The sequence below is a fragment of the Ceratotherium simum genome, chromosome X, assembly GCF_057802395.1.
Source record: "Ceratotherium simum simum isolate JZ-2026a chromosome X, ASM5780239v1, whole genome shotgun sequence".
Lineage (NCBI taxonomy): Eukaryota > Metazoa > Chordata > Mammalia > Perissodactyla > Rhinocerotidae > Ceratotherium > Ceratotherium simum.
The window spans coordinates 82,211,633-82,499,990 of NC_141940.1; the positions used below are offsets into that span (position 1 = coordinate 82,211,633).

At 36.5% G+C, this 288,358-nt stretch overlaps 2 protein-coding genes across 2 annotated transcripts; both read right to left on the minus strand.

Annotated features, from left to right (window-relative positions):
• Nucleotides 1-16,523: 16,523 nt before the first annotated feature.
• LOC101404614 (zinc finger X-linked protein ZXDB-like) lies at nt 16,524-25,864 on the minus strand. Its single transcript, XM_087427295.1, has one exon. It carries the CDS (start codon nt 25,847-25,849, stop codon nt 23,402-23,404), a length of 2,448 nt encoding a protein of 815 aa, XP_087283421.1. The 5' UTR covers nt 25,850-25,864; the 3' UTR covers nt 16,524-23,401.
• Nucleotides 25,865-26,333: 469 nt separating this feature from the next.
• Nucleotides 26,334-227,485, minus strand: FAAH2 (fatty acid amide hydrolase 2). The gene is given in 11 exon segments (XM_087426432.1): nt 26,334-26,488; nt 40,831-40,927; nt 140,091-140,557; nt 151,209-151,411; nt 154,711-154,814; nt 162,026-162,145; nt 164,227-164,258; nt 205,686-205,822; nt 226,907-226,920; nt 227,295-227,428; nt 227,431-227,485. Coding segments are annotated over 11 exon segments (1,518 nt in total).
• Between the last annotated feature and the right edge of the window lie 60,873 nt (nt 227,486-288,358).

Below are 288,358 nucleotides of genomic sequence, written 5' to 3' on the forward strand. Positions count from 1 at the left end.
TATATGAGAATAGGTTGGTAAACATTTAATTATAACATAAAGGTAAAGGGGAAAGAAAGCATTAAAAATAATTATAACCACTTCAATTTGATAATGAACTCAAAACATAAAAAAGGATAATTTGTGAACAACAAAAACATAGAAGGGGAAGCGGAAACAGATGGAAACTCCAGAGGCTAATGGATTCAAGAGGCTATAAGAAAAAGTACTATCTCATCTATGAGATCTTTTATACAAACCACACGGTAACCACCAAACAGAAAACCAGAGCAGAGTAAAAAATCATAAATAAAGAGAAAACTGAGAAAAACATCACAGCAAACCACCAAACTGAAATAGCAGACCGAAATACAAGGGAAAAGAAACAATGAAAATGTAGAACAACGAGAAAACAAAAGATAAAATGGCAGTATTAAGCCCTCATATATCAATAATCACTCTAAATGTAAATGGATTTAATTCACCAATCAAAAGGCACAGAGTGGCTAGATGGATTAAAAAACAAGACCCAACAACATGCTGCCTCCAGCACACCCATCTCAGCTCTAAAGACAAACATGAGTTAAGAGCAAAGTGTTGGAAAATGCTTGGATACTCCAAGCAAATGACAACCACAAGAAAGCAGGTATAGCCACTTATAGCCTTTTTTATATCAGAAAAAATAGACTTCAAGACAAAAAAGATAACAAGAGACAAAAATGGACCATATATAATTAAAAAAGGGACCTTCTTCCAAGAAGGCATTACACTTATTAATATATATGCAGCTAACACAGGAACACCAAATTATAGAGAGAAACTATTATCAGACCTAAAGGGAGAAATTGACAGCAACACAATAATAGTAAGGGACATTAACACCCCACTTACATAAATGGATAGATTATCCAGATAGAAAGTCAACAAGGAAATAGTGGCCTTCAATGAAACACGGGACCAGCTAGACTTACTAGATATATATAGACCATTCTATCCAGGAATTCCATCAACAGAGTACACATTCTTCTCAAGTGCACATGGAAATTTCTCAAAGATAGACCATATGTTGGGAAATAAAGCAAGCCTCCATGAATTTAAGAAGATTGAAATCATATCAAGTATCATTTCTGACCACAATGGTATGAAACTAGAAATGAACAACAAGTAAAAAAGCTGGAATAGTCAAAAATATGTGAAGACTAAACAAGATGTTATTAAACACTATTGGATCAATGAGGAAATCAAAAAATACCTGGAAAGAGATAAAAATGAAAACTCAACATACCAAAAATTACGGGGTGCAGCAGAAGCAGTACTGAGAGGGAAGCTTATAAAAATACAGGCCTTCCTTAGGAAACCAGAAAAATCTCAAACAATCTAAAACTATACCTAAAAGAACTAGAAAAAGGAGAATAAATCCCAAAGTCAGTAAAAGGAAGGAAATAATAAAAACCAGAGCAGAAATAAATGAAATAGAGACTACAAAAAATAATAGAAAGGATCAAAGTAAGAGTTTAAGAAGATAAACAAAATTGAGAAACCCTGAGCCAGATGTACTAAGAAAAAAAGAGAGAAGGCTCAAATAAATAAAATCAGAAATGAAAGAGGAGAAATTACAACAGGTACCACAGAACTACAAAGAACTATAACAGAATACTATGAAAAGCTATATGTCAAAAAATTGGATAACCTAGAAGAAATGGATAAATTCTTAGAAGCATACAACCTCTCAAAACCGAATCAAGAAGAAATAGAGAATCTGAATAGACCAATCACAAGTAAGGAGATTGAAACAGCAGTCAAAAATCTCCCAAAAAAACAAGACTCCAGGACCAAGTGGCTTCTCTGGTGAATTCTACCAAACTTCCAAAGAAGATTTTGTACCTATCCTTCTCAAATTCTTCTGAAAAATTGAAGAGTACAGGACGCTTCCTAACTCATTTTATGAGTCTGACATTACCCTGATACCATAACCAGACAAGGACAACACAAAAGCGGAAAATTACAGGCCAATATCCCTGATGAACATAGATGTAAAACTATTCAACAAAACATTAACAAATCGAATACAACAATACATTAAAAGGATCATACATCATGATCAAGTGGGATTTATTCCAGGGATGCAGGGATGGTTCAACACCCACAAATCAATCAACATGATACCTCACATTAACAAAATGAAGAATAAAAATGACATGATCATCACAATAGATGCAGAGAAAGCATTTTACAAGATCCAACATCCATTTATGATAAAAACTCTCAATAAAATGGTTATAGAAGAAAGGTACCTCAACATAATAAAGGCCATATATCAAAACCCACAGCCAACATCATACTCAATGGTGAAAAAACAAAAACTATTCCCCTGAGAACAAGAAGAAGACAAGTATGCTCCCACTCACCACTCTTATTCAACTTAGTAGTAGAAGTTTTAGCCATAGAAATTCAGCAAGAAAAGGAAATAAAAGAGTTACAAATTGGAAGGAAGAAGTAAAACTGTCACTATTTGCAGATGACATAATTCTATATATAGAAAACCCTGAAGAATCCACCAAAAAACTATTAGAAATAATCAACAAACTCACGAATCTTACACTGTACAAAATCAACATACAAAAATCAATTGCATTTCTATACATTAATAACAAACTAGCAGAAAGAGAAATCAAGAATACAATCCCATTTACAATCACAACAAAAATAAAAAAATACCAAGGAATAAATGTAACCAAGGAGCTGAAAGACCTATGCACTGAAAAGTATAAGATACTGTTGAAAGAAATTGAAGAAGACACAAAGAAATGGAAACATGTTCTATGCTCATGGAATGGAATAATTAACATAGTTAAAAGTCCATTTTACCTAAAGCAATCTACAGATTCAATGCAATCTCAATTATAATCTCAACGACATTTTTTATGGAAATGAAACAAAGAATTCTAAAATGTATATGGAGCAACAAAAGATCCTGAATAGCCAAAGCAATCCTCAGAGAAAAAAGAACAAATTTGGAGGTATCACACTCCTTGTTTTCAAAATATATTACAAAGCTATAGGAATCAAAAAAAGCATGGTACTGGCACAAAAACAGACACACAGATCAATGGAACAGAATTGAGATACCCAAAATAATCTTCTACATCTATGGACAGCTAATTTTCTTCAAAGGAATCAGGAACATACAATGGAGAAAAGAGTGTCTCTTCAATAAATGGTGCTGGGAAAACTGGACAGCCACATGTGAAAGAATGAAAATAGCACATTATCTTCCACAATATACAAAAATTAACTCCAAATGGATTAAAGACTTGAATGTAAGACTGGAAACCATAAAATTTGCAGGAGAAAACATAAGCAGTATGCTCTTTGACATTGGCCTTAGCAGTATCTTTTAGAATATGTCTCCTCAGGCAAGGGAAACACAAAAAAATAAACAAACAGAACTATATCAAACTAAGTCTTCTGAATGGCAAAGGAAACCAGCAACAAAACAAAAAGACAGCCTACCAAATTGGAGAAAATATTTGCAAGTTATATCTCTAACAAGGGGCTAATTTCAAAAATATATAAAGAACCCATTCAACTTAATAAAAAAATTAAAAACCCAATCAATAAATGGGCAAAAGATATGAACAGACATTTTTCCAAAGCAGATATACAGATGGCCAACAGGCACATGAAAAGATGTTCAACATCACTAATTATTAGGGAAATAGAAATCAAAACTACAAGGAGATATCATCTCACACCTGTCAGAATGTCTATAGTTAATAAGACAAGAAATAACAAGAGCTGGAGAGGCTATGGAGAAAAAGGAACCCTTATACACTGCTGGTGGGAATGCAAACTGGTGCAGCCACCATGGAAAACAGTATGTAGATTCTTCAAAAAAATTAAAAATAGAAATACCATATGATCCAGCTATTCCACTACTGGGTATTTATGCAAAGAACGTTTAATCAATAATTCAAAAAGATTTATGCACCCCTATGTTCACTGCAGCATTATTTTCAATATCCAATATGTGGAAGCCTCCCAAGTGCCCATCAATGGAAGAATGGATAAAGAAGATGAATGGATAAGGTATACACAATGGAATACTACTCAACCATAAGAAAGACAAAATTGCACCATTTGCAACAACATGGATGGACCTTGAGGGTATTATGCTAAGTGAAATAAGTCAGACAGAGAAGGACAAAAGCCATGTGATTTCACTTATATGTGAAAGATAAACAAACACATAGATAAGGAGAAAAGATTGGTGATTTTCAGAGGGGAAGGGGATGGGGAGGGCGAAAAAGGTAAAGGGGCACATACGTATGGTGACGGATAAAAACTAGAGTATTCGTGGCCATCACAAGGCAATCTATACAGAAACTTAAATATAATAATATACACCTGAAGTTTACATGATATTATAAGCCAATATGACCGCAATAAAATATTTTTTAAAAAAAGAAAAGAACAAAACATGTAAATATCTGAGAAGCACAATATGGGAAGTGCAATGAAAAGAAAAAAAAAACACTGTGGTCATTCCTCATGTGCATTTCTAAATAAATGTACTGACTTAACCAAAAGTAATTTACAATACCAATGTCTGTTGTGGGGAACTTTAGAACTCTCCAAACTTACTTTTCTTAAAACCAAATTGGACAAGTATAGTTCTGTAGTTTCCAAAACTGAAGGGAATGCCTAGTTTGATTGGAATTTTGAGGATTCCAAATGTTACCAAGAGTCTAAAATTGCCTCTGTGCAAAATAAAATTTTAAGATTAACTGAGGCAAACAAATGATTCAAGAAAGATAAAATGGCTTCTGAAGATTCTTGTTCCTCTTCCCCAGCTTCTTTGTCTCAGGCTCCCCCTTCAGCACCATCACATCTCTTCCCCAGGTGCTTATGATCTGCCCCAGCCTCTGGAGCCATCTTCTTCCTTTCCTGCTATACTGCCTACACCTCCCCTACACCCTCAGTTCCCCCATACGAACTCTCTTGCTGAGCTTCCCCTTTTCTCTAAACCTCTCCCCACTGAACATATCAGAACTTGTCCCTTGATTTATTTATTTATTTACTTAGTTTTTGGTTTATTGTGGTAACATTGGCTTACAACATTGTATAAATTTCAGGTGTACATCATTAAACTTTTATTTCTGCATGGATTACATCATGGTCTCATGTTAACCAACCAAATACTAATTACAATCCATCACCACACATGTGCCAAATTATCCTTTTCACCCTCCTCCCTCCCCACTTCCCCTCTGATAACCACCAATCCAATCATTGTCTCTATATGTTAGCTTGTTGTCATTATCTATTACTTAATGAGTGAGATCATACGGTATTTGATCTTCTCCCTCTGACTTATTTCTCTTGGCATAATACCCTCAATGTACATCCATGTTGTCACAAATGGCTGGATTTCATCATTTCTTATGGCTGAGTAGTATTTCATTGTGTGTAAATACCACATCATCTTTATCCATTCTTCCCATGATGGGCACTTAGGTTGCTTCCATGTCTTGGCTATTGTGAATAACGTTGCAATGAACACAGGGGTGTATGTATCTTTACACATTGGTGTTTTCAAGTTCTTTGGGTAAATACCCAGCAGTGGAATAGCTGGATCATATGGTAGTTCTACCCTTAATTTTTTGAGAAATCTCCATACTGTTTTCCATAGTGGCTGCACCAGTTTGCACTCCCACCAGCAGTGTATGAGAGTTCCCATCTCTCCACATCCTCTCCAACACTTGTTTCCTCTCTTGTTGATTATAGCCATTCTGACGGGCATGAGGTGATATCTCACTGTAGTTTTGATTTGCATTTCCCTGATAATTAATGATGCTGAACATCTTTTCATGTGCCTGTTGGCCATCTGTATATCATCTTTGGAGAAATGTCTGTTCATCTCTTTTATCCATTTTTTAATTGGGTTGTTAGATTTTTTTGTTGTTGAGATGCATGTGTTCTTTATATATTTTGGAGATTAAACCCTTATCAGATGTATGGTGTGCAAATATCTTCTCCCAGTTGTTAGGTTGTCTTTTCGTTTTGTTGATGGATTCCTTTGCTGTGCAGAAGCTTTTAAGTTTGATGTGGTCCCATTTGTTTATTTTTTCTATCGTTTCTCTTGCCCGGTCAGACCTGGTGCTTGAAAATATGTTGGTAAGACTGATGTCGAAGAGTGTACTGCCTACGTTTTCTTCTAGAAGTTTCATTGTTTCAGGTCTTACATTCAAGTCTTTAATACATTTTGTGTTAATATTTGTGTATGGTGTAAGGTAATGGTCTATTTTCATTTTTTTGCATGTGGCTGTCCAGTTTTCCCAATGCCCTTTGTTGAAGAGACTTTCATTTCTCCATTGTATGTTGTTGGCTCCTTTGTTGAAGATTAGCTGTTCACAGATGTGTGGGATTATTTCTGAGTTTCGATTCTATTCCATTGATCTGTATGTCTGTTTTTGTGCCAGGACCATGCTGTCTTGGTTACTATAGCCCTGTAGTATATTTTGAAATCAGGAAGTGTGATACCTCCAGCTTCATTCTGTTTTCTCAGGATTCCTTTTGCTATTCGGGATTTTCCATTGTTCCATAAAAATTTTATGATTCTTTGCTCTATTTCTGTGAAAAATGTTGTTGGTATTTTGATAGGGATTGCATTGAATCTATAGATTGCTTTAGGAAGTCTGGACATCTTAATTATATTAATTCTTCCAATCCAAGAGCAGGGAATACCTTTCCAATTCTTTGTGTCTTCTTCAATTTCTTTCAGCAATGTTTTATAGTTTTCGGTGTACAGATCTTTTACCTCTTTGGTTCAGTTTATTCCTAGGTATTTTGTGCATCTGTATCCATTACCCTCTTATCATGGGAATAGATAACTTTTCCTATTTGTTGTCTTCTCTTTTCCCATTAAATAAGTCCCCTTAGTATTTCTTGCAGTACTGGTTTCTTGGTGACAAACTCCTTTAATGTTTGCTTGTCTGGGAAACTTTTTATCTCTCCTTCCATTTTGAATGATAACCTTGCCGGGTAGAGTATTCTTGACTGTAAGTTTTTTCCTTTCAGCACTTTAAATATATCATGCCACTCTCTTCTAGCCTATAAGGTTTCTGCTGAGAAGTCAGCTGACATCCTTATGGGATTTCCTTTGTATGTAACTTGTTTTCTCTTGCGGCTTTTAGGATTCTCTCTTTATCTTTAATTCAGGACATTTTAATTATGATGTGTCTTGGTGTGGGCCTCTTTGGGTTTATCTTGTTTGGTGCTCTCTGTGCTTCCTGTACCTGGATGTCTGTTTCCTTCCTTAGGTTAGGGAAGTTTTCAGCTATTATTTCTTCAAATAGATTCTCTGCCCCTTTGTCTCTCTCTTCTCCTTGGACACTTATAACATGGATGTTAGTGCACTTGATGTTGTCCCAGAGGTCCCTTAGACTGTCTTCACTCTTTTTAATTCTTTTTTCTTTTACCTGTTTAGCTTGGATGATTTCTTGTAGTCTTTCATCCAGCTTGCAGATCCTTTTTTCTGTATCCTCTACTCTGCTTTTGAGTCCCTCTAGTGAATTTTTCATTTCCAGTATTGTATTAGTCATTTCTGATTGGTTCCTTTTTTTTTAATTTTTTGTTTATTACAGTAACATTGGTTTATAACACTGTATAAGTTTCAGGTGTACATCATTATACTTCTATTTCTGCATAGATTACATCATGTTCACCACCCAAATACTAACTACAACCCATCACCACACACTTATGCCGAATTATCCCTTTCGCCCTCCTCCCTCCCCCCTTCCCCTCTGGTAACAACCAATCCAATCTCTGTTTCTATGTGTTTGTTTGTTTTTTTTTTTATATCTTCCATTTCTTTGTTGACATTATTACTGAGTTCATTCATTCTTCTCCCAAGATCAGTGAGCATCTTTAACACTCTTTGTTTGAACTGTCGGGTAGGTTGCTCATTTCTGTTTCACTTAGTTCCTTTTCTGGGGGTTTGTCCTCTTCCCTTACTTGGAACATATTACTTTTCCTCCTCATTTTACCTCTTTCTCTGTGCTTGTGTCTATGTATTATGTGGGTCAGCTACGTCTTGTGCTCTCGGAGAGGTGACCTTATCTAAGTGATGCCTTAGGAGGCCTGGCAGTTTGCTTCCCTCTCCTCTCCAGTTTCAAATCTTCCAGGAGTGACCCCTGTATGGGATATGGGTGTCTTTTTGTTGTGGTGGGGTTGTTCTTCCCGTAGTTGTCCAGGGAGGCTGAGCTATTCCACTGGCCACCTCTTGTAATGCTCAGCTGCGTGTAGTTGTTGTGGGCCCTTCAGTCTCTTTATCAGGTGTGGTGTGTAGCAACACACTTGGCTGCAAGGTCTAATAGCACATTCCTGTTGCTGCATTTCTATTAAGTGAGTAGGCCCCCAGCATGGCAGGTTGTTAGGCTCAGGGGCTTACAATTGCTATAAGCCTCTAGCCTTTAGGTTCCTTGTCAGCTCTCTGAGGGTTGCAGCCCAGTTGGGCTGGCCTCAGGCATGGGAACACCCAATTGTTTCAGGCTTTGCAAGGTGGGGCCAACCCCCTATTTCATTCTTTGTCACTCTTAGAGAAGCACCAGTCTTCTGCAGCTGACAAGCCCCACCGCCTACAGGTCCACACCCAGTCAATACAGTCCTGCCCTGTGGGCATGCCCCGACCACCTGAAGTGGACCGAGTCTCTCCAAGGCGGGAGCCCCACACTCTCCACTCACTCCTTGAACACACCCTGCCCTACAGAGGCAGACCCAGTCACCAGGCTGTGGAGAATCCAGGCAGCTCACTTAGCAGGGACACAAGTTGCCTGAAGTCCTGTTGTTGGGTGGGGCCAGTCCCTAGGGTGGGCTGCCTGTCCTGGCTGAGCTGGATTAAATTGCTGCTCTAGTGGATGGGGCAGACCCTGGGCTAGCAGGCCCCAGGGAGAACTCCTATGTTGTCTGCCAGTGTCTGTGTCAGCACCCCCACACCAGGCCACCACAATGGCCACCACCAATGTCCCAGTCCCTGGAGAGGTCTCACCTCTCAGCAAGATGCACTCAGAGCCTATCAGGTGAGTCTCTTTTCCCCAAAGGGCTGTGCACTTTTCTTTCTGCTGATTTTAGGTTGCTTTCTGAAACGGGTGAGCTTGTGCATGGGCCCTTTAAGAGCCGGTTTTAATTTCTTTGTGAACCAGCTTTTCTGGGGGTACCCCCTAATGTTTTAGTAGCAAGCAAAGTCAGATATTATGCCACTCGTCTTGATTGTGCTGGGTCTAAAAAAATGCCTACATTGGGGGCACTCCCCGGCTCAGGGCCCCGCTCAGCCGGGGAGGGCTGCATACCTTTGGGCTGTTGCCGGGCAGCCGTCAGGCACTGTGCCTTGTGAAGGCGGTGTTTTTCCTCTCCAGAAGGGAATTTCCGCCTCTTCCACCTCAATTAGGATTGTTGTTTGCTGCAGGATGTCCTCTTATCCAGTTTTCAATTCTCTCTCAGGACTAATTTTTCCAAGAGTAGTTGTAAATTGGCTGTGTCCACGGGAGGAGGTGAGTTCAGAGTCTGCCTACGCCACCGTCTTGACTTCTCCCAGAACTTGTCCCTTGAAAATTAAGCCTTCTGAGGATCCAAGGCTAAACCCTTAATTTCTTATACTCTTTGGACTAACACTGAACTGCAAGCCATATTCTAAGATATTGCTTAAGTCACTGATGACCTGCATGGATTTGCTAATGAACTTAATATAGCCATTCAAACTTATCAATCTGGTTTCTGTCACTTATATCAGCTATTTCACATGCTTAACAGTAAAGTCCAGGCCCAGCATCGGATGAAAACTGCTAATTTGGAAAATTCTGGAAAGTCTCCAGAATTACAACCAGGAGACCAACTGCCGATGTGTTGTATGATCAGGCTTGGGCAATCACTAGATGACTTTATTGTGCAATTCCTAGGGCTTTCCCAAAGCCTAGTAATTGGAACAAAATTCAGGTTGTGCACAAAAAACTGACGAACATGTTCATGACTATTACAATTGACTTCAAATTGTTTTTAAGGAAGATTCTAGTCTTCTTTCAGATGTCGAGTCCACCCTGGTAGCTTTTAACTCTATGTTTATTAATGAGCTTAACTGGGACCTTTCCCTTCTGGTAAAACGGACCAAGGTAGATGGGAAACTATGTCCACTCCAGATTTAGTTAATTTGGCAAACCAGCTCTCTCATACTCTAGAGGAGTCACCTAAAAGAAAGACTGCTAAAATTCTTAATCTTCAACTCCAGCAAAGGAAAGCCCCTAAATGAAACCAAAAACCTCCTAGTTTCTGCTATTATTACAAAGAACCAGGACATTGGAAGAGAGACTGTTACTAATTTAAGCCCTTTGGGCACCTTCACCCTTCTAACCAGCCTTTCCAATGTCCTCCAAATTCTCAATGATGAGATTCCAGGGAACCACAAAGGGCTCTTCTCAATCCTCCCTCTTAATCTACTTGGAGAAACATTTTTCCAAATTGGAGATAAATCTCTTTCTGTCCTTATTGACACTGGAGCCACAGTCTCAGTGCTTGACCCCACTACTATGAAGCAACCCCTTTCTTGGAGTACTAAATCAGTTCAAATAGTGGGGATCTGTAATAAACTTCAAAAGGCTCCTGTCTTGGAACCTATTCCCTTTTGTTCAGGCCCTTTGAGAGATACACACTCTTTTCTCCTTAGTTCCTCCACCCCTATCGATCTATGAGGCCAAGACTTTTGGAAAAGTATCATCCCAGGATTTCTTTGTCCCAAAAGGGGAAAATAATTCTAGAATTTGACAGTAGCTATCGTGACAGCCAACCAAGTGAATTAAATGACCTTTCAACATCTTTTATTTGCTCTGTCTCTGACAATCCTAGAGCTGATTCTGGAAACATTGATCATTTGTCCCTATTAAACCAGCTACCACCCTCCTTATGGGCAAAATCTGCAACTGATATTGGTAAAATTCACAGCACATCTCCCAACAAGATTCAAATAGATCCCTCAAAACTTCTCGCCAGAATTAATCAATACCCTATAAGTAAAGAATTCCTTCAAAGTATAAAGCCTGTAATAGAAAATTACGAGGTTCAAAGCCCCATTATCCCTTACTAGTCTCTGTAATACTCCTATTTTACCTGTGAGAAAAGTCAAGAGCTGAGGCTGGAGGTTTGTCCAGGACCTTGGAGCAATAAACAACGTTGTTATCATTTGACACCCTGTTGTTCCTAACCCTCATACACTACTAACATCCATTCCCACCGGAAGTAAATTATTTACTGTAACTGATTTATACAGTGCATTCTTTAGTATTCCAGATGATGAAGCTAGTCAATACCTTTTTGCCTTCACTTGGGAAGGGAAACAATTGACCTGGACAGTAATGCCTCAGGGTTTTACTGAAAGCCCTTCTTATTTTTCACAAATCCTGAAGGCTGATCTGTATGATGTAAAGTTCCCTAGGGGTTCCACTTTGTTGCAATATATGGATGATTTGCTTCCTTGCTCTCCCACGCAATCTCCTGACAGGATGACAGCATCCACTTGCTAAAGCTTTTAGCCTTAAAGGGACACAAATTCACCAAGGAAAAATTGCAGTTTGCCCAAACCCAGGTTTGATATTTAAGACATCTAATATCAGAACAAGGGCTACACTTAGATTCAGATAGGCTTCATAGTGTCCTAAATTTCCCAAAACCCAAAACTAAGCAGCAACTGTGAGTTTTTTTGGGCTAGTTGATTGTTAACAAAATTGGACTCTAAATTTCTCTCTTTTGGTCAGATTTCCATATACTTTATTAAAGGACAACAACCTCCACCCAATTTTATGGGAAGAACCAGACAACATATCCTTTAATGCCTTAAAGGAGAGTTTGATGAACCCACCTTCCCTTAGACATTCCAATTATCATATTGCTTTTTTCCTTTCTTTATATGAAAATGAATGGAATGACTCGGGGTACTCCCCCGAAAACATGAGGACCACCATTGACTTACAGGATATTATAGCCAGCAACCAGACCCTGTGGCAAGTGGATACTCCCCTTGCTTTAGAGCCATTACTGCCACTGGTTAATGCCACTGAGAAAATCATTGTGGGATCCCTTTTAACCATTTTTGTACCTCATGTTGTGGAAGACCTCCTGAATTCTCATCACACTCAACATTTTTCAGCCAGCCGCCTTACCTCTTATAAAATGCTTTTGTTAACTGCTCCTCACATAACACTTTTATGTTGTAATAACCATAACTCTGATACTCTTCTCCCTTCTGTTACTGACAAAGTCCCTCACAACTGGTTAATACTGATGAATCATGTCCTGACTCCTCAGGATGATCTGCAGGAAACTTTTTCAGGTAATGCTGACTTCTCATGGTTTACTGACGGTTATTATTTAAAGGGTGACAATGTCAAATATTGTGCTTGGTATGCTATTGCAAGGCTTTTTGATATTGTTGAGGCAGCACATTTACCTATGGCTACTTTGATCCAAGAAGCTGAATTACACACTTTTACATGTGCTTACATTTTAGCCAAGGACAAAACTGCCAATACTTATACTGATGGTAGATATGCTTTCAGAGTAGCTCATGATTTGAGAATGTTGTGCAAACAACGTAGCTTCCTTACTTCTAATGGGAATAAAATTTAAAATGGCCCCTATGTTCAAAAATTATATAACACTATACTTTCACCTGCCCCTTTAGCTATTATTAAGATCCCAGGGCATTCTAAACTTGACTCTCTGGAAGCTAAAGGAAATCACATTGCTGACATTTCCACAAGGAATGCAGTCCTTAAAGGAACCAGTAGCAGCCAAACTTCTGTCATTTTCAAAGGTATATTTCCCCAAATAATACTGGCTAGAGAAGCCCAACAATTGACCTCCGAAAAAGAAAGAGTGAAAACTTAACAACTATTGGTTTCATAAAAAGAGAATGCTCTGGTTCAGATCAAAGAACAACTCAGTCCTACCACAGACTCTAAAATTTCCACTCCTAACCACTATACATGCATTAAACCATTGGTCTACTGACAAAATGATAGCATTCATGAATCAATATTGGTGGGGAAATATTAACAAGGCCACAAAGAGCGCCTACCTCACTTGTCCCAATTGTCCAAACTATAACCCAGGGAAGCCTGTTTGTACTGCTCCTGGACATTTAAAACTGCCTAATGGACCATTCAAGCTTTGGCAAATGGATTTCACACAACTTCCTTCATCTCATGGATATAAATATGTTTTAGTCATGGTTTCTATGTTTTCTTAGTGGAGTGAAGCCTTCCCTTGCAGACAGGCTACTGACTTCTGTGGCTAAAGTCCTTTTGGAAAAGATTATCTCTATCTGGGGAACTTGTCTAAAGCTTCATAGTGATCAAAAAACCCATTTTACAGATCAGATACTTCAACAAGTGTGTGCTATTTGGCTGGTTTTACAACACTTTCACTGTACTTACCACCCTCAATCTTTTGGTTTAGTTGAATGCACTAATGGTATTACTAAGACTCAATTGGCAAAATTTATAGAGACCCTCCAAATACCTTGGCCAAAAGCATTGTTATTTGTCCTTCTAAATTTCAGATCCACTCCCTTTAGAACCCATAAACTCTTACCCTTAGAGATAGTCACAGGATCCCCAATGCACTTGGCTCCTTCCTCTTTTGACCCACAACTGATAAAAGGGGATATACTCTAATATTGCAAAGGCCTAATTGCTTCTATTAAAAATAATGATATTTTGGTACAGAAATCTTTTCACAATGTGCTCTTGATAGACAGAGACCTTAAGGATCACACTTTGCAATCTGGAGATTTTGTCTATTGTAAAAGATACCTCCATAAGGACTCTCTTCAACCTCATCGGAAAGGCCCCTACCAGGTACTGCTAACTAACCATTGTGCCACCAAACCCCAGGGAATAGAGTTTTGGATTCATGTGACACACCTAGAGAAAGCCCCAAACCCTGACTGGACCTGCACATCATCTGCTAAGTTGAAAGTAAAAATTTGTCAAAATTGAAGCAGATGACATATAATGAGACAGCTTTCTCAAGATGTCTGGACCAGGCCTGTTGGAAGTTTGTTTACCAAACCTCTGATGATGACATAACACTTCAGGTGATCTCCAATGCCTATGATCTTGATAACATATGGACTTTAGAAAATAAAAATGCCTGAGAATTCTCCCTCCTACCCCTCCCTCTTACTCATATGTGGCCACAATAGGTTTCCAATCTGTGCACTTTCCCTCTGATGTGGGACATATCCAGGAAAGGTCATTCCTGGAATCAAGAGACAAAAGGCTGACAAAACCAGAAAAACCTGACTCTTGATCAGTGATGCTTTCACAGAAAGATCTTGATCTAAAGGGGAAAATGTGGAAATTAATAAACAGAAACTTCATTAAAATGGAGTTGGAAGGCCAAAATTGGTGGTGGGGGGGAACTCTTATGCTCTACATCAATAAAGAGTCCAACAACAAAAAGAAAGACTTCCTCTTCTTGACCAGCAAGAAGCTCAGCCAATGAGAGATCATCACAACTCAGCCAATGAAAAGCCACTACACTTTGAACTCCCAGTCTTCTCCAATAACTCTTTGTTTACAATAGCACTCCCAACTTCCTCTTTCCCTCTATAAAAGAGTTTATCCTCCCCTTGCTGCTTGGGACTTGCCTGCTGCTTGCCATGGTTGCAGACCTTGAATTGCAATTCTTTGCTGATCCCAAATAAATCCACTTTTTGCTGGAGAAATAACTGGCTGTCTAGTTATTTAAGGTCAACAGAGGGAACAGTTGCAACAACAGGAGCCAAAAATAGGCACCAGTTGACAGCCAACATGAAAGCAGGGACCTCAGTCTACAACCACAAGGAAGTGAATTCTGAAACACACACACACATACACACTCACACACACACCTGAAAGAGGACCCTGACCTTCAGATGAGATCACAGCCCTGGCTGACACCTAGATTTCAGTCTCATGACCCCTGAGCAAAGAGCCCAGTTTCACCATGCCCAGACTTCTGACCTACAGAAACTGAGATATTAAATAGACATTATTTTAAGCCACTAAGTTTCTGGTGATTTCTTATGCAGTAATAGAAAACTAATGCAGATTTTGGCACCTGGAATTAGAGTGTTACTGCAACAAATACTTAAAAATGTGGGAATGGCTATGGAACTGGACAGTAGTCAGAAGCTGGAGGAATACAGAGGATCATGACAGAAAAAGCTTGTATTGCCTCGAACAGACTGTCAATACAAATCTGAACTTAAAGACATTGCTGGTGAGGGCTAATAAACTGCTAGTAGAAATCTGGACTTGGAAGATACTGCAAAGTGAGGGCATACGAAGAAATAAGGAATATGCTATTGGGAAATGTTACACAGTAGAAGAATGATTAGTGAAATTGCATCCTGCAATTATATGAAAAGCAGAATTTCTAAAGAATAAACTTGGTTATTTAGCGAAAGCATGGCTGAAACTTACAAACAAAATGTTGAGAAAAATTAGTCAAACACAAACAGAATACACATCATAAATCTTAAAAATAATCCAAACTAATCTATGGTTTTAATATACTTACCCAAAAACTTGTACACGACTGTTCATAGCAGCATTATTCATAATAGCCAAAAAGTGGAAACAACCCAAATGTCCATCAACTGATGAATAAATAAACAAAATGTGGCATATTCATATAATGGAATATTATTCAGCCATAAAAAGAATGAAGTACTGATACATACTACAACATAGATGAACGTTGAAAACATTATATTGTTTAAAAAGCCAGACACAAAAGGTCACGTATTGTATAATTCTATTCATATGAAATATGCAGACTAGGCAAATCCATAGATGCAGAAAGTAAGTCAGTGGTTTCCAGGGAATGAGAGGAATGGGGGATGGCTGCTTAATGGGTATGGACTTTCTTTTTGGGGTGATGAAAATGTTCTGGAATAAGATAGTTGCGATGGTTCCACAACATTGTGAATATACTAAAAACCACTGAATTGTACAATTTAAGATGGTTAAAATAGTGAATTTTGTTATGTCAATTTTATCTCAATAATAATGAAAAAACATAAAAACCCAACAAAGCTCCTAATCTATGGTTTTAGAAGTCAACATAATATTTACATTTGGTTCTGGCTGGTAGCTTTGAGGTCCTGGTAGTATTCTATTTTTGATCTGGGTAGTGGTTACATGGACATATTCACTTTGTGAAAATTCATGGAGCTATATCCTTATGATCTGTTTGTACTACATGTTATGTTTCAATTAAAAATTATAAAAAATAATAAATTTTTAAATAAAATGTTTCATAGAGCCAGTTATAATTCAATATATGGTAGCTTAAAAATTAAAGCAAGGAATGATTAAAATATACAACACAGCCTCAAAACTGATAACCTACAGCTTGTTATCTGAATGCTTATTGAATTGAATAATCCATCAATCCTGCAAAGGAAAATCCAATAAAAAATAAATTAGCAACTTTAATCACATGAATCAAATACTGACATTTAGTTTCAAAATACCTTAAAGAATATTTGAAGTAGAAATAGTTAAAAAGCATCAAATACTAAGATTATATGTCATGTAAAATAATCCAACAGCATCTAACTTGATCATATTTTGGCATTTCATAGGCAGGGCCTATATTTGAAAAACATTTCTCTTCACTTCTTACTATCTTCATGGAACTTCTGAAAGCCAGAGGGTAACAGACAGATGACCAATGCTGTAATAACATCTATTTAAAGGTTTTATATTGCTAACTGTAACTGGAAAATACTGAGCATGTTTCAAAATTGCCATTGTGCTTTTATCCAGACGTTGTCAACCAAAGACACTTAGGAAGAGGCAAAACACTCGGCTATAGAGCAAATTAACCTCTTTTTGTTGTTGTTGCTTAAATTTTATTTTGTCATTTCTGTTTTGGGGAAGAATCTTTGATGATTTTTGTAAATCCAGGTAACATTTTATCTTTGAGGAATTTTTTGCCCCAAACTAATACCGTAAAGACATCCAGAATCATTTGCAAATAAGATTCTATGCAGTGATTTTTTACCATATTCAGTAGATTTGGTACATAAATTTAACAGTGAAAAGGACTATCCAATGCCTAGTATCAAAATTAAATATAATACAAGTCAGCCAAATTTTTAAGGTCTCATCTAAAGACTCAATCCTGTAGATAGTCTTCTAAAAATGGACCATAATATGCTGTAAAATATACAAGATTAACCAGCAAGATTGATAAATACAAAATCTGATTTAATAACAGAAATGAATCTTTTTTCCCAATGAATTTCTATAAGCCCTCTCTGTTATCTCAGAAAGTAAAAGAGCTAGCCTAGGTTTCTCCATTTTCAAGGTAGCCAAATTTCTAGTTATACTTGCAAACGCTTATTTAACAATGCTCTCAAGTCCTATTGCTTTCTAAGTACATAAATGACAGTGACATACCCAAGTGGGAAAGTGAGTCCTCAAATTTAAAAAAAAGAGAATAAGAAGTTTTACTTAATCAACAACATTTTGAAAAGTGAGGCAAAAAAAAAATATATGACATCTCTTTTTCTGTTAGTATGTCATGGCATCTGATACAGTTCTTATTGATATTGATAATTAACAATAAGATAATAATTAGCTCCAAGAAGCACAGGAACATAAGGAGACTTTAAGGGGAAAAATGTTGCATTTCCTTAGAAACACCAAGTGCTACTTTTAGCATTAACTAACTAATGTCAACAGAAATTGGGAGGAAAAAAAGTACTGACTCCGTCCAGCAACATGTATTCTAAAATTGGAACTATCCTGGAATGAACTGCTGCTCTATTCACTGAGTCATTGCTTGTGGAATTTCCATTTCAGCTCTCTGTTTTGGCTGATTTCCCCACAAACAGACATGTGACCAGCTTCCTTCTTCCACATTCAGCATAATGTAGTCTCATACTGCAGTTATATCCCTCTATTGTATGTGTAAACAAGAAAGGGAAATAGATCCTTATAAAGGTTAATAATTTATTGGCTTGATCCCAAAGTGAGAATGGCTGATTGTTGAAATGTCTTTGTTTTTGATTCCATTTGTAATTGTTTTGTATCTTGGAAACTTAGTGTTGCTTGTCACTAAAAAGAGTTATTTTGCTATGTTGGACTTTGCTCCCCTTTACAAATGTGTTAAGGCAGTTACATTTTATTCAGAATCTCAAATGTTTGCTTGATGATTACCCTGACCTTCACCACATGATTGGTGAATTCTCAGGATTCTCCATGCTAAATTCTAGTTCTCAGTCCTAAAGAACATATGATTTATACATTTTTATTTTCAACTAGTATACCTATACAAAATAATTACTTTCTAATTAAAGTCCCTGTTTTTTTTGTTTCAGAAAATTAAAATTTGCTTTTCTGTCTAACATAAAGAAAGGAAATTTTATTTAGCTTAATCCCATTTATTTATATGATAGTTTTCTCATTTGAAAATAACATATTTGTCTTACATGATTTCCAAAAGATCACTTTCAGATACAACGCTTGCTACATCCAGGATTCCAATCTAGAATAAATAAAAATAAAGCATAATCTAAAATTTATTTCCCAAAGGATTTTGCTATAATTAAAGCTACCACTCAAAATTCTGTTTAAATTTTAATTTATGATAGTTTTCCCTAATTCCTGTATCCCAGATTCAATTTTGGAGTCTTAGAAATTTCTAAATAGTTTTTGATGATCTGTGCATTGAATTTTTCTTCATCACAATTTTTAGTCCATACTCTGAGCATGACAACTGCTATTATATTCAAATCTGTATTATTCCAAAATGTAACCTCTTAGAACTTGATTATATATTATTTTTCAGTGTTTGATTTTGTCTGTCTAGATCATAATGTGTATGAACACAAGGACAGAACTTGTCAAATATTTGCTCAAAAATGTTTGAATGAATTGATGAAATGTACTTTTGTGTTATACCACATAGTGCCTCCCACAGAGTAGGCACTCAATAATTACCAGCTGCTTAATAAGCTGGTATGAATAAGAGATATTCTTAAGGGATTTACACCTAATTAGTGCTCTTAAGAATCATTATCTGCTTTGTTTAAAATATTGAATTATTTTCTGTAGGGCAAGTGACAGATAATGTTTTTCAGGTCCATAAATGTCAGCAGAAAAGTAGAATGAGATAAAGTGTTCTGTTGAGAATGCAGGCCAGCAAACTCACCATCAAACAAAATGCAATCACCAGGCGATGATTTATGCTACTTATTTACTCTCTCTTTTTATTTGGACTCCATTCCTTCTGAGTTATCACCACTAATTGTAAGGGTAACAATAAAAAGCAGCAAATATGTTAGGTTATGTAGATAAAAAATGTGATTCCTGTGACTGAGTTTCCCCCACACCATGTTAGCTGGTGACAGAGCAGATTATGAGTAAGAAGCCCTAAGTCACATGAAAGTTAGTTTTGGACAATCCTAATCCTGTCTTTTTCAATCTGAGAAAAATACAGGTAAAACTCGATCTAACAAAGTTTGTATTGAGGAACTACTGAAATTAATGACTAAGCTGCAACCCCCAAATTATAGAGAAATGCTTTATTATATTACTAAGTACCACATAAACTATCTGTTAATGTCCATAGTAGGGAAGAGAGTGGTAATAAGAAAAAAACGTCAGACAGAGGTGACATAGCTCATTTTGATGCACAGTATTCTGGGAGGGTATTGTACGAGGTTGAAGAGGCCTGTAAATATGCAAGGGCAAACATGAGTGCAAACATTGTGAATCTGAGAACATATGAGGGAGCCAAGACAGAATCCCCATCAAATCCCCCATAAAATCCACATTGTACATGTCTACTATATTAAACTTTCTATATATTCTGTTTATGCATCATTTGACTTCCCTTCTTATATATCTTCATTGGCTCTTATTCATTTCCAGAACAAAGTCCTATCCACTGTGATTGGTTTTCGTAGCTCTCCAGAGTTTGGCTCCATACTGGCAGTCTAACACTAACACTCAGCATTTACCAAACATGAATCTTGCATTTAAGCTAGGCTGTTGTTCACAGATTTGTGTGGCCAATTCCATTTTGAATTCTTTCCTTGTGCTTTTCTCTCTGGTTAAAAGTTATCTACTCTCCTCTCTACATAACTAAATCTAACTATGCATTAAAGTATAGCTACTGTACCTCCTTTTCCTCCAAGCCATTAATTTCGTGTCTGAAAACATGTTTGCTGGTATTGTTTAGCTGGAAACATTTAAAATGTGAATTGCTATGCTCTCTCCAAAATTAAGATGTGGTTCACATTTTACTCTTCTTATGCATATCCCTAGTACTCTACCTTGTATTTTGTATGCAGTCAGTAAATTAACTTGATTTATACAATGAGGTCCCTAGATTAAAAACTGTTACCAAAGACCCCATCAATTCAGATTTGACAAATATAAAAAATTCATTTGTAATGAGTGCTTTATTATACATAGTTCTGTTCCAACAAAGTGCTTAAATAATCTGTTCTCTAAATCTTCAACACATATTTCGCTTTTTAGAAAAACTGTTAAATCTTTTGTTCAAAAGCAATATATACATAAATTTCAGTTCAACCTTATATTTCAATTGTCACATATTTCGAGTGAGCTGCATCTTAATTAGGTTTTATTATTACCAAATCATCGAGTGGATCTGTTTGATATCAGTAGTTACTAAGGGATTATGAGTATTCCCAGACAGGGAGTTAATCAACGCTTTATCTGGAATCAAGGAATAGTTATAAATACACTGTTATACCAAAACCTTCACTTATTTTTCCTGGATGAGAATATGAAGCATTTAATCCACAAAGAAAAGTGATCTTCACATTCTACCAAGCTTCACTTCTACTACTCAAGGCTTTCAATTGCATAATAATGAGATAGTAAAAATGTAAAGATTAACATATTTTAACTCATGAGGAACATGATTAACAGAGTCCCGTGGATGCAAACCTCCCTGCAAAGCATTTTGTTAGAGGGTTTTCAATTAGCAAAATTTTAATAAACCAAGGACTGAAGAGGCACAAAAGGCAAATGAAATAACATTCAGTCATGTCTCATTATTTTTTAAAAAATGGCAAATTTATGCCAACACTAATAGAAATGTAACCACTATTTTGTAGTCACACTTATGAGTGTAATTTCATGCCATTTTCACCATCGTGCTGGGAAAATGGTATTAAAACAGAAATCTTTTGAAAAAATTAACTGAAAGGAACCATGTGAGCCCATAAACAATTACAAGATTTTTATCTTCAAGAAAAGTAAAATTTGTCATTAAACAATTCCACAAAATATAACAAAAGTGTATTTTATAATAGTTTTCAGTGGGAGAAAATAGGACAGAGAGATTAAAGAAACAAAGTGATAGGATTTTAAAATATTTTTACGGTTATATATCTTAACAGATGCCTATGACCTGTGTGTTCACCTCAGGCCTCTGCATTTCTATCTGTAGGAAAAGAAGAATAATCTATTTAAGAGGACTTAACTAATGACAACACATTTCTAAAATGGGCTTAAAATCTTTCCAAAGTGCTGAGGGAGAACTGTTAAATGGTTAGAAACAATCAAATTCTAAACATTTCTTTGAATTATAAATTTCTATATACTTTTTGCTTTTTCACTGAATGAGTACAACCAATTTAAAAATTAAGAAGACAGTACAGATGAATTTCAAAGTGGCAAATTATAAAGTGTACTGCTAAAGTGCTATGCTAATTGTTATCCACAAACATCTACATGCAAACAGTACTGGGTTAGAATGTTTCAGAGCAACTAATAGTGTTTGTTAGCACAACAACACGGTGAAAAATTTTAGAAAAGTAAAAGAAGTACGTCTCACTAAAACCTTATATAAAACATCCGTGTTATCATTTGATTCATATATAAACACACTGACATCTAAATCCAGAAAATCATTTCTTAGTGCACACTCAGACTTGCAGTAAATATTGTGACTGAAAAATGTGCCATAATGAGAATGGCTGAGAGATGGTGACCATGAAAAAGACCTGTCTAAATAAAACTTAAAAGAAGAGATCATGGTAAGGACTGGTGTGCACATGCTAGAGAATAGGTTGGAGAGAGAGCAGAGCTGGCAGAAGGTAACAGACATCAGTTAATGTGGAACAGAACAAGTGGTCATAGACACAAGCGATCATGAAACTCAGAAGAAGAGAATCAGATTTGATATATAGGGGTGTGTGTGTGTGTGTGTGTGTGTGTGTGTGTGTGTGTGTGTCTATGGGCACAGAGGGGAGAAAATCTCACTTTGGTCCATTCCCAGATTTTCTTGGAACCACAGGTTCTATAGTCACTTTATGGTCTGGCTTTGAATACAGAGCAAAGATACTATAATTTGGTCTAAAGGACATGTGGGCAATGTCACACAAGAATTGTGTGGAAAAAATATCCTTCTTAATCTGCGGAAGAAAGACATTCCCTTCCACGCTTCTTAACTCTCATGTACCTTTATTTCCTGCACAAGTGCAATATCAAATTATGCTAAATTCTCCTTTTTGAGGAGGGAATAAGAGGGGCAGGAAAGGTGATAAAGATTCACCAAAACATGCCAAAACACATAACATTTTCCCTCCAAAACTAACTACTGGGATAGAAAAAGAAGTCTAAGATGCACCAGGTATGTGTACATTACAATGACCATTTTAGAGCTAGGAAACTGAGGCTTAGTGAGACTAAATGACTTATTTAAGGCCATTTATTCAATACCACAAAGTCAGTATTTCTGGGTCTGAGTCACATCAAAGCCCTGGTACTTTCTACCACAACAGAGCCTTCCATCAAAAAAGAGGCTAAAAGATAAACATGTAAAAAGAACCAATCCATATTTTCAGCTTTCTTTTCTTTTAAGTTCTACCACTAGATTTTAGAAATTTTTTGGCATTATGTAAAATTTTCATTAAATTTTTAAAGTTAAACACCAGTTCCATGGTCTCTGATCATTAACTCTCAACATACTTTTCATTGCATTATAAGAACATGGAAAAGTTAATCATTGTAAAACAACTTAAAATTTTCAAGAAAGCACAAAATCATGAAAATACAGAGCTGAAAATACCTTAGAAACAATCTGCTCAAACCACCTCATTTTATAAATAAGGAAATTAAGGCTCAGATAGGTGAAGTGACTTGCTCAGGGTCACACAACTTGTCAGTTCCAGACTCAAGATCAGAATTTAAATCTCCAAACTTGTAGCCCAGGGCTCTGTTCTTTTTCAAACCTATAAGTCATGACTGCATTTAAACGTTTAGTCCAGAATATCCTTACAATTGAGTGTAATTAGTAAAAGTAAGCCATGTGGCGGGGAATGAATAGAGTTAGTTCATACCAAAAATGAGCTGCCAGTCACTGTGATAAGATCTGTTTCTTTCTGAGAACCATGGTTTCCTGCTGCATTGGAGAATCCAAACTGGGTTTCTTCCTCCTGTCCAAAGAAGTCAGAGTCAGGATGTATGTTCCATTCTGCTTTGGTTGGCGTCAGCAGATCTGAGACACTGTTTTCACAAAGGGTGCTTGAAGGAGTCAGAGCATCTGTGTCCACTGTTAGCTTACTGCTGGGGGTCAAAGCTTGGGGGTCTTGACTCGAGTTTTTCACAGCCAAAGAGCTCAGAGATCCCAACGGCCCAGCACTTAGACTTGAGACATCATCCATTTCTAAGGGGCTCTGCTGAAAACCGGCAGCTGTCGTTCCAAAAAAGAGAGAGGTATCCAGACTTTGAGGAAGGTCACTGGTGGCCATCAAGGCCCGAGGGTCCACAGCCTGCCCTAAGGAATTATTATTAGCGGGAAGGTTCCCTGCCAGAGTTGAGCTCACGGAAGCCACATCAATCGTCAAGATTCCAGAGTTCACCAATGCCGTGTCTAGCACCGCAGCAGAACTATTGCCAGGCACGTCAGAGAAGAGAGGCACTAGCTCTGCATCGCTGAGATCCCTCTGTCCCTGGCTGGCAAGTTCACTGCTGGGCGTAAGAGAATTTGCAGCTTCTAACTGAGCTAAGAGATCCTGGCCTAGGTTGTGCCTTTTGGCCATGTGGGTCTTCATGCTGTGCTTGGATGTGAAGAGTTTATTACAAGTGGAGACTGGGCAACGGCTTTTCCAAGTGTCCACATCCTGCAAGTGCTTCTTGGAGTGAATGTAGAGGCTACTTCGAGCAGAGAACCTGGCACAGCAGCCTTCCACGGGGCACACAAACGGCTTTGTTCCCAGGTGGGTTATGCTGTGGCCTTTCAGATGCTCGGCCCTCGTGAAAGATTTCCCACAGCCTTCCACAGGACACATGAACCTCCGGTCATCGTCGTGCTTCCTTTTGTGCCTTAAGAGTTTGGACATACTGGTGAAGTTCCAGCCACAGCCGTCAAAATCACAAAGGAAAGGTCTCTCGCCGGTGTGGCTCCGCAGGTGAATTTTCAGCCGACAAGCTTTGTCGTACTGTTTGCTGCAGCCAGGAAAGGAGCAGGAAAAGAGTTCCTGTTCCCTGAAGTGGGCGCGGTTATGGGAAAACAGGGCACTCACTGTGATAAATGTCTTCTTGCAGCCAGAAAACGCGCACTGGTAGGGCCTCTCCGGCTCGAAGTGGCTGCGCTGGTGTGCGCTGAGCTTGGCCTGTGTGGGGAAGCTCTCCTCGCACACCTCACATTTGAACGCGTTCTCCTGTTCGTGGCCCTTCATGTGCGCCTTGAGGTTATACACGGTGGTGAAGCTCTTGCCACAGCCCTCCACCGGGCAGCCAAATGGCCGGAGTTTGTCGTGCGACTGCAGGTGCCTCTTGAGTTTGTACGACGTGGTGAAGGTCCAGCCGCAGCCGCCCAGGGGGCACTTGAAGGGCCGCTGGCCCTGGCTGCTGCTGTGTGTCAGCAGGTGCACCTTCAGCTGGTGCTTCTTGGCGAAGGTTTGTCCGCACTGTGCCTCTGGACACAGGTACAGCACCACGCCCGGGCCCGGGCCCAGCGGCCCGCGAGGACTCTCAGCGGCGGCCGGCCCCTCTGCCTCCTCCTCGGGCGGCGGGACGGGCGCAGGTTCGGCCGGCTCGGCCAGCAGGAGGTCGGGCGGCAGCTCGGGGCAGTCGCCGGGCTGCGCGGCGTGCGGGACCTCTGCTTGCGGGGCGATCAGACCCCCCGGCTGCGGGGCAGGCGAGACCCCAGGCTCCCAGGCTGGCGGCGGGGGCGTGGCTAGGGTGAGGACGCCGTTCTCGAAGCGCAACAGCAGGTTTTGGTTGTGGATAGTGACGGTGCCCGCGAAGGCCGCGGCGGGGCCCAGGCCTGGGGCGGGGATCGGGGCAGGGGCCTGGGCCGGGGCCCGGGCAGGGGCGGGGACTGCAGACAGGCAGCGGGAGCCCAGCGCAGGGTGGCCCGTGGGGTTCGCGCTGCTCTCGCCCCCCTGGAGCCGTGAGCCCTGCTCGGCCTCCTCCCTCCATACAGGCCCTGAGGCCTGGCCGGCACCCGCGGTCTCCACGTCGCCACCCACCGGGTCCAGCAGCACCAGGAAGAAGTCGTCACCGCCGCCGCCGCCGCCGCCGCCGCCGCCGCCGCCAGCGTGATCGGGCCTCGGCGCCAACGGGCCCGGGCCAGGGCCCCGTGAGGCCGCGCGGGCCTCCTGGCGCCGCCGCCCGGGCCCGCCATCTTGCGGGCCCCGGAGCAGCAGGAGGCGGGGGGCGGGGGCCTGGCCAGCCCGCGGGCCAAGACCTTCGTGGCCCCGCCCGCCGCCCGCGGAGCTGCCAGCGCCGCCGCCCTGTCGCGCCCCGCGAGCCGGGAGCAGCCTCGGGATTTCCATCTCCGCGTCGGTGAGGCTCCGCTGGAACCAGAGCCGCGGAGGAGGCGCAACCCCGCCCTGCCGCGGGCCCGAACACGTTCCTGAAAGGGAAGAAAAAAATGTGCAATGCGCAGAAACTGGCCCTATCAGATATTAAAACGTGTTTAACGCCACAGTGATTTAAATATTCTGGTACTGGGTCTCTGGGACAGAATAGAAAGCCCAGAGGCAGAGCCTGGTATGCATAAATAAGTTCCACAGTTAATATTAGTAGGAAATCGAAGAGGTCTTCCCAGGTAATGGGGAAATGACAGTTCATTCGGTAAATGGTGCTGGAATAAATGGTGCTAACTTAAATCTGTACCTCACTGTATATACCAAAATAAACACACCCCCAGCCCCTCCCAGTGCTAAGCATGGTGCTTAGCACTTTTCATGTGTTAAAAATTATTTATTGGCTGGCTGGCTGGATTGATAGATGAGAGAAAATTCCCGAGAGAATACACTACGTGTCAACATTAAACTCCCATAGTGCTAGCGATTCCTCTTGAATACGATGTCCTTCGCCCCCTCCCCGCTGTTCCGCCAGACAACGTCCATACCCAGAACTGTCGTGAACAAGGTCCTCAGGAAAATTTGTCACAGAGTTAAATTTTTGTCCTGCCGATGCAGAGATTAGAATGAATAAGAGGTGAGGCCAAAACAGATTAGCACTGTTCACCCTAGAAATGCAAAGCCTGGAGGATGAAACAATTTATATTGAAATCTGGAAAACCCAACCCTCTCCTGGGTTGTACAGTGCACAACCTAAACCAACTCTTTGCCCTACCACCATTGCTTGTGCCATGGTAAATTTCATGTCCAATCTCACAAGACAATGAGGACATTCCTCAGCTTACTCTAGATTTTCCAGCACATGGAGGTCTCTGGACAGGAGTACCAGTTAAATGTGATAAGGTTAAACCCTAAATCACTGCGATGGACTCTCCCAAGAAAAATGCACAGATGACCATGTCCAATACCCGGGTGTGCCTGCTTGCACTTAAGTATGGTGGCCCGGTCTCGCTGTAATGGATTTGGCCAGTGATAGCTAGTGATCTTGTTAATGATGATGATGATCCTCCAATTTGTCTGTCATCAGTGACTTGGGAATTGATATAAATATAGGGTGAAATATCTAGCAAGAGAAGGGTTTAGAGTGATGACTAGATTATGGGGTACCTATAGTTTAAATAATCCCTGCTTTCCCCCTCTTTTAATGATAATGGACACTTGCTGATCTTTTGATTAGAAGATCAAGTTTTTCATCCATGACAATTAAAACCTCATTAGAATTTCTACGTCACATATTTTTGTTTCTATTATGTTTTTTGGAGGAAGCGTTTCTCATGTCTGAGATACAGAGGAGTGCATAAAACATATCTGCCAGGTTTAGAGAATTTATAAAGGCAAACACACATGTAACCAGGACCAACGTCAAGCAATAGACCCCTGCCAGCCTTCCAAAAATACAGCCACTGTATTCCTCGCAATCACCACCCTCACCCTCCTCTATGGATATAGTCATTATCCTGACTTTGTGATAATCACTTCAGTGCTTTTATTTATAGCTTTACCACTTTTGTACACATCCCTAAACAATATAGTTTATATGAAGTTACATAAATGGAATCATACTGCATGCTTCCTTTTATGGCTTGCCTCTTTCACTCTGTATCATATTTATTTGAGAGACTCATCCATGTTGTTCATAGTAGCTGTAGATCGTTTGTCTCCATTGTTGACTAGCATTCCAGTGTATGATTTTAGCAAAGTGATTATGATATGATTATACCATTCTACAGTGGATGGACACTGGGGTTGTTTCTACTTTTTGACTGCTGTAATGAACAATGCTGTAATGAACAATGCTGTAATGAACATTCTTGGACATTTCTCATGGGACACATGTGTAAAAGTCTCTTGGGTATACATCCAAGAGCAGAATCACTGGGCCATAGGATATGCATATCTTCAGCTTTTCTACATGATGCCAAGTTGTTTTCTGTAGTGCTTGTACCAATTTACAATCCCACCAGTGGCATAGAGAGTTCCTGCTGCTATACATCTTCACCTACACCAAGTATTGCCAGAATTTAATTTCTTTTTTTTTTCCTATTACTAATAAGCTTTTGCACATTCTCATGTGTATGTGTATGAGCCTTTTGGATTTTCTCCTCTGTGAAAGGCCTGTTCAAGTTCAACTCTTTCACCCATTTTTCTATTCTATTTTCCATATTGCACTTACTGATTTAATGAGTCCTTTATGTGTTTTAAATACGAGGCTTTTGGTGGTTATATGTGTGGCCAAAATATTCCCTTGCTCTGTTGTTTCTGTGGCAGAATATTCACTTGCTTTATGCTGTGCTTTGTGAACAGAGGATTTTAATTATAGTATAGTCAAACGTATCTTTCTTTTCCTTACAGTTAGTGCTTTTCTGTTTTAGGAAACCTATCCCTGCCCTGGGGCCATGAAAACATTCTCTATATTGTCTTCTAAAATATTTATGGCTTTGCCTTTCACAGTTAGGTCTTCATCCACCTGCAAGTGATGTCTGTTTATGATGTTGAGTAGGGTTCCATTTTTTTNTCATGTGCATACCAGATTGTCTCAGTGAACCACTTATTGAGAAGTCTGCCCTTTGCCAACTGATTTGTAGTGCCATATGGGTCCTAAATCAAGTGTCTACCTATGGATGGTCTGGTTTTTATACTCTCTATTAAGTACCATGGCCCTATTTATCTGTCTATTTGAAATTCCACATATCAATATTAATTACTACAGATCTGTAGTCAATCCTGATATTGGATAAGGCCAGACAATTCTACCTTGCTCTTCAAAAGTGTCTTGGTTATTTTTGGCCTGTTTCAGTTCCATCTAAATTATCAATTCATCAGAAAGAGTCCAACCAAAAGCTTGTTAGAGGTTCTAATTAGGACTGTGTTGAATTTTTAGATTTGACTTCTTTTCAAGATTGAATGTTTGCTTCATGTATATGGTGCATCTCTAATTTTAATAAGAACTTTTATATTGTGTTCCAATAATATTTTACATTTTTCCCATAAGAGGACATTTTATCCTAGGTACTTCATATTTTGCAAGTACTATCTTTAAAATTTTTATTTTCTAAATTTGTTGCCAGTAAATAGAAAGCAGTTGGCGTTTGTATGTTGATTTACAAACGTCTAAACTCTTTTGATTCTAACAATTTTTCTGTAAATATCTGTAGAATTTAATGTACACAATCACATCATCTGCAAATAATGCCAGTCTTATGTCTTCCTTTCCAAGCATTTTGTTCCTTTTTTTTTCCCTTACTGCTCTCTCTGGGTGATAGTGGACATCCTTACTATAGTATCTTGGGGCTGAGGGAGAGTACCCAAGGAAAGACAAACTTGGAATGGGGGCCCCTCCCCAAGGCTGGAGTTTACACTTCATTGGAGAAGGTATAGGAAAACTTAACTGGATGGTAGAGAAATTTGCTGGTTTGCCGGTGCCAGAGCTGGTCTACAGAACCAGAGCTGGTCTACAGTTGCAGGGTAAGCAGGAAGCAACCCTCTGGAGCACATGAGTGTGGACTAGCCACAGCTGATGGCCAATGTGTGGGTGTGTAGTAGGAATAGGGGTCCTGGTGGAGTTGGAGGCCTGGAGCTAACAATGCCCTGTACATAGGATCAGGAGGGACTTGGTGTTCGGAAGGCTGCAGCGTTGGGAGAATTACAACAGCTAAACCTGGTGTTGATGAGGTGGGGTGGGAGAGCAAGCAAGCAGACAGAATCAGTGGGCAGGTGGCTTGGAGCACAGGATGTCCCCATGAAGAGGGCCACAGAACGCTGATCACCAGGCCACACCGGGATTGCACGTTCGACGAGGACAGTTGTTCTGGCTCATGCCTGAGGCAGAGCACCCAGGATATCCTCACACCCACACCTCTGAGAACCAGAAATCACAGGAGAGCCACTTCCTCCTTCAGTGTCCCTTCAGCGTCTTCTACTGAGAAAGCATAACATCGTGCTCACTTGAAAGGAGGGATGCTTAAAGGAATTCATCCATTATCGGAGAGCATATATTGAAGGGTGAATTTAGAGCGTGGAGGCAATACATTGATAATTGGCTTCATATCCTTTATCTGTCTAGGGAATCTCTTCTATTCTTAGTTTGCATGAATAGTAGGCACCCCACCTGCCAGGGTTATTATTGTTAGCTCACCCCAGGAGGAGTATCTATTATCCTGTTGTTTCTCCAGCAAATTAATGATTAAAGCAGCTGACTGGCCATTTCAGGAGTTTTAATAGACTGCTGAGGACGTTTGGTGGAGCCATGGGTCCCTGGCCTGAATTGAGTTTTGCTGCAAAACCCAGCGTTTTGCACAAAGGGGTGTCATGCGTTCAGGGCAGAGAGCTTGTGAGCTCTGCATTCTAGCCCTATGCAGGGCTTGCCTGCTTCACCTGCAAGGAGAGCCTTGGTGTGTGGTGAGATTATCTCTCCCACCATAAGTGTGAGTAGCACATGTTCTCCTCAGGAAGAGATTTATTTATACCTTAAATGCTGCTCTGCATTCCTGGTAGCTGCACCTGAGCTCAACAGGGAGAGAAGATGCTTGGATTTCATTTAAACTCATGCCCAACAGAGCCCTGTCCACGGAGGAGCATGGCAGAAGATTTCTGTGTTAGTGTTACAAAGTGTATATATTTACCAATGTTGGCAATTCGATTGCTTTAATTGCACTTTTCTCGATTTGCTTTAGGCTCCAAAATGGACAAAAGCTGATGGGAGAAAATGGCACTTCTTTTTTTTTTGCCATTCTTAAGTGGCAAACAATCCATTCTTTAGTGATTGAACTGGCAACTTATATTGAGAAGGAAACTTGTCCACTAACAGGAAGAGCAGCTCTCTAGGCCTGGCACTTGGGAAGCTGTCACTGCTGAGCATCTAAGCAGGCACTCTCACTTCATAGAAATCACTGAGAGCCAGCTGTTGTGGAGACACACACCTCCAATCTGTGGTTTCTGAAGGTGGGCTATGTAGCTGAGGTGTGTCTCCCTGCAGGAGGAAGGGGAATTTGAGAGCTCCCCATGAGGCGGGGGCTAGGAGGGACCCACCAAGGGTCATATCCTCCCATTGACAACTGGAGTAACCCCTGCTCTGTTATTCCTGAACTCCAGCGAAAGAGCAAAAGGGGAGAAAGGAGAAGGTGTCGACAGCACAAAAGTTCAGTCTTACTCTCTGTGTCTCTCACCCCAACCTACCATGCTCTGGCAGAGGATGCAGAATGAGAGCCAAGGTTTAGTAGTTCCTGAAAATTCAAGTAGTTGTTTCTCCCTGGTCCAACTGAGGGAAGAGGGGATGGGGCCGGGGTAAAATCTGTATTTATGCCTGGGGACCAGTTGCACTTTGGGTGAACTTTGACAACTACTGCACCACAGAAACCTTCCCCACGCCACGCACCCACTCTCAGAATGTAATGCAGCTTGTGAAGATGCCCTGGCTATGTTATATCAAGTTCCAGTTTTCCCTCAAAACTTATATGGGTGTGAGGCTTTTCTTTCCCTCTCCATTTCTCCTTACTACAAACACCCCAAACCACACTCAGGGATTGCATGGCCGTGTCAAGACTTTGCCCAGGCCCTGACTCCTTGCCATTTGCAAGCTTGGCACCTTCTGACTTCCTCACAGGAATCTGATCGCAAGAAACAGATTTGTCGGGACAATCTTCTCCCTAGAGAGGACACTCTGAACAGCATCTCTCTGAGACTAGAAAAAGCATCAGAGACTGATGGCCTGAGCCCTCCTCTGGAAAATTCCGTACTGTCTGCCAGCAGAGCACATGGCTGGGAAGGACTGTCTCGGTTATCTGCTCAGCAGGGTACTTTGCAGGATCTGACCTTCTACCCTCCAGATCCGTGGGAGGTCAACCCTCTTCGTGTCCTGAAGGCAGTTTAACTTCTCAGAAAGATACATGCTACATTTCACTCGCCTTTTGTCCATGTGATCTGGTGAGGAGAGAAACCACTACCTATCCACATTTATTTTCAACTTCTGTCCATTTCACTGGTGTCCTCACCTCGCTCCTGCCTCCTCTAGGAATATGGTCCCCAAGACCCCAAGCCACAGTTAGACTGTCTCACCTGGGTCTGGCTTTGGCTCTGAGTTCTCTGTGAGGTTAACTGTGGATTCAGACTCAATGCAGAAGGCAGGGCCTGGAGTGAAAAGAGGTTCACAAGCCAGATGGCTACTTTGGCCAGAAGAAAACCTTTTTCCTGCAGCCTGCTCGGCAGGGGAGTTATTGGTTTTCACATCGTTTATCCCACACATGCAGATGCAAGGTCCCTGCTTCGAAGCCCAGAGGACTCATATGGTCATTTTTCTTCCTCAGCATCTCCCCAAATCTCCAGAATCAGGCTGATGAGAGCTCTTAGCTCCCAACCACCAGCAGCGTTTTGCCTAAGCCTGTCTTGCACGTGACTTACTTACCTTTCCAAGAAAAAGCACTTCTCCGAAGGTTTATTGTGGGCTGGTATGCAACCTCAGAGTGGGATCTTGAAGGATGAAGAGGTACTTGGAAAAGGAAGAACTGTGGACAGGAATTGGTTGGAATTTTTTCGTAATGGAACAATCTAACCCAGTTAGCATGTTTGAGTACTTGACTCATCAAGTGGTATTTGCAATAGATGCTCATCACTTATTCATTTTCCAAACAGCAGGTACCTAGTCCAGAGTGTTCCTTAAATATCAGACTTCTGACACATAATTGTGCCCCCAAGTGGCTCACATCAGAATCAGAGAGGCTCTTGGATCAAACTGAAAAGCAGGACCTTGCTTGAGATGTTCATTACTAACAGTGAAGAAAAAAAGTACACATATAGCACATGAAGAAATAGTTGGAAAATATGACCCAGAATGCAAAAAGCAATGCCACATTAAAATAAACAAAGAAAAAAAAGGCTTTGAAGATTTTGATTTATTATTCACTTTAAAGAAAAGCTAATTGGCTGATAAATTGTATAGATTTGATCTCTGCCTCTGTCAGTCAGATTAATCAGAGTGGCTAAGTGGCATACTGCTTTATAAGTGAGTTAAAGATGGCCTGTGTATATTGACCCCTATGTTGTTTACTTCTTCACAGCTGGCTAGGACCATTAGCTCAAAGCCCACCAGCACCAAACTCAAAGTTTCATGCATGCAATTGCTTTAAATACAGCCCAAATAAGCATGTTTTCAGCCATTTAGAGCTTGGCTTCTTTGTATACTTCACAAAACTGCACCCAACATATGCTAGCCATAGTTAAGACAAAGTGAGGGGCTATAAAACACCACTGCTTGCCTTCAGAACTCTCTGACCCAGAGATTCCTCCTCTAGCTGCTGAGCCATATCACACAAACAAGTAAGCCCCTCTCATATTTCCCTCTCCCCCAAGGGTTGTCTTGTCCTCTTTCCTTTCTGGGTTGTGGCTGCAAGCTTCCCAAATTTGAGGAAAGACATGAATCTACATACCAAAGAGCTCATTGTACTCCAAGGAGGATAAACTCAAAGATATTCACCCTGAGACACACTATAATGAAAATGTTGAAAGCCAAAGGCAAAGAGAGATTCCTGTAAGCAGCTAGAGATAAGCAATTCATCGTGTACAATATATTTTCAATAAACATGTCAGTGGATTTCTCAGCAGAAAACTTGGTGGCCAGGAGTCAGTGGAATGATATATTCAAAGTGCTGAAAGAAGCGGAAAAACCTGTCAACTGACAATTCTGTATCTAGGAAAATTCTCCTTCAAAGATGTGGGAGAAATGAAGATATTCCCAAATAACCAAAAGCTGAGGGAATCATTAAAATTAACACTAGACCCACTCTACAAGAAATGCTACAAGGAGTCCTTCAGATTGATATCAAAGGACCCCAGGCAATAACATATAGACATGCAAAGATAAAGAGATAAAGCCTGGTAAAGGCTGAGAAAAACAGTATTTTTGTAATTTTTGTTTGTAAAGTCACTTTTTATTTTCTACAAGATTTGAAAGACAAATGTATAAAAATAAGTACAAATCTATGTTAGTGGGTTCACAATATATAGAGATGAAATTTGTAATATCAACAACATAAGTGGGAAGGATGGAGGTGTAAAGTAGTAGAGGTTCTTTTGCAACTGAAGTTAAGTTGGGCTCAATTAAAAATAGATTGTTTTAACTTTAGGATGTTATATAATTTCTATAACAACCAGAAAGTAAATATCTATAGAACGCATACACAAACGGAAATGTGAAGGGAATCAAAACGTGTCAGAATGAAAAACCAATTAAACAAAGGGAGGCAGCAATAGTGGCAACAAAGGACAAAAAGCTACAAGACATACAGAAAACAACTAACAAAATGGCAAAAGTAAATCCTTTCCTATCAGTAAATACTTTAAGTATAAATGGATTAAACTCCCCAATCAAATGGCAAAGATTGTTGGAACGGATTAAAAAAAAAGACCAAAAAACATGATCTTACAATATGCTGTCTATAAGAGAAGCACTTCAGATCTAAGGGCACACGTTGGTTGAAACTGAAAGGATGAAAAGATGTATTCCACACAAATTGTAACCAAAGGAGAGCTGGGGTGGGCATACTAATATCAGAGAAAATAGACATTACTGTAAAACTGTTACAAGAGAAAAAGAAGGAAGTTGTATATTGATAAAAGGGTCAATTCACCAAGAAAGTATAACAATTATAGAAATACATGAATAAAATGCCAGAACTCCAAAGTATACAAAGCAAACATTGAAAGAATTGAAGAGTGAAATAGTTTTACAAAAATGGTTGGGAACTTCAATAGCTCACTTTCAGTAATGGATGGAACAACCAGACAAAAAATCAATGAGGAAATAGAAGACTTCAACAACACTATAAGTCAGTTGGACTCAACAGATGTATAGAGAACACTGCACTCAACAATAGCAAAATACACATTTTTCTCAAGTGCACGTGGCTCATTCTCCAGGATAGACCATATACTATGCCACAACACAATCTTAATAAATTTGAAAAATTTTAAATCATACAAAGCATTTTTTCCAACCACAATTGAATGAAAATAGAAATCAATAGCAGAAGGAAAACTGGAAAATTCACAAATATGTGGAAATTAAACAACACACTTTTAAACAGTCAATGGTCAAGGAAGAAATCAAAATGGAATTTAGAAAATATGTTTAGACAAATGACAAAGCCACAACATACCAAAACTTATGGGATGCAGTGAAAACAGTGCTGTGAGGGATATTTATAGTGAAAAACACTTACTTTAAAAAGAAGAAAGATCTCTAATCAACAAACTAATTTTATAACTTAAGGAACTAAGAAACAAAGAACAAACTAAACCCAAACCTAGCAGAAGAAATGAAATAATAATGATTAGGTCAGATATTAATAAAAAGAGAATAGAAAGATAACAGAAAATCAATGAAACTGAAAGTTGACTCTTTGAAAACATAACAAAATTGACAAATTTTTAGCTAGATTGAAAAAACAGAGAAGACTCAAATTACTAAAATCAGAAATGAAAGTGGGACATCACATTGATTTTACATAAATACAAAGAGTGTAGAGAGTGGTGTTAAGAACAACAAATAATATGCCAAGACATTGTAGAACCTAGATGAAATGGACAAAATCTTAGAAATAAACAACCTATGAACACTACTGAATCATGAAGAAATAAAAAGTCTGAACAAATCTATAATGAGTAAGGAGATTGAATCGATCAAAAAGGAGATTGAGTAATCAAAAATCTCCCAACAAAGAGAAGCCCTGGACCAGAGGGCGTCACTGTGAATTTCCCAAACATGTAAAGAATAATTAACGTGAATCTTTCTCAAACTATTCCAAATAATTGAAGAGGAGGGAACACTTTTTAATTCATTCTATGATGCCAGCATTACCCCAATACAAAGAAACTACAAGAAAAGAAAACTATAGACCAATACCCCGGATGGATATTGATGCAAAAATGCTCAACAAAATACTAGCAATCAGAATTTAAAAGGATATTAAAAGGACTATACACTATGACCAAGTGTGATTTATTCCTGCAATGAAAGATGGTTCAACATGTGAAAATCAATCAATGGAATACACCACTGTAACGGAATGAAGCGAAAAACCAACATGATCATCTCAATTGATGAAGGAAACATTTGACAAAATTCACCAAGTTTTCATGATAAAAAACCCTCAATACATTAGGAATAGAAGGGAACTTCCTCAACATAATAAAAAACATATATGAGAAACTCATAGTTAACATCATACTCATTTGTGAAAAAATGAAAGCTTTCTCTCTAAGATCAAGAACAAGAGAACTATCCCACTTTTACCACTTCTAATAAACATAGTCCTGTAAGTTCTAGCCAGAGCATTTAGGCAAGTAAAAGACAGAAAGCATCGAAATTGGAGAGGAAGATATAAAGTTATCTCTTTTTTCGGTTGACATAATCTAGAAATGTAGAAAACCCTAAAGATTTCACACACAAGATTTAGAGCTAATATATTAATTCACCAAAGTTGTAGGATACAAAGTCGACACAAAAAAATCAGATGTGATTCTGTACACTAACAATGAATGATTAGCAAGAGAGATTAAGAAAACAATTTCATTTACAACAGCTTCAAAACAAATAAAATACCTAAGAATAGACTTAACCAAGGAGATGAAAGACACGCACACTGAAAACTACAAAACCTTGCTGAAAGAAATTAAAGACATAAATCCATGGAAAGGCATCTTGTGTTTATGGATTGGAAGACTTAATATTGTTACGATGTCAATACTACCCAAAGCGATCTTCAGATTCAATGATATCCCTAACAAATTCCAACAATGTCTTTTGTGGAAATAGAAACATCCATTCTAAAATTTGTATAGATTCTCAATGGATCCCAAATAGCCAAAAGAAACTTCAAAAAGAAAAGAAAGGTGGAGGACTCCACGCTTCCTGATTTCAAAACTTACTCCAAAGCCGCAGTAATCAAAACTCGTAGTATTTGCATAAAGGCGGATATATAGACCAACAGATTAGAATAGAGAGCTCAGAAATAAAACTTCGCAGGCATGGTCAAATAACTTTTTACAAGAGTGGCAACATCATTCAATGGGGAAAAGGCAGTGTTTTCAACAAATTATGCTGGGAAAATTAATATCTACATACAAAAGAGTGAAGTTAAACTCTTTCTTTACACTCAAAATAGATTAACGACCTATTAGAGCTAAAAGTATTAGAAAAAGAACACAGATAAGAGGAAAACTGGTGATGTAGGAGAATCCAGCCTCCCGTCCCCCACAAAGAACAACAATTGGACAGCTATCCACAAAGAAAACAGCTCTGGGAGGCTTGTAGAGTCCATTAAGCAAGGTATAGCAATACAGTGGAACAAAAACCTGACAATAATCATGTAAGAAGAGAAGGAAGACAACTTTATTTTGCCTACATTATCCCATTCCCCAAGCCAGCATTGTTCAGCACCAAGAAGGAACTTCCCAGCTAGAAAGAGTTCCTCTTGCCTGAAAAGGAAGAGCAGGGTAAGCCACCAGCTTCTCCAGGCCTTTGGGGCACTGCACATAGGTCCCACTTCAGTTTCACCCGACCCAGACCAGCAAAAATGAGACATATAGAGCAGGCTAGGAACAAGGAAGAAAAGCAGGGGCTACTATTAGCAGACACACAGCGTGAACAATCATTGTCACAGAGACATGCCTTGCAGACAAACTAAGCAGATTCCACCACTGAGGAAGCCAACAGCCAGCACAGCCACTGCAGACCCCCAGAAATTTCACCAGCTTTTGCCCCACAGGTATTCACGTTCATTGACACCAGCCACCTGAGTCCTACCTCATCCCCTCACCCTCCACGCCCACAGGAGCCAAAGAACTGTACTGGCAGCCAGCTCAGGCCTCTGTAGCTGCACTAGTGTAAAATACCAGCCACCTGAATCCCTCCCAGCCCACACTGGAGACCATGAGCCACATCAGCAGCCAGCTCAGAGCTCTGCAGCTGTGTGAATAAAGGAGGCCAGCCACCTGAGTCTCACCTCTGCTTCCTCTGCCCCTGCCCCTGCCAGAGCCCAGGAACTGATGGGCAGCCATCTCTGGCCTTTGTGGTGGTACTAAGATGCCAGCCACCTGAGTACCTCCCCTGTCCTTGCTGGAGCCTGGGAGCCACTTTGGCAGCCAACTTGGCGCTCTGTGGCTGCACAAGTGCAAAATGCCAGCCTAGATCCCCTCAGCTGAATCCCGCTGCTGTGCCCACACTTGGGGCTAGTTGTGGACCTGCACACCACCAGCCAGGTGCCTGGTTGTTGGCCTCCACCAAAGCACACAGTCCGAGGAGGAGAATGGGTAGCCATAGAAGAGCACCACGAATATCTAGGGCCCCTGCAGCTGCTTGTGGGCCAGGATCAGGCCGTGCCTCCTGTCACTCACTGCCTGGCACCACCACACCCACCTGTAACTAGCCCCTCCAGCTGTGCACCTGCACATCCCTGGCCTGAAACCCATCACCAGCCTCCACTGCAGTGTGCACACCCAGGGGGAGAGCATACAGTGGGAGAGGATGTCTACAATCAGGTCCTCTGCAACTGCCAGTGAGCCTGTAGTTGGCCCCAGGCCTCGCTACCTGCCCTGGCCCCTATCACTATGTGTGTGCATGCAACAGGCCCCTGACGCTACACAGACATCTGAAGCTGGCACCCACAGCTGAGTGTGTGCACACCACTGGCTCTGCCTGCCCTGGTCTCTCATGCTGTATCTGGAGGTGCCACTGAGGAATTCAACAGTGCTTGCAGCCACTGCAGACCCCCTAAAGTACTCACAAAGGACCACACAGTTGTCAATGCTGTGGACCCCAGTGGCCTGAACTGAACATACATCACGCCACCCAGAGCAGGTGCCACCACACACCCCTGCACTTGGCACCCTGCACCAATAGCCCCATAGTCACGGCATGACCCAGCATGCCCCCACTCACAGTTGAACTATTTCCCTTACTGAAGTCAGTCCACATGATATCTGGATGAGATGACTACTTCTTCAAATGCACAGACACCTACTGAAGGCTACAGGGATTATGAAGAATTAGGGAAACATGACTCCACCAAAGGGATACAGTAAACCTCTAGTAACTGGCCCCCAAAAAGGGGAGATCCATGAATTTGGCAACCAAAAATTCAAAATAATTCATCTAAACATACTCAGTGAGCTTGAAGAGAACACAGATAAATAATAACAGGAAAACAATATGAGAGCAAAATGAGAAGTTCAACAAAGAGACAGAAAACTTAAAAACGTACTCAAACAGAAATTCTGGTACTGAAAATACAATGACTGAACTAAAAATATGCAACGGAGAGCTACAATAGCAGACTGAAACAAGTAGAAAAGAGAATAAGTGAACTAGAAGACAGAAAAATCAAAATGATCTAACCAGAGGAGAAAATTCAAAGAATGAAAAGGAATGAAGAAAGCTTATGGGGCTTATGGGACTTATCAGACACCATTAAGGGACATAATGTACACATCATTGGAGTCCCATAAATGGAAGAGAAGGAGAAAGGGGTAGAAATCTTATTTAAAGTAATAATGACTGAAAACTTCCCAAACCTGGGAGAGATTTGGACATCCAAGTTCATGAAGCTAATAGGTAACTCCAAAATTTTAATCTAAAGTGATATTCTCTAAGATACATAATAATAAAACTATATAAAAGGCAAAGCGAGGATTTAAAAAGCAGCAAGAGAAAAATAATTCTCGCATACAAGGGAGGCCCCATAAGATTATCAGTGGAATTTCTGTGCAGAGCCCTTGCAGGCCAGGAGAGAATGGGATATAATAAAAGTGCCAAAAGAAAGAAACTGACAACCAAGAATACTTTACCCGGCAAAGTTGTCCTTCAGCAATGAAGGAGAGATAAAGACTTTCCCTTATAAATAAAAGCTGAAGGAATTCATCACCACTAAACCTGCCTTACAAGAAATGCTGAAAGCAGCTCGTCAAGCTGAAACAGAAAGATACTAATTAGTAACATGAAAACATATGCAAATATACAACGTATTGGTAAGATAGGCCTATGCTCAGAATCAGAATACCCTAATACTGTAATATGGTGAAGTGTTAACTACTTAACTGTAGTGTAAAAGTTAAAAGACAAACATATTAAAAATAGGTATAGCTTTAACAATTTGTTAATGGATACACAATATAAAAAGAAGTAAATTCTGACATCAAAAACATAAAAGGGAGGGAGTAAAGAATAGAGTTTTAGTATGCAATCAAAGCTGAATTGTTATCAGTGTAAAATAGACTGTTATATGTATAAGATGTTTTATGTAAGCTTCATGGGAACCATAATGTGAAAACCTACCTTAGATTTACATAGCATAAGAGAAGAGAATCGAAGCATACCACTATGGAAAATCATCAATTTGCATGGGAAGGCAGCAAGAGAGAAAGAAAGGAACCATAGAACTACAAAACAGAAAGAAAACAATAAGGACGGCACTAGTAAATCCTTACATATCAATAATTAATCTAAATGTAAATGGATTGAATTCTCCAGTCAAAGCCACAGACTGGCTGGTTGCATAAAAAAAAGAAGACTCAAATATGTGCCGCCTGCAAGAGACTCACCTGAGCTTTATGGAGACACATAAGTACAAAGTGCAAGTATGACAAAAGATATCCCAAGTAAGTGGAACAAAAAGAGCAAGGGTAGCTATACTTATATTAGACAAATAGACTTTAAGTCAAAAGGGTAACAAGGGACAAAGATGATCATTATATAATAAGAGGGTCAATTCATCAAGATATAATAAGCATAAATATATATGAACCTAACATCAGAGCAGCTAAAATATATTAAGCAAATACTAATAGATCTGAAGGGGCTATCAAAGAGAGAACAACACACAAGAGGCTCTTGCAGTTACCTTGCTTGAAACCAACAGTGGCACCAGAAACTGGCGGAAAGTTGCTTGGATCCCACGTTTCTGACACCAAATATGTCAACTTAAAAAGAAGAGGCAACTGCAAAACAAAAGGAAAGCTTTTATTCGGAGTCTTAGAATTGCAATCTGGGGAACACGGGTTCCAGCAGCAGCCAGAAAAGTATCCCCGTGAGGAGTAAAAGTCAGGAATTTTTATTAGCAACAAGGAGAGCCCAGAACAATCACCTCAGTTGTTCGTTAGGGAGAGTCAATTTATGTTACAGTTCGTTAGCTTACTCAAGGACATCGTGTTATTACCAGAAAAAGTTTATTTTTGCACAGTCCTTCAGAAAGTTCTTTCTCAGCAAATAACTCCCTTTTGGCAAGTCAGCAAGGTCAGCACGGTTTCATATTCTTAACAAGATGGAATCCAGGGTACTAAATGGAGCCACTGTTGTCAACTTATTTCACATTTCTCCCTTATGCTCATGAGTTTTCTGGAGGAAAACATCAGCAGAGCAACATTACTCCCTTGAGGCTGGACTGGCTTCATTACCTGCTCTGATTGCATCCAGTACCTCAGTGGGGCCATCTTGTGAAAGAGTCAACAGCAATTTTCTCTAACCTTCTGTTCCATAAAATTTGTCTCCGTGAAGAGCATCTAACATGGTCATCTTGGCAAACATTAACTGCATATCTGAGTGAGTTACAGCAGAGTTTGCAAGTTTTAGTAAGCACTTGAGTATCAAATGATGCATATTATTAAGATTAACAACAATAATCTAGTTTGTAATATCATTCTTAACCATGACCCTATTCCTGCTGGTAGCCAGCTAAAGAGATCAAAATACTCCCCACGTCCTGGCATGTGTCCTATTTCAACCAGGAAATTAATATTTTCCTTTATTGTTTTAGTTATTGTGTCACCTTGACAAATTGGTTAACATAAAAACATTTTTCTAGTAGGGCATAGTTACCTCCTTGTTGAGCTGTTTTAAGGTATCTTGTGCCCTTCTATTTTCTAGGACAAATTCTTCCAGGCTATCAATTTGGGTTTGTTAATTTTCAAATGCTTGAACAAAAGCATTGAAAGTAGTGGCCATGATAATAGAAAGGTTGTGGATTGCTTTTTCAAGATCGATTACTCTGAACCAAAGGAAATATACTCTGGTGAAAGCATGACCAATCCCCTTTCTATCTACAATTGGATTATTGTTTAGCATCCATCCAAAATTATAACTATCAAAGCTTTGCCAATGTCTATTTAATTAATAAGAGATGGATCCTAGATTTCGTATGTAAGCAGTGGAGCAAAGAGTCTTTCTAATGGTGGTGTCAGGGGCAAGAGCAACAACCCTGTAATGCCTTTTCCATTTAATAGAGAGAGTGGAGTAGATATCTGTGCCACATAATAAGAAATATCCAGAACTTTCTAAGGACAAGGCATAAATCCCTTGCCCAGTTTTATTAGTTTTAAAAGAAGAAACCTCATGGTCAAAAATATAACCATCCTCACACACTGCATGATAACTTGTTTTACTGAAATTGTACGAGTGACTATAAGAACATCTCATATTTCTATACACTTGAAGTAGCAAATGAGTTTGACTTTTGTAAGTCAAATTCTGGCTAAGATACGAGAAGTCTCTGGGGAACAGGGAGGCAGAACTAAGCTCTCACCTTTCTCCAGACTTTGATCAATTCTCTACATTGTTCCATTAAGGGGTGGCACTTCTGCTTTCTAGTGTTCAGTTGCATTATAGTTCTCATTGCCCCACCATAAGGATACATCATGACAAATTACGTTGTAGTCATATAGTCTCCAACGAGGAGTGAACTGATGATCATCTATATCATTTAAGAGTGTATAGTTACAAATATTCAATGGAAGGTAACAAAGTTTTTCCAGTCCGTTAATATTTTTGAAACAAAGGGAACAGTTTTTGGTAGTGTCCAATTCTGAGTAATGGGTATTCCCTTATCAGCAGGAGATACCTAGTGGAAGATGGTAACATTGGGGTCTTGTTTTCCAGAGGAAGCTTGTTGCTGGATTAAAAAACTCCAAAGGAGAAGCCAGAATTATGACCAGATAAATTTCTCCATCCTTGTAAGGATAGTGGCCAAGCCACTAATTCAGGTGTATCATGAGTGTTATTTGCTCTAGCACAAATCCAAAAATCAGTGAGATTTATGGAATAAGAAAGTTTTTTCAAGGTAGGGACAAAAGGGTGTGATAAAGCATGACAGTTGGTAATGAGAGTTCTGAAGAAAAATAAAAGGCCAACCTGCGAGTCAAAATTATCCTTAATAACAAAAGACTCTGTGAGAAGAACTTAAAGAAAGGTGGTTTGATATGTTGACTAAGCAAGAGGTTTGATCCACACATCAATAATCAATATAATGGCAGTGAGTTCTTCTGATTTCATAGGGTTTTACCACCACCTAAGAATTCCACTGTGTGCATTAGAGAAGAAAGCATTGAAATACCTATCAGGACAAATAATAGCCCAAATCCTTCAATCCAACAATCCTTCATTTTCAGCCTTCCAAAGATCTGTGGGATGCTTTCTAGGTTAAGATGCCAAGCATTAACCCATTCTTGAAATTCTTCACTTCATGTAAAGAGATCCACAAGAAGAAGTATAAAGATACGAGTTACAAAGAATGACATGTGTTTTAAGTAGGTGAAAGGATTCTCCCAATAGGATGATTAACAGAAAAGTACAAAGGGAATAACAAATTGTTTGGTGACAAAGGACATAAAACAATATACAGGCCTGGTCCAGAACCTTGGGAAAGCTGTTTTCTCAGCTGTCATCTGCTTCAATTCCTGGAAATCTTACTTAAGATCACCAGTTGGTGTGGAGGTCCAGTCAGGGTTTGAGACTTCCTTTAATGCAACATAATTTCTGGAAGACTTATGGCATATCCCTATATAGACACAATGTAAAGAAGGCTTAGTATTACTTCTTATTTGACAATGTTTCCTATGTAATTCAACATATCAAATCAGCCTAATTAGTTTAATATCCCTCATGTCAAAATGACTTTATTTAGAATTTGAATTTTGGAAGTTTGTCAAAAAATATGGAAATGGTTTTAAAATATTTGATCAAAAAGGATCACAGATTTTTATGAAACAATACTTAATTACCAATTTAACTAATGTGAGCATGAAATATCTTTCCATTTCTTTATGTCATCTTTGATTTCTTTCAATAATGTCTTATAGTTTTCTGTGTATAGATCTTTCGCCTCCTAAGTTAAACTTATTCCCAGATATTTTATTCTTTTTGTTGTGATTGTAAGAGGGATTATATTCTTGATTTCTCTTTCTGCTAGTTCGTTATTAGTGTATAGAAACGCAACTGATTTTTGTATGTTTACTTTGTACCCTGCAACTTTGCTGTGGTTGTTGATTATTTCTAATAGTTTTCTGATGGATTCTTTAGGGTTTTCTATATATAGAATCATGTCATCTGCAAATAGTGACAATTTTACTTCTTCCTTTCCAATTTGGAGCACTTTTGTTTCTTTTTCTTGCCTAATTTCTCTGGCCAAATCTTCCAGTGCTATGATGAATAATAGTGGTGAGAGTGAGCATCCTTGTCTTTTTCCTGTTCTCAGAGGAATGGCTTTCAACTTTTCACCATTAAATATGATGCTGGCTGTGGGTTTGTTATATACGGCCTTTATTATGTTGAAATAATTTCCTTCTAGAGCAATTTTATTGAGAGTTTTTATCATAAATGGATGTTGGATTGGTCAAATGCTGTCTCTGCATCTATTGTGATGATCATGTGATTTTTATTCCTCATTTTGTTAATGCGGTGTATCACATTGATTTATTTGTGGATGTTGAACCATCCCTGCATCGCTGGAATAAAACCTACTTAATCATGGTGTATGATCCTTTTAATGTATTGCTGTATTTGGTTTGCTAATCTTTCATTGAGGATTTTTGCCTCTATGTTCATCAGCAATGTTGGCCTGTAATTTTCCTAATTTGTATTGTCTTTGTCTGGTTTTGATATCAGCGTGATGTTGACCTCATAGAATGAGTTAGGAAGTGCCCCATCTTCTTCACTATTTAAGAAGGTTTTAAGAAGGATAAGTATTAAATATTCTTGGAATATTTGATAGAATTCACCAGAGAAGCCATCTGGTCCTGGACTTTTATTTTTTGGGAGGGTTTGGATGCTATTTCAATCTATTTCCTTGTGATTGGACTACTCAGATTCTCTATTTCTTCTTGATTCAGTTTTGGGAGGCTGTATGAGTCTAAAACTTTATGCATTTCTCCTAGATTGTCCAATTTGTGGGCATATAACTTGTCATAGTATTCTTGTATAATCCTTTGTATTTCCATCGTATCTGTTGTAATTTCTCCTCTTTCATTTGTAATTTTATTTATTTATTTATTTATTTTTTGTTTATTGCAGTAACATTGGTTTATAACATTGTAAAAAATTTCAGGTGTACATCATTGTACTTCTATTTCTGCATAGATTACATCACGTTCACCACTAAAATACTAATTACAACCCATCACCACAAACATGTACCGAATTATCCCTTTCACCCTCCTCCCTCCCCCCTTCCCCTCTGGTAACCACCAATCCAATCTCTGTCCCTATGTGTTTGTTTACTGTTGTTATTATCTACTATTTAATGAAGGAAATCATACGGTATTTGACCTTCTCCCTCTGACATTTCACTTTGCATAATACCCTCAATGTCCATCCATGTTGTCACAAATGGCTGGATTTCATCGTTTCTTATGGCTGAGTAGTATTTCATTGTGTATATATGCCACATCTTCTTTATCCATTCGTCCAAAAACAGTATGTAATTTTATTTATTTGAGTATTCTCTCTTTTTTTCTTGGTGAGTCTGGCTAAGGGTTTGTCAATTTTGTTTATCTTCTGAAAGAACCAGCTCTTAGTTCTGTTGATCCTTTCTACTGTTTTGTAAATCTCTACTTGATTTATTTCTACTCTGATTTTATTATTTCCTTCCTTCTACTGACTTTGGGCTTTGTTTGTTCTTCTTTTTCTAGTTCTTTTAGGTGTAGTTTAAGATTACTTATTTGAGGTTTTTCTTGTTTGTTGAGGTAGGCCCATGTAGCTATAAATTTCCCCTGTGGGAGTGGTCTCAGCAATATGGCAGAATGAGCTGTCCCCTTTGTCTCTCCCCCTCTGAACTACAATTAAATGGACATTCATTGACCTATGGAGGATACCTACACAGCACAACAAGATGCCTGAGAGACCCTTGCAGCTATATGTCTGAAAGTGGATGGACTGGGTCCCCATGAAGCAGTGGAGATGTGTGAGCACTCTCCTACACCTCCCCATTAGTGGCAAGCCAGGTCGTTGGCCCTCATGCAGCAACTGGCACTACTCTAAGATGAGGTGGGGACAGCACAGAATGCAGGTGAATGTTATCCTGGCCTACAGGAGTGTACACTGTGCTGCAGTGGCTCCACCAGAGGGTACATGCCACAGTATGACTATAAGAAGAGGCAGTGACAGCCCTGTGCATGTACATGAATGCTTTCCTGGCCAGCAGGAGCACCCACCACGCTGCTGTAGCCCCACCAGTGGGAACACACCTTGGCCTTACTGTAAGAAGAGGCAGCAACAGTGGTGTGTGCACACATGTGTGCTTTCCTGGCAGGCAGGACCACCCACCATGCTACTGTGGCCCTGCCAGTGGAACACGCCTCAGTGTGACTGTAAGAAGAGATGATGACAGTCCTGCATGCACAAGTGAATGCTTTCCTGGCTGGCAGTAGTGCCCACTATGCCACCATGGCCCCAACAAGTGGCCATGGCTCAGACTCTACAAAGAAGCCCCATCCACCAAACATAGTGGTGGGGAAGATTGTAAGCAGATGTGGCAGCAGCCCAGTGCATGCGCAAATGCTTTCATGACCTGTGGGAGCACCCACCATACCACACAACTTCCAGAAGATGGGGTGGGATCATAAACACAGCTGCTTTCCCCCAGTGGCTGCAGGTTGAATCTGCCATCTGATACTACAACAAATGCACCAGCAAAGAATTAGTGCATCAAACACTATGAAAAACTACAATAACAATTCAGAGAAAAAGGAAAATGACAAGTCTCTGGAAACCAACCCTGAGGTCACAGAAATTTATAATCTAAATGACAGAGAATTCAAAATAGCTGTCATAAATAAACTCAACAGGCAGAGGCAACAAGATCCCCACATTATTGCTGGAGAAGGTTGCTCTAAGTTGAATAGGGAGAATCAAGATTTGAAAGATGGAACAACAACTTCTAAACTGAGGGCAGAGCTCTAAGTATCTGGGAAGCCACCACAAGAATTCTCAGCCTTGCAAGTAGTCATAAGAAATGAGGAAATTTCTTTTAAACAAAGATTGCTGGCTGGCTGTAAATTTGAAATGACAAGGCAAAAAAATATTATCCTATCAGAAAGTGCTAACAGCCTCGCCTTGAGGAGTTATCATTGTGTCTGTACAGGACAGAAAGGGTGGTGGTTCTTGCATTGGCCTCTCCATCTGGCTGCATAGACTCTTCTGTTGCTCAATTTACTGTGGTATAAAAGCAGTGGCTTTTAAACATGTTGGATCGTTCCACAGCAAAAAATATAGTGTATATTATGGTCCAGCATATACCTACTTATATAAAACCATATAAATACTGAAATAAAAATTTAAAATTCTGACATGTTTTTCCTATTTTTCACATATGCATTCTATTGTGTATTTTATGAAGTTATTTTCTTTTATTTATATAATTTATAATAATGAATCTATGAATTATAGAAACAATTGAAGATATATGTTATCTATTTATATTGATAAATCTAGATACCATGTACATTTTCTATTTAAATAAATGTTAATCATAATTTATCAACAGTCTGTGGCCATAGTTTGAAAAATAAGAAGTTATAGTAAATCCTTCCATAGTAGGAGAAAGTTCTCATGAGAGTTTCATTGCTTTTCATCTTTCAAAGGGGCATCTGCTGGTTTGCCTGCATTCTTTCAGCATAAATTCACACAGTTTGCATAGAGTTACTTTATGATTACTCTAAGTGTTTTGACATTTTCTCTTTGGTTCATTTTGTATTCTCAGCTCTTCTTCCAACCTTTTCAACTATTTGTAATTTTTGCTTTTCAATGAAAAGTAGGATGCAGGCAATTGTGAACTGTCTATAATATATTAGCAAACTGTAGTAGATTAGCAAACCCATAAACACATTTCATAATTTCTAGAATCATATTTCTCTTTACAGCAAACTTTTTAATGTGATACAAAACATGTCTTTTGACAGACCCAAGTACCATTTGTCTCCATGTAAAAAATTTAGAAAGCCAAAACTAGACACACTTAAGTTTAGCAATGTCTCATTATACCATCCTATCCGGAAATGACAAAAATAACAAATGTTGGAGAGGATGTGGAGAAAAGGAACCCTCATCTACTGGTTTCTCTCAGTATAAATTTGTTTGTGTTTTATACAACTTACACAATTTCAATCATCATTAAATACTTTTTTGTCTTCTGTTTCTCAGCATAATTATTTTGAGATTTATCCCTGCTATTATATTTATCAATAGTTTATTTTTATTGTTGTATAGTCTAGTTTTTGTCTATTACAAATCAAGCCATTATGAACATTCATCAAGTCTGTGTGTGGAAATATAAACTTATCTTGGGTAAAAACATAAGAGTGGTCATATGGGTTTATGGATTTTTTAACAGCTTTGTTGAGGTATAATTCACACACCATACAATTTGCTCATTTAAAATGTACGATTCAATGTTTTTTAGTATACTTATAGATGATGTCAAGCATCTTTTTACGTGTTTACTAAACATCTGTATATTTTGCTTGAACAAATATCTATTCAAATCCTTTGGCCATTTTAAAAATTATGTTGTCTTTTTCTTATTGATTTTTAAGTGTTCTTTATATATTCTCGCTACAAGTCCCTTATCAGTTATACCATTCTAAAATATTTTATTTTATTCTGTGGGTTTTCTTTTCACTTTATTGATGGTGTTCTTTGATCACAAATGTTTTTAATTTTGATGAATTCCAATTTATCTATTTTTTCCTATTGCTCATGCTTTTGGTGTCATATATAAGAATTGTTTGCCAAATCCAAGGTTATGAACATTTACCCTATGTTTTATTCTAAGTGTTTTATAGTTTTAGCTCTTACATTTAGTTTTGATACATTTCGAGTGTTTTTTCTTTTAATACGATGTGGTGCAAGTGGCTTCATTCTATTGCATGTGGCCAAGCAGTTGTTCTGACACAGTTTGTTCAAAAGACTATTCTTTACCCATTAAAAGGTTTTGGTACTCTTGTGGATTCTCACTTGACCTTAGATGTGTGGGTTGATTTCTGGACTTTCAATTTTATTCCATTTATCTATCTATCTATCTATCTATCTATCTATCTATCTATCTATCTATCTATCTATCTATCTATCTATCTCTCTATCATCAATCATCTTTGGCCCAGTACCACACTGTCTTGATTACCATTGCTTTGTAGTATGTTTTGCAATCAGGATGTGATTCTACTTGGTATTTTTCAGAATTGTTTGGCTATTCTGGAACCTTCACAATTCCATATGAATTTAAAATCAGTTTGTAAAATTCTACAAAAAGTAAGCTAGGATTCTGATTGAAATTGCATTAAATCTGTAGATCATTTGGGGAAGTATTGCCATCTTAACAATGTTACATCTTCTGATGCATGAACAGAGGATGATTTTACATTTATTTAGATCTTTAACTTCTATCAACAATATTATGTAGTTTTTAGAGCATAAGTCTTGTTCTTCTTTCATTAAGTTTATTTCTGAGTATTTTGGTCTGTTCATTGCAAGTGTACAAAAAAAGTTGATTTTTGTATATTGATCTTGTGTCCTGTAAACTTAACTCATTTATTAATTTAATAGTTTAATAGTTTTTAGTTTTTTAGTAGTTTCCTTAGGTTTTCTATATACAAGATCATTTCATCAGTGAACAGAGATAGTTTTACTCCTTTTCAATCTTAATGTCATTTCTTCCTTTCTTCCATTTTTGCCTTCTTCCCTCCCTACCTTTTTCTCTCCCTCTCTCTCTCTTTTTTTGTTGTTGTCTAATCTACTGACTACATCCTCAAGTGCAATTGGAATAGAATTGGCAGGAGCAGACATCCTCATCTTCTTCCTGGTCCTAGGATGAAAGTATTCACTTTTTATAAACAATTATGATTTAAATTATGGGTTTTCCTTAGACGTCCCCTTTTAGTTTGAGTATGTTTTGTTCTAGTCTTACTTTAAGTGTTTTTATCATGAAATAGTGTTGTATTTGTCAAATGCTTTTTCTACATCTATTGAGATGATCATGTAATTTTTTCTCTTTATTCCATAGATATAATGTATTAAATTAATTGATTTCTGGAAGTTGAACCAACCTTTTATTCCTGGAATAAATTACACTTTATCATGGTATATACTTCTTTCTACATATTGTTGGATTTGGATTGCTAGTACTTTTTGGGGATTTTTAAGACCATATTCATAAAATATGTTGATCTGTAGTATTCTTTTTGTGTGATGTCTTTGTCTCCTTTAGGTATTAAGGTAATATTGGCCTCATAATATGAGTTGGGATTTGCTCCCTTCTCTTCTAGTTTTTGAAAGAATTTCTAAACAAATGTTATTAATTCTTCTTGAAAGTTTGGTGGAATATAGTTGTGTCATCATCTGGATCTGGGTTTTTCTTTGTAGGTGGTTTTTTGGTTGCTAATTTGATCTTTTCACTTGTTATAAATCTAGTGAGACTGTCTATTTCTTCTTGAGTCAGTTTCAGTCATTTATGTCTTTCTAGAATTTGTGCATTTCATGTAAGTTACCTAATTTGTTGGTAAAGAATTGCTCAGAGTACTCCTTTGTAATACTTTTTATTTCTATATGGTCAATGGTAATGTCCCCTCATATTTTTGATTGCAATAATTTGTAGTGTTTTTTTCTTGGTCAATCTAGCTGAAGTTTTTTTTTTTTTATTTTACTGATCTTTTTAATAAAGTAACTTTCGGTACCAAAACGTCTCTATGGTTTTGCTATTCTTTATTTTATATGTTTCTGCTATAATCTTTTAATTTCCTCCCTTCTGTTATCTTTGCATTTAAATTGCTCTTTTTTATAGTTTCTTTTTTTTTTTTAATTTTTTGTTTATTGCAGTAACATTGGTTTATAACATTGTAAAAATTTCAGGTGTACATCATTGTACTTCTATTTCTGCATAGATTACATCATGTTCACCACCAAAATACTAATTACAACCCATCACCACATACATGTACCCAATTATCCCTTTCACCCTCCTCCCTCCCCCCTTCCCCTCTGGTAACCACCAATCCAATCTCTGTCCCTATGTGTTTATTGTTGTTATTATCTACTACTTAATGAAGGAAATCATACGGTATTTGACCTTCTCCCTCTGACTTATTTCACTTTGCATCATGCCCTCAATGTCCATCCATGTTGTCACAAATGGCTGGATTTCATCGTTTCTTATGGCTGAGTAGTATTCCATTGTGTATATATACCACAGCTTTTTATCCATTCGTCCCTTGATGGGCACTTAGGTTGCTTCCAAGTCTTGGCTATCGTGAATAAGGCTGCAATGAACACAGGGGTGCATGTACCTTTGCAAATTGGTGTTTTCAAGTTCTTTGGATAAATACCCAACAGTGGAATAGCTGGATCATATGGTAGTTCTATCGTTGAGTTTTTGAGGAGTCTCCATACTGTTTTCCATAGTGGCTGCACCAGTTTGCACTCCCACCAGCAGTGTATGAGAGTTCCCTTCTCTCCACAACCTCTCCAACACATGTTGTTTCCTGTCTTGTTAATTATAGCCATTCTGACGGGCGTGAGGTGATATCTCATTGTAGTTTTAATTTGCATTTCCCTGATAGTTAGTGATTTTGAACATCTTTTCATGTGTCTGTTGGCCATCTGTATATCATCTTTGGAGAAATGTCTGTTCAGGTCTTTTGCCCATTTTTTAATTGGGTTGGTAGTTTTTTTGTTGTTGAGATGCATGAGTTCTTTATATATTTTGGAGATTAAGCCCTTTTCAGATGTATGGTTTGCAAATACCTTCTCCCAACTGTTAGGTTGTCTTTTCGTTTTGTTGATGGTTTCCTTTGCTGTGCAGAAGCTTTTTAGTTTGATGTAGTCCCATTTGTTTATTTTTTCTATTGTTTCTCTTGCCCGGTCAGATGTGGTGTTTGAAAAGATGTTGCTAAGACCGATGTCGAAGAGCGTACTGCCTATGTTTTCTTCTAGAACTTTCACAGTTTCAGGTCTTACATTCAAGTCTTTAATCCATTTGGAGTTAATTTTTGTGTATGGTGTAAGGTACGGGTCTACTTTCATTTTTTTGCATATGGCTACCCAGTTTTCCCAACACCATTTGTTGAAGAGACTTTCTTTTCCCCATTGTATGTTCTTGGCTCCTTTGTCAAAGATTAGCTGTCCATAGATGTGTGGGTTTATTTCTGGGCTTTCGATTCTATTCCATTGATCTGTGTGTCTGTTTTTGTGCCAGTACCATGCTGTTTTGGTTACTATAGCTTTGTAGTATATTTTGAAATCAGGGAGTGTGATACCTCCAGCTTTGTTCTTTTTTCTCAGGATTCCTTTAGCTATTCGGGGTCTTTTGTTGTTCCATATAAATTTTAGGATTCTTTGTTCTATTTCTGTGAAAAATGTTGTTGGAACTTTGACAGGGATTGCATTGAATCTATAGATGGCTTTAGGAAGTATGGACATCTTAACTATGTTAATTCTTCCCATCCAAGAGCACGGAATATCTTTCCATTTCTTTGTGTCTTCTTCAATTTCCTTCAGAAATGTTTTATAGTTTTCGGTGTACAGATCTTTCACCTCTTTGGTTAAGTTTATTCCTAGGTATTTTATTCTTTTTGTTGCAATTGTAAATGGGATGGTATTCTTAATTTCTCTTTCTGCTACTTCGTTGTTAGTGTACAGAAATGCAACTGATTTTTGTATGTTGATTTTGTATCCTGCAACTTTACCATATTCGTTTATTATTTCTAAAAGTTTTCTGGTGGATTCTTTAGGGTTTTCTATATATAAAATCATGTCATCTGCAAATAGTGACAGTTTCACTTCTTCCTTTCCAATTTAGATCCCTTTTATTTCTTTCTCTTGCCTGATTGCTCTGGCTAGGACTTCCAGTACTATGTTAAATAGGAGTGGTGACAGTGGGCATCCTTGTCTGGTTCCTGTTCTTAGAGGGATAGCTTTCAGTTTTTCACCATTGAGGATGATATTAGCTGTGGGTTTCTCATATATGGTCTTTATTATGTTGAGGTACTTTCCTTCTATCCCCATTTTATTCAGAGTTTTTATCATAAATGGATGCTGAATCTTGTCAAATGCTTTCTCTGCATCTATTGAGATGATCATGTGATTTTTGTTCTTCATTTTATTAATGTGGTGTATTACGTTGATTGATTTGCGAATGTTAAACCATCCCTGCATACCTGGAATAAATCCCACTTGATCATGGTGTATAATCTTTTTAATGTATTGTTGTATGCAATTTGCTAGTATTTTGTTGAGGATTTTTGCATCGATGTTCATCAGTGATATTGGCCTGCAATTTTCTTTTTTTGTGTTGTCCTTGTCTGGTTTTGGTATCAGGGTAATGTCAGCTTCGTAGAATGAGTTAGGAGCTTCCCCCTCCTCAATTTTTGGAAGAGTTTGAGAAGGATAGGTATTAAGTCTTCTTTGAATGTTTGGTAGAATTCACCAGGGAAGCCGTCTGGTCCTGGACTTTTATTTTTGGGGAGGTTTTTGATTACTGTTTCGATCTCCTTACTGGTGATTGGTCTATTCAAATTCTCTACTTCTTCTTGATCCAGTTTTGGAAGGTTGTATGATTCTAAGAATTTATCCATTTCTTCCAGATTGTCGAATTGGTTGGCATATAGTTTTTCATAGTATTCTCTTATAATCTTTTGTATTTCTGAGGTGTCTGTTGTAACCTCTCCTCTTTCATTTCTGATTTTACTTATTTGTACCTTCTCTCTTTTTTTCTTGGTGAGTCTAGCTAAAGGTTTGTCTATTTTGTTGATCTTTTCAAAGAACCAGCTCTTGGTTTTATTAATTTTTTCTATTGTTTTTTTGGTCTCTATTTCATTTATTTCTGCTCTGATTTTTATTATTTCCCTTCTTCTACTGATTTTGGGCTTTGTTTGTTCTTCTTTTTCCAGTTCCTTTAGGTTCATTGTTAGATTGTTTATTTGAGATTTTTCTTGTTTGTTGAGATAGGCCTGTATTGCTATAAACTTCCCTCTTAGAACCGCTTTTGCTGTATCCCATAAATTCTGGCATGTCGTATTTTCATTTTCATTTGTCTCCAGGTATTTTTTGATTTCTTCTTTGATTTCTTCATTAACCCAGTCGTTGTTCAGTAGCATTTTGTTTAATCTCCATGTATTTGTGGCTTTTCTGATTTTCTTCCTATAGTTGATTTCTAGTTTCATACCTTTGTGGTCAGAAAAGATCCTTGGTATTATTTCAATCTTCTTAAATTTATGGAGACTTGTTTTGTGGCCTAATATGTGATCAATCCTGGAGAACATTCCATGTGCATTTGAAAAGAATGTGTATTTTTCTTTTTATAGTTTCTTTTTATAGTTTCTTATGGTGAAAGTTTAGGTTATTGATTTGAGTTCTTCTTTCTTAATGTAGCCATTTACAGCAATAAATTACCCTCTAAGCATTGCTTTAGATGCATCACATAATTTTTGATATGTTGTGTTTTCATTTTCATTCATCTCAAAGTATTGTTAAATTTCCCTTTGGATATATTCTTTAATCCATTAATTGTTAAAGAATGTGTTTTCTCATTTTCACAAGTTTGTGATTTTTCCATTTTTTCTACAATTATTTCTATTTCATCCATTGTGATAGGAGAACATGCTTTGTATTAGTTCTATCCTTTTAATTTTACTGTGGTTGGTTTTGTGCCATAGCATATGTCTTTTCGGGATAATGTTCCTTGTCAACTAAGGGAGAATGCATATTCTGTTTTTTCTGGGTGGAGTGATATATAGATGTTTGTTAGGTCTAATTGGTTTATAGTATTCTTCAAGTCTTCATTTCCTTGTTGATCTTCTGTATAGTTGCTGTATTCATATTGAAAGTGGGCTATGGAAATCTTCAAATGTTTTTCTTGCATTATCAGTTTCTCCCTCCATGTCTGTTAGTTTTTGCTTCATTCATTTTGATACTCTATTATTAGATGCATATATGTTTATAATTTTTATGTCTCCCTTTATTTACCTTTTTATCATTATTGAATGTCACTCTTTATATCTAATAATATTTTTCTTTTAAAGTTTATTTTGCTTGGTATTAATATAGCTACTCCAGCTTTTCTGTGGTTGCTGCTTGCATAATATACCTTTTTCCATGTAGACACTTTCTATGTCTTTTTTGTTCCTCTATTTCTCCTTTATTGCTTTATTTTGTATTAAATGACCATTTGCTAACATAGCATTTTACGTTTTTTAATGCTTTTTTTACTATATTTTTTTCACTTTTTAGGGATTTCACTATGGTTAACAAAATATATCTTACCTTATCAGAATCAACTTTAAAGTTGTACTAGTTTATTTCTAGTTATATATAGAAGCATTACTACTATATAGCTCTATTCCATTTTTCTTTGTTTTTGTGGATTAATTGATATACATGTAACATGTACTAAAGTGACAAAATCAACAGTACATTGTTATAACTATTACTTTACCCTCTCTAGTAGTTTCTTTGGCACAACAGAGCTTGGATCACACCAACCCACTTTGTGCTGTTATGGGCAAATATATTATACAAATATTACATTTCTATATGTTATAAGGTCCAAAATACACTATACACATATAATTTTATACAATTTCCTTTTACAATCCCTTGTGATGAGAAAGAAGAAAATATGCATTTGCAGTTTTTTGTAATTATATAATATTTTTTCATGTGGATTCAGACTACCATATTGAATGATATAAGATTCTTGCTTGACAATTTTTTATGGAACACTTTGAATATGTTATCCCACTGCATTCTAGCTTCCCTTGTTTCTGCTGAGAAGTCAAATGTTAATCGTATTGATGTTCTTTTGTAAGAGACAAGTCATTTTTCTCTTACTGTTTTCAAGATTTTCTCCATATCTTTCACTTTCATCACTATTACTATATGTTTGTGGATCATTTTGCATTTATCCTACTTGGAGTTTGTTGAGCTTTCTGCATTTGTAAGTTATTGTTTTTACATAAATTTGGGAATTTTTATGCCATTGTTTTTCCAATATTTTTTCTTCTCATTCTATCTTCTCTCCTGCTGGTATTCTCCATATTTTGGCATGCTTAATGTTGTCTTATATATTTTGAGACTCTCTGATGGTTAACTTTATGTATTAATTGGATAGGCAATATTGCCCAGTTTTTGGGTCAAACACAAGTCTATATGTTGTGACAGATTTTTAAATGTGATTAATATTAAATCAGTAGACTTTGAGTAAAACATATTACCAACCTCAATGTAGGTAAGTCTCATCCAATCACTTGAAGATCTTAAGAGAAAAACAAATCCCAGAAAAGGAAGGAATTTTACTCTGAGGCTGCCATTGGACTCAAGATTACAATATCAACTCTTGCTAGAATTTCCAGCCTGATGACCTAATATTTGGACTTAAGACTTGCCAACACCCACAAATTCATGAGTCAATTTCATCCTATTGGGTCTGTTTAGAACCCCAGCTAACATATTTTGGTACTGATAGTGGTTCTAGAAGAATAGAATTTTAAAGATGGAGTTTTCTGAATTGTTTCTAATATTTCTAGAATAGGCTACCTAATATGATTATATTGAAAGGCTTTAATGACTCTATTTCCAGTAGTAAATAAAGTACTGATAGTCCATGGCACAATATGGCAATAGAGATATGCAAAATATCACCATTGGGTACTTATCAAAGTTCTGGATGACCATGTATTTAATACCTTAAAAAATGTTTGTCACACTAATAACTATAATGAGATTGGATGGTTGCTTCTACTTGCATTAGACAAGTGGGGGAATAAATGGATGAACTCAGAAATTCAAGCACTGAATAAATGACCCTAATTTATTTATGTTTTTATTAAAATGAACCTCTATTTTCCATAACCACAGAGCTGATATTGCTAAAAACCAAACGCAGATTCTCTTTCTGTGAGTGACTGGACCACAATGCAAATTGAATTCTCAAACTCACAGAGTATTTTCTATTAAAATAAGGTCATTAGGAAGGAATGAGATCCTCAACATTGATATGGGGATATATGGGAAGATCTTGATGAAGCTAGTGATATTGAACTCCTAAAATATGCTGAGTATTTTTGGCCAGTAGAAGCAGCCATTCCACCCTAATCTGACAATATTAACACTATATTGCCTGAGAAACTTGCAATGGCCTCCCTTGTGGTAGTTGTCTTGAAAAACACTGCTATTCTCCTCAGGGTCCAGCCCCACCATCCCTCTTTGCTTTTAGACCTATAACTAAATTCAAGTCTCAGCAGGCCTTGAAAGGTGTGATATAAAGTATGACCCATAAGAAGGTGCACTACACTCCAAAAGAACTGTGTGATTTTCCCAATTTATACAGACATAGTCTGGGGAATATATACAGAAATAGATATTAAGGTTTCAGGATAATAGTGGAAGAAAATAATATTCGATAAGCTAGAATTTATGGATATTAACCTAGTAAGTAGAGATTCCAGATTTAATGTTACAGCTTGGAGGCATTAGAAGGGGCTTGAACAGTTTGTTTGGCTGGCTGAAGTACGAACCAAAAAGTAGCCTGTACTAAATAAAATTGAAATGCCAGAACTACTTTGGCATACTGTAGAGGAAGGAATCCATAGGCTTGGGAGATCAGAATGTTAGAGTGCATTTATCATTTAAGACCTGTCACTCACCCCCCCCAGTGGGGTCTAGAAGACACACCTTTTATCTCAACTGTGAGAAATATGTGAGGGGTGCCCCAGCATCTTGGAAGTGTTCTTTGGTCACTCTTCTCTATAGGTCAGAAATTAGAGTGGGAAATGTAGTCATTAATTTGGGAAATCTAAGTGCAGTGGGGATATTTGGTACCCAGGGTAACAGGGGCCAAGTGGCAGCACTTAATAGACAAAAAGAAGATGAACATTGTTGCTGTGATGGATAACAGAGTCAAGGACGTAATCAGAATAATCTGACTCAGGGAGATGTATGGCATCTGCTTGATAATCATGGTGTTCCTAGTAGTGAAATAGATAGGTAGTCTAATAAATTCTTAATTGATTTTTTAAGATGAAAATTTCTAGGTCAAGTGAATAAATATCTAACTTGAATCAGAAAAACAGAGAGTCATGGCCCCTCCATTAATTCCTAGACTTAAATCAGTTTACTGATGCAGAACTCCTTGAATGAAGAGGAAGCCAGTTCCCCTTGAGAAAGAACCCTGCTTCACTGCCATAAATTTATATTGTTAATCTGTTTCCCAGGTTTCCCCAAAGAGATTTATGGCCTTTTACCAGGGTGACTGTACATAAGGAAAAAGGAAATAATTTGAATTTTGGGTGATTACTTGGACACTGGCCCTGAACTGATAAGTAATTGTAGGAGAAGCAAACCATCACTGTTGTCCACAGTCAGAGTAGAGACTTACAAAGGTGAGGTGATCAACAAGTTTTAGCACAATTCCATCTCACAATGGGTCCAGTGGATCCCGAACCCATCCTATGGTTATTTCTCAGTTTCAGAATGCATAATTGCAATAGTTATACTCCAAAACTGGAAACTGGAAGATTTATCACACTGGTTCCCTGATCTGTGTATTGAGGGCTATTTTGGTGATAAAGGCCAAAAGGAAGCCACTAGAACTTCCTGTACCTAGAAAAATAGTAAAGCAAAAGCAATACCACATTCTTAGAAATTACGGATGTGAGTGTCCCCACGAAAAACTTGAAGAATGGTAATTTCCACCAGATCCCTATTCAACTCATCTATTTGGGCTGGGCAGGAAGTGGATGGACCTTGGAGAATGACACTATATTATCATAGGCTTAACCAGATGGTTAACGGAACTCAAAATTCAGCTGAACCAGAGCTCAAATTTCAGCTGCTATATCGGATGTGATTTTATTGCTTGTACAAAGTAACACATCTCCTGGTACCTGGCATGCAGTTATTAATATGGCAAATGCCTTGATAACCTGGGCAGTTTATTTTCAGCTGGCAAGGCCAGAAATCTACCTTCACTGTTCTATCTCAGGGGTATATTAACTTTCCATCATTTGTCATAATTAAACTCACATAAAACTTGATCACCTTTGCCTTCCAGAAGACGTCACACTGCTCCATTACATTGATGGCATTATGTTGACTGGACCTGGTGAGCAAGAAGTAGCAACTTCTCTAGACTTGTTTGTAACACATTTTCATGTCAGAGGTTGGGAACTAAATCTGACAAAAATTCAGAGGACTTCTCGACAGTGAAAATTCTAGGGGCCCAGTGGTGTGGGGTATGTCAAATATCCATTTATCTGTCATCTATCTATCTATCTATCTATCTATCTAATCATCTGTTATCTATCTATTCATCCACATCTTATTGGTTCTCTTTCTGTGCAATTCTAATGCAAGCTTTGTTCATTTTTCTTCATTCGTTTTTTCCCCTCTGTATGTTGACATTCATTATCTCTATTGATCTATCTTCAAGTTCAATAATTATTTCTTCCTCTAGTTAAAATATTCTGTTGAGTTCCTCTAGTGATTTTTTTTTTCAGTTATTGTACTGAAATAAAATCTGCAGAATTTTCAACTCCATATCCAGAATTACTACTTCAGAATTTGAACTCCAGAATTGGTTTGATTCTGTTTCATAGATTCTATTTCTTTATTGATATTGTCTATTTCATGTGAACGTGTCATCATACCCTCTTTTACTTTTTAAATCATGCTTTGCTTCAGTTATGTGCACCTATTTATAATGGCTACTTGAAACTTTTGTTGCTAAATCTAGGATCTGATTGCTTTCATTGGCGATCTGTGTTGCCTGCCTTTCTTTCTTTATTTTTTTTTTTTTTGTTGTGTGTGTATGTGCAATATTTTCCTTTTACTTTGCATGCTTTGTAATTTTTGCTGGAAATTGGACATTTTAGATAATTTATTGTAACAACTCCGGTTTCTGGTCACCCCCCTCTCTTGGGCTTATTCTTGTTTTTTGCTTCTTTTTTGTGTGTGTGAGCAAGATTAGCCCTGAGCTAACATCCTATGCCAATCTTCCTCTTTTTGCTGAGGAAGATTGACCCTAGGCTAACATCCATGCCCATCTTCCTCCACTTTACATGGGACACCACCATAGCATGGCTTGCCAAGCAGTGCGTCGGTGCACGCCCAGGATCCGAACTGGTGAACCCTGGGCCACCGCAGCGGAGTGCACGCACTTAACTGCTTGTGTCACCAGGCCGGCCCCAGGCATGAACTTCTTTTTTATTTTTTTTAATTTTTTGTTTATTGCAGTAACATTGGTTTATAATATTGTATAAATTTCAGGTGTACATCATTATACTTCTATTTCTGCATAGATTACATCATGTTCACCACCAAAATACTAATTGCAACCCATCACCACACATGTGTCAAATTATCCCTTTCGCCCTCCTCCCTCCCCCCTTCCCCTCTGGTAACCACCAATCCAATCTCTGTCTCTATGTGTTTGTTATTGAACTTCTTGACTCTCTGTTTCAAATGAAGTTGGTTTCTTTAGAAAGATATTTAGAGCTATCTGTTTTACATCCACTTTTCCTACCCCGCAAGGCAAAAATTTCTAAGCCAGACCTCTGGAGCTGGGGGTTGGGACCATGACAAACTTCTCCATGAGTGATATAACCATTCTAGGAGCCTGACCCCTCCTCTATAGTGTATCTCCCTTTGTCCAGAAAGTGTTAGGGCTCTGGTCTTCTTCCTTTCTGTCTCTTGAATCCCTTCACTGCTCTGCTTCACAGTAATTGGTGTTTATGAACACCTCTATATATAATACCCCTCCCCCAAAGGCACCAAGTAGGATAGTGTCTTAGGGGCCTATATCCAACAAGGTTATAAAAATTTGAGCCACTGCTCTTTCTGAAGTTCCTCACAAGGCACATGCATTTTAGACATCAGCACAGAGAGATCTCAGCCTAACTCCTAGTTATATTTTTCTTAAAGCAGCTGAGGTCAAAGAAGAGAAAAAGCCAGACATCAGGAAGTGCATATGGAAAGAAAGACTGTGTACCAGTAAGCAAGACACGTTTACTTTAGCTTTTTAGAAGCCAGCAGCCCACTTCAACCAAAGAGATTTCTTAATGGTGTTGGTGTACTAAAATCTCTGTATTCTCATACCTGACACCATTTGTTTCAGGTTTAGTGACTCATTGACTCAGCATCACAGTATCATCCCTTCCTCCTCCCTCCCAAAGGAGCATAAAAAAAACAAAGCAGCTTGTTTTATTCCTGCATCCTGCATCTCAGCTTCAATAAGAAGTTGGAGGGTGAGGACCTTACACTACTCTGTGCCAATCCACTTGGGCAAGACCATTTGCTCTCTAATCCCAGGGAGTCTTCTCATATCATCTAATCAGGCCTCTGAAGTTCCCTTGTCCTTTTATTTTCCAGAGAGCCATGTCTCATCCTCGTTACTAAAATTGTCAAGAATTGTGAAGTTTGATATTTTACCCTAACTTGTAAGCTAACAAACATTCTTGGTATAATTTTGTAGATATTGACAGATGATATGAAACTGTTTGGTCAAAGTTCATATTTGTTTACATTTGTATTATTGTCCCTGTCCCGACAAGTCCCACAGGAATAATGCAGAGCAGCAGTCCAATGTTTCTGTACAACATTCTTGAAAAGATAGTCAGGGACAAAAGCTGTTAAAAGAAAAGTAGAAAAGTCATGGAGAATTACCCCTACAATAGCTACCCTTTGTTTCTACACTGTCTTGGCTTCTGGCAAATTTTCTAGTAAATATGTAACTCATCAGCCACTTTGATTAATCAGAATGACAGGGACTCATCCAATTTGTACTATCAACAGGACTCTAAAGCAGCAAGATGAGATCAATCTGCAGTGTTGACCTCGTTCATGTCCTGCACCCCAGGATCCTAGCTGAACAAACTTAATCAACTCTCATGGTCTGCTTAAATAAGCCAAGAGGATTTAAATTTCATTGTTAAGATTTCCAATTTGCTCAAGGCATTAATTCAGGAATAGCAGGATGTATTAGCAATTGCACAGGCCCCACCTTGGCCCACAAGCAGGAAGTCTATGGACATTCTCTCATTCATAACAAAGCTGATATGAAAGCCTTCTGAGGCTGAAGTGGAGTTTCCTTAAATATTTTGAAAGCCTTTTATGAGCACCATTAGTGTACAAGTCAGAGTGTTTTTTGGGAGGGAGGCAAGTTAATGCTTGACTTTCACACAAATACAATTCTGAGAGCTTTGGTTTGTCACCTAGGAGTGGGGCACATCTAGGCAATGACAAGTTGATTAGGCTGAAATTGTTAATTCAAATAGCTATTAATAATGGAGAGTGTCCTTAACCTATTGAATGGGCTGGAGTTTTTGAGAAGAATAGAAATTATTTCAAGTCTGAGATTGGTGTGTATGGGCAAAGAGCTCTTTGGAAGAATGTAGGTGGTGAAACTTGCAGTCAACTGCATTGAGAGTACTCTGAAGCAGACATTTTCTAAAATCCAGTAAAGATGATTGTGATTCAGATGACAGATACAAAAAATCAGCTATGATCAGAAACTATCAACAAATAATTACACATTAAAAATGGAAATGAATTTTCTCTACATTGAAATCATTCCTCTTCTGTGACTTTAGAATTCTGTGTTATGTGGCAGTCTATAATGGGGATGGTTTGGTTTAGGCAACATAAATTTATAGGGCATTTGCTCTGCCCCTAATGAAGAAGTGGCACCTTTTCTATGCCATCTTACTTAAGGTAATAGATAATCAGTCTAGGTATTTGAAATGTCACAAGGCAGACCAGTATAGGAGAATTTTATTTTTTTCAGTGTAAGTTGGTTTGTTTAAATTGGCTGCTTGTGGGTACAGAGTTGACAAAGATTCTCTTCTTGACCAAATTTTAGTCAAAATCCTCTGAGCTCAGCTAACACCCTTGGGTATATCGTCCAACAGCCCAGTTTTACCAAGAATCCTGCTAAGTCAGTTTAGCCAGAATCCCATACCTTCAATATCTGATCATCCTTAATATCTGATCATTCTCTACATCCTCCACCATTCCCCAGGTGATGTCTGATCACTCTGGCCTACCTCTAGCAAGAAACCTGTTAGATCAGTTTATCAAGAATTACCCTGCACTTTTAGTAATTTTTCATCCACCAACCTGCTTCACTCTTCTCCTCGGCTATAATTCCCACTTTTTCTTGTTGGATTTGGAGTTAGACCAATCTCTCTCCCCTGCTGCAAAACCCCATTGCAGTAGTCCCTTTAACTATTACAATAGCTCTGAATAAATTCTGCCTTACTGTTTTAACAAATATCATAAAATTTTTTCTTTTAACAGAGTAAACATTTATACCTCTGGAATTTCCATTAAGCTTTCAAGTACTTTGGGGGAACTCTGAGAACCTCATTTCAATGGAGGTATCTTGAAGTTTGTAGTGTCATTGGAAAAACCAAGAGATATCTTTAGAATCGTGATTTGCTGCAAATCAAGAAATAAGTCCATCAGAGTATAGAATATATATTTTTTTTTACCAAATTGTCAATATAAATGATGCAAAACATTTCCAGAATATAATGATGACATGAGAGAGATAATAGAGGAAGGAAGGTAAGTGATGTTTAATGAATTGGTTGATCCATAAAAATTAGTGGAAGTACATGTAAAAATTGATGCAATTTTATATACGTGTGTTTTGGATACATGTGTATTTTTTAGAATAACTTTCGTATTGTACATATTGGAGACTATTTTATATAACTGCCATAAATATATATATATAACTATATAACTACACATCTCGAGAGCCCAAGAAGGGAGATTATTGAATAATAGTAAAATGATTCACATCTAGTGTAATAATTTGCCCTTTGTTGTTAATATTTGACTTCTCAGGACTGGTGGCCTTGTAAAGTTTAACAACCAGCTCTTTGGGACTGGTTTCTTTTGAGTAAAAACAAAATAAAAATAAAAACAACAAAAAAACTGTTTTGTGGGTTCTTGGGCCAAAAATAGTATAGCAGCTAATGGAAAGGAAATATTGTATGAAAAATAAATATTCTTTATATTCATGGAGAGCATTAGGAGACAGTAGAAAATGATGATTTTCCTGACAGATTGAAAAATCATCACCATCAGGTAAGGGCAATATTCCCCAAGAGTTGGGTTGTAACACTGAGATCAAAACATCTAAATGTGCATTTGCTGTGTCCATCCAGTATAGTTGGGTTTTGGAGATGTTAGAGTCTACTTTTGGCAACTGTGTGTCAAGAACTGTGAAAGGTCTGAGATTTCCCCTTACTTGAAAGCTGAAGCAGTTTCATAGACGCTAGAAGATAACACAAGTCTCTTGGATCAGGCACAAAGGGCAGTTTATTACTTATGACACAACAAGCAGCATGAACTTATTGTTTGCATTAGTTCCCCCTGCAACCCCATTCTCATGCTGGCAATGAGGAGCATTGCAGACGGATGATATACACACAGTGGGTTTGCATTACAGCTCAGGAAACCAAAGCTTAGAAAATTCTTATCTTTTAAAGAGGCTTCCAGTAAACCTCCCTAGAGGGAGATTTATGATCCTGAAAAGCAAATAAATACACCCTCTGTGCCAGAAGAAGACACAATTTCTTTCTCTCAAGGATGTTTGCTATACAAACAGCATTGAAAATTAGTCCAGAATAAAAGCTGTTAATGCCTCTGCTCATAATTCAAGCAGAAATGTGAGAAACTTATGAAGAATTGCCTCTCAACAATAGCAAGATCTTTCTAAGGCTTATGTGGAAATGCATTTCCAGAATGTCCAAAAGAGAATTGAAAAACAATAACAATGCTGTAGAACTTATACATGATAGTGTTATGAAGAACTGGTGCTAGTAAAATTCGACATCCAAAAGTTAAAAAAAATGATACAAAATCCTTACCTTTCACTATATAAAAAATTAAAATGGATGTTAGAACTAAAGCGAGAGCTTGTGCTTTTAGTGTCATAGCTAAAGAAGCAATGTCAGATCCAAGGACATGAATATTTAGTTCTGTGTTTTCTCCTAAGATTTTTATAGTTTTAGCTCTTTTATTTAGGTCTTTGATCTATTTTGAGTTAACTTTTGTACATGTTGTGAGGTAAGGATTCAGTTTAATTCTTTTTCATGTGAATATACAGTTGTCCCAGCATTGTTTGTTACAGAGATTTGTCAGAAGCTCAGCTGAGCTGAGAGAAAGAGTGAAGTAAACTGCCAGGTGCTGGAGTAGCTAATTAAAGCAATAAGCTAAAAATAAGAGTTAAGCCTATAATTATTTACTGTGATCATATAAGCAAATGTCTAAAAGTGGAAGAAACACCAACTCCCCGTTTTTTATTTTCCCCCATGAAATGGGGCAATAGTCAAGGATCAGGTGGATCAGTGCAGGCTTAGGCATAGACTCAATGTTGTGGGAACCTCAAGCACAAGGCTCTGGCAGTTTTGCGCACTTTAGAGGGGACAGGGGAAGGGTGAGGGGGAAAGACTTACAGTGGAAAAGTACTGGTGGCTAAGTCAGAGTTGGAAGAAAGTATCTTCAAGATTTCCCCTTCCCACCTTGCCTAAACAGGATTTCAGAGGTAACTTAAGAGGACTTCACACAAAGGCCTCAGATGAAGAGACCTAGGAAAAAAGGCACACCAGGACTAGGAATGCAAAACATGTGTAAGAGCATGACCAGCCAGAGAGGCCTGAGACTTGGACAACAATGCCCTTCAGAGACTGCTAAGCACTGGCTGTGCAACAGTTCTGGTGTGGAGAGGGCGGGTTTCCCCCATGAGGCCTGAGAGCTAGAGCCTTTGTAATTGCCTACAATCAGGCCTGAAAAATCACAAATAGGTTTTCAACCAGGAGCTGGACTCCTCAAGACTATTTTTCTTCATTGAATGCCATATACCCTTGCAATATATCAATTCACCAAAGCCATTTGGGTTTATTTCTAGGCTTTCAATTTTATTCTATTGATGTGTATGCCTTTCCTTATGCTAGTAAGATACTATTTTTTTTATTGGTTTATAACATTGTAAAAATTTCAGGTGTACATCATTGTACTTCTATTTCTGCATAGATTACATCATGTTCACCACCAAAATACTAATTACAACCCATCACCACACACATGTACCGAATTATCCCTTTCACCCTCCTCCCTCCCCCCTTCCCCTCTGGTAACCACCAATCCAATCTCTGTCCCTATGTGTTTGTTTATTATTGTTATTATCTACTACTTAATGAGGGAAATCATACGATATTTGACCTTCTCCCTCTGACTTATTTCATTTTGCCAATACTTGGAAGCAACCTAAGTGCCCATCAAGGGATGAATGGATAAAGAAGATGTGGTATATATACACAATGAAATACTACTCAGCCATAAGTAAGATACTATTTTGATTACTGAAGATTTATAGTAAATTTTGGAATCAGCAAGTATGCGTTTTCCAATTTTGTTATTCTTTTTCAAGATTGTTTTAACTATTCAGAGTATTTTGTAATTTCATAAAAATTTTAGGATCAGCATTTTTATTTCTACAAAAAGGTTATTGGGATTTTGGTAGGGATTGCATTGAATCTGAAGATTATTTTGGAAAGTATTACCATCTTGACAATATTAAATCTTCCAATCCATGAACATCGGATGGGTTTCTATTAATTTAGATCTTATTACTTTAAGTAGTATTTTGTAGTTCGGTGTACAAGTCTTAAATTACCTCCTCGGTTAAATTTATTCATCAAAATTTTATTATCTTTTATGCTATTATAAATGGACTTGTTTTCTTAATTTCTTCTTTGTATTGTTCATTGATTGTGCATCAAAATACAATTAATTTTTAATGATGATCTTGTACTCTGAAAATTTGTTGTACTCATTTATTATCTCTAATAGTTTTTGGTGGAATCTTTATAATTTTTATTTATACAATTATTCCATCCGTAAATAGATATAGGCTAACCTCTTTCTTTCCAATTTGTATGATTTTTATTACAATTTCTTGCCTAATAAGTCTTCAGTACAATGTTGAATAGTGGTGGCAAAATGGGCATACTTGCCTTTTTCCTGATCTAAGTGAAAAGCATCCAGTCTTTTATCACCAAGTATAATATTAGCTTTGGGTTTTTGGTGGATGCTCTTTATCAATTTGAGGAAATTTCCTTTTCTTTTCTAGTACATTGAGTGGTTTTATCATCATTTTTAAAATTTTGTCAAATGCTTTTTCCTGAAATGATCATGTGTTCTTATTCCTTCATTCTATTAATATGGTATATTCCATTCACTGATTTTTGAATGTTGAATCATCTTTAAATTCCTAGAATAAATCCCACTTTGTCATAGTGTATAAACCTTTTAATATGCTGCTTTATTTGGTTTGGTAATATTTTGTTGAAGGTTTTTAAATCTCTATTGATAAGGGATGTTGGTCTGTAGTTTTCTATACTCTAATGTCTTTACCTGGATTTTGTGCCAGGCTACTGCTAGCCTCATATAATGATTTAAGAAGTGTTCCCTCTTTCTCTATTTTTGGGAGGGTTTGATAAGTACTGGTGCAAATTCGTCTTTAAATGTTTGGTAAACATCTGGTCCTGGACATTTCTTTGTCATGAGTTCTTTTTTTTTTTTTTGTTACTGAATCAATCATTTTACTTGTTAAACAGTCAGTCCTCATTATTCACATATTCCATATTTGTGGATTTGTCTACTGACCAATATTTATTTGTGACCTCAAAATGAACACTTGTAACACTTTTGTAGCATTTCCTCATAATGCAAAGAGTTGCAAAAGATTTGAGTCACCTGACACAAATGTTACCAGTACAGGCTAAACAAGATGACATTCTCCATTCTTTTTCTTGTTTTCCTTTTGCTTTTTTAAAAACAGATTTTGAGGTATAATTGACATACTAAGAAAAACTGCACATGATTAATGTGTATAATTTGATGAGTTTGAACATATGTATACACCCATGATTCTATCATCACAATCAAGATTATAAATATATCCATCACTTCCAAATTTCCTTTTGTCTCTTTTTTTTGTATGTATAGTAAGAATGCTTAACATGAGATCTACATTTTTAACAAATTTTAAGTACACAACATTGTGTTATTAACTTTAAGGACTATGTTGTACAGCAGATATGGAGAACTTATTTTTTTTTTATAACTGCAACTTTATACTATTGAATAACTCCTCATTTCCCATTTCCCACAGGCAACCACCGTTCTATGCTCTGCCTCTATAAGGTCGACTATTTTAGATACCTCATATAAGTGGAATCTTTAAAGTATTTGTCATTCTGAGACTGGCTTACTCCACTTAACATAATATTCTCCATGTTTATCCATGCTGTTGCAAATGGTAATATTTCCTTTATTTTTAAGACTGAATAATATTCCACTGTATGGATATATCACATTTTCTTTATCCATTCATGTGGCAATGGATATTTGGGTAGTTTCCATATCTTGGCTATTGTGAATAATGCTGCGATAAACATAAAAATGCAGAAATCTCTTTGAGATCCAATTTTCAACTTTTGGATATACACACAGAAGTGAAAATGCAGGGTCATGTGGTAGTTCTATTGTTAGGTTTTTGATAAACCTCCATAATGTTTTCCATAATGACTGCACCATATTATATTCTCAACAACAGCGTACATGGGATCTAATTTTTTTACATCCTTACCAACACTTGTTATGTTTTGTTTTTTTGATAATAGTCATCTTTATAAGTGTGAGGTGATATCTCTTGGTGGTTTTGAGTTTCATTTCCCTGATGATTTGTGATGGTGTATTTGTTTTTATATACCTGGTGGCCATTTGCATGTCCTCTTTGGAGGAGTGTCTGTTTAGGACACTTGCCCATTTTTAAATCAGATTATGATTATGATTATTTGCTGTTGAGTTGTAAGAATTTTTCATGTATTTTAGATATAACCCCTTATCAGATAAATGATTTACAAATATTTTCTGCCATTCCATAGGTTGCCTTTTTATTCTTCGGAATTCTTTTCTTGCTGTGCAGAACCTTTTTAGTTTTATGTCTCACTTGCCTATTTTTGCTTTTGTTCTCTGTGCTTTTGGTGTCATATTCAAGAAATAATTGCCAGGACCAATGTCAAAAAGCTTTTTTCTTATGTTGTTGTAATTGTTGTTGTTGTTGTTTTGAGTTTTACATTTTCAGGTCTTATGTTTATTTCTTTAACCATTTTGAGTTTCTTTTTGTGTATGATGTAAGGTAATGATGTAATTTCGTTCTTTTGCATAAGGATATTCAGTTTTCCCAACATCATTTGTTGAAGAGACTATTCTTTTCCCACTGTGTGTATTCCTGGCAACACTTGTTCAAGATCACTTGACAGTATATATATGAGTTTATTTCTGGGAATTTATTGTGTCCCATTAGTCTATATGTTTGTCTTTATGCTAGTGCCATTCTGTTTAATAATTGTAGCTTTGTAATATATTTTGAAATCAGGAAGTTTGATGCTTCCAGCTTTGTTCTTCTTTCTCAAGATCACTTTGACTATTAGGATCTTTTGTGGTTCCATATGAATTTTAGGATAATTTTTTCCATATCTGTAAAAAATGTTATTGGTATATCATTGGGGATTGCATTGTATCTGTATATCAATTTGGGTAGTATGGGTATTTTAACAGTAATGTCTTCCAGTTTATAAACAGTATATTTTTTTATTTACTTATGTCTTCTTTAATTAATTTCATTAATGTTTTGTAGTTTTCAGTGTGCAAGTATTTAAACTCCTTGGTTAAATTTATTCCTAAGTGTTTTATTTTTTTTTTGATGCCATTGTAAATGAGATTTTTTTCTTAAATTCCTTTTCAGATGGGTCATTGTTAGAATATAAAAACAGATCTGATTTTTTATGTTGATCTTTTTTCTCCTGCAACTTTAATGAATTTGTTTATTAGTTCTAACAATTTTTGAGAGTCTTTAGTGATTTCTGTATTTATGGTCAAGTCATTTGCAAACAGAAGTAATTTTATTTCCCCCTTTCTGATTTGGATGCCTTTATTTCTTTTTCTTGCCTGATTGCTCTGGCTAAGATTTCGATTACTATGTTGAAAAGAAGTAGTGGGAGTGGGTACCTTTGGTTTGCCCCTGATCTTAGAGAAAAAGCTTTCAGTTTTTCACCATTGAGTATAATATTAGATATGGGATTATTATATATGGCTTTTATCATATTGAGATATATTCCTTCTATTTCTAGTTGTTGAGCATTTTTATCATAAAAAGATATTGAATTTTGTCCAATGCTTTTTCTGCATATACTAAAATGATTGTGTAATTTTTATACTTCATTCTATTAATGTGTACCTCATTTATTGATTTGCATATGTTGAACTATCCTTGAATTACTGGGATAAACCCCACTTGATCATGTTTTATGATGCTTTTTATGTGTTGTTGAACTTAGTTTGCTAGTATTTTGTTGAAGATTTTTGCATCTATATACATCAGGAATATTGGCCTTTAATTTTCTTTTGCAGTTTTCTTCTCTGGCTTTGGAATCAAAGTAATGTTGGTCTTGTAATTAAATTTCAAAGTGTTCCCTTTTTTCCAATTTTTTTTTGAAAGAATGTAAGGTTTGGCTTTAATTCTTCCTTAAATGTTTGGTAGAACTCACAAATAAAGCAATCTGGTCCTGAGCTTTACTTTCTTGGGAGATTTTTATTTACTAAATCAATCTCCTTACTTGTTACTGGTCTGTTCAGATTTTCGGTTTCTAAATGATGCATTCTTGGTAGGGTGTGTGTTTTTTAGGAATTTTCCAATTTTTCTAGGTTATCAAGCTTGTTGACATAAAACTGTTCATAGTGGTCTCTTATGATCATTTATACTTCTGTGGTATCAGTTGTAATTTCTTTTCTTTCATTTAAGATCTTATTTATTTGATTCTTCTTTCTTTTTTTCTTAGCCTACCTCAAAATTTGTCAATTTTGTTGTTTGTTAAAACCAAATCTTACTTTCTGTGATTTTTTTTTTATTTTCTCTAGTTCATTGACTTCTGGTATAATGTTTATTATTTCCTTCCTTTTGCTGACTTGGAGCTTACTTTGTTCTTCTTTTTTCTAGTTCCTGAGGTGTAAATTTAGCTTTTTTTTGGAGATCTTTCTCCTTTGTCTCTTAAAAAAATTTAATGTAGGTACATATTGCTATAAACTTTCCTCTTAATAGTGCCTTTGCTATATCATATGCTTGCTACGTAGTGTTTTTATTTTCATTTGTCTGAAGATATGTTATGATTTTCCTTTTGATTTCTTCTTGGATCCATTGGCTGCTCAGCAATGTGTTATTTAATTTAATTTTCCTTTTATCATTGATCTAGTTTCATTTCTTTGTGCTTGAAAAACATTTTGTTTGATTTCAATATAATTGAATATGTCCAGACTTGTTTTGTGACTTAACATTTGATCTGTACTGCAAAATGTTCTGTGTTTCAGAAGATTGTATGTTTTGTTGTTGTTGGGTAAAATATTCTGTATATGTCTGTAAGATCCATTTGATCTATAGTGTTGTTCAAATCTACTAATTCTTTACTGATTTCCTCTCTGGATATTCTATCCATTATAGACAGAGGTATATTGACATCTCATTATTATTTTATTGCAGTCTATTTCTCCCTTCAGTTCGGTCCATATTCGGTTTATGTATTTAGATGCTATGATGTTGAATGCATATATATTTATAATTGTTATGTCTTTGTGGTGATTTATTCATTTTGTCATCATATAAAGTCTTGCTTTGTCTTTTGTGACAGAATTTTACTTAAAGTCTATTTTCTCTGATACAAGTATAGCCACTCTTGCTTTTTTTTCACCATTTGCATGAAATATCTTTTCCATTCCTTCACTTTCACCCTATGTGTTTCCTTAAATATAAAGTGTGCACTTGTACACATTATATAGTTGGGTCTTGTTTTATCCATTCAGCAACATTATGTTTTTTGATTGGGCAGTTTGATCCATTTCCATTTAAAGTAGTTTTTGATAGGGAAGGACTTAATTTTGCCATTTTGTTAATTATTTTCTGTCTGACTTGCAATTTGTTTGTTCCTCTTTTCTTGTCTTCCTTTGTTTCGTTGTTTTTTTTTTTTTTTGCAGTGATATTCTTTGATTCCTTTCTCTTTTCCTTTTGTGTATCTTCTGTAGGCATTTTCTTTTATAGTTATAATAGTTTATTTTAATCTGTAATTAATATTTAAGTATTATGTAGATGTCAATTATATCCAGTTGATTGATAGTGCTGTTCAGTTCAACTATATGCTTACTGATTTTCTGCCTGCTGGATCTGTCAATTATAGATAGAAGGCTGTTACAGTTTCAAACTATAATAGTGGATTCATCTATTTCTCCTTGCAGGTCTATCAGTTTATGTGCCACCTATATTCATGATCTATTGTTAGGTGAATATAAATAAGAATTATTATGTCTTCATGGAGAATTGTCCCCTTTATCATTATGTAATGCCTTTTTTATCCCTGATGATTTTTCTTCCTTGAAAGTCTGCTCTGTCTGAAATTAATATGGCTATTTTATCTTTCTTTTGATTAGTGTCACTATGGTATCTTTCTCTCTTTACTTATTAAAATATTTTATTTATAATTTCATAAATAAAAATTGCATATATTTAAAGTATACAACATGATATTTTAATATATTTATACATTATAAAATAATTACCACAAACTAATAAACATGTTGTTCAACTTCAGAGAGTGAGGTCACCAAGATGGCAAAATTCATTGTTTGTGACTTTGCTCCCCTTCACAAAAAGAAAAAAAAATACTAACAACTATTAATGAACAAGACACCACTGAGAATCCTAGAACATGAGATTGGGGCTAAAGCACCCCTTGTGCCACAGAGACAAGACAGACTGCATTAGAAAGGTAAGAGGAGTAGCTACATGCTGACCACATTGCCCCTTCCCCAGCCAGCACAGCACCACAACAAGAGGTCTCCCTTGAGACTACAGTCCCTCCAGTGGGAAAAGAGAGCCCAGGATGGACATCCAGCTTTCCAAGCATTGTGGGTCACATCTTGGGAGTCCCCACTCTGGTCTCACCTCTTGGAGACCTTAGTCATAGCATCACCCTCTGCTGAGTTTAGCTCCTAGCCCAGCACAGACAGAAAGCATGGCCAGAACACCTGGAAGCTACATGGCCCAGCAACACTCAAGTGGAGAGTATGTCAGGCAGATCTGATCATTTGCAAAGCAAAGCCAATGGAAAAGGTTAGTCAGGGAACTTGGGGTGCAGGTAGGCTTGAGTCAAGACCACAAAGAGCCTTGCTGGACTTGGAACCCATTCCTCAGCTCTGCCAAGGCAAGGGAGTTAGTTTGTAGCCCCACTGACTGCTAAGTGTAGCTCCTGGCCATGCCTAACCAGAAAACCTGACTGGGAGCACCTGAAAGGCTACATGTAGCGAGCCTTCCCTCTCTGCCCAGGCAGGGAAGCTAATTCATACCTCCACCCACAGCTGAGTGTAGCTCCTGGCCCTGATCTAACAGAAAGCACTAGCAGAACAGATGGAAAGCTGAGTAGCCCAGCAATGCTCAAGCAGAAATTCCAGCAGGCAAAACTGATCATTTGTAGAACAAGATAGTGGCCTTTTTCATCCAGGGAACTTGGAGCATGGGTTGGCTTGAGTTGAGACCAAAAACAAAGAGCTTTTATGGCTTAGAGCCAGTGTTCCCACTCTTCTCAGGCAGGGAAACTATTTCATAGTCCCACCTATTGCTGAATACAGCCTTCAGCCCATCCAGCCAGGGAGCCTAACAAGAGAACAGAGGAAGCTACATAGCCTATCCAAGAGCCCTGTGCACAGTGCCACTTAGAGAGCACAACTCACCGTTTTTCCTAATGGCAGATAAAAACCTGTGGCCCCTCTGGCCAGGGAATTTAGTGCACAGTATTGCCTAATTAGGGTCCCCAAACAGTAAGCTGTGAAGGCCTGGGGTCCTGTTCTACTGACTTTCCAAGACAGGAAAGCTAATTCATGGCTCTGCCAATTGCTGAGTATAGTACCCAGTCTGAACCATCTAGTAAGTCTGACAAGAGAACCCAGGAAACTTCAGAACCCATCCTACAGCCTCAGTTGAGCAGGGAACCAAGCCAGCCATCCTAGCCAACTGTTCTCAGCCTGCAACAACGCCCCCAACCTCAGAGTGAGTGCAGTGTCCTCACCCAAACATGGACTCTGATATCAAATCCCACCTGCTCAAGCTTATTACCAGGTGATACATCCAAAACCCAAACTGAGCTGACTGAAGTATTGTCTCTGCCAAAGCAACTTGTAAAATCTGGAAGAGGAGACCACTCACTCCAGTGTGCAAATGCCAATGTAAGTAATCAAGGATCATGAAAAATTAAGTAAATATGACACCACCAAAGGAAACTAATAAAGCTTCAATGAATGACTCTAAAGTAATAGATTTCTATGAACTGTCAGACAAAGAATTCAGAATAATTCTCTTAAAGAAGTTTAGTGAACTAAATGAACACACAGACAGACAATTAAATAAAATTAGGAAAACAATGCATAAACAAAATGAGAAGTTCAGCAAAGAAATAGAAATCATAAAAAAAGCCAGTAATCCTAGACCTGAAAAATACAACGACTTAACTGAAAAACATAGTAGAAAGCTTCAAAACAGACTCAACCATGCAGAATAAAGAACCAGTGATCTAGAAGACAGCACATTTGAAATCATCCAGTCAAAGGAGCAGAAAAGAAAAAAGAATGAAAAAAAGTGAAGAAAGTCTATAGGATTTATTGGCCCCAACCAAAAGAAACAATATTCACATTATGGGAATTCCAGAAGGAAAAGAGAAAGATAAAGGGACAAAATGTACATATAAAACACTAATGGATAAAAACCCCAAACCTGGGGAGAGAAATGGACATCCAGATCCGTGTGGCCCAAAGGAACCAAATAGGTTGAACCTGAATAGGGCTACACTGAGACATTATAATTAAATTGTCAAAAGTCAAAGACAAAACAAGAATTTTAAAAGCAGCAAGAGAAAAGAGAGTAGTTACATACAAAGGAACCCCATAAGATGATTGGTGGATTTCTCAGCAGAAACTTTTCAGGTCAGGAAATAATGGGTAATAACACTCAAATATTGAAAGAAATAAACTGTCAAGCAAAAATTCTATATCTGATAAAGCAGTCCTTCAGAAATGAAGGAGAGAGAAAGATTTTCCTGAACAAACAAACGCTGAGGGAGTTCATCACCACTAGGCCTGCCTTACAAGAAATACTAAAGGGGGTTCATTGAGTAGAAGTAAAAGGACTCTCATTAACATAATAAAAACATAAGGAGGTAGCATAAAACCCACCAGCAATGGTAAATATATAAGCAAAGTTAGATTCTGTAATATGGTAATGGTGGTGCTTAATTCCACTTTACAGCTCTAGTTTCAAAGTTAAAAAACAGTAAAAATAACCATAACTACAATAATCTGGTTTCGGAAACACAATATAAAATGTATGTAGATGGTAACATCAATAACATAAAGTGTGAGGGGGAGGAGAAGTAAAAATTTAAAGTTCAGGAGTGCTAAGTTAAGTTGTTATCATTTTCAAATAGTGTGCTATAATTTTAAGATATTTTATGTAAGCCTCATGGTAACAACAAGGAAAAAACCTGTAGTAATTACGTAAAAGAACATAATAAAAAAGTCAAAGCATACCGATACCAAAAGACATCAAAACACAAAAAAGACAGTAGGATAAGGAGTAAGGAACAATGGATCTACAAAACAGCCAGAAAACAATTAACAAAATGGTGATAGTAAGTTCTTATGTATCATTAATTACCTTAAATGTAAACAGATTAAATTCTCCAATAAAAAGACATAGGATGGTTGAATGGATTAAAAAAGAAAACAAGATCCAATGATATGCTGCCTACAAGAGACTCACTTCAGCCTCAACAACACACATAGACTGCGAGTAAAGGCATGGGAAAATGTAAATCATACAAATGGTAACAAAAAAAATCAGGGATACCTACACTTAGAGAAAATAAACTTTAAACTAAATATGGTAAGAAGAGACAAAGAAGGTCATTATATAATGACAAAGGGGTCAACCCATCAAGAAGATATAACAATTGAAATATTTATGCAACTAACATTGAACCACCTAAATATATAAAGCTAAAACTAACGTAACTTAAAGGAAAAATAAGCAGCATAATAATAGCTGGGGAATTTAATCCCCCCTCTCAACAACAGATAGATCATCCAGAGATTCAATAAGATAACAGTAGATTTGAATAATGTTATAGCACAAATAAACCTAACACACATATAGAAAACATTCTGTCAGAAAAAAACAGAACACACATTCTTCTCAAGTGTACATGGAACATTTTCTATAATAGACCATGTCTTGGGCTACAAAACAAGTCTCAGCAAATTCAAGATTGAAATCATACCAAGTATCTTCTTTGACCATAATGGTATGAAACTAGAAATCAATGACAGGAGGACAAATGGAAAAGTCATGAATACATGGAAATTAAACAGCACTCTCCTGAATAACCAATAAATCAAAGAAATAATTAAAGGAGAAATAAAAAAGTGTCAAGAAAAATGAAAATGGAAATAGAACATATCAAAACTTACAGGATGCAAGAAAAAGTTCTTAGAGAGACATATATAGCAATAAATACCTACATTAATAAATAAGAAAGATCTCAAATAAACAATCTAACTCTACACCTCAAGAAACTAGAGAAATAAGAAAAAACTGAGCCAAAAGTTAGCAGAAGGAAATAAATAATGAAGATTACAGAATGAATAAAAGAAATAGGGAAAATGAAACAGTAGAAAACATTAATAAAATTAAAACTTGGTTCCTTGAAAAGATAAACAAAATTGACAAAACTTTGGCTAGCCTAAACAAGGAATAAAGAGAGGACCCAAATCAACAACATTATAAATGAAAGAGAAGACATTACGACTGATACCACAGAAATACAAAGGCTCATAAAAAGCTACTATTAACAACTATATACCAATAAACTGAACAACCTAGAAGAAATGGAAAAATTCTTAGAAACATAGAACCTACCAAAACTGAATCAGGAAGAAATGGGATTTCTGAACAGACCAATTACTAGTAATAAGAATGAACCAGTAATCAAAAATCTCTCAATGAAAAATAGCCTAAGACCAGATGTCTTCCCTGGTGAATTTTACTGAATATTTATAGAAGAATTAATACCAATGCTTAAACTCTTCCAAAAAATTGAAGAGGAGGGAACACTCCCAAACTTTTTTTATGAGGCAAGTATTGTCCTGATAGCAAAATCAGACAGGGACACTACAAGATTAGGAAATTAAAGGCCAATATTTCTGATGAATATAGAGGTAAAAATTCTCAATAAAATGTTCACACACTGAATTCATCAACATATTAAAAAGATCATTCACCATGGTCAATTGGAATTTATCTTTGGGACTCAAGGATGTTTCAACATATGCAAACCAATAAATGTGATACATCACATTAATAGAGTGAAAGAAAAAATCGTATGATCATCTTGATAGATGCAGAAAAAACATTTGACTAAATTCAAGACTACCTTCCACAGTTGCCATTTTTTGTGTGGTGAGGACACTTGAGATCTGCTTTCTTTGCAAATTTCACGTATATATTATATTATCATTAACTACAGGCACCATGCTGTTCATTAGGTTTCCAGAATTTATTTATAAGTTGAAGTTTGTACCCTTTGATCAATATCTCTGCTTTTTCCCCACACTCCAGGCTATGGTAACTACTATTCTATGTTATTACTAGATTGACTTTTTTTTCTCATTTTTCAGATTCAATATAAAATTGAGATCATGTAATGTTTGTCACTCCGTGTCTAACTTACTCATTAGCATGATGTGCTCCATGTACATCCATGTGGTCACAAATGGCAATCTTTCCTTCCTTTATAAGGCTGAATAATATTCCATTTTATACATATATGTATCACATTTTTTTAATCCATTCATCCTCTGATGGACATTTAGGTTGTTTTGACATCTTGGCTACTGTGTATAACGCTGCAATATACATGGTAGTGCAGATATCTCTTCAAGATACTGATTTCATTATCCTTGGATATACTCAGAAGTGAGATTGGTGGATCATATGGTAGTTGTATTTTTAATATTTTGAGGAACCTCTGTACTGTTTTCCATAATGACTGTACCAGTTTACATTTCCACCCATAGTGCACAATAGTTCCCTTTTTCCACACCCTTCCACTTATCTTTTGACATTTTCATGATAGCCGTTCTAACAGGTGTGAGGTGATATTTCATTTTGGATTTGATTTGCATTTCTCTGATGATTAGTGATGTCAAGCACCTTTTCATGTACCTGTTGACCATCAGATCCTTTCCCGTTTTAATAGGATTTTTTGTTAGTTTTGTGAGTTCCTTATAAGTTTGGATATTAACCCATCTTCAGATATATGATTTGTAAATATATTCTCCCATTCAACAGAATGCCTTTTCATTTTGTTGTTTATCTTTTTTGTACAGACAGTTTTTAATTTGTTCCAGTGGTTTATTTTTGCTTATATTTCCTGTGCTTTTGGTATCAATTCAAAAAATTGTTGTGAAAATGAATCTCAAGGAGTGTTTCTGCTATGTCTTCTAGGATTTTTTGGTTAAAGTCTTCAATCCATTTTGAATTGATTTTGTGTATGGCGTTAATACAAGGGTCCAATTTCATTCTTTTGCTTGTGCATATCCCATTTCCCCTACATCATTTGTTGAAGATATTATCTTTTACCTATTGTATATTCTTGGCACCTTTGTTGAAAATTAGTTAACTGTATCTTTATGGGTTTATTTTTGGGTGCTCAATTCTGTTTCATTGGTCTAGGTGTCTCCTTATATGACTGTATCATATGGTTTTGATTACTATAGCTTTGTAAGATAGTTTGAAGTCAGGAAGTGTGATGCCTCCAGATTTGTACTTTTTGATTGTTTGCTTTTGCTATTCAGAATCTTTTGTGGTCTCACACAAATTTAAATATTTTCCTATCATTGTGAAAAATGCCATTGGAATTTTAACAGAAATAGCATTACATCTTTAGGCCTCTTTGGATAGAATGAACATTTTAGCAATATTAATTCTTCCAATCCAAGAACATGTGATATTTTTCCATTTATTTGTGTCTTTTTCAATTTATTTTCTTTTTTATGAGCGAGATATAGGGCAACCTAATAAAGGATGAGATTGAAAAGTTAGATTGAGTCCATATTGTAAAAAACTGAATCCTAGGCAGTAAAGGTGATTTTAATTTTTATTCTACATGCCATGGAGTGTGTCTTCTTCAATTTCTCTCATCAATGTAATAGTCTTAAATGTTCAGGTCTTTCACCTCCTTGATAAATTTATTCCTAAGTATCTTATTCTTTTTATTATTATTGTAAATGGGATTGTTTTCCTAATGTCATTTTCAAATAGTTTGTTCTTAGTGTATAGAAATGAAACTGATTTTTGCATGTTGATTTTGTATTCTGCATCTATACTGAACTCATTTATTAGTTGTAACAGTTTTTTCATAGAGTCTTTAGAGTTTTCTGTGTTAGATCATGTCATCAGCAGAGATAATTGTATTTCTTCCTTTTTGATTTGGATGCTTTTATTATCTTTTCTTGCCTAATTGCTCTTTCAAAAAATTCCAGTACTATGTTGAATAAAAGTGATGAGATTTGGCATCCTTGTCTTGTTCCTGATCCTAGAGGAAAAGCTTCCAGCTTTTTACTGTTGAGTATGATGTTAGTTGTGGGCTTGCCATATATAGCCTTTATAGTGCTGAAGTATGTTCCTTCTATACCTAATTTGTTAAGAATTTTTATCATGAAATGCTGTTGAATTTTGTCAAACAATTTTTCTGCATCTGTTGGGATGATCATATGATTTTTATTTTTAATTTTTGTAATATAGTGTTAAATCACATTTATTGATTTGCATTTGTAGATATATCATCACATCCCAGGGATATATCTAAATTGATAATGATGTGTAATCCTCTAAATGTGCTGTTTAATTTAGTTTCATAGTATTTTGTTGAAGATTTTTCCATCTACATTCATCAGAGATTTTGGCCTGTAATGTTTTTTCTTGTAGTTTCCCAGCCTACTTTGGCATCAAGGTATAATCTCCTCTTTCATTTCTGATTTTATTTATTTGAATCTTCTCTCTTTTTTTCTTAATCTGGCTAAACATTCGTCAATTTTCTTCACATATTCAAATCCAATTCTTAGTTTTGTTGATCTTTTCTTTTATCTTTCTAGTCATTATTTCTTTTATTTCTGCTCTGTTCTTTGTTATTTTCTTCTAACTTTGTGCTTAGATGGTTCTTCTTTTTCTTATTCCTTGAGGTATAAATTGAGGTTGTTTATTTGACATCTTTCTTTTTCTTAAATGTAAGCATTTATTATTAATAATTTTCTTTTTACAGGTGCTTTGTCTGCATCCTATAAGTTTTGGTATGTTGTTTTTCTTTCTTGTTTGTCTCAAGATAATTTTGATTTTCCTTTTTTCATTTATTCTTTGACCCATTGTTTGTTCAGTAGCATATTGTTCAATCTCCACATATTTTTGAATTTTCTGGGTTTCCTCCTTTTATTGATTTCTAGTTTCATGCCATTGGGTTCAGAAAAGATACTTGATATATTTTAATCATCTTCTTGAATTTGTTAAGACTTGTTTTGTAGCATAACATATGATATAGCCTAGAAAATATCTCATGATCTCTTAAGAATATGTGTTCTGCTGCTGTTGGATGGAATGTTCTCTATATATCTGTTACGTCCATTTGGACTAAATTATAGTTCAGGTCCAGTGTTTTTTTGATTGACTTTCAGCTGTATGATCTTTCCATTGTTATTAGGGGTTAATGAAATTCTCTGCTATTATTACATTGCTCTCTATTTCTCCCTTCAGATCTGTTATTCATTGCTTTATATATTTAGGTGGTTGGATATTGAGTGCATATACATGTAGTGCTATTTCCTCTTGAGGAATCGACCAATTATTTATTATATTATGATCTTCTTTCTCTCTTATTACTGTCTTTGTCTTAAAATTTATTTTCTCTGACATAAGTAGAGATACCCTTGCTCTCTTTTGGTTTCCATTTGCATGGAATATCTTCTTCAATACATTCACTTTGAGCCTATGTGTGTCATTAAATCTGGAGTGTGTCCACTGTAGGCAATATATGGTTATGTTTTGTTTTCTGTTCTTTCTTTTTTATCCATTCAGCATCTATGTCCTCTGATTAGAGAATTTAGTCTATTTAGATTTAAGGTAATTATTAAGTAAGGACTTACTGTTGCCATTTTGTTTCCTGAGAGTTTTTTTAGATCCTTTGTTACTTTCTTCCTCTCTTGCTGACTTCCTTCACAATTTGATGAGTTTTTTATTGTAGAATGCTTTGATTCCTTTCACTTCACATTTGTGTATCTACTATAGGTTTTGCTTTGTTACCATGAGGTTTCCATAAAACAGCTTACAGTTATAACAGTCTATTTTTTTTACATCATTATACTTCTATTTCTGCATAGATTACATCATGTTCACCACCCAAATACTAATTACAACCCATCACCACACACATGTGCCAAATTATCCCTTTCGCCCTCCTCCCTCCCCCCTTCCCCTCTAGTAACCACCGATCCAATCTCTGTCTCTATGTGTTTGTTTATTGTATAACAGCTGATAACTTAACTTTGCATACAAATATTCAACACTTTTATTCCTCTCACATTTTATGTTTTTGGTGTCACAATTTACATTTTTATGCTGTGAATCGATTCACAAATTTTTGTAGCTTTAGATATTTTTGATTATTTTGTTTTTAGCCTTTATACTAGAGTTATAAGTGATTTATACACTACCATTACAATATTAGTGTATTCTCAATTTGACTATTTATTTACCTTTACTAAGTTAGTTTTTTACTTTCATATGATTTCATGTTACTAGTTAGCATCCTTTCTTTTAAGCTTATAGAACTCCCTTTAGCATTTCTTGTAAAGCAGGTCTAGTGGCAATAGACTCCCTTAGCTTTTGTTTCTCTGGAAACATCTTTTTCTCTCCTTCATTTCAGGACAGCTTTGCCAGGTAAAGTATTCTTGACTGGCAGTTTATTTTTTTCTTTCAGCTCTTCGAATATATCATTCCACTCTCTCCTGGCCTGTAGGTTTCTGCTGAGAAATCTGCTCATAGCCTTATATGGGTTCTATTTTATGACAAGCTTCTTTTATCTTACTGCTTTCAAGATTCTTTCTTTGCTTTGATTTTTGGCAGTTTTATTTTAATGTGTCTTGATAAAGTCTTCTTTGAGTTAAATTTAATTTGAGATCATTAAGTTTCATGTTCATTGATGTTCATATATTTCTGCAGATTTGGAAAGTTTTCAGCCATTATTATTTTTTTTACATATGCTATCTTACCCCTTCTCTCTCTCTTCTACTTCTGAGATTCCCATAATGTAAATATTTTTTAGTTTTTTGGTGTCCCATCGGCTTCCTTCATTCCTTTTCATTCTTTTATCTTTTATATCCTCAGGCTAATTTTAAATGATGTGTCTTCACCTTCACTGATTCTTCTACTTGATTGAATCTCTATTGCATTTTTAGTTCAATCATTCTATTCTTCAGCTCCTAAATTTCTGGGTTTTTTTAAAATATATTTTCTCTTTGTTTAACTTTTCCTTTTGCTTTTGCATTGTATTCCTAATATCATTAAATTGTTTGTCTGCTCTCCTGTAGCTTCCTGAGCTTCTTTAGAACAATTATTTTGAAATCTTTCTCAGGAAATTCATGGGTCTCCAAATTTTTAAGGCCAGTTATTGAAGGTTTATGGTATTTTTTTGATGGAGGTATGTTTCCCTAATTCTTTGTGATCCTTGTAGCCTTCATAGGTGCCTACACATTTGAAGAAGCAGTAACCTCTTCTAGACTTTATGAACTGTCTTCAGTGAGGAAAGTCTTTCACCTGTGCTTAGGGGAAATGCTGAAGTGTACTGTGGCCCCAGGTCTAGTGGGTTGCCAAGTGTACAGGTGTATGGTGTCTTCTCAGTTTAGGCAGGTGGTGTGTACAACATGGACAACTGTGTGAGTTTTGGCAGTAAGATCTATGAGGAGTTCCTGGTGGTTTCAAGGACTGATGGGGTCCTCAGCATTGCCTCCAGGTCCAGCAATGAGGGATGTGGGCAAGTAGTGGTGGTGGCCAGAGCCAATGGCTCCAATGGACATGCTCAGCCGTGGGGGCCAGCTGCAAGTCAATGAATTGTGGCAGGGGCTGGCTGCAGGCACATTTGGTGTGATGAGGGCCAAGGCCAATGGCAGGGTGTGGGGCCAACTGCAGGTACATGTGTAGCTATGGTGTCTCAGTCTGTCAGTGTGCATTTGCATGGTTTCATGACCTAGTGACAGGCACCTGAATGGCCAGGGGTCCAGTGAAGGTAGTTGGGGAAGATTATGTGCAGGTGCATGGCTGCAAAGATTATTTCTGTGCATGTGCAGTGGAACAGGCCAGTGACTGGTGTCTGTGCTGGCTCCAGGCACCTAAGCAGCTGTGAAGGTCTGAGGTGTTGACATATACTCATGTGGTTTCAGGGGCTAGCCACAGGTGTGTGCATGATGATAGTGGCCAGTGATGAAAATTGGGGCTAACAGAATGCAGAAGCATGGCTGCACATTCAGCTGTTGGTGCACATGGGGTGCAGGCCTGTGACAGGGGTTAAGACCAGATCCTGATTTAGAAGCACCTGTGAGGCTTTAGCTGTTGGGATGCCCTGTGTGGCTGCAGGGTCTAGCTGTGATCACACATGCAGCAGTGGAGGCTGTTGACAGGAGTTGGGGCTGGTGGTATGCAAGTGCACGGCTGCAGATGCTTACTGTGGGCATGCCTTGTGGTGCAGGCCAGTGACAGGCATTGGGGCTGGATCTGGAAACACAAGCAGCTGTGGTGGCCTGGGCTGTTGGTGTGCACACATGTGCCAGCAGGGACTAGCCATAGGAACACACACAGCTGTGGAGGCTGATGACAGGAATCAGGGCTTGGGGCTTGCAGGTGCAGGGCTGCAGTTGCTAGCTGCAGGTGTATGCAGAGGTACAGTCCAGTGACAGGAGTCAGGGCTGAGTTTAGGCCCATGCGCAGCTGTGGAGGCTTTTGCTGTCAGTGTGCACTTGTGTGTCTGTGGGGCTGCTGCTGGGGCTGCCACCGCCACCCAGGTATTCAAGCATGTATGGAGCTGCCACTGCCCCACTGGCATTCAGGTGCACTAGGCCACCCTCACCTCCATTCACAGTTGCCTGGTGGCTGTGTGAGGATCTGAGTCATGGATCATTGTTACTGGGGGTGGGGGTGGGGTCTGCTCCCCTAGTTTCACTACTTCCCATGGGTCCAGTCCACCCACCTTCAGATGCATAATTGCCTGGAATCTTAGGCATCCTGTTGTGCTGTATAGGAAATCCTTTGTTGGTCCCTGGATGTCTGTTTGGTTGTAATTTAGAGGGGAGAGACAAAGGAAACCTCTCACTCTGCCATGATGCTAACGTCAGTCTGATATCTACCATTTTTTTACTATTTTCTATTTACAGCCATGTTCTTTGTTTCTGTTTTTGTCTTCCACTGTATTTCTGCCTTTTCTTGTTTTAATTCAGCATTTTATATCATCTCATTTTTCTCCTTTCTCAGCATTTCTTATACTTTAAAACATTTTTAGTCATTTCCCCTGTGTTTGCAATATACATTTACAACTAATTTAAATCCATTTTTAAAATAACACTATACTACTTCACAGGTAGTGCAAGAAACTTATAATAGAGTATTCTCAATTCCTCTCTTTTGTCCCTTATAAAATTGCTGTCATTGATTTCACTTATCCATAAGATATAATCACCTACTACAATGCTGCTACTATGATTTGAACAGTTATCTGTTAAAAATAAGAAAAATAAAAGATTTTTATATTACCTTTATATATTTTTTTCAACACTTTTCCTTTGTTTGTATACATCTGAGTTTCTAACATATAACGTTTCCCTTTTTCTGAAGACTTAAAAAAAATTCGTACAAGGTGGGTCTCCTGGTGACTAATTGCCTCAATTTTTGTTTGTCTGAGAAATTCTTTATTTCGTGTTCACTTTTAAATGATAATTTAACTGGATACACAATTCTAGAGTTGGTGGATTTTTTCATCACTTTAAATATTTCACTCCACATTCTTCTTATCAGCATGGCTTCTGAAGAGAAATCTGATGTAATTCTTATCCTTGATCCTCTATAGGTAAGATGTTTTTCCTCTTACTACTTTCAGGATTTTCTGTTTGTCTTTGATTTTCTGCAGTTTGAACGTGATATGCCTAGATATAGTTTTCTTTAACTTTGTTCTGTTTGGTGTTCTCTGTCTCCTGGTCTGTGATTTGATGTCTATCATTAATTTGGGGAAATTCTCCATCATTATTGCATCAACTATGTTTTCTATTTCTTTCTCTCATTCTTCTTCTGGCATATCCTACCCATATATTGCAATTCTTGTATTTGTTCCACAATTCTCAGATAATTTGTTCCATTATTTTTTTTTCTGTTTGTATTCTAGGTTTGGAAGTTTCTATTACATTTCTTTAATTTCACTAATTCTTTTCTTGGCTATGTCAAATATATTGATGAGCCCATCAAAGGTGCTTTTCATTTTTGTTACAGTGTTTTTATTTTTTAGCATTTACTTTTGATTCTTCTTAGAGTTTTTATCTCTCTGCTTCCATTTCTCATCTGTACTGGCATGTTGTCCACTTGTTCCTTTAGAGCTCTTAGCATATTAATCATAGTTTTTAAAATTTCTTGTCTGATATTTTCAACATCTGTTATATATGAGTCTGCTTCTGATGCATGCTCTATCTCTTAAAAATATTTTTTTTATTTTTTCGTATGCCTTGTAAATTTTATTTAAAGACAAATATGATGTACTAGGTAAAAAGAACTGAAGTAAATAGGACTTTAGTGTGAAGTTTTACATTTGTTTGGCCAGAAGTTAGGCTGTATTTACTGTTTGTTGTAACTTCAGGTGTTAGAAGATAAAATTTCCTCTAATGTTATTTTGTTTGTTTGTTTCCCTTGTTATTTTTACATTTCCCTAGAGATTTCTTCCTAAACAAGACCTGGGATGTACAGTTATATCAGTTGTATTCCCCTATTATTATAGAGGAGTCCTGCCAATTTGTGGGAGGAGGGAAAACATTCTATAGTTTGTTGAATAGGTCTCAAACTTTCAGTGAGTCTGTACCCCTGGATTGTGACCTTCACAATACTTCTCATTTTTTTTTTAACTTCGATGAGACAGAAAAGCTAAAGCTAGAGGGGCCTGGAGTTGGGTATTACCTTATCCCATGTACAAGGCTAGAAGGCACTGAGTTGGATATTTCCCTTCCCTCAGGTCAGTTAGACTCTTGTAAAACCCTAGTATGTTAGACTCTGGTAAAATAATTCACTTAAGGGAAGAATTTGCTAAAAGGAACTGAATATTCTGCATATATTTAACAATGACTACTTTTCCCCTCACTTTGTCACGGGTATAAGATATTTTTCTCCAATCTTCACTGTGAAATCCTGGTAGGGCTCCTGTAGGTATAATTAACAAATGTGAAAGACCTCTCTAAAACTGGTCCCTGGTAGAGTTTTTAAATCTTAAACTTGTCCACACCGACAGCTTCCTTTGATTTGTCATAGTTTGTTTTCCTACCCTGGTACTGGTTTCTGCACAGGTTTTTGTTCCTGGCTTCTACTCCGGTAAGTTGTAATTCTCTGTATCATCCTGTCTGTCTCTCTAATTTGGTAGGCTATGTTTTGCCATAAGACCTCACTTCTCTGATAGATCACAGAGTTGTCAATTTTCAGTTTGTTTAGCTTTTTCTTTTTGTAAAGACGGGAATGATGATATCCAAGCTCCTTACATGCTGGACTGAAAACTAAATGTCCTCTTTTTGCCTATTTATAGCTACAACCACTTCTTTCCTTTACCCCCACACTTAACTCTTGGAAAACACGAATCTGTTTAAGTTCCTTAAACCATTACTTTAGTGTGGGTCTGCTTGGGACACATTCTCTTACTTTCCCTTCGGAAAATGTATTGAATTCTCCTTCATTTATGAAAGATATTTTCAGTTTCTACAGGATTCTGATTTGAGTTATCCTTTTTCTGCTCGTAAAAAGTGTCATGCCACTTCCTTTTGGCTTCTGTGGTTTCTCATGATAAATCCTCTGTCTTTCAAATTGTTTTTCCTCTATAGGTAACTAAGGTGACATATGTCTCTGGCTACTTTCAACATTATTTTCCTGGTCTTCAGTTTTCAGTAGTTTACTTATGATTTGTCTCAGTGTGGATCTCTTTGGGTTTTTATTACTCAGTATTCACTCATCTTTTTGAATCTCTAACGTGTCTTTTGCCAAATTTGGTAAGCTTTCAAGTAATTTTCAACCCTGCTCTATTTCTCCTCTTTTTGGACTCCAATGACAAAAATTTTAGATATTTTTTTCTACTCTCACAGATTACTGAGCCTCTGTTCATTAGTTTTTCTATTTTCTCTTTTTTGTTCAGATTGGGCAACTCACTATCTTCAAGTTCACTGATTTTTTTCATCTTATTTTCTTCAACTCTTCTATTGACACTAGCTTTTATTTTGATTATATTTTTTATTATTATTTTATTGAGGTCATAATAGTTTGTAACATTGTGAAATTTCAGTTGTACATTATTCTTTGTCAGTCACCATATATATGTGCACCTTTACCCATTGTGCCCACCCCCCAATCCCCTTCTCCTCTAGTACCCTTATCTGTTCTCTTTGTCCATGTGTTTGTTTATCGTCCACATGTGAGTGAAATCATGTAGAATGTGTCTTTCTCTGTCTGGCTTGTTTAGCTTAATATAATACCCTCAAAGTCCATCCACGTTGTTGCAAATGGGAAGATTTTGTCTTTTTTTATGCCTGAGTAGTATTCCATTGTATATGTACATCACATCTTCTTTATCCATTCATCAGTTGATGGGAACTTGGGTTACTTCCACATCTTGCCTATTGAAAATAATGCTTAAATGAACATAGGGGTGCATAAGTCTCTTTGAAATGTTAATTTCAAGTTCTTTGGATAAATACCCAGTAGTGGTATAGCTAGGTTGTATAGTATTTCTATTTTTAATTTTTTGAGAAATCTCCATACTGTTTTCCAAAGTTGCTGCACCAGTTTGCCTTAACACCAGCAGTGTGCGAGGGTTCCTTTTTCTCCACATCCTCTCCAAAATTTGTTATTTTTTCTCTTGGTAATTATACCCATTCTAAAAGATGTAAGGTGATATCTCATTGTAGTTTTGATTTGCATTTCCCTAATTATTAGTCACGTTGAACATATTTTCATGTGCCTGTTGGCCATCTATATATCTTCTTAGGAAAAATGTCTGTTCATATCCTCTGCCCATTTTATGATTGGGTTGTTTGTATTTTTTTGTTGAGTTGTATGAGTTCTTTATATATTTGGGAGAAACCCCTCGTCAGATATATGATTTGCAAATATTTCCTCCGACTTGGTGGGTTGTCTTTTCATTGTGTTTCTGGTTTCTTTTGCCTTGCAGAAGCTCCTTGGTCTGATGTAGTCCCGTTTGTTTATTTTTTCTTTTGTTTCCCTTGCCCAAGTAGACATGATATTCAAAAAGATGCTTCTAAGACCAATGCCAAAAAGTGTACTGCCTATAATTTCTTTTAGAAGTTTTATGGTTTCATATCTTACCTTCAAGTCTTTAACCCATTTTGAGTTAATTTTTTTGTATGGCAAAATATAATTGTCTACTTTCATTCTTTTGCATATGGCCGTCCCGTTTTCCCAGCACCATTTATTGAAGAGACTTTCCTTTCTCCATTGTATGTTCTTGGCTCTTTTGTCAAAAATTAGCTGTCCATAGATGGGTGGTTTTATTTCTGGGACTTCAACTCTGTTCCATTGATCCTTGTGTCTGTTTTTGTACCTATTTTGTGCTGTTTTTATTACTATAGCTTTGCAGTATGTTTGAAGTCAGGGACTGTGATACCTCCAGATTTGTTCTTTTTTCTCAGGATTGCTTTAGCTATTAAGGATTTTTTGTTGCCCCATACGAATTTTAGGATTCTTTGTTCTATTTCTGTGAAGAATGTCATTGGGATTATGATTGGGATTGCATTGAATCTGGAGATTGCTTTAGGTAGTCTGGACATTTTAACTATGTTTATTCTTCTAATCCATGGGCATAGACTATCTTTCCATTTCTTTATGTCATCGTTGATTTCTTTCAATAACATCTTATAGTTTTCATAGTATAGTAGTATATGTTTTTCACCTCCTTGGTTAAATTTATTTCTATATATTTTATTCTTTTTGTTGTGCTTGTATATGGGATTGTATTCTTGAGTTCTCTTTTTTTGTTTACTTTTTTTTTAATTTTTTGTTTATTGCAGTAACATTGGTTTATAACATTGTAAAAATTTCAGGTGTACATCGTTATACTTCTATTTCTGCATAGATTACATCATGTTCACCACCCAAATACTAATTACAACCCATCACCACACACGTGTACCGAATTATCCCTTTCACCCTCCTCCCTCCCCCCTTCCCCTCTGGTAACCACCAATCCAATCTCTGTCCCTATGTGTTTGTTTATTGTTGTTATTATCTACTACTTAATGAAGGAAATCATACGATATTTGACCTTCTCCCTCTGACTTATTTCACTTTGCATTATACCCTCAATGTCCATCCATGTTGTCACAAATGGCTGGATTTCATCGTTTCTTATGGCTAAGTAGTATTCCATTGTGTATATATACCACATCTTCTTTATCCATTCATCCCTTGATGGGCACTTAGGTTGCTTCCAAGTCTTGGCTATTGTGAATAACGCTGCAATGAAGTTTCTGTTAGTTTGCTCTTAGAGTATGGAAATGCAACTGGTTTTTGTAAGTTGATTTTGTACCTTGCAACTTTGCTGTAGATGTTGATTATTTCTACTAGATTTCTGGTGGATTCTTTAGGGTTTTATATCTATAGAATCATGTCTTATGCAAACTGCAAAAGTTTCACTTCTTCTTTGCCAATTTGGATACATTTTATTTCTTTTTCTTGCCTAATTGCTCTGCCAAAAACCTCCAGTACTGTGTTGAATGAGAGTGGCAAGAGTCGGCAGCCTTGTCTTGTTCCTGTTATCAGCGGGATGGCTTTCAGTTTTTCACCATTGACAATGATGTTGGCTGTGGTTTTGTCTTATACGGCCTTTATTATTTTGAGGTATTTTCCCTCTATACCAATTTCATTAACAATTCTTATCATAAATGGATGTTGGATTTTGTCAAATGCTTTCTCTGCATCTATTGAGATGATCGTCTGTTGTTTATTCCTCATTTGTTAATGTGGTATATCACACTGATTGATTTGTGGATTTTGAACCATCCCTGATCCCCTGGTATAAATCCCACTGGATCATGGTGTATGTTCCTTTTAATATATCACTGTACTCAGGTTCCCAATATTTTGTTGAAGATTTTTACATCTATGTTCATCAGCAATATTGGCTTGTAATTTTCCTTATTTGTGTTGCCCTTGTCTGGCTTTGGGATCAGGGTGATGTTGGCCTCATAGAATGAGTTAGGAAGTGGTCCATCTTCTTCAATTTTTGAGAATAGTTTGAGAAGGATAGGTATTAAATCTTCTTTGAATGTTTGGTAGAATTCTCCAGAGAAGCCATCTGTCCTGGTCTTTTATTTTTTGGGAGGTTTTTGATCACCGTTTCAATCTCTTTACCTGTGATTGGTCTATTCAGATTCTCTATTTCTTCTTGATTCAGTTTTGGGATGTTGTATTAGTTTAAGAATTTATCCTTTTCTTCTAGATTGTCCAATTAGTTGGCATATAGTTTTTCACAGTATTCTGTTATAATCCTTTGTATTCCTGTGGTATTTGTTGTAATTTCTCCTCTTTCATTTTTAATTTTATTTATTTGAGGCTTCTATCTTTTTTTTCTTAGTAATTCTGGCTAAGGGTTTGTCAATTTTGTTTATCTTCTCAAAGAACAATCTCTTAGTTCTGTTGATCCTTTGTATTGTTTTTTCTTTTTCTTTTTTTTTTGTTTTGGTCTCAATTTCATTTATTATGCTCTAATTTTTATTATTTCCCTCCTTCTGCTCACTTTGGGCTTTGTTTGTTCTTCTTTTTCTAGTTCTGTTAGGTGTAGTTTGATACTACTTATTTGAGATTTGTCTTGTTTGTTAAGTTGGGCCTGTATTGCTATGAAATTCCCTCCCATGACCCTTTTGCTACATCCTATATGAGTCAGTATGGTGTATTTTCATTTTCATTTGTCTTCACATATTTTTTGAATTCTCCTTTAATTTCTTCATTGATACAATAGTCGGTCAGTAGCATGTTGTTTAGTCTCCACATATTTGTCACTTTCCCAGCTTATTTCTTGCACTTGATTTCTAGTCTCATGGCATTCTGTTGAGAAAAGATGCTTGATATGATTTCAATCGTAAATTTATTGAGGCTTGCCTTATTTCCCAACTTATGATCTATCTTCGAGAATGTTCCTGTGCACTTGGCAAGAATTTGTATTCTGTTCTTTTTGTATGGAGTGTTCTATATATATCTATTAAGTCCACCTGGTCTACTTTTTCCTTTAATTCCACTATTTCCTTGTTGATTTTCTGTCTGGATGATCTATCCGTGATGTAAGTGGGATGTTGAGGTTCCTTACTATTATTGCATTGTTAATTTCTCCTTTTAGGTCTGTTAATAGTTTATGTACTCTGTTGCTCCTGTGTTAGGTGCATATGTATATGTAAGTATACACTCCTCTTGGTGGAGTGTCCCTTATTATCATTATATATTACTTTCTCTGTCTCTCATTCCTTTTTTTATCTTGAAGTCTACTTTGTCTGATATAAGTATGGCAACACTTGCTTTACTTTTCTTTTGCCATTAGCTTGGAATGTCATCTTCCATCCCTTTACTCTGTGCCTGTGTTTGTCTTTAGAGTTGAGATGTGTTTCCTGGGGCAGCATATTTTGTGTTTTGTATTTTAATCCATCCAGTCACTCTGTGTCTTTTGATTGGAGAATTCAATCCATTTATATTTAGAGTGATTATGGATACATGAGGGCTTAATACTGTCATTTTATCACTTCTTTCCAATTTTTCTGTATTTCCCTTGTATTTCTGACTGCCAATTCAGTTTGGTGATTCTCTCTGCTGGTTTTCTCTGTCTTTTCTTTATTTATCATTTGTGTCTCTGTTCTGATTTTTTTTTAGTGGTTACCATGAGGTTTGTATAAAAGGTCTCATAGATGAGATAGTCCATTTTCTGATATCATCTTATTTCGTTAGTCTAAACAGGTTCCATCTCTTTCCTCTTCACCATCTAAGTTGTTGTTGCCACAACATATTCCATTTTGTGTTCTGAGTTTGTGATTAAAATGAAGTGATCACAGGTATTTTTGATGCTTTTCTTCCCTTTTATCTGTAACACTATAAGAATTTGCTAACCTGTTCTGATAGAGAGCTGCAATTTTCTGATTTTGTCTGTCTATTTATCTCCTTACTCAATGCCTTGTAAACCCTTTCTTTTTTTTCAGGTATGAGGGCCTTCATCATTTCTTGTGTGAGGGGTCTTGCATTGCAATAAACTCCCTCAGCTTTTGTTTATTGGGGAAAGTGTTTATTTCTCCATAGTATCTGAAGAATAGTTGCACTGGATAGAGTATTCTTGGCTGAAAGATTTGTCTTGCAGAATATTGAATATGTCATTCTCCTCTCTCCTAGCCTGTAAGTTTTCTGCTGAGAAATCCACTGAAAGCCTGATAGGGGTTCCTTTGTAGATTATTTTCTTCTGCCTTGCTGCCCTTAATATTTTTTCTTTGCCATTGAAGTTTGACAGTTTTACTAACACATGCCTTGGAAGAAGGTCTTTTTACACTAATGTAATTAGGAGTTCTATTAGCTTCATTTACTTGTAATTCCAGCTCCTTCCCCTGGTTTGGGAATTTCTCAGGTATTATTTCTTTGAAAAAGCTCTCTGCTCCTTTCTCCCACTCTTCTCCTTCTGGAATATCTATAGTCCTTATGTTGCATTTCCTAATTGAGTCAGATATTTCTCAGAGAATTTCTTCATTTCTTTTTAGTCTTAGTTCTCTCTCCTCTTCCATTTGAGGCATTTCTATATTTCTATCCTCTAAATTACTAATTCTGTCCCCCATAATATCACCTATAATTTTTTTTAAGGATTCCACTTTTTTCAATGTCTCATTCATTGTGTTCTTCATCTCCAACATTTCTGATTTTTTTTCTTTAATATTTTCTATCTCTTTTGTAAAGAATTCCCTCTGTTCCTTAATTTTATTCCTGAGCTCATTGAAATGTCTTTCTGAGTTTTCTTGTAACTCGAGTTTCTTATGATAACTTTTTTGAATTCTTTGTCATGTAGATTGTAAATTTCTGTGACTTCAGGATTGATTTCTGGATACTTGTCATTTTCCTCTTGGTCTGGAGTGTTAATATACTTCTTCATACTATTTGATGGGGTGGACTTTTGCCTTCACATAGTGGTAGTATCTTGTCACAGATTCCACCTGCCACCACTGTGGGAGCACAGCAGCTGTGTTTTCTGAGCCCACTGTGACCTCTGGCAGTTGTGCCTGGCCATTGGAAGCTGTGCCAACATGGCCCGTCTGTGTTTGCCTGCTGGCCACCACTGTTTTACACATGTAGGTGCAACTGCTGTGGCAAGGTTCCCCTGCTCTGGCCAACTGGCTGAGCTGGTGCACCATTAAGGAGGTTGGGGAGGGGTGCTTTCTTTTGACTGAACAATCCTGCACACTCACACTCTGCACTCACTGTCTGTCCATCTGGGCTGCTCAGTTTGTTGGGAATTCCCCCACAGTTGATTAGCCACCTCAGTATGGAACATTACCTCAGGTTAGGAAGCAACTCTGAGAGTGAAAGTATTCCCATGGAGGGCCACCTTTTCCCTCTTATCCTCTCACAGTCGTGTGTTGCCCACCACATGAGGTCCTACACCCTAGAACAATGCCCACTGCCACTGGAGGAGGGAGAGGTGATCTGCTTACCTCCTCCCACTACCTCCCAGGGGTGTTCCAGCACCCCCACCTTCAGACATATGGCTGTGTGGGTTTCTCAGATGTCTAGTGTGTTGTGTGAATGTCCTCTGTTATTTTATGAATGTTCATTTTGTTGTATCTTGGGGGCGAGAGACTAAGGGAAGAGCTCACTCCATGTTGATGCTGATGTCACTCCTCTTGGTTATATTTTTTAATTATAAAATTTTCATGTTTTAATTCTTTTAGTTTTTGCTGATAATTTCTGTTTCTTGGCTGTGGCTGTCTATTATTTATTCATTTGAAGGGTGTTCCTATATGCTCATTGAAGTATTATTATAATGTCTGATTTTAAATCCCTTTCAATTCATTCTCACATCTGTGTTATCTCAGTGTTAGCATCTGTTGATTATCTTCTCTTTCAAACTATATTTTTTCTTCTTGGTATGACAAATGATTTTAAATTCATATTTTCACACCATGAACATTTCCTATTTGTTATGAGAATATGAATCTTATAGTTGGCTTTCTCTAACACTGCTTGCCAGGGGAATGGAGATGCCAATCTTTTACTACTATGTGGAGATTGAAGTCTAAGTTTAAATCTCTGCATTGGTAGACACAGGATAGGATTGGGTATTCATTAGTGCTTGGTTGTGGTGGAAGTTCTGTTTCCCCACATGGTACCACTGACTTGTTACACAGTGGGACTTGCCTCATTACAAGTACATGATGGTGAGAGTCATGACTCCACAAGGCATGCTCTGGTATCACCACCAATGAAGAGGAGAATATTTACCTTATAACTTCTGGGTGTGGGTGGACATCCAGTCTCCCTTCCTGGTCTCCTCTAACACTGAATGGGCACTCATTACCAGTTAGTGAAGATAAAAGTCCTGGCTTCCTTCTTGGCTCCTCTGACACAGTGCTGGAAGGAGAGTTGGAGTGCATCATTACACACTCATGAGGTTGGAATTCTAGGCTCCCCACTTAATCTGTGGTTGTATAGGTGGGTGTAACACCATAGTTTATTTGGGATATTTGAACTTTCATGTTTTTATAGGCTGCCCCTTTCCTACGTCCCTTGGCTAGTGATAGCAGGGTTTTGTTAGGGCTATTTTGTTTGTTTTCATTGGCATTTGTACACTCCACATCTGGGATATATGAGGCAAAAAAGGAAACACAGGAACTCACCTCCATGTCATCCTTAGCTGATTTTCTTTCTTCTCTTCAACTTTCAGAGTCTTTTAAATTTTTTATGTATAATGCCCAGGATGTTTTGTTGTTCTTAGTTGGAGAAACATGGAAAAATATATCTACTCCATCTTTCCGAAAGCAGAAGTCTCCAGTTCCATATATTTGTTAATTGAGATATAACATATATCATAGAGTTCACCCATTTAAAGTATACAATTAAGTGGTTTTTAGTATACTCACAATATAGTACAACTATCACCACTATTTAACTTCAAAATATTTAATCACTACCAAAAGAAACCCCATAACCATTATCAGTCACTTCCCATTCCTTCTTTCTGAAGCTGCTGGCAACCACTAATTTAATTTCTATCTCTATGTATTTGATTATTTTGGACTTTTTGCATAAATGAAATTATATAATAGGTGGCCTTTTGTGTCTGGCATCTTTCATGTAGCATAATGTTTCAAAATTCACTCCCATTTTAGTATGTATCAATACTTCATTTAGTTTATGGCTGAAAAATATGCCAATGTGTGTATATTCCATGTTTTTTGTACATTAATCAATTGATGCATATTTTTGTTTTTTCCACTTCTTGACTGTTATAAATAATCCTGCTATGAGCATTTATGTGCAAGTATTTGTGTGAACATATGATTTCAATTTTCTTAGATTTATATCTAAGAGAAGAGTTACTGGATCATATAGTAACTCTATGTTAAAGCTTTTGAGGCACTTCTAATCTATTTTCCAAAGTGGCTCCACTTTTACATTCCTGATACCAGATTATTAGTGTTCTTGTTTCTCCACATTTTTGCCAAAGCTTATCATATCCTTTTAATTATAGTTACCTTAATGGAGGTGAAGCACTATCTTGTGGTTTAAATTTGCATTTCTAAAATGAATAATTATGTTCAGGATAGTTTCATGTGCTGTTTGGCCATTTGTATACCTTGCTTGGATAAATGTCAATTCAGATTTATTGTTCATTTTTGAAATTTGATTATTTATCTTTTGATTGTTGAGGTACAAGAATTGTTTATATATTCTGGATGCAAGATCTGTATCAGATATATGATCTTCAAGTCCTTTCTCCCATTCTGTGTAATACCTTTATACTTTCTTGATAGTGTCCTTTGAAGCAGAGAAGATTTTGTGATGAAGCCCAATTTAATTCTTTTTCTTTTTTTGGTTACTTGTACTTAAAGTATCATATATTTAAAAACACATTTCCATTTGTGAGGGCATGATAGTTGTCACTCATGTTTTCTTCTGAGATTTTTATAATTTAAGTTCATCATTTTAGGTCTTTGATACGTTTCTGAGTATTTTTTAAAAATATATACCATGAGTTAGAGGTCTAAATTTATTATTATGCATATGAATATCCATTTCTCCCTTCATTGTTTAAAAGACTATTCTTTATGCATAGAAACATATTGACACTTTTGTAAAAAGTCAATTGTCTATAAATGTATAGGTTTATTTCTTAATTCTCAATTCTATTCTATTGATCTATATGGCTATCCTTATGCCAGTACCATACAATTTTATTTACTGTAGTTTTGTAGTAAGTTTTGTAATTGGGTTTTTTAAAGGTTTTTTTGAATTTTCTTTGTCCCTTCCATTTCCATATTAATTTTAGGATCAGCTTGTAAATTTCTGGAAAAAAAGCTGGAATTTCAATAGAGTTTGTGTTAAATCTTAAGACTACTAAGGGAGGTATTGCCATATTAACAATATTAAATCATACAGTTCATGAATATCAATGTCTTCCTATTTAAGTGTTCTTTAATTTCTTTGAACAATTGTTTTTAGTTTTCAGTGAACAAGTCTTGAACCTCTTTTGTTAAATTCATTCCAAAATATTTTATTCTTTTCATTTTTGTTTTCTGCTAGGAAAGATTCACCCTGAGCTAACATCTGTTGGCAATGTTTCTCTCTTTTTGTTTTACTCCCTAAAGCCCCAGTATATAGTTGCATATTCTAGTTGTAAGTCCTTCTAGTTCTTCAATGTGAGCTGCCACCGCAGTGTGGATACGGATACATGAGTAGTGTGGTTCCACACCCAGGAACTGAACCAAGGCCACTGAAATGGAGTGTGCCTAACTTTAACCACTATGTTATCAGGGCTGGCTCAGTATTTTATTCTTTTTGATGCTTTGGAATTGAACTATCTTCTGAGTTTTATTTTGGATTTTTCGTTGTTAGAGTATACACATATAATTAATTTTTGTCTGTTGATCTTATATCTTTATGCCTTGCTCAAGTTGTTTATTAGCCCTAATAGCTTTCTTTCATGTATTCCTCAGTATTTGTATTAAAAAATTACAAGATCATGTCATCTGCAAATATACATTTATTTATTTCTTCAAATTTGAATACCTTTCATTTCTTTTTCTTTACTAATTGTCCTGGCTAGAACCTTCATGACAATGTTAAATACAAATAATTATAGTGAACATTCTCTTGCTCCTGATCTTAATAGGAAAACTTTCAGTATTTCATCATTTTCTTCACTATGGCTTTTTTGATGCAGAATTATATTTGCTGTGGTTTTTTTGTATGTTACTTTGGTTCTTCTGAGGAAGTTCCATTCTATATTTTTGAATTATTTTTTTAGTGTTTGCCCTGGAGTTTTATACTTAATATCTTAACTCATAAAAACTTATTTTGGATTAATGCCAATGTAATTTTAGTGGTATAAAAACTTTTCTCCTATATGGCTTAATTCCCTCTCCTCTTCTTTGTACTGTTATTCTCATATAAATTAAATCTTTATATCTTGTGTGCTCATTAACACAAATTTGTATTGATTTATGTAGAGGTCTTTTTAATCAGATGGGAGGAAAAATAAGTTACAAATAAAAATAATTTTTATGGTTACATTTACCTGTGTTATTTGTTGATGTGTGTTAGAGATATTCCCTTTCATTTCAGCCTGAAGTACTCCCTTTAGAGTTTTTTTGTAGCCAGTCTTTCAGAGACTATTTCTCTTAGTTTTTTTCCCCCCTGGGAATGTCTAATTTCTCCTTTATTTTAAAAAGGTTGTTTTACTGAATATAGAATTCTTGGTTGACAACTTTTTTCTTTCAACACTTCACATATTTTATCCCATTGCTTTCTTTATCCCATTGCCTCCATGGTATCAAATGAGAACTCAAATGTTAATCATTACTTTCACAGGATGAACCATTTCTTTCTTGCTGATTTTCATACTCTTTATTCTTTGGCTTTCAATGATTGATTATGACATGTCTAGTTGTGCATCTTTTTGAATTTCTTTCATGTAAAGTATGTTGAGCTTCAGTGATGTGTAGATTGGTGTTTTTCATCAAGTTCTGGAGCAATTTGGCCATTATTTCTTCAAATAATGTTTCTTCCAATTTCTTTTTCCCCTGTTCTTCTGGTGCTCACATTACGTGTATGTTGGTATGCTTGATGGTGTCCCATTAATCTCTGGGGCTCTGTTAATTTTTCATTATTTTCTCTCCCTACTCCTCAGAGTGAATATTCAATTTATCTGTATTCAAGTTTTCTGATTCTTTCTTCTGCCTGCTCAAATCTCCTGTGATACACTCTACAAAAATTTTTATTTCAGTTATTGCATTTTCAACCCCAGAATTTCTAATTGGTTCCTCTTTATAATTTTTATATCGTTATTGATAGTCTATACTTGGTGTGGAATTATCACATTCTTTCTTTTAGTTCTTTAAACATGCTTTTGTTTATATCTCTGAACATATTAATAATGTGTTGATTAAAAATAAACTTATTAAAAAATTAGCTGATTAAAAATATTTGTCTAGCAAGTACAACATCTGTACTTCTTCTGGGACAATTTCCATTGTCTACATTTTCCTGGATATGAGTCATTCTTTCTTGCTTTTTTTCATGAATAGTTATTTTTTTTTAAACTGAACATTCTAAATACTACAATGTAGAAGCTCTGGAAATCAGACTCCTCACTTTCTCCAGAATTTGTTGTTGTTCTGCTTTTTTTTTTTTCCTAATTGTTGTTGTTTTGTTTAGTGATATTTCTGAATGAATTCTCTAACATCTGCATTATTATGTAGTGTGACTTCCTTAAATGTCTTAGAACTCAAATTCTTCCAGTCTTTGCCATGGGGCTGTGTGCATGTTGAAATACACCTTCAACACTCAGCTAGGAAGTTGACCACTTGGCCTTAACCTTATTTCCTAGTTGTACAGATCCTCAAGGGAAGTCAGGCATTAGAACCTACAGCATTCTCATTTTTCTTCTTGGCATGTGCACAACCCTGGGCTTACACACAGCCCACACATGAAAGTTGCCTTCTAGATTCATAGAAATATGTCAGAGCTTTACAAAGACCCTATGGAAATCTGAATTCCCAGCTTCTCTTTCTTAGCTTTTTGGTTAGTCTATTTTCCCCCAACTGTTAGCCACTGCTTCAGGAGTATTTAAAGTTAAACAATTATTTGTAAGGTTTTTCAAAAAGGCTCTCATTGGAAATGATTTGAGAGATAGCTTTGAGTAAGGTCAAATACAGACAGCTTTGCAAGTGGAGTGCTTCTGGAAACCACAAGGCAGGTCAAATAATGATAACTTTCTTGGAAGGAAGTCTTGAATTATCTTTTACCTCATTCTTCTCCCTTTGGTTGCTTTCAGGAAGCTTTTTTCACTGGAAAAGCAGGCTGTCGTTTTCCAAGGCTACTATGAAGATGGAGAACGGGAGATGTGACTACAGCAAATTAAAACTCCATAAGACTTGGTGTTATTACCAAAATGATCCCATTTTTAATGTAAATGTTCCCTTCACTGCTGCAAGTCATAGTTTATTTTCCATGGTTCTAAAAAATTTAGTTCTCACAATTTTAGCTAGGTTTCCCTTTGCTTTTATGTAGGAAAGAATTTTTGATAGTTTTACTCCACCATTTTAGCTGACTTTATTTTTTCATATATTTTTCTTTTTATTGAGATGAAATTCACATAACAATAAAAAAATAACCGTTTTAAAGTGGATAATTCAGTGTCACATACTACATTCACAGTGTTCAATGAGAACCTCTATATAGTTAAAAAATATTTTTATTACCCCAAAGTAAAATCCCATGCCCATTAAGCAGTACCTACCAATTCACCTCTATACTTAACTCTTGACAACCACCAATTACTTTTTGTTCCTATTGATTTATACATTCTAGATATTGCATATAAGTCAAATCATACAACATGTGGCCTTTTGTTTCTGTATTCTTTCAATTTGCATAAAATTTTCCAAGTTTATCCATGTTGTAACATGGAACAGTACTCATTCATTTTATGGATAAATAATATTGTATTGTATGTGTATACCCAAACTTGTTTATCTATTTATCAGTTGATGGAAATTTGGGTTGTTTCCACTTTTAGCTAATATGAATAGTGCTGCTATGGACATTTGGGTATTTGTTTGAAAACTTATTTTCAGTTCTTTAGAGTATATACCTAAGAGTGAAATTCTGGATCATATGGTGATTCTTTTTAATTTTTTAAAAACTGCCATATGTTTTATACAGAGGCTGCACAGTTTACATTCCCACCAGCGATGCACAAGGGTTCCAATTTCTGCAAATCCTGTCAACATTTATTTTCCATTTTTTTATTATAGCCATCCTAGTGAGGGTGAAATAGGATCTCATTGTAGTTTTGATGTGAATTTCCCGAAAGACTAACAATGCTGGACATCTCTTCATGTGCTTGTTGGCCATTTGTATATATTCTTTGGAGAAATGTCTATTCAATTCCTTTTCTCATTTTTTAATTGTGTTATTTGTCTTTTTGTGGTTGAGTTGTTAGTGTTCATTATATATACTGGATACTAGACTCATCAAATATGTGATTTGAAAATACTTTTTATCTATCTTTTCACTTTCTTGATATACAGAAAATTTTAATTTTGTTCAATTCCTATATAACTATTTTTTCTCTTTACTTGTGTTTTTTGTGTCATATCTAATACTCCATTGCTAAATCCAAGGCTATGAAGATTTACTCTTATTTTTATCTAAGAGTATTATAGTTTTAGCTCTTAAGTTTATGTCTTTCATCCATTTTGAGTTAATTTTTATATACGATGTTAGATAATGGTCCAAATTTATTCTTTTGCATGTGGAATTCCAGTTGTCCCAGTACTGTTTGTTGAAAAGACAATAACAACAAACAACAACATTTTCCCATTTATGTTTTCCCATTAAATAGTCTTGGCACCCTTTTGGCCATAGATACATTGGTTTATTTCTGGGATCTATATTCTACTCCATTAAATCATATGTCTGTCCTCATGCCAGTCCCACACTTGTTTTTATTACTATACCTTTATATTAAGTTAGAAATCAGGAATTGTGAGTCCTCCAACTTTATTTTTCTTTTGCAATAGTCTTTTGGCTATTAATATCACCTTGCAATTTGATATAATTTTGAGGATTTGTTTTCACATTTCTGCAAAAAAGAAGTTGGAATTTTAATGGGAATTGCATTGAATTTGTTTTTTACTCAGGGTAGTATTGTCATCTTAATATTAAGTCTTCAAATTCATGAACATGGATGTCTCTTCATTTATTTGGTTTTCTTTAATTTTCTTTACCAATGTCTTGTGAATTTCCATTACAAATCTTTCACTTCATTACTTAAATGTATTCCTATGTATTTATTAATTGTGATCTTATTGTAAATGAAATTGTTTCCTTAATTTGCTTTTCTGATTACTCATTGGTAAATTATATATATATATATGCACAGACACATGTGAGTGTGTGTTGATCTTGTACCTGAAACATTGCTTGAAATTAGCTCTAATAGTTTTTTATGAAGGATAGTCTTTAAAATTTTATGTATATATGTGATAATGTCATCTGTGAATGAAGACAGTTTTACTTTTTTCTTCCCACTTGAGTATCTTTGAATTCTTATATTTGCCTTGTTGCTTTGATTAGAAGTTCTGGTACAATGTTGAATGCAAGTGGCAAAGGCAGACATAGTTGTTTTATTCCTGTTTTTATTAGAAAAGTCTTCTATTCCTAGATTTCCAATTTTTTATTATAAAATCATGATAGATTTTTCCAAATCTTTTTTCTTCATTAATTAAGATGATCATGTGATTACTTCCCTTAGCTTTGTTAATGAAGTGTATTATGTTGATTGATTTTCCTATGTTGAAACACCTTTGAATTTCTGGCATAAATTCAACTTGATAATGTTGTATAATCTTTTAATATACTATTTGGTTTGGTTTGCTGGTATTAACATCAATACTCTTAAGGGATATTGTTCTGTAGTTTTCTTCTGGTGTCTTTGTCTGACTCTGGTGTCAGGGTAATGCTGGCATTAGAGACTGAGTTAGGGACTGTTTCCCCATCTTCTAGTTTTTGTAAAAGTTTGATAAGGGTTGGGCCGGCCCCGTGGCTTAGCGGTTAAGTGTGCGCGCTCCGCTGCTGGCGGCCCGGGTTCGGATCCCGGGCGCGCACTGATGCACTGCTTCTCCGGCCACGCTGAGGCCGCGTCCCACATACAGCAACTAGAAGGATGTGCAGCTATGATATACAACTATCTACTGGGGCTTTGGGGGGAAAAAAAAAAAGTTTGATAAGGGTTTGTGTTGATTCTTCTTTAATGTTTTGTAGTATTCATTTAGCTACGGATTTTTCTTATTAAGAGCTTTATGACTACGGATTCAATTTCTTTTTTAGATATGGCGTGTTAAGATTTTCTATTTCTCCTTAAGTCAGTGTTGTGTTTTTATGTGTTTATAGGAATTTCCTCATTTCATGTAAGTTATCTAATTTTCTATCATACAATCAACTATAATATTCTCTAATAATCAGTTTTTTTCCTACAAAGTACATAGTAATGCTGCTATTTTAATTTCTGATCATAGTTATTTGTGTATGGTCTCTTCTTATTGTCAGTCCAGCTAATATTTACCAATTTTGTTAAAATTTTCAATGACTAGGTTTTGGTTTTGTTGATGTTCTCTATTAGTTTCTTATTCTCTAATCTTTATATTTTCTTACTTCCACTAGCTTTAGGCACTTTCAGTATGCCATCCCACTTCCTTCTGGCATTGATTTTTTTTTTGGGGGGGGAGGAAGATCAGCCCTGAGCTAACATCTTTTGCCAATCTTCCTCTTTTTTATCTCTGAGGAAGATTTGCCCTGAGCTAACATCCATACCCATCTTCCAGTACTTTATATGGGATGCCGCCAATGCATGGCTTGGCAAGCAGTGCATCTGTGCACGCCTGGGATCCAAACTGGCAATCCAAACTGGTGAACCCCGCGGTGGAGCACACGCACCTAACTGCTTGTGCCACTGGGCCGGCCCCTGGCATTGATGTTTTGTAATGAGAAAAACAGCTGTTAATTTTATTGGGTATCTCCTATAAATAGAAAATTAATTATCTCTTGCTACTATCAAGATTCTTTCTTTGTATTTTTTTAAAAATTCTTTTATTGAGGACACAAGGGTTTATAACATTGTGTAAATTTCGGGTGTACATCATTGTATTTTAGCTTCTGTATAGACTGCATTGTGTTCACCACCAAAAGTCTAGTTTTCATATGTCACCATACATATGTGCCCCTGTAACCCCTTTGCCCTCCCCTCACCTACTTCTCCTCTGGGAACCACCAATCTGTTTTCCTTATCTATGCGTTTGTTTATCTTCCACATGTAAGTGAAATCGTATGGTACTTGTCTTTTTCTGTCTGACTTATTTTCCTTAGCATAATATCCTCAAGCTCCATCCATGTTGTCGCAAATGGCATAATTTTGTTGTTTTTATGGCTGAGTAGTATTTCATTGAATATATAGACCACATCTTTACTCATTTATCCCTCGATGGGCACTTGGATTGCTTCCAAATCTTGGTCATTGTGAATAATGTTGCAATAAAAACAAGGGTGCATATATCCTTTTGAATTAGTGTTTTCATGTTCTGTGTATAAATACCCAGAAGTGGAACAGCTGGATCATATGATATTTCTATTTTTAATTTTTGGAGAAATCTGCATATTGTTTTTCATGGTGGTTGCAACAGTTTGCATTCCCACCAGCAGTGTACGAGGTTTCCTTCTTATCCACATTCTCTCCAACACTTGTTATTTCCTGTCTAGTTAATAATTGCCAATCTGATGGGTGTGAGGTGATATCTCATTATAGTTTTGATTTGAATTTCCCTAATAATTAGTGATACTGAACATCTTTTCATGTGCCTGTTGGCCATCTGTGTATCTTCTTTGGAAAAATGTCTGTTCATATCTTATGCCATTTTTTGATCAGGTTGATTGGTTTATTGTTGTTGAGTTTATGAGTTCTTTATACATTTTGGATATTAATGCCTTATCAGATATATGATTTGCAAATATTTTCTCCAAGTTGGTTGGTTGTCTTTTCGCTTTGTTCCTGGTTTCCTATGCTATGCAGAAGCTTTGTAGTTTGATGTAGTCCTATTTGTTTATTTTTTATTTTGTTTTCCTTGCCTGATTAGTAGACACAATATTCAAAAAGAGGCTGCTATGACCAATGTCACAGAGTATACTGTCTGTTTTCTTCTAGGAGTTCTATGGTTTCAGGTCTTACATTCAAGTGTTTAACCCATTTGGAGTTAATTTTTGTGTATGGTGTAAGATAATGGTCTACTTTCATTCTTTTCCATCTGGCTGTTCAGTTTTCCCAATACCATTTATTGAAGAGATTTTCCTTTCTCACCTGTATGTTCTTGGCTCCTTTGTCAAAAATTATCTGTTCATAGATGTGTGGTTTTATTCTGGGCATCCATTCTGTTCCATTGATCCGTGTGTCTGTTTTTGTTCCAGAACCATGCTGTTTTGATTACCATAGCTTTGTAGTACATTTTGAATTCAGGGAGCATGATGCCTCCAGCTTTGTTCTTTGTTCTCAGGATTGCTTTGGCTATGTGTGATCATTTGTTCTTCCATATGAATTTTAGGATTCTTTGTTCTACTTCTGAGAAAAATTTCATTGGGATTCTGATTGTTCTGGCATTGAATCTGTAGATTGCTTTACGTAATATGGACATTTTAACTATGTTTATTCTTCCAATCCATGAGCACAGAATATCATTCCACTTCTTTATGTTTTCTTTGATTTCCTTCAATAATATCTTATGGTTTTTAGTGTATAGGTATTTCATCTCCTTGGTCAAATATATTCCTAGGTATTTTATTCCTTTTGTTGTGATTATAAGTGGGATTGTATTCTTGATTTTAACTTCTGCTAACTTATTGTTAGTGTATAGAAATGCAACTTGTTTTTGTATGTTGATTTTTTACCCTGCAACATTACTGTATTTGTCAATTATTTCTAATAGTTTTTTCGTAGATTCTTTACAGTGTTCTATGTATAGAATCATGTCATCTGCAAGTAGTGACACTTTTGCACCTTTCTTTCCAATTTGGATACCATTTGTATCTTTTTCTTGCCTGATTGGTCTGGCTAGGACTTCCAAAACTATGTTGAAAAAGGGTGATAAGAAGAATTCCTTGTCTTGTTCCTGTTCTTAGAAGAATAGCTTTCAATTTGTCACCATTGAGTATGATGTTGGCTGCGGGTTTATAATATATGGCCTTTATTATGTTAAGGTACTTTCCTTCTATACCCATTTTATTGAGAGTTTTTATCATAAATGGATGTTGAATTTTGTCAAATGCTTTCTCTGAATCTATTGGGATGATCATGTGATTGTTATTCTTCATTTTATTGATGTGGTATATCACATTGATGTGTGGTATTGCACCACATCTGCCATCCTGGAATAAATCCCACTTGATCATGGTGTGTGAATCTTTTAATGTATTGTTGTATTCATTTTGCCAATATTTTGTTGAGGATTTTTCATCTACGTTCATCAGCAACATTGGCCTGTAATTTTCCTCTTTTGTGTTGTCCTTGTCTGGTTCTGGTATCAGGGTGATGATAGCCTCGTAAAATGAGTTAACAAGCATCACATCCTCTTCAATTTTTTGGAGGAGTTTGAGAAGGGTAAGTATTAAATATTCTTTGAATGTTTGACAGAATTCACCAGAGAAGCCACCTGGTCCTGGACTTTTATTTTGGGGGAGGTTTTGATTGCTGTTTCAGTCCTTTTACTTGTGATTGTTCTATTCAGATTCTATATTTCTTCTTGATTTATTTTTGGATCTTGTATGATCCTAAGAATTTACCTATTTCTTTTAGGTTATCCAATTTGTTGACATATAGCTTTTCATAGTATTCTCTTATAATCTTTTGCATTTCTGTGGTACCTGTTGTAATTTCTCCTCTTTCATTTCTGATTTCATTTATGTGAGCGCTCTCTCTTTTTTATTCAGTGCGTCTAGCTAAGTGTTTTTCAATTTTGTTTACCTTTTCCAGGAACCAGCACTTACTTTTGTTGATCTTTTCTATTGTCTTTACTTCATTTATTTCTCCTCTGATTTTTATTATTTCTGTTCTCCTACTTTCTTTGGGCTTTTATTGTTCTTTTTCTAGTTTCTTTAGTTGTATTGCTAGACTGTTTATTTGGGATTTTTCATGTTTTTGGAGGTAGGCCTCTATTGCTATAACCTTCCTTCTTAGTACTGCTTTTGCTGCATCCCGTAAGTTTTTTTTTTTTTTTTTTTTTTTTGGTGAGGGAGATCAGCCCTGAGCTAACATCTGTGCTAACCCTCCTCTTTGTTTTTTTGCTGAGGAAGACCGGCTCTGAGCTAACATCTATTGCCAATCTTCCTCCTTTTTTTTTTCCCCCCACAGCCCCAGTAGATAATTGTATGCCGTAGTTGCACATCCTTCTAGTTGCTGTATGTGGGACTCGGCCTCAGCATGGCCGGAGAAGCGGTGCGTCGGTGCGCGCCCGGGATCCGAACCCGGACCGCCAGTAGCGGAGCGCAAGCACTTAACCGCTAAGCCACGGGGCCGGCCCCCCGTAAGTTTTGATATGTTGTGTTATTATTTTCATTTCAAAATACCTGGTATCCAGATATATTTTGATTTCTCATTTCATTTCCTCATTGATTCAATAGTTATTCAGTAAAACATTGTTTATTCTCCACATATTTGTGACTTTTCCAGCTTTTTTCTTGTAGATGATTTCTACTTTCATACCATTGTGGTCATAAATGATGCTTGATATAATTTCAATTTTCTCAAATTTATTGAGGCTTCTTTTTTTGCCTGATATATTGTCTATCTTTCAGATAGACACACATATATATATGTCTTTGTCATATATATATATCTTTGAGATAGACATACATATATTTATATAGATATAAAGTCTATCAGGTCTAGAGTTTCATTTAAGGCCACTTTTTCCTTCTTGACTTTCTGTCTAGAAAATCTCTCCATTGACGTGAGGAGTTAAAGTCCCCTACTATTATTCTTTTGCTGTCAATTTCGCCCTATAAGTCTGTTAATAGTTGCTTTATAAACTTTGCTGCTCCTATGTTAGGTGTATATATATTAATATATATTAATAACTGTTATGTCTTCTTGGTGGAATGTCCTCTTTTATCATTATATATTGTCCATCTTTGTCTCTTATCTTTTTTGGCTTGAAGTCTATTTTGTCTGATATAAGTAGGGCTACACCCACTTTATTTTTGCTTCCATTTGATTGAAATAGCATCTTCCATCCCTTCACTCTAAACCTATATTTGTCTTTAGAGCTGAGCTGGGTCTCCTGGAGGTGGAATATTTTTGTGTCTTGTTTTTTAATCCACCCAGCCACTCTATGTATTTTGATTGGTGAATTAAGTCCGCTTACATTTAGAGGGATTATTGATATATAAGGGCTTAATACTGTCATTTTATCTATTGTTTTGTGATTGTTCTATATTTCCATTCTTTCATTTTCCTTGTCTTTATGCTTACCATTTCAGTTTGGTGATTTTCTCTGATGTTTTTCTCAGTTTCCTCTTTATGATTTGTCACTCTGCTCTGATTTTTTATTTTTTGGTTACCATTTGATTTGTATAAAATATCTCATGGATGAGACAGTCCCTTATCTGCTGATAGCATGGTATCTCCATTAGCCTATGGAGGTTTTGTCCTTTTCCTCTTCGCCTACTATATTTTTTTGGTCACAAATTATCCTTTTTTGTGTTGTTTGTGACAAAAGTGAATTGGTTATAGTTATTTTTAATGTTTTCTTTCCCTTTAGTCTTTATATTACAATGAAGTGTTTGCTAACTTATTCTGATATAGAGTTTCAATTTTCTGATTCTTTCTATTTATCACCTTGCTCAAAGCTGTGTAAACCTTTGCCTTTTTGTTTCATTTAGGAGGGTTCCTTTCAACATTTCTTATAAATCAGGTCTTGTGAAGATGACCTCCATCAGCTTTTGTTTGTCTCAGAATACTTTTATTTCTCCTTCATATCTGCAGGATAACTTTGCCGGATATAGTATTCTTGGCTGATAATTTTTGTCTTTCAATATTTTGAGTATATCATTACACTCTCTCCTAGCCTGTAGAGTTTCTGCTGAGAAATCCTCTGATAGCCTGATGGAGGTTCCTTTGTAATTTATTTTCTTCTCTCTGGCTGCTCTTAATATTCTTTCTTTGTCATTGACTTTTGACAGTTTTAATATAATATGTCTTGGAGAAGATCTATTTTTCTTGAGATAATTAGGAAGTCTTTTAAATTCATGTACCTGCATATCCAGTTCTTTCCCCAGGTTTGGGAATTTTTCGCTTATTGTTTCTTTGAATAAGCTCTCTGTTCCTTTCTCCCTCTCTTCTCCTGGAATGCCTCTTACCCTTATGTTATTTTTCCTTATTGCGTCAGTTATTTCTCATAGAAATTCTTCATTTTTTAAAGTATTATTTCTTTCCTCTTCCACCTGAATCATTTTAAATTTTTATCTTCAAGGTCACTAATTCTCTCTTCCATATGGTCTGGTCTATTTTCAATGTTTTCTACTCTATCTTTTCATCTCACTAATTGTATTCTTCATCTATAATATTTCTTTTTTTTTTTTTAGAATTTCAATTTCTTTGGTGACGTACTCCTTTTGTTCATTAATTTTATTCCTCAGCTCATCAAACTGTCTCTCTGAGTTTTCTTGTAACTTGAGTTTCTTCATGACACCTATTTTGAATTCTGCATCAGTTAATTTGTAATCTTCTGCAACTTCATGTTTGGTTTCTGAAGAGTTGTCATTTTCTTTCTGTTCTGCCATTTTATTGTAGTTCTTCATGGTGTTTGATAAATTGATTCTCTGCCAGCCCATTTGTTGTAGTAAATACCTTTGTTTTTTGGGTAAGGCTTTGGTTACTTTGGTTTTGAGCTGCTTCTGGGTTTATTTAAGAGCCTGCATTTTCCATTCTCCACTGCCTCTGCTAGATGTGTTGGCAGTGACCTCCTTGTGCTGCTTGTGCCTCTGAGGTTGCTGGTGCCTTGCTGCTTACAATGTTACTGTGGTCTCAGGTGTCACCACTGGGCTCACCAGGTTGTCAGAATTTCTGTTGCTTCTCCGGTCACCTGGGTCTCATGTTCCCCCACTAGGTCTCCATGGACTCTACATGGGGTGAGGTGCTGCTCCCCTGTGCACCCCCTGCACTGGTGTTCCCAGGTTGTCTAGTGGTTCTGGCAATACTACTGCCAAGAGCACTGGGTTTATGGGTTTCACTGTAACTGCAAGGGTCCTGGTGTCTTGTATGCAACCCCCACTTCTGGTAGAGTTGGTGTTGTGGCTGCTGTCACTGGGGGCTGGGTCACAGGATCTACTGTGGTTACTGAAGCTTCAGGTCACAGATAACACCCACCACCAGTGAGTGTCACTGCTGCTCATGCAGCTTCTGGTCACTGAGGCACACCAGTGTGCTTTGAAATTTCATGCCAGAGTTCCCCTCCCCAGCTGGGAAAATCTGCATTTTGGCTACTGTTCCCACTGCTGGAAAGACTGCCACCACTGCTGGGGGGGGGGGCTGGGTCACTGGCTGCCCTCTTTGTCCTGAATGACATGTACACCAACTTCCACTGCTGTTGGGAGGCAGGGGCTAAACCATGAGCGCTGTCTGCCTCTGTGGCCTCTGTTTGTGGGCATGCATGTCAATTTCAGTATGTGCATTTTGGATCACTGCTGCGAGGGGAGGCATAGGGGGCTGCTCCCCTAGTTCCACTGCCTCTCAGAGGTCCAGTCCACCACCTTCAGATGTATTGATACTAGGATCTCTCAGGCATTTTGGTGTTCTGTGTAGGGAGTCCTTTGTTGGTCAATAGATGTCCGACTGATTTTAACTTGGGAGAGACCAAAAGAGCAACTCACTCTGTCATGATGCTGATGTCACTCTCTGTCTCTTTGTCTCTTGACAATTTCAGTATAATATGTCAGTGTGGTTCTCTTCTACTGTATCCTACCTGGAGTTTATTGAGTTTATTGAATGTGTATATTCATGTCTTACATCAAATTTAGGAAGGTTTTGCCCATTTTTTTGTAAATATACTATCTTTTCCCTTTCTGTCACTTTTCTTGTTCTAGGACTCCCAAAATGCATATTTTGGAGTGCTTGATAGTATCTGACAGGTTCCTTGAGCTATGTTATTTTTTAACTTATTCTTTTTTTATGGATATTCAGACTGGATAATTTTAACTGTCCTATCTTCAAGTTTGCTGATTGTTTTTTCTGTCTTCTGAATCTGGCTGTTGAATTCTCGTAGTGAATTTTTCATTTCAGTTATTGTCCTTTACAGCTGCAGAATTTCTATTTTCTTCTTCTTTGCAATTTATCTCTCTTTTATTGATTTTTTTATATTTGTTCAGACATCACTCCTCTTATTTCCATGAGTATTTGTCCATAGTTGTTTTAGATGTTTGAGCATATGTAAGACAAATGATTTAGAGTCTTTGTCTACTAAGATTGGATTGGTGGTTATCAGAGGGGAAGGAGGAAGGGAGGAGGGCAAAAAGGATAATTCGGCACATGTGTGTGGTGATGGGTTGTAATTAATATTTGGGTGGTGAACATGGTGTAATCTATGCAAAAATAGAAGTATAATGATGTACACCTTAAATTTATACAATGTTATAAATCAATGTTACTGCAATAAACAAAAAATTTAAAAAAATAGACAAAGTCTTTGTCTACTAAGTCCAATGTTTGGGCTTCCTCAGGGACAGTTTATATCAATTTCTTTCTTTTTCTGGTCAATCCACCATATTTTTACTTTTCTGAGTATGTCTTGTGCTTTTTTCTGTTAAAATTTGGACAACTTGAGTATCATAATATGGCAACTCTGGAAATAAGATTCTCTTACCACCTTAGGACTTACTTTTGGTGATTTTTGTGGCCTGCAATTGTCTGTTTTTATAGTGACTTTTCTAAAATTTTTTTGCACTTTATTTAATGTTGTGTGTTTTCATTGAAGTCTTTGTTCTGTTATCTCAGCAGTCAAAAAGTGAATTGACAGAAATTGCCTTAAACACTTGAAGCCAAAAAAAGCAAAAAACATTCCCAGTCTATTCATATTGGCACTGAACTGGGTCAGTCCTTCAACACTTAGACAGGTTGCCTGAAATTGTGCTTTAGCCTTCACTTGCTGCTTATGGAGGACCCAATTATCATCCAGAGGTTCAAACCAAGGGTCCTTCTAGTTCTTTTCTAAGCATGCTTTCAGCACTGGGCATATATGTTGCACTCCAGCTTCCCCAGTATATGTGGTAATTTTTCAATGCCTTTATTTTCTCCAAAATCTTCCTGTTTGTCATTCTCTTTCCCAGGCTTTGAGTCAGCCTGCTGCTTGTCCTTTCCACCTTCCCCTTCTCCCAGGCAGCTACAGGTAGTGTATGTCATTAAATGTTTTGACAGATGCTGTCAGAAAGCCACTCATGCCCAAAGAGGTGAAACAAAGGTCAGTTTCTGTGCTGAAAACTCAGGGAACTACCAGAGAGATCAAAACAAACAATCACAATTTTTTGATAACAAGGTCCATATTGCCTTAACTAAAACCAGCAAGCTGTATTGGCAAAGTGTTCTATCCCGAAAGATGCTGCAGAGCTGGAGAATGAGGAATGATAGGTGGGTAGGCAAAAATAGCACAACTCCTTACCAAAATTAAGCAGCTTCTTCATTAAATATTCCCCTGTTTATGGCAAGATTTTATTAAATTTCAGCATACTGGAAAAAAGATAATTTAATCAGGATTTTTGGTCGGCTTAATTTTTGCTTCAGTGAAAGGACTGACTTTTGGAGCTCCCTACTCTGCCACTTCTGTGATGTCACCTTCCCTTGATACATTTTTACATCATCAAACTTTATTGGGCCTGTGGATACCAATCGTTTGGCAAATTACTGCACTGGAAGTTTTTTTACAACTGAGTAGGTTGGCATAGGGTAAACCTGTACAGAGTCACTTTGGAGTAGATGACAATCCCTCTCACCCTGGCCCTCCAAGTTATGGGTTAAAGGAAAGGTTTATGTGTAGATCCTTTTTTTTTCTATTTGTCCTTCTAGCAGCCTTTTTCCAGTTCTTTAGGTGACCATAATGGTCAAATCAGTAATAACTGTGACAGTGATTAGCCATAACACCCCACTTAAGCAAACAAGATATATGTGTTTAATTTCATTTTATAGCAAAATCTGTGGCTTTATAGCTACATATTCCCTTTGCAACAGCTTAAGCCCATGTTAATCCAATCATGGTAGGTTTGGATAGCTTGTCCCACTGCATTACATCTCGATAATAATTCAGTTGAGCATTACCTAGAAGTAAGGCTTTCCAGTACTGGATCTATTAGCAATATGTGTATATTTAAACTTAACTACATTAAGTAAAATTAAAAATTTGTTGTTGCTACTCACAGCTTATTGGTGCGACTCACAGCTCAAGTGCCCAATAATTACATATGGCTAGTGGCTACTATATTGCACAGAGAAAATATAGAACATTTCCATTATTGGATAAAATTCTATTAGGCAGTGTATGTTTATAACTTCCCTACTCAAAGTGAAGATCAACAGAATCAATATCACCTGACTACTTAGAAAGGCAGAGGTCAGGGCAGAGGATTGTATCTACTGCAGCCATCCCACACCAAGAAAAGATGCAGCAGAACAGAGTCTATATAAATCACTCAAAATTCCTCAAGACGTTCATCCTGCACACTGCAATTGGTATAAAAGTCATAAGAAAATCAGGTTGGGATAATTCAAGAGATAACAGCATTCAGTTGAAGTGTAAGATTGAGGGGGTTAATGTTGTGGTGAGTATCATCAAGTGGATAGAGAGGATTACCCGTTCCCAAAATTTTTATTAGCATCCAGATTTTAAACAGAAGTGCAGCATTATTTTCTTTAGTCTAATCTCATGATAAAACTAATGAGGACTCAATTTTGTTACCATACTCTATCAATATGACTATGTCTTTTTAATCATACTATTATAATTGATGCTGCAGTAAGGAATATAGTTTCCAGAATTATTTCCAAAATTTCAGGAAGCCATCTTTACAGATTCTAAATCTCCCTTAGTAGATTTTGAAACAACCACTACTCCCACAGGCCTCATGTAAGTTAAGAGTTGTAACTCATATTCTTAACAGTACTCCAGGCTAACCTCCAGTTTGAAACAAGGGACATATATGAAAATACTAATATCTTTCAGATATCAATGATCCACAAATGGCCTAGAAGTAATCAATTAATTCTGCCCCTTTGATTGACAAAACACACACTAGTTCTTGCAGATATAAAGACTCAATACTTCTATGTTCAACTGACCAGCAGAATAATACTGGATGATATTCAACATCTAAAAAGACATAATATGATGTTAAAAGTTAATTTTTATGAAGTATTTGACAATGTAGGATTGACTATGTTCCTCAATGGACCCTATGTAACAGAATGGTAAAATGCTTCTTACTACCACTCAAGCCATCCACAGACACACAGCAGTGACATTCAAATTTAGAACTGAAGACTGACCCCTTCCATATTTGATAAGTGTTTGTCAAATAAGCTTGTGATGTTCAGTCATCAGACACTGAATGACACCAATGAGACTCTATTCTCCGAGTAATAATAATCAAGTCTTTGTCTATAGTGAGATGGTCCATGGTGGTAAAAGACATCCCTCCTCTTTGTCCCCCCTTTTAACAACAAAATATTAACATGTATTCATGAACAGAAGTGCCTATGTGGGAGATGTGGGATACATCATGATACTTCTAGGGACCCAGGAAGAGTCTTACGCACCTGTGCAGTGGGTAATAGGCAGAAATAACTCAGTATTGGCTGTAGAACCAGCAGAATCCAGTGAACAGGCCCCAATTCCTTTCAGCCATGGTCAGGGAAAACCTGGAGCATGATGGTTGGGGCAGACACCCACAGACTATAGAGACTCTGTAGAAGTCCATCCTTCCTGTAGTCAGATTCTAGAACTCCATTGGAGCAAAAAAAAATATGTTTTGATTCATTAGATAGGGTATGATAAACTTTTCCACCACCCCTCATCCAAGGTGATACAATGTGGGGTGAACTAGCTGGAGTGATCTCTCCCAAAAGGGAAATGGAGAGCAGTGAATGAGGGCCCAGCTATCCCAACTGTGCAGCCTGCTGCAGGAGAAATTCTTTTCTCTCTAGCAAATTCAAAGTAATGAGGTGAGACTTCCATATCAAAAGGCATTAAAGGGATAAGAATATCAAAAGGCATTAAAGGGACACAATTCCTGCTCACTGTATTCAGGACTTCATCAGGAAACCTGGCCATGAGCCATTGGGAAAAATTCACTGAAAGATATATCCTGACCTGACCTGGAGGTACACCCACACTGAGTGCTACACCTCCCCTGATTATTCAAATGACTTGGGCACACTCTCAAATGTAGTGGCAAAAGTAAATTTTGGTGACCAGTTAATGCATGCAAAAAATCAAGCCAAGATCTGTGGGCAAGGTAGTAATCACAAACTTGAGCTGCAGAACTCCTACTGGAAAACAAAGAGGTTTCCAGCAGCCAGACTTTGTGAGTTGTAAAAAACAGAGAAGATTACAAGCTTAAGAGTTCAGCTACAAAAGGGAGCAAAAAGTGTGGATCAGGAGTAGTCATACAAGGTTGGAAAAAATTCCAGATAAAAGTAGGACTAACAGAAAATTCTCCCACCTGAATACAACTAGTAAAGATTTGAGGCGATATCTTCCCTTTTAAATGTAAAAACAACAATGCAAAACTCCAAGGAATATGAAGAATTCAATAAATATGTCATCACCAAAAGAAAACAATAATGCCGTAGTAACTGATCTTTAAAAAATGGAATTTTGCAATCTAGCTAATAAGGAATTCAAAATAGCTGTTGTGAGGAAACTCAATTAGCTACAAGAAAACAAAGACAGACAATTCAATGAAATCAGAAAAAGTACATGATCAAAATGAGAAGATTCACAGAGATAGAAATCATAAAAAAAAACCAAACAGAAATTCAAGAGTTGTAAAATTCAATGAACAAAATAAAATATGCAATAGACAGCATCAATGGTAAATAGACCAAATGGAAGATAGAATAAATGAGCTAGAGGGGAAGAACTTTGCAATAACCCATCAGAGGAGAACAAAGAAAAATGAATGAAAAAGAGGCAAGAAACCTAAGTAATCTGTAGGAATCCATCAACTATACAATTATTAGGATAATTGGATTTCCAGAAGGGGAGGAGGGAGAGAAGGGGGCAGAAAGGCTATTTAAAGAAATAGTAGCTGAAAGCTTTCCAAACCTGGTGAGATAATTAGATATCCAAGTTCATTAAGCTAAGAGATCACCTCATTATCTCAAATCAAAACAAACTTCTACAAGACACATTATAATACAATTCTCAAAAATCAGACAAAGAGAGAACGATGAAAGCAGCAAGTGAAAGAAAATGATTGTAACCTACAAAGAAACCACCATTAGGCTATCACCATATTTCACAGCAGAAATTCTCCAAGTCAGGGGAGAGTGGAATGATATATTCAAAGTGGCAAAAAATATGGCATCAAAGAATACTCTACCTGACTTATTTATTCTTCAGATATAAAGAAGAAATAAAGACTTACAAAGAAAAGCAAAATGTGAGGGACATCATCACCACTAGACCTGTCTTGCAAGAAATTCTAAAAAAGTTGTTCAAGTAGAAATGAAAAGACACTAATTAGAAACATGAAAAAATACAAAAATATACAACACACTTATAGGTAAATATATAGTTAGATTTAGAAAACTCTAATTTAATAACATGATGGTATGTTAACCACTTGACTATAGCATAAAGGTAAAATGAAAGGAGTATTAAAAATAACTATAGCTACTATAATTAGTTAACAAATGCACACAATAAAAAGAGGTAAATTGTGACATCAAAAGCTTCAAAAAGGAGAGTAAAAGAGTAGAGCTTTTGTATGCAAAGTTAAATTACTATCAGTTTAAAATAGACTATTTTATCTATAAGTTGCTTTACATAAGCCTCATGATAACCATACAGCAAAACTTATAGTACATCCACAAAAGACAAAGCACGGGAATTAGGTGTGCTACTACAGAAAATCACCACTTGACAAAATTAGGCAGAATCAGGATAAAAGAAACAAAGAAACTACAGAACAACCAGAAAACAATTAATAAGATGGCATTAGAAAGTCCTTACATAAAAATTAATAAATGTAAATGGATTTAATTTTCAGATTGATAGGCACTGAGTGACTAGATGGATGAAAAAACAAGATCCAAAGATATGCTGCCTATGAGACTCATGTCAGCTTTAGGGAAACACATAGGTTTAAAGTGAAGAGATAGAAAAGATATTCCATGCAAGTGGAAACCAAAAAACAGCAGAGGAAGCTATACTTAAGTAAGATAAACTAGTCTTTAGCCAAAAACTGTAACAAGAGACAAGGAAGATCATTATAAAATGATAAAGGAGTTAATTGATCAAGTAGATATAACAATCATAAAAATATACAAATCCAACATCACAGCACCTAAATATACTAATCAAATACTAACAGATATGAAGGGTAAAATAGACAAAAATATGAGAGTAGAGGACTTCAATACCTCACTTTCAGCAGTGAATAAATCATCCAGACAGAAAATTGGCAAGTAAACATTGAACTGAACCATACATTAGACCAATGAACCTGTTAGACATTTATACTACATTCATTCTGAAAGCTCCAAATCACACATTCTTGTCGAATGCACATGGAACATTTTCCAGGATAGATCATATAATAAGCCACCAAACAAGTCTTAGCAAACTTATGTTGATTAAAATCATACCAAGTGTCTTTTCTGACCGCAATGGTATGAAACTAGAAATCAGTAACAGAAGGAAAGCTGGAAAATTACAATTATGGGGAGATTAAACTTACTCCTGAACAAGCAATGGGTCAAAGAAAACATCAAATGGGAGATCAAGAAATATCTTGAAAGAAATCAAAAAGGAGACATAACGTATCAAAACCTATGGGATATTGAAAAATCATTTCTGAAAGAGAAGTATATAGTGATAAATGCCTACATTAATAAATAAGACAGAACTCAAATTAACAACCTCACTTTACACCTGAAGGAACTAGTAAAAGAACAAACTATGAGACCAAAACTATCAGAAGGATAGAAATGAAAAATATCAGAGAAAAAATAAATGAACTGGAGAAAAGAAAAATAGAAAAAAATCAATGGAACTAAGAGCTGGGTTTTTTGAAAAAATAAACAAAATGGACAAACCTTTAGCTAGACTAACAATGGAAACAAGAGAGACGATACAAATAAATAACAACAGAAGTGAAAGCAGAGACATTACAAATTATACCACAGAAATACAAAGTATCACTAGAGACTACTATGAAAAATTGTATGTCATTAAATCAGATAACCTTGAAGAAATGGATAAATTCTTACAAACATAAAACCTACCAATTCTGAATCATGAAGAAATAGAAAACCTGAACAGACCAATAATGAGTAGGTAGATAGAATCAGTAATAAAAAACATCCCACACCAGATGGTTTCACTGTTGAATTGTACCAAACAATTAAAGAAGAAATAATGCCAATCTTTCTCAAACTCCTTCAAAAAATTGAAGAGGAAGTAACATATCGAAACTCATTTTACGAGGCCAACATTACTCTGTTACCAAAGCCAGTTAAGGACACTACAAAAAAAAAAAATCCAATAACCTCAATGACTATAGATGCAAACATTCTCAATAGAATATTAGCAATCCAAATTCGATAATACATTAAGAGGATCATACACCATGACCAAATGGGCTTCATCCCTGAGATGCAAGAATGGTTCACGTATGCAAATCAATTAATGTGTTATGTCACATTAATAGACATAAAGATAAAAATCATATTATCCTGTCACTACATGTAGAAAAACATTTGACAAACTACATAATCCTTTCATGAGAGAAACCCTCAACCAATTGGTTACAGAAGGAACACACCACAATAAAATAAAAACCATGTGTGACAAACCCACAGTTCACATTATACTCAGTGGTGAAAGCTTGAAAGCTGTTCCTCTAAGATTAGGAACAAGACAATCATGCCCACTCTCACTATTCTTATTCAACATAGTACTGGAAGTCCTAGATAGAGAAATCAGGCAAGAAAAAGAAATAAAAGGCACCAGAATTGGAAATAAATATGTAAAACTGTCCCTATTTGCTCATCACATGATTTTATACATGGAAAATACTAAAGACTCCACTAAAGTTTGATTAGCTCTAATCAACAGACTCAGTAAAGTTGTAGCACACAAAATTAACATGCAAAATTTAGTATCATTTCTATCCATTAACAATAAAATATTTCAAAAGGAAATAAAGAATATACCATTTACAATAGCATCAAAAATAATAAAATACTTAGAAATAAATTTAACCAAGGAGGTGAGAGATCTCTACACTAAAAGCTACAAGATATTGATAAATTAAATCAAAGAAGACAAAAATAAATGGCAAGTATCCTGTGTTCATAGACTGGAAGAATTAATATTGTTAAAATGTCTATACTACTCAAAGTCATCTGTAGATTCAATGCAATCTCTATCAAGATACAAAAATCATTTTTTACATAAGCAGAAATAGCAATCCTAAAATTTATATGGAACCACAAAAGACTTTGAATAGCCAAAGAAATTCTGACACAGAAGAATAAAATGGGAGGTGTCACACTTCTTGATTTGAAGCTCTATTATAAAGCTATAGTAATCAAAACATTGTGGTACTAGCAAAAAATCACAGACACATAGACGAATGGAACAGAATTGAGAGCTAGAAATAAACCCAAGCATATACAGTCAACTAATATTTGACTAAGTATCCAAGAACATTCAATCGAGATAAGACAGTCTCTTCAATAAATGGTGTTGGGAAAAATAGATATTCACATATAAAAGAATGAAACTAGACCCCTATTTACACTATTCACAAAAACTCACTCAAAAACAATGAAAGACTTAAATTTAAGACCAGAATCTGTAAAACTCCTAAAAGAAAACATAAAAAAGTTTCTTGACATGGGACTTGGCAATGATTTTTTTGGGTATGATACCTAAAGCACAAGTGATAAAATAAAAAATTAAACAAGTGGGACTACATCAAACTAAAAATCTTCTGCACAGCAAAAGAAACAATGAACAAAATAAAATGACCACTTGCAGAATGGGAAAAAATGTTTGCAAACCATGTATCTGATAATAGATTGATAATTCTTTATATGTCCAAAATATATAAAGAATTCAAACAACTCCATGGCAAAAAAAACTCAAACAAACAATTAATCCAATTAAAAATCAGGCAAAGGACCTGAATAGGCATTTTTACAAGGAAGATATACAAATGGCCAACAGGTACATGAAAAAGTGCTCAACATCACTAATCATTAGGGAAATGCAAATCAAAACCACTAAGGTATCACCTTATGCCTATTAGAATGTCTGTCTTCAAAAAACAAGAGATAACCAGTGTTGGTGGAAATGTGGTGAAAAGAGAACCCTTGTTCACCTTTGGTGGGATTGCAAAATGATATAGCTACTACAGAAAACAGTATGGAGGTTATTCAACAATTAAAAATATAACTACCATATGATCCAGAAGTGGAATTCACTTCTGAGAATATGTCCAAAGCAAACAAAAACACCACGTTGAAGAGATATCTGCACTGCCATGTTCATAGCAGCATTATCTACAATAGTCAATACATGGAAACAGTCCATTGAAATGTCTATCGAAGGATGAATGGATAAAGAAGTAGTATTATATACAATGGCATATTTTCTAGCCATAAAAAAAAGGAAATCCTGTCATTTGTGACAACATTGATGGACCTTGAGGGAATTATGCTACACAAAGGAAGTCAAACAGAAAGACTAATACTGTATGAGTTCACAGTATTTCAGTTGAATCTAAAATAAAAACCTCATAGAAAAAGAAATCAGATTTGTGATTACCAGAGATGAGGTATGGGGGTGGGGAATTGGATGAATGTGGTCAAAAGGTACAAACTTCCAGTTATAACATAAATAAGTACTAGGAATGTAATGTACAACATGACTATAGTTAACACTGCTGTATGATATATTTGAGAGTTAAGAGAGTAGATGTTAAGAGTTCTCATCACAAGGAAAAACTTTTTTCTATCTTTTTTTTCTTTTTCATGAGATGATGGATGTTAACTAAATTTATGGTGGTAATCATTATACAATATATATGTCAAGTCATTATGCTGTACACCTGAAACTTATAAAGTGTATGTCAATTATATCTCAATAAAAGTGGAGAAAATTATTAAAAATATTCAATTTAGGATAACATAAAACTATAAAATAATTAGGATTAAATTTAAGAAGAGATAATAAGAATGTGTACTATAAGACTTGAAACTACAAAACCTTGCTAAGAGAAATGAAAGAACACTTAAATAAATGGTAAGATATACCATGTTCATGGATTGGAAGATTTCATATTGTTAGGATATCAATTCTCCCTGACTTGATGTAGAATTTTACCTCAATCATAGCATGATATTTTAGGAGTAGAAATTGTCAACTTGATTCTGTTATTTATGTAAAAATACAAAAGACCCAGAAAATTCAAAACAATTTGAAAAATAGGAATAATATTGAAGGGCTTACACTACCTGCTTTCAAGACTTAACAAAAGCTATAGTAATCAGGACAGTGAGGTATTGATGTAAGGATAGATATACTGATCAATGAAAAGAAGGCAGTGTGTGTGTCTATGTGTGTGTGTGGGTGTGTGTGTCTGTGTGTGTTGAATTGTCTTTGCACTAAGGTATTTTTGCAAATGATTCTGGAACTAGACATCTATTTAGAAAAAAATAACACCACACCTTATGCAGACAAAGTTGTTTTAGTGCTCCACTAATGAATCACATTATAGTGCAGCTTTTCAGAAATAGTTCTGTATTTAAAAGATAGACCTCATATGAATATTGATATGCTTTTTTTCCCCAGTGCTGAATATGTTAGATGATAGATATTTCTCCCATGGCCTGTCATCCAGAAGAGTAGAAAAAGTTCTTTTTTTATCTTTGCATTCAGTCATTAAGTACTACCAGGATGCACTGTAATTTATTTCCTCAGATTGAATGTCTCTGGGAAATCTGTCTGATCACTTTGCTGAGGACTCCCTTTCTGCCGTTGTTACTTTTTCTCCTAAAGAGTTTTGAACCCTAATTGCTGACAAAGATGTACAAGTGATTATGCTGAGGTACTGTGAGGTCCCAAGTAAATGTATTATTCTGACTATAAAAGTGCAAGCTTTATGGCAGTGAGCAGAGTCTTTAACACAATGAGAAAACTGAGGGTAATCAGCAGATAATTTCTTGGAAATTTAAAGAAGACCTTTCATGTGATGAAGGGTGTTATAAGCATTGCTGTCTTTGGGTGTACTGAGCAAAATTTTTAAGAGTGGCAGAAACTATGGCTGAAAGAATGTGATGACTTCACAAGTGTGAAGAGCACTGAAAAGGGACTACCTATGTGCAATGCTGGGGTGGTATCCCCATAAGGACTATACTATCGTAACCTGTATAGCACTCTCTCTTAGCTCACCCAGTCTCATGACTGCAGGATCCACACAGAATGGAGAATAAAGGAAATGACAGAAGTATTCTCTACCTATACCAGAACCCAAGAGCTAGTCATTAAGCCATCTCCAGGTAGAGCTTACAGAAGTTCTGTCAGAGCTCCTCACTCTTCATATTCAAAAGAAATGTTCATGAAACATCAAAACTAGGCTGAGAGTTGATTTCTGGACTCATGCCTTCTAGGTTTTGTAGCTGCATCGCTGAAAGTTAGACCACTTGGCCATTGTTCATTTATCAGTAACTGGGAAGAATGCTTTTCTCTTCTCCAAATCTGCATCAATCCATTAAATGAGTTATAACAGCTTCAGGATTTTTCCATATTGTTCAGAGGAGAGTTTGGCATTATTAAACCTTTAAAAGTAATTACTATCAACAAGTCCACATTAAAATATAAGATTTTTTTGCCAATTGTCAAATATAAAACTGTGGATAGTGGAATTGGTGATATCTTCTTGGACAGAAAAGAATGTATATTTTGTGTACTTTTAATGACTCATCATTAATTGTGAATGGAATTCTTTGCTGTGAATCTCATGAGAGAATGGTAACAGAACCACCAAATCTTATTATGTAGTCTCCTTTGTCATGGTGATCTCATTTTAAATTTCCCATAAACATCTCAGAAGGTAAAGAGTAAATTTATCTTATTTTCTTCTAGAAACTGGGTTTGATAGCAACATCACTGTACATTTTCTCATATTTTTCTTTATATGTTTAGAAGAGAAGCTTTCACTGTCAATCTTTGGCAAATTGTGTTGGTCCAGTGGTCCATGATTCAGTTTCTCTAAATCAGTGTGATATGCATCATATCCAATCCTTAAAAGAGAAAAAGGGGAGTGCCACAGAAACAGAGTGAAATACATTTAGTACAGAGGAGGATTTATACTGATTTACTCATACGTATTACATACCGGGGATCTTTTAAGTAATTTCTTTCTTTGAGTGAAAGTAATTAACATGGGGAAAAGAAAGGCTATTTTTCTTATCTCATAACTACCCTTCTCTACATTGTAGTATTAAATGGAAAGTAAAAACCACAAACTTTAAAACTAGTTTAAGAAATGGATTTGAAAACCTACTAGTAATAAAATCAAGGTCATGCGATTAATCTCAATGTGGTGGAATAGCTAATTTTAGTGAGGCTAAAGGAAGTGTGGACTAGCAAAATAATATCAATAAAGTAACTGTTAAAAGGATGTCAAATTAAAGATACATCGAGGGTCAGATGAATCAACTCTGTCACACATGCTTAGTGGTGCTTAAAGTATAATTTATGGATTCCTATGAAATCAACATTTATACTGCGACAGTGATGTGTACTGAATTATCATCTCTTCCCTGAGAAACATCCACTTATATTTTTTCCTACCAGCAGCTGAAAGAGGTATCACCTGCCGCTCCCACCACTGCATGCTCTCTCAGCACTCAGTATATCCCTCTATCTTAACACATGTGAAAATCCTATATTAACATCTTTATTTAGGGTAAAAAGATTTCAAAGTATCCATTATAAATATATTCAAAGAATTAAAGAAAACCATTCATCACATAGTTAAAAGACAAGAAGCAAAAATACCTCTAGTTTAGTCAAATCAGTGTTACAAAATTCATGCTCTAAATCTGATAATCTTTATTCAAACATTTATAGCATGGTTCATATACCCTATTTTTGGAATCTACCCTCCATTAAACAACAAAAAAGAATTGTATTGTAAATGTGATTTGCGAATGAATGTATTGGTCTCTTACATGGAATTTGAGAACTTCTATTTGTCAGTTACCATGCTAGAAAATGAAACTATACAAATAAACAGATGATGGATAGACTTCAGTGTGAGGAGCAACATGGACCAGCTCCTCAGTGAAAATGACAGAAATTATTTTAAAAAAACAACCAGTTAAAAGCTCTTAAAATGGTCCTAAGTGAATACAGCAAATGAAGAAATATTTATTAAAGAAAATCTATGAAAATATGGTTAAAAAGTAAGAGTCTATGGTATTTTAACTAAAAGACCACTCCCTTTCTCCTCCCTCCCAGTTGAGTAAGGCAAAAACTGCACTCAATACTGTTATAGCCAAGAACATGGACCTGCCCAGTGGAGAGGTAGAGGACTTTCTTCCTGGGGGGAGCAAGATGTCATTATTTCTCATCCTGCCCCCAACTATCTGTTGCTGATGCAAAGTTCTGGGTGAGTGTGGTCAAGAGGTGGGGGTTTCCTTTTGTGGCCCACTCTCCATCATGGAATGAAGGCTCTACCTTAGGCACAAGCACAGAGAATACTGAAACCTGATTCTCTATTTCCTGGCCCCTAAAGTGGTGGCTCCACTTCAGGAGATATAAGTCAAGAATACCTACCCACTTCAGTATATTGCCCTCCTTCCACTGAGTGCTGAGCTCCTAAATTGGGGGTGTTACTTAAAGAGAAGTACACCATTGTCCCTAGCTCTAGCTACAGAGTCCTGGTTCAGTGATTTTTCTGGAATGAAGAGGTAGGCTGTAAAACAGATAGCTCCTCATCCCTTCTCAAAGAAACTGCATTTGCAACAGAGTGCTGAGAGAGAAATTCAACCCTAAGGGCACTCTGAAGAACCATGACAGTTGTGGTGAAAGGCAATTTGGATCAGCTTCAATGTACAGGTCAAACTGCAGGCCAGCTGGTTTTCAAGAGTAAGCCAGTGAAGGATATGGCTGGAGGAGTCTTCCTGGGATCAGAACAAATATCAGATGTTGATTGCATAAACTATTCTTTCAAGGAGCCTAAATTTTATTAGACTAGTCTGTAGAGCAATTTATGCTTGAGGATATTATTGAAAACAATACAGCAATCAGTAGACAATTAGTGAAGCCTAACAGCTGGCTGTGGTCAGGGAAAAAGATAAAGAAAGTCTTGCCAAAACTGGAGTCACTCCAAGGTGACTGACTGCATACCCAAAACTGCACCTATCTGAGGAGCAATATCAAAGTCTTAGCAATAGTAGAAAGGTAAGGAATAGACTTCACCAAATTAATCCAACCAGTCCCTAAAAAAATAAAATGACAAGTAGGTGACTACATCCCCCCCCAGGGGGGCCAGTACCCAGAGTCACTTAACTATCTAAACATCCAGTTTCCAACAAAAAACTACAAAAAATACAATAAAACAGAAAAGTATGTCTCATACAATGGAATAAAAGCAGGCAACAGAAACTGCCTGTGTGAACAATTGGATTTAAGAAAAAAAGACATTTAAGTAGCCATTATAAATATATTCAAAGAAATAAAATTATGAATAAAGGAAGGTATAACAATCATGTCATATTGAACGTAGAATATCATTAAAGAAATAGAAATTATAAGAAAAAAACAATGAAAATTCTGAGCTGAAAAGTACAAAAACTGAAATAAAATATTCACTAGAGGGGGTCAATAGTAGATTTGACTTAAGGAAAGAAAGAATGAGAGAACTTGAAGATAGATCAATAGAGATTATGCAATCCAAAGAACAAAGAGAAAACAGAATAGAGAAAAATAAATAGAATATCACTGGACACAACTTAGTGCACCAAAATGCGTGTAATCAGAGTAACTGGAGTGGAGAAAGAGAAAAGAGTAGAAAAAAATATATTTGAGCAAATAAAGGCTGAACACTGCCTGAATGTATTGACAAACACTAAACTACACATTCAGGCAGCACAGTAAACTCCCAGTAGGATAAGTCCAAAGAGACCCACATATAAACATAGTAAAAATGTTAAAAGTCAAAGACAAGGAGAAAACCTTGAAAGCAGAAAGAGAAAATCACTCAACATTTAAAAGGAAACATCACTTCAGGGAACTCTGAATGTATTAACACCTAAATTCTCAGCAAAAACACTTACAGACAAAAGACAATGGGATAAAATATTCAAAATGCTCACAGACTCTAAACTAGGAGTCTTATATTAGGCAAAGCTATCTTTCAAAAATGAAGGTGAAATAAAACATTCCCAGATAAACAGAAACTGAGAAAATTTGTTTCTGGCAGAACTGCCTCTCAAGAAATATTAAAGAAATTACTTCAGACTAAAAGAATGATACCAGATGGAAATTTGAATGCACATAAAAAACAAAAAGCACCAATAAGGGTACAATTGTAGATATAAAAAATAGTATAACTGAATTTTTCTCCTTTATTCTGTTCATTGATTTTTAAAGTACTGTGTAAAATATGCACATATGGTGGTGTTGGACCTATAAAATATTGAAATGTAATATATATGCCAACAACAACACAAAGAAGCTGGGTGGGAGCAAAAGTGTGATAGAAAAGGAAATAACTACAGATGCTAAAATAATAATTTTAACAATGCATTCTTGAGTTTTTAACATTAATAGATGTAATATGTATAACAATAATACCACAAAAAGAGAGAAAAATGCATAGAGTTACATAGGATTAGCATCTCTATGTTTTACCAAAATTAAGCTAGTATAAATATGAAGCCGATTCTAATAAGTTAAGATATACATAGTCAGCCCTAGAGAAACCACTAAAAAATAACTCAAAAATGTAGTGAAAAAACTCAGTAGTAAAATTAAGTGCTACATTAGAATATATTGAAAAATGTAAAATAAAGCAGTGAGATAGAATAACAAAAAAGATATGAGACCCAAATCAAAAATAAAATGGCAGATATAAATCAAACTATAAAATAAAAACATTAAATATGCATAGATAAATGCAAACAAAAGCAGAGATTGTCAGACTGGATTAAAAAAACATCTAACTATATTCTGCTTATAGCAGAGAAAATTTAGATTTAAAGATACATATATATTGAAAGTAAAAGATTTTAAAAGCTATACCATGCAAACAAAAAATTTTAAAAAGCAACAGATTAGTTATAGATTATCAGACACAATAGACTTTAAAACAAAATATATTACAAAAGATGAAGAGTGACATTTTATAATGATAAAAGAAGCAATCTATCAGAAAGTATGACAATTATAAACGTATATGCCCCTACAATAAGAGCATAAATATGTGAAGCTAAAACTGACAGAAATGAAGGGAGAAATAGACAACTCAAAACTAATAGATGAAGACTTCAATACCCTAATTTCGGTAATGGATAGAGCAACTAGGGAGAAGATCAACAAGGAAATAGAAGGCTTGAATAACTCTATAAAACAACTAGATCCAACAGACGACCATGGAACACTCCAACCAGCAACAAGAGAATACACATTCTCTACAAAGTCACAGGGAATATTCTCCAAGGTAGACAATATGTTACGTTATAAAGCAAACTTCAATAAATCAAAAAGATAGAAATAGCACAATATATTTTCTCCAATTACAAAAAAATTGGTTTAGGGCCTGCCCCGTGGCTTAGAGGTTAAGCGTGCGCACTCCACTACTGGCAGCCTGGGTTCGGATCCCGAGCACGCACTGATGCACCACTTCTCTGGCCATGCTGAGGCCGCATCCCACATATAGCAACTAGAAGGATGTGCAACTATGACATACATAGTTGGGGAAAAAAAACGAGGAGCATTGGCAATAGATGTTAGCTCAGAGGCAGTCTTCCTCAGCAAAAAAAAAAGAGGAGGATTAGCATGGGTGTTAGCTCAGGGCTGGTCTTCCTCACAAAAAAAAATAATAATAAATAAATAAATAAAATTGGTTTAGAATGAAATCAATTGATTTAGAATCAAATATACCAATTGGAATGAGATTATAAATCAATAACAGAAAATAATTGGGAAACTCCCAAAAGTGGAAATTAAAACACACATTCCTAAATAATCTATGGGTCAAAGACGAAATGAAAAGGAAAATTATAAAATTATTTTGTATAAAAGAAAATGAATACACAGAACACCAAAACTTATAGGATGCAGCTAAAGAAATGCATAGGGGGGAATTGATAGCTGAACATGCCTAGAATAAGAAAGAAACAATATCATAAATTAATAAACTAACCTTCTTAAACACAAGAAAGGCAAGAGCAAAATAACTTGAAATGATTTAAGATTACATCAGAGATAAATTAAATGGAGAATAAAAATTGATAATCAAAGGTAGCACGTTTGTTTTTTGAAAAGATCAGCAAAATTGACAAGACTTTATCTAAACTGAGTAAGAGAAAAATATAAAACTGAAATATTAGTACAATATAAGTGAGAGAGGTGACATTTCTAGAAACTTTACAGTAATAAAAAGTACAGTAGTCTCTCCTTTGTGGTTGTGCTTTCTGTGGTTTCAATTACCCACCATCAGCCATGGTCAGAAAATATTGAATGGAAAACCCAGGAATAAACAACTCGTTAGTTTTAAATTGTAGAGCATTCTGAGTATCATGATGAAATCTCATACTCTTCTGCTCCATCCTGCCTGGGATGTGAATCGTTATTTTGTCCAGCATATTCGTACTGCATATGTTACCCACCCATTCGTTCCTTAGTAGCCCTCTCAGTTATCAGATCTACTGTCATGGTATTGCAGTGCTTGTGTTCAAGTAACCCTTAGTTTACTTAATTATGGCTCCAACGTGCAAGAGTAGTGATGCTGGCAACTCGGATATGCCAAAGAGAAGCTATAAAGTGCTTCCTTTAAGTGAAAAGGTGAAAGATCTTGACTTAATAAGAAAAACTCATATGACGAGGTTGCTAAGATCTACAGTAAGAACAAATCTTCTCGCCATGAAATTGTGAAGAAGAAAAAATAAATTCGTGCTTCTTTTGCTGTCATACCTCAAATATGCATGTATAGGAAAAAACATAGTATATGTTTGGTACTATCTGAGGTTTCAGGCACCCACTGGGGTCTTGGAACATATCCCTTGTGGATGAAGGGGGACTACTGTATTATAAAGAAATGTTATGTGGGGAACAGGCTCCCATGTCATACTCCTGCCTATCCCTCCATTTCCTAAGCAGGTGCGGCTCCCAACCCTGAGGACACAGACCCATGTGGAAAGTGCTCCCCACTGCCAACCAGCCCAAAAATTATACAGACTTTTGAGTAGTGTTGAATACATCGTTGGAAGAAAAAACTGGTATTCTTTTTGTTTGTTTGTTTGTTTATTGCAGTAACATCATTGGTTTATAACATTGTATAAATTTCAGGTGTACATCATTATACTTCTATTTCTGCATAGATTACATCATGTTCACCACCAAAATACTAATTACAACCCATCACCACACACATGTGCCGAATTATCCCTTTCGCCCTCCTCTGTCCCCCCTTCCCCTCTGGTAACCACCAATCCCATCTCTGTCTCCATGTGTTTGTTTATTGTTGTTATTATCTACTACATAATGAAGGAAATCATACGGTATTTGACTTTCTCCCTCTGACTTATTTCACTTTGCATTATACCCTCAATGTCCATCCATGTTGTCACAAATGGCTGAATTTCATGGTTTCTTATGGCTGAGTAGTATCCCATTGTGTATATATACCACATCTTCTTTAACCATTCATCCCTTGATGGGTACTTAGGTTGCTTCAAAGTCTTGGCTATCGTGAATAACGCTGCAATGAACACAGGGGTGCATGTATCTTTATGCATTGGTGTTTTCAAGATCTTTGGATAAATACCCGGCAGTGGAATAGCTGGATCATATGGAGTTCTATCCTTGATTTTTTGAGGAATCTCCATACTGTTTTACATAGTGGCTGCACCAGTTTGCACTCCCACCAGCAGTGTATGAGAGTTCCCTTCTCTCCACATCCTCTCCAACACATGTTGTTTCCTGTCTTGTTAATTATAGCCATTCTGACGGGCGTGAGGTGATATCTCATTGTAGTTTTGATTTGCATTTCCCTGATAGTTAGTGATTTTGAACATCTTTTCATGTGTCTGTTGGCCATCTGTATATCTTCTTTGGAGAAATGTCTGTTCAGGTCTTTTGGCCATTTTTTAATTGGGTTAGTAGTTTTTCAGTTGTTGAGATGCATGAGTTATTTATAGATTTTGGAGATTAAGCCCTTATCAGAATTATGGTTTGCAAATATATTCTCCCAATTGTTAGGTTGTCTTTTCGTTTTGCTGATGGTTTCCTTTGCTGTGCAGAAGCTTTTTATTTTGATGTAGTCCCATTTGTTTATTTTTTCTATTGTTTCTCTTGCCCGGTCAGACGTGGTGTTTGAAAAGACGTTGCTAAGACCGATGTCGAAGAGCGTACTGCCTATGTTTTCTTCCAGAAGTTTCATAGTTTCAGGTCTTACATTCAAGTCTTTAATCCATTTGGAGTTAATTTTTGTGTATGGTGTAAGGTAAGGGTCTACTTTCATTTGTTTGCATGTGGCTATCAAGTTTTCCCAACACCATTTGTTGAAGAGACTTTCATTTCCCCATTGTATGTTCTTGGCTCCTTTGTCAAAGATTAGCTGTCCATAGATGTGTGGGTTTATTTCTGGGCTTTCGATTCTATTCCCTTGATCTGTGTGTTTGTTTTTGTGCCAGTACCATGCGGTTTTGGTTACTATAGCTTTGTAGTATATTTTGAAATCAGGGAGTGTGATACCTCCAGCTTTGTTCTTTTTTCTCAGGATTCCTTTACCTATTCGGGGTCTTTTGTTGTTCCATATAAATTTTAGGATTCTTTGTTCTATTTCTGTGAGAAATGTTGTTGGAACTTTGATAGGGATTGCATTGAACCTATAGACGGCTTTAGGAAGTATGGACATCTTAACTAGGTTAATTCTTCCAATCCAAGAGCACGGAATATCTTTCCATTTATTTGTGTCTTCTTCAATTTCTTTCAGAAATGTTTTATAGTTTTTGGTGTACAGAATTTTCATCTCTTTAGTTAAGTTTATTCCTAGGCATTTTATTCTTTTTGTTGCAATTGTAAATGGGATGGTATTCTTAATTTCTCTTTCTGCTACTTTGCTGTAAGTGTACAGAAATGAAACTGATTTTTGTATGTTGATTTTGTATCCTGCAAATTTACCATATTCGTTTATTAATTCTGAAAGTTTCTGGTGGATTCTTTAGGGATTTCTATATATAAAATCATGTCATCTCCAAATAGTGACAGTTTCACTTCTTCCTTTCCAATTTCGATCCCTTTTATTTCTTTCTCTTGCCTGATTGCTCTGGCTAGGACTTCCAGTACTATGTTAAATAGGAGTGGTGACAGTGGGCATGCTTGTCTGGTTCCTGTTCTTAGAGGGATAGCTTTCAGTTTTTCACCATTGAGGATGATATTAGCTGTGGGTTTGTCAGATATTGTCTTTATTATGTTGAGCTACTTTCCTTCTATACCCATTTTATTCAGAGTTTTTATCATAAATGGATGTTGTATCTTGTCAAATGCTTTCTCTGCATCTATTGAGATGATCATGTGATTTTTATTCTTCATTTTATTAATGTGGTGTATTACGTTGATTGATTTGCGAATATTAAACCATCCCTGCATCCCTGGAATAAATCCCACTTGATCATGGTGTATAATCTTTTTAATGTATTGTTGTATGCGATTTGCTAGTATTTTGTTGAGGATTTTTGCATCGATGTTCATCAGTGATATTGGCCTGTACTTTTCTTTTTTTGTGTCGTCCTTGTCTGGTTTTCGTATTAGGGTAATGTCAGCTTCGTAGAATGAGTTAGGGAGCTTCCCCCCCTCCTCAATTTTTTGGAAGAGTTTGAGATGGATAGGTATTAAGTCTTCTTTGAATGTTTGCTAGAATTCACCAGGGAAGCCGTCTGTTCCTGGACTTTTATTTTTGGGGAGGTTTGTGATTACTGTTTCGATCTCCTTACTGATGACTGGTCTTTTCAAATTCTCTACTTCTTCATTCAGTTTTGGAAGGTTGTACAATTCTAAGAATTTATCCATTTCCTCCAGATTGTTGAATTTGTTGGCATATAGCTTTTCATAGTATTCTCTTATAATCTTTTGTATTTCTGAGGTGTCTGTTGTAACCTCTCCTCTTTCCTTTCTGATTTTACTTATGTTTGCCTTCTCTCTTTTTTTCTTGGTGAGTCTAGCTAAAGGTTTGTCAATTTTGTTGATCTTTTCAAAGAACCAGCTCTTGGTTTTATTAATTTTTTCTATTTTTTTTTGGTCTCTATTTCATTTATCTCTGCTCTGATTTTTATTATTTCCCTTCTTCTACTGATTTTGGGCTTTGTTTGTTCTTCCTTTTGCAGTTCCTTTAGGTGTATTGTGAGATTGTTTATTTGAGATTTTTCTTGTTTGTTGAGATAGGCCTGTATCGCAATAAACTTCCCTCTTAGAACTGCTTTTGCTGTATCCCATAAATTCTGGAGTGTCGTATTTTAATTTTCATTTGTCTCCAGGTATTTTTGATTTCTTCTTTGATTTCTTTGTTGACCCAGTCATTGTTCAGTAGCATTTTCTTTAATCTCCATGTATTTGTGGCTTTTCTGATTTTCTTCCTATAGTTGATTTCTAGTTTCATACCGTTGTGGTTAGAAAAGATGCTTGGTATTATTTCAATCTTCTTAAATTTATGGAGACTTGTTTTTTCGCCTAAGATGTGATCAATCCTGGAGAATGTTCCACGTGCCTTTGAAAAGAACGTGTATTCTTCGGTTTTTGGATGGAATGCTCTGTATATATCCACTAGGTCTATCTGTTCTAGTGTGTCGTTTAAGGCCAATGTTTCCTTATTGATCTTCTGTTTGGATGATCTCTCCGTTGGTGCAAGTGGAGTGTTAAAGTCCCCTACTATTAGTGTGTTACTGTCTATTTCTGTTTTTATGTCTGTTAATAATTGCTTTATATATTTAGGTGAACCTACATTGGGTGCGTAGATATTTACAAGTGTTATATCCTCTTGTTGGATTGTTCCCTTGATCATTATGTAGTGCCCTTCTTTGTCTCTTTTTACAGTTTTTGTTGTAAAGTCTATTTTGTCTGATATGAGTACTGTTACCCCAGCTTTCTTTTCATTGCCATTTGCAGGGAGTATCATTTTCAATCCCTTCACTTTCAGTTTGTGAGTGTCTTTAGGTCTGAAGTGTGTCTCTTGTAGGCAGCATATATATGGGTCTTGTTTTTTTACCCAGTCAGCCACTCTATGCCTTTTAATTGGAGCATTTAGTCCATTGACGTTTAAAGTAGCTATTGATAAGTATGTACTTACTGCCATTTTTTAACTTTTTTTTCTCAGTGTTTTTGTAGTCCTTCTCTGTTTCTTTCTTCTTTTATACAGAATTGATGGTCTCTTTAGTTTGACCTCTGTCTGAAAGGTCTACTCTTTAACTCCCCTCCTCCCTCCTTTTATGTTTTTGATATCATATCTAACCTCTTTTTTGTGCATTTGTATCCATTATGTTCTTATCATGGAAATAGATAATTTTTCCTATTTGTGGTCTTCTCTTTTCCCCTTAAATCAGTCCCTTTAACATTTCTTGTAGCACTGGTTTCTTGGTGACAAACTCCTTTAATTTTTGCTTGTCTGGGAAAGTTTTTATGTCTCCTTCCATTTTGAATGATAACCTTGCTGAGTACAGTGTTCTTGGCTGTAAGATTTTTCCTTTTAGCACTTTAAATATATCATGCCATTCTCTTCTAGCCTGTTAGGTTTCTGCTGAGAGGTCAGCTGATAGCCTTATGGGGTTTCCTTTGTATGTAACTTGACATTCTCTTGCGGCTTTTAGGATTCTCTCTTTATCTTTAATTCTGGACATTTTGATTATGATGTGTCTCGGTGTGGGCCTCTTTGGGTTTATCTTGTTTGCGGCTCTCTGTGATTCCTGTACCTAGATGTCTGTTTCCTTCCTTAGGTTAGGGAAGTTTTCATCTATTATTTCTTGAAATAGATTCTCTGCCCTCTTGTCTCGCTCTTCTCCTTCCGGGACACCTATAACATGGATGTTAGTGCGCTTGATGTTGTCCCAGAGGTCCCTTAGACTATCCTCACTCTTTTTAATTCTTTTCTCTTTTACCTGTTCAGCTTGGGTAATGTCTTCTAGTTTTTCGTCCAGCTCACAGATCCGTTCTTCTGTATCCTCCACTCTGCTTTTGAGTCCCTCTAGTGAATTTTTCATTTCCAGTATTGTATTCTTCATTTCTGATTGGTTCTTTTTTATATCTTCCATTTCTTTGTTGACATTCTCACTGAGTTCATCTATTCTTCTCCCCAGCTCAGTGAGCATCCTTAACCCTCTTAGTGTGAACTCTCTTATGTAGGTTGCTCATTTCTGTTTCACTTAGTTCCTTTTCTAGGGTTTTGTCCTGTTCCCTTACTTGGAATGTATTCTTTTGTCTCCTCATTTTGCATCTTTCCCTGCCCTTTCGTCTACGTATCAGGTAGGTCACCTACGTCTCCTGCTCTTGGATAGGTGACCTTATGTAAGTGATGCCTTAGGAGGCTTTCAGTGTGCTTCCCTCAGTTCTCAATGTTCCAGGGGTGACGTCTATGTGGGCTATGTGTGTCCTTCTGTTGTGGCCTGTTGGCTCTCCCTGTAGGCGCCCAGGGAGGCCAAGTTATGCTCTTGGCCAGCTGTTGTAATGCTCAGCTGCTTGTAGTTGTTGTGGGCCCTTCAGTCTCTTTATCAGGTGTGGGGAGCCCCAGCACAGTTGGCTGCAAGTTCTAATACCACATTTCTGTTGCAGTATCTCTTTTAAGTGAGTAGGCCCCCAGCGTGGCAGGTTGTTAGGCTCAGGGCTTTACAATTGTTGTAAGCCTCTAGCCTATTAGGTCTCTTTTCAGCTCTCTGAGGATTGCAGCTGGTTGGGGCTGGCCTCAGACACAGGAGCACCTAATTGTTTTAGGCTTTGGAAGGTGGGGCAAACCTCCTATGTGGGTCTTTGAGAAGCACAAGTCTTCTGCAGCTGACAAGCCCTGCTGCCCACAGGTCCACACACACAGTCAACACAGTCCTGCCCCATGTGAGCACCCTGACCTCCCCAAGCGGACCCAGTCTCTCCACGGTGGGAGCCCCACACACTCCGCCACTACCCCACACTCTCCACCCGCTCCTTGTGCACACCCTGCCCCACTCAAGTTGGCTCAGTTGCCAGGCTGCAGAGAATCCAGTCACCAATCTATGCAGGCCCACAAGTTGCCTGAGGGCTTGTTGTTGGGTGGGGCCAGTCTCTAGTGTGGGCTGCCTGCCCTGGCTGAGCTGGATTAAATCAGTGGTCTAGTGGGTGGGGCAGACCCTGGGCTAGCAGGCCTCAGGGAGAACTCCAATGGCGTCTGTGTCAGCACGCTCATACCAGGCCACAACAATGGCTGCCGACAATGTCCCAGTCCCTGGAGAGGTCTCACCCCTCACTGAGATGCACTCAGGGCCTCTTAGGTGAGAGTCTTGTCACCAAAGCACTGTGCACCTTTCTTTCTGGTGATTTTAGGATGCTTTCTGAAATGGGTGAGTTTGCACTCTGGCCCTTTAAGAGCCAGTTTTAGTTTCTTTGTGAACCGGGTTTTCTGAGGGTACTCCCCAATCTTTTAGTAGCAGGCAAAGTCAGATATTATGCCACTGGTCTCGATTGTGCTGGGTCCACAAAATGCCCACTGCGGGGGCGCTCCCCGGCTCAGGGCCCTGTGCCTCCATGGAGGGCTACGTACCTGTGGGCTGCTCCCGGTGGCCGTGAAGCTGGTGGCTTGTGAAGGCGGGGTTTTTCCTCCCCAGAAGGGAGTCTCTGACCTTTCTACCTCAGTTAGGATTGTCCGTTGTTGCAGGAGTTCTTCTTATCCACTTTTTAGTTCTGTCTCAGGGGTAATTTTTCCATGAGTAGTTGTAAATTGGCTGTGTCCATTGGAGGAGGTGAGTTCTGAGTCTGCTTACGCCGCCATCTTGACTCGATCCCATCATGGTGTATGATCTTTTTATTGCATTGCTGTATTCGGTTTGCAAATATTTTGTTGAGTATTTTTGCATCTATGTTCATCAAGGCTATTGGTCTGTTGTTTTCCTTCCTGGTATTGTCTTTGCCTGGCTTTGGTATCAAGGTGATGTTGGCCTCGTAGAATGTGTTGGGAAGTGTTCCACCGTCCTCTGTTTTTTGGAATAGTTTCAGAAGGATAAGTATTAAGTCTTCTTTGAATGTTTGGTAAAATTCTGCAGTGAAGCCATCTGGGCCTGGACTTTGATTTTTTGGGAGATTTTTTATTACTATTTCAATCTCTTTACTTGTAATTGGTCTATTCAGATTCTCTATTTCTTCTTGATTCCGTTTTGGGAGGCTGTATGAGTCTAGGAATTTATCCGTTTCTTCTAGATTGTCCAATTTGTTGGAATATAGTTTTTCATAGTATTCTCTTATAATCTTTTGTATTTCTGTGTCATCTGTTGTAATTTCTTCTTTTTCATTTCTAATTTTATTTATTTGATCCTTCTTTCTTTTTTTCCTGGTGAGTCTGGCTAAGGGTTTGTAAATTTTGTTTGTCTTCTCAAAGAATCAGCGCTTTGTTTCATTGATCCTTTCTATTGTTTTTGTTATTTCAATTTCATTTATTTCTGCTCTGATTTTTATTATTTCCCTCCTTCTGGTGAATTTATGCTTAGTTTGTTCCTCTTTTTCTAATTCTGTTAAGCATAGTTTGAGGTTGCTTATTTGTGTTTTTCCTTGTTTGTTAAGGTGGGCCTGTATTGCTATGAGTTTCCCTCTCAGGACTGCTTTTGCTGCATCCCATATGAGTTGGTACAGTGTATTTTCATTTTCATTTGTCTCCATATATGCTTTAATTTCTCCTTTAATTTCATCAATGATCCACTGGTGGTTTACCAGCATGTTGTTGAGTCTCCACAGCTTTGTCACTTTCCCATTTTTTTCCTTGTAGTTGATTTATTTCTTCATGGAATTATGATCTGAGAAGATGCTTATTATGATTTCAGTCTTCTTAAATTTGTATAAGCATGCCTTGTTTCCCAACATATGGTCTATTCTTGAGAATGTTCCATGCATGCTTGAGAAGAATATGTAATCTACTGTGTTAGGATGGAGTGCTCTGTATATGTCTATTAAGTCCATCTCATCTAGTTTTTCATTTAAGTCCATTGTTTCCTTATTTATTTTCTGTCTGGATGATCTGTCCATTGATGAGAGTAGGGTGTTAAGATCACCTACTATTATTGTGTTGTTGTTAATATCTCCTTTTAGGTTTGTTACTAGTTGCTTTATGTACCTTGGTGCTCCTGTATTGGGTGCATATATATTTAAAAGTGGTATGTCTTCTTACTGGAGTGTCCCTTTTAGCATTATATAATGCCCCTCTTTGTCTCTCGTTACCTGTTTTATCTTGAAGTCAACTTTGTCTGATATAAGTATGGCAACACATGCTTTCTTTTGTTTGCCATTAGCTTGGAGTATTGTCTTCTATCCTTTAACTCTGATCCTGTGTTTGTCTTGAGAGCTTAAATGTGTTTCCTGGAGGCAGCATATTGTTGGGTCTTGTTTTTAATCCATCCCACCACTCTATGTCTTTTGATTGGAGAGTTCAGTCCATTTACATTTAGGGTAATTGTTGATATATGGCGGCTTGTCACAGTTATTTTATTACTCTTTTTCCAGTTCTTTTGCGTTTCTTTTGTTTTTCGTCCCATGTGTTTTGGACTACCAATGCAATTTGTTAGTTCTGTATGGGGGTTCTCTTAGTTTTCTCTTACTTTGTGTGATTCTGTTCTGATTATTTGGTTAGTGGTTACCATGAGGTTTGTATAAAAAATCTTGTGGATGTGATAGTCCATTTTTTGATGGCCTCTTATTCCCTTAGACTAAGTCAATTCAACCCCTTTCCTCTTCCCCTTCTCTGTTATTGTTGTCACATCTTGTTCCTTCTTGTGTTGTGAGTTCGTGTTTAACATGATGAGGTTATATTTATTTTTGGTGCTTACCTTCCCTTGATCTTTGGTTTTATAATTAAGTGTTTGCTAATCTATTTTGATAGACGAATGAAATTTTTCTGGTTTCGATGATCTAGTTTCCTCCTTGTTCAAAACTTTGAATCCCCTTTCTCTTTTTTTCCTCATTGATGAGGGCCTTCTTGAGCACTTCTTGTAGTGGGGTTCTGGTGGCAATGAACTCCCTTAGCTTTTGTTTATCTGGGATTGTTATTATTTCTCCATCATATCTGAAGGATCTTTTTGCTGGATAGAGTATTCTTGGCTGAAAGATTTTGTCCTTTATAGTTTTTAATATATTGTTCCTCTCTCATCTAGCCTGTAAAATTTCTGTCGAGAAATCAGCTGAGAACCTGATAGGAGATCCTTTGTATGTTATTTTTCTTTTTTTGTTTAGCTGCCCTTAATATTTTTTCTTTGTCATTGACTTTTGCCAGATTTACTACTATATGCCTTGGAGAGGGTCTTTTCGTGTTGATATATTTAGGAGATCTATTGATTTCATTCACGGGTATTTCCAGCTCCTTCCCAAGGTTTGGGAAGTTCTCAGCTATTATTTCTTTGAACAAGTTCTCTGCTCCTTTTTCCCTCTCTTCTCCCTCTGGAATACATATAATCCTTATGTTGGATTTCCTCATTGAGTCAGATATTTCTCGGAGGGTTTCTTCACTTCTTTTTAGTCTTAGTTCTTTTTCCTCCTCCATCTGGAGCATTTCTACATTGCTGTCCTCAATATTGCTAATTCTTTCTCCCATATTGTCAGCTCTGGTTCTTAAGGCTTCCAGATTTGTTTTTATTTCCTCTATTGTGTTTTTCATCTCTAAGATTTCTGATTGGCTTTTTTTTTATAGTTTCAATCTCTTTTGTGAAGAAACTCCTGATTTCACTGAATTGTCTGTGTGTGTTTTTTTGTATTTCATTAAGCTTTTTTATGATGGCTATTTTGAATTCTCTCTTGTTAAGGTTATACATTTCTGTGCTTTCCAGGTTGACTTCTGGGTGCTTGTCATTTTCCTTTTGGTCTGGAGATTTAATATATTTTTGCATGGCGCCTGTTCGTGTTAGCTTACCTTTCCTCATAGTGAAAATGACAGTTTCCTCCTGCTGCCACTGGGTGGGGTCAAGGGCTCTGCATTCTGGCCTGCCTCAATCTGTGGGCACTCTTGTTGGCCCCTGGCTTATCTGCAGTGTGGCTGAGTAGAGGCTGCTGGGGGGGGAAGCATGAAAACAGCTGGAGCTAGAGCACAGATAGGCTGAAGCAGCTAGGGCTCAGGTGCAGCTGGGTTGAAGCAGCTGAAGTGCCGTTGGGCCAAAGAAGCTGGAATTGGAGTGCACTGGGCCAAAGAAGCAGGAGCTGGAGCTCCTCTGGGCTGAAGAAGCTGGAACTGGAGTGCGCTGGGCCAAAGAAGTTGGAACTGGAGTGTGCTGGGCCAAAGAAACTGAAACTGGAGTGCACTGAGCCAAAGAAGCTGGAACTGGAGTGTGCTGGGCCAAGGAAGGAGGAACTGGAGTGCTGCTGGGCCAAAGGAGTGCAGTGGGCTGAAGTTGCTGGCACCAAGTCAGCTGGACCATGCACACAGGTCAAGCCGAAGCAGCTGGAGCCGGGGGTCCAGTCAAACCGAAGGAGCTGGTGGCAGGTCATGTTCCAGCCGAAAGAGCTGGGACCATGACACAGGGAAGCCGAGGAATCTGGGGCCGTGGCTTTGTCCAGCTGGAGCAGCTGGGGCTGTGGCGTGGTGGGGACTAAGCTGCGGCTGCCTCTGGTGCAAGGTTGCAGGCTCACCCCACTGCTGGTCGGGCTGGGCACCTGTGGCCCGCTGCCTCTGGGGATGGGGCTGAGCTGAAGTGCTGCTGTGCTGAAGCGCCAGTCAGGTGAGCCAGGTGGGGGAGGGATGCTTACATTTTCCTCCCGAATCTCAGAGGTTTCTCGCCTTGCTGTTGCTCTCTGCTCTCCTGAGGTGCTAGCTTGTTGAAAATACCCTTGTAACAGTTCTGCTCCCTCCGTATGGGGATCCTCTTGGGCTGTGAGGCGTCTTGGAGAGTGCCGTTTTTCACATGGCGAGCCACATCTCCCCCTCCTCTGAGAGCCATGTGGTCTCAGTCTCTGGGTCGCAGTCCTTGGGGAAGGAAGGGAGCTCCTCTTACCTCCTTCCAATTACTCTGGAGATTCCAGCACCTCAGTCCTCGAGTGTATGGCTGCCTGAGTGCCTCAGACATCCCCTGTGTTGTGTGCATAGCTTCTGTTGGAATATGAATGTCCTTTTTGTTGTGTCTTATAGGGGGAGAGTTCAATGGGGGAAGCTCACTCAGCCATGATGCTGACCTCACTTACCAATGAAATTCTTTTCTGAATTTCTCTTTCTGCTATTTTCTTATTAGTTTATATAATTCCAAAAGATTTTTGTATAATGATTGTGTATCCTGAAACTTTACTGAATTTCTTTATTAGTTTAACAGCTTTTTGGCAAAATCATTAGGGTTTTCTATATATAATTTCATGTCATCTGCAAATAATGACAGTTTTACTTCTTTTCTGATTTAGACGCCTTTTATTTTATTTTATTATTTTACCTAATTGCTCTGGGTAGGACTTCCAATACTATGTTGAATAAAAGTGGTGAGGGTGGGCGTTCTTGTCTTGTTATGTATCTTAGAGGAAAAGCTTTCAGCTTTTTAACATTGAGTATAATGTTAGCTGTGGACCTGTCATATACGGCCTTTATTATGTTGAGGAATGTTCCCTTTGTACCCACTTTGTTGAGAGTGTTTATCATACATAGGTGTTGTATGTTGTCAAAGGCTTTTGTCAAATTGAGATGACCAAATGATTTTTATTCTTCATCTTGTTAATGTGGTGTATCACATTCATTGATTTGCAAATATTCAACCATCCATACATCTCTGGAATAAATCCTACTTAATCATGGTATATATGATTCTTGTAATATATTGTTGAATTCAGTTTGCCAATATTTTGGTGAGGATTTTTGTGTCTATGTTTATCAGGGATATTGGCATGTAATTCATTTTTTTTTCTTGTAGTGTCCTTGTCTTGTTTTGGTACAGTAATACTGGCCTCATAAAATGTGTTTGAAAGTGTTCCTTCATCTTCTATTTTTTGGAAGAATTTGAGAACGATGTGTATTAAATTCTTTTCTAAATGTTTGGTAGAATTCATTTTGGTAGAATTCACCTTTAAATGTTTGGTAGAATCTGTCCAGTCCGGGACTTTTCTTTGTTGGGAAGTTTTGTTATTTTTTTTCTTTTTGGTAAGGAAGATTGGCCCTGAGCTAACATCTGTGCCAATCTTCCTCCATTTTGTATGTGGGAAACTGCCACAGCATGGCTTGATGAGCAGTGTGTAGGTCCGTGCCCAGGATCTGAACCTGTTAACCCCAAGTCACCAAAGCGGAGCACGCAAACTTAACCACTATGCCACTGGGCTGGCCCCATGGGAGATTTTTTATTACTGATTCAATCTCCTTCCTAGTAATTGGTGTGTTCATATTTCCTATTTCTACATTCATGATTAAGTCTTGGTAGGTTGTATCTTCTAGGAATTTATCCATTTTTCCTAGGTTTTCCAATTTGTTGGTGTATAATTGTTTACAGTAGTCTCTTATGATCCTCTGTATTACTATGGTATCAGTTGTAATATCTCCTCTTTCGTTTCTGATTTTACTTATTTGAATCCTCTCTCCCCTTTTTTGGTGAGTTTAGCTAAAGATTTGTCAATTTTGTTTATCTTTTCAAAAACCAACTCTAAGGCTCATTGAATTTTTGCATTGTCTTTTTTTTTTTTTTAAAGATTTTATTTATGTATTTTTCCCCCCAAAGCCCCAGTAGATAGTTGTGTGTCATAGCTGCACATCCTTCTAGTTGCTGTATGTGGGACGCGGCCTCAGCATGGCCGGAGAAGCAGCGCGTCGGTGCGAGCCCGGGATCCGAACCCGGGTCACCAGCAGTGGAGCGCGCTCACTTAACCACCAAGCCACGGGGCCGGCCCTGCATTGTCTTTTAGTCTCTATTTCATTTATTTCTGCTCTGATCTTTGTTGTCTTCTTCCTCTTACTAAATTTGTGCTTTGTTTGTTTTTCTTTTTGTAGTTCCTTGAGATATAAATTTAAGTTGTTTGATACTTTTCTTGTTTCTTGATGTAGGCATTTTTTGCTATGAACTTCCCCCTCAGAACTGTTTTTGCTGCATCCTATAAGTGTTTATATGTTGTATTTCCATTTTTATTTGTCTCAAGTATTTTTTGATTTACCTTTGGATTTCTTCTTTGACCCATTGTTTGTTCAATTCTTTTGTATTTTAACTTTTATACTAAAGCCCAAAGTAATTTACACACTATCATTATGTTAATACACTAATCTGTATGTTTCTATATATTAACAGTTGTCAGTGAGTTTTATACTTTCATGTGCTTTTGTGTTGCTTTTTAGTTTTCTTTCATTTCAACCTAAAGAACTCCCTGTAGCATTTCCTGTGAGGCAGGTCTAGTGGTGATAAAAATCCCTCAGTTTTTGTTTGTCTGGGGAAGTCTTTACTTCTTAATTTCTGAAGCACAGTTTTCCTGGGTAACATAATCTTGGTTGGTAGGTTTTTTTTTTCTTTGTTTCAGCACTTTGAATAAATCATCCCACTATCTTCTGATCTGTTAGGTTTCTGCTGATAAATCCACTGATAACCTTTGTGGGTGGGCGGGGCTCTCCTTTAAATGTGACAGGTTGCTTTTCTCTTGCTGCTTTCACAATCGTCTTTTTATACTTGACTTTTGACAATTTGGTTATACTATATTTCAATGTAACTTTCTTAGAGTCATCTTGTTTCTAGCCTTGGGAGCTTTATGAATCTTGATTTCCATTTTTCTCTAAGATTTGAGAAGTTTTTAGCCATTATTTCTTTAAATAAGCTTTCTGCCTCTTTGTTGTTTGTCCTTCTGGAACTCTCATAATGTATATATTGATTTGCTTTGTATCAATATGGTATACCATAATTCCCATGTGCTTTCTTCACTTATTTTCATTCTTTTATCATTTTGCTCTTCTAATTGAATAATTTAAAGTAACCTATCTTCAAGTTTACTGATTCTGTCTTCTGCTTCATAAAGTCCACTGCTGAAACTCTCTAGTAAATTTTTAGTTCATTTATTGTATTCTTCAGCTCTAGAATTTCTGTTTTGCTCTTCTCTATCACTTCTATCTCTTCATTAATAGTCTTATTTTGTTCATGTATCATTTCATTGATTTTGTGTAGTTGTCTATCTGTGTTCTCTTTTAACTCACACGGCTTTAAGTTGATTCTTTTGAATTCTCTGTCAGGCGATTCATAGATCTCCATTTCTTTAGGATCAGTGACTGAAGATTTAATTTTTTCATTTTATTGTGTCATGTTTTTCTGATTCTCCATGATCCTTGTAGCTTTATATTTGTGTCTGCACACTTGGAGAAATAATCCCGTCTTTAAATCTTTACTGAATGGTTTTGACTGGGAATGGCTTTGTCAGCCCTGCTAGAGATTCTGGGCCTTTATTCCTACCTGGCCCAGGTATCAAGTCTTTAAAAATTTTGTTTTAGGAGCACTTAATCTATTATTCCCTCTGGTTTTCTGACTATGTCAGGTCTGTCATCACTCCATGTGAAGTGAGATAGAAATTGGTCCTTTGGACAGCATGCTAGGAATGTTTGGGCACATTCCACCCTACTTCCTCTCTCCTGGGGGAGAAGCCTGAGTTATGCACTTTTTCCAAATCTCATAGTGCCATGCAGGACATAGCTTTTCCAGGCATCAGGACTCTGCCAGTTTCTTCAGCATTCTGTGTGAACTCAGCTCCTCACAGAGCATGCTGAATGTCCAGGGTCTTTTTAGCCATACTCCATTCATCCCTTTCTCCTAAAGGAGAGGCCTTGATTGTGGACCTTCTTCAAGCCTTGCAAAGCTATGCCAGCCACAGCTTCCCCATGTGTCTTGAGTATGCAAGTTTTTTCAGTATGCAAGTGGGACAGAGACCAGCCCCTCAGTGAGTGTGCTGAAGGGCTGGGACATTGGAGTCACACTCTAACCCTCCCTCCTTTCTGGAGGAGAGGCCTCAATTATGTACCTTCTCTGAGCCTCATGGAGCTATGTCAGATTCTATAATGTATCTGTTCCCCTAGCTGCCTCAGTTCTCCAAGCTATGCCAGTTCTTTCAATGCTGCACATGAAGTGAGACAAAAGTCAGCACCTTGGGGACTGCACTGAGAGTACTGAGGGTACATTAGACATTCACCCTACTCTCCTCCAGCCCCCAGAGAAGAGTTATAATTTTTCTAGGTACTGAACTGTGCTGGCTTGGGGGTGGGGATGACACAGGTAAAGTGAAATTCCTTTTTTTACTCATTTGACTGAGGTCGATCTTGATTTTGTTCTTGTCCTGGGTACTACAACTTCTTAACTGAAATCTGGACCACTCATAAAGTTATTTGGTTTCTTATATCACTTTTAAATATGTGTTTCTGTGGGGGAAATGAAAGCTTGAACTTTCTATTTTGTCAGTATACTGACATTACTCAACCTTTCCTCTTTGTTTTGTTTAGAATGCATTTGTATGCGTGTGTAGATAAACACATATATATATCTATCTTTGTTTTATTTCCTCTCTTATTCCCTGATCATGTAACATAAGATGTATTGATTTAATATCGTAGGATTTAAGTTTTTGGATACCAAAGAGAAGAGTAAACATCACTTGAAGACTTTACTTCCTCTTCTGGGGAAGGAGTTAGTGCATTTCCAGTTGTACGTAGGATAGTTGTATCATGTTAGGTAGAATCATGACCTTGTTATTGTCTTTATTTGGAGATTAAGTGTAGTTTAACGAGATGTATATGAGAGCCAAGTTCACAATGAGTGGACTTGTGATGGCCTATTTTATGTGTCAACTTGACAGGACCATGGGGTAACCAGATATTTAAATAAATGTTATTTCTTGGTGTGTCTGTAAGAATTTTTCCAGAAAAGATTAGCATTTGAATCTCTAGACTCAGTACAGCAGATTATACTCCCTAATATGAGTGAGCATCATCCAACCCATTGAGGACCTGAATAGAACAAAGAGGCATAGGAAGGGAGAATTGACTCTCTCTGAGTGCTTGAGCTGGAACCTTCAGTCTTCTCCTGCCCTTGGACTGGAACTAGAGCTTATACCATTGGCTCTTCTTATTCTCAGGCCTTCAGATTCATACTGGGACTACATCATCATATTTCCCGAGTGTCCAGCTAGTAGACAGCATGTCATGGGACTTCTCGGCCTCCATAATTATGTGAGCCAATTCCTTATAATATAGATACAGGCATACCTTGGAGATACTGTGGCTTTTGTTCCAGACCACTGCAATAAAGTGAATATTGCAATAAAGCAAGTGACGTGATTTTGTTTTGCTTCCCACTGCATGTGAAAGTTATGTTTACACTATACTATAGTTTATTAAGTATGCAATATCATTGTATCTAAAAAAATGTACATACCTTAATTTAAAAACCTTTTTGCTAAAAGATGTTAACCATCATCTGAGCCTTCAGTGAGTCATAATCATTTTGTTGGTGTAGGGTCTTGTATAAAATGCAATATCTGTGAAGTGCAATAAAATGAGGTATTCTAGTGTAGATATATAGATATAGATATAAATTTATATCCTATTCTTCTATTGGTTCTGTTTCTCTAGAGAACTCTGACTAATAAAGAAGGCGAGAAGAAGCATCAGAAATAAGACCATGTGCTATGAATCAAAATGGCAAAACAGGGAAGGAGGGTAATATCAAAGTTTTTATTTCCTCTTGGAAGACCTTGGGGCCATTTACCTTGCACATGCATACACATACACACACACATACACACACACACACAGGAAAAATCATAGTGCGCTGTGACACTAGAACAGCACAGGTTCCTCTGGACAGAGAACTGCAAAGATGGAGAGTAAATTCAAATTGAGTTCAAGGGCCGGCCCAGTGGCTTAGCGGTTAAGTGCGAGCACTCCGCTGCTGGCAGCCCGGGTTCGGATCCCGGGCGCGCACCGACGCACCACTTCTCCGGCCATGCTGAAGCCATGTCCCACGTACAGCAACTAGAAGGATGTGCATCTATGACATACAACTATCTAGTGGGGCTTTGGGGGAAAAAATAAAATAAAATCAAATTGAGTTCAAGAAAGCTGACAGAAGACCACAAATATATCTAAAAGGACTATTACTATGTATTTACTGATATTGGAAGATATATAGAGAAATACTAAAAAATTCAGAGAAGGGGTGACCAATTTATCCAGATAATAGATTTCTTTCTGTATACAGTAAACCTAAAACAGAACCAAGAAAATAGTAGTACCAGAATTAGAGGCAGGACATCAGTGATGTTTCCATTAACACTATTATTCAGCTAACAAGTTACTTGACATTCATTATATGCAAAATTGGGAGCCAAAACAAAATGCCATCTGAAGCCCTTAAAGGTAGGAGCAAATTTGCAAAAGTAAAACTTTGGAAGAATTATCTGATTCCAGGACTGACAAATAAGTGCAATTCCCTTTATAAACAATGAAAGTTGTTGCTTCCATGAAACCAGTGTGGTTAAAATGCAGCTGGAGACATCAAACAAAGGGATGGGCACAGAATGTGGGACAAGCTGGGACTAGGGAGGAATCTGGATTAGGAAGCCCATGGAAAGGGGGTAAGAGCCAAGGGTAGTAATTGGTGAAAATCTCAGGGTAAAGAGGGAATGGACGTGTCTGAATCAAGAACCCAGGGTCATTGGAAAATAATAAATGAATATGGGAGAGGGCTGGAGAAAGACATAGAGTCGGATGTGGGAAGAGGAAGTGCTTGATGAGAAGGAGGGGGGCATGAACAGGAGGAAATGATAAAAAGGCATTAGGGTATGATGAGGACTAAAGGACCCAGCATTGGGGAATGGAGGGACATATGGGAGTTGAAAAAAAAGTAAGGGGAAAGACTCAAAAGTAAAAAAGGTTATAAAAATAAATAAATAAAAAACTTCAGAAGGATGCTGGGTCAGGAGGCGGCAGGAGTGGAGGTGATGTGGGCAAGTATGTTTTGCACCTGCAGCCTCCCCTGCCCTCTCAGTGACTCAGGACTGGACTAAAACTCCCAAATCTCTCATCCCTTCCCAACCAGAGATATGAAAATATCCATAGGGCAGGGGAATGGGCACAGCTCTATAGTCTGGGCCCTGCACAGCTCACAGTGCTCACCAGTGCCCAGGAGAAACAGCACAGGGACACATGCAAATATGATGTTCTAACCACTGGAACTGCACTTTTTGCTCACACAGCCTTTCCCCTCTATCCCTTGGTTAAATTGACTTTACTTCTTTAGACCTTTGAAGGTCTGATCATTGTGGTGATTTTAGCACTATTGGCAGATGTAGGGACCTAGATTATAAAGGCTAGAATCTTTGAAGTTTCATGCTGGCAATTGTAAAAACATAGGGCTTCAGTTGGCCCATGTGTGGTGCCAAAAGAAATAAGCTCAGTGAATTATGCCTCTAATGTTCCAGTATAGTCTAACTAATCATTCTTTCTGTTAACTCCGACAGCTGCAGTTCTTTCATCAGATCTTACAGAACTGAAACCATACACTCATTTATTGAACAGATACTTGCATGCCTACTCTGTAAAAGTCACTATTCTAGGCAGTGGGGATACAGTATAAAATATAACTGACAAAATCTCTGCCTCATAGATCTTACTTTCTAGTCAGGGAGACAGACAATAAACATAATAATGTTTATATGTTGGATGGTGATAAGTCCTCTGGAAGAAAATAAAATTGGAGATAAGAATAGGGAGTTCCAGGGAATGGGAATGGATCACAATTTGAAATGGAGTAGACAGGGAAGGCATTATGAAGGTGACGTTTGATCAGTGACTTGCAGAGGTTGAGGGAGTCATGTGGACAGTTATAGGCAAAGTATTTGAGACAGAATTTGTGAATGCACAAGTCCTGAGGTAAGAACATACCTGCTGATTTTGAGGGACTGCAAAGAGGGTAGTGTGGTTAGAACAAAGTGAGCATGAGTGAGGAAGAGAGTGGTGATGAAGTCAGAGAGTTACCAAGGAGTCAGAAATATGTAGGGCCTTGTAAGCATTTGTAAAGACGTTGTCTTTTCCTTGCAGGACATTCATTGTTATCCAAAAATGCCCATAAGATATTTGGTCCACACCAAAATGTCCTTGACATTTGGTCCTGGCCATCAGACATTTGGTCCATGCCAAGAGGTCTTTGATACCTGAAGGACCATTTGGTCCTGTCCAAAACGTCCATCAGACATTTGGTCCATGTCAAAATGGTCTTGACATCTGGTCTCATTTGGTCCTGTCCAAAATGTCCATGGAGACATTTGGTCCACACCAAGAGGTCCTTGATATTTGGTTCTGTCCATAACGATTTGGCATGGACCAAATATGCTCATGGATGTTTTGGATAGGACTAACTGTCCACGACATTTTGGCACGGACCAAATGTCTTATGGACGTTTTGGATAGGACCAAATGTTTGCTAATTAGTTTTTTACACTAAGTGAGTTGAGAGTCATTGGAAGTTTTGAGCAGAGAATTGACAGGCTCGGAATTACATTTTACATAACAGCAAGGGTAGAAGTATGGAGATTACAGTTAGGCTATTGTAGATATCCAGGTGGACCACGTTAGTGACTTGGAGCAGGATGGTAGCAGTAACAAGTGTGGTAAGTGGTAAGATTCTGGATATATTTTGTAGATGGAACTGAAAGTATTTGATAATGTTTAGGTGTGAAGTGTCAGAGAGCAAGGGGAGTCAAGGATGACTGCACAATTTTTGGCCTGAGGAACTGGAAGAATAGAGTTGCTATTAACTAAGGTGGGAGACTGAAGGAGGAGCAGTTTAGTTTTGGATATGTTAAATTTGCAATGCCTGTTAGACATTCAAATGAAAGTGTTGTTGAAAGTTATGAGGAAGGATTTTAAGTAGAAGAGGTGTAAGGATTTATGCTATGAGAGATAGGAAAATTATGATCTCAGCTTATGCCAGCATAGGGGGTTATGGACAGGCACAGAATGCTAATTCAGATAAGGAGGTCAGGGAGGTCTCTCTGAGGAAATGACATTTAAGCAGAGACCTAAGTGAAGTAAATCTTGTAACTATATGGAGGAAGAATTTTCCAGTCAGAGCAAATATCAAAAGCCCCAAAGTAGGAAACTATTTTGTTTTGTTACCACCCAGGGGGAGTCTTCTGCTCGCTGCTAGATGTGCCAATAGTCAAGAGGCAAAGAGGTAGGAGAGAAGGGATTATTTACTACAGCTTGCTAGCAAGACGGAAGATGGCTGACTAATGTCCAAAAAAAAAAAATCTTACAGAACAAAGACTACAGGCCACTTATATAGGGGCTGGTCTCCAGGTGGGAAAGGCATCTGATCTCATGGTGGGACATCCATCCGATCTATGGGTGGAGGCAGACATCTTGTCTTATTTCCTTAATGATTAGTGAGCAAGCTATTAAACTACATATAGATGTTTATAAAAAGATAAAATAAAAAATAGAAACAAAAGAAAAAAGCTGTAACTGGTGACTTTCTATTTGGGTTCTCTCCTATATAGTATTTTTCTTGTCTTCACAACTTGAGTAGCTAGGTGATGGAAACTGAGGCATGGCAATTTAGGCAGCAACTTGTTTCAAAGTTTCAAGAAAATGGAGGTGAGTGACCAAAGCCAAGAATTACAGTAAAGGTGAGTGAATAAAGGATAGAAACTATTATTTGATACCCTCTCCTTCTCATCCCCCACTACTGTTATGCCAAGTACTTTACATGTATGATTTAATTTACCCTTGACAGTAATGATGCAAAGCATGGATTACCCTGACATCCCAGATGAGGAAATAGGTTCATAAGGATTCAATATCTTGTTCCAGTATGCACAGGTAGAAACTTGTAGAGCTAGGGATTTGAAACCAAGTAAGCAGAGCTCTGAATTCCAAGTTAAAGTGGAACAGACAGGAGGAATGTGTATTTGATAAAGGCCTTTCTATCCCCTCTCCAAGAGTAGTGTGGTTCCCTGGAAGAGACATTAGAGAAACCATAGAAACTGACCTCTACATTTCCAGGGGCCTTTAGACCTCACACAACCTTGGTTCAGCCACAGTTCCCAAACCAGGTAAAACTCAAGCAAATTAATTGGGTGAACAATAGAATGAATCAAACTCAGAAGGGATGATACTTATGGCAAATAAATGGTCACCTTGGAGAATTATATTTTGTACTAGCATCTGGGAAGCCATAGATTCTGGGAAAAAGGCTGAGTTGACTTTACTATGCATCAGAGTAGACAAGGTAGACTTTGGATTCAGTGAGCTCACACTGTGTGAGTGAAGACAAGTCACTGAACCTCCCTGAGGCTCAGTGCTGTAAAATATAGATACTCATACTCACTTGCAGGGTTCTTGGGCAGAATGCAGATATCAGCAAAATATCTTTGATATATGACAATAGCAACTGTTTTATGGAATTTGTTTTTAATTACACAACATTTTCGTACATGCGTGTGTAAAACTTGTCCAACAGCAAAATGAAATTATGTTTTTCTTGGAAAACAGCTCCATTTCTTTAAGATTACAGACTAGAAAGTATGGTTAGGTACCTGTATAAGCAAAGTTGAAAGGCCTTGTCAGAGTAACACGATGCTTGGGAGCCACTGTGGGATGGGAGGGATGTAAGAAGATACCATCATCACCTAGCATTTCCACCAGCTCTTTATGCAGGCTTCCTTCCACTGCCTTAAACTTTTTGTGTTTCTCACTGCTATATTTGAGGTTTTCCTCCAACATGGCCAGTCCTACAGAATAATTTATAAGAAGTTAAGGTACAAAACTTTATTTTAAATTCTAGTGTTCTTTACATCCTTTCTTATTCAGGTAATACATAGTAATTCTAGAACATTGAGAAAGTAAGAAAGTGATGAAAAAGAAACCTCATAACCTTGCCATACATACATGAGCATTGTTGATCATTTAATGTTAACTCCTAGTTTTTTGTGGTAATGCTGTATATAGAGTCCCTAGCCTTTCCCACAGAATAATATCTCATACGGATTTTTAACATCATTGAAAACCATCATTGACAATGTTTACATTATGACTACATAATATTTTGTTGTTGTTGTTGTTGAAGAAGATTTTCCCTGAGCTAACATCTGTGCCAATCTTCCCCTATTTTGTATGTGGGTCGCCACCACAGTGTGGCTGATGAGTGATGTAGGTCTGCATCCAGAATCTGAACACACGAACCCCGGTGGCCAAAGAAGAGTGAACCAAACTTAACCACTACGCCCTGGGGCTGGCCCCCATAACATTTTAATTGTAGGAATGTACCATAGGTGTTTTTTCTTTAAATAGCCCATAATTGTTGGTCATATAGACTGTTTCCAAAATTTAAATTCTGCAATAAACATCTTCATGCAGATAATTCTTAGCAAAACTTTATAATAGAATTATATTTTTAAAAGATTCTAGCTAATTTACGTTCAAGTTTTAAATTACTTTATAAAAAGATCATAAATACACATATGTATACATATTTTGCAGATTAGTTACACACCATAAGTGCTTAAACATCACAAATATTCAGTATTTAATATTAAATATTTATTTTAAAATTAAGTTTACTTATTTTAAAAAGTTTATTTTCTTTATTATGAAATGAACACGTAAGTCTTATAAAAATTAAGAAAAATTTCAAAGGATTAAAATAGGATGAAGAACGCACTCAAAAATAGAGTGTCCAAGGGAAACAATTGTAAACATGTTAGTATACTTAGTTCAAGTACTTTTCTATGCAATTATTATATGTATGGTACTAGAGCTCATACCATATGTAAAATATTCCACTTTTTCCACTTACTATTTTAACATACATAACTATCCATGTCATTAGCACAGCTTCATAAACTTGGCCGTAAGTGACTACATGCAATTTTATCCTATATATGAACCATAATTTGCTACCTATTCCTCTGTTGCTAAACTTTTAGGGTGGTTCCAATTTTTTGTTATTGTAAAACATGCTTCAATGTACATCTCTATGAATAAAAGTTTTGCTATGGTTTGGAATACTTTTATCTGAAGATTCTGGCTCTTGGCTAAAATTCCCATGTGTGATTTTTCAGGTGTGACCATTGACAATTACAAAGTCTTTACCTTGGAAGACTCAAGAGGGCAAGCTGCCCTTCTCAAACCAGACATGAAGCACAGCCAGTGCACTGCAATTTCTTTAGGGTGTTGTAGTCAAGAACTCAGGACCTTCTGGCCTGTCATGTTCTTGTGCATATTTGCATTTCTAGCCAAGGCACCTCCGTTCCTATATCTCTTTATCCTAGGCCTTTGGCACAGGTCTTCCTCAGGTGTCTCTGCTGAGGCTTCTTTATGGGGAGGGAAGGGGGAAACCTTGGAGACACTTTTCCCCACTCTGACTCACTTCTCAGGGCTTTTCCACTCCTATTTTCTCTCCCTCATCCTATCCCTGATGTAAGGTCCCATAAAGCTGCTGGAGTCTTTTGTTTCAGGGCTCCTTTAACAGCGAGAAGACATTCACATCTGTGCTGATCCATTTGACCCTTGACTGGTGAAACTTTCCATGGGGGAAAGGAACAGAGGGGAAGTCAGTGTTTTCTCCAGTTTTAGCCTCCTGCTTATACTATTGCTGTGAGTAAAGGCTTCACTGTTACTTCTATTTTGGCGTGTTGCTTTAAATGGCCATCTCAACACATGACAGCTCAGCTGAGCCACTGACATGATCTAGGATGATAAAATGTGATCTCTTGTGTGAACTGAGCTGGCATCAGACAACTCAGGATTTGCTTAAAGATGATACCAGTATACCACTCTCCTTGAATTTTCATGGCTATGCATAAGAAAGAGGACATCAGTGACTATAATACTGTCAAGATTCTTTTGAAAGTCACTCTGACAAATATTTGGCAAATGAGTGCTTTCAGTGTCCTCAGAAATATTCTCCTGATGGAATCAGAGTACTATAGCCATTGAAAGCACAGTGTCTTCTCCAATAGAGCAATCTCTGATGATAGAGACCTCATTAGTAGAGCTATGTGATAATAACAATAATAAAAATAGCTTCTATTTATTGAGTCTTTATGATGTTCCAAGATCTGTATTTCCATCTTCATAAATAAACTTGAAATTCCCAGTATATGTGTGGTTAGGTTGTATTTCACATGCTTTAGATGCATAATCTCATTTAACTGACAAACTAATGCAAGAAAGTACATATTATTTAATCCACTCAACCACATAAGTAGTACATACTTTTATTAATCCCATTTTACAGATGAGAAAAATGAAACAATGACAATATAAGCAACTGAATAGAGGTTAAGCAAGCTAACATCTGGAAAAGTTAAGAATAGACCCCAGTTTGAAATAAGTTAACTAAGCTCTATTAGCCTCAGTTTCTCACTATGATAAAATAACAATACTTAGGTACTATCAGATTTTCTTGAATTTTTAAAGGGAAAACACATGTAAAGGTGCCAAAAATCTAATATCCAGCACTCAGGTACTCAATAAGCATTTATTTACAATAGCAACAATCATCAACTCTGCAACAAGTGTCCATAGCCACACTAATATCTTTGATGAGCTGCTTCAACTGAACTTACTCTACATGACTGATAATTAACATTTTGATAGATTACTTTACCAAAATATTCCTAAGTAAGCCTATCCCTAAAGTCAAATATATTGTCCAAAATTTATATTTAGATATTTAACTACAATTCATTACAAAGAGAAAGAATCATAGGCATTTCAGTTTGTAAGACAAGCATTTGAAGAGTGCTCCTTAACTTGGTAGCTATCTAACCTTTCTGAATTAAGGTGTCTACACATATAAAAGGGGCATTATAATAGGTACAGTGAAAATCAATGAGATAAAGTGCACAGGACAGTGCTTGGCACGTAGAGAGAGATCAGTACATGGTGGGTACTGATTCGCTTGTTCATATATTTCAGCTTTCCTCAAAGCCTTGCAAGTGGTTCTTACTAGTATACTTTTGTTAAAATGTTCCTCCATCCCCCAAAGACATCAAACTAGTCTTGGAGAAAAAATGATTTATATACCAATAGGAAGGGATAGTGTGCAGTGACAGGCCCAGGCACCATTTGATCAATTGCCACAGAGTATTGATAGGCTTTCCATGGTCACCAAGCAGATCTACAAATTGCACACATTCCTGAGATTGAAGAAAAGAAAGGAAACACAAGTATTCTCTCAAAAACCTATGGTTAAGACAAAAATGTATATAGGAATTTTCATAGCAGCACTATTAACAATAGCCACATGCCAATCAACTGATGAATGAGTGAAGAAAATGTATCAATACAATAGACTATTATATAGCCATAAAAAGGAATAAAGTCCTGATACATGGTACAACATGGTTGAAACTTCAAAACATGATGCTAAGTGAAAGAAGCCAGTAATAAAACATCACACAATGTATGAATCCATTTATTTGAATGTCCAAGCAAGCACATCTATAGAGACAGAAAGTAGATTAGTTGTTGCTTAATGCTGGGGAGTGGTGAGGAGATTGGAAGGGATGACTGCTAATGGGTATGAGTTTCTTTTTGTGGTGATGAAAATATTCTAAAATTGATTGCGGTGATAGTTGCACAATTGTGTGAATATATTAAAAATCATTGAAATTTATGCCTTAAATGGGCCATTTCCATGGTATGTAAATTATAACTCAATAAACTTCTTACAATAAAGCAGTTACATTGCCATAAAAAAAGTATGGCTGAGAAAATAGCCACATCGTTTTTCCAAGTAAAAGCTTCAAGTACCCATATAATGTATCTGTTCTTAAGAGAAGAACCATTAGTGAGAAACATGCTAGAGTGATTATGACTATCAGCTCTGAATCAGGCATCATTATTCAAGGTGAGAGACCAGAGGTTTCCCCCTTTTGTCTTATTTCAGGATTTTAAGTTCAGGATCAATTTTAACAATTGGCACCCATGTTGACAGTTTCTCCAAGTTACAAGAGAAAATCACCTTCAAGTGAACTCAGAATGAACTTTTTGCTACTAATCTTTGCTTTAGTTTTGGTCTAATACTCTGATTATGGCTCTAGGTCTCAGATCCAAACATGCTCAGCTTGTGGCTTTACATGAACTTCCTATTTTGAGAGATTTCCAGAGTGCTTATATAAAAGAGACAGGCTATTTTTTTCTGAAACGTAAGTATAGTGACTGATAACTTATTTTCTTTATGGTAGAAAGGGATCATGAGAGTTCTCCTTTATTGAAGGGACACTATATGTCAGGCACTTTACAAGAAATATTCTTTTTTTTTTAATTAATTTTATTTTTCCCCCAAAGCCCCAGTAGATAGTTGTATGTCATAGATGCACATCCTTCTAGTTGCTGTATGTGGGACGCGGCCTCAGCGTGGCTGGAGAAGCGGTGCGTCGGTGCGCGCCCGGGATCCGAACCAGGGCCGCAAGCAGCGGAGCGCGCGCACATAACTGCTAAGCCACGGGGCTGGCCCAACAAGAAATATTCTTAATCCACAAAAAAATACTGTAACACAATATCAATAGATTTATTTCACAGATGAGTAAAGAATAGATAAGTAACTTCCTCTGGTCAAAAAAAGAGCTAGGAAGTGGCTCATGATTTAAATTTGGGTCTGTCACACTCCAACACACACATTCCTACTAGCAATCATGCATACAAAAGTTAAAAAGACTTCAAAATAATTTTTATATTTCTTCATGATGTCAAATTTAACTTGTCTTTTTTTTTTTCATGGCTCTCTAATACTGTACACATGTGCACTTTTAGCTCTTTCACCCTTCTCAGTCCCCACTTCCTGTTTGGTAATCACCAAACTATTCTCTTTGTTTATGTGTTTGTCTGTTGTTGTTTTTTATCTTCCACATATAAGTGAAAAATATAGTTGGGATTCTGATTGGGCCTGTAATGAATCTTTAGATTTCTTTAGGGAAAATGGACATTTTAACTATGTTACTTCTTCCAATCCATGAGCATGAAATATCTTTCCATTTATTTCTGTATTCTTCAATTTCTTTCAATAATGTCTTATAGTTTTCAGTGTATAGGTCTTTCATCTCCTTGGGTAAATTTATTCCTAGCTATTTATTCTTTTTGTTGTTATTGTAAATGGGATTGTATTCTTGATTTCTCTTTCTGCTAGTTCATTGTTACTTGACATAAACACAACTTATTTTTGCATGTTGATTTTGCACCCTGCAACTTTTCTGTATTTGTTCATTATTTCTAATAGTTTTTTGGTGGATTCCTTAGGATTTTCTATATATAATATTATGTCATCTGCAAATATTGACAATTTTACTTCTTCCTTTCCAGTTTGGATCAATTTTATTTCTTTTTCTTGCCCAATGGCTCAAGCTAGGACTTCCGATACTATGTTAAATAAGAGTGAGGAAAGTGGGCATCCTTGTCTGGTATCTGTTCTTAGAGGGACAGCTTTCAGTTTTTCTCCGTTGAGTATGATATTAGCTATGGCTTTGTCATATATGGCCTTTATTATATTGAGAGGTACTTTCCATCTATACACATTTTATTCAGAGTTTTTATCATAAATGGATGCTGTGTCTTGTTTAATGATTTCTCTGCATTTATTAACATGATCATGTGATTTTTATTCTTCATTTTGTTAAGGTGGTGTATCATCATAATTGATTTATGGATGCTGAACCATCCTTGCATCTCTGGAATAAGTCCCACTTGACCATGGAGTATGATCGTTTTACTATATTGTTATATTTGATTTACTAATATTTTGTTGAGGATTTTTGCAACCATATTCATCAGTGATATTGGCCTATAATTTTCTTTTTTTTGTGTTGTCCTTGTCTGATTTTTGTATCAGGGTAAAGTTGGCCTCATAAAATGAGTTAGGAATCTTCCTGTCCTCTTCAGTTTTTTTTGGAAGAGGTTGAGAAGGATATGTATTAAATCTTCTTTGAATGTTTGATAGAATTCACCAGGGAAGCCAGTTGGTCCTGGACTTTTGCTTTTGGGGAGGTTTTCCTTTACTGTTTCAATCTCCTTTCTGTCTATTGAATGGGTCTATTCAGATTCTCTATTTCTTCTTGACTCAGTTTTCAAAAGTTGTATAATTCTAAGAATTCATCCATTTCTTCTAGGTTATCCAAATTTTTTGTGTATAGCTTTTCACAGCATTTTCTCATAATCATTTGAATTTCTGTGCTATCTATTGTAATTTCTCCTCTTTTGTTTCTGATTTTACTTATTTGTGCTTTCTTTCTTTTTATCTTGGTGAGTCTAGTTAAAGGTTTGTCAATTTTTTTTTATCCTTTCAAAGAACCAGCTCTTAGTTCCATTGATCTTTTCTTTTGGTATTTTAGTCTCCATTTCACTTATTTCCACTCTGAATTTTATTATTTCCTTTCTGCTTTTGATTTGGCCATCTTGTTTTTTCTTCTTTTTCTAGTTACTTTAGGTATAATTTTAGATGGTTTTTTAAGATTTTTCTTGTATCTTGAGGTAAGCCTGTATTGCTGTAAACTTCCCTCTTACTACTACTTTTAATGCATCCCACAGATTTTGGTAAGAATTTTCATTATCATTTGCCTCCAGGTATTTTTGATTTCTCCTTTGATTTCTCTGTTGACCCAATAGTTGTTCAGTAGCATTTTGTTTAATCTCCACATATTTGTGACTTTTCCAGTTTTCTGTCCATAGTTGATTTCTAGTTCAATACCATTGCGGTAAGAAAACATGCTTGATATTATTTCAACCATTATCCAGACTTGTTTTGTGGCCTAATATGTGATCTATACTGGAAAATGTTTCATGTGCATTTGAAAAGAATATGTATCCTGCAGTTTTTAGATGGAATGTTCTGTATATATCTAAGATCTGGTGTAATGTGTCATTTAAGGCCAATGTTTCCTTATTGATCTTCGGTTTGGATGATCTATTCATTGGAAAGTGGGGTGTTAAAATTCCCTACTATTATTGTGGTACCGTGAATTTGTACTTTTGCGTCTATTGATATTTGCTTTATGTATTCATGTGCTCGAATATTGGGTTCATAGATATTTACAGGTGTTATATCTTCTTGTTTGATTGTTCCTTTTATCATTATGTAATGCCTTTCTTTGTGTGTTGTTACACTTTTTGTTTTAAAGTCTATTTTGTCTGATATAAGGATTGCTACCCCAGCTTTCTTTTTGCTTCCATTTGCATTCAATATCTTTTTCCACTCCTTCACTTTCAGTTTGTGAGTGTCCTTTGGTCTGAAGTGTGTCTCTTGCATGCAGCATATATGTGGGTCTTATGTTTTTATCCATTCAGTCTTTTGGACTAAATTGAAGCATTTAGTCCATTGACATTTAAAGTAGCTATTGATAAGTATGCACTTATTGCCATTTTGCTACTATTTTCCTGTGTATTTTAGTTGTTTTCTGTTCCTTTTTTCTTCTCTTACTCTCTTCCCTTGTGATTTTATGGCTTTCTTTACTGTTGTGTTTTGGTTCCTTTCAGTTGCTTTCTCTTTATTTTTTGAGTATTTATTATAGGTTTGTGGTTACCATGAGGTTCATATATAATAATCTATGTAAATAGCAATCTATATTAAGTCGATGGTCTCTTAAGTTTGACCTCTTACTAAAAGTCCTACACTTTTACTTTCCTCCGATGTTTTGTTTTTGTTATCATATTTTATCTCTATTATTTTTGTGTATCCTTTAACCTCTTATCATAGATATAGATGATTTTAGTACTTTTGTCTTTTGACCTTCATACTTATAGACGGTTGATTCACTACCTTTACTGTATATTTGCCTTTACCAGTGATGTTTTTTCTTTGATAATTTTATTATTCCTATTTGTAGTCTTTTCTTTTCCACTTAAATAAATCCATTTAACATTTATTGTAAGGCCAGTTTAGTGGTGATAAACACCTTTAGTTTTTGCTTGTTTGAAAACTTTTTATCTCTCTCAACATTTGGAATGATAACCTTACCGGGTGTACAATCATTGATTGTACATTTTTACCTTTCAGTACTTTGAGTATATTGTACCACTGCCTTGTAGCCTGTAGGGTTTCTGATGAAAAGTCAGCTGATAGCCTTATGGAGTTTCCTTTGTATGTAACTTGTTGTTTTTCTCTTGCAGCTTTTAGAGTTTTCTCTTTATCTTTAATTTTGGACATTTTAGCTATAATGTGTCTTCATGTGTGTCTCTTTGGTTTCATCTTGTTTGGTAGTCTATGTACTTCCTGTACATGGATGTCTGTTTCCTTCCCCAAGTTAGGGAAGTTTGTAGCTATTACTTCTTCAAATAAGTTCTCTGTCCCTTTGTCTCTCTCTTCTCCTTCTGAGACACCTATAAAGCTTATGTTAGTATGCTTGATGTTGTCCCAGAGCTCCCTTAGACTATCTTCATTCTTTTTTTGTGTGTGAGGAAGATTAGCCCTGAGCTAACATCTGATGTGAATCCTCCTCTTTTTTGCTGAGGAAGATTGGCCCTGGGCTAACATCCATGCCCATCTTCCTCTACTTTATATGGGGCACTGCCACAGCATGGCTTGACAAGTGGTGCATCGGTGCGTGTTCAGGATCCGAACCTGTGAACCCTGAGCCACTGAAGTGGAGTACATGCACTTAACCACTATGCCATCAGGCCAGCCCCATCCTCATTCTAGTTCTTTTTTCCTTTTTCTGTTCAGCTTGAGTGATTTTCTCTACTCTTTCGTTCAGATTGCTGATCCATTCTGTGTCATTTACTCTACTGTTTATTCCCTCTAGTGAATTTTTCATTTCCATTATTGTATTCTTCAGCTCTGATTGGTTCTTCTTTATATTTTCTAATTCATTGTTGAAGTGCTCACTGTGTTCATCTATTCTTTTCCCCAGTTCAGTAAGCATCCTTATGACTATTAGTTTGTACTCTTTATCAGGTAGATTGTTTATCTCTGTTTTGTTTAGTTCTTTTCCTGAGAATTTGCCCTGTTCTTTTATTTGGAAGATATTCCTTTGCCTTCCCATTTTGCCTACTTCTCTGTGCTTATTTCTATGTGTTAGGTAGATCAGCTACATTTCCAAATCTTGGAAGTGTGGCCTTATATAGGAGTTGTCTTATGGGGCCCAGGAATTTGCTCCCCTCTTGTCATTCCTGCCAAATGCTCCAGGGGTATCTCCTGTTTGGGCTGCATGTACCCTCTGTTGTCATGGAGTTGCTATTGCTGTGGGCACACCAGTAGGCTAAGGTGGTCCTTGGGCTGGCTGGTTGTGAGGCCCAGCCATGTGCGCCTGCTATGGGCATGTTATTGGGTGGGACAAGCCTCTGGCATGGTTGGCTGTGAGGTCCGGTAGCAAAGAACTACTGCTGTTTTTCTGGTGTGTCAGGCCCCTGGAGTGGCTGGTTGCATGTCCCTGCATTGCTCAGCTGCCTCAGATGCATTTGTGGGCAGGGAAGGCTTCCAATGAGGCTAGCTGCAAGGTATGCAGCTGTTGTCAACTTGCTTTAGATGGTACAGGCCTCCAGCAACAAGTGGCTATGCAGTTCTGTGGTGCATTGCTGCTTCAGAATGGCTGATGGGCTGGGCAGGCCGCAGGCACGGCAGCATGCAAGTGTTTCAGACATTGGTAGGTGGGGCGGATCCTCTGTGTGGCTGTTTGAGGGGACCAGTGTTGCAAGCCTGCTATGGGCTTCCTGGTAGGTGGGGCTGGTTCCTGGGCTGGGCTGCCTGCTGCCTGGCTACACTCTATTGCCTCAGGTGCACTGGTGGGTGGGCCAGACACCTGCATGAACGTATTTCTCTTAAGAGTTGATATTTAAAATCCTTAACAAGCCTTTAAAAAGCATAAGAAAAGTATCTTTCACAAGTACCCACATCAGCTTCTAGTCTTAGCAGATATGAACAGGAAGAGGAAAAAAGCATATAAGTATATGCATGTCTCTAAAAAACCTCTGAGAGGGGAGGCAAAGTGGGCTCTTGACAATTGGGGTTACCTACTCACTTTATACTTTATTGAAAGCCAAATGCTCTGATATCCAACACATGTCATACTAGGATAAATCTACATCCCTGTGCCCTTGTCCATGATGTCCTCTCTGCCTGGAATAGCCTTTATCACTTCTTTACCTGATTAAGGCCTCCAAATCATTCAAGTATTGGGGGATAGAAACTCCTCCACCAAGAAGCCTTTACTGACTTCAATATAGAGATGGGCCCACCCTCTATGTTCCTACAACTATATATGCTTACACCATTATAGCACTCACCAAGCCATATAGACTTCAATTATTTAACTTTGTCACTTATTTTTGTTATGAATTTTATTTCTCCATATCTATAACATATGTCCCACAACAGAAGCTCAATAAATATTTACAGAAGGAAGGAAAGAAGTGAACATACCTTCCCATCATGTCCCTTTCCTGACATCATTGTTATCCTCAACTGAAAAGAATACTTTATTTACTTCAGTTTAACATGTTGAACCGAGGCTCCTAGCATAGTTTCCAGGTGAGCCACAACCTTAGAAAATGAAGATATAAAAATAGACAAACATGATTAGAAAAAGATATCATTGGAGAGTGATTTCAGCAAGATGTCTGACAAGGAATCTCTAGTCACTCCTTCTTCCATGGAAACACTAACACACAGACCGAAGTAGCTCTGTGAGACCTCTGGAAAAGAGTTAAGAAACTGAAGCAACAAAGCAAATGCCTAGAAAAGAAAGACTACACTTAAAATGCTAGGAAATCTCATGGTACCTTTGTTCACCATTGTCCCACCCCTCCCTGGCACAGTGCATTGAGATTGGGAGGAAGCATCCCAACTACTGACTCCTCCATTAGGATAGAAAGAAAAGAAAAGAATTTTCTCATAGAATTCTGGGTAGTATATGGGTAGACTGAGGGGCTGATTTCTCTCTTATCTGAAAGGGAGCAGCCTGGGTACAAGATGTTACAGGCAGAGAAATAAAATTAAAAAAAATCAAGGCCTTAAGAAGAGGCAAGGATGAGACATTTAGGGAAATTAAGACATTAAAATGTAGTCAGATCTGGAATTTCAACATAGGAGCATAGGAAGACCGTGAATTCACATCCTACAAAGGATACAACAAATTTACAGCTATATATGGAAGACTTTTCATTTGAAAAAGAACTTAGAACTGGATTAACAGTACCTCTAAAACAAAAGAAAAAAAGACACATCGGGAAGGGTAGGGGAAGCACCTGGTCTCACCTGGGACCCCACTCAGAGTGCAATGTCCCACAATTGGAAAGGGATCCCCAAAATATGGAACTTTCCTTCAAGGAGTGAAGGGACTGTGCCACACATCAGGCACCCTGCCCCTTGGGTCCAGCACTGTAATGAAAAGCCCCAAAACATCTCATTTTGAAAATCAACAGAGGTTAAGTCCAGGGAAAACACAGAACTGTAGAGAACAAAGAGCCTGCTCTTAAAGGACTCATGTACAGACCCACTAACCCTGATATAAAGTGAAAAAGCAACAGTTTTAAAAGTGCTTAAGTGTGAGAAACCCACTTATTAACTCTAAGTGGTTACCAGAGAAGCAGGAACCTACAGTGAATTTTTCCAGGGATGGAAACACTGGTAGGCCTCATTTTTGCAATCTTATTCTAACTTGCTGATGATATAGTTGGCAGCTTCCATTTTTGGTGCCCTCCCAGTAGCCTGCTAACAATAGTGGACATGCTCTGTGCTCTGCCCACCCTTCACAACAGGTGAGAACCGCTGTTAAAGGGCTCACATGCAGACCCACTCACCCTGAGATCCAGCACAAAAACAATAGTTTGAAAAGCACCTAAACAATAAGTGAGGAGACCCATTTACTAATACTAAAGTGGTTGCTGGAGAAGTAGGAAACTGAAGTGACTTTCTGCAGGGATGGAAATGCTGGTAGATGCCACTTTTGCAATCTCATTCTAACTTGCTGGTGACAGAGCTGGCAGGTCTCATCTTTGGTGCCCTTTTTGTAGGCTACTAGCAACAGTGTGTATATTTGTGCCCAGCTCAACCCACATAGCAGCCACACCACAACAAGGAATGCTGAGCACCCTGAGATCTGTTCACTTTGCACTGTAGCCACACTGCAACTAGGATGGGTGAGCATCCTGCATCTCACCTTCCCCATGGAGGAGGTACCCTACAACAAGTCTGATCAAATGTACCAAGCCCCACCCACCATATGCCACAACTGCATCATAACCACACTAGGTGAGACAATCATGCCCTGCCTTCACTTCACAGCAGCCACAGCCCTGCTACGTCTGGTGGAGGCACCAGTCTGCATGAGAGACACCCCTTGAGTACCTGACTCTGGAGGGCAGGGCAGATGGAACTTCTGGGCACCATGAATCACCTCCTACACAAGACAATTCCTTCAATTCCTTCAAGACTGGGAGAGGTAGCTGTTTAATCTAATACATGTAGACAAACACAGAGAGTCAGGCAAAATTAAGAGATAAAGGAACATGTTCCAAATCAAAGAATAAGACACACCCTCAGAAAAACATCTTAATGAAATGGAGACAAACAACCTACCTGATAATGAATTCAAAGTAACTGTCATAAAAATGTTCACTCACCTTGAGAGAAGAAGGGATGAACACAGTGATAACTTCAACAAAGAGGTAAAAAACATAAAAACCACCAATCAGAAGTTATAACTGAACTGAAAAACATCCTAGAGGGGTTGACTAGAAGAATGGATGAAGGAGAAGTACAAATCAGCAAGCTGGAAGACAAAACAATGGATCTTACTGAGACAGAGGAGCAAAATAAAGAAAAATTTAAAAGGAAAAGATACCTTAAGGGACCTCTGGGACAATATCAAGCAGAATAACATTCACATTTTAGGTGTCCCGGAAGAAGAGAGAGACAAAGGGTCATAAAATGTACTTGAAGAAATAATGGCTGTAAACTTCCCTAATCTGGGAAAGGAAGCAGACATCCAGGTCTAGGAAATCCAGAGAATTCCAAATAAGATGAAATCAAAGACAACCACACCAAGACACATGATAATTAAAATGGTAAAGTTAAGGATAAAGAGAGAATCTTAAAAGTAGCTAAAGAAAATCAATTTATTATATACAAGGGAAAGCCCATAAGGCTTTCAGCAGAATTTTCAGCAGAAACTTTATAAGCCAGAAGAGAGTGGCAGGACATATTCAAAGTGACTAAAGGAAGAAAAATCCCAACTAAGAATTATTTACCCAGCAAGGTCATCACTCAGAATTGAAGAAGAGATTATGAGTTTCCCAGGTAAGCAAAAGCTAAAGGAGTTCATCAACACTAAACTGGCTTTACAAGAAATGTTAAGGAGACTTCTCTCAGCTGAAAAGAAAAGACACTAATTAATAATAGGAGGGGCTATCCCACTGGTGTAGTGGTTAAGTGTGCACACTCCACTGCCACGGCCTGGGGTTTGGATCCCAGGCATGCACCAACACACCGCTTGTCAAACCATGCTGTGGTGGCTTCCCATATAAAGTGGAGGAAGATGAGCATGGATGTTAGCTCAGGGCCAGTATTCCTCAGCAAAAAGTGGAGGACTGGTGACAGATGTTAGCTCAGGGCTGGTCTTCCTCACAAAAAACAATAAATAATAGGAAAACATACAAAGTAATCATATCACTGGAAAAGATAAATTTATTGTAAAGATAGTGGATCAATGACTTATAAAGCAAGTATGAAGGTATAAAGACAAAAGAATTGCTTCTAAAATTACAATAATTGGTTAATGGATGCATAAAATAAAAAGATGTAAAATGTGTCTTCAAAAATGCAAAATGTGTAGGAGTGAGTAAAAATGTTAAGTTTTGGAATCTGTTCAAATTCAGGTTGCTATCATCTTAAAAAGACTGTTATACACATAGGATGTTATATGTGAGCCTCACGGTAACCACAAAGAAGAAAAACTTATAAATACACAAAATAAAATGATAAAGAAATCTAAACATAACATCAAAGAAAGCCTTCAAAACACAGAGGAAGAGAGAAAGAGAAGAAAAAAGGAACAGGGAGGAACTACAGAAACAGGCAGAAAATAATTAGCAACATGTCAATAAGGACACACTTATCAATAATTAGTTTAGATGTAAATGAACTATATTCACCAATCAAAAGACAAAGAGTGGCTGAATGGATAAAAAAACAAGATACATCTTTATGCTGCCTACAAGAGACTCACTTTAGAAGTAAAGATGCACACAGACTAAACGTGAAGAGATGGAAAAAGATATTTCATGCAAATGGAAACAAAATGAAAGCTGGTGTATCTATATTCATATCACACAAAAGAGACTTTAAAACAAATGCTGTAAAAAAAGTCAAAGAAGGACACTACAGAATGATAAAGAGGTCAATCCAGAAAGAACATATAACATTAATAAATATATATGCATCCAACACAGAAGCACCAAAATATATAAAACAAGTTTCAATGGACCTAAAGGGAGAAATTGAAAGCAATAAAATAACAGTAGGATACTTTAACACCCCATTTACAGCAATGGATAGATCATCCAGACAGAAACTCCATATGAAAATATCAACCTTAAATGACACATTAGACTCATTGGATTTAATAGATGTATATAGAATATTCCACTCCAAAAGAGATGAATGCATAGTTTTCTTTCAAGTGTACATGGTACGTTCTCCAAGATAGACCACATGTTAGGCCACAAAACAAGGATCAATAAATTTAAGATGACTGAAATCATATCAAGTATCTTTTCTGATCACAATGGCATGAAACTAGAAATCAATGACAAAAAGAAAACTGGAAAAAACACAAACATGTGGAGACTAAACAACATGCTATTAAACAACCAACAAGTCAATGAAAAAATCAAAGTGGAAATTTATAAAATACCTTGAGACAAAAGAAAATGGAAAACAACATTCCAACATCTAATGGGACACAGCAAAAGCAGTTAGAACTGGGGGAAGTTCATAGTGATACAGTCCAACCTCAAAAAAAAAGGGGGGGGAATCTCAAATAAACAATCTAACTTTATGCCTAAAGGAACTGGGAAAAAAAAGAACAAATATAACTCAAAGTTAGTAAAAGGAAGGAAATAGTAAAGATCACAGCAGAAACAATAAAATAGAGACAAAAAATAATGGAAAAGATCAATAAGACAAAAAGCTGGTTCAATGAAAAGGTAAACAAAATTAATAAAGCTTTAGCAAGACTCATTATAAAAATGAGAGCCCAAATAATTAAAATTAGAAATGAAAGAGAAGTTAGAATTAATACCACAGAAAAACAAAGGATCATAAGAAAGTACTATTAACAATTATAACCAAACAAATTGGACAATCTAGAAGAAATGGATAAATTCCTAGAAACATACAATCTTCCAAGATTGAATCATGGAGAAATAGAAAATCTTAATACACTAATTACTAGCAATGAAATTGAATTAGTAATCAAACCACCCCCCCAAGAAAAACTCCAGGACTAGATGACTTCACATGTGAATTCTACCAAACATTTAAAAAAGAGTTAATATCTATCCTTCTCAAATTACTCCAAAAAACTGAAGACAAAGAAACACTTCCAAAATAATTTTACAAGGCCAGCATTACTGTGATATGAAAACCCCAGGCACTACAAAAAAAGAAAATTACAAGCCAATCGCTGATAAACCTAGGTGCAAAAATCCTCAACAAAATATCAGCAAACTGAATCCAACAATACTTTAAAAGAATCATACACCATGATCAAATGGGATGTATTCCAGGGATGCAAGGATGGTTCCATATTCACAGATCAATCAATGAGATACACCACATTAACAAAACAAAGGATATGAATCATATAATCATCTCAACAGATGCAGATAAAGCATTTCACAAAATTAGACATCGAGTTATGATAAAAACTCTCAACAAGGTGGTTATAAAGCAAGAATTGCTCAACATAATAAAGGCCATATATGACAAACCCACAGGTAACCTCATGCTCAATGTTGAAAAGCTGAAAGCTTGTCCTCTAATATAAAATATAAGAAGATGATGCCCACTCTTGACACTTTTCTTCTACATAGTTTTGAAAGTCCTTGCCTCAGCAATTAGGCAAGGGAAAAAAAGGCATTCAAATTAGAAATGAAGAAATAAAGGTGTCACTATTTTCAGATGACATGTTACTATATAGAAAAGCCTAAATATCCCCCCAAAAATCTACTAGAACTAATACATGAATTAAAAGAAAAAGCAGTGTACAAAATTAATATACTGAAAGCTGTTGCATTGATATACACTAATAACGAACCATCAGAAAGAGAAATTAAGAAAACAATCTTATTTACAATTGAATCAAAAATAATACAATATCTAGGAATAAATTTAAGCAAGGAGGTGAAAGACCTGTATATTAAAAACTATAAGACATTGATGAAAGAAATTGAAGATGACACAAATAAATGGAAAAGTATGCCATCCTCAGGGAATGGAAGAATTAATATTGTTAAAATGTCCACACTACCCAAAGCAATCTACAGATTCAAAACAATCCCTAAATAAATACTAATGACATTTTCCCCACAACTAGAACAAATAATCCTAAAATTTGTATGGAACCACAAAAGTTCCAAAATAGCCACAGAGATGTTGAGAAAGAACATAGCTGGAATTACCATTCTACCTGATTATAAACTGTAGTACAAAACTATAAAAATCAAGGCAGTGTGGTACCAGCACAAAAACAGACACACAGACCAATGGAACAGAATAAAGAGCCGAGAAATAAACCCATATTTATATAGTCAACTAATATACAACAAAGGAGGCAAGAGTATACAATGTGGAAGAGACAGTCTCTTTAATAAATGGTGTTGGAAAAACTGAACAGCTACATGCAAAAGAATGAAACTGGACCACTTTCTTGCACGACATACAAAAAGTAAACTCAAAATGGATTAAACACTTTAAATGTAAGACTTGAAACCATAAAATTCCAAGAAGAAAACATAGGTAGTAAATTCTTTGACATCAGCCTTAACAAGATTTTTTTGGATATGTCTCCTCAGGCAAGGGGAACAAAAGCGAAAATAAACAAATGAGACTACATTAAACTAAAAAGCTTTTGAACAGTGAAGCAAACCATCAAGAAAATGAAAAGGTAACCTACTGAATTGGAGAAACATTTGCAAATGATATATTGTATTAGAGGTTAATATCCAAAATATATAAAGAACACATGCAACTAAATACCAAAAAAAACAAGCAACCTAATTAAAAAATGGGCAGAGGATGTGAATAGAAATTTTTCAAAAGAAGATACACAGAGGGCCAACAGGCACATGAAAAGATGCTCAACATCACTAATCATAAGGGAAATGCAAATCAAAACCTCAATGAGATAAAATCTCACACCTGTCAGATGGTTAGTATCAAAAAGACAAGCAATAAATGTTGGTGAGGATGTGGAGAAAAGAGAACACTCATGCACTGTTGGTGGGTATGTAAATTGATGCAGCTGCTATGGAAAACATTATGAAGGTTCCTCAAAAAATTAAAAATAGAACTATCATAGGATCCAGCAATTCCACTCCTGAGTATATACTCAAAGAAAATAAAAACACTAATTCAAAAAGATATAGGCACTCATGTTCATTGCAGCATTATTAACAATAGTCAAGATACGGAAGCCATCTAAGTCCAATGATAGATGAATGGATAAAGAAGATGTGATATATATATACAATGGAATATTACTCAATCATAAAAAACAATAAAATCTTGCTATTTGCAACAACATGGATGGACCTGCAAGGTATTATGCTAAGTGAAATAAGTTAGATGGAGAAAAGCAAGTGCCTTATGACTTCAGTTATATATGGAGTCTAAAAAACAAAACAAAACAGAATCTCATAGATACAGAGAACAAACTGGTGGTTGCCAGAGGGAGGGGGATGGGAGCATGGGGATGGGGATTAAGAGGTACCAACTTCCAGTCATAAAATGAATGTCATGGGATGTAATGTACAACATAGGGAATATACTCAATAATATTGTAATAACTTTGTATGGTGACAGATGGTAACTAGACATAATTGTGATTATTTCATAATGTATAAAATGATTGACTCACTATTAGTACAACTGAAACTAATACACTATTGTGTGTCAATTGTACTTCAGTAAAAAAGTCAGAGGAACAGAGGAACTGGAATCTAAAAAATGTGCAGGCCCAAAAAATACCCATCTGCAAAAGTTTTGAGAGGACACTAAGTCTTTAGGCCAGCTTAATTAGCAAGGACTTCCTCTGCACAAAGCCAGCCTGCAAAGACCAGGAGAGGTGGCTATGATTCCCAATACCCAATTTTCAAAAAAAGATCACAAGTTATAAAAAGAAACAGAGCAACATAGCCTATTCAAAGTAACAAAATAAATATCCAGATACTGAACTCTAAAGAAACACATCTCTGACTTTCTTGAAAGACTTTAAAACAGCTATCTTAAAAATATTCAATGAGTTAAAGGAAAACATGGACAAACAAAAATTTAAAAAAAATGATATGAACAAAATTCAAATATAAACACAGATATAAATTATGATAAACCACAAAAAATTCTGGAGCTAAAAAAACAGTAAATGAATTAAAAATTCATTAAAAGTGTTCAATAGAAGGCTGAAACAAGCAGAATAATGAACCAACTAACTTGAAGACAGGTCATTTGAAATCACTGAGTATGAGGAGAAAAAGAAATAATAAAGAAAAGTGAAAAGAGATGAAGGGACTCACAGGATACCATCAAGAGGAATAACAGACACATTATGAGAGTCCCAAAAGAAGAAAGAGAGAAAAAGACGTTATTGAAGAAATAATGGCTGAAAACATATCAAATTTGAAGAAAAAATTGGATATACAAGTACAAAAGGTTCAACCATCTCCAAAAAGGTAAACCCAAAAAGAAACACAGTGAGATACATTTTTATCAAACTCGTGAAAATCAAACACACAAGGACAATCTTGAAAGTAGCAAGAGAAAAGTAACACATCATGTACAAGAGAGGCTCTATAAGAAGACCTGTGGTTTACTCAGCAGAAAACTTAAAGAAATAAAGAAAAAAATAACTGTAGACCAAAAATAAAATGTATGGCAAAATTGTAGTTCAAAAATGAAGACAAGTGACATCAGCATTATGGTAGCATGTCATTGCTCTTTTCTCTCCATTTTTTTAACAACTAATTTGACATTCATATCTGATCAAAAGTATCTCTGCACATTACACCAAGAGAATCAAGATGTTTCTAGCCCCCCTGTGCATCCAAAAACCAACATAGAGATCCCAAGTGGGAGCTGAATATCCAAAAGTGTCAGCAAACTTGCCAAAACACCAGCTGCAAGAATCAGAAAAACAGGAACCTGGATCGTGAAAAACTTTGCAGACATCCATGCCTGAGAGATTATTTGTGGAAGGCCAATCTTCCTGAGGAGAGATTCCGGCATGACATTGGAGAGGGATAAAGACAGTTTGGAAGCAGAGGAGAGGGAGGAATTCGTCAAGGCAATCCGCCTTCCCAGGCTGACACTGCAAGTGGCTGGGCTTTTGGTGGTCACAGCAGCAATCTGTCCATTAGAGGAAGTGGGATGATACAACCTCGCCCATGGAGGAGATGAAAAGTGAAAGTGGTAAGTCACTGCTCAGCAACCGCAACCATGTGGGTTGTGGCTGGAGAAATGCTTTTCTATGCAGAAGCACCTGGATTTCTAAGGAGAGACCTCCATGACTAGGGGTAGGGAGGAGAAAGGGAAGGAAGCAGATAAGACTATCAAAGGGCATTAAAGGAATGTGTGTACTGCTATCTGCCAGAGGTCTTGACCAAGAAGTATACCCACAAACCTCTGGGATTATCCCACTTGAGTATCACCCCACCTGGCCCATACACTTCCCCAAAGCTCCAAGTGCAAAATCCACTTTACTCCCACTCTGTTGCCAGCTCTCTGTGTATGCTCAAGGGTGCACCTGTGAGAGGAAGCTATGGTAGAAACAGATAAAGTGTAGATAATAGGCCAAGCCTGGTGTACAAGGGAGAAATCACAAACGAGCTATGGTGCCACCTTCTGGAATATAAAGGAAAGATTGCTAATAGCAAGGCTGTTAAATTGTAAAGACAAAACTTGACATAATAAAAATATTTAAGAAGGTATCTGCTATTACAAATGTGAAAGCTGAAGTGCATACTTACAGACACTATAGAAAATCAAAGAAATATGGTATCTCAAAAGGAAAATATTCTTAAACAACAAAACTCAAGATACTGAATACTGTGGTACTGATAAAGAATTCCAAATAGCTATTATGAAGATTCAACGAGCTACAAGAAAATTCAGAAAGATAATTAAAGGAACTCAGGAATAAGATTAGAGAACAGGAGGAGTTCTTTAACAAAGAGATTGAAATTATAAAAAAGAACCATACAGAAATTCTAGAGCTAAAGAAGTCAATGCATGGGATGAAGAATGCAATAGAGACCATTGGTAACAGGACAGACCAGATGGAAGAAAGAATAAATGAATTGGATGATAAGAATATAGAAATAATTCAGTTAGAAGAGGAGAGAGAAATGATTTTTTTAATTAAAAAACCCTAAAAAACCTATAGACTCTGATCAGAAAGACAAATATGAGAATAATTGGTGTACCAGAAAGAGAGGGAGAAGGGGATAGAGAGTTTACTTAAAGTAATAATAGCTGAGAACTTCCCAAAACTGAAGAAGGACTTGGACATAAAAGTCCATGAAGCAAATATAACACTCTATTATCTCAATGCAAAAAGACCTTCTCCAAGACACATTACAATGAAACTGTCAAAAATCAATGATAAAGAAAAAATCTTAAAGGCAGCTAGGGAAACAAAGAAAAGGCACTCTCATTACGCTATCAGTGGCTTTCTCACCAGAAAGACTGCAGAGAAGGAGAGAGTGGAATGACATATTGAAATTGTTGAAAGACAAAAGTTGCCAGCCAAGAATACTGTATCTGGCAAAGTTATCCTTCACATATGAGGGAGAAACAGAGCATTTTCCAGACAAAAGTTGAAGGAGTTCACCACCACTAGACCTACGTTATAAGAAGTGCTGAAGGAGTTCTTCAAGCTAAAATGAAAAGACGCTAATTAGAGTCATGAAAACATGTGAGAGTACACAACACTCTGGTAAAGGTGCAAAATAGAATTAAAACAAACTCTATATCAGAATGGTGTTAACCACTTAAATATAGTATAAATGTTAAAGGAAAAGAGTATTACAAATAACTATAGTTAGTATGATTTGTTAAAGAATACAAAGCATAAAAAGAGATAAATTGTAACATTAAACATACAAAAGGGAAGGAATAAAAGAGTGGAGCATTTATAGATGAGCAAGATAAGTTTGCATACCAGCACAAAAGGGACTGTTTTATCTATGAGATGTTTTATGTAATCCTCATGGTAATCACAAAGCAAAAATCTAGAGTAACTTCGAGAAAAATAAAAAAAGGGACCAGAACATACCGTAATGCAAAAACCATCAATTTACAAATGCAAACAGAAATAGAGAGAAGAAGAAACAACGGAGATACAAAACAAACAGAAGGTAAACAGCAAGATGAATTACTATGTCCTGACATACCAATATTATTCTAAATGTAAATGGAGTGGATTTTTCAATCGAAAGGCATAGAGTGGTTGGATGGATGAAAAAAAAGACACAATCACACACTGTCTACAAGAGACTCACATCAGCTCTAAAGACACAAATAGGCTCAAAGTGAAGGGATGGAAGAAGCTATTCTATACAAGTGGAAACCAAAAGAAGGTGGGGATAGCTATACTTATATCAGACAAAATAGACTTTAAGCCAAAAATGGAAACAAGAAGCAAAGATGTTCACTATATAATGAAAAAGGGGTCAATATATCACAAAGATGTAACAATCATAAATATATATGCACCCAACATCGGAGCACCTAAGTATATTAAGTAAACAATAACAGATCTGAAGCAAGAAGTAGACAACCATACAATAATAGGAGAATTTGATACCCCACCGCCAGCAAGGGACAGATCATCTAGATAGAAATTCAACAAGAAAACTTTCGAATTGAAGTATAGTCTACACCAAATTCAATTAACAGACATATATAGAACATTCCATCCAACAGCAGCAGAGTACACATTCTTCTCAAGTGCACATGGGGTAGATTTATTCTCCAAGATAGATTGTATGATAGGACAAAAAACAGGTCTTAGCAAATTTAAGAAGATTGAAATAATAGCAACAATATTTCCTGATCACAGTGGTAAGAAATGTACCTACCAGTCCCATCTGATCAAAAAAGCTGGCCAGACAACCTGAAAGCTACGTAGACTAGCAATGTTTGAGCAGAGAGTACGGCTGGCAAAGCTGATCATTCACAGAGAAACGCTAGTATCCCTGTTTGGAGAGGAAACTTGGAGAGCAAGTCAGCTTGAGTCAAGACCACAAAGAAAGAGTCTTTCCAGGATTGGAATCAGTTCCCCCACTCTGTGCAGGCAGGGAAGCTAATTCATACTCTATCCAGTGCTGATTGTAGCTCCTGGACCCTCCAGATCAGAAAGATAGAAAAAGAACACCCAGAAAGTTGTGTAGTGCACTCTCTCCTGTTCTTCCCAGAGAGGGGAGCTAATTTATAACTACACCCACTGATGAGTATAGCTCCTAGCACCTCCCAAACAAGAAAGCCTGACTGGGAATGCCTGAGAGGCACCTTGGAGATGGCTTTCCTGTTCTTCCCAGACAGGGAAGGTCAATCACACCCCTATCCACTGCTCAGTTAGCTCCCAGCCCTGCCTGACCAGAAAGCCTGGCAAAAAGACCTAGAAGCTGCATACCAAGCAATGCTCAAGGAGAGAGTATGGCAGGCAGAGCTGACTGTCTGCAAAGGGAAGTCAGTGGCATCATTCAGCTAGGAAACTTGGAGAGTGCATCAGACTGAATGACAATCACAAAGAGCCTTGCTGAACTTGGAGTTTGTTCTATGTTCTGCCCAGGTAGAAGAGCTAATCATAACCTCACCCACTGCTGAATGTACCTCCTGGCCCTTACCAGATAGAAAGCCTGACTGGGAACACCTGAGAAGCTGTTTGGAACTGGCCCTCCTGTTCCACACAGACAGGGGAGATAATTCATAGCCCTAACCACTGCTGAGTGTAGCCTCTGGCCCTGCCCAACCATAAAGCCTGGATGGAATACCTGGAAATCTTAGTAGCTCAGCAATGTTTGAGTGGAGCATTCAACAGGCAGAGTTGAGGGAGATTGCTGAGCAGATGGCAGCGTAGGAGGACTCAGAACTTATCTCCTCCTATGGACACAAAAAATTATAACTCTCCTTGGAAATATTAGCCCTGAGGGATAACTGGAAACTGGATAAAAACAACCCCACAAGAAGCGACAGGGCTGACAGAGGTGCAAGAGGCAGAAATTCATTTCTGGAGAGGAAAAAGCTACATTCTAGCTGTGGCGCTTCATGGCCGGGAGCAATCTTAAGCCACATAGGGGATTGGACCCACCTTCCAACACCTGAAACAGTTGTGTGCTGCCACAAATAGGACTGGCTCCACCCAGGTAAACTACTGAGGGAGCTGACAACAGCCTTGCAGGCTGGAAGCCTACAGCAATTGTAAGCCCCTGAGCCTAGCAACGAGCCACGCTCAGGGCCTACTCACTTAACACAAAAACTGAAGCAGGAATGTGCTATTAGGCCTTGCAGCTAACTGTGCTGGGGTTCCCCCCGCCTGACAAAGTGACTGAAGGACCCGTAGCAGCCACATGCAGCTGAGCATTACAACCAGGGGAACAACCTAGCCTCCCCTTGCACATGCAGCAAGAACAACCCTGCAACAATAGAAGGACACATGTAGCCCACACAGGGGAATCTCCTGGAATATTTGGAACTAGTGATGAGAGGGAAGAACACTTCTGGGCCTCATAAGGCATCTCTTACATAGGGTCATTTCTCCAAGATGAGGAAACATAGTTGATCTACCTAACACATAGATACAAGAACATAGAAAGAGGCAAAATGAGGAGACAAATAAGTGAACAGGACAAATCCTCAGAAAAATAACTAAAAGAAACAGAGATAAACAATCTACCTGATAAAGAGTATAAACTGTCATAAGGATGCTCTCTGATCTTCGGAAAGGAATAGATGAACATAGTGACAACTTCAACAAAGAATTGGAAAATATAAAAATGGACCAATCAGAACTGAAGAATACAATAATGGAAAAGAATTCACTAGAGGGACTCAATAGCAGAGTAGATGACACAGAAGAATGGATCAACAAGCTGGATGAAAGACTAGAGGAAATCACCCAAGCTGAAAAGATAAAAGAAAAAAGAATTAAAAAGAATGAGGACAGTCTAAGGAGCCTCTAGGACAACATCAAGGGCACTTACATGAGTGTAATAGGTGTCCCAGAAGGAGAAGCGAGAGACAAAGGGGCACAGGATCTATTTGAAGAAATAATAGCTGAAAATTTTCCTAACCTAAGGAAGGAAAAAGACGTTCAGGTACAGGAAGCACAGAGAGCATCAAACAAGAGGAACTCAAAAAGGTCCACACCAAGACACATAATAATTAAAATATCAAGAATTAAAGTTAAGAGAGAATGCTAAAAGCTGAAAGAGAAAGGCAATAAGTTACATACAAAGGAAACCCCATAAGGCTAACAGCTGATTTCTTAGCAGAAACTTTATAGGCTAGAGGGGGGTGGCAAAATATATTTAAAGTGCTGAAAGGAAAAAACCTACAGCCAAGAATACGCTACTCATGAGCAGGTTATCATTCAGAAAGGAAGGAGAGATAAAGAGTTTTACAGCGAAGCAAAAAATAAGGAGTTTATCACCAAGAACCCAGCCTTAAAAGAAATACCAAAGGAATGTATTTAAGTGGAAAAGAGAAGGCCACAAATAGGAAAAAGAAAATTAGCAAAAAAAATAAATAATAAAATCACGGGTAAAGGTAAACATACAAGAAAGGTATCAGATCAACCAACTATGAAGCTAGTATGAAGGTCAAAAGACAAAACTACTACAACTATCTATTTCTATGATAAGAATGTAATGGATACACATGCACAAAAAAGAGGTTAAATATGATATCAAAAACATAAAATGTGGGAGGAGGGGAGTAAAAGAGTAGAGCTTTGAGCAAGAGGTCAAACTTAAGAAACCATTACCTTAATATACATTGCTATATACGTAGGTTATTATATATGAACCTCATGGTAATCACAAACCAGAAACCTATAACAAATACACAAAAAATTAAGAGAAAGGAACCAAACATAATACTAAAGGAAGCCATCAGACCACAAGAGAAGAGAGCAAGACAAGAAGAAAGGAACACAGAAGAAATACTAAAACACTCAGAGAAAAAGTAACAAAATGGCAATAGGTACATACTTATCAATAGCTACTTTAAGTGTCAATGGAATAAATGCTCCAATCAAAAGACAGAGTGGCTGATTGGATAAAAATCAAGACCCTTGGGGCTTGTCCAGTGGTAAGGTGGTTAAGTTCATGCACTACCATTCGGTGGCCCGGGGTTCACAAGTTTGGATCACGGGTGTGGAGCTATGCACCACTTATGAAGGCATGATGTGGCAGGCAGCCCACATATAATATAGTGGAAGATGGGCACAGATGTTAGCTCAGGGCCAATCTGCCTCAGGAAAAGAGGAGGATTGGCAATGGAGATTAGCTCTGGGCCAATCTTCCTCACCAAAAAAGAAAAAACAACAAGACCCATATATATGCTGCATACAAGAAACACTTGTATGCAGAACTAAAGGCACTCACAACCTGAAAGTGAAGAGATGAAAAAAGATACTCCATGCAAATGGCAATGAAAATAATGCTGTAGCAGCAATACTTATATCAGACAAATAGACTTTAAAACAAAAACCATAACAAGAGACAAGGAAGGGCAGTAGATAATGATCAAGGGAATGGCCCAACAAGAGGATATAACACTTGTAAATACCCATGCACCCAACATAGGAGCACCTAAATATATAAAGCAATTATTAACAGACATAAAAGGAAATGTAGACAGTAATACAATAATAGTAGGGGACTTTAACACTCCACTTATACCAATGGATAGATCATCCAATAAGGAAACCTTGGCCTTAAATGACACACTAAACCAGATAGACCTAGTGGATATATACAGAACATTCCATCCAAAAACCACAGAATACACATTCTTTCAAATGCATATGGAACATTCTCTAGGATTGATCACATTTTAGGCCACATAAAAAGACTCAATAAATTTAAGAAGATTGAAATAATACCAAGCATCTTTTCTGACCACAATGGCAAGAAGCTAGAAATCAATTACAGGAAGAAAATCAGAAAAACCAAAAAGATGTGGAAATTAAATAAAATGCTACTGACCAATGACTGGGTCAATCAAAAAATACCTGGAGACAAATGAAAATACAACATGCCAAAATTTAGGGGATACAGCAAAAGTGGTTCTAAGAGGAAGTTTATAGCAATACAGGCCTAACTTGACAAACAAGAACAATCTCAAATAAACGTAGAACAGGGCACCTAAAGGAACTGTAAAAAGAAGAACAAACAAAAGCCCCAAATCATTAGAAGGAAGGAAATAATAAAAATTAGAGCAGAATAAATGAAATAGAGACTAAAAAAGCAATAAAAAGAATCATTGAAACTAAGAGCTGGTTCTTTGAAAAGAGAAACAAATTGACATACCTTTAACTAGACTCACTAAGAAAAAAGGAGAAGGCTCAAATAAATAAAATCAGAACGGAAAGAGGAGAAATTACAATGGAAAACTCAGAAATACAAAAGATTATGAGACAACTATGAAAAGCTATACTCCAACAAATTGGATAATCTGGAAGAAATGGATAAATTCTTAGAATCATACAACCTTCCAAAACTGAATCAAGAAGAAATAGAGAATTTAAATAGACCAATCACCAGTAAGGGGATCAAAATAGTCATCAAAAACCTCCCAAGATTTAAAAGTCCAGGATCAGATGGCTTTCCTGGTGAATTCTATCAAACATTCAAAGAAGACTTAATACCTATCCTTCTCAAACTCTTCCAAAAGATTGAAGAGGAGAGAGGAAGCTTCCTAACTCATTCCACGAAGCCAATATTACCCTGATACCAAAACCAGATAAGGACAACACACAAAACATGAAAATTACAGGCCAATATCACTGATGAACATCAATGCAAAAATCCTCAACAAAATACGAGCAAATTGAATATAACAACACTTTAAAAAGGCCATACACCATGATCAAGTGGGATTTGTTTCAGGGACGCGGGATGGTTCAACATTCACAAATCAATCAACGTGATACAACACATTAACAAAATGAAGAATAAAAAACACATGATCATCTCAATAGATGCAGAGAAAGCATTTGACAAGATGCAGCATCCATTTATGATAAAAACTCTGAATAAAATAGGTATAGAAGGATGACAAACCCACTGCTAATATCACAGTCAATGGAGAAAAACTGAAAGCTATCTGTCTAAGGACAGGAACCTGTCAAGGATGTGCACTTTTGCCAGTCTTGTTTTACATAGTACCGGAAGACCTAGCCAGAGCAATCAGGCAAGAAAAAGAAATAAAAAGGAATCCAAATTGGAAAGGAAGAGGTCAAACTGTCACTATTTGCAGATGACATGATTTTGTATGTAGAAAACCCAAAAAGTCCCCAAAAATCTTTTTGGAAATAATATATTCATACAGTAAAGTTACAGGATATAATGTCAACATATGAAGGTCAGTTGCATTTCTATACACCAACAATAAAGTAGCAGAAAGAGAAATTAAGAATACAATACCGATTATAATTGCAACAAAAAGAATAAAACACCTTGGAATAAACTTAACTAAAGAGGTGAAAGACCAGTACACTGAAAACTATAAAACATTGTTGAAAAAAATTGAAGAAGACATAAGAAATGGAAAGATCTTCCATGTTCTTGGATTGGAAGAATTAACATAGTTAAAATGTCCAAACTTCCTAAAGTAATCTACATATTCAATGCAATCCCTATCAAATTCTCAATGACATTTTTCACAGAAATATAACAAGACATCCTAAAATTTATATGGAACAAGAAAAGACCCCAAATAGCCAAAGGAATACTGAGAAAAAAAGCAGAAAGCTGGAGGTATCACACTCCCTGATTTCACAATATACTATAAAGCTATAGCAATCAAAACTGCATTGCACTGGCAGAAAAACAGACACATGGATCAATGAAAGATAATAAAGAACCCAGAAATAAACCCACACATCTATGGAAAGCTAATTTTCGACAAAGGAGCCAGGAACATACAGTGGAGAAAGAAATTCTCTTTAGTAAATTGTGTTGGGAAAACTGGACAGCCACATAGAAAAGAATGAATATAGACCATTATCTTATACCATACACAAAAATTAACTTAAAATAAATTAAATACTTCAATGTAAGATCTGAAATCATAAAACTTCTAAAAGAAAACATAGGCAGTATGCTCTCCAAGATCGGCCTTGGCAGAATATTTTCAAATACCATGTCTGACCACGCAAGGGAAACAACCAAAAAAGAAACAAATGGGACTAAATCAAACTAAAAACCTTCTGCATAGCAAAGGAAACTATCAATAATACAAAAAGACAACCTAACAATTGGGAGAAGATATTTGCAAACCATATATCTTATAAGGAGTTAATCTCCAAAATATGTAAAGAACTCATACATCTCAACAAGAAAAAAACTAACAACACAGTTTTAAAAATGGGCAAAAGACTTGAACAGACATTCCAAAGAAGATATACAGATGGCCAGCAGGCACATGGAAAGATGTTCAACGTCACTAATTATTAAGGAAATGCATATGAAAACTGCAATAAGATATATACTCACACCCATAAGAATGATTGTAATTAACAAGACAAGAAATAACAGGTGTTGGAGAGGATGTGGAGAAAAGGGAAGTCTCATACCTTGCCAGTTGGAATGCAAACTGGTGCAGCCACTATGGAAAATAGTATGGAGATTCCTTAAAAAATTAAGAATAGAACTTTCATACAATCCAGCTATTCCACTGCAAGGTATTTATCCAAAGAACATGAAAACATGAATGCATAAAGATATATGCACCCCTATGTTCATTGTAGCATTATTCGCAACAGACAAGACTTGGAAACAACCTATGTGCCCAACAAGGGACGGATGAATGGATAAAGAAAACGTGGTATATATACACAATGGAATACTACTCAGACATTAAAAAAAGATTAAATCTTGCCATTTGTGACAACACGGATTGAACTTGAGGGTATTAAGCTAAACGAAATAAGTCAGAGGGAGAAAATGAAATACGATATGATCTCACTCATAAATAGAAGATAACAACAACAAGAAACAAACACATAGATACAGAGATTAGGTTGATGGTTACCAGAGGGGAAGTAGGATGGCAAAAGAGGTGACTGGGCATATGTGTGTGCTGATGGATGGTAATTAGTCTTTGGGTGGGGAACATGATGTATTCTACACAGAAATTGAAATATAATGATGTACACCTGAAATTTATATAACGTTATAAACCAATGTTATCTCAATTAAAAACATAAATAAAATTATGTTATTCAATTAATAAATAGAAAACAAAAAACAGACAAAGGGGCTGGCCCAATGGTGCAGCAGTTAAGTTCTGCATGGTCCACTTTGGTGGCCTGGGTTCACGGGTTCAGATTCCGAGCATGGACCTACACCACTCATCAGCCATGCTGAGGCTGTGACCCACATATAAAGTGGAGGAGGATTGGCACAGATGTTAGCTCAGGGCTAGTCTTCCTGAAGCTAAAGTAAAAGAGGAAGATTGACAACAGATGTTAGCTCAGGGCTAATCTTCCTCAGTAAAAACAAACAAAAAATCAGACACAGTAGGTCATCTGCAGAACAAAACCCGTGTCCCCATTCAAACAGGAAAGTTCGGCATGGGTCAACTTGAGTCAAGACCACAAACAAGCCCTCTTGCTGGCCTTGGAGCGTATTGTCTTGTTCCACCCATGCAGGAAAACTAATTCATAGCCCATCCTATTGCTGAATACAGCCTTTAGCCCTCCCAACAGGGGACCTAACCAGAGCTCATGGGAAGGTGTATAAGCCATCCAATGGTCCTTCTTACAGTTGCACTTGAACAGAACGGAGATCCTGTGGCTTTCCCATTCTGCAGAGCAAAACCAGTATCCTCATCTGGCCAGGGAATTCAGTGCATAGTCTAGTCTGATTCTAGTCCAAAAACAGCAAACTATGCAGTCCCTGCAGTCTGTTCTGCTCCCCTACTTGTGCAGGAAAACTAATTCATAAACCTATCAACTAGTGAGTATAGTACCCAGTCCCAATTGTGTAGTAAATCCGACCAGAGAATCCCCACAACTGTGGATCACATCCTACAGCCTCATGTGGGCAGGGAACGAAGCCAGCATTCCTGTCCAACTGTTCTCAGCCAGTGGCACTCTGCTCAACTGACCTCAGATCTTAGACAGTGGCCTTGCCTCAAAATATACTCTGATAGCAAGCCAAACCTGCACAGTGATGTTACCAGTTCACAAGTCCAGAAAATCAGAGTTGACTAGTGCAGAACTGTCTTTGCCAAAGGGAAGAAATAAATTCTGGAAGGGGAGTCTTCTTACTAAAAGACCCAGATACCAATAAGAGGAAACATGGATCATGAAAAATCAGGTAAACCTGACATCACCAAAAGAAACTAGTAATGTTCTAATAACTGACCCTAAATAAATGGAGATCTATGAACTGTCACAAAAGAATTCAGAATAATCTTCATAAAGAAGTTTAGTGAAGTACAAGAACACACAGAAACTAAATGAAATTAGGAGAAGAATGCAAGGACAAAACAAGAAGTTCCATAAAGAAATAGAAACTAGCAAAAAAAAAAAAAGAAAGAAAGAAAGAAATCCTAGAGCTGAAAAATACAATGATTGAATTGAAGAAGTAAAAAAAGAGCTTCAAAATCAGATTCAACCATGCAAAAGAATCAATGATCTTGAAAAGGGGACATTTTAAATTATTCAGTCAGAGGAACAAAAAGAAAAAAGAATGAAAAATTGTGAAGAAAGCCTATGGCACTATGAGTAACATCAAAAGAAACAATATCCACAATATGGGAATTCCAGAAGAGAAAATAAAAAGAGAGAGAAAGTATATTTAAAGCAATAATGGCTTAAAATTCACAAAACTAGAGAGAGAAATGGACATCCAGATTCATAAGGGCCAAAGACTGTACATGGGTTGAAGTTGAATAGGGCTACAATGAGACACATAATTGAATTGTCAGAAGTCAAAGACAAAGAATTTTGAAAGCAGTAAAATAAAAGTGCCATGTCCCATAGAAGGGAACCCTATAAAACAATAAGCAAATTTCTCAACAGAAACATTTCAGGTCAGAGAATGATATATTCAAATTATTGAAAGAAAAATATTGTCAACCAAGATTACATACCTGGCAAAGCTGTCCTTATGAAATAAAGGAGTGATAAAGACTCTCCTGAATAAACAAAAGCTGGGGAAATTTATTCACCACCAGACCTGCTATACAGGGAATGCTAAAGGGAGTTCTTCAAGTGAAAGAATAAGGGCATTAAACATCATAAAAACATAAAAAGATACCATAAAACTCATTGGCAATGGTAAAAATATAGTCAAAATTAGATTCTTCAATATGATAATGGTGGTGCATAATTAACTTGCTACTCTAGTTTAAAAACTAAAAAACAAATGTAATAAAAATGACTATAACTATAATAATCTGTTACAGGATGCACAATATAAAAAGTATGTAAATTGTACCATCAATAACCTAAAAGAAGAGGGGAAGAGAAGTAAAAGTGTAAAGATTTGGAGTGCTATCAAAGGTAAGTTGCTATCAATTTTACAAAGGGTGTTATAATCTTAAGATATTTTATGTAAATCTCATGGTATCCACAAGGGAAAAACCTATGTTAACTATACAAAAGATTATGATAAAGATGTCAAAGCATACTGATACCAAAAGACATCAAAACAAAACACAACACAGCAGGATAAGAAACAAGCATCAATGGATCTACAAAACAGCAAGAAAACAATAAACAAAATGGCAATGGTAAGTCCTTACTCATCAATAATTTCTTTAAATGTAAATTGATTAAATTCTTCAATCAAAGGACAAAGAAGGCTGAATAGATTTTAAAAAACGATCCAATAATATGCTGCCTATAAGAGACTCACTTTAGCCATAAAGACACATAAAAACTGAGAGTGAAGGGATGTAAAAAGATATTTCAAGCAAATGGTAACCAAAATAAAGCAGTGGCAACTATACTTTTCACAAAAAATAGACATTAAACTAAAAATGGTAAAAAGAGACAAAAGTCATTATTTAATGATAAGGGGGTTAATCCATCAAGAAGATATAACAATTTTAAATACTTATGCATTCAACACTGGAGTACTTAATTGTATAAAGCAAAAACTAACAGAAATAAAAGGAGAAATAAACAGCAATACAATAATAGTGGGGATTTTAATACCCCACTTTCACCAATGAATAGATCATGCAGACATAGAATCAATAATGAAACAGTGAATTTGAACACTATAGACACAAAGGACCTCACAGACAAACACAGAGCATTCTCTCTAACAACAGAGTACACAATCTTCTCAAGCACAAATGGAACATTTTCCAGTATAGACAATTTGTTAGGCCACAAAATGAGGCTTAGAAATTAAAGAGGATTGAAATCATGCTAAGTAACTTATCTGCCCCAAATGCTGTGTAACTGGAAATCATTAACAGGAGAAAAACAGGAAAACTCACAAATACATGGAAATTAAACATTATCCTGAATAACGGGTGTATCAATAAGGTATTAAAGGGAAAATATAAAAGTATCTTGTGAGAAATGAAAATGGAAACACATGATACCAAAACTTATGGTACACAGCAAAAGCGGTTCTAAGAAGTGATTCATAGCAATTAACATCTATATTAGAAAACAAGAAAGATCTCAAATAAACAACATAATTCCAACCCTACGGTATCTAGAAAAAGAACAAACTGACCCCAAATTTACAAGAAATAAATAATAAAGATTAGAGCAGAAATAAACAAAATAGAGAACAGGAAAACAATAGAAAAGATTAAGAAAACTAAGAGTTGATTCTTTGAAAAGATTAACACAACTGACTAACCAAGAAATAGCGAGAACTCAAATCAATAAAAAGAAGAATGAAAAAAGAAATACTACAACTGACACCACAGAAATACAAAGGATCATAAGAGGCTACTATGAACAACTATATGCCAACAAACTGGACAACCTAAAAGAAATCAAATAATTCTTAGACTCATATAAACTATCAAGACTGAATCAGGAAGAAGGAAAATCTGAACAAACCAATTACCATGAAGGAAATTGAATCAGTAATCAAAAATCTCCCAACAAAGAAAGCCCATGACCAGATGGCTTCACTTGTGAACTTTACCAAATCATTGAAGAATTAATGCCAATATTTCTCAAACTCTCCCCAAAAAATCAAAAGGAGGGAACATTTCCAAACTCATTTTAGGAGGCCAGCACTAGCCTGATACCAAAGCTAGAAAAGGACACTATCAGAAAAGGAAAGTACAGACCACTCTCTCTGATGACCACAGATGCAAATACCCTTAACAAAGTACTAGCAAACTGAATTCAACAGCACACTAAAGGAAGCATTCGCTATGTTCAATTGGGATTTATATCTGGGATACAAAGATGATTCAACATATGCAAATCAATCAAGATGATATACCACATTAATAGAATGAAAGCAAAAAATTATGTAATCATCTCAAAAGACACAGTAAAAGAATTTGACAAAACTCAACATCTATTCATGGTAAAAACTCTTAACAAATTGTGTATAAAAGAAATGTACCTCACTATAATAAAGGCCGTATATGGCAAGCCCACAGCTAATATCATCTTCAGTTGTGAAAGGTTGAAAGATTTTCCTGTAAGATCACAAATAAAACAAGAACACCACTCTCACCACTCTTATTTAGTATAGTACTTGAAGTCCTAGCTAGAGGGTTTAGACAAGACAAAGAAATAAAAAGGATCCAGATCAGAAAGGAAGGAGTAAAATTGTCATTGTTTACTTATGATATGATCTTATACATAGAAAATCCTAAAGAGTCAATAAAAAATGTTCGGATCTAATAGACAATTACAGTAAAGTTGCAGGATATAAAATCAACACACAGAAAACAATTGCATTCTTTTAAAATAATAATAAAACATCTGAAAATTTAATTAAAAATCTATCAAATTCACAATAGCATCAAAAACAATAAAATACTTAAGAAAAAATTTAACTAAGAAAGTGAAAGATCTGTAGGATGAACCTACCAGACTTTGCTGAAAGAAATCAAAGAAGACAGAAACAAGTGGAAAGACATTCCACATTTACGGATTGGAAGAAATAATATTTCAAAAATGTCCATACTACCATCTACAGATTCAACATAATCCTCATCAAAATACTAAAGACTTTCTTCATTGAAATAGAAGAAACAACCTTAAAATTTGTGTGGATACAGAAAAGACCTCAAATAGCCAAAGCAATCCTGAGAAAAAAAACAAAGTGAGAGATATCATGCTTCCTGATTTTAAATTATACTACATAGCCATCATAATAAAAACAGTGCACTGGCACAAAAATAGACACTTAGACCTATGGAACAGAATAGAGAGCCCAGAATTAAATCCCGGCATATACAATCAATGAATATCTGAGAAGGGAGCCAAGAATTCCCAATGAGGAAAGAATAATCTCTTCAACAAATGGTGCAGGGAAAACTGAAGAAACACCTGCAGAATAATGAAATTGGGCCTCTATTTCATACCACTCAAAATAATAAACTCAAAATAGATCAAAGACATAAACATAAGATGTGATACCATAAAATTCCTAGAAGAAAACCTAGGAAAGATGTTCTTCAATATTAGTCTTGTCAAATATTTTTTGGATATGACACCAAAATCACAAAGAGTAAAAGCAAAAATCAACAAATGGGACTACATCAAACTCAAAAGCTTCTGAACAGCAAAAGAAACAATTTACACAATGAAAAAAATAACCTGCCAAATTGTAGAAAACTTTTGCAAAAAATATATTGGATAAGAGGTTAATATACAAAACGTACAAGTAACTCATACAACTTTTAAGAAAAAACAAACAGTTCCGTTAAAAATGGGCAGAAAAAATAAGTAGATATTTTTCTAAAGAGGACATCAAAATGGCCAATAGGCATATGAAAAAATGCTCAACATCATTAATCATCAGGGAAATGCAAATTAAATCCATGAGATATCACTTTACATTGTTAGATTGGCTATCATCCAAAAGATAAGAGAGATGAGGTGCTGCTGAGGATGTAGTGAAAAGGGAACCCTTATACACTGTTGGTGGGAATGTAATTTGGCACAAGCACTATGAAAAACAATCCTCAAAAAATTAAAAATAGAATTCCACTTCGGAGTATACACCCAATGAAAATGAAAACAGGATTTCAAAGAGATATATGCACAATCATGCACTGCAAAACAACATTTTGGTCTAAGATAGACCACATATACGATGGTGGTCCCATAAGATTAGTACAATGTAGCCTATGTGTCTAGTATGCTATACCATCTAGGCTTGTGTAAGTACACTCTGTGATGTTTGCATAATAACAAAATCACCTAATGACACATTTCTCACAATGCATCCCCATTGTTAAGCGATGCATGACTGCACTCCCATGTTTATTGTAGCATTCTTCACAATAGCAAAGAGATGGAAATAACCTAAATGCCCATCAACAGATGAATTAATTAAGAAGATGTGGTATATATATATACAATGGAATATTATGCAACCATGAGAAAGGAGGATATCATGCCAGTTGTGACAACAGGGATGGACCTTGAGCACATTATGCTAAGTGAGATAAATCCAGCAGAGAAAGACAAGTACTGTATGATATCACTTATATGTAGAATCTAAAAAGTCAAATCTGTAAAAAACAGAGAGTAAAATTGTGGTTCCAGAGGATTGGGGTTGGGAGAATAAGACTCATGTTGTTTAAGGGTACAAATTTGCAATGAATATAAATAAGCCATAGATATCTAATGCACAGTACAATAAATATAGACAATACTGTAGCATAATTAAGCAATGTGAAAAATATTGCTACACTGGCAATAATATTACAATATATATATATCAAAATAATACATGCACCTTAAATTTACACAATGTTACATGTCAAATTTTTTTCAATGAAAAAGACAGAATGGATAAATGGGGAAAAAATCATGATCCAACAATATGCTGCCTGCAAGATATTCACTTTAGCTTTACAGGCACACATAGATTGTGAGTGAAGGGAGGAAAAAAGATATTTCAAGCAAATGATAACCGAAAAAAGCAGAAGTAGCTATACTTTTATCAGACACTATAGACTTTAAACTAAAAATGTTCAAAAAAGACAAAAAGGTCATTATATAATGATAAAGAGGTCAATTAATCAAGAAGATGCAACAATTGTAAATATTTATGCACCCAACATCTAAGCCTAAATACGTAAAGAAAATACTAACAACTAAAAGGAGAAATAAACAGGAATAAAATAATAGTTGGAGCCTTTAATAACCAACTCTCAACACACACTATGTGTCTTCCCTGCACACAATTTGTCTGCTAAAACTACCATCCATGGACTTACAGAATACCTTATCCACTATCATGTTGTTCCACACAGGATTGCTTCTGATCAAGAAACTCATTTCACAGTAAATGAAATGGAGCAATGGGCCCACACTCATGGAAATCGGTGATCTTACCATGTTTTCAACTGCAATAGACTGAATTGTGTCCCCTCAAAATTCATATGTTGAATCCGTAATGCCCAATGTGACTGTATCTAAAGATAGGGTCTTTAGGAGGTAATTAAGGTTATATGAGGTCATAAGTGTAGGCCCTAAGCCAGTAGAGCTGTGGCCTTATAAGAAATGCAAGAGAGAGAGGGGAGGGAGGGAGAGATAGAGAGAGAAAGAGAGAGAGAGAGAGAAATCATCACCATGTGAGGACACAATGAGAAGGCAGCTGTCTATAAGCCAGGAAGAGAGTCCTCAGCAGAACCTGACCATTCTGGCACCCTGATCTCGAACTTACAGAGTCCAGAACTGTGAGAAAATATATTTCTGTTGTTTAAGACACCCAATCTATGGTATTTTATGGCTGCCAGAGCTGACTAACACACCCATCATTCTGAAGCAGTTGGCTTGACAGAATGGTGGAGTTGCCTTTTGAAGACTCAGTAACAGTGTTAGCCACGTGGCAATACATTGCAAGGCTGGGGCAAGGTTTCCAGGGGTCTGTACATGCTCTGAATCAGTGTTGAATATATGGTGCTGTTTCCTCCATGGTCAAGATTCATGGATTCAATAATCATAGGGTGGAAACGGGAGTGGCACCACCCATTATTACTCCTAGTGGTCTACTAGCATAATTTTTGTTTCCTGTCCCACGACCTTATTCTCTGCTGGCTTAAAGGTCTTACTTTCAAAAGTCACCTCACCAGGTAAAGAACAATGGCCAGCTGGGGTGCTTGCTCAAGGCAAAGGAAATATAGATTGAGTAATGGAAGAAGGTAGTTATAAATATCAGCTACGACTATGTGACCATTTATAAAAATAAGGAATTGCCATGGATATTTCTTCCTTTTTGTTTTAATAAATACGTGTGTAATTAAGCAAATAACTTTATTTGTTCCCTCTCTTATCCCTTATCATGTAACATAAGATGTATTGACTTTCTATCATAGTATTTAAGTATTGTTAATTTTGCATCATACTATTTAAGTAACAAGATATCAAGAAGAGTGAACGTTACCCATGGACTTTGCAGACTCTTCTGGGGAAAGAGTCAGTATGTTTTCGGTTATATGCAGGAGTGGTATCATGTTAGGTGGAAGTATGACATTGTTATTGTCTTTACTGGAGATTAAGTATGGCTTAAGGAGATGTATATGGGTGCCAAGTTTACAAGGGTTTCACTTGTAATGGTTAAGCTAAGTGAAATATGCCAGACATAGAAGGATAAATACTGCATGATCTCATTTATATGCGAAATCTAAAATAGTCCAACTCATAAAAGCAGAGAGTAAAATGGTGGTTGCCAGGAGATGAGAGTTAGGGGAAATGGAGAAATGTTGGTCAAAGGGTACAAAGTTTCAGTTATGCAGAATAAATAAGTTCTGGAGATCTAATATACAGCATGATGACTATAGTTAATAATAGTGCATAGTATACTTGAAATTTGCAAAAGAGTTGACTTTAAGTGTTCTCACAGCACACAAAAAATGGTAGCTATGTGAAGTGATGGATGTGTTTCTTAGCTTGATTGTGGTAATCATTTCACAACATACATATATCAAAAAATCATATATATATCAACACACCTTAAATATATAAAATTTTTATTCATCAATTTTACCTCAATTAAGCTGGAAAAAGTGGTAGAATTCACCATGGAAAAAATAATAATGGTTAATGTCATATGTCAACTTGGCTAGGCCAAGGTACCCAGATATTTGGTCAAACACCTTTCTGAATGTCTTGTGAAGGTATATTTTAGATAATATTAACATTTAATTAGTAGACTTTGAGTAAAGCATATTATTATCCATAATGCAAGTGGGCTTCATTCAATCACTTGAAGGCCTCAAGTGAAAAATAAGACTGATAGCCCCTGAGAAAGAATGAATTCAGCCTCCTGACTACTTTATACTCCAGGTGCAACATCAACTCTTCCTTTGGTCTCCAGCCTGCTTGTGTGCTCTGCAGATTTCAGATTTGGCAGCCCTCACAATTGCATGGGCCAGCCAATTCCTTAAAATAAATCTCTATTTCTCTCATATATATTTATCCATCTATATTTATGTTTCTATCTATCTATCTATCTATCTATCTATCTATCTATCTATCTATCTATCTATCATCTATCATCTATATATCTATCATCTATCTATCCATATCTATCATCTATCTATCCATATCTATCCATCTATCTATCTACTTATCTATCTACATATATCCTATTGCTTCTGTTTCTCTGGAGGACTCTGACTAATACAGCCATTTTGGAAGACAGTTAGCAGTCAGTAGTTTCTCACAAAGCTAAACATATTGTGCTCTTCATTATTTAGCCAATTGAATAAAAACTTATGTCCATATAAAAAGCTACAAATGAATGTTTATAGCAGCTTTGTCCATATATGCCAATATCTGGAAGCAACCAAGATGTCCTTCACTATGTAAATAGATAAACAAATGGTGGTACACTCTACAATCGAATGTTATTCATCAATAAAATATGAGCTATCAAGCCACAAAAAGACATGGAGGGACCTAAATGCATATTTCTAAGTAAAAGAAACCAGTTTGGAAATGGTACATGCTGCACAATTTTAACTATATGACATTCTTGAAAATGCAAAACTATAGAGACAAAAAAAATCAATGGCTTCCAGGGGGAGTATAGAGAGGGTAGGAATGAATAGGGAAGAACGTAGGATTTTTAAAGTGGCGAAACTATTCTTTTTTTTTTTTACTTTTTGGTTTATTGCAATAACATTGGTTTATAACATTGTAAAAATTTCAGGTGTATATCATTGTACTTCCATTTCTGCATAGATTACATCATGTTCACCACCAAAATACTAATTACAACCCATCACCACACACATGTACCAAATTATCCCTTTCACCCTCCTCCCTCCCCCCTTCCCCTCTGGTAACCACCAATCCAATCTCTGGCCCTATGTGTTTGTTTGTTGCTGTTGTTATCTACTACTTAATGAAGGGAATCATATGGTATTTGACCTTCTCCCTCTGACATATTTCACTTTGCATTATACCCTCAATGTCCATCCATGTTGTCACAAATGGCTGGATTTCATCGTTTCTTATGGCTGAGTAGTATTCCATTGTGTATATATACCACATCTTCTTTATCCATTCTTCCTTTGATGGGCGCTTAGGTTGCTTCCAAGTCTTGGCTATTGTGAATAACGTTGCAGTGAACACAGGGGTGCATGTACCTTTACAAATTGGTGTTTTCAAGTTCTTTGGATAAATACCCAGCAGTGAAATAACTGGATCATATGGTAGTTCTATCCTTGATTTTTTGAGGAATCTCCATACTGTTTTCCATAGTGGCTGCACCAGTTTGCACTCCCACCAGCAGTGTATGAGAGTTCCCTTCTCTCCACATCCTCTCCAACACATGTTGTTTCCTGTCTTGTTAATTATAGCCATTCTGACGGGCGTGAGGTGATATCTCATTGTAGTTTTGATTTGCATTTCCCTGATAGTTAGTGATTTTGAACATCTTTTCATGTGTCTGTTGGCCATCTGTATATCTTCTTTGGAGAAATGTCTGTTCAGGTCTTTTGCCCATTTATTAATTGGGTTTGTAGGTTTTTTGTTGGTGAGATGCATGAGTTCTTTACATATTTTGGAGATTAAGCCCTTATCAGAAGTATGGTTTGCAAATATCTTCTCCCAATTGTTAGGTTGTCTTTTCGTTTTGTTGATGGTTTCCTTTGCTGTGCAGAAGCTTTTTAGTTTGATGTAGTCCCATTTGTTTATTTTTTCTATTGCTTCTCTTGCCCGGTCAGACGTGGTGTTTGAGAAGATGTTGCTAAGACGGATTTCGGAGAGCGTACTGCCTATGTTTTCTATTCCATTGATCTCTGTGTCTGTCGAAAGACCAGAAATAAACCTACACATCTATGGACAGCCAATCTTTGACAAAGGAGCCAAGAACATAGAATGGAGAAAACAAATTCTCTTCAACAAATGGTGCTGAGAATACTGGACAGCCACATGCAAAAAAAATGAAAGTAGACCCTTACCTTACACCATACACAAAAATTAACTCCAAATGGATTGAAGCCTTGAATTTAAGACCTGAAACTATGAAACTTCTAGAAGAAAAAATAGGCCGTACGTTCTTCGACATCGGTCTTAGCAAACCATACATCTGATAAGGGCTTAATCTCCAAAATATATAAAGAACTCATGGATCTCAACAACAAAAAAACTACCAACCCAATTAAAAAATGGGCAAAAGACCTGAAAGACATTTCTCCAAAGAAGATATACAGATGGCCAACAGACACATGAAAAGATGTTCAAAGTCATTAACTACCAGGGAAATGCAAATCAAAACCACAATGAGCTATCACTTCATGCCCATCAGAATGGTTATAATTAACAAGACAGGATACAACATGTGTTGGAGAAGATGTGGAGAGAAAGGAACTCTCATACACTGCTGGTGGGAGTGCAAACTGGTGCAGCCACTATGGAAAACAGTATGAAGATTCCTCAAAAAATTAAGGATAGAAGTACCATATGACCCAGATATTCCACTGCTGGGTATTCATCCAAAGAACTTGAAAACACCAATGCGTAAAGATACACACACCCCTGTGTTCACTGCAGCTTTATTCACAATAGCCAAGACTTGGAAGCAACCTAAGTGCCCATCAAGGGACGAATGGATAAAGAAGATGTGGTATATATACACAATGGAATACTATTCAGCCATAAGAAATGATTAAATCCAGCCATTAGTGACAGCATGGATGGACATTGAGGGTATTATGCAAAGTGAAATAAGTCAGAGGGAGAAGGTCAAATACCATATAATTTCCCTCGTTAAGTAGTAGATAATAAGAACAACAAACAAACACACAGAGACAGAGATTGGATTGGTGGTTACCAGAGGGGACGGGGGGAATGAGGAGGGCGAATGGGATAATGCGGCACAAGTGTGTGGTGATGGGTTGTAATTAGTATTTAGGTGGTGAACATGATATAATCTATGCTGAAATAGAATTATAATGATGTACACCTGAAATTTATGCAATGTTATAAACCAATGTTACTGCAATAAACAAAAAATTCAAAAATAAATAAATAAATAAAGGTAAAAACTTACAATGTATAGTAAATAAACCCTAGAGATCTAAAGACAGTATAGTGAATATTATCAACAACATGTGTTATAGTCATTAAAGTTGCTAAGAGACTAGAACTTAATTATTCCAACCACTAAAAAGAAACTGTAATTATGTAATGTGATAAAAGGTGTTAATTATCGCTACAATGGCAATCATATCATAATATATAAAGGTACTAAATTAACATATACACCTTAAATTTACATTATATGTCACATATATTTCAATAAGAAAGAATGATTCCTCTCCTGTAAAAATTTAACAAAATGCATGAACTTAATCTAATCATGAAGAAAAAACAGACAAACACACCTTAGGAATATTCTACAAAACAACTGGCTGGTATTCTTCAAAAATGTGAATATCATGAAAGACAAAGAAAGAATGAGAAACTGTTTCAAATTAAAGAAAACTAAAGAGTTTTACAAGTATTTCAATGTATGATCATGGATAAGATTATTGACAAGGAAAAAATCTATTAAGGACATTATTGCAACAATTAGTGTAATTGGAATATTGACTGTCAATTAGATAATAGTATTATTTCAATGTTAAATTTCTACAATTTGATAACTATGCTGTGCTTATGTAAGAATGTGTCCTTGTGCTTAAGAAACACACCACTGAATTATTTAAGTGTAAACAGGCATGATGTGTGCAACCTATGTTCAATCGTTCAGAAAAGAGAGGGAGAGAGGCTGGGGGGAAAGCAAAGAGAGAGAGAGGAAGAGTGAAAGGGAGAAAGGAGAGGGAATAGGAGAGGGAAATGAGGAGACCATCACACAGGGACAAATAAATTAAGCAAATGTGGAAAAATATTAACAATTGATGAATCTAGATAAGGAATATATTAAATTTCTTGGTGCTATTCTTGTAATTTTTGTGTACGTTTGAAATTATTTCCATTAGATTTTTTTCACCTTTACTGAGGTATAATTTACAAGTAAAATTGTATATATTTAAAGTACACAACATAATTATTTAATATACATATATAGTCAGATATTTACCACATGAAGGTAATTAGTACATCCATCATCTCACTGAGTTACTTTTATTTGTAAGAATGCTTAAGATTTACTCTCAGCAAATTTCAAGTATATGATACATTATCATTAACTATAGTCACCATGCTGTACATTGAGCTTGCTTGTACATTGTACAGCACCATGCTGATCCTCAGAGCTTATTCATCTTGTAGTCATTGACCATTCTCCCCACCTCCACCTCCTGGAAACCACCATTCTACTCTCTGTTTTTAGGAATTTGACTTTCTCTGTCTGGTTTATTTAACTTAACATAATGCCCTCAAGGTTGATCCACCTTGTCATGAATGGCAAGAATGCCTTCTTTTTTATGTATGAATAATATTTCATAATGTGTGTGAGTTTATATATCATACATTCTTTATCCATTCTACTATACACAGATACATAGGTTGTTTCCATATCTTGGCTACTGTGAATAATGCTGAAAGGCACATGGGAGTGCAGATATCTCTTCAAGATACTGATTTTGTTTCCTTCGGATGATATACCCAGATATGGAAATACTGGCTCATATGCTATTTTTATCTTTAATTTTTTTAGGAGACTCCATACTGTTTTCCATAATGGTTGTACCAATTTACATTCCCACCAACATTGTACAAAGATTCCCTTTTCTCAACATCCTCACCAAGACTTCTTATCACTCGAGTTATCAATAAGAGCCCTCTTAACAGGTGTGAGGTGATATCTCATTATGGTATGGCTTCACATTTCCTTGATGATTAGTAATATTAAGAACTTTTTCATGTACTTGTTGGCCATTTATATGTCTTCTTTGGAAAAATGTCTATTCAGGCATTTGCCCATGTTTTAATTAGATTATTTGGTTTCTTGATATTGAGTTGTATGAATTCCTTATATATTTTAGACATTAAGCTCTTATCAAGCATACAGTTTGCAAATATTTTCAACCATCCACAGATTGACTCTTCATTCTTTTATTGTTTCCTTTGCTGTGAAGAAGCATTTTAGTTTGACATAGTGCCACTTGTTTGTTTTTGCTTTTGTTTCCTGTGTTTGGTGTCATATATAAAAAACATTGCCAAGATCAAAGTCAAGGAGCTTTTGATCTACGTTTTCTTCCAGGAACTTTACACTTTTAAGTCTTACATTTAAGTCTTTAATCTATATCAAGGTAAATTTTCTGAGTTCTGTAAGGCAGAAATCCAGTTTCATTCTTTGCATGTGGATATCCAGTTTTCCCAAAATCATTTATTGAAGAGACTATCATTTCCTCATTGGGTATTCTTGGCACTCTTGTCAGAAATTAGTTGACTATATATGCGTAGGTTTATCTCTGGGCTCTTGATTGTGTTCTACTGGTCTATGTGTCTGTTTTTACGTCAGTATCATACTGTTTTGATTAAAATAGCTTTGCAACATGGTTCAAAATCAGGAAGTGTTAGGTCTCAGCATTGTTTGTCACTCTCAAAATTGCTTTAGCTCTTTGGCGTCTTTTCTAGTTCCATACAAATTCTAAGATTTTTTTTTTCTGTTTCTGTTAAAAATGCCATCAGAATTTAGATAATGATTTCACTGAATTTGCAGATCGCTTTGGCTTGCATAGTCATTATAACAATATTAATTCTTCTAATCCAAGAACATGGGATAAATTCTCATTTATTTGTGTCTTTTTCAATTTTTTCCATCAATGTCATAGTTTTCAGTATGCAGCTCATTCACCTCCTTGGTTACATTTATTCCTGGATATTTTATTATTTTTGATGCAATTGTAAATATGATTGCTTTCTCAAATTCTCTTTCAGATAGTTTGTTGTTAGTATATAGAAACACAACTGATTGTTGTATTTTGATCTTGTATCCTGCAACTTTACTGGATTTGTTTATCAGTTTTCACAGCATTTTGTGGACTCTTTAGTATTTTCTTTATGTAAGATCATGTCATCTGCAAACAAAGAAAATTTTACTTCTTCCTTTCTGATTTAGATGTCTTTTATTTCTTTTTCTTGTCTAATTGTTCTGAATAGGTTTTTCAGTACTATGTTGAATAGAAGTCTCAGGATTTGGGCCTCCTTTTCTTGTTCCTGATCTTAGAGGAAAAGCTTTTAGTTTTAAACAATTGAGTATAATGTTATCTGTGAGCTTATGATACATGGCTTTTAGTATGTCGAGGAACATTTTTTTTCTACATTTAATTTGTTGAGTTTTTTAATCATGAAAGGGTGTGGAATTTTCTCAGATTCTTTTTCTGCATCTATTGAGGCACTAATATGATTTTTATCTGTCAGTCTTTCAATGTGATGTATCACATGTATTGATTTGCTTATCTTGGACTATCCTTGTATCCCAGGGATAAATCCCATTTGTCTATGGAGTATGATCTTTTTAAAGTGCTGTTGAGTTTTGTCTGCTAGTATTTTCTTAAGGATTTGTGCATCTTTGTTCATCAGGAATATTGGCTTGTAATTTTCTTTTCTTGTAGTTCCTTGTCTGGCTTTGATATAAGGTTAATGCTGTCTTCATAAAATGTGTTTTTTTAACTGTCCCCGCCTCTTCAATTTTTGGAAGAATTTGAATAGGACTGTTGTTACATTTTCTTTAAATATTTGAAAGAAATAACGAGGAAACTCATCTGGCTCTGGACTCTTCTTTGTTGGGAGATTTTTTTTTAATTTTTTGTTTATTGCAGTAACATTGGTTTATAACATTGTAAAAATTTCAGGTGTACACCATTATACTTCAATTTTTGCATAGATTACATCATGTTCACCACCAAAATACTAATTACAACCTATCACCAAATTGGAAAGGAAGAAAAGAAACTGTCACTATTTGCAGATGACATGATTTTATATATAGAAAACCCTAAAGAATCCACCAGAAAACTTTTAGAAGTAATAAACGAATATGGTAAAGTTACAGGATACAAAATCAACATACAAAAATCAGTTGCATTTCTGTACACTAACAACGAAGTAGCAGAAAGAGAAATTAAGAACACCATCCCATTTACAATTGCAACAAAAGGAATAAAATACCTAGGAATAAACTTAACCAAAGAGGTGAAAGATCTGTACACCGAAAACTATAAAACATTTCTGAAAGAAATTGAAGTGTTGGGAGATTTTTGATTACTGACTGGATTTTCCTACCAGCTATAGGTCTGTTCAGATTTTCTATTTCTTCATGATTCAGGCTTGGTAGGTAGTATGTTTCTAGGAATTTATCCATTTCTTCTGGGTTATCCAATTTGTTGGCAATATAATTCTTCACATTAGTCTCTTATTATCCTTTGTATTTCTGTGTTATCAGTTGTAATGTCGCCTCTTTCATGTCTGAATTTATTTATTTGGGTCTCTTCTGTTTTTTTCGTAGTCTACCTAAGGTTATTTCATCTTTAAAAAAAGAGAAAAATTAAAAAATAATTTTTATCTTTCAGAAAAAACAGCTTTTGCATTCACTGACCTTGTCTATTATTTCATAAGTCTCTATTTCATTTATTGCTGCTTTGACCTTTATTATTTTCTTCCTTCTGCTAACCTTGGGATTAGTTTGTTGTTCTTTTTCTATTTTGATAAGGTTTAAAGTTAGGTTGTTTATTTGAGCTCTCTCTTTTCTCTTAATGTAGGCATGTATTGCTATAAACTTCCCTCTTAGAAATTATTTTTTATGCATTCCATAAGTTTTGGTATGTTATGATTCCTTTTTCATTTGTCTCAATGTTTTTTTAAACTTTTTAAAAATTTTTTCATTGACCCATTGGTTGTTTAGAGGTGTGGTGTTTAATTTCCACATGTTTGCAAATTCTCCAGCTTTCCTTCTTCTTGGTTTCTAATTTTATACCATTGAGGTTGGAAAAGATACTTGATATGATTTCAATCTTCTTAAGTTTGTTAAGACTTCCTTTGTGACCTAACATATTATCTATCCTGGAGAATAGTCCATGTGTGGTTGAGAACAATGTGTATTCTGCTATTGTTGGATTGAGTGTTCTATGTCTGTTAGGTCCAACTGGTATAAAGTTAGTTCAAGTCCATTATATTCTTATTAATTTTCTGACTGAATGACCTATCTATTTTTGAAATTGTGGTATTGAAGTCCCTACATTATTTCTTGCTTACTATTCTGTGTTTCAGATTGGTTAATAGTTGATTCATATATTTAAGTGCTCTGATTTCAGGTGCATATCTTTTAATAATTGTTGTATCCTCTTGATAAAATGACCACTTTATCATAAAATGACTTTCTTTGTCTCTTGTTACACTTTTTGATATAAAGTGCTTTTATCCAATATAAATATAAACACTCTTGATCTTTTGGTTTTCATTAACATGAACTACGTTTTCCAGACTTTCACTTTCAAACTTTGTGTCTCCTTGAGGCTAAAGTGAGTCTTGTGTAGGCAACATATTGTTGGGTCTTGTTTTTTATTCATTAGGCCACTCTGTGTCTCTTTTTCACAACTCCACATACATTACAGAGTGGTCATCAGATCCATTCACTGATATAAAACTTTTCTCAACATAGCACGCATCTCCAACAAACATCTGTTTTAAAGTGTTCTTAAACATTTCTATATATGCATTCCAGAATGTCCATCATATTCATTTCCTGAAATAACACTGTTCTTAACGTAGCAAGCAAGTAGCACTATTACAAACATTTTTAACATGTGTTCTTAAACATTACTCTGTGTGTATTATACTCTATGTCTTTTGATTGGATAATTCAAAGTAATTATTGATAGGTAAGGACATAATATTGCCATCTCCTTAATAGTTTTCTGGCTCTTTTGGACTTTCTTTAATCTCTCTCCTCTCTTGCTCTCTTCTTTTCTGATTTGATGATATTCCACAGTGGCAGACTTATATATTGTGTTCTTTATCTTTTGTGTATCTACCGTGGGCTTTTGCTTTGTGATTAACATGAGGTTTACATAAAACATCTTATAATTATAAGTCTATTTTAATCTGATAACAACTTATCTGTGATGGCATACAAACATCCTACACTTTTACTCCGCTCAACATTTTATATTTTTGATGTCACAATTTGTATGTTTTCATATTGTGTATCCATTAGCAAATTATTGTAACTTTAATTATTTGAAAAATATCTGTCTTTCAACATTTATACTAGAGTTAAGTGATTTAAACACCACCATTAAAGTATTAGAAGAATCTGAATTTGATTATACTTATATCTACCAATTAGTTTTATATTTTCATATGTTTTCATGTTACCAGTCAACGTCCTTTCATTTGAGCTCAAAGAACTCCCTTTAGGATTTCTTGTAAGACAGGTCTAGTGGTGATGAACTCTCTCAGTTTTTGTTCATCTGGGAAAGTCTTTATCTCTCCATCATTTTTTGGTGAGGAAGATCAGCCCTGAGCTAACATCTGATGCCAATCCTCCTCTTTTTTGCTAAGATTGGCCCTGGGCTAACATCCATGCCCATCTTCCTCCACTTTATATGGGATACCACCACACCATGGCTTGACAAGCAGTGCATCAGTGCGCACTCGAGATCCGAACCTGTGAACCCTGGGCCGCCGAAGCGGAGCCTGTGCACTTAGCCACTGCGCCGCCAGGCAGGCCCCCTCTCCTTCATTTTTGAAGAACAGCTTTTCAGGGTAGGGTAGTTGGCAAGAGGTTGGAAGTTTTTTTCTTTCAGCACATTGTATTTATCATCCCTCTCTCTCCTGACATCTAAGATTTCCAATGAAAACTCTGCTGCTAGACTTATGGGAGTTCCCTTGATTGAGATGAATTTTTTTCCTCTTGCTGCTTTCAAAATTCTCTCTTTGTTTTCTGCTCTTTCTTTTTGTATTTATTGAGGTCACTCATATTGAGGTTTACACCACTGCGTAAATTTCAGGTGTCCATCATTATATTTCAGCTTCTGTATAGATGGCATCATGTTCACAACCAAAGGTCTAGTTTTCATCTGTCACCATACATATGTGCCCCTTTACATTTTTTGCCCTCACCCCATCTCCTTCCCCTCTGGTAACCATAAACCTGTTTTCCATGTCTATGTGTTTGTTTGTTTATCATCCACATATGAGTGAAATCACATGGTACCTGCCTTTCTCTGTCTGACTTAATTCACTTAACATACTAGCTTCAAGGTTCATCCACGCTGTTGCAAATGGCAGTTTCATCTTTTTTTATGGCTTAGCATTATTCCATTGTATCACTAACAACAAACTAGCAGAATAGAAATCAACAATACAATCCTATTTACAATCACAACAAAAACAATAAAATACCTGGGAAGAAATTTAACCAAGGAAGTAAAAGACCTACTCACTGAAAACTATAAAACAATATTAAAAGAAATTGAAGACAACATAAAGAAATGGAAAGATGTTCCGTGCTCATGGATTGGAAGAACAAACATAGTTAAAATACCAATATTACCTAAAGCAATCTACACATTCAATGCAAGAACAATCAGAATCCCAATAACATTTTTCATGGAAATAGAAGAAAGAATCCTAGAATTTATATGGAACAACAAAAGACACTGAGTAGCCAAAGGAATCCTGAGAAAAAAGAACAAAGCTGGAGGTATCACACTCCCTGAATTCAAAATATACTACAAAGTTGTGGTAATCAAAACAGCAAGGTACTAGCATGAAAACAGATAGATACACAGATCAATGTAACAGAACTGAGAGCCCTGAAGTAAAGGCACACATCTATGGACAGCTTATTTTCAACACAAGAGCTAAGAACATACAGTGAAGAATGGAAAGTCTCTTCAATACATGGTGTTGGGAAAACTGGACAGCCACATGCAAAAGAATGAAAGTAGACCATTATCTTTCACCATACACAAAAATTAACTCAAAATAGATTAAAGAGTTGAATGTAAGACTTGAAACCATAAAACTCCTTGAAGAACATATAGGCAGTATGTTCTTACCATTGGTCTTAGCAGTATCTTTTTTAATATCATGTCATCTCAGGGAAGGGAAACAAAAGAAAAAGTCAACAAATGAGACTACATAAAACTAAAAAGCTTCTGCATGGCAAAACAAACCATTAATGAAATGAAAAGACAACCCACCACCTGGGAGAAAATATTTGCAAATCATATACCTGGTAAGGGGTTAATTTCCAAAATATATAAAGAACTCCTACATCTCAACAAGAAAAAAATGAACAACCTGATCAAAAAATGGTCAAAGAATATGAACAGACATTTTTCCAAAGAAGATACATAGATGGCCAACCGGTACATGAAAAGACATTCAACATCACTAATTATTAGGGAAATGCAAATCAAAACTACAATGAGATATCACCTCACGCCAGTCAGAAAGGCTATAATTAACAAGACAGGAAACAACAAGTGTTGGAGAGGATGTGGAGAGAAGGGAACTCTCATACACTGCTGGTGGGAGTGCAAACTGGTGCAGCCACTATGGAAAACAGTATGAAGACTTCTCAAAAAATTAAAAATAGAAGTACCATATGATCCAGCTATTCCATTTCTGGGTATTTATCCAAAGAATAAGGAAAACACTAATTCAAAAAGATATAGATACTTCTCTGTTCATTGCAGCATTGTTCACAATAGCCAAGGCTTGGAAGCAACCTTAAGTGCCCATCAACGGATGAATGGATAAAGAAGATGTGTTTTCTTCATTTTTGACAGTTGTATTATAATATGTCTTAGTTAAGCCCTCTTTGGACTGTTCCTTTATGGAGACCTATGAGCTTCCTGTACCTGCATGTCCATATTTTTCAACAGATTTGGGAAGTTTTCAGCCATTATATCTTTAAATAATCTTTCTGTCACTTTCTTTTACATTCTTTTACTTGTGGTAGTTTTATAATATAAATATTGTCTTTGCTTGATGGTGTCCCGTAATTCATGTAGGCTTTCTTTACTCTTTTTTCATTCTTTTTTTGCCTCTGACTGTATAATTTCAAAGGATACATCATCAAGTTCACATATTCTTCAGATTGATTGAGTCTGCTGTTGATGTCTTCTATTGCATTTTTCATTTCATTGAATGTATTCTTCAGATCCACGGTTTTTTTGGTTCTTTTTTTATGATTTCTTTCTCTGTTGAAACTCTCATTTTGTTCATGTATTGTTTTTCTAATTTTGTTGAGTTGTCTGTATTCTGCTGTAGCTCACTGAGCTTCCTTAAAACAATTATTTTGAATTGTTTGTCTGAAAAATCCATAGATCTCCATCTCTTTGGGGTCTGTTACCAGAAAATCATTGTGCTCCTTTGATGATGTCATGTTTCTTTGAGTCTTCATTTACTTGAAGTCTTGTGGTACTGTCTTTGCATTTGTGGAATTACCACATCCAGTCCTTACTGACTGGCTTCAAGAGATACCTGCACCTGTCAGTGTGCCTTGGGATTCTGAGGCTTTCTCAGACATTTTGAACAAAGTGCCAACTGTAGACTTCTTATTCCCTCTTAGAGGGAAATTATTAAGATTGCATGCCTTCTCTTGATTTCGCAAATCCAGCCTGGGTGCTAAGAGCCTCCAATTTGTTTTCCCTAGGGTAGTGCCCTGAAATGCTCAAGTTTGTGAAACTTTACCTAATTCTGCAGTCAGGCTGCCTTTCTGCGTTTGTTGCTAACCATCTGCAATGTCTTGCTATCACAGTATGTGGGAGTGTGCACTGGGAGCCAGCCACATGGGAGTGGGAAGGAGGTGTGGATGAGATGTAAAGAACATTGGGTGTGCCCTTGGGCCAGTTGGGAGGGGACTGCAGATGAGGCATCTTCAGGAGTTCATAGACAGGCTTCCTGATGGAGTCTGTATGGTTTGGTAGGAAAAACTGAGATGTGGTTAGTAGTAATTATTTGCTGTGCTCTGAGCCCTGGCTACTATGTTTCCAGCCTCTCCCAGTGCCTACACCTTGCTGATCACTTCAGTAATCTGAATGATGTAAGAAAGAATGGGTCTCTTGAACAGCATCCCACATGGCTGGGGAAGCCATGCACTCCCTCACATGCTCCCATTTCCCCCATTTCAGAAATCACAGGCTGCAAGGATCTCTCTTGTTGCTGACCCTTGCTGCCTTGGGGGATGAGTGATGTGGGTAAAGAGAAACTGTTCCTCTTACCCTTTTCAATGCATCTATTTTCAGAATTTTTTGCTCCAAAGGTGTGCTGGAACTTTTCTGCTGGACTCCTGGATTCCCACAAAGGTACTCTAGTCTTTCAGTGACTGCCTAAATCAACATTCTGTGGGGGCACAACAGTAGAAAACTCCTGTTCTGCCATCTTGATGGTGTAACTCTCAGATAAGTTTAAAATTTTTAAAAAATAGATTCAAGGTCACACAGCCAAGAAAAGGGAGAACCAAAATTAAATTACAAGTTTGTGTGACTCCAAAGTCTTTTTTTTATTCTACTGTGCTCCCTCTCAATTTTGAGAGAAGTAAAGGTTATAGGTTTAAGATAATCCTCCAACTTCTTTATTTACCCCACTTTTTAAAAATCAGCTTTAATGTGCTTGTACCTTGTGACTTTACCAAACTAGTCAATTAGTTCTAGCATTTTCACTGTTGTTAAACCGACCTTGCATTCCTTTGATAAATTCCACTTAGTCATATCATATAATTGTTTTAAGATGTTCCTGGTTTCATTTTTAAATTATTTCTGTTGAGGATTTTTGCACCTACATTCATGAGGGACATTGGTCTCTAGTTCTATTTTTGTGTTCCCTCCTCCTTTATTTTCTAGAAGAGTTTTTGAAGTATTTGACATTATTTCTTCATTAAATATTTGATAAAATTTATAGTGAAGTCATCTGAGTCTGGGTTTTCTTTGTGGGGAGATTTTTGAGTACTAAATCAATCTCATTACTTGCTATATGTCTATTCATATTTTCCTTTTTTTTGAGTCTGTTTTGTTTATTTCTGTCTCTCTAGGAATCTTTCCATTTATTTACGTTGTCTAACTTGTTTATATGATGTTGTTCCTATTATTAACTTGTAATCCCTTTAAGATGAAAACTGTACTCATGCCATATCTTTCTTTTTTGATTTTACTAATTTTTATTTTCTTGCTTCTTTTTTTTTGGTTAGTGTAGCTAAAAATTTGTGAAATTTGTTGATCTTTTCAAACCAACTTTTGGTTTCGTTGATTTTACCTATTTGTTTTAGTGTTTTCTATCTCACTGATTTCCACTTTAATCTTTATTGTTTCCTTCCTTTCTACTTGGTTTAGGTTTAGTTTGCTCTCCTTTTCCCCATTGCTATGGTGGAAACTTAGGGTATTGATTTTAAATCTTTCTTTTCATCAAATATACTCACCCAAAGATATAAATTTCCCTCTAAGCACTTCTTTAGTTGCATCCCATAAGTTTTGGTATGTTGTTCTTTTGTTTCTTTTCAGTTCAGAAGTTCCCTTTTGATATTTTCTTTGACCCATGAGTTATTTAGAAGTATATTGTTTAATTTCCAAACATTTTGGATTTTCAATTACTTTTGAGGCCAGCCAAAAGTTATAAAATAAGAATTGCATTATAGAGAAATCACCTGCTCTTATCAGAGTCCCAGCTTGGCTTTAGTCAAGCTAGTTTAGGTTCATGAGCTTCAATTTATTTATTTGAAAAATGAGATAATAATATAATTTTTATAATTGCTTGAGGATTAATGGACAATGAGCATAGCCCCTCATATGCCATACAGGTCTAACAGATGATGGCCATTATTGTTTCTCTTCTAATGGAACTTGCAGAATACTTCCCTTCATTTCGAAACTGATGAAGCTTGTATTAGTGTTCCAGTTTGATAACATGTTTTTCAGTTTATAAGTTGAGAAAAATATGCCATTTGTGAGTTGAATCCATGTATGTAAAGAAAGAAAATAGAAAGAACAGTACCTTGTAGCTGGAAAGCTTCCTTGACTGTCAAAGGAACCCAAAACAAGGGCCACTTTTTTTCCAGGGTGGCTTCATCTTCCTGCTTCTTTGCAAGTTTTTTATCTACAGCATGAGCTTCCTTCCTGGCTGCCTCAAACCTATAAAGAAATGAAAGGGAGCTACATAAAACACATAAGGTTGCCATCTTCCCAACTTTACTAAAGAACATGGATTGACACCTTGAAATTAATGTACTTGTCAAGAGCCTTATAAAGCTGACCCTTTGAGCCAGTGAGTCTCCATTTAGGAATTCAGCAAAAGTACAATAATCCAATATACTAACAAAAATACATACAGAAAGATGGTCAGTGCATCATTATTTATATTGGAAAAAATGTGAAAGCAACCTGTCACCAAATTAATTATTATAGCTATCTATTATGGACAACTGTATAGTCAATAATAGTGGTGTTTCCTAAAAGTTTTTACTGCATTTTGAAAATTCTTATGATGTAAAGTGATTTAATTTAAACACGAAGAGAAGATTACAATGTTATATTCCTAGTATAATCTCTATAATGTGAAAAAATGGACATGTATTTGTAAACAAACCAAATGTTAGCGGTGAATAATCACTATTTTGGTGCAAAGATTATGATTTTTTGTAATTTATTTTTGTTTTTATTTTGTCTTTTTCAGATGTTTTGTAATAAACACATATTACAGCAATGCTCAGAAACATACAATTAAATCAATACGCCTAAAATAACACAGTTGGAGTGTGTGTGGCAATACAATCACTAAATTATAAAATGCCAATGGAATTTCTCAATATCTCAAACAATAACTTTTCAAAAGAAGAATTTTAAATCCTCTAAATAAATTATCATGTGACTTAAAAAATAACTTTAATAAATTTGAGCTCACTGGAAGTAGCAATGATGTTTATTAATTACTTCAACAAATATTCAAAGTATTCAAACAAAAATAAGTATGATTAAAGTCTACATCTTCAAGATGAGCAAAAATTCTGGAGTTCTCATTTTCTACTTCTGTAATCTATGCAAGTTCTTTTATCTCACTGGGTTTCAGCTGCCTCAGTTGTAAATTTGGGATGTCTACATAGGAAGGGTGGCTGTGAGGATGCAATGAAACAATGGATGCAAAGTATTTTCGGGACTGCCTAAGGAGGATTTATCACTGTCAAGTTTATAAGACAATATGCCAGAAAAGGAAGAAACATGAGTTCTAGATTGTGCCAAGATAATAGATGATGATGATGATGATAGTTAACAATCATTGATATGTGCCAGGCACTGCTCTAAACACTATACAGTTGCTCAAACTTAACAATCATGTTAGGTAGGTGCCATTATTATGCACAATCTACACATGAGGAAAGTTAGACTCTGAGACGTTAAGAATTGTGCCCAGGATCACACAGCTAATAAATAACATAACCATAATTTTATATCAAGGTTTAGTTGGTTCTGAAGCCTAAGAACACAGACTCTAGACCTGACTTGTTCAATATTGTAGCAATAAGCCACATGTTTCTATTGAGTATTTGAAAAGTGACCAGTGAAATATGTTGAAATTATAATGTTTTTGACATAGCCAAACAATACATATTACTAAAATTAATTTGACCTGTTTCTTTTTATTTTTTTTAATTTGGTTATTAGCATATTCAAAATTACATGTGTGGTTCACATTTTATTTCTTTTGTACAGTAATGATCTACAGAAAGAATACATAGATTTTTATCCCAGCTCCACTCTTTACTGTGTCTCCTTAGGCATGTCACCTAAACTTTCTCTATTTCAGTTTCCTCATATGAATAACAAAACTAATAATATTTACCTCACAGGATTGTTAATATGATTTAACAAGTTAACACATTTGTAGACACTTACAGTAGTGCCTGGAACACTGAAGTACTGAAATGTTAACTAGTATTGATATTATTAATTCTTCTTATTAAAGAGAAAGGGAACCCCAAACAGACTTTGGTTGTACATAAAGAAAGTCAGAAGTATGTGAAGCTGGGGATTACCACTCTCCGTAAATAAAAGTGCTTTCAGTTACCAATTCAGAGAGATTTGAGAACCTAAGACCAGCATCTCCAATAGGCAGAAAACTGTAACCTCAGTAAAGCACCCACATTCCTAAGACTACTACTTTTTGAAAGCTTCTCTGGATGTGACGCCCTATACAAAGCAGAAACAGAAGAGCCTGTAGACTTGCATTTAGGGAAGGTCAGGAAAAAGGACCTCAAGTCACAATATCCAAGACTAGAAAAAGGAGGACCCAGATAGAGATGGACACTAGAAGGAGGCAACATCTAAAGGAAACATTTTGTGACTAGCAGGTGAAAATAACTCAGGAAACTGGTCTTGAACTAGAAGGACCCTTCAGATGGTAGTAAAAAGACCCAGGTGGAGTAACAAGCAGTTATGTGTGGGAGAGAGGCATTAGATGAAGCCAGAAAACTAAGGATTGCCAGACCATGAAGGGCCCTTACATGGAATGCATAGGAGGTGGAAGATTGAAATGGTTAAAGCAGGAAAGTGACATGATCTATTTTATGATTTAGACTCCCTTTGGCTTTTGCAAGGTAAAAAATATGGAAGGGGTCAAAACTGGAAGCATGAAGAATACTGCAGGCAAAATGATGGCAGTTGGAACCAATGTGTCTCCTGTTGGGATGGAGAAAAGTGGAGAGCTATTTAGATGATAGCATATATTGAGAGAGCTATTTAGAAGGGAGAATTAATAGAGAATGTTAGGAAATTAGAGTGTGAGAGGTGAAGAACTGGGAAAAATCAAGTTTATTTTTCAGTTTTCTGGCTTACATGACTTGGTAGATGATGGTACCATTCATTGAGACAAAAAATATAGAGAAAGAGGGAAGGTGATGGGTTCAATTTTAATTATTTCCATTTTTGTGGTGCCGACAGGACATCTAGTTGGAGATATCAAGTAGGCAGATGTATATAAGGGAATGGAGCTTAGAGGAAAGGTCTCGAAGTTATCATTCTACAAACAGTATTTGAAGTCATGGAAGATAGAGGCCAAATGTATTTATAATTATATGTATAAAATATAAATAAATATATGCATGAAATTCTAAAATCAAACTTTAAGGAAGAATAAAATGTATTTATATGTATAACAGGTAAATAATAAAATAACAGAAGAGAGCTATTCTAGAGGAGTGACATCAGCAAGATGACAGAGTAGGAGATACCAGCATTTATCATCCTACAAAAAACAACAGACAGCTATCTATGAAACAAAATAGCCCTAGGACAACTAAAGAGTCCAATTAAGAAACTACAGCAACACAGTGGAGAAAAAAAGACAATCAAGCAGAAAGGATTGCTGGAAAGACCAGCTTAGGGGAAACATCTGAAGACTGCTAAGAACAAAGAAGGGTAGAGGCTATCTGAATCAGCCATGCAGGGGATGCCATGGTGGTCCTCAATGGACTTCTCTGTAGAGGACTTCAGCAGACTTTTCCACTGAGAAAATCAATAACCCCCATCACAGCCATGGACTCCCTGAAGCTTTCACAGCAAGGAATCCCGTAGTGTTCGTCAGCACAGACTACAACAGATGCTCTGCAGGGGGCACAAGGAGCTTTTACCGCTGAGGTAATTAATAGCCATCAGCAACATGAACCCTCCATAGAGGGAAACACTGCTGTATCTTCCCCAAAAGAAAGCTGCTGTTGCACTGCCCTGGAAGCAGGGATGCCAGCTCCCCAACACCACGCACGCCTCAGACCTCAGAGCAATGGCTGCTCTGTGTGCACCTGCACTTCAGACACCAGCTCCACGGCCACTCTACACACATCCATGGTCCAGACCTCAACTCTGCAGCTACTTTGCAAGTGCCTGCATTCTAAACCCCAACTTCACAGCCTGATCTATGAGCATCCACATCTCAGGCACCAGAGACACCACTGGTCCAGGCTGGAGAAAGACCAGGACTTCAGAGGCACTGTCTGTCCACATTCACCCACACTTCAAAACCAGGCTCTATGGCTGCTCTGCATGCACCCACATGTCAAACACCAGAGTTACTGCTACGGCAGAGTGCCACTGTCACAGACTCCTGAAGCAGTATTTCTCTACAAGCATTCATGCTTGAGAATCTGACTCCGTGGTAGCTCCATGTGAGCACATGCAACAGGCACTGGAGCCACCACCACTGTGAGAGAGCCTGAGAGCTATGACCAGTGCCAAGAGGGATCCCTTCAGTAAGGGCATCTCTCATGAGACAAAAAGAAATCAGGATGGCCCCAGCAGCCCTCACCACCACTGCAGACATCTACAGCCTTAGCCACTGAGGATTCATGCAATCTTCACTGACACTGACCTCAGCTAACAAAACTGCACAGAGACTATGCCACAGGGATTTCCCTGGGGCCAAAACCTCCACACTCCATCCAGTTGGCTCCCACAAACCCAACAACAGATGAAGATCTTAATCCACGAAAACCAGCCTGTAAAGTCTGTAAGAGGTGATCGCACCATCAAATGTGCACATATCACCACCAGGCTAAAGAAATACAAAAAAAATCAAAGAAACAGGACATCAGCAAAAGAACAGAATAATTTTCCAGGAACTGACTGCATAGAAATGAAGATTCATGAATTATCTGAAAAGTAATTTATATAATTGTATTAAGGAAGCTCAGTGAGCTACAAGAGAGCACAGATAGGCAACTCAAGAAAATCAGGCAAAAATACTAGATAAGATCAATAAAAGCAAGAGCTGGTTTACTGAAAGATAACAATTTTTTCTTTTTTTTTTTGAGATGATTAAAAAAAAACATAGCCAGACTAAGAAAAACAAGAGACGACTCAAATAAGTAAATTCAGAAGTGAAAGAAGGGACATTACAACTGATAACACAGAAATACAAAGGATCATAGCAGACTAGTGTGAGCAACAATACAACAACTTAGGTGGCCCAGAAGAAATGGATAAATTCCTGGAAACAGGGGATGGTGTCAAGATGGTGGCATAGGCAGACTCTGAACTCACCTCCTTCCATGGACACAACAAATTTACAAATAATCCTGGAACAATTACCCCTAAGAGAGAACTTAAAACTGGATAAAAAGAAACCCCACAAAAAAAGGATGGTGCTGAGGTGGAAGAGGCAGAAATTCTTTTCTGGAGAGCAAAAAGCATCTAGCTGCGATGCTTCACAGCTGGCCAAGAGCAACCTTAAGGTATGAAGCCTTCCCTGGAGAAGTGGGAGATCTGAGTGGGGGAGTGCTACCATAATAAACACCTTTTGGACTCAGGACAACTGAGACAAGTATAACACCTGGCATTGCTGGCTATTAACTACAATGGGGAATATCCCCAGAAAAGCTATTGGACATAAGGGGGGAAAAAAGCCTACTCCTAAAAGGCCCACACACAAATTCATCTGTTTTGGAAAGCAACCTAAAATCACCAGAAGAAATGTACACAGTCCTTTGGTGAAAAGAGACTCACTTGATAGGCTCTGGGTGCATCTCAGTGAGGATGGAGAACTCAAGGGACTCAGACACTGGCAGCAGCTATTATTGTCATCTAGTAGAGGTGTGCTGACACAGATGCTGGCAGAGGTTATGGGAGTTCTTCCTTTGGCCAGTTAGTGCAGGGGCCTTCCCCACCCACTGGAGCACTGATTTAATTCACCTCAGCAAGGGCAGGCAGCCCACCCTAGGGATGGGCCCCACCCAACAGCAAGTCCTCAGGCAACTTGTGGGCCTCCATAAGAGAGTGCCTGGGACCTCTGCAAGCAGGCGAGTGGATCCACCTGTGCAGGGCAGAGCATTGTGTGTGGGGGGGTCTCTGCAGTGGGGCAACTGAGTCCACATCAGTGGCTCAGGGTGCACGCACGGGGCAGGACTGTGTTGATGGGGTGTGTGGCCCTGAAGGTGGTGGGGCCTGTCAGCTGCAGCAGACTTGTGCTTCTCAAACAGCCACATAGGGGATCGGCCCCACCTTGCAAAGCCTGAATAAATTGGGTGCTCCCATGCCTGGGGCCAGCCCCACTCAGCTGAAACCCTGAGGGAGGTGACAACAGCCTTTCTGGCCAGAGGCCTACAGCAATTGTAAGCCCTTGAAACTAGCAACCAGCCATGTTGGGGGCCTACTCACTTAACAGAAAAACAGCAACAGGAATGTGCTATTAGACCTTGCAGCCAACTGGGCTGGGGGTCCCCAGGCCCGATAAAGTGACTGAAAATGACTGTAGCAGCCACACATAGCTGAGCATCATAATCAGCCAGCCAGGGGACAGCCTAGCCTCGCTGGATACCTGCAGTAAGAACAACCATACCATAACAGAAGGACACCTGTAGCCCACACAGGGAACACCCTTGAAACACTTGGAACTGGTGATGAAAGGGAAGCACACTGCATGGCCTCATAAGGCATCTCTTATATAAGGCCAGCTCTCCAAGATTGGGAGACATAGCTGACATACCTAATACATAGATATAAGCACAGAGAAAGAGACAAAATGAGGAGACAAAAGAATACATTCCAAGTAAAGGAACAAGACAAAAGCCGAGAACAAGAGCTAAACAAAGCAGAAATACACAATCAACCTGACAGAGACTTCAAACACAGTCATAAGGATGCTTACTGACCTTGGGAGAAGAATGGATGAACTCAGTGAGAACTTCAACAAAGAATTGGAAAATATAAACAGGAACCAATCAGAAATGAAGAATACAATACTGGAAATGAAAAATTCACTAGAGGGACTCAATAGCAGAGTAGATGATACAGAAGAATGGATCAGCGACCTGGATGAAAGACTAGAGGAAATCACCCAAGCTGAACACAAAAAAGCAAAAAGAATTGAAAAGAATGAGGACAAAATAAGGGACCTCTGGGACAACATCAAGGGCACTAACATCCATGTTATAGGTGTCCCAGAAGGAGAAGAGAGACAAGGGCATAGAGAATCCATTTGAAGAAATAATAGTTGAAAAATTTCCTAATGTAAGGAAGGAAAAAGACATCCAGGTACAGGAAGCACAGAGAGCAGCAAACAAGATAAATCCAAAGAGGTCCACACTAAGACAAATTATAATTAAAATGTCAGTAATTAAAGATAAAAAGAGAATCCTGAAAGCCACAAGAGAAAGGCAACAAGTTACATACAAAGAAAACCCCATAAGAATATCAGCTGACTTCTCAACAGAAACCTTACAGGCTAGAAAGGACTGACATGATATAATTAAAGTGCTGAAAGGAAAAAACCTACAGCTAAGAATACTCTACCCAGCAAGGTTTTCAATCAGAATGGAAGGAGAGATAAAGAGTTTCCCAGACAAGCAAAAACTTAAGGTGTTTATCACCAAGAAACCAGCTTTACAAGAAATGCTAAAGGGACTTGTTTAAATGGAAAAGAGAAGACCACAAATAGGAATAAGAAAATTATCAAAAAAAAGCAATAAAATCACCATAAAAGCAAATATACAATAAAGGTAGCAGATCAACCACCTATGAAGCTAACATGAAGGTCGAAAGACAAATTACTAAAATTATCTATTTCCATGATAAGAGAATAAAGGATACAAATACACACAAAAGTGGGTAGATATGATATCAAAAACATAAAACATGGGAGGAGGGGAGTAAAGAGTAGAGTTTTGAGAATGAAGTCAAGTTAAAGAGACCATCAACATTATATAGATTGCTATTTAACTAGGTAATTATATATGAACTTCATGGTAATTAGAAACCAGAAGCCTATGATAAATACACAAAAAATAAGAGAAAGGAACCCAAATATCATTCTAAAGAAAGCCATCAAACCACAAGAGAAGAGAGCAAGAGAAGAAAGGAACAAAGAAGAACTACTAAAACACCAAGAAAAAAAGTAACAAAATGGCAGTAAGCACATACTTATCAAAAGCTACTTTAAATGACAATGGACTAAATGCTCCAATCAAAAGGCATAGCATGGCCAATTAGATAAAAAAAAAAACAAGACCCATATATATCATGCATAAAAGAGACACACTTCAGAACTAAAGGTACTAACAAATTGAAAGTGAAGGGATGGAAAAAAGATACACTATGCAAATGGCAATGAAAGGGGCCAGCCCTATGGCGTAGCACTTAAGTGCGTGTGCTCTGCTGCTGGCGTCCTGGATTCGGACCCCGGTGTGCACTGATGCACTGCTTGTCAGGCTACGCCGTGGCAGGATCCCACATAAAATGGAGGATGATCAGCACGGATGTTAGCTCTGGGCCAGTCTTCCTCGGCAAAAAAGAGGAGGATTGGCATGGATGTTAGCTCAAGCTGATCTTCCTCACCCACACACAAAAAAACACCAATGAAAAGAAAGCTGGGGTAGCAATACTTATATTAGACAAAATAGACTTTGAAACAAAAACTGTAACAGAGACAAAGAAGGGCACTACATAATGATCAAGGAACAATCCAACAAGAGGATATAACACTTGTAAATATCTATGTACCCAAAATAGGAGCACCTAAATATATAAAGAAATTACTAACAGACAAAAAAGGAGAAATAGAAGGTAACAGAATAATAGTAAGGGATTTTAACACTCCACTCAAACCAATAGATAGATCATCCAAACAGAAGATCAATAAGCAAACATTGGCCTCAATTGACACATTACTCTAGATGGACTTGGTAGATCTATACAGAACATTCCATCCAAAAGCCACAGAGTACACATTCTTTTCAAATGCACGTGGAATATTCTCCAGGATAGAGCACATATGAGGCCACAAAATAAGTCTCAATAAATTCAAGAAGACTTCAATAATAACAAGCACCTTTTCTGACCACAATGGTAAGAAACTAAAAATCAACTACAGGGAGAAAATTGGAAAATCCACAAATATGTAGATATTAAACAAAATGCTCCTGCACAACAACTGGGTCAACAAAGAAATCAAAAGAGAAGTCAAAAAATACCTGGAGACAAATGAAAATGAAAATGCATCATGCTAAAATTTGTGGGATAGAGCAACAATGGTTCTAAGAGGGAAGTTTATACCAATACAGCCCTACATCAACAAACAAGAAAAATCTCAAATAAACAATCTAACAATGCAGCTAAAGGAATTGGAGAAACAAGAACAAACAAAACACAAAATCAGTAGAAGGAAGGAAATAACAAAAATCAGAGCAGACATAAATGAAAGAGAGAATTAAAAACAATAGAAAAAGAGGAGTGACGTCAGCATCATGGTGGAGTGAGCTTTCCCGTGAACTCTTACCCCACAAGATACAACAAAAGCAACAGCCACAGACCAACAATGGAATCCCAGACACTGAAAACCTAGAGCGGAGGGATCCACACTGCCGCACATCTGAGAGCGGAACGTGCTGGGCCCCCGGAGGAAGTGGGGAGAGGTAAGGAGAACTCCACTCCCTCCCCATCAGATCAGCGATCCCGGTCTGCACGGCTCCCAGAGAGGGGGGAGGGGCGGCCCTCGGCGGGGAAACCGTGGCTCTTTGGACTCTCTCAGCCAGTGGGAAACTCCCGCACAGAGGACTCAGAGGAGCCACAGGGCTACCATCAACATCTGAGCACCCCAGAGAGCGGATAAAGAGGGGCAAACGAGAAGTCCCCCACGTCAGGGACCCAGAGGACAAAAGAGAGAGCACCCCCCTCCCCGCAACCCGGAGTCTGCAGCTCGACCAGACCAGACCTAGCAATCCTAGGCAGTCCTGATCAAACGACTGGACCCGTGGATCACAGCGGGGGAAAAAAAAACAAAACTGAGGATCGCAGCAGAAAAACCAGGGCAGAGCGCAGGGGGCTTAGACTACACAGCCCTTTACCACCAGACAGTGGCGGCAGGTGGAAATTGCAACCAGAGACTTCCAGGATGAGGAAAAACAAAACCAACACAGGAACCACAATGCAAAAATATATGAAATCACCAGACCAGAACAAAATGACAAGCACCCAGAAATCAACCCCGAAGACACAGAAATCCATAAACTAAATGACAGAGATTTCAAAATAGCTATCATAAAAACACTCAACGAAATACGAGACAACACAGACAAACAATTCAATGAGATTAGGAGTTTCTTCACAAAAGAGATTGAAATCATAAAGAAAAAAAAATCAGTGCTGATGGAGATGAAGAACACAATGGAGGAGATAAAGGAGAATCTGGAATCTTTAAAGAACAGAGCTGACAATATAGAGGAAAGAATTAGTACTTTAGAGGATAGGAATACAGATATACTCCAGATGGAAGAAGAGAGAGAACTAAGACTAAAAAGAAATGAAGAAAGACTCCGAGAAATATCTGACTCTATTAGAAAATGTAACATAAGAATTATAGGTATTCCTGAGGGAGAGGAGAGGGAAAGAGGAACAGAGAGCCTATTCAAGGAAATAATAGCTGAGAATTTCCCAAATCTGGGGAAGGAGCAGGAAATACCAGTAAGCGAAGCCAACAGGACACCTATATACATTAACAGACAAAGGCCTTCACCACGACACCTAGTGGTAAGGCTAGCCAGGGTCAACGACAAAGAAACCATATTAAGGGCAGCTAGACAAAAACAAAAAATAACGTACAAAGGAACTCCCATCAGGCTCTCAGCGGATTTCTCAACAGAAACCTTTCAGGCTAGAAGAGACTGGAATGATATATTCAAAATACTGAAAGACAAAAACTTTCAGCCAAGAATACTCTATCCAGCAAAAATATCCTTCAAATATGATGGAGAAATAGTAACTCTCCCAGATAAACAAAAGCTAAGGGAGTTCATGGCCACGAGACCCCCCCACTACAAGAAATACTCAAGAAGGCCCTCAGGTCTGAGAAAAAGCAGAGAAAGGGAACACAAAGCTTGGAGGAAGGAGAAAAGTAGGTAGACAAAATCAGAGAAATAGTAGATCTTTACCGGAATAGGTTAGAAACCACTTAAATAGTAAACTCAAAGATCAAAGGAAGAAATTCACCAAAAATAAATTTAACCTCATCACTGTAAACACACAGCCACAACACAAGAGAGAATAAGGTATAACAAGAGCAACTTAGAAGGGGAAGAGGAAAGTGACTGAATCGACTTAGTATAAGGAAATAGGAGGCTATCAGATAATGGACTATCTCATACACAAGATTTTTTGCCCAAACCTCAAGGTAACCACTAAACAAATAATCAAAGCAAAACCACATATGATAAACAAAGAGAAAACTAGAAGAATCATAAGACAGAACAACCAAACTGAATTGGCAGTCCAAAACAAATGGGACAAGAAACAAAGGAAATGCAAAAGAACCAGAAAATAAGTGACAAAACAGCAACATGAAGCCCTCATATATCAATAATTACCCTAAATGTAAATGGATTGAACTCTCCAATCAAAAGATACAGAGTGGCAGGATGGATTAAAAAGCAAGACCCAACAATATGCTGCCTTCAGGAAACACATCTTAGCACTAAAGACAAGCACAGGCTCAGAGTGAAAGGATGGAAGACAATACTCCAAGCTAATGGCAAACAAAAGAAAGCAGGTGTTGCCATACTCATATCAGACAAAGTAGACTTCAAGATAAAACAGGTTAAGAAAGACAAAGAAGGGAAATATATAATGATAAAAGGGACACTACATCAAGAAGACATATCACTTATAAATATATATGCACCCAACATAGGAGCACCAATGTACGTAAAGCAACTATTAACAAACCTAAAAGGAGAAATCAACAACAACACAATAATAGTAGGGGATCTTAACACCCCACTTACAGCAATGGATAGATCATCCAGACAAAATGTTAATAAAGAAATAGTACACTTAAATGAAAAACTGGAGGAGATGGACCTAGTAGACATATACAGAGCACTCCATCCAAAAACAGCTGACTACACATTCTTCTCAAGTGCTCATGGAACATTCTCTAGGATAGACCATATGTTGGGAAACAAAGCAAGCCTCAATAAATTTAAGAAGATTGAAATCATAACACGCATCTTTTCAGACCATAAGGCTATGAAACTGGAAATGAACTATGAAAAAAAAACTGGGAAAGAGACAAAAATGTGGAGATTAAACAACATGCTAGTGAGCAACCAATGGATCATTGATGAAATTAAAGGAGAAATCAAAAACTATCTGGAAACAAACAAAAATGATAACATGCCATATCAACCATATGGGATGCAGCAAAAGCGGTCCTGAGAGGGAAACTCATAGCGATACAAGCCCACCTTAACAAACAAGAAAAAGCCCTAATAGGCAACCTTAAATTACACCTAACAGAACTAGAAAAAGAAGAACAAACAAAGCCCAAAGCCAGCAGAAGGAGAGAAATAATAAAAATCAGAGCAGAAATAAATGATATTGAGACCAAAAAAACAGTAGAAAGGATTAATGAAACAAAGAGTTGGTTCTTCGAGAAGATAAACAAAATTGACAAACCCTTAGCCAGGCTTAATAAGAAAAAAAGAGAAAAGGCTCAAGTAAATAAAATTAGAAACGAAAGAGGAGAAATTACAACGGATACACAGAGGATTATAAGAGAATACTATGAGAAATTATATGCCAACAAATTGGACAATCTAGAAGAAATGAATAAATTCTTAGACTTATACAACCTCCCAAAATTGAACCAAGAAGAAATGGAGAATCTGAATAGACCAATAACAAGTAAAGAGATTGAAATAGTAATCAAAAACCTCCCAAAAAATAAAAGTCCAGGGCCAGATGGCTTCTCCAGTGAATTTTACCAAACATTCAAAGAAGATTTAATACCCATCCTCCTCAAACTATTCCAAAAAATAGAGGAAGATGGAACACTTCCTAAATCATTCTATGAGGCCAACATCACCCTGATACCAAAACCAGACAAAGAAAATACAAACAAAGAAAATTACAGGCCAATATCGCTGATGAATATTGATGCAAAAATCCTCAACAAAATATTGGCAAACCAAATACAACAATACATTAAAAAGATCATACACCATGATCAAGTGGGATTTATACCAGGGATGCAGGGATGGTTCAACATCCGCAAATCAATCAACGTGATACATCACATCAACAAAACAAAGAATAAAAACCACATGATCATCTCAATAGACGCAGAGAAGGCATTTGACAAGATACAACATCCATTTATGATAAAAACTCTCAATAAAATGGGAATAGAAGGAAAGTACCTCAACATAATAAAGGCCATATATGACAAACCCACAGCTAACATCATACTCAACGGGGAAAGACTGAAAGCCATTCCTCTGAGAACAGGAACGAGGCAGGGCTGCCCACTCTCACCACTCCTGTACTGGAGGTTTTGGCCAGAGCAATTAGGCAAGAAAAAGTAATAAAATGAATCCAAATAGGTAACGAAGAAGTGAAACTCTCACTATTTGCAGATGACATGATTGTATATATAGAAAACCCTAAAGAATCTGTTGGAAAACTATTAGAAACAATCAACAACTACAGCAAAGTTGCAGGGTACAAAATCAATCTACAAAAATCAGTTGCATTTCTGTATGCTAATAATGAACTAACAGAAAGAGAATTCAAAAAGATAATACCATTTACAATTGCATCAAAAAGAATAAAATACCTAGGAATAAATCTTACCAAGAAGGTGAAGGACCTATACAATGAGAACTACAAGACATTATTGAGGGAAATCCATGATGACATAAAGAAATGGAAAGATATCCCATGCACGTGGATTGGAAGAATAAACATAGTTAAAATGTCTATATTACCTAAAGCAATCTACAGATTCAATGCAATCCCAATCAGAATCCCAATGACATTCTTCACAGAAATAGAAAAAAGAATACTAAAATTTATATGGGGCAACAAAAGACCCCGAATAGCTAAATAAATCCTAAAGAAAAAGAACAAAGCAGGATGCATCACAATTCCTGACTTCAAAACATACTACAAAGCAATAGTAATCAAAACAGCATGGTACTGGTACAAAAACAGACACACAGATCAATGGAACAGAATTGAAAGCCCAGAAATAAAACCACACATATACGGACAGCTAATTTTCGACAAAGGTGCTAAGAACATGCAATGGAGAAAGGAAAGTCTCTTCAATAAATGGTGTTGGGAAAACTGGACGGCCACATGCAAAAAATGAAAGTGGACCATGTGCTATCGCCATTCACAAAAATGAACTCAAAATGGATCAAAGACCTGAAGGTGAGACCTGAAACTATAAAACTCATAGAAGAATATATAGGCAACACACTATTTGACATTGGTTTTAAAGGAATCTTTTCGGATGACATGCCTACCCAGATTAGGGAAACTAAAGAAAAAATAAACAAGTGGGACTTTATCAGATTAAAGAGCTTTTATAAGACAAATGAAACCAGAATCAAGATGAACAAACAACCAACCAGCTGGGAGAGAATATTTGCAAAACATACATCTGACAAGGTGTTGATCTCCATAATATATAAAGAACTCACACAATTGAACAACAAACAAACAAACAACCTGATCAAAAAATGGGCAGAGGAAATGAACAGACACCTCTCCAAGGAAGATATACAGATGGCCAATAGACACATGAAAAGATGCTCAACATCACTAATCATCAGGGAAATGCAAATCAAAACAACACTAAGATACCACCTCACGCCTGTTAGAATGGCTATCATCACCAAGACAAAAAACAACAAATGTTGGAGAGGATGTGGAGAAACAGGAACACTCATACACAGCTGGTGGGAATGCAAATTGGTGCAGCCTCTATGGAAAACGGTATGGAGAGTCCTCAAAGAATTAAAAATAGAGATGCCCTATGATCCAGCCATCCCACTACTGGGAATCTATCCAACGCACCTCAAATCAACAATCCAAAGAGGCTTATGCACCCCTATGTTCATTGCAGCATTATTCACCATAGCCAAGAAGTGGAAGCAACCTAAGTGTCCCTCGACTGACGACTGGATTAAGAAAATGTGGTATATATATACAATGGAATACTACTCAGCCATAAAAAAAGACAAAATCGTCCCATTTGCAACAACATGTATGGGCCTGGAGCGTATTATGTTAAGTGAAATAAGCCAGAAAGAGAAAGACAAACATTGTATGACCTCACTCATATGTGGAATATAAACCAACACATGGACAGAGAAAACTGGACTGTGGTTACCAGGGCAGTGGGGGTGGGGGGTGGGCACAAGGGGTGAAGGGAGTCATATATGTGGTGATGGACAAACAAAAATGTACAACCCAAAATTTCACAATGTTAGAAACCATTAAAACATCAATAAAAAAAAATAGAAAAAAATCAATGAAACTAAGAACTGGGTCTTTGAAAAGGTAAAAAAATTGACAAGCCTTTAGCTAGACTCACCAAGAAAAAAAGAGAGAAGGCGCAAATAAATGAAATCAGATACAAAATAGGAGAAATTTCAACAGACACCTCAGAAATACAAAAGATTATAAGATAATACTATGAAAAGCCATATGACAACAAATTGGATAATCTAGAAGAAATTGATAAATTCCTAGAATTATACGACCTTCCAAAACTGAATCAAGAAGAAACAGAGAATCTGAATAGACCAATCGCCAGTAAGCAGATCAAAACAGTAATCAAAAACCTCTAGAAAAATAAAAGTCCAGGACTAGATGGCTTCCCTGGTGAATTCTACCAAACATTCAAAGAAGACTTCATACTTATCCTTCTCAAACTCTTCCAAAATTTGAAGAGGTTGGGAAGCTTTCTAAGTCATTCTATGAAGCCAACATTACCCAGATATCAAAACCAGACAAGGACAACACAAAAAAAGAAAGTTAGAGGCCAATATCACTGATGAATATCGATACAAAAATCCTCAACAAAATACTAGCTAATTGAATACAACAAGACATTAAAAAGATCATACACCATGATCAACTTTTTCTATTCTAGGGAGGCATGGATGGTTCAATATCTGCAAATCAATCAATGTGATACACCACATTAACAAAATGAAGAATAAAAATCATATGATCATCTCAATAGATGCAGAGAAAGCACTTGACAAGATACAGCATCCATATATGATAAAAACTCTGAATAAAATGGGTATAGAAAGAAAGTGTCTCTATATAATAAAGGCCACATATGACAAACCCACAGCCAACATCATACTCAATGGTGGAAAACTGAAAGCTATCCCTCTAAGAACAGGAACAGGACAAGCATGCCCACGCTCACCGCTCCTGTTTAACATAGTACTGGAAGTCCTAGCCAAAGCAATCAGGCAATAAAAAGAAATAAAAGAGATACAAGTTGGAAAGGAAGAAGTGAAACTGTCACTATTTGCAGATGACATGATTTTAAATATAGAAAACCCTAAGGAATGCACCAAAAAACTTTTAGAGATAATAAATGAATACAATAAAGCTGCAAGAGACAAAATCAACATACAAAAATTAGTTCCATTTATATACACTAACAATGAATTAGCAGAAAGAGAAATTAAGAATACAATCCCATATACAATCACAACAAAAACACTAAAATACCTTGGAATAAACTTAACCAAAGATGTGAGAGAATTGTACACTGAAAACTATAAACCATTATTGAAAGATACAGAAGAAAACACAAAGAAATGGAAAGATATTCTGCGCTCTTGGTTTGGAAGAATTAACATAGTTAAATTATCCATACTTCCTAAAGCAATATACGGATTCAATGCAATCCCAATCAGAATCCCAATGACCTTCTTTATGGAAATAGAACAAAGAATCCTAAAATTTATATGGAACTACAAAAGACCCTGAGTAGCCAAAGGAATCCTCAGAACAAAGAACAAACCTGGAAGTATCACACCCTGACTTCAAAATATACTACAAAGTGATAGTAATCGAAACAGCATGGTACTGGCACAAAAACAGACACATCGATGCATGGAACAGAACTGACAGCCCAGAAATAAACTCACAGATCTATCGACAGCTAATTTTCAAGAAGGGAGCCAAGAACATACAATGGAGAAATGAAAACTTCTTCAATAAATGGTATTGCGAAAACTGGACAGCCACATGGAAAAGAATGAAAACAGACCATTATCTTATGCCATATACAAAGATTAACTTGGCATGGATTAAATATTTGAATGTGAGACCTGAAAACATGAAACTTCTAGAAGAAAACATAGACAGTACGCTCTTCAACTTCAGTCTTAGCAGCATATTTTCAAGTGCCATGTCTGACCAGGCAAGGGAAACAATAGAAAAAATAAACAAATGGGACCACATCAATCTAAAAACCTTCTGCACAGCAAAGGAAACCATCAACAAAACGAAAAGATAACCTAACAATTGGGAGCAGATATTTGCGAACTATATACCTGATAAGGGGTTAACATGCAAAAAATATAAAGATCTCATACATCTCAACAACAAAAAAACTCACAACCCAATTAAAAAATGGGCAAAAGACCTGAACAGACATTTCTCCAAAGAAGATATACAGATGGCCAACAGACAAGAGAAAAGATGTTCAAAATCATTAACTATCAGGGAAATGCAAATCAAAACTTCAATGAGATATCACCTCACGCCTGTCAGAATGGCTATAATTAACAAGACAGGAAACAACATGTGTTGGGGAGGATGTGGAGAGAAGGGAACTTATACACAGCTGGGGGGAGTGCAAACTGGTGCAGCCACTATGAAAACCAGCATGGAGATTCCTCAAAAAATCAAGTCTAGAACTACCATATGATCCAGCCATTCCACTGCTGAGTATTTATCCAAAGAACTTGAAAACACCAATGCGTAAAGATACATGCACCCCTGTGTTCATTGCAGCATTATTCACAATAGCCAAGTCTTGGAAGCAACCTAAGTGCCCATCAAGGGACGAATGGATAAAGAAGATGTGGTATATATACACAATGCAATACTACTCAGCCATAAGAAACGATGAAATCCAGCCATTTGTGACAACATGGAGGGACATTGAGGGTATTATGCAAAATGAAATTAGTCAGAGGGCGAAGGTTAAATACCATATGATTTCCTTCATTAAGTAGTATATAATAACAACAATAAACAAACACATAGAGACAGAGATTGTATTGGTGGTTACCAGAGGGGAAGGGGGGAGGGAGGAGTGCGAAAGGGATAATTAGGTACAGGTTGTGGTGATGGGTTGTAATTAGTATTTTGGTGGTGAACATGATGTAATCTATGCAGAAATAGAAGTACAATGATGTACACCTGAAATTTTTACAATGTTATAAACCAATGTTACTGCAATAAACAAAAATTAAAAAAAAAACAAAACAACCAATATGTACTTGTGAATGTAACTTAGAGAAGCAGGGAAGGGGGAATGAGTGCTCTTTGGTTTTAACCCCATATATGCTGGGTTCAACGCAGAGGAACAGATATCAGGGCCGGCATCAAACATATTAATAATGCACCTGACAATAATAATAGCTAAGACTTATATAGGGCTACTACACCAGACATTATTTTAAGAGCATTATGTATATGAACTCATTTAGTCTTCACAATAACCCTATAAGGTAGATTCTATTATCAGGTCATTTACTTAAAAGATAAAAAGTAAGCCACACTGGGGGAAGCAAGAGCCACTTACTAGCCATAAGACCGAAAGCAACACATTTTAAATTCTCTGAAGCCCACACTCCTAATTTGTGAAGAAAATAAATAAATAAAATTTTTAAAAGAAACAAAGACTATATCACAGGTTTTTTATTTCATTGTACAGAGTTTTCAACAACATGTAAATATGGAATTGATTCACTGCATCAAGATGAATACTTAAATTATAAGCATGTGTGTGCATGTGAGTGTGTGTGCATGTGTGTATTTGTAGGCAACTTTGTGAATACACATCATGAGAATGGGTTTGATAAAACTAAAATAAAGTGGCAGGGACAAGAAAAAAAAATTACCCTTGTAAAGGCTAGCATCCATGATTGTATTTCCGTTTCCCACTGAAATATAAGACTAAAGCCTATAATATTGGTTAATTTTTATTGAGCATGTGCTAAGTATTTCATAGCCATTATTCCATTCATGTATCCAGACAACTTTATGAAGTACTATTTTATGCCCATTTTACAAGTAAGGAATCCGAAGCCCATAGAGGTTGTCACTTACGCGAGAAAGATGAAAGATAAAAGGCAAAGCTTTGGCCCTCAGAGAGATAAGGAAAACAGATTAAGGACTTAATGGCCTTTTCAAGCCTGCAGTAATAGTATAAATACTAAAGAAGACAGGGACCATCCTGATTGCAAAGCCAGGGTAAGAAGACAGAAAAATACTTGACTTTTCTGAGAAGGTCTTAAGGCAAACTGAAGATACCAGTACTTTAGAACTTTCCTTCACCTGGCATGCAGGATTCACCCATTCATGTACTCAGGCACCAAAAGATAACATTTGAATGTATGTAGGTAACATCTGAGTGAATATACACAGACTGTTGGAGTTAATGCTCTTTAAATAGGTAATAGTGTCAATTCCCTGATATTTACACTTTCATCTTGATCCTGGAGTAATTTCTTGCTGTTTAATATGAGAATTGGAGATAAAATATGCAAAGTTCCTAGTACACAGTAGGCACTTATCAATGATAGCTGTTATTATTCCAGCCAGAGCTCTAGACTTGACCAAAAATATAACTGGTACTGACCCAGCCTCACATAAGGAATAGGTCAAATCATCATTTATTTTTTTAATGGCTTACTCCCAGGCCTTAGCAATAAGACTAAAAGGAAACCACCTTTCTCAAATACTCAATGGTCTAGGGAAGTGTTTCTCAGTCTTGGCACTATTGACATTTTGGGCCAGATAACTCTTTATTATGGAGTAGGTTATCCTGTGCATTGTAGTATGCTTAGCAGCATCCCTGGCCTCTACCAACTAGATACAAGTAGCACCCTCACCCTGTTGTCACAACCAAAAATGTCACCAGATATTGTCACATGCTTTCTGGGGGACAAAACTGTCCCCAGATGAGAACAACTGCTCTAGCGAAAAGAAGGAAGTATCAAAGAGTACATAACAAAAGGAAGGGCAGAAGTTGTTAATATCAACATTGTGGGAGGCAGAACCTTGGAGGGCCTGAGGGAGAACTAGGACAAATAAGACTGTATCTTGCCCACTTCTCCCCTTCAGAACACTTTTATATAAACTATATGTAGATAATCTCTTCTCATGGGTAAGCATAAACATTAATAATGGCTATCATTTCCAAAAACCTGATGATTGATAGTAATAATAGCTAAAACTTATATAGAACTATTATGTCAGGTGGTATTTTTAAGAGTTTAACATATATGAACTCATTTAACCCTCACAACTCTATAAGGTAGATTCTATTGTTGCATCTATTTTTCCTATGGGATGTGGCAGGCACAAAAATTTTATGGAGTGTTTCCGAGATTGCATAGCTAGGTAGTAAGAGAGCAAGGATTTCAGTCTGGCTCCAGAGTCCATCCTTCTAATCACTATTCTACACAGTACACTATGTGCCACGTGCTTGACCTGCATTATCTGCAACTGTCATGGCACCTCTTGCCCAGAGTCACACAACTATGAAGAGGCAGACCAAAATTTGAAACCTAGTGTCCTTCCACTATATCTCACTGTCTCTGCAATTGTTAACAAAAGCATGCATGAGGGATACAGGGCTGAGAGAGGCAGGAAATGTCATTGAAAGGTTACCAGTATGTAGAAAAGCATTCTAAATTATGATAATAAAGCAATGAGGGAAAACAAATGAGACAATAGAGGGACAAAGACAAGGCAGGGATAAAGAAAGAATACTAGACTATAGCTCAAGATCTTTAGGGAACTATCTATTCATATGATACAGAAATGGATGGTCCTGCCTGCACAACTCTAGAGAGAACAATTGTTTGAGCTGCTTAAATTTTTGGATTAAGAATTTCCACAGTTTTTTGTGTATTTGTGCAAATCATTTTACCTCGGTTTCCTCATGTGTAAAATGAGGATATTACCTAAATAATTGCATCAGTGAGACAAAATCTATTTAAGTACCCAGCACAGTATTTTACATGTACTTACTATGCACTAAATATATGGTAGCCACAGGTATTACTTTTTCTTTTTATAAAAAAATATTTTGGACAAAAAACAGAAGCTAGACCCAGGGCCAAAAAGAAAGAGAGAAAGGGAGAAAGGGAGAGAGAGAGAGAGAGAATTTTCATGACTGAGACTCACTTTGTAAACCATACCTGAGAGAGAGACAGAGAGAAAATTTCCGGGACTGAAAATCAGTGTGCAAACCACACTGGATTTACCCCCGCACAATTATTATGCACAAACAGGACAAACGGACAGGAAGGACTCTGAGGGGTGCCAAAATAGTCCAAATGATGTGCACAGCAAATGTTCTGGGTGTAAGCATACTACAACTTCCAAAAGTCTCCTTTCATCCCCAATGGATGCCTCCCCTATGTCGCCCTAGTAGAGAGTGAAAAGGAAATTGATTCCCACCATACCCAATCTCGTGAACCACAACCACCACCACCACTAAAGTTCTTGGAGTTGTCCACTTAAATACCTGTCCCTCTACTCTCTTTTGATTTAGCCTGCATTGCACTCTTACCTTCCTCTGTGGGATTAGCTTGGCCAGCTGCACACCCAAAAGCAGGAGTAATGGTTCAGTCACAGGCCAGGTGGTCCTTGACCCAAACTTGGGGCCGCGAAAGGCTCGAGCTGCTCAGCCTACTAGGCCAAGGGGGAGCCGACCAACTGCAGGAGCAGCAACTGGATTCAGGTGGTGAACAGAGGTGCCATAGCGGCCTGGATTCCGCATGGTCCTAGTGCTTCAGAGTTGCGTGCACCATGGGCAAGAAGGAGGAGAAAAGACTAAGCAAGGAGGTGGTTAGGAATCCTTTCATTTACAAGTCCAATATCTACCCACAATTCCACAGGAGCTTATTTGTCATCACCTGCTGGGTTCTGGGCCAGAGATGGGGGCGGGCGGAGCTGAAGTCTTAACAAGTCTGTGTGCAATGCAACCAGCTGTTAGCACTGGTGTAACCCAACACTGAACGTGAGATATAAGAAGGAACACTGTCTTTGGAGTTCCCAGATCTGCCACAAGGTGGCTTTGGCCAATTTACACTGTCTGGTACTCAGTTTGCTCATATGAAAAATGGGAATAATTGCTCCTACATTAAAGAGTTATGGTAAACACTGGATAATCAAACACAGCACAATTCATGGTAAATAGTGTGTTATAAGTGATAGTTATAATTTATTTCAGTTGTACCTGTGAAAAAAGTATTGTAAGTATACCTTTGTATGTAAATATTCAATATGTTCAACAAACAACTAAATGCCAAGCGTGTATATATTATCTATATCCATATTATTTAATCCTTATAAGATCACAAATAGTACTGATGAATATCAAATCTCTAGCCCACATCTCTCTCCTAAACTCCAAATGCTTGAATCCAATGACAATTTGACATCTCCACATGAATAGCTCACAGATCCTTTAAACTCAATATGACCAAAACTCATCTTCCCAAACCTGCTGCTCCTCTAGGTTCATCTATTGCATTTTCATCCACTCAGTCAACCATGCCAAAAATCTGGGACTCATCCCAGATTCTTCGTTTTCTCTCATCCTCAAAAATCGTCACCAAGTCCAATTTAATGCTTTTCCCTCCTGACTCAGCCCTAGCTCAGATCTCACTGACATTTACATGAACTTCTACAAATAACTAACTGATCACCTTTGCTTCATTAGAGTATTCTTTCTAATATACAGATCTGACCATGTTACTCCCCTGCCAATGAGGCTGCAATGATTCCCCATTTTTTTTTCAGGTTCAACGCCCATTTACTTTGTATGGTATTCAAAGATATTACGATTGGTGTTTGAAAACCTCCCTACCTCATCCCTAGCCTGTTCCATCCCTCCCATGCTATGCTCCTGCCAAACTGAACTACCTGAAGAGTCTCTCTCCCTTCCATATCTTTGCATATATTTTCCCTATTCCCTCTCCAAAGAGGAAAAAGAATGAGTGTGTGTGTGAGGGGGTGTTATCTACCTATTAAAGTCAGGGGGGATTTATGTAATTCCACCATCCATTTAGCAATCGAAGGTGGAGACTCAAGAGTAATCCTTGACTCTTTCCTAAATATGTTTCCACTATAGAGCTAACGTCCTTAGTGTGTCTGCAACCTGTTCTCTATTCTCCATTCCCACTGCTACTACCTGAATTATGTAATAGCTTCCTAACTAGTGTTATGCTGCCTTCAATCTGTCCCTTTTCAAAACCATTCACTACACTTAAATTTTATTATTTTCTGATAAAGTAATTTATGCTTCTATTTATGCTGTGTACATCTGACCTGTCTTTTATATCTTCATGAAAGTGAGTATTATCTCTACCAATTTCATAAGTGAAGAATTGATTCTCAGTGTTGTTTAAATTTATATTTATTTGATTTATAGTGATGATGACACCTTCTTTATGTGATTATGGGTCATTTGTATCTCTTCTACTGTGAATTGCTTGTTCACATCCCCTGCCAAATTTTTGGGTTTTTATCCTTTTAAAAACTAATTTGTTTATTTTTGCTATCGTTTCTCTTGCTTGGTCAGACATAGTATTTGAAAATATGTTGCTAAGACCAATGTCAAAGAGCATACTTCCTATGTTTTCTTCTAAAAGTTTCATGGTTTCAGGTCTTATATTCAAGTCTTTAATCCATTTGAGTTAATTTTTGTGTATGGTGTAAGATAATGGTCTACTTTCATTTTTTTTGCATGTGGCTGTCCAGTTTTACCAACACCATTTGTTGAAGAGCCCTTTCTCCATTGTATGCCCTTGGCTCCTTTGTTGAAAATTAGCTGTGCGTAGATGTGTGGGTTTATTTCTGGGCTCTCGATTCTATTCTATTGATCTGTGTGTCTATTTTTGTTCCAGTACCATGCTGTTTTGTTTACTATGGCTTTGTAGTATATTTTGAAATCAAGACATGTGATATCCCCAGCTTTTTTTCTTTTCTCTCAGGATTCCTTTGGCTATTTAGGGTCTTTTGTTGTTCCATATAAATTTTAGGATTCTTTGTTGTATTTCTGTGAAAAACGTTGTTGGAAATTTGATAGGGGTTGCATTGAATCTATAGATTGCTTTAGGAAGCATTGACATCTTAACTATGTTAATTCTTCCAATCAAAGTGCACAGAATATCTTTCCATTTCCTTGTGTCTTCTTCAATTTCTTTCAGCAATCTTTTATAGTTTTCAGTGTACAGGTCTTTCACCTCTTTGGTTAAGTTTGTTCCTCGGTATTTTATTCTTTTTGTTACAATTGTAAATGAAGAAGATGTGGTATATATACACAATGGAATACTACTCAGCCATAAGAAACAATGAAATCCTGCCATTTGTGACCACATGGATGGATATTGAGGGTATATTCTAAGTGAAATAAGTCAAAGGGAGAAGGTCAAATACCATATGATCTCACTCATAAGTAGAAGATAAAAACAACAACAAACATAGAGACAGAGAATGGATTGGTGGTTACCAGAGGGGAAGGGGGGAAGGAGGGAGGTGAAAGGGATGATTAGGCACATGCATGTGGTAATGGATCGTAATTAGTATTTGGGTGGTGAACATGATGTAATATATGCAGAAATAGAAGTATAATGATGTACACCTGAAATTTATACAATGTTATAAACTAATGTTACGGGAATAAAAAATAAGGTAAATCAAAAAAAATCTAATTTGTAAAAGTTCTTAATATAATAAGGGTATTAAGCTTGTATAATCCCCATATATTTATGATATTGTCCCCAGTAAGTTGTTTGCCTTTTAATAGCGCTAAAAGTTATGTTAAAACATAAAGATATTTTAAATATTTATGTAAAAATCTGCTGAACTTTCCGTTTGTGATTACATTCATCAATATTACCCTTAGTATCCTTTCTCAACTGTTTATCAATTAACAATTTACTTATATTATCCATTATGTGATTTCTTTTTTTTGCAGAGTTTTTTCTACTGTGCACAGAGATGCTAGCATGGAGTTGGGACCATTAAGGGCATGGTTACTGCTGTCTCTCCCAGTTTTACCTCCTGCCAATTCCTTACACACACATTCTTTGTTACAGCTATACCAAACTACAGTTCCCTAAAACAGTGGTCTCCAAACTGAAACTGCTATTTAAAATAATTGGCATGCCCCCTAATATGTTTGTATATGTTTACGTACAGACTGTATTGTACTGTTCTAATACAAATATTAAGATTATATCTTATATAGTAATATGAAATGTACATTATATAACACAAAGTAATAAGTAAATTGAAGTATAAGATTTTCTTTAAAAAGTGCTCGTGTTTTCCCACACTCCAGTATATTATCTTGCGTACTCCCGATAGTGCTTACACACAATCCCCCACCTTGAAGACCCTGAACTAAACTATATATGCTATATAACACTCTCTTAGCTGGTATCCACTTCCTCTTTCTTGCCGCACCCCTGAGACATAACACAACTATTCAAACTTCAAGGCTCAACTCAGACAATGTACCTTTTAGGAAGTTTTTTCTGACCACTATCATCCCCAGTCTGATTAGACACTCTTCCTTTGCATTTAACAGCACACCATATTTTGCCCTATGATGGCACTCAGCACGTTGTACACTAATTAAACATCCCCCTAACAAAAAGAGTGGAAATCTCCTATGGTAAGGACCCTATCTTAGTCATCTTTGTATCACCAGAGCCTGGAACTGAGTAGGCACTCAGAGTGCTGATTTAATATGTGAATGATTGGAACCAACATAATTTTGTTTTAGAACCCCTGACAGACCATTTCCCCTCTCAAACACCCAGAAAGCACTCAACCCACTACCACTCACATAGATAAATACAACCATAGATGCATATGAAAATATACACCCATTTCAATAAACATATACTCATAATAAAAATATGGACCTTTACGCACGGATACACATGCATACCTTCACAACTATGAAAAACAAAGTTTTTCCTTCTACCCTTTCAGAAATACTGATATAAAAATAAACATATGCATCAGTAACCACAAAATTCTGGTTAGGGTAGGCAAAAAGTTATGTGGCTTGATAGATGGTAACAAAATAGGTAAATGAATAGGAAATGATAGGATTTTGAACACAGACACACCCTCCACCAATAAAATTTGTTTTTTTCTCACATATTATTTTTAATTAAACTTTTTATTTTGAAATAACTGTAGATTCACATGCAGTTGTAATAAATAATACAGAGAAATTCCAAGTAATGTTTGCTCAGTTTTCTCCAATGATAACATCTTCCATATTATAGTACAATGTCATGGTGAAGATATTGGCATTGATACAGAACATTTCCATCACTAAAAGGATCTCTCATGTTGTCCTTTTATAGCCACAACCACTTCCACCCTACCCAATCCCCTTCTTAACCCATGGCAACCACTAATCTCCATTTCTATAATTGTGTCATTTCATGAATGTTATATGAAATAAATCATACAGTATTGTAACTAATTGGGATTGACTACTTTTACTCAGCATAATTCACTGGAGATTCATCCAGGTTGTTGTGTGTATCAATAGTTCATTCCTTTTCATTATTGAGTAGCATTCCATGATATGGATGTGTCACAGTTTGTTTAACCATTTTCCTATTGAAGGATATCTGGGTTGTATACAATTTGGGGCTATTATGAATAAAGCTGCTGTAAACATTCATATAGAGGTTTTTGTGTGAATATAAGTCTTAATTTCTCTGAAATAAAGGCCCAGGAATGCAATTAGGTCATATGGTAGATGACTTTTTAGTTTTTATGAAACTTCCAAACTGCTTTCCAGAGTGGCTGTACAATTTTATATTCCCCTCAATGATGTATAAGTGATCCAGTTTCTCCACGTCTTCACCAGCATTTGTTCTTGTCACTACTGTTGATCTTAGCCATCCTAATAGGTGTGTAGTGATATCTCATTGTGGTTTAAATTTGCATTTCCCTAATGGCTAATGATGTTTCATGTGCTTATATACCACCTGTATATTCTTTTCAGTGAAAATTCTCTTCTTGACTTTTGTCTATTCTCTAAGTGGATTTTTTTAACTGTTGAAATTTTTTTTTTTAAGATTTTATTTATTTTATTTTTTCCCCCCAAAGCCCCAGTGGATAGTTGTATGTCGTAGCTGCACATCCTTCTAGTTGCTGTATGCGGGACTCGGCCTCAGGATGAACGGAGAAGTGGTGCCTCGATGCGCACCCGGGATCCGGACCCGGGCCTCCAGCATCGCAGCGCGCGCACTTAACCACCAAGCCACAGGGCCGGCCCTGAAATTTTTTTTATTAAGGTAACATTGGTTTATAACATTATATAAATTTTAGATGTACATCATTATATTTCGACTCCTGCATAGACTACATTGTGTTCACCACCAAAAGTCTAGTTGCTACCCTTCACTGTACAAATGGGCCCCTTTACCCCTTTTGCCCTCCCTCTACCCTCCTTCTCCTCTGGTAACCACTAATCTTTTCTCTGTTATCTATGTCTTTGTTTAACTGTCGAGTTTTAAGATTTCTATGTATAATCCAGACACTAGGCCTTGGTCAGACGCGTCATATCTGTAGCCTATTTTTTCATCCTCTTTACATATTTTTTCACAGAACAAAAGTTTTTAATGTTGGTTTGTTCCAATTTATCAATTTTTTCTTTTATGGAACATGCTTTTGATGTCAATTCCAAGGACTTTTTGCCAAACCCTAGATTTTAATGATTTTCTCCTACGTTTTTTTTTCTAAAATCTTATACTTTTACATTTAAGTTCATGATCCAGTTTGAGTTAATTTTTAGGTGTTTGTTAGATTTAGGTTGAGGGGGGTTTTTGGCCTATAGATCCAACTGCTCGAGCACTGTTTATTGAAAAGTCTATCTTTCCTCCATTGAATTGTTTTTACACCTTATTTTAAAAATCAATTTTGTACATTTGTGTGTGTCTATTTCTGGGTTTTTTGTTCTGTTCCATTAATCTATGTGTCTATTCCCCCACCAATACCACACAGTCTTGATTAAAAGAGCTATATAATATCTTGAAATTGAGTAGACAGATTTTTCATGTTTTATTCTTCCTTTTCAAAGACTTTTAAGCTGTTCTTATTCTTTTGCCTTTCTATGTAAATTTTAGAATAATAATATCTATATCTATAAAAATTCTTCCTGGAATTTGATAAAAATTGTGTTAAATGTGTATGTTATTTGTAAAGAATAGTAAAGATGTGAATTCAGATAAGAATTCACATCTTTACTATTTTGAGTCTTCTAATCAATGAATGTGGCTTATCTCTCCATTTATTTAGATCATCATTGACTTCTTTCATCAGCATTGTGTAGTTTTCAGTAAACAAGTCCAGTACATGTTTTGGTATATTTACAAATAAATATTTCATTTTTGAGTGATTGTAAATGATATTGTATTTTTAATTTTGGTGTCCATGTGTTCATTGTTAGTATATACAAATACAGCAACCTTGATGAAATTAGTTATTACTGTTAGGGTTTTTTTTTAATATATTCTATATAGATTTTCAATAGACAATCTATATAGACCATGATGTCAACTTCATCTAGGGGTATTTTTATTACTTTCTTTCTGATTTGTATGAATTTTCTTTAACCTTTCCCTATTGCATTGGCTAGAACTTCCAGGACTATATTGAATATGAGTAGTGAGAACAGAAATTCTTGTCTTGTTCCTGATCTTAGAAGAAAAGCACTCAGACTTGCACCATCATGTATAATGTTACTTGTAGATTTTTTTAAATGGTCTTTATCAAGTAGAAGAAATTCCCCTTTATTCCAATTTTTCTGAGCGTTTTTAACATGAAAGGATGTTGAATTTTGTCAAATGCTTTTTTTCTACATTGATTGATATGGACACGTGAATTTTATTCCTTAGTCTATTAATATGGTAGATTAATTTATTGATTTGAAATGTTTAACTAGCCCTGTATCTCCAGGACAAACCACACATAGTTATGATGTATAATTATTTTTATATATTGTTGAATACTATTGGTAATATTTTGTTAAGGACTTTTACATCCATATTCATGAAAGATATTGGTCTGTAGTTTTCTTCATTAGTTTATCTTTATATGAATTTGGTATCAGAGGAATAATACATACATAAAATTAATGAGGAAGTGTTGCCTCCTCTCCTACTTTCTAGGAGAGATTGTACAGAATTGGTGTTAATTCTTTTTTAAACATTTGATATAATTCTCCATTGAAATCCCCTTGACCTGGGGATTCCTTTTTGGGGAATCTTTAAATTATTAATACAATTAATGTAAATGTAAATTACAAGGTTATATACAATATAATGTAAATTATAAGGTTATTCAAATTATCTATTTCATATTGGGTGAGCTGTGGTGGATTGTGCTTTTTGACTAAGTGGTCCATTTCACCTAATTGTCAAAATTATGTGTTTGGAGTTGTTCATAATACTCCTTTATTATCCTTTTCATGTCTGCAGGCTCTGTAGTGATATCCCTTGTTTCACTTTTGACATTAGGAATTTGTGTCCTCTCTTTTTTCTTTATAAGTATTGTGGGAGTTTTGTCAATTTTATTGATATTTTCAGAGAACAAGCTCTTTGTCTCATTGATTTTCTCTATGTTTTTTCAATTTCACTGATTTCTGCACTTATCTTTATTTTTTTCCTTGTGGTTCTTGCATGTTCTTTATTTTATTTTGCTCTTCTTTTTCTAAATTTTTGAGGAGAAAGCTTAGATTATGGATTTGAGTCTTTTCCTCTTTTCTAATGTATGCACTTAGTAGTATAAAATTCCCTTTCAGCACTGCTTTACCTGTGTCCTACAAATTTTGCTATGTTGTAATTTTATTTTCATTCATTTCAATGTATTTGTTTATTTCTCTTGAGATTTCCTCTTTGATTCATGGATTATTTAAAAATGTGTTGATTATTTTCCAAGTGTTTGGATAATCTCCTGTTATCTCTTTGTTATTGATTTCTATTTTGGTTCCATTGCAGTCAGAGAATACATTCTGCATGATTCCAACTTTTTAAATACATTGAGGTTTTGTAGCCCAGGATATGCTCTATCTTGGTATGTGTTCTCTGGGCACTTGAAAAGAATGTACATTCTGCTGTTTTTTGGTGGAGTGTTCTATAAAGGTCAATTAAATTTTGAGTATGTATGTTTGTATAGCTTTTTTTAGTGTTTGCTCTAGGTGTTATATTATATGTACATAACTGTCAAGTCTCCTGGTGTCATAATTTACTAGTTCCAGTGAAGTATAAAAGCCATATTGTGAGTTACATTTCAAGATGACAATGTAGGAGGATTCTAATCATGTTTCTTCCCATGGACACACTGAATCTACAGCTACATAGACAGCAATTTCCTTTGGAAAAAATCCCCAAAACTAGCCAAGCTACTCCTACACATTGGGCAAATAATAAAAAACCCACATCAAAGTGGATAGAAGGTGCTGAGACAAAATATCACCCTATATCCCACCCTAGGCATGACAACCCACAATCAGGAGGAAACTCACAACCCCAAACTTCTCCCTGAGGAGCAAAAGGTTTGAACTCCACATCTGACACCCCAACTTTTAAGGCTTGCACATGGGATATGAACCCCTAAAACATCTGGTTTGAAAAGCTAAAAGGCTTGTGTCCACGAGACTCATAAAACCATAGTGAACTGAGAGACAGTTCTTATAGAGTTCTCATGCAGACTCCTACACCCCAGGGCCCAGCACAAAGGCAGCCAACTGAAAAGTACCCAGAATTTCTTTGAAGAGGCTTATTTGCTTATCTTAAAACATTGGCTTGGGGAGTAGGCATCTAATTCAACACACGTCTAAGAGCCTACTGAAATACTCTTTGAAGATGGAAACTGGCAGTCCTCATCTTTATGTTCCTCCTTGGCCTCAATCCAGACATTGATATTTACAGGAAAGGAGCTTGCACACTTACCTGGTGCCTCAATGTTTGCATCTGCTGCTGAGGAGACACATCTAGACTGCCTGGCGTGGTCGCCAGAGGGGCGTACTGTCCTGGGTCCTACAGGACTCTAACAAATGGAGAAAGAGTTCTTCACCAGCTACCAACCACAAGGCACAGCAGAGACACAACAGAATTAAGTGTCCAGTCTTTCTATGAAAAAGACTTATTAGCTTATCTTCATAGGTGCAGCCTGAGGGGTACTCTTCTAATCAAATACACATAGGGACTGACTGTAATCTTCTCCAGAGACCTCAGAGGACAGGCACTATATTTGTGCTTTCCCTCTGATGTGCTCCAGAGCAATGTTATCTCCCAGAGGGGAGCTTGTACATGCACTTGGTGCTCCAGTGTGTACATGCATCTGGTGCCCCGGTTTTTGTGGTTGTCCCCAGGGGACCCCATTTGATCACTTGGCTCTGGTGACCAGTAGGACTTGTGTTTATGGAACTCATGGGACTGTAACAAACAGAGAGACAGTTCAGGCCCAGCTATTATCTCCAAGGCACAGTGCAGAGTCATTAGACTGAAAAATACCCCCAGGCTTTCTGTGAAAGAGGCTTATTTGCTTGCTTTGGAGATTCACTCTGGGCAGACTTCTGGATTGGCACAGATGTAGTGGCCTACTGAAGTGCTCTCTGAGGATAGAGGACAATGAGAGCCATTTCTTCACTCTGCCTCTGCCTTGTTCCTGGTCACTAGTATCTGTGAATGAAGCCTAAAACCCTATCCTCTTAGGTGTGGCCAGAAGGGCAGGATTCTAATTAAACACACAAAGAGGGGCTAACTACAATCCACTCCAGAGACCAGGGAAACAGGCAGGTGCCACCTTTGGATTCCCCCTCTGTCCTGTGCAAGGTAATCAGGATCTCACAGATAAGAGCTAGTGTACATGTCTGGCACCCCAGCTTTTGTGTCTGCCACCCAGAGGACACATCGCTAGATAGCTTGTCTCTAATGACCAACAGGTCTTGCGTTCATGGTTTTAATAGGACAGCAGCAAAGAAAGAAACAGGTCTTAACTGGCTATCGCCACAGGGCTCAGGATAAAGGGAATAGACAGAAATACCAATCTGTCAGTCTTCCCCTCAAAGAAGTATATTAGCATACTGTAAAAACTGCTGTCTGAGTGTTTGACTACAAATCAGCTTGAATCTAGGTGCTTACTGAGATTCTCAAATAAGAGACACTGACAAGCCTTGGCACACCCACAATTTGGACAATCACAAAAGTGTGAGAGACAACCAACAGCTAAGACAGGGTTAAACAATTAGTTTCATCTCCTACACAAGAGCACTCCTTCAAGGCTGGAAGAGGTAGCCACTTTATCTAATTCATAGACACCAAATAGGAGAGATAATGAAAAGGAAGAAATAGAGGAATATGTTCCAAATGAAAAAAACATCCTCAGAAAAAGAGCTTAGTGAAGATAAGTGATTTACTTGATAAAGAGTTCAAAATAATAGTCATAAAGATGCTCACTGAGCTCAGGAGGAGAATGGAGGAACAAAGTGAGAATTACAACAAAGAGATAGAAAATATAAGAAAGTACCAAGTAGAAGTCACTGAGCTGAAGAATACAAGTGAAAAATACAATAGAGGGGTTCAATAGCAGGCTAGATGAAGCAAAAGAATGGATCACTAACAGAAGTCATCTTCATAGTGGCATGAGAGGGTCCTTTTGTTTCTCCCCTTCGATCTACAGTGAGTAAAATGTCCACAGTCCAACAAAGGCTGCATTGCACAACACACCAGAATTCCAGAGAGATCCACACATCAGTACATATGATGCTGGGTGGATTGGAGCACATAGAGTGGGCTAAATTGGGAAACAGCAGAGACAGAGTCCAGGATTCTGGATCCCCAGCTACCTCAGCTAAGCCAGCCACTCCCAGCCCAGAGAACTCTATGGGCAACAGCAGAGGCATGCACGTGACTCCATTCAGACAGCTGCAGTGGGATGAAAAGCAGATCAGCAGCGAAGGTGGAGCCCCATGATCATAGGTCCCCTTGCTGCATCTCAGAGCCTAGTAACAGCAGTGGAAGTGTGCACAGGACTTCTGCAACTCAACCACAGTGACACCTGAAGTTACAAGGCAATAGACAACAGCTGAGGCAGTGCCCCCATGAACCCAGCTCCCTCCCTACCCTCTCCCTTACCTCACCAAGGCAGTGAAGCTTCCTACTTAAGATGTGATTGAGGCATCAGACATCCCTATGCCCCAAGGAGATAAAACCAGAGACCACATTGACACTAGCAACAGCAAGGCATCAGTGACACCCAGAAGCACAAATAGTGATGACAAGAGTACTGGTGACACCTCAAATAGAGACCATGGATGGTGGAACATGCAGATCCTCAAATATAGCCAGAGGCAGCTCAGGTAAGAGAAATCAAAAACTAGCACTATAGCGCCATTTACTGAAAAGCAAAAGAAAAGCTTCTAATCTCCAAAGAGCTGAAAACTGAATTAAAACAAAGCTATACGTAAATTTTTTAAAGGTGTTTGTTACAACAAATATGCCTGCACTAGAATAACATAGTAAGTACCACAAAATGTCATAGTACCATTGCATTACAAAAAGAAAAGAATTTGCTAAAAACCAAACAGAAAGTCATGGAAAATTGGGATCTAACTGATGAAAAATTCAAAATAACTGTCATGAAGAAGCTCTATAAGCTACAAGAAAACTAATTCAGCAAGGCAGTTCAAAGAGCTCAGGAATAAACTCAAAGAACAGAAGGAATACTTTACTAAAGAGATTGAAACTCTAAAAAAGAACCAAACAACAATTCTGGAGGTGAAGCACTGAATTAATTAGATGAAGAATACATTAGAAATAGAGCAGATCATATAGAAGAGAGAATTAGTGATCTTCAATGTAGAAAACTAGAAATGATGCAGCTAGAAGAAGAGAGAGAACTAGTACAAAAAAAGTAGAAATTCTATGAGAATTATCTGACCTTATTACAAAGGGCAACATAGGGGTAATGAATATCCCAGAAGGAGAAGAGAGAAAGAAGGGAGCATAGAGCTTATTTAAAGAAATAATAGCTGAGAACATCCCAAACCTGGGGAAGAAAATGGATATACAAATCTATGAAGATATGGCAGCAGCCCAATTATCCCAATGCAAAAAGATTTGCTTCAAGACACATAATTATAAAACTACCAAAGATCAACAACAAAGAAAGAACATTAAAAGTAGCCAGGGAGAAAAAGAAAATCACCTACAAGGAAATCTGCATTAGACTATCAGCAGGTTTCTCAGCAGAAACCCTACAGGCCAGGAGACAGTGGAATGATATATTCAAAATACTGAAAGATGATAACTGTCAACCAAGAATACTCTATCGAGCAAAGTTAACTTTCAGATATGCAGGAGAAATAAAGCCTTTCTCAGACACACAGTAGCTGAGGGTGTTCACTGCCAGTATACCTGCCTTACAAGAAATGTTGATAGGAGGCCTCCTATGTAAAACAAAAATACAAAGATGTACAAAGCTTTGAGCAAGACAATCAATAGGTAGACAGAATCAAAAAATTGCAATTCTGTATCAGAATAGGACAGTATACACTTAATTATAAAGGTTATAGGGAAAAGAAGCATTGAAAATAACCATAACCGGGGCCGGCCTGGTGGCGCAAGCGGTTGGGTGCGCGCGCTCCGCTGCGGCGGCCCGGGGTTCGCTGGTTCGGATCCCGGGCGCGCACCTACGCACTGCTTGGCAAGCCATGCTGTGGCGGCGTCCCATATAAAGTGGAGGAAGATGGGCACAGATGTTAGCCCAGGGCCGTCTTCCTCAGCAAAAAAAGAGGAGGATTGGCGGATGTTAGCTCAGGGCTGATCTCCTCACCAAAAAAAATAAAAATAAAAATAAAATAACCATAACCACTTCAATTTGGTAACAAACTCACAATACAAAAAGGGATAACCAAAACATAACAACAAAATCATAGAAGGGGAAAATGAAAAGGACTGAACCTTCATAGGGAAATGAAGATGACAGGCAATCAGGAGAAAAAATACTAACTACAAAAATTAGTTAAGGGATACACAAGTTAAAAAGATGTAAAATGTGACATTAAAAACATAAAATGGAGATACGTCATCATAATGGTGGTGTGAGAGGATCTTTTTGTCTCTCTCATCAATCTACAGTGAATAAAACCTCCTTAACCCAACAAAGGCTACTTTGGACAACACACCAGAATGCCAGAAAGATCCACACATTGGTACATATGAAAGTAGGTGAATTGGAGCACATAGAGGAGGCTAACCAGGGAAACAGCAAAAGCAGAACCCAGGATCCTGGATCCCGTCTGTCATGGCTGAGTCAGCTGCCCCCAGAGCCAGAGAACTTGGTAGGTAGCAGCAGAGGTGTGTGTGAGACTCCAGCCAGCCAGCACAGTGGCACATGCAGCCATGGGAAGCAGAGGAGCGGTGGAGGTGGATCCTCATGATCCCAGGACCACAGCTTCAGCTCAGAGCCTGGTAGCAGCAGTGGAGATGCACACTGAGCTCCAACATCCCAACTGGAGTGGTGCCTATAACCATAAGGTAACAGGCAACAGCTGAGATTGTGCCCCACATACCAAGTTTCCTCCCTGTCTCCCCCAACCCTATCACAACAGCAGAGCTTCCAACCCAGGTGGTCCTCATGTGGCCAAGGTGTCAGCCATCCATGTGCCCCAAGTGGCAAAGCCAGTGACTGCAATGACACCAGCAACAGCAAGGTATCAGTGACCCCCAGAAGCGCAGATGGCAACAAGAGTACTGGCGACCTCCCAAATAAAGGCAGTAGAGGGTGGAACAATGTGCAGATCCTCAAAAATAGCCAGAGGTAGTATAGGTAAGACATTCCCAAAACTATCACTATACTGGCACCTAATGATAAACAAGAGAAAGTTTTCTAATCTCCAAGCAGTTGAAAAGTTTGAATCAAAACAAAGTTATACCTAAATAAAAAATGTGTTTGCTACAACAAATATGCCAGCAGAGGAATAACTCAGCAAGCACCACAAAAAGTCATGTTACTCTAGTACTACCAAAAGAAAACAATTCCCAGAAACCTAACATAAAGTAGTGGAAGATTGTGCTCAACTGATAAAGAATTCAACATAGCTGTCACGAAAAACTCAATGAGCTAAAAGAAAACTCAGACAGGCAGTTCAATGAGCTCAGAAATAAAATCAATGAAGAGATGGACTACTTTACCAAAGAGATTCAGACTCTAAAAAAGAACCAACAAAAATTCTGTAGCTGAAGAGCTCAATAAATTAGATTAAGAATGCATTAGAAAGCACAAGAAATAGAACAGATCATATGGAAGAGAGAATTAAAGAGATCAAAGACAGAAAACTAGAAATGATGCAGGTAGAAGAAGAGAGAAGTAAAACTTAACAAAAGAACATAGAACTTCTACGAGAATTATTCAACTCCATTAGAAAGGGCAACATAAGAATAACGGGTATCCCAGAAAGAGGAGAGAGAAAGAAGAGAGCAGAGAGCTTATTTAAAGCAATAATAGCTGAGAACTTCCCAAACCCAGTGAAGAAAATGTATATATACAAATACACAAAGCTACTAGAATACCCAAATATCTCAACACAAAAAGACTTTCTCCAAGACATATGATAATAAAACTGTCAAAAAATCAATGACAGAGAAAAAATATTAAAAGTAGCCAGGGAGAAAAAAAAATCACCTACAAGGGAATCCTCATTAGACTATCAGCAGATTTCTCAGCAGAATCTCTACAGGCCAAGAGATAGCGGAATTATATATTCAAAATACCAAAAGATGAAAACTGCTAGCCAAGAAGACTCTAGCCAACATTTATCTTTCAGATATGCAGGAGAAATAAAGGCCTTCTTAGACACACAAAAGCTGAGGGAGTTCACTGCCAGTATACCTGCCTTACAAGAAATGTTGAAAGGAGGCCTCCTACCTGAAATTAAAATGCAAAGATGTATAAAGCTTTGAGCCGGGTGATAAATAGGTAGACAGAATCAGAAAATTGCAATTCTGTATCAATACAGGACAGTATATGCTTAATTATAACATAAAGGTTAAAGGGAAAGGAAACTTTAATAATAACTATAACCACATTAATTTGGTAATGAACTCACAATACAAAAAGGGATCTTTTGTGACAACAAAAACATGGAAGGGAATGAGGAAAGGACAGAGCCTGCATAGGCAAATGAAGATAAGAGGCTATCAGCAGAAAAAGGACTATCTTATCAATGAGATCTTTCATTAAAGCCACATGGTAACCAGAAAAAACTTCATAACAGAGTCACAAAACATACAAAAATAAGAAACTGAGAAACACATCCCAGAAAACAACCAAACTGAAATGTCACAAGAAACACAAGAAACAAGAAACAATGGAAATATAGAGCAACCAGAAAACAAAAGATAAAATGGCAGTATTAAGTCCTCATATATCAATAATCAACCTAAGCACCAATCAAAAGACACTGAGTCACTGGATGGATTAAAAAACAAGAACCAACAATATGCTGTTTCCAGGAGACCCATAATAGCTCTAAAGACAAACATAGATTCAAAGTGAAGGGATGGAAGATGATACTACAAGTAAATGGCAACCAAAAGAGAGTATGTGTAGCCATAATTTTATCAGACAAAATAGACTTCAAGCCAAAAAAAATAACAAGAGACAAAAATTGACATTATGTAATGATAAAGGGGACAATCCATCAAGAATATATAACATTTATTACTATATATACATCTAACACAGGAGCATCAAATTATATAAAGCAATTATTAACAGGCCAAAATGAAGAAATTGACAAGAGCAAAATAATAGTAGGATACTTTAAGACCCCACTTATATCAGTGGATAGATCGTCCAGACAGAAAGTCAACAAGAAAACATACCCCTTAATTGAAACCAGATAAACTTAAAAGGTATAGACTATTCTATCCAAAAGCAGCAGAATATACATTCTTCTCAAGTGCACATGGAACATTCTCAAAGACAAATCATATGTTGGAAAAAACAACAAGTCTGAATAAATCTAAGAAGATATTGAAATTGTATCAAGCATCTTTTCTGACCGCAATGATATGAAAGTAGAAATCAACTACAAGAATAAAGCTGGAAAAATCACAAATATGTGAAGTCTAAGTAATATGCTACTGAACAACTATTTGATCAATGAATAAATCAAGAAAGAAATAAAAAAATAAATGGAGACAAATGAAAATGAAAACAGAACATACCAAAATCGACGGGATGCAGTAAAAGTGGTACTCCGAGGGAAGGTTATAGCAATACAGGCCTACCAAAAGAAAAATCTCAAATAAACAATCTAACAGTATGCCTAAAGTAACTATGAAAAGAAGAACAAATGAAGCCCAAATTCAGTAGAAGAAAGGAACTAATAAAAATCAGAGTGCAAATAAATAAAATAGGGAATAAAAAGACAATAGAAAGGATCAATGGAACTAAGATCTGGTCCTTGGAAAAGATAAACAAAGTTGACACACATTTAGGTAGACCCACTAAGAAAAAGAGAGAGAAGGTTCAAATAAATAAAATCAGAAATGAAAGAGGAGTAATTACATCAGGTACCACTGGAAAACAAAGAATAATAATAGCATACTATAAAAAGCTATATGCCAACAAACTGGATAAGCTAGAAGAAATGAATAAATTCTTAGAATCATACAAACTTCCAAAACTTAATGATGAATAAATAGAAAATCTGAACACATCAATTACCAGCAAGGAGATTGAATCAGTAATTAAAAACATCCTAGCAAACAAAAATCCAGGAAGAGACAGCTTCACTTGAATTCTATCAAACATTCAAAGAAGAATTAATACCTATCCTTCTCAAACTTTTCCATAAAATAGAAGAGAGAACACTTCCAAATTCATTTTGTAAGACTAAAATTTTCCTGATACCAAAATCAGACAACGACACCACAAGAAAAGAAAATCCCAGGCCAATATCCCTGATGAACATTAGATGCAAACATTCTCAACAAAATGTCAGCAAACCGAATTTAACAACACATTAAAATGATCCTATACCATGAAGAAGTGGGATTTATTCCAAGAATGCAAGGATGGTTTATCATCCACAAATCAATTAATGTGATATACCACATTAACATAATGAGTGATAAAAATCATACGATCATCTCAGTAGATGCAGGAAAAACATTTGTGTGAATTCAATATCACTTTTTGATAAAATATCTTAAAAAAATTGTGTATACAGGGAATGTACCTCAACATAATGTAGGCCATATATTACAAGCCCACAGATAACATCATATTCAATGGTGAAATTCTAAAAGCTTTTTTTATAAATCAGAAAAAAGACAAGCATGACTACTGTTGCCACTTTTATTCAACATAGTATTGGAAGTCCTATCCAGAGCAATTAGGCAGGAAAAAGAAACAAAGGGCATTCAAATTGGAAAGGAAGAAGTAGAACTGTCACTATTTTCAGATAACATGATATTATATATAATAAACCCTAAAGACTCCACCAAAAAACTGTTAGAACTAATAAGTGAATTCAATAAAGTCATAGGATACAATATCAATATACAGAATTCTGTTGCATTTCTATACACTAATAACAAACTAAAAGGGAAATTAAGAAAGCATTTCTATTTACAATTACATTAAAAAGAATAAACTACATAGAAATAAATTTAACCAAGGAGGTGAAAGACTTGTACACTAAAAACTACAAGACATTGAGGAAAGAAGAAGACACAAATAAATGGAAAGACATTCTATGCTCATGGATTGGAAAAATTAATATTGATAAAAAGTCATACTACTCAAAGCAATCTACAGATTCAACGCAATCCCTACCAAACCTCAATGGAATTTTTCACAGAAATAGAACAAACAATTCTAAAATTTGTATGGAACCACAAAAGACCCCAAATAGCCAAAGCAATCTTGAGAAAGAAGAACAAGGCTGGAGGGATCATTCTCCTTAATTTCAAACTATATTTCAAAGTTATATAAATCAAAACAGTATAGTATTGGCATAAAAAGAAACATAGGTCAATGGAACAGAATAGACACCCCAGAAATAAACCCATGCATATATGGTCAATTAATTTGCAGCAAAGAAACCAAGAATATACGATGGGGAAAGGAAAGTCTCTTCAATAAATGTTGTTTGGAAAACTGGACAGCCATATGCAAAAGAATGAAACCTGACCACTATCTCACATCATACACAAGATCAACTCGAAATAGATTAAAGTCTTGACTGTGAGACCTGAAACTATAAAATTACTAGAAAAGAACATAGGTGGTAAGTTCCTTGACATTTGTCTTTACAATGATTTTGGATTTTTTTTTTAATATTTTGTTTATTGCAGTAACATTGGTTTATAACATTGTAAAAATTTCAGGTGTACATCATTGTACTTCTATTTCTGCATAGATTACATCATGTTCACCACCAAAATACTAATTATAACCCATCACCACGCACATGTGCCGAATTATCCCTTTCGCCCTCCTCCCTCACCCCTTCCCCTCTGGTAACCACCAATCCAATCTCTGTCCCTATGTGTTTGTTTATTGTTGTTATTATCTACTACTTAATGACATTGAGGGTATAATGCAAAGTGAAATAAGTCAGAGGAAGAAGGTAAAATACCGTATGATTTCCTTCATGATTTTGGATTTGACACCAAAAGCAAAGCAAGAAAAGCAAAAATAAGATAAGTGAGTCTACAAAAAACTAAAATGTCTGCACAAGAAAGAAAATCATCAACAAAATGAAAAAGCAACCTACTGGATGGAAGATAATATTTCTAAATCAAATATCTGATAAGGTGTTAAAATCCAAAATATATCAACAACTCATATAACTCAATAGAAAAAAAAATTCTCGTTAATAATTAGGAAAGTGATCTGAATAGACATTTTTCCTAAGAAGACATATAGATGGTCAACAGGTACATGTAAAGATGTTTGACATCACTAGTCATTAGGGAAATGCAAAACAAACCCACAATGAGATATCACCTTACATCTGTTAGAATGGCTATTATCAAAAAGACAAGAAATAATAAGTGTTGGCAAGAATATGGAGAAAAGGGAACATTTTTGTACTGTTGGTGGGAATACAAGTTGGTGCAGCCACTATGGAAAACAGTATGGAGGTTCCTCAAGGAAGTAAAAATAGAACTATCATATGATCCAGGAGTTCTATGTCTGGGTACTTATCCAAAGAAAATGAAACACTAACTCAAAAAGATATATGCACCCCATGTTCATTGTGGCATTACTTAAAATAGCCAAGATATGGAAACAACCCAAATGTCCATTGACAGATGTATGGATAAAGAAAATGTGGTATATATATACAACGGAATACTGTTCAGCCATAAAAAAGAATAAAATCTTGCCATTTGTGACAACATGGAAAGACCTTGAAGGCATTATGCTAAGTGAGATAAGTCAGACAGAAAGAGACAAATACTGTATGATCTCACTTATATATGGAATCTTAAAATATTGAACTGATAGAAACAGAGAGTAAAATGATGGTTGCCAGTGGCTGAGGAGTGGGAAGAATGGAAAGATAGTTGTCAATGGCTACAACTTTCAGTTATAAGATAAGTCCCAGGTATCTAATGAACAGTATGGTGACTATGGGTTGCAACACTGTATTTTATACTTGAAAGTTGCTATGAGAATAGAACTTTGATATTCTCACCACAGCAACAACAACAAAATGGTAATTATGTGAAGTGAAGGATGTGTTAGCTAACCTTATTGTGGTAAACATTTCACAATATACATGTGCGTCAAATCACCACATTGTACACTTTAAATGCACACAATATTATATATCAATTATATCTCAATAAAGCTGGGGAAAAAATAAATAATGGCAGAAATTTTCCAAAATCTGGGGAAGAAAATGGACATCTAGATTCAAGAAACCAAAAATTCATCAAAGACTTAAATCCCATGAAGTCTGCACCAAGACACATTATACGCAAATTGTCAAAAATTAAAGACAATGGGAGTATTTTGATAGTAGTAAGGGAAATGTGACTTGCCATATACAAAGAGATTCTCCCATAAGACTATCAGTGAATTTCTCGGCAGAAACCTTGGATGCCAGAAAGGAGTGGGCTGGTAGGCTGAAACTCCTGACAGAAAAACTTGCCAAGCAAGAATACTATATCTGGCGATACTGTCCTTCAAAAATGAAAGAAAAATAAAGATGCTTCCAGATAAAAGCTGAGGAAGTTCAACAACACTAGACCTGCTTTGCAAGAAATGCTAAAGGGAGTCCTTGACTTTGAAATGAAAAGATGATAAACAGCAACATGAAAGTATAAAGCTTGATGCTAAAGGTAAATATATACACAAATACTGAATGCTGTAATAATACAACGTTGGTTCATAAATCACTTTTAATTCATGTATAGAAATTCAAAGACAAAAGTATGAAAAAGAGCTATAAATATAAAATATATTAACAGAGAGAAAATATGAAAAGATGTAATTTGTGACATCAATAACAAATTGTGGGGAGGGTAAAGTAAAAGCACAGAGTTTTGTATGCAATTGAACTTAAGCTGTGATCAGCTTTAAATAGATTGTACAACCATAAGATGTCTTATGTAAGCCCATGGAAACCCCAAAGAAACAATCTATAGATACACAAAAGGAATGAGAAAAGAATCAAAAAATGTCACTACAAACAAATCAACAACACAGAAAGAAAGACAGCAAGAGAAGAAAAAGGGATGAAAGAGTGACAAGAGAGACAGAAAACAATTAACAAAATGGCAATAGTAGGTACTTCCCTATTAGTAATGAATTTAAATGTAAATGGATTAAACACTCCAATTATAAGACATAGATTGGACAACTGGGTAAAAAGAAACCTCATAGGATCAAACTATATGCTGTGTAGAAGAGACTCACTTTATATCTAAGGGCACACATAGTTAAAAGTAACTATGACTGGAAAAAATATTCTGAGCAAATGAGAACCAAAAGAGAGGAAGGATGGCTACACTTATATTAAACAAAATAGACTTTAAGAAAAAAAAATTGTCACAAGAAACAAAAAAGGACATTATATAATAACAAAAGAGTCAATTCACTAGGAAAATATAAAAATTATAAACATATATGCATCCAAGATCAGAGCACCTAATTAAATGAAGCAAAAATTGACAAACTGAAGAGAGAAATAGGTAACTCTACAATAATAGTAGGAGACTTTAATACACCACTTTTAATAACAGATAGAACATCCAGATGAGAGATCAACAAAGAAACAGAGTTGAACAACACTATATATCAAATGGACTTAACAGACATATACAGAACATTCCACCAAACAGCAGCAGAATACACATTCCTTTCAAGCTACACTGAACATTGCCCAGAATAGATAACATGTTATGTCACAAAACAAGTCGTAGCCAGAGGAGTTAAGCAAGAAAAAAAATTGAATGTATCCAAATATGAAAAGAAGTAAAATAATCTCTAATTGCAGCTGACAAGACCTTATATTTAGAAAATCCTAAAGACTCCACAAAAAAGCACTCTTAGAACTAAAAAATAGGTTCAGTAAAGTAGTAAGATACAAAAACAACATGCAAAAATTCATTGTGTTTCTATACGCTAACAATGAACAATCTCAAAAGGAAATGAAGAAATGATTCCATTTATGATAGCGTCAGAAAGAATAAAATACTTAGAAATAAACTTAACCAAGGAGGTGAAAGACTTGTACACTTAAAACTAGAAATCATTGATGAAAGAAATGAAAGCAGGCAGAAATAAATGGAAAGACACCCCATGTTCATGGATTGGAAGTTAATATTGTTGCAATGTCCATACTACCCAAAGCAATCTTACAGGTTTAGTGCAATCTGTATCAAAATCTCATGAGCATTTTTCACAGAAATAGAAAAATCAACCCTAAAATTCATATGGAATCACAAATGACCTCAAAATTTTTAAAACAATTCCGAGAAAGAGGAACAGACCTGGAGCCTTCACACTTACAGATCTCAAAACGTATTACAAAGATACAGTAATCAAAACAGTATGATACTGGCATTAAGTTTGACACAGAGATCAATGGAACAGAATAGAGAAACCAGAAATAAACCTATGGTCAATTGATCTTTGACAAAGGTGCCACAAATACACAATGGGGAAAGAATAGCCTCTTCAACAAGTTATGTTGGGAAAATTAGACAACCACTTGCAAAACATGAAATTCAAGCCTCATATTACATCATACACAAAAGTCAACTCAAAATGGATTAAAGACTTAAAAGTAAGACCTGAAACTGTAAGACTCCTAGAATAAAACATAGAAGAAAAGTTTAATGACAATGGTCTTGGCAATGATTTACTAGATATAACACCAAAAGTATATGCAACAGGAGCAAAAATAGACAAGTGGGACAACATCAAATTAAAAAGCTTCTGCACGGTAAAGAAAACAATCAATAGAGTGAAAAGGCAACTTATGGAATGGGAGAAATGTTTGCAAACCATTACATGATAAGAAGTTAATATCCAAAATATGTAAGAAACTCCTTCAGCTCCATAGCAAAAAGAAAATAAAGAAACCCAAATAATTTGATTAAAAATGGGAAGAAGATTTAAATAAATATTTCTCCAAAGAAGACATACAAATGGCCAACAGGTATATGAAAAAAATGCTCAACATCACTGGTGAAATGCAAGTCAAAACCACAATGAAATATCACCTCACATCTGCTAGGATAGCCATTATAAAAAAAAAAGAAAACAGAAAATAACAAGTGTTGGTAAGGATGTGGAGAAATTGGAATCCTAGTGCAGTGTTGGTGGGAATGTAAGATGATGTAGCCACTATGGGAAATAGTATGAGATTTCTCAAAAAGTTAAAAATATAACTACCATATGATCTAGCAATCCTGCTTCTGGGTATTTGTCCAAAAGAATTGAAATTAGGATTTTTAAGAGACATTTGCACTCTCATGTTCACAGCACTGTTATTCACCATAACCAAGAAATAGAAACCACTTAAAAGCCCATCAGTAGATGAATGGATATAGAAAATATGGTATATACATACAATGGAATATTATTCAGCCATAAAAGGAAAGAAATCTTGTTATATACTACAACATGGATGAATCTTGACTACATTATGCTAAGTGACATCAGACAGTCACCAAGGGACAAACACTGCATAATTTGAATTAAATGAGGTATATAAAATTGTCAAATGCATAGATGCAAAGAGTAGAATGGTGGTTGCCAGAGGCTGGGGAGAGAGGGAAATAAGGAGTTGCTGTTCAATGCATATGATGTTTCAATCATGAAAGATAAAAAAATTTTAGAGATCTGCTCTACAACACTGTGCTTATAGTTTACAATACCCTACTGTACATTTAAAAACTTGTTAAGAGGGTTGATCTCATTTATGTGTTTTTTACTCTTTTAAAAATAACCTTAATTCATTTGTAACCCTTGTATTGGCAAGTACCGTTTAAGCTTTCAATTTTTTAATTAAATTCCTTTATTAAATTATACAATTAACATATGTTCACAAAAACCAGTGAAGCAATACATAAAACAATATATAGAAACAATACAGTGAAACAATAGATAAAAAAAGTTTGTAAGATTCCTCATCCATTGTCTTTCTTCCTCCATTTCATCCAGTTACCATTGTTAGCAGCCTAGTGTGTACCCTTCCATAGCTTTCTCCACACTCATTCAAATACATACACAAGTATAAAGAAATATGTGGGATTTTATGACAATTACTTCACTTTCTCCATAAGCATTGGTTTAAAGTATAATCTATATGCACTTAAAATTAAAATTTGAAATTTCCTGCGAGTAAAACTTTTCATGTAATGAAGAATTATTTAGGAAATCAGTTTACCTATCTAAACTGAAGATTTTCTATGAAAAATGTGGATAATACTCTGTAACTTATGGGATTGTTGTGAGAATTAAATGAGGTAATATATGTAAAGTACTTAGCACTGGGTATGGCACTTACCAAGCATTCAACACAAGTGTAAATCCTTGAAGGTCTAGTACATGTCTGTTATGTCCACAGTGGTATTCTCAGCACCTCACCAATATATGGCATATACATTATGTTCAATAAACCTTTGCTGAATATATAAGTGAATAAACACATGGCAGCTGTTATTATATTATTATTTCTATTATTTTTTAAAAACAAAACATATAAGAAAAATACAAGGAACCCTGTGATAACTCACAATATGTCAATGTAGAATTTCTTAACAATTTCTAAGTATGTATTTCTATACTAAGTAATATATGGTGATAAGGAATAAAGGAACAGGTTTCTGAGAGTAGGGTAAATCTAGATCAAGAATAATGAAATAAATGTATGACTCAGCCATGAAGATTAACCTCCAGTGAATAATTAAGTACCTTAAAGGTGAGGAAATGCCCTTTTGCCCCATTATTCATTTAATCCTCCCTCATCTTTCAAAACTCAGCCTATAGATACCTCCTCTGGAAAGGCTTCCCTGACTTCCAGGCTAGCTAAGATGTCTCTCTTGTGTGTTTCTACAACACTGTGTGTTCATCTTTCTTATGCCACCTTACCACATTACATAATAATTATTTTTTTTACTTGGCTATTTCCCTGACTAAACTATAAGATCCGTGAGTGCAGAGAAGCAGATGTGATTTGTTTCTATGTTACTATTATGCGGCATAATACCTGTAATATAATAGAAACTCAATTTTAGAATAAACAAATCGGTAGTTAATTAGTCTTATGCAATTTGTAAATACTAAATAGGTATTAGTTTGATTATTTTGTCTTTCTCAGTGGTCCATCTATATTATCTTCTTCTGAGAAAAGAATTACTTTAAAACGCACCTTGATATAGTCTTAAATGATCTGTGGCTATATATGGCACAGTAGAAGCACAACACATCCCAGCTGATCACAAAACATTTCCAGAAAGAAGTATAGTTACTAAAAGGAAGTCGCTGAAATTAATTGTTCTTTATGTAGGACAGTTTATGTGTATTGGGCAAGAAATCATAAATTTTGGCCTTGTTCTTATTGCCTTCCTTTTCCTCATAGCTCTTCCCTCTTCCTCCATCAAATTGATCATATTTTATGCAATTGTTCTTTTGTAATGGGGTTATTTAAACCACTGATATCTTTGGCCCTCTCTACTGTAAGTTCCATGAGAGCAAAGAACCATATTCATTAATTCAGTCCATAATAATCTTAAGTACTTACCATATGACTGGCACTGACATATTGAGTGCTGAAGACCCAAGATTGAACAAGATTAATAAAGGTTTACATCTCATAGAGGAAAGAGATAAGAACAAAATCTAGCATGAGTCTATGAAGAAGGCAAAGGACTGAGATATAGAATGAGAGGGTGAGATGGTTAGAGAGGAGGAGAGCTACTTTTTTATTTTATTTATTTATGTGTTTTGTTTATTGCAGTAACATTGGTTTATAATATTGTATAAATTTCAGATGTACATCATTATACTTCTATTTCTGCATGGAGGAGAGTTACTTTAAATGGATCATCAGAGATGATAGGCCTCTTTGACAAGGTGACATTTAAGCAGAGACCTGTGGGGTAAAAAGGATCCAGCGAGGAAAGACAAGACATCTCAGGCAGAGTGATCAGAATTTGCAGAAATGCTATGATGAGAAAGGATTTGGCATGGTCAAGTAACTGAATGAAGACTACAGTGTCTGAAACACAGTAATTTAGGGAGGCAGTTGTAGGAACTGAGGTTTGAAAGGCAGGCAGAGGTTAACTATGCAGGTCTTGTGTATGGGTTAGGACACATTTGATGTCAAGTGACAGAAAATCTTACTCCAAAAAACTTAAGCAAATAAAAGAAACAAATTGGCTGAAAATTCCTGTGATAGTCAAGTTATTCAGCACCTAATCTGCCTTCCATGGTGTTTGCTTCATCCTAATGTTGGTGCTCTTTATGATTCCAATGTGGCTGCAAACAGCTCCCGGGCTATATGTTTAGTCAATATGTCCCACAGGAAAGAATGACTCTGTTTTACCTCATCCCCAAGAGAATCTCTAAGAGTTACTCCAACTGGGTGAGCTTAAGTTACATGCCCAACCTTGAATTAATCACTGTGGCCCAGGAAAGAAATACATTGATTGGCTAAACCTAGTTCAAGGCTTTATTCCTGAGAACCTGTACAGGTTAGAAGGAATTAAATAAAAGATGCTTCCTGGCCAGAAAGTGTCACTGATGGCATGCTCACTTGGTATCAATGAACTGAAAAAGGCGGATTTATTCAGTGGAAATTCAGTGTTTTTTCTCCTCCTGAGGTAGCTTCTGAAATAAAGGAAAAGGAAAATAAGAGAAATGTCACTAGTCATATTGTTCAGAAGAGATGAGATATGAAGCTGAAATAAATGAACCTAGCAAAAGTTTGCTGAGTGAATAAGGGAGTAAGGGAGAGAAGGAAGGAATACACTATGGATATATCTTGTGAGTAGAGTCATGGGCAGAGAGCCTAATACACCAGCAACTGAATCCTGACCCTGCTACTTAGTATCTGTATAACTTGGTCAAGTCACATACCTTCTCTAGTGTTAGTTTCCTCATCTGTAAAATAGGAATGATAACAGTAACTATAACATAGGTTGGTTGTATGGATTAAATGACGTATCAAGTATGAAATACTCACCAAAACACCTAGTATGTAATAGACAACAATAAATATTAGATTTGTCTCATTTTTCTTTTCCTCAAAATAAAGTCCCCGTTTTAGTCCCTGTAAGATCAGTACCTGCATTTCTCAGTTTTTCTGGAATACATAGACTGGGATCTTTGATCTATGATTATTGGCTTATTTAGTGTGAATTATCATAATTCCAGTCCTTTTTAAAACAGAAATATGAAGAGATATCCATATGACTAAGGCACAAATTCCCTTTACTGATGAGATGGAAAGAGTTAAGGCTCTGTCAATGTTATTCTGCTGCATTTCCACTCAAGCTTACACATTTTTGTGTTCAAATCATAGTAGAGTATACACTAAACAAAAGTAAATAAAATAATTGAGCCATTAATTTGTGTTTTGTTTGTACTGATAAAGAAGAATTGAAAAGAATGACAGCTAGCTGTGTTCTGTTCTATGTAATTTTTCTACCATGATTCTACGAGAAAATTTTTGTGTTCCTTTGTTTTAGAAGTGTTGATAACACAGAAATCAGAAATTGCTAGGCAACAACATTTCTTACTGGCTTTTGTGAAAGTCTAAAGTTACTAAGAAGATTAAAACAGATATCCTGGATGGGGAGAGGAGAGAGGAAGTGGCATTCATGGGAGAGGCAAAAGACCAAAAGAAGGAATAGGAATTCCACCAAAATAAAAGTGGATAGTGGTCTACTGATGCCACTAGTAGTGAGGGACCTGATGTCCATAAAACTTCCAGGAAGAATGACAGCATAATTTGTTTATGGAGGGTGCACCCTGGAACCAAGGCTGCATTCTCATCAAAGGTTTTTATGCCCAAATACTATACAGAAGCCCAGAATGAAAATACTGTATCAGATTTTAAGATTATATCACTCACTATTAAACAGTTTGAAACAAATAACAAAGTTGCTTCCTACAACATTTTGCTCTGCATAAAACCTACAGGACTTCTGCACAATTGTGGAGGGTGGGTTGGGGTGGGGATGAAGCTCTGATAATGATGGACCTTGAATTATTAATCAGCCTGGCAGGATCAAAACTCAGAGTCTAATTTTATATGATTTAAAGAAAAATAAAATAATGTAATATTTCTTATACTTTTGAGTTTATTGAATAATTTTCTTAACTACTACTAAAGTAGTTCCCACCTCTCTTCCCACAATTTAGAGATAGATGTCTGCTGTACTCCCTAAAGGTGGTAATAGTCATGCATTCCAGATTTTCAGGCATAGGCCTGATTTTACATATTTTGTGTTTTTGCTCACATAAGTGACCTTGAGTCCAATCTGGAGGCTGGAACATATGGCTAGCATGCCCATTGTGTTTGGATATGAGGAACACTGTCACATAAAAAAGAGTCAAAATGAGGAAGTGAGTAGATACAAATTGTGGTGAGACCTCCAGAAGAGGATTTAGAGAGAGGGTCAGGTAAAAAGTAAAATAGGTGGAGCTCAAACTTTTTATAGCTATTAATCTTGTATCTGTTGAATCAAGTGTAGGGAGGCTTAACAATCTAATATCTGGAGTGGGTGTGTGTTTGTATATAGAGAGATGTGAGGTGGGGGAAGTGAGGTGAAGAATGCTGGGGAGGGGAAGAGAAGTAACAATAAAAGAGCAAGAACATAGATTCAGTCCATAAAGCAAAGAAAATGGTTACCACATGAATCCCAGGTCGCAATTGAAGTAGGGAAGGTAGTGGACATGTAACCCAGAGACAGTTACTGAATACTGGCATCCAAGTGTAACTAGAAGGCACCAGAATCCTTCTGGAGGATATTGTTTTTGTATGGGAAAATAATGCTTAATAGAATAACTTTAGAAAAGAAGGTGGTACTCTAAAAGCATACAGTAAAAAGAGAAAGCAAAACTGTTCTCCCTTAGTAAGCAGGTTGTTTTTGTTTAGGTTTACACTTGAGAAAAGAGAAAAAATGAAGAAGTGAGGAAAACCACAGAGAAAGGTAGCCACTTTTAACTTTGAAATTTCTTAATCATGTGAATGTATTAGTTATTCAATACATATATAACATTTTAATTTTATAAATAAATTTAAAATAGCTTCCAAAGGGAAAAGTGGATCACTTGCAAAGCAACATATAAAAGATTAATACTATAACATTTTCCAAAACTGATGCAAGAATAAAATGAAGCAATATTTTTAAAGTACTGAAGGAAAAAAAACTACAGACTTGAAAATTTGTATCTAACTACATTGTCATTTAAATTCAGTGCAGAATAAAGATATTCTCAGGCATACAGTGCCTTAGGAGCTTAACTATAAAAAAAACTCACTGTGAAATCATTCTTGGAACCCAGGCAGCAATAAGGAAAGCTTGAGCTGAAAGTTTATTGGCATTAGAGGTAGAGACAACCTGGACCAAGCCACATCATCTCAGTAACTTCCCCATTAACCCCTGGGTGGAAGCATGTCCAAACTGCTATGTCTAGCTACACCCCAGTTAGTATTGAGATGGCGCAATCAACATAAATAGATTCAGCACCATAACAGAGATGAACCAATGATACTTTGGATTCTAGGAGAACAGAGACTAAGATAGTAGACGTAAAATGTTACTGTGGTTTTGGCAGGACAAAGCATCAAGGAGATGAGGAAAGCTGAGGAACTAGAGTGCCTTTCACTGCCTTTTTTGGTAGGAGCTCTGGAACTCTGCCCACACTCCTGATTTAAAGAGTAGTGTTTGGGGTTCTTTCATTCTGAACCTTAAGTTCACCCTGTCCCTTACCATCCTCAAATTCCTCTGAGTCCAGGAAAAGAATACATTGAATAAGGATTTGAGATGATAATGAGACAAGATCCTCAGTAGCATGAGGAAAGTTCTAAAGGGTTGACCCCTCGATGTGACTATCTCTCCTTGAGACCTATAGACCATGTGTCATTCCCTATAAACAAGATTTTCCCCTAACTCTGATGCCATTACCAAAGTAAAACAGTAGACACCTGCAGCAGATCAAGAGATATGGAGTTTCTCTGGGTGCAATGCAGTAGCACCACTCATTCTTCCATCAGAAAGTGCTTTTAATCATCTACTCCACATAAGACATGCTGACCCAGAAGACAGCTGCTGAATAGTGTGAAGTATCCGGCAGCCACCAAGCCATAGTTGTCCATATAGTAGGAAATAAAAGGAAGCATAGTATTTCATGAAACAAAGAAATTCTTACAGTGCCAATAAAAATTACATGAAATTTATAAAAGTTTTATACAAAAGTCATCAACATTTAATAAGAAATCTGAATGTCCAAGTAATCAATTATCTGATTAGAGGTTTTGGAAAGTTCAGAGAAGCCTTCAGACAGGCCCAGAAATCAGTGAGTTTGAGCAACTTCTTTGCCTGGAATCACCTACGAGAAGGCATGTTACCTTCTTCTAGAGAATGCAACAATTGTTGTTACTCTTTCCAGAAAACCTTAGAACCACACCACAAAATTCAGGCATTACTAAAACAAGAATATCAGCGCCACCATAGGAAATGAGAAAATGAAAAAACTTAATTTTGATAAATAATATTTTTAGAAAATTCTTCTCTGCATAGATTTAGCCCTAAAATTTGTCCCTGCCTCCCATCATTTCAAAGTGCCCAAAGCAAAATATTTAAGATTCCTTGGGACTTGCCCTGAAGTACATATATGGCCAGTGATATTTTACATATGGATTGCACCAATGCAGATGACCTATACACACATGCCTTCTCCTGTATTATGCAGACTTTATTGAGAACTCAGTAAAGTTTTTTGTTCAGGCCCTTAAGATTGCTCTTGACCATGAAAAATCTGGAAAATATGTGTAAATACTTAAGTCAAAGAAAGAAGGTGGGACCAAAACATTTTTAAAAAGAAGTTACAGATTAGCTTATGAAATGTACTTAGGAGCCCTAGGGATAGACCTTAACAATATACAAACAAATATCAAACTCTACTGTAATCAGAGTATTATTAAGTTCAACTTTGGAAAACTGCACAGTGCAATAGAAGACTGCATACATGCAGTTAAGCTTAATGATATTTACATAAAAGCCTTCTTGAGAAGAACTTGCAGCTATCTGGGCACAGAACAGTACAAGAAAGTAGAGTAGGACTATGGGAATGTATATGAGATGGAGAAAACAGAAGATTGTAAGCAACTCCTGAAAAATGTACAGTTAAAACATAAGAATATCTGTAGGAAATATTACTACAAGATCTTGAGTGGAAAGAAACACCTCCATAAATGAAATTAGGAATGCCTACTGGGAGCAAGCCCTGATGCACCATTAAGATTGGCACAGTGCAGACAGTACTAAAATCCAGATAGAGGATAAGTTAATGTAAGTTAGGGAAGCCTTAATATCCTTTATAATCCTAAGAAAATGATTCTCTATGACATTGGACAGGACATGGAAGAGGATGAGGCAACCACGAGTGATTCTGATGCCAATATCTTCAGAGAATTTAGACTTGCAGGGTTCAACTTAGATATTCAACTCATCTTTTGCCTTTTATCACATTTTCTTGCCCTTGTGCCTGTATTAATTAGGTTAATTAAATGAAGGAAGTTGTAGTGTGGAAAGAACACGTGTGAAGTTTTGTCTTACTGTTTAACTGTATTTAAAACAAAAAATATTGAGTGTAAACTATAACATATTTTGACCCTTCTGGAAGAGGCTGTTGGTTGTTCATCAACTCTGCTTTCTCTTCATTCTATACACGTTCGGTGAGACCATTCTAGCCAATGGAATGTGATTGGAAGTGAGCATAATACTTCCAGGGCTAGCATATAAACTGCTTCACATACACCATCCTTCATGCACATTCCTCAAGCTGGCAAACCTCAAAGCCAAGTTTTAAAAATAGAGAAACCAAAAGATAAGAGTGTGATTATCTGAGCCACTACTTAGAGTACTTGGAGAAGAGCTACTCATTGATTAGGAATACCTGTTAAGACTTTATATAAATGAGAAATAAATTTTACTGTGTTAAGGTGCCAAGATTTGGTATTTTATCTGTTAGAGTAGCTATAATTATCTTAATACAACCTTCTAAATAAAAAGTTCAGAGGAGAACTAAATCTAGGAACATGTTGTGAGACATAGTAGTAAAGTTAATTAAAATATCAATAAGAATAAAACATATTTGTTACAAGAAATAGCTAAGATTCTAGATGATCACCAGAATGGTGGTGATGTGGAAGTGTGTTGAGGATCCCTAGGCCCACTCTGAGGTTTGATGATTCACTAGGAGGACTCACACAACTCAGTATGCAATCATACTCATGGTTAAAATTTATTACAGCAAGGTGGTACAAAGAAAAACCAACAGAGAGAAAAGGCACAGGAAAAGAATTCCAGAGGTAACCAGGAATAGCTTTAAGAGTCCTCTCCCAATGGAGGCACATAGAACATACTTAATTATTCCAGCATTTTATTGTGACAGCACATGTGAAATGTTCTTTACCAGGGAAGATTATTAGAGATTCAGTGCCCAAGATTTTTATTAGGAGTTTGTCACATAGGCACTCTCTGCCTACATGTACCAAGATTACAGAGTCTCACAAGGAAAACAAGTGTTCAGCATAAACCACATTGTTTGCACAAACAATTTAGTCACAGTGTGCCACTTTTATTAGTTTGACAATGGTAGAAAATCTCCCCAAATCCAAGTTTTTAGATGCCAGACAAAGGACAATCTTATAAGCAGACCTTTCTAAGGATAGCATTTTCAAGCTTGCTATGTTAACTTTTCCTGCACAGGAGGATACTATTTGTTTTTTTAAAAAGACCATAGAGAGGTGACAGCATGCTAAATTGTTTGTCTTATTTGGAAAAAACATACATTAATAAACTTAAGAAATAGATATGCAAAATAAGCCTATGTATGGGTTTTAAAAAGATTACCTGAAATGGAAAAATTAAATGTAAAATGTTCAAATGAACAGAAGATAATTCAACTTAATAAAAGAAAAATAGTTTAAAAAACTTGAAAGCTTAATAAATAGAAAACATAAAATGAGATGGCAGAAATAAATCCTAATAGAACAGTAATTAAGCAAATATGAATGGATTAAACACCCAGGTTAAAAGGCTGAAACTCACAGATTGGATTTAAAAATTAAATCTAGTAACATATCTCTAAGAGATACATTTAAAACAAAAAATGTAAATGGTTGGGAATAAATGGCTGGAAAGGTCTGCCAGGTGGATGTGAAATAAAGGAAAATGGAACGGCAATTTTAATATCCAACAAAATATATTTTAAGGCAAAATTCCCAGGACAAATAGAGATACCATAAACTGGCAAGTAATAGGAAATCAAGAAAATATAATTACCATAAACATAATATGCATGATATGCACCCTATTATATAACCTCAAAATGGATAAAGCATTTATCCATTTATCCAAAAACAACTATAAATAGAAATAGCAAAACCAACATTTGTAACTGAAAAATTTTAACATATAATACCCCTCTGGGGGATTAATAAATCAAATGGACAAAAATAAGCAAATATATGAAAGACTGAATAACATGAATAATAAACTCAAATATGCATAGATAGTTTTCTATCGCCGTGTAAGAAATTATCATCAACTTAGTGACTTAAAAATAACACAAATTTATTATCTTACAGTGCTGTAGGTCAGAAGTCTGACACGGGTTTCACTGAACTAAGATCAAGATGTCAGCTGGGCTGCATTTCTTTCTTGAGAGTCTAGAGAAGAATCTGTTTCCTTCCCTTATCCAGTTTCTAGAGGCCTCCTACTTTGCTTGGCTCATAGCTTCCTTTCTACATCGTCAAAGCCAGCAATATTGGGCTGAATCATTCTTACACTGCCATCCCTCTGGTTTTCTGATCATGAACAGGAAAAAATGTGTTCTGTTTATGAAGATTCATATGATTAGATTATGCCCCCCTAGATAATCCAGATAATCTTCCCATGGCAGCTTCTTCAACTTAATCATATCTGGAAAGGCCTTTTTGCCATGTAAGGTAACACATATTCAGAGGTTCCAGGGAGTAGCATATGGACATTTTTGGCGGAATATTATTCTGCCTACCACAAATAGATGACAGATAGATAGATAGATAGATAGATAGATAGATAGATAGATAGATTGACAGATAAAATTAGTAGAGGTTTATACCTAACCAAAAGTGAATAAACAATTTTTTCAAGGACGCATGGAACAGTCACAGTAATTGACCATAAACTATGTCCCAAAAGAATCTCAGTAAATCCAAAAAATCATCATTATACAAGCTATGTTATCTGATCTAATGCAATCAAATTAGAGATCAAAGGATTAGTTAAAATATTCAATCTTTAAGGAAAACTAAAACTGAATAACACTTTAATTAAAGAGAAAATCATAAGGGAAATTACATATGACTTGGAACTATGTGACAAAAAGAAAAAACACTAAAACGCTAATTGCTAAAACTTGTAGAGCACAACCATAGCAGTAGTGAAAACAAAAATTATAGCAGCAATATATATCATGAAATAAAAAAAATAAAAAAAGAGTAGTCGTCTTTCCATCAATATGGTGGACACAATTTCATGAAAAAGATATCACCCCAAAATACCTAGATATCCTGTGTAAAGTGTAAAATTAGCCCATTAAAAAGACTTATTGAGCTCATACGAAAGTAAGAATAATCCCCATGATTCAAAAAATAAATGTAAGTTGATGTCAAAGTCATGGGTATACTGAGGACTTTTGATGATCTGTATAACAAAAGAGGATTGAAGTTTAATGGCCACAAAGAAACAGGAAATATGAGTTAGAGCCTATCAAGGTAAGAATCTTGGATTGAGACACTAGCATAAAATTAAGACCGTTGAAGGTCTACAGGATAAGAAAAGTGTGGTCTAGATAAAATTTACAGCCAGCAGCAAAGAAAGGTAAGAAAAAACTTCTGTAAAACCTGAGTTCTAGGTAGAAAGGTATAATCCCATGACAATCCATAACCACAATCCTATCTTCACATTATTTTTGAGTTCTAGTTTAGACTACCTGCAAGATCTAGAAAGACTCACACTTAGAAATTAGCATAAAGTAACCCCAACTTAGTAGTATCTCAGCGCACCTAGCAGAAATTAGCCTAAATTCTTTCTGGGATGACAAAGGGTTGGCACAGGTATATTAGTTTACTAGGATTGCCATAACAAAATACTAAAAATTGGATGGCTTAACAACAGAAATTTATTTTCTCACACTTCTGGAGGCTGGAAGTCCAAATCAAGGTGTTGTCAAGTTTGGTTTCTCCAGAGGCCTTTCTCCTTGGCCTACAGACGGCCATCTTACCACTGCATCCTCACACGGCCTCTCCTCTGTACGCATACATCCCTGGTGTTTCTTCCTCTTCTTATAGGAACATCAGTCATATTAGATTATGGCCCACTCATATGACCACATTTCACTTTATTTACCTCCTTAAGGGCCCTATTCCATATACAGTAATATTCCGAAGTTCTAGGGGTTAGGACTTCAATATATGAACTTTGGGGGAACATAGTTCAGTCCATAGCACCAGGCAACGCTACAAATGATACCCATAGATATAAATTCACCAAACATGAGTTCACAATACAAAATTACAAACAAAAGAAAGAAAACAAGCCACCGTGATTGAGAGAAGGCAGACAGAACAAGCAGCAAAAGTAAGCCTCTAATAAGTTTTCAGTTTCAAATTGTAAATTTGTTATACTTAAATTGTCTAGAGGAATAAAAAATTTAAATTAAAATATGAGAATGAAATATTTTTCAAAAATACCAGATGGATTTAAAAAATAATAGAATAAAATACAGAGTAGAGAAGGGGGAAATTTATAGTACAAGGTTCCCAAAGTGATGAAACAGAAACCAGAGACACACTGGAAGAATTAACCAATACAAAAAGTGAGACACCTCTTCCAATGTTGCAAGAAGAAATAATATGGAGTCAGGAAACTGTATGGATTTGTCAATTTATGGAGTTTGAAGTTCAAGACTTACAGATTCTGGTTTTCTCTGTGAATTGGAGTTATCCACTAAGAATAAGGTGGCAACATTAGGACACTGAAGCAAGATAGTTTAGATGGCGATAAAGAAGTAAAGATGTGAAGTATTTCTGGGAGATGAGAAAATATAATATGTATCCATACGAATGTAGAAAAGGACGACTGATGATGAGGACGACTCTATGTCTCTCACCTAGCTCATACTAGAAGAAATTGAGAAGTAAATGTGTTGGGTAAGTTGTTTATGTGTACATTAAAAACACTAACCAGGGCCGGCCCCGTGGCTTAGCGGTTAAGTGCGTGCGCTCTGCTGCTGGCGGCCCAGGTTCGGATCCCGGGCACGCACCGACGCACCGCTTCTCCGGCCATGCTGAGGCCGCGTCCCACATACAGCAACTAGAAGGATGTACAGCTATGACATACAACTATCTCCTGGGGTTTTGGGGGGAAAAATAAATAAATAAAATCTTTAAAAAAAAAAAAACACTAACCATTATTTCAGGACTTAAGGTACAGAGGCAGACAGTGATCAATTTTCCAAATCTAGTGGAATGAAGGGAGGTTAGGTTGAATGACAGGTACCTCAAAGGAGCTGAGATTTTTACATGAGCTTGGGGAATAATGGACTGAAGGTATAAATTCTATTCCATAAAGACATTGATTCCACTCACGAAACCTCAATAAGAATGAGCAAACTCCCCTTAAAAGTTTATAAGGGAATTCCAGTTATGAAATATGTCATAGACTCACTCTTCCAAGATCCTGCCCCCTAAATCCCCTGGAAATACCCTGAAAATAATTAGACAACATATAAAGACTCTGAAAGCTGAAAATAAGAAAGCATACAGGCTAGGAACCTCAGGACTTGAGGAATGACAACATGTTAAATTCCCTGGGTTTTCTCTATGTCTCTCACCTAGCTCATACTAGAAACTGGAGTGGCCCGAAACCTAAACCAGCCAAAAATATAGAAAAAAAAAAACAATTTAGACAGATTTTAAGCTGTCTCTGGATAAAAGACCAGGAAAGAGGAAGGTCAAAAGAGACCTACTGAAAAATTCTAATTCTAGCTACACAACCCAAACACCAGCAGGCTTGCTGATCTGCATGTGGCACCAGCTTCAAATCTCAAGGATAGTCCAACCACTGCCCCACAATTGGTATATGGGCAGATGGTCTAATCTGCCTGCAGCAGCAACAACAGCAAAGCCACAACCCAACCCAACCCCTACTTCACAACCAAGGCATTGGCAAGTCACCCAATCTGCCCACAGTGGCAGCAGCATTGAAGCCCTCTATCCTCCTGTTCTACACACAGTGTAAAATGGAAACCCAGACACAGGAGCTTCTGTAACCCTCACTTCCAAATTCAGACAGTGGCCCAGTGACGCGAGGCATTCAAGGGAAGAATCCTGTGCCCCCAACATGGAACCAACAGTGATTGAACAGAAGCACCAGTAACATCAGAAGAATGAAGCAGACCAGAATAATACTGCAATCAGTCTGGAAACTAAAGTTATTGGAATTAAAGTCCACAAAACTAATCCAGAAGCTACACAATAAACCTAAACAGGGTGACTATCTGCAAAAATAGAAGAATTTAAATAAGATCAAGAGTATCCTAATATAATAACCAAATATCCAGGATATAATAAAAAAATAACTGGTCATAATAAGAACCTGGAAGATCCCAAACAGAATGGGAAATGACAGTCAACCGAGGCCAATAATAAGATGAATCAGATGCTAGAATTATGTGACAAAAATTTTAAAACAGCCAACATAAAAATGCTTCAACAATCAATTAAGAATTATCTTGAAACAACTGAAAACATAGACAATCGCAGCAAAGAAGCAGAAGTTATAAAAAGAAGAACCACATAGAAATTAAAGAGCTGAGCAATGCAATAACCAATATTAAAAACAAAATAAACTCACTGGGTGGACCTCATAGTAGAGTGGAGATGACAGAGGAAAGAATGAGTAAACTTTAAGACAGATCAAAAGAGTTTACTCAATCTGAAAAAGAGAAAGAAAACAGAAATAATGAACAAAGCCACAGGGACCTGTTAGACTATAAGAAAATATCCAAAAACAGTTCCAGAAGGAGAGGAGAAAGAGTGTGGGATTGAAAATGTATTCAAATCAATGGTCAAAAACTCAGCAAATTTGGCAAAATACATGAACCTACAGATTCAAGAAACTGACAAATCCCAAAGAGGATAAACTTAGAGAAATCCACAACAACAAATATTATAATTAAAATTCTGAAAACTAAATGCAGAGAAAAATACCTTAAATGCAGCTAGAGAAATAAGATGTTATCTTTAAAAGAACATCCTTTAGAATTACAGAAGACTTCTCATCAGAAACTATAGTGATTAGAAGGAAGTGGCACAACATTTTTCAAGTGTTAAAAGAACTTTCAACCATGAATCCACCAACTGATGAAAGGACTAGACAGAAAATTGGCAAGGATATAGACCTGAACAACATAGTCAATGAATAGGGCCTAATTGACATATATAGAACACATCACTCAACTTATACAGAACAGATATTCTTTCTATACTCACGTGAAACATTGATCAAGACAGATTGTATCCTAGGCCATCAAACAAAATTCAACAAATTTAAAAGAATTGACATCATACATAATACGTTCTCTGACTATAATATAGTTAAACTAGAAATCAATAACAGAAAGACAACAAGGAAAGTTCAAAACATTTCAAAATTAAAGAACTCACTTCTAAACGACTCATAGGTCATAAAGAAAGGCTCAAAAGAATATGTTTTAAAAATATATACAACTAAAAGAAATTTATAGCACTAAAATCTATACATATATATACATTAGAAAAGAGAAAATGACTTTAATCAATAATACAATTTCCTACTTCAATAAAACAGAAAAATAAGAGCAAAATAAACTCAAATTAAGATGAAGGAAGAAAATAATAAATATAAGAGTATAAATCAACAAAACTGAAACAAAACAAAAAGAGAAATTAGGGAAACAAAAATCTGATTTAAGAGATTGGATTGGTGGTTACCAGAGGGGAAGGGGGGAGGGAGGAGGGTGAAAGGGATAATTCGGTACATGTGTGTGGTGATGGGTTGTAATTAGTATTTTGGTGGTGAACATGATGTAATCTATGCAGAAATAGAAGTACAGTGATGTACACCTGAAATTTTTACAATGTTATAAACCAGTGTTACTGCAATAAACCAATGTTACTGCAAAAAAAAATCAATATAATTGATAAACTTCTAGCAAGCCTGACAAAGATAACAGAAATAAAGACATAAACTGCCAATATCAGTAGTGAAATAGGGGATATCGAAACAAATCCCGCAGCCATTAAAAGGGTAATAGGGGTATACTATGAACAAATATATGCTCATAAATTTTACAACTTAAAAGAAATGATCAATGCTTCAAAAACACCAATGACCAATATTCATTCAAGATGAAATAAATAACATGAATAGTACAATAAGCATTAAAGAAATTGAATCTGTAATTAAATAGCTCAAATAAAATAAATTTCCATTCCATATGGCTTCACTAGAGAATTTTACCAAACTTTCAAAGAAGAATTAATACCAATTTTACACAATCCCTTCCAGATAATAAAGAGGAAGGAAACCCTTCCAAATTCATTTTATATGGCCAGTAATAACCTGGTATCAAAACCAGAAAATGAAACCACACTAAAAAGAAAATTACAGACCAGTGTCTCATGAACTTAGACAAAAATAAATAACAAATATTAACACATTGAGTCCCATCAAGTATAAAAAAGATAGTACACCATGCCTGTCTTAGTCTGTTCAATCTGTTACAGGTTTAATATTGCTATCACAAATTTCAGCAATGTTTTTATTATTTTGTATACATGGACAAGTGTTCTAAAATTTTGATAAGACGGAAAATGTCCTATTACAACCAAAGAATTTTAAAGTATAAAAATAAAATTAGACAAATCCTCCTTTCTGATATTAAGGCTTACTATATAGCTACAGTGATCAAAAATCTGAGTTACTGGCTGAAGGACAGACAGACCAGTTCAACAGAATAATAATCCCAGAAATAGAGCCACACAAGAATGTCCAATTAATTTTTAACAAAGGAGAAAGAGTAATTCAATGGAGGAGGGTTAGCTTTTTCAAGAAACTGAATATCCATAGGCAGAAAAATGAACCTCAATGTAATCCTTACACCTTATAAAAATTTAACCCAAAATGGAGCACAAACAATGTAAAACTTCTAGAAAAAAAAATAGGAGATCTTTGAAATCTACGGCTGGACAGAGTGCTTAGATTTGACACCAAAAGCACTAACCAAAAAAGGAAAAGATGACAAATTGGACCTCATCAAAATCAAGAAATTGTTATTTGTGAAAGACCCTGTTAAGAAGCTGACAGATAAATAACAAACTGGGAGAAAATATTTACAAATTACACATCTATCAAAGGAATTGTAGCTAGAATACATAACTGCTATGGACTGAATTGTGTCCCCCCAAAATTCATACCTTAATCTCTAATGTTACAGTATGTGAAAATGGGCTATATTGTTTATATTTTTTATTTTCTGTACATTATGATGTTTTGACATCCTAAAAACCTTTTTAGCTAGGGAGACACTGGCCCTCCTGGGGCAAGTCAATTCTTAGAGATGGTAAAGGGCTCAGCTTTTGGTATGCAAACTAACCAATCCAGAGTCATGCCTCTTCTATCTGGCCAGTACGTCGCAGGAGGCAAGACTCTTCTGCCTTAATCATTCCAGGGTCTTTGAAAGATAATTAGTTTTAGATGAGGACATGAGGGTAGAATCTTTATGTTGGGATTAGTGCCTTTATAAGAAGAGATATCACAGAGCTCTCTCTCTTCCACGTGAGGGCACAGGGAGAAGGCAGCTGCATTCAGAAGTGTACAAAATAAATCTCTAAATCACCAAATCTATGGTATTATTTCTGTCGATCTGAGCTGACTAAGATAACAGACACTCAAAACTCAACATTAAAGAAACAAACATTCCAATCAGATAATGGGCAAAGAATATGAACAGACATTTCACCAAAGAGGACACACAGATGAAAAATAAGCACATGAAAAGATATTCAACATCATTAGCCACTAGAAAAATGCAAACTAAAACAACAATGAGCTATCACTACATATGTTTCATAATGGCTAAAATTAAAAAAATAGTAACAACTCCAAATATTATTGAGGAAAAAGATAAACTAGATGATTCACACATTGCTGGTGGAAATTTAAAACAGTATAGCCACTCTGGAAAATAATTTTGCAATTCCTTTTAAAACTAAAAATGAACTTACAAATAACCCAGCTATTGTTCTTGGGCATTTATTTATCCTAGACAAATGAGTACTTATTTTCACACAGAAACTTATATATAAATGCTGATATAACTTTTATTCATAATAGCCCCAAACTGGAAAGTGTCAAAATATCCTTAAACAGGTGATTGCAAAAACAAACTATGGCACATAAATATCATTGAATGCTACTCGAAAATAAAAAAAGAATGAACTATTTGTACACGCAACAGCTTGGATTAACTTCAAAAAGAATCTGCTGAGTGAAAAAACAAATCTCAAAAGGATGCGTACTGCATGATCCCATTTATAAAATATTCTTGAATTACCATAATCATAGATATGAAGATAAAATTAGTAGATTCTAGAGTTAGAGATGGAAGGAGGGAGTGTTATATAAAAGAGCCAAACATGGTTTCTGTATATTGACTTTATGTTGTTTATTTCTTCACAGCAGGCTGAGATTTATTAGCTCAAAAGTCCAGCAATACCAAACTCAAATTTTATATATCCAGTTGTTTTAATGATAACCCAAATAAGCAGATTTTAGCTATTTAGAGCCTGCTTGCTTTGCATAACACACAAAACTGCACCCAACATCAGTTAGCCGTAGATATAATAAAACTTGGATCTATAAAATTGCTGCTGTCTTTTGTAGGTCTCTGACCCAGAGATTCCTCACTGGGCTGCTGAGCAACATTACCTGGATATGTAAGCTCCCTTCTGGTGCCCTTGTTCCCCAGGGGATTTTATTTCTACCTGCTCCACCATTCCCATCTCCTTTCCATACCCTTAGGCAAACCTGTCAAAGTACTGCCTAAATACTTGCATGCTGCTGCCACCTTCTGGTCATATATGTTTCCTTGCTTAGGACTGAAATCCCTTGAAGTTACTACAGGGAGATAGACGGTGTGATTATAAGGACTAAGAGAGGGAGTCTTGTTGCGCTGATACAGTTAAATATCTTGACTGTAGTGACGGTTATGTGAAGCTAGACATGTAATGAAATTATAGAGTTATACACACACAGATAAGTGCATGTATAATTGATGAAATTTGATTAAATTTGAAGGATTGTATCAATGTGAATTTCATGGCTATAAATATATATTGTACCATACTTAAGATTTTTTCCTAGTTTTATTGAGATATAATTGACATATATATTATATAATATATATATATTACATATACATATAATTGGCACAATTTATCATTTCTCCATTGTGTGGTCTTGGCTCCTTTGTCAAATATTAGTTGACCATATATGCACGGGCTTATTTCTGGGCTTTTGGTTCTGTTCCATTGGTCTATGCATCTGATTTTATGCCAGTACCATACTGTTTTGATTGTTTAGCTTTATAATATATCTTGAAATCAAGAAGTGTGATACCTTCTGCTTTGTTTTCTCAGAACTGCTTTGGCTATTCAGGGTTTTTTATGGTTCCATTTAAATTTGAGGATTGTTTTTTCTACTTCTGAAGAAAATGCCATTGGAATCTTGATCAGGATTGCCTTGAATATAAAGATTGCTTTGGGTAGTATGGAAATTTTCACAATATTAAGTCTTCTAATCCATGAACACAGGATACCTTCCCAGGTATTTATATTTCCTTTGATTTCTTTTGCTAATGTCTTGAAGTTTTCAGTGTAGAGGTAGAGATATTTTGCCTCTGGTTAAATTTATTCCTAAATATTTTATTGTTTTTGATATTATTGTAAATGGGATCATTTTCTTTTTCAGACAATTTTTTGTTGGTGTATAGAAACATTACTGATGTTTGTATGCTAATTTTGTGTCCTACAGCTTCACTAAACTCATTAATTATATCTAACAGATTTTTGGTGGAACTTTTAGGATTTTTTTATACATAAAATAATGTTGTCTGCAAATAGTGACAATTTTATTTCTTCCTTTGCCATTCTGAAGTTTTTTCTTTATTTCTTGTCTGATTGCTCTGACTAGGACTTCTAGTACTAAGTTGAATAGCAGTGGTGAGGGTGGAGAACCTTGACTTGTTCCCGATGTTAGAGGAAAAGCTTTCAACATTTGACCATTGAGTATGATGTTAGCTGTGGGTTTGGAATACATGTCCTTTATTATGTTGAGGTACATTCCTTCTGTACTGTCGGGGAAGAGGGAGAATCACCCTCTGCCCTTTCCCTTAAGGTTCTTATGGTTGGCCAAATAATTAAAAGACAGGTTAGCAAGAGAAAATAATACCAATTTAATCACATGTATACATGGGAGAAACTCAGAAATGAGCAGCTCGTCATTCTGTCTAAGCTGCTTGCTTAAGTATTGTAGCTAAAGGCATGGAAGGTGTTGGGGGTGTAGTGGTTTGGGATTTCAGAGGGGAAGAAGACAGAAATAGAAATGCAATTTGTCTGACAACTCTTTTCAGGGCCACCTATAGAGAATGTGGCCAAGGAGAGACAGAAATTTTGATAAAATGGGCTTGGTGCCTTTCCTACCTTTCCTATCACAGCATCTTATTTTACATTATACTGCAGCCATCATATGATACTGGCTCCTTCCTGAAACAGATTTTCTATGTGAAATTCTTTACGCAGTTTGGGAGGGGAAACTCAAATGTTCTTTGAGTCTTCTGAGTCTTTATTGTCTTCAACTTGAAATAATCTGCATACCAGAGTGGTGCATCTTGGGGTGGCCTGCCTTGAACACCATCAGTACTTAATTTGTTAAGAGTTTTTATAATGAACAGATGTCAAATTATGTCAAATACTTTTTCTGTCTATTGATATGATCATATAATTTTTTTCTTCCATTCTATTAATGTGATGTATCACATTGATTTATTAGTGTGTATTGAACCACACTTGCATCAAAGGGATAAATCCCACTTGGTCATGGTGAAAGATCCTTTTAATGTGCTTCTCCATTCAGTTTGCTAGTCTTTTGTTGAGAATTTTGCATATAAATTTTTGCCTATATTCATCGGGGATATTGGCTTATAGATTTCTTTTATTATAATGTTCTTCATTGGCTTTGGTATCAGGGTAATGCTCGCCTCATAGAATAAGTTATGAAGTGTACCCTCTCTTGGACATTTTGGAACAATTTGAGAAGGGTTGGTATTAATTCTTCTTTAAATGTTTGATAAAATGTATTAGTTAAGCCATCTGGTCCTGGGTTTTTCTTCATTGAGGGATTTTTGCTTACTGATTTAATCTCCTAACTAGTAATTGGTCTGTTCAGATTTTCTATTTCTTCCTGATTCAGTCTTGATAGGTTGTATGTTCTTTAGAATTTTTCCATGTTTTCTAGGTCGTCCAGTTTTTTGTCATATAGTTGTTCATAGTAGCTTCTTATGATCCTTTGTATTTCTGTGGTGTCAGTTGTAATGTATTTTTTTTCATTTAAAATTTTATTGATTTGTGTCCTCTCTCTTTTTCCTTGGCCAGTCTACTTAAAGTTTTGTCAATTTTGTTTACTTTTGCAAAGAACCAACTCTTAGTTTTGTTAATCTTTTCTATTATTTCTTGTTCTTGATTTCATTTATTTCTGCTATAATTTTTATTATTGCCTTCCTTCTGCTAACTTTGGGCTCAGTCTGTTCTTTTTTTCCTAGCTTTTTGTGGCATAGACTTAGGTTGTTTATTTTAGATCCTTTTTGTTTCTTCGTATAGGCATGGATTGCTATAAACTTCCCCTTAAAACATATTTTGCTGCATCCTATAAGTATTGGTATGTTGTATTTCCATTTTTTATTGTTACAAGATACTTTTAAATTTTTCCTTTAATTTCTCCTTTAATCCATTGGTTGTTCATAAAAGTGTTGGTTAATTTCTATGTATCTGCAAGTTTTCCAGTCTTCCTTTTGTTACTGATTTCTAGTTTCATACTATTGTGGTCAGAGAAGAGACTTGATATGATTTCAATCTTCCTGAATTTGCTAAGACTTCTTTTGAGGCCCAATATATGATCTGTTGTAGAAAATGTGCAATGTGTGCTTGAGAAGAATATGTATTCTGCTGTTATCAGATAGTATGTACTATGTATCTCTGTTAGGTCCATTTTGTCTATAGTGCTGTTCAAATCTGCTTTTTCCTCATCGATTCTCTGTCTGGTTGATCTATCCATTTTTAAGAGAGGGGTCCCCCACTCTTAATAGTCCCCAACAATTATTGTATTGCTGTTTATTTCTTATTTTAGCTGTGTTAGTTTTTGCTTTATATATTTAGGTGCTTTATTTGGTGCATAAATATTTACAATTGTTATATATTCTTGAAGGATTGACCCCCTATATCATGATATAATGACCTTCTTGTCTCTTATTACCATTTGTAATTTAAAGTCCAATTTGTGTGATATAAGTATAGCTACCCCTGCTCTTTTTCAGTTACCATTTATTTGAAATATCTTTTTTCATCCCTTCACCCTCAGTCTACACATATTTTTAAGGCTAAAGTGAGACTCTTGTAGGCAGCGTATCACTGTTTTTTTAATCAATTCAGACATTTTATGTCTTTTGATTGGAGAATTTAATCGATTTAACTTTAAGTTAATTATTGATATATAAGGAGTTACTATTGACATATTGTTAACTGTTTTCTGACTGTTTTATAAATCCATTGTTCCTTGCTTCTTATTCTGTGGGGGGTTTTTTTTGTGTGCTTTGATGTCCTTTGGTATAAGTATGCTTTGACTTCTTTATCAAGTATTTTTCTGTAATTACTATATATTTCTCCCTTGTGGTTACCATGAGACTCACATAACATTCTTAAAATTATAAGATCTTATTTTAAACTGATAACTACTTAAATTCAATGGCCTTCTGAAACTTTATACTTTGACTTCTCCTCCCCCTCACATCTTGAATTATTGATTTCACAGTTTAGAAATTTTTATATTGTGTATCCAATAGCAGAATATTGTAGCTTTGGTCATTTTTACTACATTTGTTTTTTAACTTATAAACTAGAGTTGTAAATGAATTATGCACTACCATTACCATATTACAGAATTTAACTTTGACTATGTATTTACCTTTACCTTCATATGTTTTTATGATGTTAGCTACCATCCTTTTACTTCCACTCAAAGAATTCCATATAGCATTTCTTGTAAGGCAAGTGTAGGGGTCATGAACTCCCTCAGCTTTTGTTTGTTTGGGAAAGTCTTTATCTCTCATTCATTTCTGAAGGACAACTTTGCTGGGGTATAGAATTCTGGGTTGATAGTTTTTTTTTTTAATTTTTTTGTGAGGAAGATCAGCCCTGAGCTAACATCCATGCTAATCCTCCTCTTTTTGCTGAGGAAGACCAGCTCTGAGCTAACATCTATTGCCAATCCTCCTCCTTTTTTTCCCCAAAGCCCCAGTAGATAGTTGTATGTCATAGTTGCACATCCCTCCAGTTACTGTATGTGGGACATGGCCTCAGCACGGCTGGAGAAGTGGTGCATCAGTGCGCGCCCAGGATCAGAACCCAGGCCGCCAGCAGTGGAGCGCGTGCACTTAACCACTAAGCCATGTGGCTGGCCCTATAGGTTTTTTCTTTCAATATTTTGAATATACCAACACATTCTCTCCTGGCCTGAAAAGTTTCTTTGAGAAATTCACCCATATTCTTGTAGGGGTTCCCTTGTATATAACTTGTCTCTTTTCTCTTGTTTCTTTCAAAATTCTTACTTTGTCTTTCACTTTTGACAATTTAACTGTAATATGTCTCAATGTAGTCCTATTCAGGTTCAACACATTTGGGGTCCTTAGAGCTTCATATATCTGGATGTCCATTTCTCCCCCCAGGTTTGGGAAGTTTTCAGCCATTATTGTTTTTAATATATTTTCTGTCCCTTTATCTTTCTGTTTTCCTCCTGGATTTCCTTAATGTTGATATTGTTTCCTTTGTGCCGCATTAATCTGGTAGGTTTCCTTCACTCTTTCATTCTTTTTCCTTTTTTCTTCTCTGACTGGATAATTTTAAATGACCTGTTTTCTAACTCATCAGTCCTTTTTTTGGTACGATTGAGTCTGCTTTTGAAGCTCTCTATTGAATTCTTCAGTTCAGTCATTATATTTTAAAGCTTAGGATTTCTGAGTTTTTTTGATGGCTTCTGTTATTTGTTGAAATTCTTGTATTAGTCACGGATTATTTTCCTAATTTCATTTAGTTGTCTGTGTGTTCTTGTTGTTCACTAAACTTCATTAAAAAGATTATTCTGAATTCTTTGTCTGACAGTTCATAGATCTCCATTTCATTGGGATCAGTTATTAGAGCTTTAATAGTTTCTTTTGGTGGTATCATGTGTACTTGACTTTTCATGATCTTTGATACTTTATGTTGGTATTTGCACATTTGAGTAAGCAGTCTCCTCTTCCATACGTTTCAGGTTTGATTTGGCAGACAGTTCTTCACTAGTCAGCTCAGTTCAGGTCCCTAGACGTGTCATTTGGTAACATTCTTGGGCTAGTGAGGCTTGCTTTCAGAGTCTATTTTTGGATGAGGACACTGCCCATGCTCTGAGGTCAGGGGTGATACCACTTGTTGAGAACAGTTAGATAGGACGGCTGGCTTAGTTTTCTGCCCATGTGAGGCTGTTGGATAAGCTCTGTGGTTGCCTGGGTTCTCTCGTCAGGCTTCCTTGATGGTTGGGACTGAGTACTATACTCAGCAGTAGGCAAGACTTTGAATTATCTTCCTTGCCCTGACAGGGCAATAGAACATGCCAGAAGGCCTGCATGGGTCATTTTTTGAGTTGTTGAATCATTCGAGACTCTGTACTGAATTCTCTGTCCAATCAGGTCCACTGACTTTGCTCTGCAAATGGGGAAAGCCATGGACTGTGCTCTCTATTCAAGTGCCACTGTAAGCAGGGCTGTATGATGGGTTATGCAGTTTCCTATGTGCTCTGGTCAGGCTGGATGAGTGCTGTATTTAGCAATGGGCATGGCTACAAATTAGATTTCCTGCCTGGCAGAGTGGGACAACTGGCTTCAAGCACATAAAGGCTCTTTTTCTGTGGTGTTGACTGAAATTGGCTCATGCCCCAAGTTCTCTAGCTTAAAGGAGCCACTGGCTTTGCTCTTCAGATGATCAGCTCTGCATGCTAGACTTTTTGCTCAAGCATTGCTGGGTTATGCAGTTCTTCTGTAGTCCAGCCAGACTTTCTGATTGAACAGGGCTTGGACCTACACTCAGTGGTGTGTGGGGCTTTGAATTAGCTCCCCTGCCTGGATGGAAAGAGAGGGCCAGCTGTAAGCAGCCTCCCAGGTATTCCCAGTCAGTCTTTTTGGTTGGGGAGTGGGGTTGGGGAGCTATGCTCAGTAATTAGTGGGGCTATGCCTGGGCAAGGGAGAGGCTGAGTGAAGAACAAATGGGACCAGGATCCAGGTCTGGCAAGTTTATTCATTTGAAGACCCAAATCAGGCAGGCCTTGACCACGCCAATTTCCATGGGCAGACTGCACCACCATCTTGGCTCTGTAGTTGAAAAAAGCTGCTTATTGTGACTACTACTTGGGCACTCCAAATAGGACCTGGGTCTGCCAGGATCTGAAAATTAGTTGTTGTAAGCCCTTTTTCCTTCTCCATTACAATCAGATTCCCAGTTATCAAGCCCTGGAGATTTCCCTGTAATGTCCATGGAGAATAACTTGAGTAGGGGCTCCCAAGAAGTGACCCACAATGTTGGGTTAGCAAGTTGTCCACTCTGGGCTCGCTTTTTGCCACCAGAAGAAGCATAGGTTCATGGGACACCTTTTGGTGTGATGTTGCACTAGCTTGGGAGAGGGTAATACCACCACTATGTAGCCATTCCTCTTACCACTCTAATGTGGACTGTCTTGGTCTCTGTGGTGCAGGGAGGTGCTTCAGCTTCACCCCATGTTCTAGGATTTTCTCAGTGATGCCTTATCCATGAATAATTATTAGGGGGAATGAAGTTGAGAATAACCTATGTCACCATCTTGGTGACATCGCTCGTTCAAGATTTTAACATAGAGGAGGCTGGGTGAAGAATAAATGGGACGTTTGTGTACAGTTCTCTGCAACTTCCTGTGAATTTATAATTATTCAAAAATAAAAAGTTGAAGAAAATTTTAAAAGTCACACAGTCTGAAAGTGGACTATAAATCCAGCTTAATTTGACTCCAGAGCTCTAAACCATTGCTACTCAAAGTGTGGTCTACAAGTTGTTACTGATCCTTCCATAAGCAGAAATAATAGAAATTGAGAGTAAGTATTTAAAAATTTTTATAACATTTTGAAAAAAATTGCTTCTATTAAAGCTAATAATAATAATGTTTAAGCTTGAATAAAATGCTATGTTAATATCTTCAGGTACAAGCCAGGTGTCAGTTAAGATATAAGGTGGAGGGAATGGTCCTAGAAGAACTTAAGGATATGGTGGAGTTTTTTGATCATAGAATAGATTTCCAGAAGGAACAAAGGAAAGATGTAGGAGGGAGCAAAGTAGTGTAAATTTGTTTTAAAAAGAGTAACAGAAAGTAGTATAGGTATTAGATTATTGTTGTGACAGGATGTGTGAATTGACAGTGACTATGATTAACAGGAAATTGAGAAAAAGTGGGCTTAGCTATGGCAAGATTTCTCAGGATTTTCACAGTTGTTCCTTGATGGGTTAGTAGTCATAACTTTTAAGAGTAAAATATCCTGCATTTACAGAACAGGTTGTCTTAAACAATTTCCCCTTAATGTATTACCTGATACCCATAGCTCCCACACTATGCTTTAGTATGCTTATAATATTTCTGTTCCCATAAATTGAATTATATGCCTCCCAGGAGTCACTTGTATGTTGTTCCAAACTTATATTTCTTCAAGCTTTACTTCTTATTATAATTATTGTTTCACATAATGAAATAGTGCATAAATCCTATACAAAAATACAGTTCTGAGTCTTTGGAAATTAACTTATAGACCTTGGAAATGCTCAATAAAAGGGAGTAAGTTAATCAATTGTTGTTAAACTATCAACAGAATGAAAAGGCAATCTATTCAATGGGACAAAATATTTACAAATCTTATATCTGATAATCAGTTAATATCCAAAATATGTAAAGAATTCATACAACTCAATAGCAAAAAGCATAAACAATCTGATTAAGAAATGGCAGAGGATCTAAATAGACATTTTTCCCCAAAAACATACATATGGCCAACAGGTATATGAAAATATGCTCAATTTCACTAATAATCAAGGAAATGCAAATCAAAACCACAATGAGATATCAACTCACACCTGTTAAAATGGCTATTATCAAAAAGAGAAGAAATAAAAAGTGTTGGTGAGGATATGGAGAAAAGGGAACATTTGTGCACTGTTGAGGGGAATGTTAATTGGTACAATCACTATGGAAAACAGTATGAAACTTCCTCAAAAAATTATAAATAGAACTACCACATGATCAAGCAATTCCCCTTCTGGGAATTTATCTGAAGAAAATGAAATCACTAACTCAAAAAGACATATGCACCCCCATGTTTATTGCAGAATTATTTACAACAGCCAAGATATGTAAACAACTTGAGTGGCTATCAATGGATGAATGGATAAAGAAAACGTGGTGTATATATATACACAACGGAATATTACTCAGCCATAAAAAGAATGAATTCTTGACATTTGCAGCAACATGGGTGGACCTTGAAAGCCTTATGCTAAGTGAAATAAATCAGAGAAAGACAAACACCATATCATGTTACTTATATGCAGAATCTTAAAAGAAATATCAAACTCATAGATAGAGATCAAATTGGTGGTTGCCAGAGGGAGAGTGTGGGAAGTGGGCAAAATAGATGCAGGGAGTCAAAAGGTACAAACTTCCAGTTATAAAATAAATAAGTCATGGGGATGTAATTTACACCATGGTGATTATAGCTAATAATACTGCATTGCATATTTGAAAGTTGTTGAGAGAGTAAATCTTAAATGTTCTCATCACAAGAAAATAATTCAGTAAATATGTATGGCGATGGATGGTAACTACACTTATTGTGGTGATTATTTCACAATATATACAAATATCAAATCATTATGTTGTAAACCCGAAACTAATATAATGTTGTATGTCAATCATACCTCAATTAAAAATTAATTATTATATTTAAAAATTGTTGTCAGATAATATATAGTGCAATGATGGGCAGATGATTTAAAAAGAAATCTCACCAAAGAAGATCTATGATTAGTCAATAAGCCCTGGAAAATGTGTTCAACATCATTAGCCATGAGGGAAATGGAGATTAAAACAATGAGATATCACTTTATATCCACTAGGCTGGGCATAATGAAAGACAATCATTAACAAGTGTTGGTGAAGATGTGGAGATAGTATAATATTCATACATTCTTGGTAAGCATGTAAATGGTGCAACCATTTTGGAAAACAGTTTGGCAGTTTCTCAAAATGTTAGTCATAGAGCTGCCGTGTGACCCAACAATTCCACCGCAGCTATGTATCCAAAAGAAAAGGAGGGCCGGCCCTGTGGCTTAGCAGTTAAGTGTGCACACTCCGCTACTGGCGGCCTGGGTTCGGATCCCGGGCACGCACCGACTCACTGCTTCTCCGGCCATGCTGAGGCCGTGTCCCACATACAGCAACTAGAAGGATGTGCAACTATGACGTACAACTATCTACTGGGGCTTTGGGGAAAAAAATGGAGGAGGATTGGCAATAGATGTTATCTCAGAGCTGGTCTTCCTCAGTAGAAAGAGGAGGATTAGCATGGATGTTAGCTCAGGGCTGATCTTCCTCACAAAAAAAAAAAAGAAAAGGAAATATATGTCGACACAAAATTTTTATATGAATGTTTATAGCACCTTTTTTCATAATAGCTAAAAAGTATAAATGACACAAATATTCAACTCAACTGGTGAATGGATAAACAAAGTGTGGTATATCTGTACAATGAGCTATTATTCAGATATAAAAAGGAATTTAGTAATGATAGATGCCACAACATATATGAACTCAAAAATAGTCTGCTAAGTGAAAGAAGCCAGATAAAAAATACCATAAATTTTATTACCCCATTTAGATGAAATATCCAGAAAATGCAAATATAGAGACAGACAGGAGGTTAGTGATTGCCTGGGGCTAGGAGTGGGAAAGGGATATGACCGCAAATATGCATGAGGAATCTTTCTGTGGTGATGAAAGTGCTCTAAAATGATATTGTTTTGATGGCTGAAAATCTCTGTAAATTTATTAAATATCATTGAGTTTAACATCTAAATTAAATTTCATTATATATAAATTATACTGTGAAGTCCCACAATGCACAAGAAACTTGCCAGACACTGTGCTAAGAGATTTGACTAAATTTTAGCTTGGCTTCCACCAAATCATCAACTCACAAAGAAAGACAGCAACATAGTAAGAAAAGAACAAAAGAATTACAAGCCATCAGAAAGCAAATGACAATAGTAATCTTACATACCAATAATTACTCTAAATGCAAATAGTTTAAATTCTCTAATTAAAAGAGATAGAGTAGCTGAATGGATAAAAAAGCAAAACTCAAGTATATGCTGCCTACAAGACTCACTTAAGCTTTAAGGACACTCATAGGCTGAAAGTGAAGAGATGAAAAAAGATATTCCATGTAAATAGAAACCAAAGAGAGCAATGGTAGCTAAACTTATATCAGACCAAATAGACTTTCACTCAAAATTTATAAAAAGAGACAAAGAAGATCATTATATGATGACAAAAGTGTTAATTCATCAGGATGATATAACAAATGTAAACATATAGGCACCCAATATTGGAGCAACTAAATATATTAAACAATTGATAACAGATCTAAAGGGAGAAATAGACAGCAATGCAATAACAGTAGGGGATCTCAATATGCCACTTTCAATAATGGATAGATTCTCCAGAGATAAAATAAATAATGAAATAATGGACTTAAATGACATTTTAAAATAAATGAACCTAACAGACAGATGCAGAACATTCTATAGAACAGCAGCATAGTACACAATCTTCTCAAACACACACAGAACATTATCCAGAATAGATCACATGACGGATCACAAAACAAGTCATAGAAAATTTAAGAATACAGATATCATACCAAGTATTTTTTTCTGACCTCAATAATATAAAACTAGAAATCAATAAAAGCAGAAAAGCTAGAAAATTCACAAATATGCATTCTCCTGAACAACCGTTGGGTGAATGAAGAAATCAAAAGGGCAATAGAGAAATATCTTGAAACAAACAAAAATGGAAACAGAACATATCAAAACCTATCAGATGTTGCAACAGGAGTTCTAAGGGGAAATTTTATTGTGATAAATGCCTACATAAAGAAACAAGAAATATGCCAAATAATCAACATATTTTACACTTTAAGGAAATAGAAAAAGAATAAACAGCCCAAAGTTAGCTAGAGGAAGCAAATAACAAAGATCATAGCAGAAATAAATGAAATGGAGACCAGAGAAACAATAGAAAAGATCAATAAGACTAAGATCTGGGTTTCTTATTTTTTGAAAAAGTTAAAAACATTTTCAAACCTTTAGCTAGACTAAGAAAGAGAGAAGATTCAAATAAATAAAATAAAAAATGTAAAAGAAGACATTACCTCTGTTAACCACAGAAATAGAAAGAATCGTGAGAGACTATCATGAAAAGTTATACACCAAAATAGTGGATAACCGAAAAGAAATGGATGAATTCCTAGAAACATACAAGCTGCCATGACTGAATCATTAGGAAATAAAATATCTGAACAGACCAATAACAAGTAAGAAGATTGAATCAGCAATAAAAAATCTCCCAACACAGTAAAAGCCTTGATTAGATTATTTATCTGGTGAAATCTACAAAACATTTAAAGAAGAATTAATTCCAATTCTTTTTAAACTTCTCCAAAAAATTTTAGAGGGAGGAACACTCTAAAATTAGTTTTACAAAGCCAGAATCACCCAGATACCAAAGCAATATAAGGACACTACAAGGAAAGAAAATTACAGACCAATATCTCTGATGAATATAGATTCAAAAATTCTCAACAAAATATAGCAAACCAAATTCAACAGCACATTAAAAGGACCACACACTATGATCAAGTAGGATTAATCTCTGGGATGCAAGAATGTTTCAACATAGGCAAATCAATAAATGTGACACACTCATTAATATCTTTCAGAATGAAAGATAAAAATCATATGATCATTTCAATAGATGCAGAAAAAACATTTGACAAGATATTATACCCTTTCATGATAAAAATACTCAACAAATTGGATATAGAAGGAATGTTCCTCAGCATAATAATAGATATATCTGACAAGCCTACAGCTAGCATCATACTCAATGGTGGAAAGTTAAAACCTTTCCTCTAAAATCAAGAATAAGACAAGGATGCCCACTATTGCCATTCCTATTAAACATAGTACTGGATGTCCTAGCCATAGCAAATAGGCAAGAAAAAGAAATAAAAGGCATCCAAATTGGAAAGGCAGAATTATGTAGTGTAAGTGCCTGAAAAATAAGCTTTTTTAAAAATTGTAATATATGTGCTTCACATTAACATTTTGATTGCTGTGAGGTATCAATTTCAAAGATGTGCATCTTGAATAAGCATATCGCTAGCTTTGTGACATAGTTACTAGTTAAATAAGTAAAGAAATAGTCCTTCCCCACCCATGTAGTTCCCCTTTTGGAAAGCCCTGGATAACATGGATAACTGACTACTTGAGTGAGCCCGTTTTTCCCTTCCCATATTGTAATTCTGGCTGTTATGCTTTCAATTCACCAACAAAGATCAAACCCATGAAACCCTAAGTACCCCATCCTCGACCCCAGGAAAGGCAGAACACCAGATCCTCTCTCTCTTTCCTCATGACCTCACTGTGTGGCCCCAAGTGTGCTGTGTACCTTCCAGGACTTGTGAGGAATAAACCTTGCTTTTCAAAGTTCCCTGATAGTTTTTGCTGAGGTGCTTCTTACAATTATAATAAGAACCACAAGAACCAACCCAGCCACAGCATTGGCTCTGGTCAGGGAAATGTTTCTGGGCCTAAGTAATTGCCTCAGACATTCCTAGACAATAACATCACTATTGATAGGCTGAGACTGACACTAAACGAGGTAAAATTATCTCTATTTGCAGGTGACATAACCTTGTATATAAAAAACCCTAAAGACTTCACAAAGAAAGTTGTTAGAACAAATAAATGAATTCAGTAAAGTGGCAGGATACAAAATCAGCATACAAAAATGAAGATTGCATTTCCATCCACTGACAAACTGAAAGAGAAATTAAGAAAGCAATCTCATTTACAGTAGCACCCAAAAACAATAAAATACTTAGGAATAAATTTAAAGAATTTGGTGGAAAAACCTGTATATGAAAAACTATAAGAAACTGATAAAAGAGATTTAAGAATACAAAAATAAATGGGAAAATATCCTGTGTTCTTGGATTGGAAGAATTAATATTGTGAAAAAGTCTATACTACCCAAAGTGTTCTACAAATGTAATGCAATCCCAATCAAAATTCCAATGGCATCTTTCACAGAAATATCCTAGGGAGCAGCCCACCCTAGGATATTTCTGTGAAAAATGCCATATGATCCAGCTATTCCACTGCTGGGTATTTATCCAAAGAACTTGAAAACACCAATGCATAAAGATACATGCACCCCTGTGTTCATTGCAGCGTTATTCACAATAGCCAAGACTTGGAAGCAACCTAAGTGCCCATCAAGGGATGAATGGATAAAGAAGATGTGGTATATATACATAATGGAATACTACTCAGCCATAAGAAATGATGAAATCCAGCCATTTGTGACAACATGGATGGACATTGAGGGTATTATGCAAAGTGAAATAAGTCAGAGGGAGAAGGTCAAATACCGTATGATTTCCTTCATTAAGTAGTAGATAATAACAATAATAAACAAACACATAGAGACAGAGATTGGATTGGTGGTTACCAGAGGGGACGGGGGGAGGGAGGAGGGCAAAAGGGATAATTCGGCACATGTGCGTGGTGATGGGTTGTAATTAGTATTTGAGTAGTGAAAATGATGTAATCTATGCATAAATAGAAGTATAATGATGTACACCTGAAATTTATACAATGTTATAAACCAATGTTACTGCAATAAAGAAAGAAAGAAACAAACAAACAAAAATAAATAAATAAATAAATAAATAAGAAAAAAAAAGAAATATCTTAACATATTTTTGGAACCACAAAAGACCCCAAATAACCAAACCAATCTTGAGAAAGAAGAACAAAGCTTGAGGAATCACACTACTTGATTTTAAGTTATATTCCAAAGTCATAGTAATCAAAACAGTATAATATTGGCATAAAAACAGGCATGTAGACTAGTAGAATAGAATAGAAAGCCCAGATATAAACTGACATATATATGGTAAACTAATTTTGACAAGGGAGATAAGAATATACAATGGGGGAAAGAAAAGAGTGTCTCTTCAATAAATGGTGTTGGGAAAACTGGATATCCACATGCAAAAGAATGAAATTGGACCCCTATATTACACCACTCAACAAAATTAACAAAAATTGATCAGGCTTAAATGTAAGACCTGAAACTATAAAACTCCTGGAAGAAAACATAGGGGAAAAGATCCTTGACGTTTGTTCTGGCAATGATTTCTTGGATAAGACAACAAAAGCACAGTCAACAAAAACTAAAATAAACAAGTAGGACTACATTAAACTAAAGAGCTGCTGCATAGCAAGGAAATGTCAAACTATAGTGTTGTATGCCTGAAACTTATATAATGTTATATACCAATTTTACCTCAATAAAAAAAATTGAAAAGGAAACTTCAGAATGGGAGAAAATATTTGCAAACCATATAACTGATAAGGGGTTAATATACAAAATATACCAGGGAAGCTGTCTAGTCCTGGGCTTTTATTTTTGGGGAGATTTTTGATTACTGTTTTGATCTCCTTATTGGTGATTGGTCTATTCAAATTCTCTATTACTTCTTGATCCAGTTTTGCAACGTTGCATGATTCTAAGAATTTATCCGTGCAGAAATAGAAGTATAATAATGTACACCTGAAATTTATACAATGTTATAAACTAATGTTACCACTATAAACAAAAAAATAAAAATAAAATAAATTAACTTTGCAAAAAAATTTTTGACTTTGCAAAAGATATAGAGTTCATAGAGTTCAATAGCAAAAATGCATATAATATAATTTAAAAATGTGCAAACCTGAATAGACATCATTCCAAAGAAAACATACATATGGCCAATAGGGATATAAAAAGATGTTCAACATCAGTAATTATCAGGGATTTCCATTTGTAAATCAAAACCATAATAAGATATCACCTCACACCTGTTAGGATGGCTAATGTCAAAAAATCTAGAAATAATAAATGTTAGCTTGGTTGTGGAGGAAAGGGATCCTTTACACACTGTTTGGAATGTAAAATGATACCGCCATTATGGAAAACAGTATGGTGATACCTCAAAAAATTAAAAATTGAATTACCATATGATCTGGAAATCCCACTGCTGGATAATTATCTGAAAGAATCAAAATCAGTACCTCAAATAGATATCCACACACCCATATTTATGGCAGCATTATTCACAGTGACCAAGATATGGAAATAACTTAAATATCCTTTGACAGATGCATGGATAAAAAAGATATGTTAAATATATACAATAGAATATTATTCAGCCATAAAAAGAAGGAAATCTTGCCATTTGAAACAGCATGGATAAATCTAGGGCATTATGCTTAGTGTAATAAGTCAGAAAGAGAAAGACAAATACTGTATGGTACCACTTGTATGTGGAATCTAAAAAAAAAAAATGAAACAAAACACGTAGAATAAGATAGGAGATTTGTGCTTACCAAAGTTGTTAGGTGGGGGGGGGATTAGATGAACTTGGTCAAAAGGTACAAACTTGAAGTTATAAGATAAATAAGTCCTGGGGATATAACGTACAACCTGATGACTATAGTTAACACTACTGTATGGTGTATTTGCAAGTTGCTAAGAAGTTACGTCCTAAAAGTTCTTATTACAAGGAAGAAATCTCTTTCTTGTATCTATATGAGATGATGAATATTAACTAAACTTATTGTGCTAATAATTTTGCAATAGATGAAAGTCAGGTCATTATGCTATATACATTAAACTTACCTTAAACAGAGTTGTATGTCAATTACATCTCAATAAAACTAATGGGGGAAAAAAGCTGACTTTCTAGAGATAGAATATAGAATAGTAGTTGCCAAGGGCTGGGGGGAGAGGGAAATGAGATGATGTAGGTCAAAGGGCACAAATTTTAAGTTATAAAAAATATAAGTTCTGAGGATCTAATGTACAACATCACGGTGACTACAGTTAATAAAAAGGTATTATACAATAAAGTTAAAATAAAGAAAGAAGGGCTTGTCGAACTCCAATACACCAACCAATATACTCTGATAAGCTATCTCATATCCACACTCTTACATAAAATTTGGGATATGTACACATCTTAAGATAAAATTAAATTCACATGTACATGTTTCTGTTAAATAAGATATACCTTATTATTTCACTTATATTTTGTCACTTTAACTGGATTTTTCTATTAATTTATAAATACATAGTACAGGCTGTATCGGGGAAAAAAATTCTACTGTACTTCCAAGAGAATCTTAGATTTATGGTGAGGAGAATCTGATGTTACTAGAAAACCTGAAGACAAAATTGTTATGAAATGGAGTCATATGAAGATCAATGAGCTACTTCTGAGCTGATGTAATGGTTCTAGACCTTGACTGCTTTTGAATTACCTGAGAAGCTTTAAAAAATACTGATGCCTGGGATTCACCCCCAGAAATTCTGATGTTGTTGGTGTGAAGAGCATCACGGACATCAGGACTTTTAAAAGTTCCCTAGATGAAATCTAATGTGTAATCATGTCTGAGAACCACTAAGCTAATGGGCCAAGTCAATGTATTGTTGCTTCTTGATGAGAGAAGTGATTACTACCAAGCTGCTTCTCACCCACAGGAAAAGCTATGTCCAAGTTAGATTGTCTGAAGATATTGATTACATAGCCCTGTTTCTTCTTTCATATTGATGAATAAATGAAAAACAATAAGACATATTGGAGGTATGAGGAAGACATTTGGTTTAAAACTAATTCAGCCTGACCTTGTTTTTCCAGAAAGGCCTGACATGGCTTGTCGAGCATGCATTGTACATCTGCTTTAAACATTTATAATGTCCCAAAGCCAAGAATGATGCCCTTAAAATAGGGATGTTGCCTCTCTCCCGTATCAGCATTTCTTTATAGAGAAATGTTTCTTCCCAGAAACTAAGGATTAATTACTGACCTGCTGTGCTCATCTCATGACCACTGACTGACCACCAACATGCTGTGTTGATCTTGTGACCACTGACTGCTGTGCTAGCAAAGCATCTCATGACTGTAGCAAAAGGGATATTTCATGTCATATTTGATGTATGTTCCTTGTTCCAAGATGGTATATAACCACTCTGCACACTCTGCATCTTTGGAGTGCTTTCTTCCTTGATGAAGGTCATTTCTCCTGGGTTGTAGTCCTCAAAATTGGCTCATATAATAAACTCACCCAAATTTTGATTTATGGATTGATTATGGATTATTTGTGTCAACAATATGCACCCTCAGAGGCTGATGTCTTTGGAACACACCCTCCAAGTCACATGAATAATTGACTCATCTTTGTTCTCTGTTTTAAGTAATTACTAAAGTAGACTTGATCACTTATGTAAAAGTCTGTTAGGTATTTGAAGCTCCTCAGCCCTCTTCCAGACCTCTACTTCACTCCTTTTTATCCAAAGCTCAACCATGCTCCTTATTCTCAGGTCATATTTCTGGTTTATTTATCCTATTCACAGAAACTGGCAACTTTAAATAAAGTCTCATGCAATCCTGTTCAAAGAGACTGTGGATGGGGATATTGGGTTCTCATTAAGATATTTGAAGGGAGTAGGTTGTCTGGAATCTCTGTTTCTGTTCAGAGACTCCATAACAAATTTCCTCACCTTTTTGTTGTACAATCATCTAAATTTTAATTGTGGCTCCAAGCACATTTACTTTAGCATATTGGAATTTTTTTAAATGACATCTAAATAAAATTCACAGATATGTCCAATGTACTTACGCCTTGTTTCCTGGAGGAATCTCCATGGCAATGGTCCACGCTTCAGTTTAGACTACTGAACTAGTCTTTTCAAAAGCAAGAATTGCTAGCTATTTAAATGAAGCCAAGGTTACATCTCTCATGGCCAGAATCTTTAAGCAGTAGTTCTTCTGAATTGCATCCTTAAATAATATCTGAATTTCTACTTAAATAAACTAGAGTAGCCTTCATGCTTTACCAAATCAGAGACCTGCCCTCAATGGCTTTAGCAGGGAAATTGAATTTTAAATTTAAAAAAGCCTGTATGCAAAGCACTCAGCACATCAAAAAGCAGAGGAAACCAAACACTATGCTAACAATCC

What these genes read in the sequence shown, in the direction of transcription:
- LOC101404614 (XM_087427295.1), bottom strand. Translation starts at nt 25,849, where the DNA reads ATGGAAATCCCGAGGCTGCTCCCGGCTCGCGGGGCGCGACAGGGCGGC.